The sequence below is a fragment of the Ahaetulla prasina genome, chromosome 1 (genome assembly GCF_028640845.1).
Source record: "Ahaetulla prasina isolate Xishuangbanna chromosome 1, ASM2864084v1, whole genome shotgun sequence".
Lineage (NCBI taxonomy): Eukaryota > Metazoa > Chordata > Lepidosauria > Squamata > Colubridae > Ahaetulla > Ahaetulla prasina.
Window position 1 is genome coordinate 205,779,368 of NC_080539.1, and position 215,000 is coordinate 205,994,367.

The 215,000-nt window shown below is 37.7% G+C and overlaps 6 protein-coding genes across 30 annotated transcripts in view; 3 read left to right on the forward strand and 3 right to left on the reverse strand.

The window, feature by feature from the left end:
- Positions 1–48,031: 48,031 nt before the first annotated feature.
- On the reverse strand, positions 48,032–89,097 carry PMS1 (PMS1 homolog 1, mismatch repair system component). Of its 10 annotated transcripts, none has more exons than XM_058188710.1 (14): positions 88,975–89,087; positions 87,934–88,020; positions 83,269–83,425; positions 77,049–77,231; positions 74,322–74,424; positions 72,889–73,052; positions 60,223–60,339; positions 58,268–58,390; positions 56,931–57,062; positions 55,856–56,718; positions 53,984–54,442; positions 49,847–49,977; positions 49,052–49,212; positions 48,032–48,575 (listed from the first exon to the last, which is right to left on the reverse strand). In XM_058188710.1, exons 3-14 carry the CDS (start codon positions 83,398–83,400, stop codon positions 48,411–48,413), a joined length of 2,733 nt encoding a protein of 910 aa, XP_058044693.1. In that variant the 5' UTR covers positions 83,401–83,425; positions 87,934–88,020; positions 88,975–89,087; the 3' UTR covers positions 48,032–48,410. The 10 variants fall into 10 exon arrangements, with proteins under 10 accessions (XP_058044693.1, XP_058044699.1, XP_058044684.1 ...); XM_058188716.1 differs by having other exon boundaries at positions 88,970–89,087; XM_058188701.1 differs by lacking the exon at positions 88,975–89,087 and adding an exon at positions 88,739–88,872.
- Positions 89,074–98,120, forward strand: ORMDL1 (ORMDL sphingolipid biosynthesis regulator 1). 2 transcript variants are annotated; one of them, XM_058188847.1, is made up of 4 exons: positions 89,074–89,212; positions 91,498–91,687; positions 94,120–94,271; positions 96,452–98,120. In XM_058188847.1, exons 2-4 carry the CDS (start codon positions 91,514–91,516, stop codon positions 96,585–96,587), a joined length of 462 nt encoding a protein of 153 aa, XP_058044830.1. In that variant the 5' UTR covers positions 89,074–89,212; positions 91,498–91,513; the 3' UTR covers positions 96,588–98,120. The 2 variants fall into 2 exon arrangements, with proteins under 2 accessions (XP_058044830.1, XP_058044839.1); XM_058188856.1 differs by lacking the exon at positions 89,074–89,212 and adding an exon at positions 89,655–89,760.
- Positions 98,121–98,265: 145 nt separating this feature from the next.
- Positions 98,266–121,009, forward strand: OSGEPL1 (O-sialoglycoprotein endopeptidase like 1). Of its 9 annotated transcripts, none has more exons than XM_058188771.1 (9): positions 98,266–101,567; positions 105,875–105,937; positions 106,870–107,117; positions 111,568–111,955; positions 114,575–114,779; positions 114,875–115,023; positions 116,828–116,958; positions 118,321–118,392; positions 119,347–121,002. In XM_058188771.1, the coding sequence occupies exons 2-9, from the start codon at positions 105,923–105,925 to the stop codon at positions 119,423–119,425; spliced, it is 1,287 nt and encodes a 428-aa protein (XP_058044754.1). In that variant the 5' UTR covers positions 98,266–101,567; positions 105,875–105,922; the 3' UTR covers positions 119,426–121,002. The 9 variants fall into 9 exon arrangements, with proteins under 9 accessions (XP_058044754.1, XP_058044792.1, XP_058044765.1 ...); XM_058188809.1 differs by having other exon boundaries at positions 98,266–101,562; XM_058188782.1 differs by having other exon boundaries at positions 101,548–101,567; positions 105,240–105,937.
- Positions 121,010–121,097: 88 nt separating this feature from the next.
- ANKAR (ankyrin and armadillo repeat containing) lies at positions 121,098–167,411 on the reverse strand. The gene is made up of 22 exons (XM_058188656.1): positions 166,814–167,411; positions 164,604–165,041; positions 160,989–161,152; positions 160,262–160,377; positions 153,394–153,571; positions 151,035–151,248; positions 147,351–147,558; positions 144,473–144,681; positions 143,566–143,670; positions 141,397–141,641; positions 140,290–140,458; positions 138,603–138,844; positions 137,903–138,056; positions 137,649–137,810; positions 136,239–136,345; positions 134,611–134,733; positions 131,922–132,080; positions 129,059–129,176; positions 124,742–124,851; positions 123,980–124,176; positions 122,790–122,836; positions 121,098–121,354 (listed from the first exon to the last, which is right to left on the reverse strand). Exons 1-22 carry the CDS (start codon positions 167,409–167,411, stop codon positions 121,110–121,112), a joined length of 4,308 nt encoding a protein of 1,435 aa, XP_058044639.1. The 3' UTR covers positions 121,098–121,109.
- Positions 167,412–168,664: 1,253 nt separating this feature from the next.
- ASNSD1 (asparagine synthetase domain containing 1) lies at positions 168,665–181,224 on the reverse strand. 4 transcript variants are annotated; one of them, XR_009155792.1, is made up of 6 exons: positions 181,158–181,224; positions 177,956–178,031; positions 175,158–176,708; positions 174,321–174,502; positions 171,846–172,297; positions 168,665–171,669 (listed from the first exon to the last, which is right to left on the reverse strand). XR_009155792.1 is itself a non-coding variant. In XM_058188867.1 (5 exons), exons 3-5 carry the CDS (start codon positions 176,613–176,615, stop codon positions 172,042–172,044), a joined length of 1,896 nt encoding a protein of 631 aa, XP_058044850.1. In that variant the 5' UTR covers positions 176,616–176,708; positions 177,956–178,031; positions 181,158–181,224; the 3' UTR covers positions 171,754–172,041. The 4 variants fall into 4 exon arrangements, 2 of the variants coding, with proteins under 2 accessions (XP_058044850.1, XP_058044858.1); XR_009155793.1 differs by having other exon boundaries at positions 171,839–172,297; XM_058188867.1 differs by lacking the exon at positions 168,665–171,669 and having other exon boundaries at positions 171,754–172,297.
- A 3,130-nt stretch (positions 181,225–184,354) lies between these two features.
- Positions 184,355–215,000, forward strand: part of WDR75 (WD repeat domain 75) — a 41,428-nt gene continuing 10,782 nt past the window's right edge. For 2 of the 4 annotated variants that reach the window (XM_058188897.1, XM_058188916.1), the window contains exons 1-15: positions 184,355–184,480; positions 185,589–185,718; positions 186,660–186,725; positions 188,565–188,664; positions 189,470–189,594; positions 190,819–190,889; positions 197,387–197,503; positions 202,583–202,671; positions 204,111–204,269; positions 205,435–205,494; positions 205,917–206,032; positions 207,416–207,591; positions 209,795–209,958; positions 212,109–212,292; positions 213,663–213,757. In XM_058188897.1, coding sequence (XP_058044880.1) covers positions 184,395–184,480; positions 185,589–185,718; positions 186,660–186,725; positions 188,565–188,664; positions 189,470–189,594; positions 190,819–190,889; positions 197,387–197,503; positions 202,583–202,671; positions 204,111–204,269; positions 205,435–205,494; positions 205,917–206,032; positions 207,416–207,591; positions 209,795–209,958; positions 212,109–212,292; positions 213,663–213,757 — 1,738 coding nt within the window. In that variant the 5' untranslated portion in view covers positions 184,355–184,394. Of the gene's footprint in view, positions 184,481–184,627; positions 184,635–185,587; positions 185,719–186,659; positions 186,726–188,564; positions 188,665–189,469; positions 189,595–190,818; positions 190,890–197,386; positions 197,504–202,582; positions 202,672–204,110; positions 204,270–205,434; positions 205,495–205,916; positions 206,033–207,415; positions 207,592–209,794; positions 209,959–212,108; positions 212,293–213,662; positions 213,758–215,000 lie in introns of those variants that run through there. The other 2 variants (XM_058188908.1, XM_058188924.1) reach the window with 2 other exon arrangements.

The following is a 215,000-nucleotide window of genomic DNA, read 5'->3' on the forward strand; positions in this document are numbered from 1 at the left end:
ATCCAGCACCAAAGATGGCACAGTCCTATGATCGGTAGGCTCCAAAACCCAAAGTCATTTAGTCTTCAGGCAGGATTCAGTTGAAGCCGATTTCCCCCCATTCAGACCCTCATAGTCATGGCATTGCTTACTTTGCCAGGAGAAGAGATATAGAATTGGATATCATCAATGGAGGATGGACCATGCAGCAGACTGGCAGGAACAACCTCCATCTCCCTCTGAAACGCTCTGGGTCCATCAGTTGCCAGTCAATACAGCAAATATGGGGAAACACAGTCCATCCTTGGCTCCATACAAGCTGAAAAGCTGATAAAAGCCCTTTCCCCCCACAAAAAGAGGAAAACCCAGAGGTCTAGTCGAAATGCAAATCTCAAGGTACAATCCAGTCAAGTCCAGGTAAGTGCCCACAAGACGTTCATATTAATATTGATCCAGACATGACACTAAAAGAAGAATTGAGTAGCTCCTCTTCTCCATCAACATACCAGATGATACATGACTCTCTCCCTTCTATAATCTATCCTGCCTAATAATCAAAACCATAAATAATAAGCTCATTTTTTTCAGTTTTACACAAAAAGCCCATAAGGGGTTTCCAATCAACAATAAGCAAATATACACCGTCTTTTCTCTGATCAAAGAAGTCAATTTAGCCATCTCAACAAGTTCCAACAACTTCACCAACCATTCCTCCATTACTGGTAATGCTGAATCTTTCAAACTTTGTGCATACAATAATCTTGATGCAGTTATCATATACAAAAACAAAGTTCCATGACTTTTTTTCCAACTGTTTGTCCGTTGATTTGAAAAGAAAAATACTGGTATCTGGTCTCAGTTGTGTATTAATCTTTAAAATCTTCTGAATCAGTATATGTATTTGAATCAATTTTTTTTAGCTTTTTTACACATCCACCAAGCATGCTCAAATGTCTCTTCTTGTTGTTCACATTTCCAACATAAATTTGAAGAGCCTTTTATACTTTCTAGACAATTTGTCTGGTGATAAATGCCAATGGTTCATCGTTTTATAATAATTCTCTTTAAGACAACAATATAGTATAAGTTTTGCTTCTTTCAACCACATTTTCCCATTGTTCCATCTAAAATATACTTTAGCCCACTTCATTCTTTCATTTGTTCTTCTGTTTCAGATTCAATAAAATTCAAATTTCTTGTCTTGTTTATTAAATGATTGGTGTGGGAAAACCACAAAGGTGTTTTCTGCAACAACCTGGGTTTACAGTATATTTATTCAATAGTTTCGGTATGGAACGTCTAGCATAATGATTTTTAAAATCCACATTAACCTTGACTTTTTCATACCAGTAATACTCATGCCGCCTAAATGTCAGCTCATGTTCTTCTAATTCTCAAGAGCAGCACCACTCTTCCATCCAAAACAAACAGCGAAAAATAATCCATATTACTGAACTGTAATTGACTTTGTGATTTGTACTCTTGAGTTATATAGATGAAAGCAATGCATCACACACACAGTCACACAAACGTTTGTTTTCATTACATTGCTATTTAGCAGGACTTAATAGAACTATTCCAAACAATCTCAGTTGGCAGTAAAAGGCTATTACATAGATGTCTGGGACTAAGATAGCTAAAATGTTTGTTCGGTCATAATGCTATTGCCATATGGTATTACTTCATAGCCTAATATGTAGCGTCTATGGCTTGTAATGCATAGCTTATATGTAATAAAGCTATACATTACAAGTTATTGTCAAAATGACATATTCCATTGCTTTAGACATATGCCACACTGTACTGGAACTTTATCTCATATTTTAATAACTGTTTCTATTCTGCTGTAAAGTGCACTTTTTATTTAATTTAAAGCACTTGTATTAATGGCAAAACAGCTTCCCATAATCTACATCCAACCCCTGGTATTTTTGGTGTCATCCTTTGCAAAGAAAGCTTGAAACAAAGCCAGTATCCTCTACATTCTCATAAAGTTTGCTACTCATGAAGTGTTAGTTTGCTACACATAAAGCATTAGGTTGTGCTGTGATTCCTTGATAATGTATGTATTCCTTGATAATGATGTACAGTAAGTACATAGTTAATAAGTTAATTAATTAATTAATAAGTTAATAAGTGACTAATTATTGCACATAGTAGTTACGTAATATTACAACTTTAAACTGGATCCAAACTGTTTGTGCATAAACAAAAATAATCTCTGCAATGTAGAGAATCCATACAATTCTGGTGATTTACCTTTGTGAAGTGATGCAAGCATTTTCAAAGGATGTGCAATATGTAAAGTCCATTGGAATGTAATAAAAAAATAATCTTGAAGTTGAAACTTAATTCAGTTAATTTTATTAAATCAAGAATTCGATCCTGACTGGCTCAAGGTTGATTCAGCCTTCCATCCTTCCGAGGTTGGTAAAATGAGGAACCAAATTGTTGGGGCAATATACTGATATTGTAAACCACTCAGAGAGAGCTGTAAAGCATTATGAAACAGTATATAAGTCTAAGTGCAATTGCTATTAAATGAAAAATTAACTTCCTATCTTAAAGAACATGGTTTAACAAATGTTTAGGTTATTTTTAGAAAGGATAAATCAAATCGACTGGTCTGGAAAATATTGTTTTCCTTTTTTATAAATTTTTATTTTTATTCAAAAAAGGTTATTCTGATTCTGTTAACAGAACCCATACTTTGGGTTAAACTAGAACATTTAGTTCCTGCCAGGAGTTTTAAATATTTAATGTTGGCATTATATCAAGATAGAATAATGCAAGTTAGATGCAACAGAAAAACCTACTTACAGGCAACATAGTAATGGCTAAGGGTATGAGACAACATTCTTCCCCAACATTATTTAAGATCTCTGTCAAAGATCTGGGGACTACATTACATTAAATTTATAGCCACTGTCCATTATTAGGCAAAAGAAAAATTGTGCTTGGCTATATGCAGATGATGCTGTTCTTCTTTTAACTACTAGATTAGATTTAAAATTCCAATTTAAGGTACTTGTCCAATTAGGTTGTCAGTGTAGATATTTATTTATTTATTTATTTTATTTATTTGTAAAACACAACAGTATATATAAGTATAAGCATGAAATAACCGTACGAATTGGATACAATCAAGGGAACATTAAGACAGGAACGGTAGGCACGCTGGTGCTCTTATGCAGATGATCGTTCAAGATAATATGGATATAGCAAGCTTTATAAAACCATGTTTTAAATATCACAGTTTAAGAAAATTTACTATTGCAAGTAGATACAGAGTAGTAAACTTTCTTTTTCCTTTTTCCTCTTCTCCTCCCCCTCCTCTGGAATCTACTTTCCAGCCCATCTTTAGGTTGCATTATCTCTTGCTGGCCCCAGAAATCCTTAAGCCTCCGTTAGAAAGCCTGACTGCTAATCCATCTTGGATCACATTACCCGCCTGTCCCTAGGCAAGCATTTGTTTATGTAAAAAAAAAAAAAGGTTGTATACGAACAAGCCAAAATAAATTTATGAAACTGACAGCTACTAGAAATATACTAATCAATCCATCTCTATTTAGCATTGAAAATGGAGTAGCAGCTCACAGACATGGTTCCACTCAAGACAGGAGAACTGACTGACTTTACCAAAACAGACCAAGCAGGTTTTTAATCTCCTTCATGTGCACACAATATAGGAGGCAATGGCAGGGCAAAAAAGGTACATTCTACTCTTAATCTGAGTAACAAATAATAGTTATATATGAAACAACCCAAAATTCCCAGACCAAAAAGTAAACATCTGTCCTCGATTTTAAAATATCCAATTTTATCCATTCCTTTCTTGTTCTGTCCCCCTCGCCTCAGTCCGAGCGATGACTTAATTAGACGGCAACTATCAGCTTCTGGCAGCAAACTAGAGCGTCTGCCAAGTGTCTATTATCTCTCTTAATGCCGATGAGTCAACCAGGAACAAACAGTACTTCAGCTCTAGTTAAGCAGTTGATTTGCTTGCCACGAAGTGGTATAGCAGTGCTCACTGCCTTTATATCCTGTGGGGTGTGGCTCCATGACTCAGCACTTCCTAGGCCTGCCCCACCCCTGCTTCTGTTGTTCCTGCCTCTCCTGCCTACGAAACCTAGGGTCCAGCCAGGCCTGATTGCCATCAGCTGGGTCTGGAGGCGTGGCCTGGGAGGGGAAAGAGTCAGGGGACGGAGGCCTCGTTATCTCCTCCACCTGGCCTGCCTCTGGCTCCTGGAGCTGAGCCAGGGAAGCCGGTGCTCCAGAGGTAAGTCCTGATGACCCTTCCCCCTCACTTTCCGAGTCACTTTCTGGCAGGGGGCCAGGCTCGGGGGGCACAGACACAACATTTCTCTTTCGGTGTTGCTTCTTTCTACTACAGCTAACCGCAATTTCTGCCTGCTTTCATTGGTTCCCTCTTATTCTTAATTAAAAGTTTATACTTCCATAGTTTCTTTTCTTGACAACTTTTATATTTTTTATTCTAAGCAATGTGTTTATTTTACCTCTATTGCCACTGATCCCTTTATTATTTTCAACTGTTTCCACCCTTTATTTATGTTCATTCTGTCCTTCAGATCTTCAATTCAAACTAAGTCTAACCTATAACCATTTTTCTATAGAAATGGGAATGAAACATCACTTGCATTCCTTTTCTCTTGTTAGTGTCATAATAAATGAAATAATTAGTAGATGGAATGCAGAAGAGATTGATGCATTATCTAAGCTATGATAATGGAAAAATTAGAGGGTTAGGGAATCTATTTTTTATGGAATACAGAAGAGTAAGAAAGAAAGCTAAAGTTTCTTTAGCCCTTTTTCACCACCACCCCTATTCTGGAAGATCATTGTAAAAATAATTTCAACTATTGAGGAATCTTTTATGCAGCTAGATGCATGAAAGATATCGAGAGGAGGAGAACTATGTACAATGATGACATAAGAATGCATGGCAAACACTTTTACAAACCTTTCTTTTATCAGTAGTTTAAGTAAAAGATATGCATACAGTGATAAAGAGCTGTAAATTCCTCATTTTTTCCATTTATAAAATAAGGAATATAAAATGAAATAAATGAGAGATTTGCAAGACTGCATACATTTTTCTTGAGAAAAAATGTTTGCATTAAAAGTAAGATGAAGTGCTAATAAGGTATATTCATTTTCAACTGGAAATAGTTACATATTTCAGAGACATGTTTTCATCCCAAAGCACGTAACTCCTATTAACACTAATTGGAGTTACACATGCATACTGAAAGAAGATATATCTCTTTCCTTTTTAAGTCACTTACAAAATGCATTAGAGTATTGCCAGCTGCCTAAAGGATCATACTGCAATTGTGGTTCTAATGTTAGCAAAGCTATATCAAGTACTGTATACAAAAATAAGGCCATCTATGTGAACATTTAAAATAGAAAAAGATTCCTTGATAGATATTACAGAAAGATGATGCACATGCTAAATATTGCTAATTTATCATTAGTGTCAAACTTATTTTGCTGTCACATGGACAAAATATTTCTCAATTTTTCTCCACAAACTTTTTAAAAACATAGCAGTGTGAATCTACACATACATATATTGCAAAACAGTTTATAAAACCATACAGTTAATCTTGCCTTACCTTTGCTAGCTTCAGAAATAAGCTCACTTTTTCTTTTATGGTTTGCAAAGATTGCACTAGGAAACAAGGCGTTCAAATATATCGTCCTTACTACGCTAGTTCAATTTTCAGGAGATCAGCGCTGATTCAGGTCTTCAGAAAATGTTGGTTCACCTCATTTCTAATTTCTCATGTAAGACTTTGGTTCTCCATGATTACCAATTTCCGGTATGAATGTATCTATGTTTCACAACAAGCAACCTGAAGCACTGGCACAGTACTTTTTGAGAGAAAACTTTAATACAATCATAACCCTCTACTTCAGAAAATCAGGAAAGAAAACAAAGGTTGTAAATGGCCATTGGAATAGTAAATTAGGAAATAACCATTATACACTATCTACAAGTTAGTTAGTCTAATACAATATAATATGCTGACAATTTGATGGGCCATGTTATCCACTTATAATTGCATAATATAAATGAAAGTTATGTTCCTGTTTTCAAATCCTACAAAATGCAAAAATGTGGTAACTAAATATGGACACTTTTAAAAATTACTTTTTTAATAAATAGGAAACCGGAAAGTTACATAATAAGCTTCTAAGATTACTTAAGGAGGAAAAAAACCAAGGTGATGGCTTCTGTGACCTATACAGACCCTGAAGGCAAAGAAAACCCCCACCACTTAAATACAATTTAGGGTTTTATTTCACTAGAAAGAATACAATTATTGGGAGCTGTATAAATAGGAAGAGGGTAGTATTAGAGACAGCAATGGTGGCAGCGATTTCTTAGATTTGTGATTAACCATACCATCTTGGCAAGTACATTATGAACATACAAGTCCCCCATCACAAAGATTTTATAATAGCATGCATGGTAGGCTTCCAAAATTGCAAATTACTTACTAGCCCAGAGAGAATGCAATAAAAGGAAATGTTACAACAAAAATGTAGTATCAGATTTTAGAAACATACCACATATATTTATATATTTTTCATTAATTTCTGGCTTATTGTTATATCAGAACTGAATACTGAAAATTTCAAATGTATCTCTCACTATGCTTAATTAATAAAAATACGCAATATAGCTCCTGAAGTAAAAAGGTAGTTAGGTTTTCAAGACAGTGTGACGGTTTGCTTGAGACAGTAAGTTTGTATGTGTATGTGATAGACAGAGAGACACATAAAGTATGAAATCTATAAATGCCTAAAGCCTAATTTACGTGCTAAGCTTGTGAATGTGATCTTTTGAGGCATCTATAACTCTCTGCAGGAAACAGAAGGAGGTTCTCATCTTCCTAAAGTTTCTGCTGATGCAGTCAGTATGCAGCCTTGGATTAACGCATCTCAGTATGTCTTCAATGAATTAGTAATTACCCCAAGTTTTATCAACTGTAGAAAAAGCTTTTTATCTATCTAAATACAGATACGTATGTTAAATAAGAAAAGGAGAAAGAAAGGCTGTACGCATAATGCACATATGTCTGGTCTTGAGATTAATATTACTCACAGAACTGTAAAAATGATACAAAACAAAATGAAAAACAACCATCTTCAGGGTACAAGATCTCAATTTTTCGATTTTAAAAGCCAATAAACTTCAGTTTCTGTCAAGCTTCCTTTATACATGTCAAGTTTCATAATTTTAGGTAAGGTGTCATGAGATATATGTATGGAGATATATTATTTTAAAACATCCACAAAGTCTTATACTGACCCTACATATCATGTCATAGAGATGTATCTTTAAAGAGGAAGATAAAATACAGAAAATAACATTGTTTTAATATTGTTTAGAAATTCCTCATATAATGATTATATGAGAAACATTCTACTTTTTAATTTAAGAGCACTTATTATAATATGGGATATCAGTGCTGATCATTTAATTGGGAAATAACATTTAGCAAAGAACTAATTCTTCTCCCTCCACCCCCAAATAACTCATCTCTTCTCCATCTTTCATCTACTTCCTGAAAACTGCCCTGGAAGGCTCCAAAACCACCACAGTAAATTCGGGAGAATTTCAGATAGATTAAGAAGGTGATGCTGGCCATACAGCAAGAATTCTGTGCAGGGTTAATTTTTTTCCTCATATATTTTCTGCCTTGATACATATCAAATGAATTACAAATACTCAGCTATGTCATAAACCAAGATATTTAAATAAATAGTGCAGGATCCAGTGCTAAGTTAAGAAAAAGATATTGAGATAGATAGTTTCTAACATTTTGCACATTAATGTATGTAAAAGAGGGTTGCTTGCCAGCTGAATAGAATGTTATTAATATCATTAAGGTTCAGAGTAGTTTGTACTCTCTACAAAAAGATATAGGGCTCAATCTCCTCAAATGTTTGGCATTCAAGAAATATATTCGTATGAAAACATTTAAACAATATGCAGATTGCTCTAAGATGATATTGTGAAGTCAAACGGTTATATTTCACAAGGTAACATTCCAGGATACTGCACAGTTGTGGGTTTCAAAATTTTTTACTACCGGTTCTGTGGGTGTGGCTTGGTGGGCATGGCAGGGGAAGGTTACTGCAAAATTCCCATTTCCTCTAGATCAGCTGGGACTTGGGAGAATAGGTAGGGGCGGAGCCAGTCAGAATTTTTACTACCGGTTCTCCGAACTACTCAAAATTTCTGCTACTGCTTCTCCAGAACTGGTCAGAACCTGCTGAAACCCACCTCTGATACTGCACGATCAGTCTTTTCCAAAATACAGTTTTTTAGACTGTAATTTTTTTTTTTTATTTATTTATTTGATTTTTATACCGCCCTTCTCCCGAAGGACTCAGGGCGGTGTACAGGCATAATAAAACCGAACATAGAATATACAAATTTAAAATATGATTTAAAAAACTTATTTAAATTAGCCCAGTAATTAAAATTTACCACGTTAAAAAACCCCGTTTAAAATTAATAAAATTCAACATTAAAATCCCAATTTAAGCCAGCCCCGCGCGGATAAAAAGATGAGTCTTGAGTTCGCGACGAAATGTCCGAAGGTCAGGTATTTGGCGTAAACCCGGGGAAGCCTGCTCCAGAGTGTGGAGCCCCACAGAGAAGGCCCTCCCCCTGGGGGCCGCCAGCCGACATTGTTTGGCGGACGGCACCCTGAGAAGTCCCTCTCTATGGGAGCGTACGGGTCGGTGGGAGGCGTGTGGTAACAGCAGGCGGTCCCGTAAGTACCCAGGTCCTAAGCCATGGAGCGATTTAAAGGTCATAACCAACACCTTAAAGTGCACCCGGAAGGCCACAGGCAGCCAGTGCAGTCTGCGCAGGAGCGGTGTTACATGGGAGCTACGTAGCTCCTCTATAACCCGCGCAGCTGCATTCTGACTAACTGAAGCCTCCGAGTGCACTTCAAGGGGAGCCCCATGTAGAGAGCATTACAGTAATCCAAGCGAGAGGTAACGAGCGCATGAGTGACTGTGCATAAGGCATCCCGATCAAGGAAGGCGAACTGCCGAACCAGGCGAACCTGGTGGAAGGCCCTCCTGAGACGGCCGTCAAATGATCTTCAAACGACAGCCGATCATCCAGGAGGACACCCAAGTTGCGCACCCTATCCTTTGGGGCCAGTAACTCGCCTCCAACAGCCAGCCGCGGCTGCAGCTGACTGAATCGGGTGCCGCATCCACAGCCACTCCGCCTTGGAGGGATTAAGCTTGAGCCTGTTTCTCCCCATCCAGACCCGCACGGCTTCCAAACACCGGGACAGCACTTCAACAACTTCATTGGGGTGGTCCGGGTGGAAAAGTACAGCTGGGTGTCATCAGCGTACTGCTGGTATCTCACCCGAAACCACTGATGATCTCACCCAACGGTTTCATGTAGATGTTGAACAGCAGGGCGAGAGAATCGACCCTGTGGGACCCCACAAGTGAGGCCCCTCGCGTCGACCTCTGCCCCTGTCAACACCGTCTGCGACCGGTCGGAGAGATAGGAGGAGAACCACCGATACGGTGCCTCCCACTCCCAATCCCCCAACCGCGCAGCAGGATACCATGATCGATGGTATCGAATGCCGCTGAGAGGTCTAATAGGACCAGGGCAGAGGAATATCCCTGTCCCTGGCCCTCCAGAGATCATCCACCAATGCGACCAAAGCTGTCTCCGTGCTGTATCCGGTCGGAAGCCGGACTGGAACGGGTCTAGATAGACATCTTCATCCAGGTGTTGGGGCAGCTGTCGCGCCACGGCACTCTCTACAACCTTCGCAACAAAGCGAAGGTTGGAGACTGGACGATAATTACCCAAAATAGCTGGGTCCAAAGAGGGCTTCTTAAGGAGGGTCTCACCACCGCCTCTTTCAAGGCGGCAGGAAAACCCTTCCAACAAAGAAGCGTTGATAATCCTCTGAGCCAGCCTCGTGTCACCGCCTGAGTGGCCAGTACCAGCCAGGAAGGGCACGGGTCCAGTAAACATGTCGTGCCGTGAAGCCTCCCCAACAACCTGTCCACGTCCTCGGGAGCCACAGGGTCAAACTCATCCCAAATGTGCTCAACAAGACGTGCCTCCTCTCCCTCGCTTGGATCATCCCAAATTCGGTCCAGACCGTCCCTCAGCTGAGCGATTTTATCGTATAGATAACCACTAAACTCCTCGGCTCGTCCCTGCAAAGGGTCATCCCGCACCTCCTGATGTAGGAGAGAGCGGGTCACCCGAAACAGGGCGGCCGGGCGGTTATCTGCCGACGCAATGAGGGTGGAGGCGTAGGAGTGCCTCGCTTCCCTCATTGCCACTAGGTAGGTCCTAGAGTAGGTCCTAACTAGTGTCCGATCAGCTTCGGAATGACTGGACCTCCAGGTGCTCTCTAGGCGTCTTCTCCGGCGTTTCATCTCCCTCAGCCCCTCGGAGAACCAAGGGGCCGGACGAGATCTACGCCGGGTCAGAGGCCGCAAAGGCGCGACACTGTCCAGGGCCCCGGCCGCGGCCCGCTCCCAGGCCACGACCAGTTCCTCAGCCGTGCCGTGGGCCAGATCCTCAGGGAATGGCCCAAGCTCCGTCTGGAACCTCTCAGGGTCCATCAGGCGCCTGGGACGGAACCACCGTATAGGTTCCGTCTCCCTGCGGTGGTGAATGGCGGTTCGGAAGTCTAGGCGAAGGAGAAAATGATCCGACCATGACATTGGTTCTGTTACTAAATCATCTAATACCAGATCATTTAACCACTGTCCAGAGATAAAAATCAGATCCAGCATGCCTCCCCTGTGCGAGGGGCCATCATTTACTCGAATCAGGTCCAAGGCCGTCATGGAAGCCTGGAACTCCCGAGCTGCCGTCGATGACAAGCCAACTGATGGCAGTTGAAATCCCCCATGACTATAAGTCTGGGGGTCTCAACCGCCACAGCAGCCAGTACCTCCAACAGCTCGGGCAGGGCTGTGGTCACGTAGCAAGGAGCCAGGTACGCGATCACCAAACCCAACTGATTCCTATAGCCCCAACGCACGCAGAGGGATTCGCAGCCGGCAATCTGAGGAACAGTGGTCTCCCTCGGCTCTAGATCTTCCTTAATAACAACCGCCACCCCCCCACCCCTACCTTGGACCCTCGGCTGATGAAATGCTCGGAAGCCTGGAGGGCACATCTCAACAAGGGGGACCCCCCCCTCAGGGCCCAACCAGGTCTCCGTAATGCCCATAAGGTCCGCGGACCCCTCCTGAATAAGATCGCAAATCAGGGGAGCCTTATTAACCACGGACCGGGCATTACATAACATCAGCCGAAGATCCAAGCTCTGAGGATCATGGCCACCCGAGGAACGTAATGTATGAAAATAATTCTAAATGATGTTATAAAGTAAATACTACCTACTAAAGTAATACTAAAGTATTTAATACTAAATGCTAAACACTAATACTAAACACTACCTAAAGTAAAATGTTTCTCCCACTCCATTTTATTCCATGATATTCTAATTTTAATCTCCCATTTCTACAAACAGCATTTTTCTTTGTTGTTGTTATTGTGAAGTCGTGTCTGACCCATCCTGACCCCATGGACAACATTCCTCCAGGCCTTCCTGTCCTCTACCATTGCTTGGAGACCATTTAAGCTCACACCAACAACTTCAGTGACTCCATCCAACCACCTCATTCTCTGCCATCCCATTCTTCTTTTGCCCTCAATCATTCCCAGCATTAGGCCCTTCTCCAGTGAGTCCTTCCTTCTCATTAGGTGGCCAAAGTATTTTAATTTCATCTTCTAAAGAGCAGTCAGGGTTGATCTCCTCTAGGACTGACGGGTTTGATCGCCTTGCAGTCCAAAAGATTCGCAGGAGTCTTCTCCAGCACCATAGTACAAAGGCCTCAATTCTTCGACTCTCAGCCTTCCTTATGGTCCAACTTTCACAACCATACATTGCAACTGGGAAAATCATAGCCTTGACTATAAGCATTTTTGTTGGCAGGGTGATGTCTCTGCTTTTTTCTTTACCTGAATAAATGCAGTATAAACAGAATACGATTATCTGTTGATTTAAGCTCCATATTAAAAATACAGAAGGATCCTGCATTCTACACACTAGAGGAGGGAAGAAGGGCCTTGAGTAGTACATATGAATTGGACAGCAGAATTATTATGTTGATTGCCAATTATAATCACCTCATGGGACCACAGACTTTCTGAAGTCCTGAACCAGAAAGTCCATTAATGGTTTCCCCCCCTTTTTGTTTAGTGCCATCAAGTCAAACTCCAGAGACTGTATTAATGTTTTCCCATCTCAGTCTATCCCTATTAATTTACAATTCAGAACTCTTGCAGGGACATTCCAGTACCATTCCTAATGTTGTCCATCTGAATCATTCATTGTCTTCTTATCCCAATTGTAGTCACTAAACAAGAACCACCTTTACCACTGCTTTTTCTAAGACAATTTTCTAAATTGTTACTTTATGATCTCATTTTTAAATGTTCTCAAAACAGTGTTACCGTTTTTAATTCCTTGTGCCTCTACTGGCATTTTTGTATAATTATTCTTGAGTTGTCTGTCTTTAGCTGTAGTTTATTGGTGATTTTTGATTTTTTCTAAAATGATCTATTTTCTTGATATGTCTTCATTTGTTGACAATCTTGATTGAGTAATCTTTCCTTTCCTTTCCTTTCTTTCTTTTTATTAACGCTGCCATTTTGTCACTATATGCCCTTCTTTCTGTCCAAGTCTTTCCCTGGTTATCATGACTTCTTCTGAAAGCTATCTTGGTTTTCACAAGATATCTTGTGAAATGTGAAATATCAATGTCTCTTGTTTCTTTCCATAAAATCTCAGGGGTTCTTCCATGTAAGAAAAATGTATTGAATCTGTTCCTCCCACTGATTGTTATATCCTGGCTGTACATCTTCCAAGTTAAATCTTGCTGGTATAACAGTCTTCCTAATTTTAAACCTATAATTCACAGTCTGTTTCACAACCTGCACCTGAAACTTTCCTGGCTGACTGAATTGCTGTTTTCCATCTTCTGCTTCATATCACAGTATAGACATTGTAGGAAGAGACCCACATTTGTTGTTGTTGTTATTTGCGAAGTCGTGTCTGATCCATTGCGACCCTATGGACAACGTTCCTCCAGGCCTTCCTGTCCTCTACCATCCTTTGGAGTCCATTTAAGCTCATGCCTGCTGCTTCAGTGACTCCATCCAGCCACCTCATTCTCTGTCCTATAAATATTTGTGTCTTCAAATTAGTCTTGATTCCTATTGGCTACCTGACATCAATGCCCCTGAAGTTTTCTTGGCAAAGTTTTCAGAGATATTTTGCTAAAATGGTTATAATTATTTTTACCATAATGGTCCCCTAATCATGAGGGTTTCCAACTCATTTTCTTGCTAACATTTGAAAACAGCATTAGAACAACATTTATATGGGTTTCTTAGGTTTGGGAATTTCCATCTTTAAAAAAAGGTGAACAAACAACATTGACAAAACACACTTTTTTCCACACATAGTCCTTTCTCTTATATTGTGAGCTGAAGAAAAGACATGGTTTGGAAAGTACTGAACAATCTTTAAATACTTGGGTGGTAACTGTTTAAGTCTTTCTAAACAAATATAAGCATGTTAAATTGAGCCTGGTAAGTCTTGAGTACTGTCAACTGCATGGACAGTATTCTTAGCAAGATGCACTGCACACCAGAACAAGTAGGTACAAGAACAGTTTTTTCCTGAATGCCATCACTCTGCTAAACAAATAATTCCCTCAACACTGTCAAACTATTCACTAAGTCTGCATTACTATTACTATTAATCTTCTCATTGTTCTATCACCCATCTCCTCCCACTTATGATTGTAACTTGCTGCTGTGTGCTTACGATTTATATTGATTGTTTCCTAGTATGATTTGATTGCTTATTTGTACCCTATGTCTATCATTAAGTGTTGTACCTTATGATTCTTAATGAATGTATCTTTTCTTTTTATGTACACTGAGAGCATATGCACCAAAGACAAATTCCTTGTTTGTTCAATCACACTTGGTCAATAAAGAATTCTCTCTATATCTATCTATCTATCTATCTATCTATCTATCTATCTATCTATCTATCTATCTATCTATCTATCTATCTATCTATCTATCTATCATCAAAAGTGGCCATATCTATGTTTAACAGAAACAAAATCCAAATAATTTAAAAAAAAACCTATTTTTGAAATCACAAAAAGGGAAATAGGGCTTATTGAATATACACTTAGATTATACATAATTCTAACACAACAATTACTGTTTGGAGGAGGGATCCAAAATACAGAAAGTGAGTGCCAATAGAGACTAAGTGGCTGATAAATCAAAAATTAGAATTGATACCCTTTCTGAAACCAAGAGATATAATATGAATAAATGAAAAGTCAATAGGTTTTTTGATTTCTTTGAGGTTTGGAACTACTAGGGGGAGTATTAATTCCACCTCCCTCCAATCATACCAATCATAGATACCAATCATAGATTACAGTTACCAATCATACATTGGTAGATTACAGATACCAATCATAGATTACAGTTCTTTCCCATAAATGTAGCAGGGCTGTCTAGCAATCTGTGGAGATAGCAAAACCCATTTAAGAGATTATTTTATAAATAATCAAGTAATGCCAAAAGGTATTGTAAAACAAAAATTGGCATGTATGAATCTTGTCTGACTACAAATTAATGAAATAAGTTTTTTTTGTTAAAAATATAAGCCATAAAAGACCATTGTGATTACTAGTAGCCTTTAAAAATCTTTTGTCAGAACCTCCAGAGTCCTCTAAAAAGCTAATGTCCAAAATATATGATATCTGATAATAACTGGGATTAATTTGTTTAAAAGAATTATAGACATAAAATTTAAGCTATCTCTGATATGGAATGGATTATACTTTGAAAGATTTCCACATTATCTCTTATTATCTCTTACCACAAAGATCGAAGGAAATTATTTATAAGGGATTCATGGAGGGTATTATACCCTTACATCAGTAGTGGTATTCACTTATCTTTGCTACCGGTTTGGAACTGTGAGTGCATGTGCGCACTCGCTTCACTCGCGCATGCCACTTCGGCATGTGCAGAGCATCTGTGATGACATCTGAGTAGGGGGTGGAGCTTCCCATCACCACCGCTACCGGTTCTCCCTAACTGGGTAGAACCAGTAGAATCCCACCACTGCCTTACATAAGATTCCAAAATTATTGAGAAACTGGGTTGTTTTGTATTCCAGAGCCTTTTCTAAAACCACCTTGAACACCTAGAATCTCTTTTCCATATAGGAGTCTAATTTGGGTTGGATGATCCTAAGCATTATTTTGGTATAACATGAAATTAAGATTATACTATGATAGTTTGCACACTCTTTTAAGTCTGTTCTTGATATTGGAATGTTGGTTGACATTTTTTAAATCTGTTAGCTACTGTGTCATTCTTGATTTGCTGGAATAGCTTGATTAGAACCTTAACTGATTCTTCCTTTGATGCTTGACATATTTCAGTGTTTATTGCATTGGTTCCTATAGCCTTCTGAGTTGGTAATGATTGGAGTGCTTATCTAACTTTATCTTTTAGTTGTAGAGATTCTTATAAATAGGGAATATCTTCTATCTTGGTTGTTGACATTGCTACTGTACAGTATTTTAACTTAATCTCCTTTGAATTGGTTAGTATTTGTCCACTGATCTCCTTTAACATACCAATTTGAGATTAGGACTTCCTTCTAAGTTTCTGAATTCAGAGGTGTTTTTTTTAAAAAACTTTCCTTCTTTTTCCATGTGTGTTCCATTTTCAACATCTTGACAGATATTGTTGTAACACTTCTTAGTTATAGAGAGGCTTAAATAATTCTGACTTTCCCAACACCATGTAATTTTCTAAATAAAGTTTATATTTATGCATATTCCATAGAAGCTTCAACTTTAAGAATACTTCCTTTGAAAAGTTATACTCTTAAATTTATACTATCTCATTCATCATGATTTCCATTGAATAAAAATATTTGCTATCCAACTAGTAAGGTGTTCAATATATGTCCATCTTAGAAGAGTAATTTATTCCTTCACTTAACATATGTACAAAATGATTCTTATAATGATGCAATAAGATGGTGAGGGATAGATATGTGAAAAAGGAAAAATAAACTATCATATCCATAATCCTTTCTTACATTTTTTTTTACAAGCAAGGAAAAATGGTGAAGAAGAAAAGTTTAAAAGATCGTAAAAGGTAAACAAACACAGTAACAAAATTCAGTCTGAAAATACATCTTGAATTCCTAGTTAAAAGGTACAGAAAAATTAACAGGACTGTCTTAAGATTATGGACAATGTAGTTGTAATGAACAAGATTACCTGTAAAAAGTTCTAAAATGCTTTGTGAAGGATGATTCATAGGTGTGACACACAGAAACATATGTGATGAACATATAGCATTATCTATATGCATAAAACCCAGTTCCTAATTGCTAAAAAGGAAGAGCATGCTATCTATAAAGGCGTCCAAGCGTCTAATACAAAAATACAGACAATCACTAGATGTCAACAAAGCCCATCTGCCAAACAATACTATACATTAATCTTAAATTATAAGGATACATATAATTTACTTGGGTTTGAGGAAATCTTCTGCATATGGCTATCACCTATAAATTATGGTATTTGTAAGGTTCTGAGAATGGTATAAGAAATACATTTGGAAAAAGAAAACCATTATTATTTTCCATGAAGCACTTTCAGGAAAACACCATAATTCTGTGCTATTGATTGTTGAATAGTGATAAATTCCTCTACTGAGACTTTAGTAAAACATATTCATTTATGTGCCTTGAGTAGAGTGATGTGCATTTGGTATCACTGCTATCCCAGCTGTACAAAAGCTGAGGCTATCACATAACAGTGGCAAGTCTCCAGGGAAGACGACATGCATAGCACCTGTTTATAAGTGTTTAGCTATTATTCATATTTACCTTCACCCTACTTTTGCTGCAGAAGATATTCATGTCGGAATCACTTCCTACCATGGCATCTCTATAGCCGTAAAAATTATTCTTGAATATCTTCTGTGGATATCTGAATTCATAATTCAAATGTATTCAGTTTTATCATTATCAGCCCTCACCTTCTGGAGGTATATGATTCAGACCTGATTTGATTTGAGATATGAAGCGAGAGTATGCTTCCAGTTGAGTTTATGCTTCAAGATTTGATGGCACAATCAATTCGATTTGAATAGCTTTAAGATTATATTTTTTTAAAAATATATCAGTAGGCTATTATTGGGAAAGTATCAGAATGCCTGCAGCTGCCTCAGCACCTTATCTTAAAAAATTTCCCTGCACATCTTTTAAGGGAAAATAGCAAGATGAGAAATACACAGCACATCAGACTCCAAGCAATGCATGCCAGTTTATGCAGAATGAACCAATGCAGAAAATATCCTAGTTCAACTTAAAAGTTAAAAACTCTCACAAACTTTTAAAAGCTCTCACATTTTCTTTCACTTTTTGGAGATGCCAGACATGCAAAATACCCATGACATGCATTTGTGCATATGGGTGTGTGTGTGGGGGGGTTGTACTTTGCTGTCTCTATCACTGGATCTTCTGCAGAATGTAGGCTGTTGGCATCGATTAGGCATCTTACTCCTCTTGAGAATGGCTCCTGTATCAATGATTTTGATGAATTGCTGGGCTGAGATGTTTGACCTCTTCTGAGTTGGATATGTCAGAATGATGGCTTGTTGGTAAGATACCCTTCAAATTAGATAGCAGAAATAGGTTAGCACAGTGAGATACCAGACCACAGAGAAAGAAGCTGGGACAGCTCAGTATTCCTGGAGAATGCTCACATTTATGGAAGTTACATCATCATATAATGTCTATAATATTCCCAGAAGGAACAGAAAAAACAGTAGAGTGCTTCACAACTACCTGATTTTCTTTCTTTCCTCCTCCTCCTCCTCCTCCTCCTCCTCCTCCTCCTCCTCCTCCTCCTCCTCCTCCTCCTCCTCCTCCTCCTTCTTCCTGGTGTATTCCTGCATGCAGGGTCCGCTTATACAACCACCTGATGTGATCCAATGCAATGCAGGTGAATTATTGATTTATAAATCTGCTGAGTGATGGGGTGATTTAATTGTAGCCTACATGAGTCAAAGTAGCTCTTCAAAGTTTTGCCAAAGTATATTGGCATTTGTGTTGATATCCTGTTTATTAGTAACATTTCTTAATTTTCATTTTGAGTCATATCAAGTACAGTTTGTTAATATAGATATGTAGCCTTTTAGTTTCTACTTTCCCAATGGATTAAACCAAATATCCCGTGACAAAGTCTCATTGCCATTCAGTTACAATGGAAGGGCTTTAAACTTACACTGTAAAAGAAATGGCTAATTACTGATTGGTGAACAAGTAAACAAACACTAATTCAGTAGCTGACTATGTCCAGATGCAACTGTTAGATTTGGAATCCGGCTGAGAGCTAAAGACAAGTTTAAATAAGATATGATGATGAATTCGGGAATGAATAAAATAATACAGTCCATAACTGTAAAATCAAATTGGATAATAGTTGTTATGGGAAGATTTCCGTAAGCAGGAAATATTTCCAAAGAATTAGGATAGCTGCATACAACAGGATTTATAAGTATGTGTGATCAAGTTTTACTGCATTAATACCAGAATACTTAATATGGAAGAATTGATGTAGTTCTGTTTATGAAGGGAATAAAAACCTGCATTATAGATATCGTAGCTGATCCACATCAACACAGTTTCCAGTTACAATTTAATCTTCCTTGTTCAGCATAGATGAAATTCCAGCTGAATACACAATTGAGCCAGAATTCCAACAAATGCTTGCATTGTATTATTCAGGGAATTTGAAGTATTTAATTAGATAATTTAGTTCTGAATAGAAAAACAGGAAGTCTCACTTGTTGAAAATTGTTCAGTATGAATGAATTAGAAATAATGCTACATAAATTCCAAATCTCAGTTCTAATTGTGTGAAAAACTAGTTTAACATTTTACAGTGCAGAAAAAAAATTAAGATAGAACTCAAGCAATTATTAACAAAGACAAAAAGAATATGTGATCTGACAGTTGATATTTATAATATTGTGGCATAAAAGGAAAAATATGCCTTATTCCTATGAATTATTCTCTTTCATCAATAACGTTTGTTGCTTTCCTTTACTTACAAAATTTAATAATAATAATAATATAATAATATAACAACAGAGTTGGAAGGGACCTTGGAGACCTTCTAGTCTTTAAATTGATAGTAGTGCAGAATTCTCAGCTTACCTATTTTTTCCTATTATATTTATGATTTTTTGGAATGTTTTATCCAGAATCCATATTATATGTAAAATGGCAAAGACTGGAAATGTATAACACTTTGAAACTTCTGCAAGTACTGTAATAATAATACTTTACCCAATGCCATAAATTGACTCCAAAGTTCCAGTGAAGATGAACATTCCCACAGTCCTGCATTGTTTTAGGATGTCACAAATAATGACAACACAGAGTAACCTATTCCTGCATTTGGGTTGGGCTTTTCTAACAGACAGTTCCTATAAATTTTACTTCTCATCATAGCTGACAACTATTATACCTCCTACTAGATTGCCTCATTTGAGGAGAAGAAACACAGAACTTTTGATGTTATTCAGTCACCAATAGTGTCAGGCAACAACCAACATTTTGTTCAGAAGCCAATTTAAACACTGCGTGCCTTTGAGCTGCCTTGCCCTTTGATTGCCAGTTCCCGATAAGTTCCTAAAATATTTATCATCTCAATATCAATATTCATTATGCTGATAAAGTTATACAAAGGAATTATTGAGTCTGTCATCTACACCTCTGTAACTGTCTGGTTTGGTTCTGCAACCCAACAAGACAGACACAGACTTCAGAGGATACGTAGAACTGCAGAAAAAACAATTGCTACTAACCTGCCTTCCATTGGGGACCTGTATACTGCATGGGTCAAAAAGAGGGCTGTGAAAATATTGACAGACCCTCACATCCTGTTTACAGACATAAACTGTTTCAACTCCTACCCTCAAAACGACACTACAGAGCACTGCACACCAGAACAACTAGACACAAGAACAGTTTTTTCCTGAACACCATTACTCTGCTAAACAAATAATTCCCTCAACACTGTCAAACTATTTACTAAGTCTGCACTACTATTAATCTCATCGTTCCCATCACCCATCTCCTTCCACTTATGACTGTATGACTGTAACTTTGTTGCTTGTTTCCTTACGATTTATATTGATATTGTTTCCTGATTGCTTATTTGTACCCTATGACTCTCATTAAGTGTTGTACCTTATGATTCTTGATGAAGGTATCTTTTCTTTTATGTACACTGAGAGCATATGCACCACCAAGACAAATTCCTTGTGTGTCCAATCACACTTGACCGATAAAAAAATCTATTCTATTCTATTCTATTCTATTCTATTCTATTCTATTCTATTCTATTCTATTCTATTCTAATGTAACTGCTTCTTGTAATGCTTGTTTGTCAAATCAAATCAAATCAAATCTTTATTGTCAATGCACAACATGTGTACAATGAAATTCAATGAGCTTCCCTTGGTGCAGCCCCCTACTCCCCGAAACGCAAAATACATCTCAATATCTCAATAAATAAAAGAAATAGAATCCCTAAACCCAAATAAGTAATAACTTACACACATTCCCATATACCTATATGTATGTAACATTATATTATATTACATTGGTATGAACATGTTGCACATTGTGCTGGCTCTGCAAGTCTATCACATTAAACCTAATTGTGATGTTATGTTGCATTCAGAAGTCTGACAGCCCATGGATAAAAGCTATTTTTCAGCCTGCTTGTTTGGCTGGCTATGTTTCTACCCTGTTTTCCCCAAAATAAGACATCCCCTGATAATAAGCCCAACTGGGCTTTTGAGTGCATGGCAATAAGGCCAAGCGCTTACTTCAGGGTTCAAAAAAATATAAGATAGAGTCTTATTTTTGGGGAAACACAGTATATCTCCTGCCCGATGGTAGGAGAGTAAAGAAGTGCTGACCAGGGTGTGAATCATCCCTGAGGATTTTCCTCACTCTGTTGAGGCAGTGGGTCCTGGCGATTTCATCCAGTGGTGTCAGGGGACAGCCCATAAGTTTTTGTGTTGTGCTCATCACCGTCTGTAATGCCTTTTTGTCCGCAGCTGTCAAGCTAGCACACCATACTGTAACACAATATGTAAGGATGTTTTCTATTGTAAAAGGACGTAATCAGTCATTGTTCCATCTGATTTTCCGCAAGACTCTAAGGAAATGGAGTCTCTGTTGAGTCTTCCTGACCACCTGGATCAGGTTATTTTTTCCAGGTGAGATCTTGGCTAAGGTGCACTTCCAGGAATTTGAAAGAGGAGACCCTCTCCACATAGCCCCCCTTGATGTAGACTGGGTCAGGTTCCTCTCTCTGCTTCCAGAAGTCTAACACCATCTCCTTTGTCTTGGTGGTGTTTAGATGCAAGTTGTTTTCTGAGCACCATGTGGATAACTTCTGGACTTCTTCTCTGTAATTATTGTGGCAATAAATCTGAAAATTTTCCACATCTCAAGCCCATATAATGATTGATAATACTTCATCTTATTCCTCTGGAAGTTGACAGATCCAAAAACATCAGAATTCTGAATAAAAAAATTGGGAAATTATCTTTATAGAGAAAAGAAAAAATATACATGTTTTTACAAAGTATCATTAGAACAGTAAGAACAAGAAATATTATTATTATTAATACTCTACATATATTTATTTGAACACAATTATCCTTGTCTCAATAGGGATTATTTCCTTAAAAATTTTAAAATGGTAGTTTAAAAAGAGCAATTATACTGTAGAAAAGAACATCAGATCTATTACTTTAACTATTTTGGACAAGGATACATGTTTTCAGTAATAAAACCTCTATATGAGTTTAATGTATTAATTTTGCAGACAAGTAAAATAAGAAGAATGGTCATGTTATACTTTATACAAAAGATATTTGACACCAGTAGGAAAAAAATAAATTTCACTGTACTGTTTGCTTTGAAAAAGCCATAATCTTGATATGAACTGAATTATTCCTATATAAGCCTACAAAAATCTTTTTAATAATTACCTAATAGAATACTAAATCAATAAAAAACAATGTCCACAAATTTAAAAAAGTAAGATTTTTTTAAAAAGCTAAATTACAAAATTTCCTGATCCACAGAATGGTTCCTGCTTGTATCTCTGGGATGTTAATTCCACAAATGCTATACACAGTTCCTATAACTACCAGTTTGGGATAATTCTGGCCCTGTTGATTAAAACACATGGAGGAGAATCATTTATATAAGAGGAATAAAAGTATTCTAGCCCATACCATATTATTTTTATCATTAAAATTTTAATTTAAAAAGAATATAAACTTACAGCACAGATAGGCAGAATACGGACAGTAATTAACCTGGGCTGAAAGGTTGCATTAAATCAAAAAAAGAAAACGGAAGAAAATATAGGCCTCCTAACTTTCCATTAAACATCAACATGCCCTTGAATAATTTATGAGGAATAGGCATTTTTGCCTCTGATGAAATTACAAAGTGTTCCAAAATACTTGTCAGAGAAGATTCCATACTTTTTATGTTCAGATGTTACAGGCAGTAGGTTATTTATTTGTTTATTAAATTTATTTGCCACCCATGTCATGCTTCAGGCAACTCTGAGTGGCTTACATCAAGATAAATAGCATATAATAACAGTTATAAATACAAAATGGATTATCCTAAATTGGTAATACTGTAAAGGGATAGAATGGAAGGAAAAAGAAAGGACTGCAGATGAAATTAAGGAATACTGAACAAACATTTAGATACTTTAGTATGTATGTATGTATAAAAGAAGAAACAGACATCGCGATCTCCGGAACTTAAAATATATTATCCACTTAGCTTTCGTTAGCCTCTGCTAACATCCTCGGAGTGTAAAAGCTACCATTGAAGAGATATTCGCCTTTATACATCATTGACCAATTTGGCCATTGCCCTTGTGATCCACCTGCCTCCCACCTATAATTAGCTCTCTTGTTTTTACTTCAGACATGTTAATCGATGGAGGCTTAGCTCCTGTTGCTTCCTCCCCTATCACACTTTCTTATTATCTTAGTTCATCATAGATGTGACTATTGCAGCATCCCCACAGTCACATGATTATGATTCAGGCACTTGACAACTAGCTCCCAATTTTGATGATTGCAACATTGCAGAATCACACAATCACCCTTTGCAACAGTCCCTGCTGCCTTCCAACAAGAAAAGTCAATGTGGAAGCAAAAAGAGGTTGCGAATGGTGATCATGTGACAATACGGGATCGCTTAACAGTAGCAATTTGGACTGCAACAACTGCAATTGTAACTCAACATGGTCACTTCATATCATGCTTTACAACTGCATTGCTTAGCAGTGGAATTGCCTTTTCTTATTACCATCATTAACAACAACTTTAGGATTCATATATACTACCTGAAGCAACATCTGGTTATGGAAATTTAAGATTTGCTACCTGAAGCAAAACCTGGTTATGGACATATGGTTAGAGGAAAGTGTAAAAACTTAGAAGCCAAATGCTGCGAAAATAAACATATCCCTGTTCTTGTCCAAATGCTCTTACAATTTTCCATTTATGGTGCATGACTTCTTATTCCAATTAGCACATGGGGTTTTAGAAGAATGGATGCATGAAATAGTTTCCATTCTGTTGGTATATATGCTTATGCTGAACCTTATTGTCACCAACTTGAGCTTTGACATGAAAATAAAAGGATTTTACAGTTGAATGGTTTCAAAATTCTTTTTAATTCAATAGTATCTACAGATTATGCACAACGATCATTTAATCAGTTACTGAAATGCAACTACTTCTGAAATAGTAATAAATACAACAACTGCTTCACAGTATATAGTGCAGCCCTATATAGAAAAGGAAGTAAGAAAATACCATAACTAATTGAAATTGCAAGGAGAATTTAGGTAGGAAGAATGCAATCAGCTCTTTTGGAATTTAGCCAGATTAACATTTTATACTTCTGTGATGGGTCCCATAGGAATTTTAACAGCCTTGGACCTTGGTTTTACACCCCAGCCTATAGAAGCTCTAACATATAATGTTTGGTTTTGACTTATGAAAGAATGACATGGAAGAGTTCATAAGTTCCTACACCATTTAGATTACTCCTTATAAGAGACTTCTATCCAACAATAGCAATAGCACTTAGATTTCTATAGCACTATAGCTATACAGCCCTCTCTAAGCAGTTTACAGAGTCAGAATATTGCCCCCAACAATCTGCATCCTCATTTTATTGCTGTCTGTCACTAGGATAGCCTTTTGTTCTTTTCTGCATTAGGTCAATGCAAATAGTATGAAGCACTGGTGGATTTCAAAATTTTTTACTACTGGTTCTGTGGGTGTGGCTTGGCTTGGTGGGCATGGCAGGGGAGGACTACTGCAAAATCCCCATTTCCTCCCGATCAGCTAGGACTTGGGAGGCAGAGAATAGATGGGAGTGGGGCCAGTCAAAATTTCCACTACTGGTTCTCCAGAACTGGTCAGAACCTGCTGAAACTCACCTCTGATATGAAGGTCTACAAGGATCTAAGCAACTAAAGATTACAATACAAAAGTTCCAGATTTATTTGTCTCATGCCTGTATGTTGAAAGACTGTTCAATAGCAAGTATAAAGTACAATTCTGGATATTTTGTGTTGTGGTAAAAGTAATAGATAAATAGAAGCTACTCCCTAAAAGAGGTTTCATGTCTTTTCATTACGAAAGAAAAGCACAATATTACATATACAAGCAGGATGTAGAAAAAGTCAGGTCCGGTGGACAATTTATCATATAAATCATATTAAATATTGGAATTGGTTGCTATTTTGTTTTAAATACTTCCTTACTCGCTTGACACATGACTCATTATACTAGTCTTAAATGCCACTGAGATTTCTATTAATATTTTAATCAGAAAATATTCTGACCTTCATTAATGACCATTTCACTCACTTAAGTATAAGTGAGTATTGTATAAGTATTATATAATATTATTCTAAAAAGCCAGGAAATAGATTTTAAAAAAACTTGCAAATATACAACTAATATGAGAGTTTAACATATAAAATATTGTGTAATTATTGATAACTTCTCCTATATGAGTTTAGAAATGTATGGTTTTCCCCTCCATCAATTTATTTATAATTGCCAAATATGGTTTAATAAGTTAGAGCATGATTTAAAGGGGCTAAATAGGAGCCAAATAGAACTGATAAAGGAAGAGATGATACAAGTAAAATAAAGAGGATATGAAAATATTTTATTAAATTCTTCATCTGTACAGGGCAAAATATAATTCTGTATACCGTTCTGAATGAAATTAAATGACTAAGTCCATAAAATCAAATACAACAAAAATTAGTTGTTCGTCATAATACATGAAAAAAAAATGAAGAAAACTGATTATTTAGCTCAACACCTATTTGATGGTGCTAAAAATCCCTGTAGTCACATGATCACAATTTGGGTGCTTGGCAAACGGTTCACATTTATGATGTTGCATCATCCTTCAGTTACATGATCAATCTGTGACTTTCCCAGCCAGCTTCCAACAAACAAAATCAGTGGGGGAAACTGGATTTGTTTAGTAACCATGTGTTTTACTTAAGAAGTAAAAATAATAATAAAATTGGTCCGGTCACGTGATGATTCACTTAATGATCACATTGCTTGGCAACTAAAATTCCAGTCCCTATTCTGGTCATAGGTCAAGGACTACCATGAACATACAATGTAATATAAGTATTTTTTTACAAAAATAAAATGCAAGTTGAGTATGATTTTAGATTAAAAAAACATTGAAAGCAATGCTTAACTTTTTAAATATGCACTTTTTATCATCTCCAAATTGTAGAATTTTCCAGATCTTTCCCCTTTGCAAAGGGCAAGATCCCAGAGGAAAGAATCAATGTGTAGGAAGCAATATGGATGAGAACAATTTAAATATGCATGAAGAGAGTGCCTACATAAAACCTGTTAAGGTTCCGTCCCTTAGGAGTAGAGAAATCTGCTCTTTTGGAAGATGCTACCTCATCAGTAAATTACTCAATTAAACATTTCAAAGTAGCTATTTGAAGAAGCATACTACTCAGAAAGGGCTCTGCTTTTTTTTTTTTTTTCACTTAAGCTTCATTTTTCCAGTAATACTATGACTTTTTGATAATTCTCCATCTTCTTAGAAAGTTAGAATCCAGGGTGGCTTATGCCAGTGTGGTTTCCCAAGTAATTTGCCTTCTAGCCTTGGGCTTTCTAAAGCAAGAATTGTTACCTGACAGTGGGTGTTTGGTATAGCTCTTCAGATAGAACAGGGCATTCCAGGCCACTGTAACTGGCAGTATATAACCAGGAGTCTTTCCGTGCCAGCAAACTATTTATTCATCATTATTTGCTGGTATACTGGAAAACTTTCTCTTTAACCTACTTTAATGACTTGCCTATGCATTATTGGAGGAAAAAGAGAATACTCTAATATCCATTTTGCAAATTGCACTTGATTCTTTGCTTTGGAGGAAATTGGGCCCCTAGCTCATGAGCTCCTTCAGTGCCTTATGTACAGTGACTTATAGTCCATCCTTAAACTTTAATCAGCCACCAGAAGTTCCCTTTTGCCTTGAGGACAATGCCATTTATTCCTTGCTGTCTGACCAGAACACTAATGTCTCTGGGAGAATTGCAGAATTTATCTCAGTTTCCATTGCTTTATGCAGGAAAGTGTCATAATTTTCATATTAATGTATATCTTCATTTTGTTCTTCTTGGTTTCTTACATGTCATCCCATTATTTGTCTCCCATTATATTTTTATTTCTAACTGACAAATATGTAATTGTACTTATACTGCAGTGGATAAAGAGTATGGCCTTGACATATAAGCCAACCACCTCCCTGATTTATTAGCATTACAAAAAGTATTATGTTTAGCATATTGTATATTGGTTGCCACCTGATCTGCCATTAACATATTAAATTGACTCTGTAATATCTTTATCGCCTCATTAGTTTTTAAATCATGTGGATTATATATCAATAATTGTTGTTTCCTCTGAATTTCCTCTTCTAAATCCCTACGCTGTTTTTGTAATTTTCTCCTCTGTCTACTATTAATATATATCAAATTTCCTCTCATAAAGGCCTTGCTAGCGTCCCACACCATTTCTATCGAAGTTCCCTTATCCAAATTATAATCAAAAAATTCTTTCATTTGTTTTTTACATTGATTTACATTATCCTCAAATCTAAACAAATTTTCATTTATTCTCCATGATCTTCTTCCACCTTCATATTGCAACTCCATCCATACCAGATTATGATCAGTTAAACACCTTGGAAATATCTTTGTTTTCTTAACCCTAGAAAGCAAGTCATTGGTAATTAATATAAAATCAATACGTGAAAAAGATTGATGCCTATCCTAAAAATAAGTATAGTCTCTATCATCAAAATTCTGCCTTCTCCATATATCTTTCAACTCAAAATCTTCCATCAAATCAAAAAAAGATTTAGGCAGTTTTGCATGCATAGGAATTTTCTTAGAAAGAGTTCTTTTATCTTTTCTAATATCCATTACACCATTCCAATCCCCTAATATAATAAATGTTTTATAGTCCCAAAGAGTCAATTTTTCATGTAACAGTTTATAAAAATTTTCTTGTTGTTGATTAGGTGCATATATGCCAATCACAAGTGTCTTTTTTCCTTCTAAAATCAATTCAATAGCAATATATCTTCCTTGAATGTCCGTTTCAATTAATTTAGCTGATATATTTTTCTTCAAATATATAACTATACCATTTTTCTTATTCGGAGCAGAAGAAACAAAATGTTTACCTAATTTCGAATTAATCAAATATTTCTGATCTGATAATTTTATATGTGTCTCTTGCAAACATATCACATCATTTTTAAATTGTTTCAAATAATGGAATATTTTTCTTCTTTTCTGTGCTGAATTTAAACCATTAACATTCCATGTCAAAAATTTATTTGCCATCACTGGCCTCTTGAAGCTTCTGAGCAATTAGCTGAAGACTCTCACTCTTCGGCTTGGCTCCTCCCACAGCTTCAGTAGTAGAATCCCATTCCTGTCTTTGAAGTCGTTCCTCTATCTCCTTACGTCTAATAGCTCCCCTTGTCACTCTTTGTTCTTGAGGTTGTTCTTGAGGTACTAACATCACAGGTGTAGTTTCAACTTCCCCACTCTGTTTCTCTTGAAGACTTTTATCCACTGTTTCTACATCCACTTTCAATACATTAAAAAGAAAATCTTTTGCTTTCAATTCATTATCAATTCGATATCTCCTGCCTTGAAAAAATACTGTTAAGCCAATTGGAACCTCCCATCTATATTGAATCTGATGCTTCTTAAGCTCTTGTGTAAAAAACCTAAAATCCCTTCTATCCTTTAACATTTTAGCAGGGATCTCTTTCAAAACCAACACCTCCTGTTCTCCTATTTGCAATTTCTTTTGGTATGTAGCTTGCAAAATCTGATTTCTTATTGTAGAAATCAAAAAATAAATTAAAATTTCTCTTGGGAGCTTTTTCTGCCTCGCTACCCAAGAATTAACCCTGTATGCCTTATCAATTTGAAAATCAACTTCTCAAGGGTCCATTCCTAACATTTCAGCTAAGGCTTCTGATATAACTTTTTTAAGATCTTCTTCCTTCTGGTCTTGAAGACCCCTAATTCTCAAAGCCTTCTCCAACGCTCTATATTGCAATACCACCACATGGTCCTCATTTTTATCCACTTTATTTTGGAGCTCTCCGACTTTATTATCCAAATACTGATTTGCTTGACTAATTACTTCCACTTTATCCTCCATTACTTCCAAATTTTTTGCCAAACCTTGAAAAACCATCAATAAATCTTCTCTAATTTTTTATTAGTCTCTTTAATTTCTTCCCTAAGTTGATCCTTCACACCATGAATATTATTCATAATTTCTTTAAATCGCTCTTCAGAAACTCTGTTCTGTTCCTTTAACATATCTTCTAAGTTAGTTTCAGACCCCCTTCTCGTCATGGGAGCTTTTGGTGGCTTAAAAGCCATTTTAATTTAAGTAAAGTCTCTAATTAGAATTGTAAAATCTCAAAGTCTCAAAAAGTCTCAAATTAAAGTTGTAAAATAAAAACTTTCACCTTGCCTCCTATGGAGAGCTTCTATTCAGCCAAAATCCACAAAGACGAACTTCGCTTTCTCTCACAAGCAGCCTCCAATCCACTTCCTCTCAGACACCATTTTTTCCTTCACTAAGTTAAAGTGAGAAAAAGTGTTCCCCTTTTCTTAAAAGAAGTAGAAGTCAGCTCTCTTCTTGCTTCCCCAGTAATCGATCACTTGTATTTGTCCCGTCTGCTTTTAGTTATTCAAAACGGAATCAATCGAGCAGAGGTGGGCGTCTTCCTCTTGTCCTGCCTAATTAGCAGGATCGAGCCGAGTCTGGAGTAGGGCTGGATTAAACAGGCACCCCTCCGAGACTCTGCATAACAAAGCAGAGCCCCTGGGGCAAACTTCTGCTCTCCAGCCACTCTTTGCTATTCTCTTTCACCCAGACAGAAAGCACGTACTATTGAAAGAATTGAATACAAGGGTAAAGTGAGATTTCAACAGGATAAAATTAAAAAAGCTTTCTTGGAATATTATACAAATTTATATGCCAGAGATACAATATTGAATATGGATATTGATAAATATTTGAAAGAATATAAGGTTAAAGGTTTAACTAATGAACAAAGGGAAGAGTTGAATCGGCCTATAACTTTTGAGGAAATTATTTTTGGTAATAAAGCAATTAAAAATAGGGAAATCCCCGGGCACAGATGAACTTACAGCAATATATTATAAAAAGTTACAGGATGAGATAATTGGTCCACTTATGGAGTTATTTAATCAGATACTGATGGGAGGAGGAGTGCCACCATCATGGAGGACTACTTTTATTTCATTGATACCAAAAGAGGATCAGGATTGTACTAAGCCTGGGAATTATAGACTGATTTCACTCTTGAATAATGATTATAAGATTTTTGCGAAAATAATGGCAAATAGGTTAATGGAAATTGTACAACAAAGGATTCATACTGACCAATCTGGTTTTATAAAAGGGAGACAAATGAGGAATAATGTTAGGCAGATAGTGAATTTATTGGAATATTTGGAAAAGAAAAATCAGATTCCGGCAGCGTTTATATTTTTGGATGCAGAGAAAGCTTTTGATCGTTTGCATTGGGAATTTTTATTTAAATTAACAGACAAAATGCAATTTGGAAATGGTTTTATACAAATACTTAGGGCAATTTATGGAGAGCAAACAGCTCAGATAATAATTAATGGTAGTTTGACAGATAGTTTTAAAATTGCGAAAGGAACAAGGCAGGGGTGTCCTTTATCACCTTTATTGTTTATTTTGTCTTTGGAACCTTTATTGGATAAGATAAGAGAGTTAAGGGAGATAGAGGGTATTAGAATTAGAAGACATGAATACAAAGTCAGAGTGTTTGCAGATGATTTGATTGTTATGTTGACTCAGCCTATAAATTTGAGTGTATATTTGTTGGAAGTAATTAATCAATATGGAAGGGTCTCAGGGTTTAAAGTGAATCAAAATAAAACAAAAGTGTTAACCAAAAATATGATTAAGAACCAGAAAGAAAAACTAGAGGAAATAACAGGATTTGAAATTGTAAAAAAGGTTAAATATTTAGGAGTCTTTCTTACTTCATCAAATGTAAAATTGTATAAGAATAATTATGATGTGTTATGGAAAAAAATTCAGATGGAAATGAATACTTGGAAAAAATTACAATTATCTTTGTTGGGGAGAATAGCAGCTATAAAAATGAATGTTTTGCCTAAATTCTTGTTCTTGTTTCAGATGATACCAATAATTAAGAAAGACAAAAATTTGGAAGAATGGCAGATTGGAATTAATAAATTTATATGGGAAGGGAAAAAAGCGAGAGTTAAAATGAAAATAATGCAAGATACACGAGAAAGAGGAGGATTAAAAATGCCTAATTTAAAACTGTATTATGAAGCAGTTGTTCTTTCGGTAATAAGTGATTGGTTTAATTTGACGGAGGAAAGGATTTTGAATATAGAAGGTTATGATTTATTATATTTATTTATTTATTTATTTATTTATTCGTACTTTTATACCGCCCTATCTCCCTAGGGACTCAGGGCGGTGTACAGCCATATAAAAAACACATAAATATACAAAATAAAACATTCATCTAAAAAACTTATTATATAGGCCAAATATTTAAAATAGATATATAAATAATAAAACCCAATTTAAAACCAAATCTAAAATTTAGACATTTAAAATTTAAAATTTAAAACTCTAGTCCAGTCCTGCGCAGATAAATAGATGTGTCTTAAGCTCGCGGTGGAAGGTCCGAAGGTCAGGAAGTTGACAAAGTCCTGGGGGAAGCTTGTTCCAGAGGGTGGGAGCCCCCACAGAAAAGGCCCTTCCCCTGGGCATCGCCAGTCGGCACTGCCTGGCCGACAGCACCCTGAGGAGTCCCTCCCTGTGAGAGCGCACGGGTCGGTGGGAGGCATTCGGTGGCATGCATATTTATTGTATGATAAGAAAGTAGATAAAGCTTTTAAGAATCATGTGTTGAGAATTTCTCTTCTGCGTGTCTGGAAAAAATATTATTATAAGTTAAATTATAAAATTCCTATATGGGCAAGTCCTCGGCACGCAGTAGAGAATATAAATATAGAACAGGAACAAGAAATGATTACTTATAAAGATCTTTTATATAATGAGAGGGGAAATCTACAACTAAAATCTTTGGATACATTAAAAGAAGAAGGGTGGAATTATACTTGGTTTCAATATGGACAGTTAAAGGCTAGATGGAAAGAAGATCAGAAAATTGGTATTATTCAAAATGAAGAAAATTTGGTTAAACAAATTAGAAATCTAACCCAGGGGCATATAAAGAGATTGTATACTGTGTTGATAGAAATAGATTCTGAAAGAGATTTAATAAAGGATTGTATGATAAAATGGGCACAGAATATTCAAGAACCAATAATGTTGGAAACATGGGAAAAAATTTGGGTTAGAAATGTTAAATTTACGCAAGCACAGAATTTAAGGGAAAATTTTTATAAGATGTTTTATAGATGGCATTTAGATCCTAAGAAATTATCATGTATGTATCCAGATATGCAAGCGAAATGTTGGAGATGTAATTGTGATGATGCTACATATTTTCATGTATGGTGGACTTGTAAGAAAATTAAGTCTTTCTGGATAAGAATTTGGTGGATTATGCAGAATGTTCTGAAGAAGAAGATAAAGTTCCTACATAATTTTTCCTTTTGGGAATAACAACGGACTGTACAGTGATTGAGACTTAGTTGATTTTGAACTTAATAACAGCAGCAAGACTGTTGATTGGACAATATTGGAAGAAAAAAGAATTACCCACAATAGAAGAATGGATATTGAAAGTTTCCAATTTGGCTGAGATGGCTAAAATCTCAGCCTTTTTGAAAGACAGTACTCAAGAAAATATTTAAATGAATGGAAGAACTGGATTGATTATATTCAAAATAGATATCAGATTAAGAAATTTCGGATTGCCTTTGAATGAAGGATGTTGTTTTGATTTTAATGGAAGAAGTCAGGTTATGTGAGAGAAGGATTATAATTGTGTTAGATTTTAAAAATTTAATGTATGACTGTTTGTTTATTGAACTATACCTTGTGTTTGCTCCGGGAAGTCGGGGGGGAGGGGGGTTTTGGAGGGAGGGGGGAAGGTGGGGGAGGGGGGAGGGGAGGGGAAAATTTTTATTGTTGTTGTAAAACTTTTTCAATAAAAAAAAAAGAGTATGGCCTTGAAGCAGTGGTGGGTTTCTACCAGTTCGCCCCAGTTCGGGCGAACTGGTAGTGGCAGTGGTGGGAGGCTCTGCCCACCTGCCCGGATGTGATCACGGATGCTCGCCACATGTGCAGAAGCACTGTGTGCAAGCAAAGCAAGCACACACACATTCACACTCACAGTTCTGAACCAGTAGTGAAGATAAGTAAAACCCACTACTGCCTTGAAGGAAGGAGAAAGATTGGCCACCAAGGCAATAATCAGTTAAATGAAACTTCAGCTCAGACCAAGACAGTAATTTGTGAAAATAAATAGCCTCAGTGGTTTTCTCATCACCACTCCCTAATTTTTGTGAAGATAAAAGAAGGAGGAAAAATAACACAATCAGAAAGTAACAACAGATGTTCTAATACAAGCTTGATGGACATTACCTTACAAAGCACCCCACACTCTGTTAAAGACCTTGGAGTTTTAATATCAAATGATCTAAGTTGCAAAGCCCACTGCAACTACATCGCAAAAAAGGCTTTAAGAGTTGTAAACCTAATCTTGCGTAGCTTCTTCTCCAAAAACACTACACTACTAACCAGAGCATATAAAACATTTGCTAGACCAATTCTTGAATACAGCTCGACTGTCTGGAACCCATATCACATTTCTGACATCAATACAATTGAACGCGTCCAGAAATATTTTACAAGAAGAGTTCTCCGCTCCTCTGAATACAACAAAGTACCTTATGCTATCAGATTTGAAATCCTGGGTTTAGAAAATTTAGAACTATGCCACCTTCGACATGACCTGAGTTTAACTCATAAAATCACCTAGTTCAATGTCCTTCCTGTCGAAGACTACTTCAGCTTCAATTGCAACAATACACGAGTACATAATAGATTTAAGCTTAATGTTAACCGCTCCAATCTTGATTGCAGAAAATATGACTTCAGTAACAGAGTTGTTAATACTTGGAATACACTACCTGACTCTGTGGTCTCTTCCCAAAATCCCTAAAGCTTCAACCAAAAACTGTTTACTATTGACCTCACCCCATTCCTAAGAGGTCTGTAAGGGGCGTGCATAAGAGCACAAGCGTGCCTACTGTTCCTGTCCTATTTTTTCCTTTCATTATATCCAATTAATATAGTTATTACATACTCATGCTTATATATTGTATAGTTATTTCATGCTTATGCTTATATATATTGTGTGACAAAATAAATAAAGAAAAATAAAGAAAATAAACAAGTAGGTTCAAATTGCACATTGTTTCTTACGCTGGTCTACCTGATAGGGCTGACATATATACTGTACATTTATATACAAAAAGCCATCTCTCTATATATTTACATAATAATTTAGTTTAGAATTTCAGTAATGTACTGTAATAGCACAGTATGGATAGAAAGATATTAAAAGTAGAACTTGTTAAAAACAAAATTGCTAAATTGTTTTTTAAAAAATTCTGCCTCTAAACTTACCAGTGAGCCAGTTTGATATAGTGGTTAAAACAAACAGGCTATAAACTGGGAAATTGTGAGTTCTAATCCCACTTTAAGCACAAAGCCAGCTGGGTGACTTTGGCCAGTCACTCTCTGTCAACCCTGGGAAGCAGGGAATGGCAAACTCCTTTTGAAAAACCTTGGCAAGAATACTGCAGGGACTTGTCCAGACAAGTCCCTGCAGGAACTTGTCACAGGAATCAAGACTTAATTAAAGGCACCTCCCATGCTCCCAAAAACCTTAGTAGGCCAACTTTAACATGCTAATATTTGTTTAGAAAGAACGAATAGAATAGAATAGAATAGAATAGAATAGAATAGAATAGAATAGAATAGAATAGAATAGAATAGAATAGAATAGAATTTTTTATTGGCCAAGTGTGATTGGACACACAAGGAAACAATCACCATCCAACTATTTAAAAATCTCTCAACACATTCCAAACAATGCTTTATGTACAGCTGGGGTTAACTGCCTGTGAATCACATGTTGTCAGTGCTGTATTTTGTCAATAGTTAAACAAGCTAAAAACTCCCCAAACTGGGAAGTACATATAAATTGTGCTCTAATACTGTTGTCAAACATTGACAGCAAAAGCAAGCATACTGCTAACAAAACATTATAAAATCCTGATATATAATTAAAGAGGAATGCACACCATTATTTTTCAATCCAGTATTCCTTAAAGTTGCTTTAGGGTATTTTGGGATAGTGTCTGCCTCTTTCAAAGCCTAACTGTCTTTAGGGATGGCTAAATCTATTAACAGAAAAATGCTTCTAATACACCATATTAAAACAATATTAACACAAAAGCTTTAATAGACCAAACTACAAAGGACACTAGATGAAGGAAAATTGGTGAAGGTATACAGTGCCTATGTAGGAAACATGCTTTTTGTGCTGTCAGTTCTCTGGAACACCATTCTCTTTCCACTGAGGTATATTTTGGCCCCTAACCTGGATATGTTCAAAAGAACTCTGAAAACTTGACTTGTTTTCCAGGATTAGAACAGGTGGCAGGTCCTGGGATACTTTTTTTCCTTCTTCCATGTATGGTTTTTAAAAATTGTAGCATATCATTTTTATTGTATTCTACTCAGAATCATTGTAGAATTGGATGGCTTATATATATATATATAAAAAAAAATTCTGAGAACTTAATTTGCCTCGCAACTCCTCCTTAAAATTGAAGGGAGACAGACAATATAGTCTCATTCCAGGCAAATTGATGCTAGAGCCACAAGCCTTTATTATCCCTTTTGTCTTATAAGACCGTGCTTGAATGAGTAAAATGTTTATCATTGTTTTGAGCACAAACAACAGAAATCCTTTCAAAATACTTCGGTACAAGGGAGAGATGTTGGCAAATTAAAGCCATTGCTGTGACCTCCCTGTTCAGGTAATTAAATCTAATATGACCATGTGTACTTCCAATCACTACATTATTTTCTAGACAATCAACTAAAAGCAACAGATTACAAAATATGTGACTTACATTGTTTTAGGTCCATTGAAGATCTATCAGAATAGGTTACTAGCATTTGGAGCTTTTAAATTTCTAATAAACATTGAAAACAAAGCAGCCCAATAGTTGCTACAAAAATTCATAAAATAATCCATCTCAGCTCTTCAAAATCTTTTTAGGTGGAGAGGCAAAGGTAATCTCCCCACCTATGCTATACTAGAAGTTGTTCTTGGTTATCTGTGGTAATTGGGACTGGGAACTCCATTGCTAAGTGATGAGGTTGTAAAGCATGATGTCACATGACTGCACCAACTTAAAGCAGCAGTTCTGGCAATTCTAGTTATGGTCATTAGGCTATTTGCAAGGTCGTAGCTTTGAGGATCGGTTGCATGTCCATTTTCAGCAACATTTTAGCTTTGAATAGTTGCTAAATGAATGTATGTAAGTGAGGACTACCTGCAAACCATTTTTAAATGGGAAAACTTTAAAAAGAAATAAAACAGAAATAAGAGTATTATTTACCCTGATTTTTTTTTGCACAGATATCATTTCAGAATGATTAGTAATTATTATTTGATTATAATAGTCATCCATATGACTGAGAAATCCAAAAGATTGCCATGATTTTACTTTATTCTATGGCAGAATATATATATATGTCAAATTGTAGTATTAGTATTTTCTTTAGGTACTACCAATGTTGTGAAATAATTATGTCAGAAATTGCATTAGAAATCATGCAATGTAATTTTTCTGTAATCTTCTGATGATATATTATGCACATTTAAAATTTTCAAGCAAATTATCACTGAAGTTAATAATTTAATTTTGATATACTATATCAAAATGATAAAATATTCAGAGACAAGACCTTTGCAAAATATTCGATTCCTTCTTTTAAATAAGTAACCCTGTCTTCAAATTATATCCATTTATTTATGTGACAATTTTAATTTTTTTTTTACATTTTTAGTAAGTTGCTCTAGTATTACTTTATTTAGTGGTAACACTATGCACAAATGCCGATCCTAAATATATCCATTGAACTCTAAGTGACTTCTGTTTATAAATAGGACATATGAAGCTATTAAATCTTCCTTACAACAATCTATCCTATGCCAAAATAGTTGCTCTCATTTTTTTTAATCTACTGCTGAAAGACTAGATACTCAGAAAGCAACTTAATAAAAATGGTACTCTTAACATTTGTTTTATAGTTTTCATCTATATAATGCCAAGAAAAAGTGAATACTCTTGATTGGTACCTGACTGAACAGCACAGCAAATGATTGGATGAGTTCAAATTAATGTATATTAAATTGAGTTTCTGGTAAATAGTTCCAAATTAGGAATATGTACTATTCTAAACAGTAAGGGACATATTATTTGAAAAACTTCCTTCCTCCTGAACGTAACAGCCAGTTAAAACTTTTTCATTTTGTACTTCCTATGTTCTTTCTCAGATAAAGTGGACATCGTTACTAACATCTACAATCTTGCCAATCCAAATTGGATTACTGGAATGCTACACTCGTCATCAGAGAACTGCTTCCTCATCATACATTATTGTGAATTACACACTCAGTTCATTTTATCATTTATGGACACATAATTAAACCCTTGCTTTTTATCCTTTAAGTAAAATGTGAAGATTTAGTTTTTATTCAGGCTTTAATCTGTAAAAATACTACATTATTATAATTATGCTAGGTATTTCCTGTTGTACTGCATGAGCCAAAAGTAATATATAAATGTGTGTTTATATGAAATACCTGGATAATTTCTGGAGTTTCTGACTTGCATTTTATATGTTTTCCCTGTAAAATGACTTTGGAATTAATTCCTAAGTCACAAGGTACAAATGGGAAAATCATGCCAATAATGCTTTTCCTGCATGCATGAAGGAGAGAAGGAATAGCCAGCAAGTCTTCCTTGAAACCCAAGAGAATCTCTGTAATATGCACCTGCAGATTGGAGAGATGTTTTGAGCCTCTCTGCTCTCCCATAGCAACTTTGGATCCAGCTCAATGTAAGTTCAAGTGTCTTAGAAATTGATGGAACGAAGTCATAGCTAGAAGCTGACCTTTGAGTTATTTGTTTAGTAGTTTTTTCTCCACTGAATGTCTCCATTCCTCATGGATAAATAAATCTTTATGAAGTTTTCTGTAGTCGCTGGTGCTTTTCCGGATACAAATATTTTATCATATATATAAAACAGGCATAAATTAAAACAAAGGGTTAACTGCTGACCCTGCCACTTGTCTGATAAAGGCAAAGTATTACATTATTTACACAATTATGAGTTTCCCTGATGAAAAACAATGTAAGTTGTATTTGTAATGGTTCACTCCCCAGGTTAATTTATTTAAGTATGTTGTATATAAACAGCTTGGTTTGGTTAACAGGGGTATTAGAAAAACTTATCTAGCTATAATATATCTCCATCCCCTGTTTAACTTAGAAGTTTACATGAATGCTAAGAGAAAAAATAAGGTTTGCACAATGGCTATATGTACTTTGTTTGAAAAATGTAATTACATTTGTTTCACTTAAATGGATGCTTCAGAAATGCAGTGAATATATTACTGAATTCTTGTCCGCATGAATTAACAAACTCATCTTGGCTTGAGAACAATATTTTAACGATGCAGCTGTTTGTTCGTTCCAGTATTTCCGGAAATAATCTCCTACGTAAGTTACAATATCCAACTACTGTGCTTCTATTCTGTTCTAAGTGATGACTTAATAATGGTTCATAGTTGCATGACATTTCATTAACAACACTAGTTAAAATATTATGTATCTGCCAATAACAAAATTAAAATGAATAGGCTCACTTTCATAGATAAAAATTGTTTACAGACTTATGCATACTTCATAATACAACATTAATATTGGCTTAGTTTGATTCATAGTATTTCCTTAAAGGCTTATGTCAAAAATATGTTGTATTCAGTTACAAAATAATAGGCATTATATTGTATATTATAAATTATAAATTAAAATATTATCACAATATGATAATCAGAGTGTCAGTTATATAATTCAGCATGTAAAGCAATTAGTTTGGAGCCAGAGATTGAATAATAGGAACAGAAAGACACATCCGCTGGCTCATAGCAGCCCTGCCAATTTTTTAAAATTTCGCCATTCTGTAGAGTCATTAACAACAAGGGTAGGAAATCTCACTTGTGAGTATAAAATCCTGTGGTTTCCATCCATTGGCTTGAAAATTACAAGATACAAGCCTTATAATTATGAATGTTCAATCTGCATTTAGATTATCTGTAGAAAGATTCAAGGTTATTAGCTTTGTCCTCATCACTATACTTTCAGTGTACTGTTTGCTCATACACATTTTTCTCAAAATATGTTTGTGCACATTAACTTTTACTTCTGCAGAATAAAATGGGGGGGGGGGGAATCACACCTGATATATAGATGCATTCACCCTGCAATGGTTTGATTCAGGATGCTGATAGTAGTAAGTACATACATAAGCCCCATGCAAATGGAACCATACAATATTAAAACAAAGGATTGTGTCTCCGCATTGAATATCTGTAAGGTAGGTAGGTAGTTGTCTAAATTTGATTTGGTCCGCTATTTTAATCTTGTTCTTTGTTTATACAACCTGTGAATGAACTTTCCGTTGACTGAATCAATAGCAATGTGACAAGGGGAACTGAATGATCTTTCACTAATGGTGTTCAATCCCGTTGCTTACAATAAGAAAATGTTGACAGAAATGCTATTCTAATTGTAGGCAATCATTTTAACAATAGGAAGCCCATCTGAGTAAGAAACAAAATGATCTTCTATTTTTCATCTCTAATTTGTTTAGAGACCGCAACAATCTTGCTAATAGTATATCTATGCTAAATCATGTCTTAAAACAAATCATTCCTCTTTTCTCTTTATAATCTGTCACTTCTTCATGCCATGAAGAGAATGTGAACATAATTGAAATTATCCAAAATTTGTTTTTTCAAGAGGCAGCTAGACTTCCCTGTTTTTCTTTGAAGACGTTTCGCTTCTCATCCCTCTTGGATGAGAAGTTAAATGTCTTCAAAGAAAAACAAGAAAGTCCGGTTGCCTCTTAAAAAATAACCTTTGGAACAACCATTTCCTGAATGACTGAGAATCTCCAGACATAATTGAATTTACTTTTCCTAGCCACATAGATACATATATGCCATGCCATATATGCAGAGTCTACAATGAGTTCCTTTTAACATCAAGATATTACTCTTTCCCAAAACTAGAACAACACCAGCATTGAAGTATCTGCTATGTGTAATACCTATTATTGTGTTCTAAAAATAAGTCATATCAAAAATCAGAATGGATCTTTGTTATTTTTAGAGACTATTGCATGATTGGTATCAATATTCCTTTCCTCAACTATAGCAACATAGGTTCACAGTTATCCACAGCTTAGAAAAAAAAATTCAATAGCCACTAATATCAAGCTTTTTTCATCTTGACATTTCATTCCATTTATAATTAATCCAGATAGATCTAGGAAAAAAAATACTGTTTGTAATTTGTAACTCCTGCTTTGAATCTCTCTCCCTCCCTCCCTCCTTCCCTCCCTCTCTCTCTTGACTTTTTATTTTAACTCTTGCCAAAGCCTCTCATCCCACAGTTGCAGGTTCTCAGTATCTGTATACCAGTTTTCCAGTTCAGCACTTTCCAAAGACTTTACAACAAAAAGTCAGTTTCCATATATTAACATAAATATTAACAGGATGAATGGGAATGGAAGCCTTCTACTACTACAAAGAATGAGTTTATTTCATAGAGGCAGACCTTTTTAAAATTATGAGGGTGGAAGAAAGTGGATACACAGGCTACCTCTTAGTTACAGATATGCCCCAGTCCTTCCGATGTCAGATATCATCTGGCACTTTTTCCATTGAATAAGATTAAAATCTTTTCCCCATTTGCTTGAGACATGTAACTGCTTCTCTGCCAGTACTTCAACTGTTTAAATTAGATTCAAGATCTTATTGTTCAGCTGGAGAAACAAACAAACAAATAAAATTTGAAGAGATAAAACATCAGTATAGGAGAGATTTTCTACTTTCTATTAGCCAGTTTAGTCAGGCTAGCTACAATTTCCTATACTACAAAAATTAGAGCCACACTCTTCCATTTTGCTTTGTGTATACATTAACAATTTTTATGTAAATATACTTATTTAAGAATTTGTGATTTGAAACATAAAGGTCTGGTCTATTAAAAAGACAAGTGCATCTTTAATGCATTACCCCATGAAGCAATTACATAACCCAAACCATATTACTGCTTTATTAAAATATACCTCAAAATGAAATATATATGGCTTATCTGAACACTTCCTTCACTATATAATGCAGTAACATTTTTAAACCTACATTTTAAATAAAAAGTATTGATATCAATTCTGTAATTATGCATTACAGGTCTGTCATATTTAAATCCCTTTTTGACAAAATTTATTGTGAACTTATATCTGAAGACATTCCATTATTTTTGCATCTGTTTATTAATAACAGAAATAACTGCTTTGAGCAGGTGTGAAGACTTTTGTCTGAGCCTTTACAAACCCCTAATTTCTTTCAGTTTCTTCTTTGTACACTTTGAAATATTTTAAATGTAATTGCCATTATTGTGAATGTATACTATTCATCCATAAAATATACAAAATAAAACAAGGAGCTTTAAAAACAAATTGATTTTTTAAATAGATCCTACTGTCCACAAGCTATAGTCAATAAGTTTAATTTGAGGTTTTATTTTTATAATATACACATGTTGAGCCAAAGTTATCATATTTGGACAGCAGACATCTGGACTAGATGGCAGCAAAGAGATGCATAAATTAATTAATTAAATGATAGTGATAGTTTGGAGTTTTCCAGATATGGTAGCCCTATGCTGAACTAATTGTGTCAGATGTAGTCTATAAAGTCTTCAGTCACACAACTGAGCAGCATTTCCCTGCCAACTGTTGTATATCAGATTCACTGCAGAAAACCATGATAATTATAAAGCAGTAGTATCAAATTCCTAACAGTAACATATCTCTACATTAGTTAAGCTATTAATACGACAATCATGGCTGAAATTGTATATTTATTTGAAAAAAGTGTTCTATGTCCCTTCCAACCATGTCTGCTCAATAACATTTTTAAACACTAAGTGCATTGCTTGCAGCTCTTGAAATAAAAGAAAAATTAGATAAAATAAATTTGAAGTTATAAATACTAATTAAATTTACCAATTGTAGGATCATTATAAAGAACTGGTACAGTATGATAGTGGGCACCGTCTGCTCTAATGTTTAATGTTAAAGAAAAGTCCTTTTCAGAATGATATTTATAAATATTTATTCTTAGACTTGATCATTTAATTTACCTCAGTGACTTCAATTTTATACACAGGGAATCAAGGCATTAACCAGCTTCTTTCAATATGGCTGCCCTGTAATTAAATAATAATAATAATTAAATAGTTACCTAGATTTCTGTTTCTGTTCCAGATGATACCAATAATCAAGAAAGATAAAAATTTGGAGGAATGGCAGATTGGGATTAATAAATTTATATTGCAAGGTAAAAAGGCGAGGGTTAAAATGAAAATAATTCAGGACTCACGGGAAAGAGGAGGCCTAAAAATGCCTAATTTTATTATGAAGCAATAGCCCTTTCAGTAATAAGTGATTGGTTTAATTTAATGGAGGAAAGAATTTTGAATATAGGAGGTTATGACATTATATGGATGGCATGCGTATTTATTTTACGAAAAAAAGTGGATAGGGCTTTTAAGAGTCATGTGTTGAGAAGTGCTCTTTTGCGGGTCTGGAAAAAATATTCCTATAAACTAGACTATAAGATTCCTATATGGGTGAGCCCCAGACATGCAATAGAGAATATAAATATAGAACAGAAACAGGAAATGATTACTTATAAAGAACTTTTGTATGCTGAAGGAGGTAGCTTGCAATTAAAATCATTACAGGTATTAAATGAAGAAGGGAGGAATTATACTTGGTTTCAATATGGGCAACTAAGTGCTAGATGGAAAGAAGATCAAAAAATTGGTATAATGCAAAGGGAGGAAAATTTAATAAAGCAAATTAGAAATCAGACCCAGGAGCATATAAAGAGATTGTATAATGTGTTGCTTGAAATAGATTCGGAAAAGGATTTGGTAAAGGATTGTATGATAAAATGGGCACAGAATATTCAGGAACCAATAATGTTGGAAACATGGGAGAAAATCTGGGTTAGAAATGTTAAGTTTACACAAGCACAGAATTTAAGGGAAAATTTTTATAAGATGTTTTATAGATGGCACTTAGATCCTAAAAAATTATCATGTATGTATCCTGATATCCAAGCGAAATGTTGGAGATGTGAGTGTGATGACGCTACATATTTTCATATTTGGTGGACTTATAAGAAAATTAAGGCCTTTTGGATAAGAATTTGGTGGATTATTCAAAATGTCCTGAAGAAGAAGATAAAGTTCCTGCCACAATTTTTCCTTTTGGGAATTATAACGGATTGTACAGTGATTGAGACTAAATTGATTTTGAACTTAATAACAGCAGCAAGGCTGTTGATTGGACAATATTGGAAGAAAAAAGAGTTACCTACAATAGAAGAATGGATATTGAAAGTTACTAACTTGGCTGAGATGGCTAAAATCTCAGCTTTTTTGAAAGACAATACGCAGGAAAGATATTTAATTGAATGGAAAAAATGGATTGATTATTTACAAAACAGATATCAGATTAAGAAATATCAGATTGCCTTTGAATAATTAGGAAGTATTATTTTATATAAGGAGGGGGGTTAGGAAATGAAAAGATTTGGATGAGGTTAATTGGATTAGAAGGGAAAATTTTACTCTATGTTTGATTTATGTATAACAATACCTTGTGATTGATCCGGGAAGCCGGGGAGGGAAGGGGTTTTGTGGGGGGGAGGGGGGGAAAAGGGGAAAAAATGTTTTTGCTTGTTAAAACTTTTTCAATTAAAATAATAATAATAATAATTAAATGGTAATTAAAGAATTAAAAATAAATACTCAGCAGTGCTTTACAATTGCAGTGGAATATGTTTGACCAAAAGTGATTGAAATGGTGGCTCTAGAAGTGATTTAAACAAACAAACGAAAACCAAACAACTCGCACCACAGCTTATTGTATAAGTGAATACAGTCTATAAGGCTCTACCAGAGTTAAACCATCATCATAAAACAATTAATCTGTGGAACAACTTGCCTTTAGTTGTGGGTGCTCTGACACCGGAGGTTTTTGAGATTGGACAACCATTTATTTTAAATGGTGTAAGGTTTCCTATTTGAGCAGGGGATTGGACCCCAAGGTCCCCTCCAACTGCTATTTTGGTAATTGTGATATGCGAATTGAGTCACAAACTCTTGAGTGTCTGTGACAAGAATGAAAAAACGACCAGTAGTTATGAGTTCCAGATGTAGGGAATGAAAAAACAGGACTTCCATTTGAATCTCTGGTTCAGGTTTGAGGTAAGTTTCTTTCATTCTGTCCTGACTTTAAGTCATTACTAGTACTACAAGGCTGGTAAACTCTCTGGACTACTAGTGAGTCTGGTCTATTGATCCCCAATTAGGGAAAGGATGAGGAACCAACGGTTCTCCTCTTGCAGGACTCTTTTATTTTCACAAGCCTGAGTCAACGCAGCCCAAACTCAGAAATATAGGGGTAGTGGTTCTTAAAACGGTTTGAACCAATTATAGGTAAGTCTTCAATTTACAACGACAACTGAGCCCAAAATTAATGTGGCTAAGTGAGACAGTTAAGTGCGCTTTGCCCCACTTTATGTCCTTTCTTGCCACCGTGAATCACTGCATTTGCTAAGTTAGTAACCCACTCTTGTTAAGTGAATCTGGCTTCCCTATTGACTTTGCTTGTCAGAAGGTCGCAAAAGGCGATCACATGACCCCCGGACACTAACAATTGTCATAATAAATGAGTCAGTTGCCAAGCATTTGAATTTTGATCACGTGACTATGAGGATGCTTAAATGTGAAAAATAGTCATAAACCACTTTTTTTCAGTGCCATTGTAAATTTGAATAGTTATTAAATGATTGTAAGTCGAGGACTACCTGTACTCCTTTTCTTATCTCCAACACTGTGATGTTCCTCCTAAGGAAACAAAACTCCTGGGTGTTTATCTCTTATCTCTTTATTCATTTGTTTACACAAGTGCCTCAGCAGCAGTAACAGGATCCTCAGTTCAGAAACAAGCAATTTCAAAGGGATGCTTCATCATCCCTTTGGAGTTATTACATCCAGTTTTAAAATGTGTTTTCTTCAGAGCTCATACAAGCCTAGACCTGGATTATTAAATGTCTTTAAAACTGAAACAATAGCTACTTCCTCTGGTCTGACCAACCCCCACCCCACTCCTTAAAACTTGGGAGACTTCAAAACTCCCCCCTCACCTTATTTTAGTGTTTTGCCCCTAGCTTTCTGTCAAGACTTCAACCTGCCCCCCCCCCCAAAAAAAGGGCAGAAATTAATCTGGGAGATCTCCCCTCCCAGATCTGAGGTAAGATTCTTTCATTCCATCCTGACATTGTTACTATTACAAGGCTGGTAAACTATCTCTTGGCTACTAATGTCTAGGTCAAATGCAATTAGTTCCACGGGTACCCACCAATGCAATTTTTTTTCTTTCACGGTTTATTTTTATAGCAATAGCACTTAAAACTTATATACCATTTCATAGTGCTTTACAGCCTTCTCTAAGTGATTTACAGAGTCAGCATATTGCCCCCAACAATCTGGGTCCTCATTTTACCGACCTCGGAAGGAGGGAAGGCTGAGTCAACCTTGAGCCTAGTGAGATTCGATCTGCTGAACTGCTGGCAGCCGGCAGTCAGCAGAAGTAGCCTGCAGTACTGCACTCTAGCCACTGCATCACCACACTCTTTTATACATAACTCAAGGCAGTGAACATACCTTAATGCTAATTTAACACTAATATGATCTCACATTATTATCCTGGGACACATATATTTGCCTTCATACCTAAAATTCCTTCCTCCTCCTATTTTCCCCATAACAAACACTTATGAGGTGAGTTGGGCTGAGAGAGGGGGACTGGCCCAAAGCCACCCATCTGGGCTTTCATGCCTAAGGTGGGACTCAAACTCAGGGTCTCCTGCTTTCTAGATCAACATCTTAACCACTCACCTCAAACTGATTCTTAAACCTTCTGGGAAAGAATAAAGGCAAAAAGGTAGATTCATCTTTGGTTCTTTTTCATTGGAGTTTTCTCCAACTCTCCTTCCTTGAATGCCTGCAGGGCAAGAAACCTCTGATTGCGGATGGGAGGGAAAATGGGATGCCTTGTCTAGCTGCAGAAATTTGACAGGACAGATGCACACAGCCCTCTTTAAAGACTTTTTCTTGGAGGAATTGTTCCATTAAACAGCTATTACTCATCGGTGGAGGCTAGTTAGTCCACTTTTCTACATGAACCTGCGAAGGTTTCCCTTGGATAAATTTCCAACTTCTGGTGACTCAGCAGTAAATAAGTCTATTTTACACATAGAATAGCTCCTAAATGTGCTTAATTGGTCCCTAAGTAGACCTAAAGTTTCACTAGACTTATTGTTGCCTTGTATCTGACAGATTAACATGCATATTACGGAAACAGATTGCTCTTGTTCAGCATTTCTTAAACTTTTTTGCTGGCAGAATTCCTTTCACTTTTAAAATGAAAAAGAAGGATGAGGGGAGACATGAAAGCAGTATTCCAATATCTCAGGAGCTGCCACAAAGAAAGATGGAGTCAAGCTATTCTCCAAAGTACCTGAGGGTAGGACAAGAAGCAAGGGTGGAAACTAATCAAGGAGAGAAGCAACTTAGAACTAAGGAGAAATTTCCTGACAGTGAGAACAATTAATCAGTGGAACAACCTGCCTCCAGAAGTTGTGAATGCTCCAACGCTGCAAGTTTTTAAGAAGAGATTGGATAACTATTTGTCTGAAATGGTATAGGCTCTCCTATTTGAGCAGGGGGCTGGACTAGAACAGGGGTCTCCAACATTGGCAACTTTGCTGGCTGAGGTATTCTGGGAGTTGAAGTCCACAAGTCTTAAAGTTGTCAAGGTTGGAGATCCCTGGACTGGAAGACCTCCAAGGTCCTTTCCAACTCTGTTATTCTATTCTATTCTATTCTATTCTATTCTATTCTGTTCTGTTCTGTTCTGTTCTGTTCTGTTCTGTTCTGTTCTGTTCTGTTCTGTTCTATTCTAAAAATTAGAGGACCTACAAAAGAACTTATTTGTATGTATTATAATTATCAATATACAAAGTTGATTCACTTGCAGAATATTGAATTGTGCAAAAATATTAAACCCATTAGATATTAGCATAGATATTTTTTAATGAAAAAACTATTTCTTAAGAAATAAAAAATAATGAGAAGAATAAATCTCTTTAAATTTTTGCGAACATCTTTTGTCAGATATTAATTGGGCAATAATTTTGATTTCACAGACTTTTGAGAGAGTCTTGGGGAATCCCCAGGACCGCAATAAAAATGCTGCTGCACAGTAGCTGAAAGTCTGGTTCACACATCCTGCCAAGCTGTGGTCTACAAAGTAGTCTCTTAACAGATGAGTTGACAGGTGATTAGGAAGCCATAAACAATGGGTTATGAACAAAGGCCAGTTTTATACGATATGCTAAATCAAACCATATTCCCCTTTAGATATACTAATGACCCTGGACAAGTTTGGAATGTTTAGTTTTCAAATTAAGTAGTTGTCTCAAACTCATGCAGATAATACTTCTAATTTGTACTGATCATACACTTTGGTTTCCATGAAATGTTCTGCTAATCCTTTTGAAATAATTGGTCTGTGAAACTACTATGCCATTATGATGTTCTCAAAGTTAAGATAATTTTGTCCAAAATCTATTTTTCCACATACATATTTTATTCAGGAGTATCTTATAAAAAATAAGAAATATTACATTGATTGTATTTTATATCAAAAAGTATGTCTAACAAAAGAAATAAAAAAAATATCTTTACCCATTTTGTGAACAATGTTTATGATGTAGAAATGCATATTTAACAGTATCCTGTTATTTTTTACAAGGTTATCTATAAATAAAAGTATGGAACATTAAATATATTCGTCCAGCTGATATGAACTTGGAATATTCATACACAGAAAGAAGTACGGGTTATTTTCAATATAATCTTCACATGAATTTCAAACCAAATTCTAATATAGTAGTTATAGCCAAACAGTAATTTTAAAAATAGAAATGTCCATAGTATAACATATATAAAAGGGTGAAATATGATTTTAAACAATATTTTCCATTCCTTTCTAGTTACTCGGTGGTATTTTTGTTAAGAAATGAGTAAACGGACGACCATGGACGCAACTGTTATGTTGGGTCCCAAGTTGCTTCCCCATTCTGTTTATGGTATTCTGTACATCTTCTTCTGATAAATATAAAGGCAATTTTCGGGATAATCGGACTGCTTCTCCCTGTGGAATGAAGAATATGTATACTAAGAGATGGACATAATGTATTTCCAACATTCTAATATTAGAGAGAAATTTGGCAAGTGAGCGATCTTCTATTAAACTATTTTCTTTTTTTGCCTAACTATACACACACACAAGACTTTTCACAAATCAATACAATCAAATTGATTCTGTCCTAAATCCAAACACAAATCCAAGAAATGAGACCATGCTTTGTGTATCTTACACTGCTTCCATTGTAGAAGCTATAAGTATAAATGGTAGTTATATTATTTATATAGTTATATTATTTAGTTATATTATTTAAAAATATGCATCTCATATAACAGCAAATTAATACTAGATAATAAAAGAAATATTCCAGTTATTTAATTTAATTACTGCTTTTAGTATAATTGTCTTACCCCTCAGGGAGCAATATCTTATAGTTAAGCATTAAGCTGTGGAACAATCTTTGGAGAGTACAACATTCTTACCTCCAAATAGTTTACCACTTTAAGAGGTCTGCATTCATAGACTTCTTGTGCATTATTATTTATCACAGCACTTAGAATTTCCTTCAAATCTGATATACCATAATATGGCAGACAGCTGGTCATTCCTTCTATTTCCAGCTCACTTTCCACAGCTGAAGTACCTTATTGTAAAACAAATACATGATACATGGAATAACTGGATATAGTTTACATATTATTCTGATTTGTATATTGAAATAGGTATACTGCCAAGCAATGCCCTTAACAGCAGTCCTAAACATGTGATTATACTACAAACACGCTTAATTTTGCACGATACCTTAGAACAGGATAAAGCACTTTTTCTTTAACTAGTTTTAAAGTAAAATTTTGCAAAACTTAAGTGTCTTGCTGTCCCCACATGCATGCATTGCTATGATGATATTAAATTTCTTGTTATTGTAAATTTTAGCAGAAACTGAAAAGGCTTAAATTCATTAATAAAAAAAGATTTAAAATTCAAATATTAAATCACTTGTTAAATGACTCTCAGGCAGTGCTATTGTGATCTTAAAGAAAGAAGATAAGATGTAGCACCCTTTCATCACAAGTATAACAAATTTTTAGTAATTTATCACTTCTTAAAATACGACAAATTATCGTTATTTCAGTTTCCTTTGTATGTCCAGCGTAACATCCTTTTCCATGAAATTCTTATAGATTATCATTTTTAAATCTACTTTCAAATAAAATCTCCTGCTGTATTATATAAAAAAATATACTAAGAACTAAAGTAAGAAACCAAGATATAAATACCTGGTATTATCTTTATCTTAAATCCATTTGCTACAAGCCTGGGATCCAACAAATAGGATGATCCATCAAATCTTGCACTTTCTCTAGACATACTGCAAAGCACTTCCATATAATGAGAGTCACTAAAAAGACTACAATAAAAAATTACATAAGATGGCATTCTTAAAAAATATAAAAGAATTTTAAAAAGTATTCCAAAGGGGTAGTATGTGTTAAGGATTGTGCGACATTATTTTTTATTTTTACAAATATTTGCAGTTAGCTTATACTCTTTGAACGAAATGGTACAAAAAGTCTATTACAGGTAGTCCTCGACTTTAACAAAATTATGACAGTGCTAAAACAACTGATTTATGATTAATTGTTGCATTTAACAATTCTCAGTGTCATCATGATCATATATTAAAGTTCAGGTACTTGGCAACTGGCATTTATTTATGGCAGTTGAAGTGTCCCTGGGTCATATGATCACTATTTGAAATCTACTCAAGGGTTCAAACAATCAAAGTCAGTGTAAGAAGCTTCATTTTTTTTAACGAATGTGTGATTCATTTAATGACTGTGACAAAAAGGGTTGTAAAATCAGGTGCGATTCAACAACCAACAGCTAAGCAACCAAAGTTCCTATCCCAATTGTGGTCGTAAGCTGAGGACCGCCATATAATAAAATCCCTATTTAGCAGATATCATTTAGCGGAGTACAGAAGCAGTGAACAAAATTTTCCAATAATTACAATAATATCATCTAATACCAGAGAAAGCAAAACAAGGAAAGACATTAACCAATAGTTTGGTTAGAAGTCAAAAAGAGAAGGCAGCAGTAGGTAAGTCTCTTGAGTAAGGAAAAAAAAATATTGTCAGCACTAGAGAGTGGTGGGGCTGACCAGTTCTTTATAGTTTTATCAAACTCACAAAAAACTTAGCAACTAAGACCTGGTAGGTTATATTACCAGATATGTAAAGGCTGTGGGTTTTCCAATGGTTTCAAGATGCTTGGTTGGAAAATCAGCTTAAGCCTTTCTGCCTGACTGACAATGTAGGGACCCAAGATTTTGAGACTGAAAATGACTTGGGTATAGTTTATCTTTGAACCTTCAGCTTCTAGACTCTGTTCCTAGAAAGACATACCGTATTTTTCAGAGTATAAGACGCACCTTTTCCCCCCCAAAAAGAGGGTGAAAATCTGGGTGCGTTTTATACTCCGAATGCAGCCCTGCCCAGCTTCTCAAACAGAGGTTTCAGAGGCTGAAAAAAAGCATCAGAAACTAAGCTTCAGAAAAGAAGCTCCCAAACAGAGCTTCAGAAAAAAAGGCCCAAACAGAGCTTCAGAGGCTTTTTTTCTGAAGCTGTTTCGGAGGCTTTCAGAGGCAGAAAAAAAAGCCAAAAAAAAAAGAGCAAGGCACACAGCTCACAACCAAGCAACTTGTTGCTAAAATTCACCTCTGGGAACAGCTGATTGGGGGTATTCTGGGAGGTCACCTGCCAATCAGCTTTTTTCTTATTTTCCTCCCCAAAAACTATGTCGCGTCTTATACTCTGGTGCATCTCATACTCTGAAAAATACGGTATGTGAGCTTGAGAATCTGAACTTCCTAACTTGTTTGATAAAGGCCCGACAGTGGGAGGCTACATTAATAAGAAAGCTTCCATCCAAACATAGCAAACACAGAATAATATTAGAAGATGAAAGTTTGCTACCGCAATTTAGGCATATATGGAAAGTTAAATTCAAGAAAATTCAGGCAATTTCTGTTGACTCCAACAAAGTCATACTAACGGAAGAGAACAACAACAACAACAACAACAACAACAAAAGCATATAAAAAGTAAAACTACAAATGAAAGACCAACTCTAAACAAACTCTGAGAATGTCACATTTTTGCTAGAGCAGGCGATGAAAGGATTGAAGAGAAGTTGTGCCCTTTCAGCCTGGCACCGAGGAAAGAAAGGCTTCACTCAAAAGATTGTTCTATCACTTGCTGAATATGATTTATAGAGACCCCAATAAAAGAACATAAACTCTCATCTCATACTACAACTATTTCACAGAACATGATCTGTTAGTGAACAAAGATAGGTCTTCTCCCTGACTTGGAACTACTAGTCAGCATTAGAGCTTGGGTTAAGTCAGGGGAATGCATCCAGGGCTTTTTAATCCTGTTGTTGCTGCCAAAGGTTGGCATAATAGTATGTGCTAGTGGTATCAGCCTCTCTGAAGACTTGAAGTATTTTCCTTCAGGTGAATGAAGCCTTCTAAGAATCAACGGAACAGTCTACAGTTTAAAATGTGACTTTTGCAAAGGTTTACTTAGCTACTGAGGAGGGGAATCGGAACTGCTACAACAGTAGATCGAAATAAATATAAAGAAATTGTGGGTTTATTACACCTTGCAGTTAACCTCACAATCCTTGATGTTTATTGAGTTGTCTTCTCGTCCTCTGGCAATTTTGAATCTGCCTCAAATAGAGCTACGGTACTCCCCAAAAATCCAAGGACGAGATAAAATATTTGCTTGTGAAAATGTGCTGGATCCAAAGTTCAGTGGGATGTTGTGCTGCAACAGCTAAAGGAAACTGCCAGAGAATCCTAACAGAGATTCTTTTTAGGAGAGCAACTCCATGTTCCATGGTGCTGAATGAACCATTTGTGACCTTCTGACATTTAAACCTGACAAGCAAAGTCAATCGGGAAGCCAGATTCACTTAACAACCATGATACTACCTTAACAAAGTTGTAAAATGGGGCAAAACTCACTTAACAAACATCTCACCTAGCAACATAAATTTTGGGCTCAATTCTGGTCATAAGTTGAGGGCGACTGGTAATGGAACTCTGTTCCCGTCCTAACTACAGATAGTAACACCATACACAGTGCTGCTTAAAAATTTGTGAATTCTTTTGAATTTTCTAAAAGGTTCTAAAACTAGAGACCCTAATTAATCCAAAGCTACATAATTGTGTGTGGCAAAAGCATTTCAACCTTTAGGCTTATCAGTGCATTTGAAGGGGAGATTAGAATCAGACTTTCCAATCAATGAGATGATAATTAAGTTTATGTTTAGAAGGTCCTGACTAAATTGCCTGTCGAAATCTGATCTTTACAATGCAAGGATGTGAATATGTCATGGCTTGAAAAAAACATTTCTGAGGATGACTAAAAAATATTGTAGTTTCTAAACTTTTCAAGCCATTCATCTTTTTTTTTTTTTTTGGAAATTGCTTTAAGCATTTTAGAGGAGCAACAAAATCATTTGAAAACTAACAACGAATAGTAACATGTAATGGCATGAGAACAGCTTCTGTATGTAGCCCTGTTCCATTTCTATAGTTAAGGGTACCGTATATACTCGAATATAAGCCGATCCGAGTATAAGCCGAGGTCCCCAATTTTACCCCAAAAAACTGGGGTAAACTGGGGACTCGAGTATAAGCCGAGGGTGGGAAATGAGGCACCTACCGGTCGGCGAAACCCTCCTCCTCGGCCGAGAAGGCTGGCGGCTCCCCGCCCGCCTCTCACTGCACCGGCAGGGCTTCCCGCTAAAGCAAAAGCCCGCCAAGTTCGCGCCGGCGGTATAATGTGAAAAAGAAAAAAAAATATTGTAGTTTCTAAACTTTTCAAGCCATTCATCTTTTTTTTTTTTTTTTTTTTGGAAATTGCTTTAAGCATTTTAGAGGAGCAACAAAATCATTTGAAAACTAACAACGAATAGTAACATGTAATGGCATGAAAACAGCTTCTGTATGTAGCCGTTCCATTTCTATAGTTAAGGGTAATTAATCTAAAACCTTAGGAAAACCAAACCAGTGAATCTATCGAGAATCCTAACCAGTATTTAAATAAAATATGCATTCCCTGTACTGCTATATAAGTATTTTTTAAAAATACAGACTTCTAATATTAAATACCTTATAAAGACTCTTATTATACTGACTATTTATGCCTGTTATATACACCTAAATCTTTTGAATTTTATCATCCAAAATACATTTTGTTGCTAAATGGTTCTATTTTGGCTTTTTTACTTGTTTGATTTTATCATGAATACAAATTTAGAAAATAAAAATACAAATCAAAACCTATGCTTTTCTGTTTACTTAAGATAGATATACTTCTAGAATGTTATTTTTACTTTACCTCTCAGTTAATATAATAGGAGTGTCCAGTTTCTCTATAGGAAGCTTATGATTTTCAATTAGCTTTTTGAAGAGAAGGGCTTCTTCTATTCTGTATGGATTTAGCATCTCTATTTTCTCCTCAGAGGCAAGTATCCATGTATCAGGAAAATTCGGAAGACGGATTAAGCAAGACTCCTCTTGATCTGCCTTTTTATGTTCAAGCCTTTGAAGTTTTTGTTTGAATGTATCCATAGAGAAAGGCAGTTGTACAGTTTTTCTTGCTTGGTAATCATCATGCTTCTTTCCCATTTGTGAGTTAAAAAGTGTGTCCAATTTTTGCTGATTATTTAAGCAATCTTTTGGTTTAATCTTGTGTCTTTTCTCTTTCCCCCTCATTGATGTTTGTATATTCTGACACACAGCTTTTCTGCTTTGCCTGTTGTATCGTTCCAGATCTTTGCCAGCTTTTTCCTCATATCTTACATAAAGAAAGAGAATGGGAAAGAACAGAATATATGATTGTGTTAGCACAAAATATAACAAATACATAATGTGTTGCTTTTCATTACGAAAAACAATTTTCCTGCTTTGATTTAATAGCTTTAGGTCTCATTAAGTCACTGTATTTTCAATAACAAATAGGGCCGTGGTGGCTCAGGCTGTAAGATAGCCTGTTATTAAAACACAGCAGCCTGCAATTACTGCAGGCTCGAATCCCACCAGGCCCAAGGTTGACTCAGCCTTCCATCCTTTATAAGGTAGGTAAAATGAGGACCCAGATTGTTGGGGGGGGCAATAAGTTGACTTTGTAAATATACAAATAGAATTAGACTATTGCCCTGCACACTGTAAGCCGCCCTGAGTCTTCGGAGAAAGGCGAGATATAAATGTAAATAAAAAAAAATAATAACTCCTTTTTAATACAAATATGGAGACTATATTATAGCTACAGTTCAATTATTTGGATTCATTTATTTCTGTCAAAAAATAAAAATATATGTATCAGCACTGTGTTCAGTAATAATGGATTTAGCCAACATTTCCCACAAGCAGTGAAGAGAACCAAAGACACAATGGATCCCTCCTCCTCCACATACAGACAACTGTTGTAGTCCTCCACTTACAATAGTTTATTTAGTGACTTTCAAAATTACAACAGCACTGAAAAATGAGACTTGTGACCATTTTTCAAAGTTACGGCCTTTGCAACATCCCCGTGAGCATGTTATCAAAATTCAAATGCTTGGCAACTGGTTCATATTTATGACGGTTGCTGTGTCCCAAGGTCATGTGATCATCTTTTGCAACCTTCTGACAAGCAAAGTCAATGGGGAAGCCAGATTCATTTAACAACCAGGTTATTGACTTATCAACTGCAGTGATTCACTAAACAACTGTGGAAGAGTCATAAAATGGGGGCAAAATGTCTCTAAGTTCATCATAAGTTGAGGACTACTTGCATTTTACATAAAAGCAGAAATGAAGCAGGGCAAAAGGGAAAAATCCTTTTGCATGCATTAGTCCATTTGCAAATTGCTGGATGCATATTTTACCACATGTACAAAATAACTTTTCCTTAAAACTTTATCCCTTACTAGCTCCTTGGGAGAGTTAGATCCAGAAAACCATGAAGTTTACTTCCTTCTTAAATGTTGGCTATTCATAAAACAAAGGTATTAAATTGAATTGTAATTGCAGCCACACTTATCAAAAAACACATCTTGCCAAACTCAAAGAAAGTATTTTTTTAGTTGTTGGATTTATATCTAGTTCATTTTAAACTGACAACTTAATTGGTCCCTAAGTAGACCTAAAGTTTCACTATGCTTATTGTTGCCATGTATCTGACAGATTAACATGCATATTACAGAATTAAGTTTAACAATCTTACTTCTTTTTTTCTTCTTCATTCAATGAGTTCCACACTGCTTCCATTTTCAGCAGTAGTTTTTCTGAGTTTAATTTGGTAATTTCACTCAATGAATCAGGAGAATAGTCTTGAACAAAAAGTTCGAATGCTGACATGGATTTCCTGATAACCTTATTACTAATTAAATCATAGGCTGTAATCTGACCCATTTTATCTTTTATCACATTTGTTTTTTTAACAATTTGATTGTTACTTTCTTCTCGGAGTTTTGCTAGGCCACTCTTTTGAGTTCTTACTTCATCCACATTTGGAATTAAAATCTGAACAGGTTCCAGATTTTCTGCTCTGGAATTTTTAAATGCATTTCCCAGACTCCATTTATCAGCAGTGATTTCGGATGAATCTGCAGAGGTTTTGGCTCCTTCTTTTTCCTCTTGAAAACGGTAATTTCTTGAATCACTATCCATGCTATTTTCACACTGAATTGCAGTATTATCATCTAGATTAAATACTGTCTTATTCTGTTGATCTTGACAAAGTACATTATTTGGTTGGTCATCCTGAAATTGATCATATCCAACGATTTCATTATCAGGTATTTCAATTTCAGTAGACGTATCACGAGAATAATGATTATATATTCTCTGATTGCCAACTAATCTGTTTTCCTGTACATTTGCATTTTGTATGTCATTACTAAGTGAATATTGTGAAGTACAAGCAAGTGTATTTATTCTTGTACAAGATTTGTTTATAACTTCTTGTTCAGCTTCATTAATATCTTTTGAGGTATTGTTGGTTGTATTCATTTCATTAGACACAGAGCTATTTAATGGTCCATATAATGATATCAAACTCTCTTCAATAGCAAGACAAATAGATTCCTAAAATATAAAAAAATACAATAAAAATATATTATTTATTGTTGCAGAACAATTTATTTATCCTCAGGCCACAAGAATTTTGCTCTTTTTAAAAATCCAAGCAATATTAAAAGAACACATGCTCAGAAATAATTATTTTACTGCAGCATCATAGTAAAATCTCTAGTATCCAATTACATATTATGAAGGAGAAAAAGACTTAAAGACTCTACCTTATTATGTACTAATACTTGAGATTTATCTGGTAGTAAATTGACATCCACAGCAGATGGAGGAATAGTAATGTTGAGAAAGAATATCGGGAACAAACGATTAAAATCCTTGCTATAGTACTGTTGAACAAGCTAAAATATTCATTAAAAAAGAACAAAATTACTCAATATTTCTAACTTTAAATTAAATACAATACCAAATTATTGCTAGAATCTAATGGATTACTTTTCATCAAAGAAACTGTGTAGGGAATATTTCTTTTCTCTATAGTAACTTTTCCTTTATAAAACTGCTCCAGACGACCTTACAAAGTGTTATAGCAGATCTTTGCTTCTAGGATACTGGATTCCATATTATATTGTTTATTTATATCTTTAAGTATATATAGAAATAATTATAGTCACATAACTGGGTTGAGGAAAGAAATAGCAGCTTTTATTAGGCTGCAACTACATAAAATTGATGCAATGGAACTTTGTTGCTGGTAAAGTGTGATTTACCAGAATGTAATACTATTTCACCTGGTATGTTCTAAATGCAGGCTAATCAGAGCTGGGTTTCAGCAAGTTCTGACCAATTCTGGGGAACTGGTAGCGGAAATTTTGAGTAGTTCGGAGATCCGGTAAATACAACCTCTGACTGACCCTGGCCCCATCTATTCTCTGCCTCCCGAGTCCCAGCTGATTCGGAGGAAATGGGGATTTTGTAGTAACCTTCCCCTGGATTCGGGAGGGAATGGAGATTTTACAGCATGTTTCCCCTGGAGTGGGATGGGAATGGAGATTTTACAGTATCCTTCCCCTGCCACGCCCAAGCCATGCCATGCCCACCAAGCCACACCCACAGAACCAGTAGTAAAATTTTTTGAAACCCATCACTGATGCTGATGCAGTACTTCCCTGTGTTAAAAATGGCAAATTACTGCTCATTAGTAATTACTGAGGAACAAGCTTTATTTGAAAAAAATATTTTCAATATGGGAACTTTTAATTTTATCTTAGGTTAAAAAAGAGGAGGACCTAGATAACTATTTCCAACAATTAAGAACTGTCATCTCTATCCAGTGGTGGAATTCAAGTAATTTAACAACCGATTCTCTGCCCTAATGATTTCTTTCAACAACCAGTTTGTCAAACTGCTCAGAAAGTTAACAACATCACTGTCTCTATCCCATGCTACAGTGGAATAAAATTCTAAAATTGAAGGGAAGTTCAAAACAACTTCTGATATAAGCTTGCATTCTAAAGTACAAAGTTAAAACTTGAGTTCAAGTCTGCATTAATTTAATTTAAACAATGTTTTATAAATCACAGAAATAGGATTGAAAAGGCAGTACCTTGAGAATTTCTTTTTGATACACTGGTCGGCTGTTTATAAAAATGTAACTTTTTTCTGAGTTCGAATGACCTGTCAAACCTCTATCTGAATCAGGCCTTGGAACAAAGCCACTGAAATAGATCTATAATGATAATGAATATCATTAAATGATTATTAAATAACACTGAATCACACAGAACCTTTAACAAAAATCAAGTCATTTTGGTACATGTGATAAATTGGTAAATATTGGTATATAAATAGATAGGTAAATAGTTTTTTCAATAATTTCCCATGTAATATTTTACTTTTCAGTTATTACTTATAGAACACAGAATCAAACCGTTGGAAGGGACTTTGAAGAGACCTAATCCATCCATGCCAACTTTAGTTTATTTGATCTGTTATTTATCCAGCAATGAATTTATTTTGGCTCACTTCCTTTGCAGTTTTCTTTTTAAACAGCAGCGACAACAAAATAAGCCTTTTCTGTGCATCATTTCAAATAAGCATATTTGCTATATTTGGAAAACTAGTTTTCCAAATATAGCAAAATACACCCATAGTTATGTGAATATATAATAAGTTTCTCAAGTTGTATATTCTTAATATACTGTACTTTACTCAGTATTAAGAATAAATACATACTGTACTTACATACCCATTATCCTATTCTCTTAAAGAACTTACAAGAAAGTAAGTTCTGGAATGGTCATCATAGCTGACAATATTTGAATGAACAAAAGATTAAGTATGAGAAGTTAAGAGAAAGGAATATAAAGTTGGGTTATATATTGTTACTTTTTATGGACTTTCTGCTGACACCAGTACTAAAGAGGATGCTTTGTGGATTTGTTTATTGATAAGAGATGGAATATAGGATGAAAAGAGTATTTGTAACATTAGAGGGGGTGAAGAATCACTAAATGTGTTATACTTGTGATGAAGTTTGGAAATCACTTTTGTACATATTTCTTTTCTAAATTATATCTTACTTTTTTCTCCTCGCTCTGTCTCTTTCATTTCTTCTTTTTGCACCTTTCATTCTATTTTCTTCTCTTTTTAAAAGTTTAGCTTGTACTAGATTTTACTATTATAAGCAAAATACTTAATAAAAGTACATTTTTTTAAAAAAAAAGAACAGGCTGAATTGCTGAGAACTAAGTCCACTGCAACTAATCAATCAGCCTGACATCAATACCTGGGAAGATCCTGGAAGAGATAATCAACAGATTATCAACAGATGTGAGGACACGTGCATCCATTCCATCGCGCCCAAAGAAAGTCTGAAATAGTATAGAATGGGTGTGGACTGTGGGCAAGGGGTTGGATTAGGATCTCCAAAATCCCCTCCAACTCTGTTATTTTATGTTCTATAATGCAAATATAGAAGTAAAATAATTTAAAAAGTAAAAGGCCAAGATACTGAGAATTAAACCCATTGCAACTTCAATTATATCTAGGGGATGAGGAACGATCATAGATTAGGAAGCATTCCTTCAGATCAGTGGTCACCAAATGATGATGAGAAAATTTTGGTGGTCCACAGAAAAATTATTTGCATTTTTTATATTGCACTAAATGCTATTTATCTTTTTAAAAAGTTCATATTAGTGGTCTGCGGGATTTAAAATTATGAATTTAGTGGTCCCTGAGGTCTGAAAGGTTGGTGACCCATGCTTCAGATGACTCGGATTCAAGCAATTTAAGAACTTAAAAATAATATAGCACAGCAGTGGCACAGATAAAAAAAATAAAGACAGGATTTTTGGGATTATTCTGCTACATTCTCTGAGGGATTTTTTGATTAATATGTTTTCAGAAAATTTATTAAAATATGGATGTTTAAATGTTTATGTTATTGTCAAACCATTACTCAGAGAAAAATTCAAATGACAACAAATGAGATGTAAATAATATTAAGTTGAAATAATACAGGGAATAAGTAATTTATGTAAAGGCTTAGAAACTTAACTCCAGATCTTCACGGTGCTGCTGAAAAGGTTCCATGTTCTTCATAACAGCAGGTCCCACTACTTCCATGAAAGCCATCTTATGATCTAGTACCCTGTTCTTCTGCCATATGATTGTCTGAAAGCCAAATTTATAACATTAAATACACATACACGAAGAAGATCTACTCACAAACATAGGTATGGAATGGCACACTCGTCCTGGGTTTTTAACATTCTGTTCCTAAACACATGTACTGTCTTTTGAGTACAGCATATGCTGTTGTTCCTTTGGTATATATTGTGTAGCAACTGGTCTGTCTTGTCTAGAGTTCCTTACCTATTTTGTTGTCTAGTGACAGATTTTTAACAACTGGGAAGTCTACAAATACCCAATTGTATAACCCTTAAAAACATCTACAACGATGTTGGCTTTTTGATTCACAATACCATCAGTACGACTTGAGAAAGAAGTTAGTCAATACATTCATTACTTCAATACATTCATTACAAAACAGTAATTAATAAAATTGGAAACCGAACAGTTGAATGCTAGTATTGCACACATGGTAAAATGTATGCAGATAGAAATCTCACCTAATTCTAGTACTTGAATTACTACAGAATCCTAGTCATTTTCAAACTGAGATAAATTTTACTATAATAGTCCAGCAAAAATGAATGGTATTTTTCAGAGTATAAAGCACACTTTCCCCCCCTAAAAGAGAGTGAAAATTTGGGTGTGTGTTAAAACATATGTTCTATGTTCTACACAGAACATAGAAAAACAGACTGGATTCAGGTCAGAAACGACTAAGAATAAACTCTCCTCTTACTCATTCTATATGCAGAATACATATTGAGGGAATTTGCATTAAAAGAAGATGAATATAGTTTTAAATTGGAGGAAAAATAACTGTATCGTTGTCTTAGAATGAGGAAAATTCTCAGGGACGACTCTCACCCTGGTCATCACTTCTTTACCCTACTACCATTGGGAAGGAGATAAAGAAGTATAGCCAGCCGCACAAACAGGCTGAAGAACAGTTTTTATTTGTGGGCTGAAAGACTCCTGAAGGAGAAATAACATAATAACTATGTAGTATGATGGACTGCAGGGCCGGCGCAATGAGTAACATGTTCACACTGGTGCAATACGACTGGGTGTTTCGTTAATATGATTTATTGGGTGAGGGATTTTCTGTCTTCACTGTGAGTTATATTGTGTTGGGGGTGGGTGCACTGAGGGACCTCAACCAATCTCATTGTACATATGTTGTGCACTGATAATAAAGATTGGGATTGAATCAAATATCAATAACCAATGCTATGCTCATGACACTATTCTAATAGTTGAAAATGCAAATTATTTGCAAGCTTTAGTAATGAAAGTCAAGGAATACAGTGAAAAAAATGGATTAACATTAAATATAAAGAAGACAACAGGCCCAGAAACCAGGCTTAGAATTGACAGAAGTTGTAGCATCTGGGTTCTCCCTTTTATGATTAAATATTAACAGAAAGGAACTAGCACTTAAGAAATACTCTGCCGATTAACACTTAATAGAGTAGCCATGAGGGCCTTGGAAAAGACATTCAAATGCTGAGATCAGGATCATGAAAGCAATGGTTTTCCCACAACATTATGGAAGTGTAAGTTGAAAAAGAGGATAGAAACAGTTTTGATGCTGGGAACGTTTCTTGAGAATATTATGGATAATCAAAACTCTCAAGTGGATCATCAAATAAATCAATTCAGAATTCTCATTCAAGCCTCAAATTAGCACACTTTGGACACATTATGTGAAGACCATTTTTTTGAAGAAACCGACAGAGCGATGGAAGTGGTAGGAAACAGAATCAGAAGAAGATAATCACTAGCAAGGTAGATGGACTTCGTTACAGCATCAATGGGTGCAACTATGGAAGATCTGAAGAATCAGACTGGAGAAAATCTATGTAGTTGTTAAGAGCTGACATCAACTTTAGAGCAATGAATGAATGGATGGGTTTCAGAATCACTGGATTTTCCTTCTATACCAGAGAACGCCTACTAAATCCATCTGAGTTGCAGTAAGGTTCCTGCATATGCAAAATCTTCTATATATAATTTGATTAATGAATCTTTAATTGATTAATTATTAGGGATATACAATCTACACACTTTAAAATTGAGATGTAATATAATTATGCCAGAAAGAAAATCATAAAGTCTTGCAATCTTGTAACAACGGAAGTACTTGTTTGGGATAAAAATAATCATGGATTAAGCTATGGAATTAAAAATCTTAGTAATTAAACATTTTGTTAAATTAGTTTAATCATCTAGATTGCATGTAAATTAAGATGCATGTGATACAATTCACAGTGAGAAACAGCAAGCAGACCAACTCTGGAGCACGACAACCTGCTAAATACAAAGCTCAGAGAACAAATGCAGTTAATGTCCTAGGCATTTATGTTTACTTTTTAATCCTAGATTGGTATCATTTCTAATTAAGATTCATAGTCTTACTGAATTTTTAAAGTGTTGATAAAGTACTGCAGTACATTTATGATTTTTCATTCTATCTCACAACAGGTTTCCTGAACTGTTTGATTTATAGCCTTGATTATACTCTGAAGATTATGCTATAAATACATTGTCATACACCCCCGTATTTTCTAGGTCATATAAATCTGGGGAACATGATGAGCCAAGAATGAATCTGACTCTAGGCAGTATGATGACACTGCAAAAGTACGCTATCAAAATATACTATTACATACAGACCATCTTAGGTTTAGTGAAAGCTAGCCAAATATATCTTGCCTTCTCTGTTTCATTGAAGATTATAAGAACTGACTGTTTACAAAGTGGGCCAGAACAGCCACTGGTATTAAGCATTGGGGGCATCTTCCCCAGGTAAAACCCATCCTCTGGCTCTTATTTAAATGTCCCCTATTCATCACCACTTAGATGTAACAACCCACCCCAATCCTCCAGTTATTTACCCTGGCCTCCTGCTTCCTTTATCTGGGAGGGTGGGTGGTGTCCTCCATCCCAAACACACAACCCAGATACCCAGAGTCAACCTGGGGTACGGGGTAGTAGCAGGACATGTAGTGCTTCAGCGCTTGCTTTCAGCACAAATGGGCCCCCAACCATATTATGTTAAATAAAATTAAAATGAAATCTAATTATGTTTATGACTTAGGCCACCCATTTTTATTATTGGAATATAGAGCCTGGCTCATCAAATGTCCAGTGTATTCCTTGACCTTCTAAAACTTAAGCATTCCAGAAAAGAAGCTATTTTCTGCATTCATTTTGTTTCATAGGAAGCCCAGTGAATATTTCAAGAGGTAATCCAATAGATATTAACAACATCTGTGTATCATGCTAAAATATAAATCCTAATTTAGTTAATCAGAATTGACAGCTGGTTTATGAAACTGATGTGTTGGGGGAGTCTAGTAATCATAGTTCCTAGCTTGGATGAAACAGAACAGATGCCTAAGCATAGCTTCCTGGTTTTCCTCACTGTTGACACAAAAATGGGTCACATTTGAATGGATATATTCATACTGTACAATTCTGATTTCTTGAAAAGGTTCTTAATTTTTTTTTTGCTTGGCACTAAGTAGAACATAGCCATTAAGGTTTTAATCCTAACTCAACTCATTTTGCAATGTACTCCAGAGTAAAAATATCTCACTTTTTTTTAATGTAAGAAAGCCACTTCTAGTCCAGAAAGATTGCTTAAGAGGCCAGATCTAATCCACAGATTGCCAGATGGACATAACTGTTTTAAAAGTACTAATTTTAGAAACTTGTGTTAAAAATTTGCAAGCAGATGAGACCATGTGTACCACTGAAAGCTAATGCCTGGTGAAAAATAATACTATCATCAGGAGTTGTTTGGATCCATAGAAGTACTGCAAAGTACTTGTAAATTCCATAGATGAATTCAGTGTCCTCAATTAACAAGCCACTTTTTTTTAAAAAAATGTGTTGTTTCTTAGCATACCTTGTGTTACAAATCTCAAATCACAGCACAGGGTGCTATCAACTGGGACAATAATAAATCTGCAGGATTTGAAAATTAATTTTCCTACTGGATTTTCCCACTGTCAGTGCTAAGAACAGATTCTGCCAGGACTGGCAGACTCAGATTTCTCCTTGCTCATCTGAACCCTTCTTTTGAAAGGGGAGGTATTCTGGAGAAGCAGATGACAGAAAAGATTTGGACAGATGAGATGGCTAGTGAAAGAGACCACTACAGATCCAAAGCCCAAAGGAGTGCAGACTGCTGAGCCACTTCATGAATATTCCTAGCAAAGATAAGCAAAAGACAATCACATCCTACTAAAAATTAAGATTCCCCTTTTCCATAGCAGAGGAAGCAGAATAAAACAACATTGACATGAAAAAAAAGTGAAACCCAGAAAATACAAATTGCAGGTTTGTTCTGTAAAAAGTTATTCGTTTGTTCTCATCTCATCCAGTCTCTTATAGCTTCTGTATATTGAGTAAGGACCTCCACTATGTTATTGCTGGTGTGAAGTGACAGGGTATAACTAGATATTAACATAAAATATAATGCTTCATCCAAAATCAATGGATGGACATCTCTAGCAGTTACATACAGATGTTAAAATAATATGGATAGTCAACCCTTGAGATAATTTACACAGGAACAACTATGAGTATTCCTCTCCTGTAACTATGGACTGAAACTCTCTACTCAGAAACACCATAAAGAGCACACTCACTTCCTGTACAGTCCAGAACAGCAGTCACCAATAGGTAGTCCGTGGGCCACTGGTGGTCCGTGAGAAAATTTTGGTGGTCCGCAGAAAAATTATTTGCATTTTTATATTGCACTAAATCAGGAGTCCTCAAACTATGGCCCTTGGGCCAGATACATGCAATGAACTTTGTGTTGCTACAGAGTCTCCCCCTTTGGGGTCTTCTTCTGTGGGTCAGAGGGGGACAGAAATTCTGACTTGGGGTCTGATTCAGCCTCCTGGTGTGGGGCTTTGGTCAAAGGCCGGAGGGAACTGCCGCTGGTGGCGAAGAGCTGGAGGGCCTTGTTCCAGTGGGACTGCATCATGGCCTGGAACTGACTGACCATCTCAGCCTGCTGAGCATGCAGGTGCCGGTACCTGGCCTTGCACTCCTGGAGGTCTTCCCTCTGCTTGGAAAGCCTATGCTTGCAGTCCTCAGTGAGGTGCTTCTGCTGAACCTCCTTCTCGGTCAGATCCAATTTGAACTGAGCTCTTTTGCTCACTCTTTCTCATGGTGGCTGCTTTGCTCCAACAACTGCTTCTTGTTGGGGCACTAAAGAGCCCTGGCAAGCAGGCGAGCAGTGGCTGGGGGGGGCAGGGTGAGTAGAGGCCAGCGAGGCGCCCCTCAACATAAGTGACATCAAGTTGGCCATGCCCACCCAGTCACATGACCACTTAGCCACACCCAGCCAGCCAGTCATTAAGCAGATCATATTAGTGGTCCACGGGATTTAAAATTATGAATTTAGTGGTCCCTGAGATCTGAAAGGTTGGTGACCCCTGGTCCAGAAGGATATGACGGCTGATGATATTTAACACTATTTGGAAATCTATTAGGTTTGAACCTAATAGGAGGAATTAAGTTATTCTGCTTCATCTAGGGCTCTGTAAGCCCCACTGCATTCTACAAAGCTTCTTCCAAAAAGGGCAGCCTGAGGACAGGACAAAGTTATCTAACATGGTTGGATTCAGAACTACCTTCAGGAGTAGATACACAATTGCTTCCATCAAGGTAGAAAGCACTTTTCATATACTGTATCCAACTGGAAATCTCCTCCTAGTTACCAGAAGGAGCCAAGCAGAACATGGATCCGCCCACCCCACCCCAAAAAGTAGAGCTAATATTACAAAAAACCCTACTCGTTTTCTTGGGATTCCACAAATTGAAAACATTTTCAGATAACCTTGCAATATTTTCCCCCAAACCACTCACTATATTCTATCCAAGTGACATCCACTTTTGAGCTAAAAACACGTTATTTATTCATATGGAATCCCACAAATAGGTTACAGCAGAGTGCAGGAGAATCATTCCACTGAATTTGTAAATGCAATATACACAGAGTAGAATAACCACTTTGTAGCTCTTATTACCACTGTATGTATGTATGCATGTATGTATACTGTATGCAAATTTCCCGTATAAGGAGACTTTCGGCAGCGTTATATAACATAGAGATGTAAGCATGTCATGTCCCTCTGACCATATACAGTCTTTGTCTTCTAATACTCTACGCTCTTAAGAAATTCTGTCACTTCACTTCTTGGAGTTTCCTGGCAAAGTATTAGAAAATACGCTGGCCTGCATGTTCTCCCTTTCCAGATCTCCAATCTAGCATTTTGTCTGAGGGCAGGAAGGTGACAGAGTATACCACTCATCACTCTCAAAGCTTCTGCCTCTAAGCATCATCTCTGTCTCTCTTTGCACCCATCTACCAGTTAAGACTAAAAAAAAAAAAGGCAGGTATTAAAATCCCTTGTGTCCTATGGAAGATGTCTCCAAGACAATTTGTACATGATACAAATGGAATTCAAATTCAAATGGCAGTTCTTGATCAGTGCCAATTCTTAATCAGAGCCAAGAAGGAAATATAAAAAAAAGGAATATTTTCTCTTGCCTTTTTCTATGCGAAAAAGAAAAATTGACTGACATCCCAGTATAATGCTCAGCAACTAATATTTGTGTCACCAAACACAGGAGTAGGCAAATACAAAAATGAAAAAAGCCCACAAATTTCTTTCCCATGATATTTGACAAAGACGTTTGCTCTTTCCCACAAGATTTTAAAATAATTTATATAAACCGCAAGATCTGAAGAAACACATCTTCACATTTTACATTGAACCTACTACTATATGTGCAGGCAGCAAATATAATTTTCTGCTGTAAATGCTATGCTGCCGTTTGAAAAATGTGATGGATGAGAAACAAGATGAGTGAAGGAATAGTAACAGGATACAAAAATGTCACCTTTAGGTCAACACTTCACATTCAACCTGTTGGTGGGGGGTGTTGTTGTTACATTAAATATTTAACAGCTGAGAGACAGTAAGATGAGTTGGTCTCAGTCATTTCCTAGTAGACAGGTGTCCATCTTCTCCACATACACTTACTAATCAATAAGATTTTCCTATGCTAGTAAACAAGCTTCCTCTTTCCTTTTCCACATAGATATGTGCTCTCATTTTTTTCATGCAAAACATTCCCATTAACACTATTTTAATAGGACCCTGTGGAAAGCGATAAAAATCCTGGTATTTCCGTCTTGTTAAAATATCTACATGACATCAGAAATCCAGTTGTTATAGTTAGCCACAAACTGCCATCTCAATTTGTTATATCATTTCAAAAGGAAAAAAGTCTGACAAGTCAGTTGTACAAATAACCTTCCATAAGCTCCCATTTTGGAATGGACTGAATTAAGCCATTAATCCTAATTTGCTTCACACTTACACAATATAAGCAGCAATTCTCATGCGTCCCCAATCAATCTTGCTATCGTTACTAGTAATTTTACTAATTTGAAATATTTTAAGTGGCAGAGAATTTGAAACTGTTTTCCCCAAACACAAATGGGAATTCAGATTCCGAGAAGTCACCTCTTTCATAGAGCAAAAACCAACTAAAATTTCCAGGGTGTGAAAATATAGTAGGATTTTTTTTTTTACATTCATTAACAGGCAAGAATCCTTTCTGCTTCCAATTACAGAAACCTAAAAAAAATACATAATAAAAATGATAAGAAATGACCTCTCTGTGATCATTATATTATTCGTTTGCTTTCAAGGAACATGATGATGAAAGAGGAAAAATACCTCTTTCTAACACAACCACACTGGCAGGAGTATCAACATTATCAGTATTCAAAGAATGTCTTGGCAGAATAAACCTTCACAAAAAGATGACACACAACCTAATCTAGGGTGTCAAAATAGCAGTAGTTCAAGGGTAGTCTGTTCAGCAAACCATTATTTAACACAAAACAAAACGTTCTTTAAAAAAAAATATCCCAAGTTTTCAGGTTCAATAATATGAAAATATCAAGAAGACTAAGAAAGCAAGCCAAGGGGCATTCTGTTACAGTTTGTCAATCTATGGCAGGGGTGTCAAACTCGCGGCATCACAGCGGCATCATGTGACATATCGGGACTTTTTTCTTCACTAAACTGGGCATGGGTGTGGCGAACATGTGACTCATCTGGCCTGCGGGCCGCAAATTTGACAGCCCTGATCTATGGGGAAAAGGGGGCAGGGTATAAAAGCACACACAGTGCTATAAAAAGTTTTCAGAAATGAAATGAATAGGAACAGGGGTGAAGATATGGAATAATATCAATCTAGTGACCGTTTTGAGTATCCTTGAGTTCTTAACTATTCTTAGTGCAATAGAGCTAAGGAAACATTTCTACCAACTGTGATTGGTAGAATCCACAGTTATGCATTATTTCAATACCTCTTAGAGAAGGCGGCTAGCCACAGGAGATCATATATGATTTCTGGAATCAACCAATGACAATAATATATTTCTCCAACTTCCAATTACAGGGAATAGTAACATTTATAAACATTCTGGTTTTATTCTCATGTTCCTAATATGTTTGCAGAAAATACATATTTATTGTAAAGTCCACATATATCTCCAGAAACGACAGAGCCATAAACACATCAGCCAAATTTCTATAAAACATTACATACCTGAAGATTCCAAAAGAGGCCAAATATATGTTAATATGTCATAAATTAATTTGTCACATCATGTACCATGTGATGAAAGCATTATATGTAAGAGGAAAGTTCAGAACCATTTTTAGAACAATAGAACAAGATACAAGGCAACAATGAAGTGTGGCACGCTCTATTCGCTATTTAGGAGATTTAGGAGATTTAGATGACTACCTAACTCACTAAGTGTGACTGATTATATTAAATAGTCAGCTATGTCTTTTTTATTGGTAATTTTATTAAAAATTAAAATTTAGTTTACAAACTAAAAATAAAAGTTTTCTTTTCTTTTTTATTTTCCTTCCAAAATTTTATTTCAAAGCCATCCGGCTCTCTATTTGTAACCTTCCAAAATCAAAGTTCTAATGATTCTTTGGCTGTTTTTCCTAATGCCTTTTTTAAAAAAACCTTTATACTTATATTTAAAATTTATTTCACTAAAGGATGAAGGGAACTCACTGTGTCTGTCAATCCAAATGTTCCTAATAGTTGAAAAGCAGCTTGTCAGAGAGGAATTATGAAGAGTCATCTACTCGATGGCTCTTTATTCCACTACTGTTGGCTCTGCTTTTAGCTAGTCAGCTATGTCCAATTCAACATTACGCTCCTATCCATTCCATTCCCTAGTTCACTATTTTTCCATTTTGTTGTTGTCAGTTGGCAATCCATGAGTACTGCATATGTACAATCATATAATATATAATGTCCAATGAGTTGCCCCAGCACAATTCCATAATTTTCCCTAAATACTTTCGTACTTCTGCGATAGTGACTTGTTACCCGTCCCTATATTACACCAGTACCTCAGTTTTGTTCATGATAATTCTGTGGCTGCATACATGCCTGTATATCAGAAACTGAGAGACATGTTCATAATATGTAAAACTTCAAATGGCTTTTCTGCCACATGATGAAACAGTTTACAATAACATTCAAAGGGTAAATTTAATTCAAAGTTTCAAACATTCAAAGGCTTGTTGTAGGAGATGAGCCTGAGAGAGAAGTCGAATGCATCATCAGTCATGAATTCCTTTGTGCCCACAAGAGATCTAAGTTCAGCCCACCTTGAATTCCTTATCTACTGCCAAATTGCTTTGACTGTTAGTTCAGAAGAGTTTAAGCTTGCAACAAATCTTTATATCCATTAGAACTGCTGGGTCTCCTAATTTCCCTGGCACTTGACACTTATAATACAATTTCAGATTCAGAAACATAACCGTAATATCTTGTCTAACATTTTTCTTTCATTTCCAACCAGCTACTCTGTTTCCCCCAAAATAAGAGATCCCCTGATAATAAGCCCAATCGGGCTTTTGAGCGCATGGCAATAAGGCCAAGTGCTTATTTCAGGGTTCAAAAAAATATAAGACAGGGTCTTATTTTCAGGGAAACATGGTATTTCACTTCTTTCTACATAAAAAAAATGGATTCAGGATTAGAATGTACACAGACTAACAGACTGCCAAGAGTCCTATATTGCAACTAGACTTTTTTCATTATATCAAAATAAACTCCTAAGCTACCAATTTCAAAAACATTTCAAGATTGTCCACCTTCATACTGCTCTGATTATTTATTTAGATGCCTAATTTCAGTCTTTTATAATATCCTATATCTTATCTTATCTTCTATGCTATAAATGTATAGATGCACTCAAAAAGTGTTACATTAAAGAAGAAAAAATGAAAAGCTAAGACAATGTCCTTCAAACTTTGGGAGAAAAAAAGCATATACAAAGAATATATAAACCTGAGCACTAGAACAAAAGAAACATAAAATGTAAAGAGCAGTCTAAATGTGCTCTTACTTAACCAAAACTTGTATCTTTTATTCAGATCAGTTTATTGTATCTGTACAAAATGATGGTACTAAAAATCACGGAATGCAAAGGCTCTCCCTCCATAATAATTAAATGAATTTGTTAATTAAAGGTCTATTCTGGCTATTTATTTTGTTTAGTTCCAATTAGTGCCATAGCTAATGAGCGACCTCTTGTGTTAAAGTTTTAAAACTATGCTTTCAATAACCATATTAACAATAAAAAAAGGGCAATGGGCTATCAATAACTTTGCAATTTGTTAGTACTGAATCTAAATTATTAGATAAAATAATTTGACCTTTTGCTCAGATCTGATTATTCACCACCTGTGAAAATATCTCCAATTTCATGACAATACAGTTCTCAATAGTAAATGTTTGCTGCTATTCCAAATCTTCTCACTATTCTTCAGTTGCTTCTACAGGATTGGCAAGAAACATTTTATTTCCTCCTTAACTGAAGCCATTTTTTTTAAAAAAAAAGGATGTATTGGTGAAAATAGAGGAAATGGCTACAAATGTAAGATTATGTTGTCTGGACCCATTCCAAGAAATTCAGGGGGGAAAAAAGAAGAAAAACAAGATGATCAAGCATTGCCTGGTAGCATGTTACACACTTCCTAAATTTGTGGCCAAAAACACATATTTGTGTTTTACATTTGATTTTCAAGAACTGTAAGTTTTTATACCCAGTTTACCCTAAAGGCTATGAATGCACCTTATATTTTGACCCTAACTTGAGTAAAAAGTGAAAGTTATATCCCCAACAATGTACAGAAATATTTGTCATTTTTTCCTTTAACTGTGTTCAGAGCAGTGGTGAAATTCAACTTTTTTTACTACCGGTTCTGTGGGCATGGCTTGGTGGGCGTGGCAGGGGAAGGAAACTACAAAATCCCCATTCCCTCCCCACTCCAAGGGGAAGGATATTGCAAAATCTCCATTCCCACCCTGCTCGTGGACCAGCCAGATATGGTATTTGCCGGTTCTCCAACTACTCAAAAATTTCTGCTACTGGTTCTCCAGGACCTGCTGGATTTCACCTCGGTTCAGAGGTGTAATTTTTTTTTTTTTTGCAGTATCATCTCAATGCCATGGAGCTACGCAAAACCAACCTGGACCATGAACAAATTAGTTGAAAGTAAAATAAGCAATTTGATGGGGGACGGGGAGGTAACTTCCCATTGCAGCAAATATTTCTAAACAATTGTGAATTGGATTTATTAACCCTAACATTGCTTTAGCTCTCAGTAAATGTACATGTACATTTATTTTCCTGGGTTCCAAGATCACCGCAGATGGGGACTGCAGCCAAGAAATTAAAAGACGCTTGCTCCCGGGGAGGAAAGCTATGGCAAATCTAGACAGCGTACTAAAAAGCAGAGACATCACCCTGCCAACAAAAGTACGTATAGTCAAGGCTCTGGTTTTCCCAGTTGCAATGTATAGCTGTGAAGGTTGGACCATAAGAAAGGCTGAGCACCAAAGAATTGAGGCCTTTGAACTCTGGTGCTGGAGAAGACTCCTGCGAGTCCCTTGGATTGCAAGGCAAACAAACAAGTCAGTCCTAGAGGAGATCAACTCTGACTGCTCTTTAGAAGGCCAGATCCTGAAGATGAAACTGAAATACTTTGGCCACCTAATGAGAAGGAAGGACTCACTGGAGAAGAGCCTAATGCTGGGATAGATTGAGGGCAAAAGAAGAATGGGACGACAGAGAATGAGGTGGCTGGATGGAGTCACTGAAGCAGTAGGCATGAGTTTAAATGGACTCCAGAGGATGGTAGAGGACAGGAAGGCTTGGAGGAACGTTGTCCATGGGGTCATGTTGGGTCGGACACAACTTTGCAACTAACAACAACAAAATGTACATGATCAATGTTCTTTCCAGGAACATATTTCTTCTTCATTAAAGAATATTACCTCAAATTTTCAAAACTAAACATACACAAATTTATATAAAAATAAGCATTTTTGCAAGAGTAGGAGCATGACATATTTTAATTTAATCTGCCCAATAGATGTCACTCTTGCCTTTGAGATAACCATGCAGAGATTATGGCAGGGCTCTTTACTGAAAAGCAAAACTAGATTTACCTTGTTATGTGTAAACATTATCCTCAGTTCTGGTTTTATAATGCCATAGGCCATCAACATCTTCTGGGTTTTTTTAATTTCTTCCTTACATTTCTTATCTGTAGAATAAAACTGTTTTCTTACAGGCAGATTCTTGAACAGCTTTTGAACTGTTACAGTTGTCCCTACCAAGAAGAGCAAGAGAAGAAAAGCAAAAAAATAATAATTAACTTACAGAGACACTCTTTTGCTTCTATTAATATATTCTTTTATTCTTTTAAACTGTTGATAAGTGCCTTTAATGACAGTATCCCACAGACTTTGACCTTGGCTGCTTCAATCGGTTCTGATGTTGTCATTTGTCCTTTAGCTCTTTAAATTGAGAAATGTCGAAGTAGCTGTAGTTAAGGTATACCAAAAAGAGTCGTGGTAATGAAGTGATTAGAATGTAGTATTGCATAGGCTAACTCTGCTCACTGTCAGGAGTTTGATCCTGACTGGCTCAAGCCTTCCATCCATCCGAGGTCAGTAAATTGAGGATCCAGATTGTTGGGGGCAATACGCTGACTCTGTAAACCACTTAGAAAGTGCTGTAAAGCACTATGAAGTCTAAGTGCTATTGCTAAAAGCAAGTAATGTGTAAATAAGCAGAGATTCTCAAATTTTGCAAATTTTGTCACTAAAATTACCTAGAAGACTGATCCTTTTCATCCCTGATACCATAAATTCTGAGATTTTTCCTAAAGTTAAATTTAAGCCCCTCAAGAAATGCAGTGGTTCTGAAATGTAAAACAATCTAACATCTTCCATTTTGAGCTCTGTGACATTTCTTGGTAATAAAAAGTTAGAAAATTTGGTCCTACTTGTTTATCCAGAGAACTGAAAACATAAGAAGAAATAGTCGGATATTGTTCTTAAGTGTGGATCGTGAAAGCATGAATACTGAACAATTAGACTGAATCAATCTTGAAATCTCTTCCAACTCTACAATTTTGATTCTTACTTAAAATAATCATTTTTGTTGCATAGTTAATCAGGTTTATCCAAGAGTATATGTGACTGAAACAATCAGAACTTGCTTTCTTGTTTAGCACAATCTCAAGGGCACACCTGATCCTTTGCTATTGTTTTCCTTGTGCTGATTTTTACATTGCAAAATCCCTCAAAATCCCTCATGTCTAGAACCAATTTTATATTTTATGAAGAGTTATACATATTGAATGTATCTGAGTACACTTCATAAATAAAATCTCAATTCGGTGTATGATTTATTTTTCATGTCTGACTCATCTAGTCTTGTTATTTTGAAAATCACAATTTTAATTATCAGTTCAAATTTTAAAATGTTATCCAACTGTTACTCTGTTATCTGAAGCAGAAAAATCACAGGTATTCATGGCCCTAAATGAATGATCTAAAGATAGAGAGTTGTATAAAGGGACTAAAAGCCATACCTGTTCCAAGATGAGATGGCTTCTGAGAAATTATATGACCACTTGTATCAAAATTGTACTGGGTGCTAAAATCATCATCAGCTGTTCTTGTTGTAATAGAAACCTAACAATAAAGAATCTAATGTCAAGTAAACAATTAGGAAAAGATGTATGTACATTCTATTACCTATGTAATTCACACAAACCATGATGAAGATAATTATTATTTATTAAACTGGTACGCTCCCCAAACCTCAACAACTCTTTAAGGCTTACAATATCATGATAATCAATAATGATAGTTCCTAGAAATGTAAAAATCATTCAGAGAAGGCATTCTTGAAAGATACATCTTCTGCAGATGTAAACAACTTGGAAAGGGCTTTGACACAGCATCCCTTGATATTTAGGAGAAAATAATACTTTGACATTTCAAGGTATTACCACAAGTCAAGTAATCCTCAAATCCCACACAAGATCTAATTGTTTTATGAGTCTTCTAGGAGCAGAAGCAATATGTTTCTAAATACCAACTTATAGAGAGTCAGTAATGATCATTTATCTTATAAGAAATATAGTTTTCTGCCTCTGAATAAAGATCTTTTAATATTCCTCTTGGATCTGTACTGTGCTTCAGGTTATATATAAATGTGTTGCTAGATGATTATGCAGATTGTAAATGTAAAAAGCATTTTTATGTTTGCCTTGTCATACTTAGATGTACAATTCCATTTTTGTGCACTGTATTGTTTTGTTCATCCCAAATTTCAGGATGCATTTAAAAATGAAGGGAATTGCAACACTGAAAACTACTCTGAAAATCTGACATAAAAAAGAGCATTCACAGCCTGTCCAAATACATCTAAGTTCAACAAACAAACAAAAAAGTGTGTATTTTCCAAAAAAGTATCTATCTAGGCTTGGTTGGATGCTTGAGTACATGGCTCAGCCAGAGCCTCCATATTTATTTAAAGAAGCCAACTTTCTATGTTGTGTTTTGCTTGCTAAGCATTTGGTGTTTACTAGACTGCTGGTGCCAATGCATTCTATTGTTTGTGGAATTTTAAGAATAGTTTGAGTAATACATTTTTTTATGTTGATCTCATTTGGTTTGTTAAAACATTGGCACAAATGCACTTTGCCCTTTGATCATGTGCCCTGTTGATGCAGTTCATGATGCAGTTGCCGTGTACCCGTATTATTATTCTGGCCTCTTTGTGTGTTAATTAATTCGGCTTGTTTGCTGTTGACTTTTTTCTCTCTTGTCCCACTGGCCCTTCAAATGTACTATTTTTTTTTGACTAAGCAAAGATTGTTCCTTTCTGTTCTTTGCTGAATTTTTTAAAGATAGAAATACAGATAGGGCATAATTGGCCTGAACAGAGCTGTTTTTTTCCTATTTCACTAAGGTTCAGCAAGACTCATGCAGCAGCTTTTTGCGAACTGCTTTTGTTTTGGCAAGCAATCATCAAAGTACCCTCCCTGCCCCCCGAAAAAATGTTGAGTTGTAGAAAAATGGATAAGAAAAAAGGGAAGGAAGGAAGGAAGGAAGGAAGGCCTAGTATATATATATATTTGCTAGACCAATTCTCGAATACAGCTCATCTGTCTGGAACCCGCACTGCATATCGGACATTAATACAATTGAACGTGTCCAGAAATATTTCACAAGAAGAGTCCTCCACTCCTCTGCTTGCAACAAAGTACCTTATGCCATGAGACTTGAAATTTTGGGCTTAGAAAATTTAGAACTATGCCACCTTCGGTATGACCTAAGCATAGCTCATAAAACCATCTGCTACAATGTCCTACCTGTCAATGACTACTTTAGCTTCAACCACAACAATAAATGAGCACACAATAGATACAAACTTAAAGTGAACTGCTCCAAACTCGATTGCAGAAAATATGACTTCAGCAACAGAGTGGTCAATGCCTGGAATGCACTACCTGACTCTGTGGTTTCATCCCAAAACCCCCAAAATTTTAATCTTAGACTGGCTACTGTTGACCTCACCCCATTCCTAAGAGGTCTGTAAGGGGCGTGCATAAGAGCACCAGCATGCCTACCGTCCCTGTCCTAATGTTCCCTTTAATTGTATTCATTTTATGCATTCAATTCATGCTTATACTTATATATATTATCTAATATGTACTCAACAAAATAAATAAATAAAAATAAATAAAATAAATATTGTGTGTATTGGGATTTTGTTCTTCCTTGAATTTCAGACAGCCTACCCTGAAAATAACAGAAAAAATATGGGAGATAAGCTGTATGTTCTTTATTAAAAAATGACAAGATTTATTTCATATTTTCTCATTAGCATCTGATCATTGCAGTCAGAATTCAGCAATGTTTTCTTCTCAGAAACTTAACTGATGGGCAAAACCCCCAAAGGTTAGGAACATGGCATCAATAGCTGAAAACAGCTAAGATGGAAATGTAAGCGTCTGCTCAAAATTCCTCCTTTTCATACGTGTCAACTTTGAGGGCAGGGCTGTGAACATTATCTTGTCATTTTTGAAACCCTCTAAAGATATAATCTTTAGATACACTCTTAAGTATGGTGCAGAGACCATACTTAGAAGGAAGTAGGACTGTACATGCAAACCCCAGCAGATACACTCTCCCAATAGGCTATCTGTATTTTGGATACCTTAAACTCAAATGGGTTAATGTTTCACTTTTGCAGAATTTAGATTACAAAACAGACACAAAAGCTGGTAACTATATTGGCCTTTTACCTGCGATATGTTACAAATGGAACCCAGAGCTTCACCACGAAAACCATATGTACTCAAGCTTTCAAGGTCCTCAGAAGAGCTTATTTTTGATGTGTAGTGCTTCATTGCCATCACAGGAACATCAACCGCCTTAATCCCATCCCCATTATCTCGTACTTCAATCTTTTCAAAACCATAGTTCTCCTACATAAAGAAGACATTTATTAATTTCAAGTGACAACAGAACATTTTATGGAGTTGTTTGATTTCAAGAACACTTTTACAGAAAGTGCAATAACCAGTTAATAAGGCACAATTCAGTTTTCTGCAACTCTTATCATCAATATTTATTGTCAAGTATTAAATCCTTGAAGCCAACAATTGATGTCTATTTTTTACACGTTTATCACTTTGGTTGGATGGACAGATTTTTAGGATCCAAATATAATAGAACTCTAGTATCTCTGGGAACAACTATATTGGTTAGAAAAATATGGTAATAGCTCAATAACGGTGAGATAGGTGCAAATAAATTTAACAAATAAAAATAAATGAATAAGATCTAACAAAAACAGATTTGATTCTTTTTTTCCATGCTCAATTGACTTCATGGAGAAAATGTGCTGGACAGATTCATGGAAACAACTTCAGGAGGAAGGAGTGCCATTCCAGCTTTAATTCAAGAGAATCAATGGCTTGAACCCACACCATCTTAGATAGAAAAGCCCTGCATGTACAATATGTGAGATCATGCTCGCATTTTTTTAAAATTGTGCACAAAATTCTTGAGGATGGAGTATTCAATAATTTGTTTGAAGTTACTGAAGGAAATGAATTACTGAATTGTCATAGTACATCTGATTAATTCTAGAATGCTGCTGCATTTTGATCCAAAGTGGGCGAAGTTCAGCATGGACAACCACATTGTGTTTCTCAAGAGTCATTATGAAGATGGTAATGGCAGATCCTATCTTGCTGCACTATTGCCAAGGAGTTGTTAAAAAGTACAGTGAAGATGGTCATGGGTGATCAAAAACACCTGTCTACTTCAGACACAAATATAGTTTATTCAAATACTTCACCATGGAACTCTTTAATTTGCATATATTATACTCACACCTACACCATGCTGTTTATTGAAGTTAATTTGAATCCCAGATGCAATTTCTGGTTGACAAACAGACTACAATTAAAGATTGTTAAGGTTATAAAACTTTCAGAAATCCTCTTTAGTCTGAATTACCGGCTCCTAAATATTCTATACAAATTAAACCTGATTGTACATATTGTTCAAAATAAAAAACCAACAAGTAACACGATAAATCTTCTGTTTGTTAGTTACCTAGAAGTCCAAAATCCATCTTTTCTTACTTTCATTTGTATTCTACATCAGTGTTTATAGCACAAATCAATCTCATGTGTAAATACCTAATGTTATTTACAACATACACACAAGTAAGATCAGAAGATGAATATTTATAAACTAATTAATAAATACATAAGCATTTCCTTTGTTGCTGTTTTTGGAAGGATCTACTCCCTTGAACTATATTTAGACTCTCAATCCTACTGAAGTTCATGGAAATAACTACCTTATAAATAACTAGACAGACAGACAGCACTCATAATATATCTTTTAGAAACATGGAGTCTCAGATTTCATTCCACTATAGCTTGAGATCCTGAATTAGAAATGAGCAAATTTAGGTTGAACTCCAGCCTCTGTTCTGAAAAATCACTGGACCTGTCATGACTTGTTTCAAACCAACCTACTTCAAGAAGTTGTTATTGTGAGAAGAAACCTGGAGGGGCGAATGCTACTCAATGCTGTACTATCCTTCTAGAGGGAAAGTGAACTGCATATCAAAATAATCATAAACTACTCTGTAAATGATTCCTTTTCAAATTACAATTATCATAATTCTATTATTTGCACCTCTATAACTGTCTGGTTCGGTTCTGCAACCCAACAAGAAAAACACAGACTTCAGAGGATAATTAGAACTGCAGAAAAAATAATTGCTACCAACCTGCCTTCCATTGAGGACCTGTATACTGCACGAATCAAGAAGAGGGCCGTGAAAATATTTGCAGATCCCTCGCATCCTGGACATAAACTGTTTCAACTCCTACCCTCAAAATGACGCTATAGAGCACTGCACACCAGAACAACTAGACACAAGAACAGTTTTTTCCCGAAGGCCATCACTCTGCTAAACAAATAATTCCCTCAACACTGTCAGACTATTTACTGAATCTGCACTACTATTAATCGTTTCATAGTTCCCATCACCAATCTCTTTCCACTTATGACTGTATGACTATAACTTGTTGCTGGCAATCCTTATGATTTATATTGATATATTGACCATCAATTGTGTTGTAAATGTTGTACCTTGATGAATGTATCTTTTCTTTTATGTACACTGAGAGCATATGCACCAAGACAAATTCCTTGTGTGTCCAATCACACTTGGCCAATAAAAAAAAAATAAAAAAATTCTATTCTATTCATTAATTCTATTCTATTCTATTCTATTCTATTCTATTCTATTCATTACCATATAGATTTTTTTAAAAAAAGGATTACCGCCACTTAGTTCTGTTAAGTCAAAGGAAATGAATATTGCAAAAATCTTTCTAAAATGCATTATTTATTTATTTATATTTCATATTTCTACTATTCCCATCTCCCTCTGACATCAATCTCTCTTTTTTTTCTTTTGCAGTTACAAAAGTCTTCAATTAAGAGTATTTAAGTGAAGCAAGTCCTAAAAAATTAATGTGGTTCTGTATAGGTCATTTAGAAACATATTGAACAAATATTTTCAATTAAAGCTATTTTCTGTCATTCTGATTAAATAGCTATTCCCAAGATATTAAAGCTTTAAAAACAATCTTTTAAGTCAAAAAGAATAAACAATGAATTAAGTTAATTTTTCTACATGAAAAGTAATATTTAACTATATGATTATTACAGCAGTGAAATCCACTTACCTTCGCTACAGATTTGGGAACAAGAGCGCGCAGGAGCGCGCCTCTTCTGTGCATGCGCAGAGGGTAAAAAACGGGACGTAATGATGTCCCGGTGAGTGGGCAGAGCCTTCTACCGCCAGCGCTACTGGTTCACGTGAGCTGGATAGATCCAGCTGGATTTCACCGCTGGATTATTACCAATAGAAGATAATATTTACAGCTAAGGGTTGAATTGTGGAGTCCTTGGTACTCTTTGAGCTTGGTTGTTTTCTTGCAGACATTTCATTGCCAAACTAGATCATGTTTTCTTGCAGATGTTTTATTACAAAACTAGATAACATCAGATGTTACCATCAGATGTATTTATTGTTTATCTCTGAGGCTGATGTTTACTTTTTTGTTTACTTAGGATGTTATGGAGTGCTTTAGTTTGTGTACTAGGGCTACAGTTTTACTGATAGCTTCTGAGATGTTTTTGATACATGGCAGCTTATGTTGGTTGAGACACGTCTAGCTGCCCTGCATCTACCACAGAACACAATATTCTACAGAAAAGCCTCAACTACAACACAGATGATGCTAATAAATTAGAATTCTATAGAGACTTAGAAGGAGCATTTAAAATCACAGGATGTTCCACAGAGATCCAAGACAGCATAAGACAAACCATCATAGATCATGAGAAGTTGAGAACAGAATCAATTCAAAGCAGAGGAAACAGCAATCCTCAAAAACCTAAAGAAGGGCCAAACTATCATTATTCTACCAGTAGACAAAGGCTGAAACATGATTATCAACAACATATACAAAAAAACCAAACAATTACTAAAAGATAAAGACACTTACATCCAGTGAACAACAATCCAACCCAGAAATTAGACAACCAGATCATAACATATAACATAACATAACATCAGAGTTGGAAGGGACCTTGGAGGCCTTCTAGTCCAACCCCCTGCTCAGGCAGGAAACCCTACACCATCTCAGTCAGATGGTTATCCAACATTTTCTTAAAAATTTCCAGTGTTGGAGCATTCACAACTTCTGAAGGCAAGTCGTTCCACTTATTAATTGTTCTAACTGTCAGAAATTTCTCCTTAGTTCTGAGTTGCTTCTTTCTTTGATCAGTTTCCACCCATTGATCAAGAGAACCAGTGACTTACCCAAAAAGAAGAAATCACAAAAGGAGAACTGTGGTTGATGAAAAGCAGTGGACCTTTCCTTCTGTGCTCCTATGGATGCCTCAAAACACAGAAGCCATACGTACTTCTCAGTAGTGGGCTTCAAATCCAGTTGCTACTGGTTCGCTCATAGATGCACACAGGCGCGCATATGCTGTGCATGTGCAGAGATGTCCGGGCAAGTGAGCGGAGCCTCCTGCCGCTACCGGTTTGCCCGATTTGGGGCGAACCGGTAGCAACCCACCACTGATACTTCTCTACCCAATTGTATCGTTACCAGGATCCCCAACCTACAATACTACTAAACTGGCAAAAAAGCTTGGACTTCTTACAGAGGGAGGCAAATACACCATCAACTCCCTACTCCAGTGCTTCCAAGAATCAAAAACTGACAACAGATGAAGATGAAATCATGGTCTCATTCAATGTCACAGTACCCTTTCTATTCAGAGATTTGGAATTAGCAAAAGAATCCATTGGAGTGCTACTTACACAGCACACCCGACCTAAATAAATACATCAAGATTGAAATTCTCAAACCATGGACTTCATCAACTCTGCTTGACTACATACTTTCAGTTTGACTGACAAATATGCCAATAAATCACCCATGGGGGTCACTGCTTTCATGATTCACAACAGAGATTGTAAGCGACTGCTACAATCCATATAGCATAATCATCATATTTTTCTTTTGTGCGAAGCCCATAGTGCAACAAGCTTTTTCCAATGAAGAAGAAAAATCTAGTGGCTGTGGTGGGCACTAAGTGGACTGAGTAGCTCAGCAGCTGCCATTGCCAATCCCAATCCCAGATAAAGGAGGAGAAGGGTTAGGTATAGGGCTAGCAACCCTACCTTGTAAAAACCTGACCACTACTGAAATAACAAGTAGAAACTAAATCTGTATAGCACTTTTCCACATACAATCCAAAGTATGGCTCTGATATGTAAATGACACCTTTGTCATAATAAAAAAAGAATCAACCAGACTGGAAACATGAAACTATCAATATCTCAGAAACTACCAACAGATTATTACAACCACGTGATATCATTGTAGCACACAAACCAATTAAAGCCCTCCACAACATCCCTGATAAACTGACTGAACTCAGAACAAAAACCAGGAATCATCTACAATAAACATTGCAAGAACTATAATAGCCACTATGTAGGACAAACAAGCAGATAACCACCAGAGTACATCCATGAACACCAACTAGCAGTCAGAAGACATGATGAAAACTCCTTAATTTCACAATATGTGGATTGACTTAACCATAGTTTCAACTGGGAAACTGAGAGCATTCTAGACCAAGCCAAGTCCAAAAACGCTAGAGAATTCCTGAAAGCATGGCACTCCGACAAATCAGACATCAAAAGGCACATAAAGGTAAACATCTACATACCATTCAAAAGAGATAATCAAAAAGCCAAAAAGGACAGAAAAATATATATCAAAACATTCCTCACCAGCAATCAATCCTCAAATAGACAGAGATTATCACCAAAATTAACACTAGACCAACAATCAAGAAGTAAACAATCCTCAGTAAAGGAACTACAACTCAGACAAACAAGCTAACACTAAACAACAGCCTAATCAAGAACACTCTCACCAACGCTGAAAGGGTAAATTCACTAATATAGATAAAGAAAGCAAACTCCGTTCTAGGACGGTTGCTGTTACCTAGTTTGGCGATGAAATGTCTGCAAGAAAACAACCAAGCTCAAAGAGCACCAATAATCCCAAACTATGATTATGTACTCTTTAAAATGAAACATGAAATCAATAAGAAGCTCCACATAATTATATGTTTTAAAATCAAGAATATATTTGTTAAAACTAGTATTTCCCAAACTGCTAGATCAGGGGTGTCAAACTCAAGACCCGTGGCCACGTCCAGCCTGCGGGATGCTTAGATCTGGCCCGCAGGGCTACCTTGGAAACAGTAAAGAATCGGCCCACGGTGCCTCTGCCAGTGAAAACAGAGCTCAGTAGGGTTGTGCGTGTTTTAAGTCAGTTTTACTTTTCAAGGAAATATGGTCTTCTTAGCCAACTTTTTAGTCTTAAAAAAACTTACCAACTTAACATCAATACTGCTTGCATTAGCATCCAAAGAATTCTCTACCAGTTCTTTAACCACACTGACAACTGATACAATGACCTGCGAACTAGAAAGAAGTCGAATGGTTTCTGCTGGTAGCTGTTTCATGATTTGACTTTCAGGAACGGGATTTCTAAAAAAGATAAAATCACAATTTAAAAGAGTATGATACTGTCTTTTTAATTGTTCTCTTCTGTACAGAGATGAAGAGTTGAAGGTAAAAGCATAGTGCTATGTTAAATTACTGAGCAACGATTTGGTGCATTTTGCTGCCATTTTGCTGATGAAACCTTTCACATTTACTTTCATCTGGAATTTACAGTATATGAGCAGTTTGAGGGACCTGGGATAGCATCTTGCCATGTTATCTCAGACTCATTTCAGTTTCTTCACTCTGAGAAAGTGGATAGGATGACCAATGGAATGACTTCTATTACATGTAGTTTACATCTGTATCCTCCCTGATTGTTTCTGCAAGCCTGTGTCGATGTGAGAGGGGCATCTCTTTGAGAAAAAGGTTATTGCTCCTGCCTTATAAGAGGCAGCGGTGAGCGTCCTCCTGAACAGCCCTCCTTAGATTTAGCCAATTTAGAAACTTTCACCTGGTTTCCAACATTCTCACTGTAGGAAGGGTGTTAAGTGGCAAGACTGCAACTGCAGCATTCCTTAGTGTGGTTTATGTAGGTCCTTTTAGTCAGGGTTCAGGCCTGAGATATAGATGGAAATACACTGGTAACTGTGATGTATGACCTTCATCAAGACTTGGATGGGGGAGTCCATTCCTCCTGGATCTTTTAAATAACATGCTGGTTTTCAGTATCTTTGACCATGTTGTCCTGCTGGACCAACTTTGTGAATTGGGAGAAAAAGACACTGTTTTGTCCACAGAGTGCTGCAAATGTTTCAATCCTCCTCCCTGTTATTCAGCATCATTCTACAGAAAGCATTTGGAGGAATGACCTAATGATTTAGGGTGAGGCATGATCTAATATCCAATTACACAACTCTGTCCTAGCCAAAACTGGGGATGCAGAAGCCCTGGCCAGGTTTCTGTAAGATTAAAGATGTAAATGAAAAGAAACAAGTTGAGACTGAATCTCTGCAAAATATACATATTGCTTATCTGGAAACCAGCTAATGTTTTGCCTCTTCCACAGAGGGAATTACTTGCCCTGAAGGAGATGGGAATCTTTCTAACCCACAATTAGAGGTAGAGTGGAGACTATAGTTACTTGGGGTATCTATCCAGTTTCAGTTGGTTTGCTTAATGCATTTCTCTTCCAGGAGTTATCCATGTTCTCACAAACTCTCAAATTAACGTCAATATGTTCTACTTGAAACTGCCTTTGAAGAATGACTGAAAGCTTCAGTTGGTGCAGAAAGCAGACGCCTGATAGGTGGCGTCATTGGTGCTATCTAACATTGTTGCTATGAGTTGCCTAGGCTTCCACATAGAAATAAAAGTGCTGGTTTTAACTTGGGAGGACCTTTTATGGCTTGGCACCTAGATAATGCAAAACTGCTTCACTTTAGGAAGCTCCTCCATCTCTTCAGTTTGCAAGAACATGACGATTTTCTCTCTATCCCTGGAGCTGCAGATATACCCTATTTAGCAGTATTTTAATCAGAATGCAAATTCACTACCAAACTTTAATTATTATTTAAAGGGTTGATTGCTTATATGGATGGTAATTATATTTGTTTTACATTTTAGATTTTAGATTTTAGCATAAAGATGAATGCAAGTCTAGACCACATCAATAAAAGCATAATTTCGAAATTACAGCAAGTAAACTGTTCATTTACTTTTATTACACTCAACTTCAGCTATGTTTAGTTTACTTTAAGAAGGAGTTCCAGAAACTGGAAAGGATCCACAGCCAAACCAACAGGAACGCTCAGGGATTAGAAATTAAGTTGTATGAAGACGGACTAAAGAAATTAATTTAGCCTTGAAAAAAAATGGAAAATATTGCAGCACTCTTTAAATATTTGAAATATATCCTTTTAGAAGAAGATCAAGACTTATTCTCTCACAGATTTTTTTCATTGGCTTCCCGTAATTGAAATCCAGTATTATTAATTTAAATTAATCCACAAATTAATAAGATAACATCTAATGAAAATGTATCTGTAAGTTAAAGCAGTACAATTGTGCAACTATTGTCTTTCAAATTTTTCTTTCAGAAGTCTGAAAACTGCATACTCCCCTCATTACAGAAAGAAAGCTATGCTCTTACATTATCTTCAAAGGCATTACTTCAGTTTTTAAAGAGAAGGTATGGTAGAGGCTTAGAAGAATGTTTCTAAAGTCGGTCAACAGATTCAAGGCTAAATTACAAAAAGTCACAAGGTTACTACACAAAAGAGTGTAGTAAAATGCACAGTTTTAGTATCTGTTATTCAAAAGCTTAGCTTTAATGCTAAACCATAGTTCAGCATTTTAAGAACAACCTACTTAGGCTCATGTTCACATGGAGCAGCTGGCTTTCTTTGGATTAATCTGCCTAGCTGGTCATGGTAGAAGTTGCCCCATTTGCAAACCATTCACTGGAATTGAAATTCCCCTCCTGGTGATCTCCAGACACTGTAGAGCAGCGTTAATATATAGCTTGCAACAAGGAGCATGCAGGGGCTTGTGGGGTCCTGACCTACAAACAAGAACCCCTCCAAGCTCTGGAAAGAATGGAGAAAGGTAAAGAAAATTGCTTGCGCCATATGGCATTAGAAGAGTGACTTCCTCCCTTGCCAGGCAAACTGTGTGAAGAAGCTGAGGGGAACATCAAGATTGGGTTAACCAGCAAGACTTGCCACAATCAAAGAGGAACAAATGTAGATATTGTATACTGGCAAAGATATAGAAAGAAAGAGCATAAAGAAGGGCTCCGTGAGGAAAAGGATGATTATAGGAACCTAGTCTCTCCATACCCTGCAATTCCCTTAAACTCAGTATCTCATTATTTCCAATTTTGTTTTTATGCTGAATTATGATGTTCTTTGACTCCAAGTACTGATTTGAAGGCTTTAATCCAGATCTAGTAAAATACTGATGTAAGATAAGAAAGTGGTTGGAAGGAATAACTGAACAGAGGATAGAGATGAAGCCGGAACTTTTCCTTTTGGGCATTTTTGAAGGGAAAATGAAGAAAAAATTACAACATATAGCACTACATTTATTAACCGCAAGTAGAATTGTCCTAGCACAGAATTGGAAACAATCAGATACTCCTCCAGACCAAATTATAATTAAAAAAAATTATGACTGTGCAGAAATGGATAGACTGTCTATGGAAATGAAGGAGAGGGACGAAACCGAGTACTATCAAATTTGGAACAGATGTTATTCCTGGCTTGAGAGTAAACACAAAACCTAAGGGATAATTTGTTAACTATAATATATAGAAGGTAAAATTGTTGAAGAAATATAGGATATGAAATTATGAATAGATGTTACTATAATTCAAATAAGGATGTAATATGAGATATATAGAATTAGAATTTCTGTAAACATGTCTGTTATGATAGAGATACCAATATGGAAAAGCTATCATTAGTGTTAAATTTTTGCTATGTTTTTTTCCTTTGTTTTTCTTTTTGTTGTGTTTTTTGTATTGTGTGTTTTATATGTTGGAAATTCAATAAATATTATTTTTTTTAATCCAGATCTAGTATTTTCTGTGTGCAACACACTGCTGCTTTACTGGCTAGCATGGCATAATGTCTTAGGGGAATGTTTTCAAGTGGCTCTTCTGAGAAGCAGATCCAAAGAAGATTCTCATCTATGAGCAAAGCATTTCCCAAATAGGCCTATTATATAATTTAGCTTGTGCAAACACACCCTAACGTAACCTACAGTATTGGTATTCAGCCTGTATCATATGCTATCTAGATAAAGCTACCTTTAAAAAAATAGCTTGGAAACTGGTAAGATGTTAAACCTAAAGCAGACACAGGTAGTCCTCGATTTTCAACAGTTCATTTAGTGACAGTTCAAAGTTACAATGGCACTGAAAAAAGTAACTTATGATCGCTTTTCACATTTACGACGGTTGCAGTGTCCCTATGCTCACGTGATCAAAATTTGGATGCTTGGCAACTGTTTCATATTTATGACAGTTGCTGTGTTCTGGGGTCATGTGGTCACCTTTTGTAACGTTACGACAAGGAAAGTCAATGGGGAAGCCAGGTTCACTTAACAATCAGATTACTAACAACTGCAATGATTCACTTAACAACTGTGGCAAAAAAGGTTGTAAAATGGGGCAAAGCTCACTTAACAAATGTCTCACTTAGCAACATGAATTTTGGGCTCAATCGCAGTAGTAAGTCGAGAACTACTTGTATATTGTACTTGCTACATTGCTATGATTTCTCTGGTTTCAATTTAAAGTGCTGTCATAAAGCTTCAAGCTACTCAAGGGACCAAGTAGAACCAAGTTTCTTGCCCTCTTAAACCAGCATTATAAACCTTATGTGGGTAATCTGTGCAAGTATCTGTGCAAGAAACTATATTGAGAGTCATATGAAACACTGTTTTTTTTTCTGCTAGTGGTTTTTACTTTTGAAACTTTGCTTCAGCTGATATTTTAAGAGTCCAATTATCACAGACTTTCAAGCAAGCTCCAAAATTTAAACAATTACCTTAATTTATAGTTGATTTAGGACTCTACTAAGGTCTATGATACGGTTGATAGTAGCTGGTTTCAGTTTTCTGTTTACACCATAGTTCTGTTATGATAAATACAAGATTATCATATTCTTTAAAGTATTCTTTGCTTTTTTTATCATCTTAATTGGCTACACTGGAAAAGCAATTTAAAAAATAAATAGCTAGAAACACTAAAAGTCTTGCTCTGATAGAACTCAGTTCCTAATGAATGAACAGGCACGGGCATGCAGAAGAATGTTATTTTTTTGGCTAATAATAAGGGAATGGTTTGCTATTGTAGGTTTCAGGGATGCCTTTTCAGCTTCTCAGTCCAATCTAAAGAACTGGCATTTCCTGGTGGTCTCCTATCTAAATAGTAACATCCAACTCTACTTATGCCTTTCAGGTTTAAAGTCGCTTACCACGATAACGCTACAAAAAGCAAAATATCTTTAAACAAGCACAATGAAGGATATATTATTGCCCAATAGAGCATATAGGGAAGAATACAGGGAAATGAATCCCAGATCTCAGCAAAGCCCTCTGGTTTTACTAGGCTGTTTGTTCAGCAACTGTGTGGTTAACACTCCTTTTATAACCACACAACCTCTTCCAAACTGAGATTACAGTGATTTTGGATTAGTCCCAAATCAAAACGTAACCTGTAAACAGCTCTGCTCATCACCTATTCCACCTCATCGCAGCAATGCATTCTTGGTCTCTTAACTCGCCCAAGGACAAAAAAGCAGGCAGCCATGCAAGAAAAAGCAAATTCAAACAACGGGTATAAATACACACAGCCTGCACCGAGGAACCTGGAAAGACTGAGAGAGAGAGAAAAAGAACTCAGCCTCTGGGGGTTTTGTTTTTTGTTCCTTGCTCCAGCTCAGGGCGGGGGGGGGGAGGGAGGGTCGCCTGAGCCACGTGACCTCTCCAGGCCTATCGCACCGGAGCAGCCACGAATAGAGAGTGAGGCCTAAAAATAAAGTAAGCTCTGTAAAAAAAAAAAGGACCGGCCGAAAGCCATACTGTACTTCCTCCTCCGGAGCGGTTAAAGGACTGACTCCCTTCGCCTTTCTTTTCCACCTCCTTCGGAACGTCGGGGCCCGGGCTTTCCCCGCCGCGTGCGCGCTTGATAGGGAAGGGGCGGGGCTAACGGTGGCCCAATCGCCTCCCTCCCTTGCTTTTACAGTGCAACACTTCAGAAGAGCCAGAGAAAGGTTTGGGAAGCGGGCGGCTCGGCTCGGGATTGTTTCCCCGGTTAGCGAAAAGGTGCAGTAGAAAAAACGGAAGGCGGGAGGGGGTTGGTTGGTTGGTTCTGCGCAAATGTGGGCTACGGCCGGGTTCCTGGGCTAGTGCAACTGGTGTGCGTGGCAGCGGAGGGTGTGTTGCAGCGCAGGGACCGGCTGAAGACAAAGCGGCTGCGCTTGGATGGGGAAACAATGCCGTAGCTCGGCACCCTTGACGCGCGTGCAGTCGGGCCTCTGCTGTCTGCTCGCCCCGAAGCCCTAATAATAATATTTTTTTAAAAAAAAACAATAAGTAAGCAACATTGCAATCGGGTTTTTAAAAGCACGATTTGCGCTTGGTTTTGCCATATATATATATATGGCATGCCTTGTGGTGCTGGATTGTGCCGGAGGTGCAAAGAAATGAACATGGACCATCTAAGGACATCTGCTAATTTGTAATTTCTGACTCGGTTGGGTGTTGAAAGCTACAGGGATCTTTTGTTTAGTCGTTAGGAGACCTTTCCCGATTTCTTACCAGCGGCACAAACAAAGAGCTGCTTTCTGATTTATCTATTCAGTGGCCTAAAGGTTAAATTCCATCTTAATTTTAACGCGGATTTAAAAAAAAACTGTTGGGAGAGCTGTGTAGATTACATTCAAATATATATATATATATATATATATATATATATATATATATATATATATATATATATATATATATATATATATATATATGTGTATATGTGTATATGTATATATGTATATATATGTATGTATGTATGTATGTATGTATATATGTATATGTATATGTATATGTATATGTATATGTATATAAAGCTTAGAAAATTAAGGACAAGTGATACAGCTAAATAATTAAAGATGAAGGATATTTGCCGTTCACTTATTTTAGACTGTCCTTGATTGTATGCCATAACATCTCTAGTTGGATTTTGAACGTACCTAAGCAATTACATTTTAGGTCTCTAATTGCACAGATTGTGCTGATCCTATGGTGACTAAATGCCTGGATTACTGAAAATGACTAATTTTTGAATCTTGTGAATTATAGTGTGAATCTTGTGTGGGTGGTTTTGTGATTTATGTGTTATTCTTGTTTGCCTTGTGCATCATGTTCTTTTTAAATATGATTTTCTTTTGTATTGGATGTTCATGTTAAAAAATTCTCAATTGGTCCAGTAGGATGGATATGTGGGTGTGTGCCTACCACAGAGATAGGGCTTATGTTGCCTTCAGAAGTCAAAGAGTGTGCCTTCACAAGGTATCTGCTTGTAACCAAAATGATAAAAAAAAACTATTTTCAAATAAAACAGGCAATGGAATCTTAAGTGCCAAATGTAGTCAACCTAGGTGTATGTATGAGAGATGATAGACAGGAGACGGGTAACTAAGAAAGTACAATACATGTCAATTTATAAAAGTATCTGGGTTGACTTGCAATCAGTTGATCAAAGCTGATGTAACTTTTCATATACAATTTTGGGGAACAGCTCTTTCCCCCCATTCTGCAACAGGTAACAAATCTAGCAGTGATACTTAATTGTTATTGACATATAAGATAATATTTTCACCCCATTAAAAATTCTGTAAATAACTTTCCATTAAGCTGATTGAAAATAAACAGTCCCTCTATCTTTAGATTGATGATTAGGATTTATTAATTGATTTTTAATGGTCTATGCCCCCAATTATAAGTATTCCTAAATAAGAATTGGGTTGTGTGTGTGTTTTTTTTTAAAACCTTGAGTAAATTCCACTAGTATAGAAAAAATCAATAAATGGAAAGTTCTTTATTCTTTGGAAGTATATAAAAATGAGATTGTATTGATTGCAATTATATAAATGTGTGAAACTGTAACTTGTATTAATTTTTCAACTGATACTTTTATTGCTTTAGATTATGGGTGTCCAACCTTTTGGCTTGTGTAGCCCTCATAGAGTGAAGAGGAATTGTCATGGGCTGCATATAAAATATATAATATAAATCACATAATGTTAAAAGTGTATAATCTTATGGGGCTTTGTTACTAGCTGTATATGATCTTATGGGGCTTTGTTACTAGCCTCCGGGCCATGGGTTGAACACTGCTTTAGATTTCAAAAAAAGTTAATTGTGTCAAATTGCCTTACAGTGACTAATGTTGCTGGAAAACAACATTTCAGATACTTTGTACTATTAATATGTAAGATGCTGAGTTAGTTTTATGCAGTAGTTGACGACTTCTCCCAGTCTGACCGTGGTATGACTAACCCTGAAAAGCATACCTTACGATGCGCATTTTCTTTTCCAATATTGCTTTTCAGAATTAAAGCAAAAAAGATGAATGTTGGGGTTGCTCACAGTGAAGTCAATCCCAACACGAGGGTCATGAACAGTCGAGGAATGTGGCTCACGTACGCCCTTGGAGTTGGTTTGCTTCATATTGTCTTGCTCAGCATTCCTTTCGTCAGTGTTCCAGTGGCTTGGACCTTAACTAATATTATTCATAATTTGGTGAGCATCCTAAACTGCAGAATGCATATATCTGTCCATCTTAAGCATCTCTGGGTGGTTCCCAATTACAATAATCATTATGTTAAAATAATTGTATAATTGATTGGTTGGTTGCACTGTCAACCAGATGTTTACATTGGATTTGGCATTTTTATCTACATACTGATTCCTTCCCAGGGACCTAGAGTAGGCAGATGTTATTCGATGGTATTAAAGATAATTATTGTAGGAAGTAAGCTGTTCCAATTAAAGCTGCCAATTGCAATTGATTGGTGTTGATTTTGTCAATATTGATGGTATTCAAATGGTGCGTCAGATGTTTTGGGATTGCGCCCCAGGCACCTATTAATATTGGTACTATCTTTGCTTTCTTTTGTTATAATTATCATTGTAAAGGTATACAATCATAATGATTAGAATGCATAGCATTCTAAAGAAACAAAAGAAAACTAAGAAAACAAACTAGAACACATTCCATTCCAACAGTCAGTACACAGCTGGAGAACAACACCAGAAAAGTCAGACAGAAAATAATAATCAAGGAACCGTCAGGGAGGAAACCACACCTCCACCAAAAACTGGCAGGACAAGCCAGTTATATAAACAGGCAGCAAACCCCACATTCACTTGATGATATTTATTTATTTTATTCATTAATTTCTATAGGAGCCCAGCTCAACCAAGTGATTCTTAGGTACTTGGGTAGTAAAACATCTGCAAGCAAACAAATAAGCTCAAAGAGCACCGAGAACCCCACAGCTCAGTCCTGATACAGTACAGATAGTCCTCAACTTATGTCCACAATTGAGCCCAAAATTTCCATTGTTAAGCAAGACAGTTGTTAAGTGAGGTTTGCCTCATTTTATGACCTTTCTTGCCACAGTTGTTAAGTGAATCACCAGTCATTAAGTTAGTAAGACAGTTGTAAAGTGAATCTGGCTTCCCCATTGACTTTGCTTGTCAGAAGGCCACAAAAGAAGATCACATGACCCCAGGACACTGCAACCATCATAAATACGAAACATGTGCCAAGCATCTGAATTTTGATCACATAACTGAGAGGATCTGCAACGGTTGTAAGTGTGAAAAATTGTCATAAGTCACTTTTTTCAGTTCCGTTGTAGCTTCGACTGGTTACTAAATGAAAGGTTGTAAGTTGAGGATTACCTGTACTCGATAATATTACACTGTTATCTTCTAACTACAAGAGAGCCACTTAAGTATAGTGGTTAAAGGTGCTAGGCTAGAAACAGGTATGAATTTCAGTCCATCTGAAGTAAGGTGACTTGGGCCAGTGACTTTTTCTCAGCTCAAAGCCACCTCAGAAGCTGTTATATGGAAAACAGGAGGAGGAAATATTATATATACTCTGCTTTGTGGTAGACAAAATTAAAGGTGGGATATAAATGTAACAAATAAAATTAGTTTGCTATAGCAATAATAGCTATTGTCTTAAACTAACAGTAATGGGCAAATATGTACTTACAAAGTTAACATCATTTCACTCTAAAATACGTTAAGGATGACCAGTTGTATCTATATTGCTGATAACCAAAGGAGTAGAAAGTTAATCAGATTTCCATTCTCAATTATCACGAAGAGTTGAAAATTTCCTGGTGATTAAAGAATGAGTTTTGACCAAATCACCCATTTTGGATTAAAATAGGATGGAGAGCCTATTAGGACATTGTTTATCTACAGTTCCCAGTAGTCATAATACTGGTAATGTCCATGGGAAAGGTTATTCATCTGTTGCAATCCTGTTGCATCTAGAAAGCCTTAAGCTTTGCACTCCTGAATTAGTGTATGAAACTTGGCACAAACATGCACTATATACTTAAACATATATTTAATCATATTTCTCTGGCATTGGACCAATTGTACACAAATAATGCCTCCTTGAATGATTGGCAGTTTGTTGAGGGGGGAAAGCATATCTCATAAAGTTACAGGTAGCTACCCTGTAATGCCCCATTGTCTCTACATTTGATTGTGAGATCCATCACTCTACTTCAACTTTCTTTTGTCACAGATTGAGTCTGCAAACTGTTCTTTCTGTATTTTAATAAAACAAACGAACAAATTCACATAAACTTTGTTAGTCTTATGAAATCGAAAGCAAGAATCATTGGCTTCATGGCACTTTGTAGAGTTATTGCCTTAGCTTCTGGCTTTACTGAAACAAAGTGGAGTTGAAATAACTGAAATCTGGGCCAGAATAAAATGTCTAATTGGGTTCATCTTTCTATGGGCAACTTCATCTTAGTATTCTTAGTATTCAAATATTTATTAATCTACTGGCAAATCACAGAACATATTTTAAAAGTCTAGTGCTTAATGTTTCAGATCCTTCACTCAGATTGTGTGTATTATGTTAATGAAGCATAGCTAATATGGCTTTTGTTTTAGACGGGTTTGTTTTGCTTTTGCAGGGAATGTATGTATTTTTGCATGCAGTAAAAGGAACACCTTTTGAAACACCTGACCAAGGTAAAGCAAGATTGCTGACACACTGGGAACAGCTGGATTATGGCGTACAGTTTACATCATCACGAAAATTCTTCACAATCTCACCGATAATTTTGTAAGTTTTGAAAATTCAACACTGACTGTTCTAACACTCTGCAGATTGAAAACAAATCTTTTATTTGGTGTGGCATTAATATTGCAGTGAGCCAATCAGTATCTAAACTCTGCAAATTATTTAGAATCAATATGTTCTATTATTCATGTACCTCTGAATTGGTATGCTTTTAAAGGGAAGAAAAATATATTTCTGTAAACAGTACTCTGGAATTTTTATAATGGAAGTGACAACTTCATGCACAGTAATTTGCAGAGATTTACAGAGAAGTATATTGCAGAATTGAAATAGGTAGGGTGTTTTTTTACCTGGCATTAATTCAAAACAAATGTGACATTTCAAAAATAGTTTGCAGTTGTCTGTTGAATTCAAAATGCCACTGCCTAACTTTCCATTATTTTTCAAATAACATTTCTCCAATTAACTAAAACTTAATATATATAATCAACTTTATATGTCTCAAATCAGTGCTTTAAAAACATAATTTTGCAACATTCCAGATATTGTATGGCTTAGATATCTTTCAGCTAAGGTTCCTTAGTTATTATGCTGTTTGCAAATAAATTGTCCCAGTATGATTTTCTGGACAATCATATTAAAGAACAGCTTAATAGTGTTTGGTTATTGGATACTGTTTTCAGTCATTCCATCTCTTAGGCTGCACATAGATTCTTGCATGTAAGTATGCCTTTGTTATATTGCTTTTAAATACCAAAGTAAGATAGTATATGCCTGCATTATCAAAGATTTAATGCTAAGATATTAACCTGACATCCTTGGTGGCTGTGATTGAGTCAGTCTTCTAGAAATAAATCATGTACAGATCGTTTTGTTTTACATTTTTCTCTGTATCCTAAAGTCTGTTACTATTGCAACTATAGTGCTGTAAACATGAGAATGCTTGCATAGTGAAATAGCCTGGTTGTTGGCTATAGTTATTCTCATAAAATAATCTTTTTGGGGTATAAACATAAGATTGTTAGTAAAATACTGTTATGCAGTATGAAGTTGAAATCTATGCTCCAAAATTGCACTGAGTTATTTATTTTGTTTTATTTTCATACTATTCAGTTCCCAATGGATCTCTTGCAATTAACTGCATAAAACGTCCAGGAGTTAATTACCAACCTATTTTCTCCCAAGTACATTTCAATTCTGCAATGAAAACAGAAACTCTGAACTCTTTTGAGTCTTTCATAGAACATATATAGACTATACAGCCTTAGTATCTCATGAAAATCACCTTCTGCTGGGGTGAGGGAAGGGTGCCAAGGATATCCAAAGCCTAGATAAGGGATAGACGTGAAAATCAAGGGACATTGGCAGCTACTAGGGAGAGAATAAAGGAAAGGTACTACAAAAATGGAACAGGTTGGGTGAAGGGATTTGTCGTATCAAGAGCTGCAGAAGAAAGGCGTGTGACACCTCAGTGCCTCAACATTTTTTCTGCCTGATACAGTCCAAAACATTCCAGATTTTGATTGATTTTACCAAACTTTGGCAGAACCATTGGAGTTTAGTGGTTTGATTGGGGTTGAAAACAACATCTTTCTCATTTTTTGTACACTTCTCAAAATACTTTGCCACCAAAATGACTCATCCTTTTTCTAATACAAGCAACTAAGTGCAGGTAGTCCTCAACTTATGACCATAGTTGAGCCCAAAATTTATGTTGTTAAGTGAGACCATTGTTAAATGAGTTTTGCCCCATTTTACAACCTTTCTTGCCACAGTTGTTAAGTGAATCACTACCATTGTTAAGTTAGTAAGACGGTTGTTAAGTGAATCTGGCTTCCCCATTGACTTTGCTTGTTGGAAGGTCACAAAAGGGGATCGCATGACTCTCGAGGCATTGCAACGTTCATCATAAATATGAATCAATTGCCCACCATCCAAATTGTGATCATATAACCTTGAGGATGTTGCAATGGTTGTAAGTGTGAAAAACGGTCATAAGTGACTTTTTTAGCAGTGCCATTTGTAACATCGAACAGTCACTGAATGGTTGTAAGTCGAAGACTACCAGTATCCTAAGCAAGGTTATTCTAATCAGAGATGAAATAATTACATAAAAAGAAAGAAGTCATTTTTCTTTATTTTGAAATACCGCATTTTGCTCTTCTTTAAATTTTAACTTATTCATTCTGATATTCTGTTTCTTTTTTTGCTTTTCAATGCAGGTATTTCTTGGCAAGCTTCTACACCAAATATGACCCAACACATTTCATTCTGAACACCTCTTCTCTCTTGAGTGTGCTTATTCCCAAATTGCCACAGCTGCATGGAGTTAGGATCTTTGGAATCAACAAATATTAAGCAGGAGATGGGCAGTATGAGAATTTTGATCAAAATATGGCCTGGTTTGATCCTTGTCCTTGACAGAAAGAACAGCCTATACTATGTATTATTAGATAAGTTTCACATCTCTTTGAAGACTCTAGTGCAAAGATGCTGATGCTGTTCTTTACAGGAGAATCAGAGACCATCAGAAGATATACTGATCTTGAAGAGTCATCTTTGGAGCACAGGTTTTTTGTAAATAGCTGGGCAGGCCTAGCTCTCCTAAGGTAAACAGTGTTGACTGGAAATAGGCTGAAGTAACAAGAGAAATGAAAAGGGATACGAAACATTGTAGTGACTCACTGTTGTAATCTTTTACAAGTAAGTCAGCAACAGTAAGGAAGGAGTAGAGGGGAGGAAATAGCGCAATTCTTTGCTTTACAGACTTCAATCAGTTATCATTTGGGGTCATTTGTTTGTTTGGCTAATTTTAGGGCACAATTTTTCTACCCAGCTTCAGGTGTTATAAAGTTAATGAGTTGCTGTGATTTTCATGCCTTATCTATTCATGAGTCTTTAAATCAGAGTGACTTTTCCAGTGTGAGATCTTCGAACTCTAGGGAATGACATGTCAACTTTTCAGGGGTTTTATATACAATTAAGCTGATTGGTATCATGCGACTTGTTTTCCAGAAGTAGGTGGTTATTCTCATTCCAGTGTATCTGAAAAAAACTTTCCTCATAAACAAAAGAAAATTCCTAGTCTCAGAAATAACAAAAGCTATTAAATAGACTGGAATCTCTGGCCTATTAATTCACAATGAGAGCTGTAATCTGTTAGGAAAATTCTAGGAAAGGTAGTAATTTTTAATAGAAACTTTATGTGACAAGAATTTCAAACATCAAGCAGAGTATAACTTGTTCTCATTGTGGAGCAGATTTGAAGAAGATTTGGAAGAAGTGCTTTGGGCCTCATAGAAATGCAGCACTTCATTTTTTATTATATAGTAACCTGAATATTCCAAAGCAAGACTAAAAAAAACCCTCTGCTTTATGGAATCCGCTCATTAAATTTAATGTGACTTATAAAGTGATCCATGGGGGAGCAATATAGAAGGATGGACAGCTTTTACCGATAATGGAGAAATAGTGTGCTTGACTGAGGTCTGCTAATGCTTCTTCCAGATCGTTTTCAAAGCATGCACAATTGAATCACTGTTTCTACATTGAAAGGAACTTATTAGGAATTCAACACAGAGTTGTGTTTTATATCTAGCATTGTTGAGTTTTGGAGCCTTTTAAGGTCCTAGTTTCAGAAATGTTCGATCTTGCCTAATGTTGACAGCAGAAAAATAATGGGTTATTGAACATGATTAAACTAGCCAGTAGTAACTCTGCTTAGCTGCTTCTCTATCCACAAAGACCCTTGAAGTTAGTGCAGTGGTGATTGTGTCCTCTGAGTAAGAACTGGCTTCTTTCAGATAATTACAGTTTCTCCCTGACCTTGCTTCTTGAAAAATATCTTTTTAAAATATTCATATTTTATAATAATAAACTGAATGACTTTGATCATATGTATGAGTCACTGTAAGTATAGTTCACTGTGATAAACAGCACACTGTACAAATTGCTGTTAAACTCTGTAAATAGAATTAGTGATAACGTAGCAATTGTATGTTAATAATTGTCGCCAGAACTGAGTAAGAAGCCTTTTCAATAGTTACAAAAGACATTGATGTGGTAGGTTACACCCCCCCCCCCCGTCTACGGTAGTACCTGATTTTTATGTTTTACTCCAATTAAAATAATTTGTCCTGAAAAAAATTGACTTTATTTTAAAATCAAACGATGAAATAATCATTTTATTCAATGAGATATTAAAGCAAGTTATACAGCACTTAAGAAATACCTAATGTATCAAATCATGCTTGCCTCTTATGGGAGTTATGTATCTGAAATGCAGTTCCTTGCCGCCCATTTACTTCTGTTCCAAGCTCTGAATAATGAAATATTTCCTCAGTAAAAACTGAATTCTGCTAACTCAAATTTAGCATTTATTGGGGTAATTGGATTATTACATAGCTGTATATAATATAACTCTACTGAAGGTCTACTCATTTTTGGATGGCTTGCACTACCAAAGTACTAAAATTATCATGGAATCCATAGCAGAGTGGAAAATACAGTAGTAATTCAGATATTGTTGAAGATGTTCATTAGGACTGCAGTATCTAGTGCAGAGGTGTCAAGCTGGCGGCCCACGGGCCGGATCCATCACATGCAGGCCACACCCATCCCAGTTCCGCGAAAGGTAAAACATTGCAAAACGTGTGACGGCAACGTGAAGGCACAAGTTTGACACCCGTGACTTAGTGCATCCCCTAGTATGTCACACAGGACCTTGTGTTCTCTTTTACCCCATTGATACATCCTACTAATAGAACAATTTTTATCAAGTTTGCTATGAAAATTCTGTACTTTAGGCCAGGAGTCCCCAACTTCTGTATGGGCCGTGGCTTGTTCAGAACCAGACAAGGCAGTGGCAGGCACATGCAGACACATGCAGAAAGCTCCCCTTGCACAAGCGATAGCCACTTGCTCTTGCACACGAACCTCCTCGTGTGCATGGCGGCCCTCTTGCACTTGAGTGCAAAGTTCCCTTCATTCATGTGTCCACCACTCACACAAATGGAGCTGCGCATGCTTGTGTGCATCTACGTGCCATTCACAAAGCGCTCCCCCCCCCCACCGAGCAGCCAAGCTAGAAAGGTTAGGGAACACTGCTTTAGGCCATTCTTTTCCTTATAACTGAAACATGTCCAGGCTCATAGCTCTTAACTTAGTAATAACATGATAAATTATATAATATTTAGATGTTTTAATAAAGAATAATCCAAGTCCTTTCTTGGATTAAAGGAATCATTGTTTTGAATAATTTTTCAAAGGACTCTTTTTCTAGTTAACTTCTTAGTAATTCCACAGATAAATTTGCTTCAAGGTCCAGTGGACGGCTAAATGAAAATAAATATTGTAAAAAGAGCCAATCCTGATAGGTATGAAATTTCAGGTATGAAATTTCTAGATAGATATTATTATTCAGAAGTGGTTTCACAACAAGAATACAAGTGGTTCTTGACTTACAACTATTCATTTAGTGACCATATGGACCTACAGTGGCATTGAAAAGGTGTCTTGTGACTGGTTCTTGCACTTAGAACTGTCAGTGTCCCCACGGTCATGTAATCAAAATTCAAGTACTTGGCTACCAACATATTTATCACGGTTGCAATATCTTGGTGTAATGTGATCATAATTTCTGATGAGTGCTTCTGACGAGCCATGTCTAGTATAAGGGATGCCAGATTTGCTTAACTGCAGCAAAAAAGTCATAAAATTGAGTGTGGAATTACTTAATATCTGCATCACTTAGTGACAGAAGTTCCAGTTAATTATGACCGTAAGTTGAGGGCCATCTGTATAATCGCAATCAATTATATCTGCAGCAGAAAAACCAATTTGGACATCAGATTTTAGCGAAAGTGTGGACAAAAAAGGACAAGAGTTCTAACATTCTGTTTCATGTATAGTTGGCAGACATCAGTGGAATTAAATTGTAATATTTTGAATAAAACATGAATGGATTTCTAATGATTGCATTTGGTTAATAAAAAGCAATTAACAATACAGGTCATCAACTTAAAACTGGTCATTTAGCTTCATTTAGTGATTGAAGTTATGGATTTAGCTTGGAATATTGCAGGCACCATCAAAAATATTTTGATTATCTATGGCAATTTGATATTCTTTTCCTCCAGGAAACTTTTGCTTTTCCACATTTAAAAAACTATGCTCAGATCGCACCACTTGGGGTGCATTGTAGTTTTGATCTTTACTTGTCCAGATAAATACCTTGTAGCAGCAATAACAATTGGTGTGAATTAATTGCTAGGATGGGATCAAATGAACAAGTATTATTTTGTCAATTCAAGACTTTCTACAAGGAGAATGTCATAGAGGAACCTTTGTATATAAGGTTTCAAAATCTAACTGGGTTAGATGCTAGATGTTATCATAGGAGTGCTCATTTGGAGCACATAATGGTTCTGTGGAAAGAAACCACAGGGCAGCTTTACATTTTATAACCCTTACCTCTATCAACCCAGCTAGTTTTTACTTATTAAGCACCAGTTTATTATAATATGAAAGTGCTGGAGATTCTAATCAGTTTGGATAATACAATGCACCATAAACCAATCAACCTCATTTTGCCCTACCCTAGCATGTTACAGAAACTCAGCACGCGTAATGACTTAGGGTAAATTAAATTAAATCAAATCACATAAATTAAAAAAAGGTCAATTGAATAAAACGTGAATCTGTAAGGCACTGGCCCACATATGAAAGGAGCTATAGAACACACTCGGATGCTGCATATACACCAACACAGCTGGCCCTTATTGAAAACATTACAAACAGCAGATCAACCGAGTGGAAGCGGAAATCGAAGTTATCGCATCCACAACAAATCTGCTTTGTGTGTCTTGGCTCCCCGGCTCCCCTTGCATGTGTTTTTTTACACATGCAAGCGTCGGCTACAATTATGCATCGAAAATGACTACGCGTGGCTTTTTTGTTGTGGCTTCGTTCATGGTTAATTTTACTACGCCCTCTCCCTTCTTCAAAGCAAGCGTCCTATGAAACGCAAGCATAAAGTGCGCTCCGTTCACTTCCGCGTCCACCAAACCGGAAATGTAGGGTGTTTGCCACGCTTAATCACCCTCTTTATCCTTGCCATCTCTTCTGAAGCTAAGAGGTTCGGTTTTGTTTGTTTTTTTCGTTTCCTCCGGCGGGTCGTTCCATAGCGTGCTTGTAATTCAATTGGCCATCGTCCCTCACGTGACCATCGCTTTTCCGAGGCTCGGCCCATCTCCCAGTCTGCACATCGCCGGGGCCGAAGTGGGGGGGGAAAAATTCTTCCGTGGAGGCTGTACAATGGGCGGGTGCCCCAAGGGTGAGGTAATATGCGGAGTGGGGTGGGGGCGGAGGAGGGCGTTCGGCCGACAAACAGAGCAAATGCTTTTTAATATTAGGGATGCCGCTCTTGCTAATGTAAGCTTATTCCGTAGAAGTCCTGCGGAAAGAAATAAGTTAAACTGAATGTAGGTTGAAATCCAGAAACCACGCGCTGGAGAATCTGCATTGCACTCTAGCACAGGGGTCTCCAACCTTGGCAACTTTAAGCCTGGAGGACTTCAACTCCCAGAATTCCCCAGCCAGCTTTGCTGGCTGGGGATTCTGGGAGTTGAAGTCCACCAGGCTTAAAGTTGCCAAGGTTGGGGACCCCTGCTCTAGCATGTGCTTCCTATCCTGGTGTGATAAAACCTGCCTTATTTATTTTAATAGGATGCAAGATAATTCCATCTCAGATGTGCCTTGGGGAGGGAAAGGCGTTTCCGAGGCAGCGTGCTTTCCGCGCTTCTTAAATAACAGCTGCTTGAGGGCATTCTCTCTTATCCAGTCTCCTGCTAGTTTCATGTACTGCTTCCCACATAAATGTATCTTGAAATGTACAACGCAAACGGTAAAAAACAATAAATAAATTAGAAATTGTATATACAAGAGAAAAGGGAAACAAAAGCAGAAACAAAAAAAATTAAGATATTTGTACAAAAAGAACTGAGTGAAGGAAAAAATATTCAATATTCGATATCTGAAAGATTGTTAACAGGAATAGAATAGAATAGAATTTTTTTATTGGCCAAGTGTGATTGGACACACAAGGAATTTGTCTTGGTGCATACGCTATCAGTGTACATAAAAGAAAATATACCTTCATCAAGGTACAACACTTACAACACTTAATGATGCTCATAGGGTACAAATAAGCAATCAGGAAACAATATCAATATAAATCATAAGGATTACCAGCAACAAAGTTCCTTATCCGTTTCTGAGATTTGCTGTATAGAGGTTGCCCATGAGAAGATCTTATGAGTCATTAGATCAGGCCTTTGAAATGACAATTTTTATTTCATTATGGACTAGTGCACCCCCTGTTGAAGAAGAAAGTATAATTTACGGCTCTACGTTTTTGCCTGAATTAATATCATTTCGTGACTGAAAGTAATGTCATTTCTTCATCAGTAATCCTTAACTGTGCTGTAGCCATCACCCAAAAGTCACCATGCCCTGTAGAATAACAAGACCAGGCTTTATCATGTTACAATGAATGGGCAACACAGCAGCTCTATTCTGTCTTCTAAGGTTAGGGTTCTTCTAGCTTCACTGCAATCTATTGAACAGAGGTGGATATTTTGCAGAGCACATCAAGTGTCCCTTTTCAAAGCACAGAGGCAGCCATATCCTCTAGACAGCTCACTGCTTTCCCAGGTGTGCATGTGCAGAACAAACAAGATTTCCACTGGGACTATTAGTAAAGTGAAATGGTCATACATGTGTATGTACCAGGTGATTGCCAGGGAAAGTCTTAGAAAGAATAGAGCTAGAAGGAACCTTGGAGGTTTTCTTTATAACAACGTTTCCAGAGAATGCAGCAACCTCAGCACTTGAAGAAAGATTTTTCATTCTTATCAAAGGAGCATGATGGCTCATTTGCTGGTTTGACAAGCAGCAAACCTGTGTTCGAGGTCCAAGTGCTGCCATAGGGTGGGGTGAGCTTCCATTTTTTGCTCCAGTTGCTGCTGGGGACATGAAAGGCACTACCAATTAGGCGTCCTCCAGACAATGGTGGCATCACTGGTTAATTCAACCTGGAAGTGCCTCGGTGCTTCTGAAACAAGATGAGATTCTTATCAACACACTTCTCAGTGAGTTGCTATCAATAGTCATCAGGGGGAATAGTTTTATTAATCTTTAGTAATAAGAGTATATACAAGGCTAACAATTTTATTATCCCATAGGTTTTTTAGCAGAATGTGAACTGAGATCCACAAATACATACGGATTAATTTGTCTTTAAGACAGACTTAAACTTAGAATAACTTTGTCACTTTGAATGTATACTAATCGGCATACATTAAAATGAAATTTCATTGCATACAGCTCTTAAAGGGTCTCCACCTCCAATATACACTACATAAACATGACAGAATAAACAAACAAACAAATAAATACAAAATTATGCATATACCCACATATATGACATGGAGAAACAACACAGTTAAGATGCCATAAGAATGAGATTTCTTATAGCAATAGGACTTACATTATACACTTCTCCACAGTGCTTTTACAGCATTCTCTTGAGCGGTTTACAATGTCAACATATTGCCACCACACGCACGCACAATCTGGGTCCTTATTTTACTGACTTTGGAAGGATGGAAGGCTGAGTTGACTTCGAGCCCCATGAGGATCAAACTCCAGACTGGACAAAATTTTCCTGCAATAGTGCATTCTAACCACTCGTAACCAGGGTTCCTTTTTAAGTTACATTCTGCTACAATTCTTGTATGATTTACTATTCTCTTCTGTAAATGAGAAAATGAATTATTTGTTTAAATGTACCTGTATGGAAAAAAATGAGTTCTTTTATAATGTTTCTTTGGGCATAAGAAACTGTGAAGCATTGTTTAGTAGGCTTATATATTATGTATTATCAGTCTATTTTTTCCCCTTTTTTTCTGCAAACTTGTGATTATTTTTCAGGCTTGCAAGGACAAATTGATAAATGCTTTTAAGAAACTGCTTGCTCAGTATTGCAGAGGGAAAGTAGCATTATGTTTTCTTAGAATGTAGATAAAATTAAAAAACACACGGAACTGGTTTGTTTTTCTCCCTTCTTCCACATCCTACTTTTTGCTCCACATACCATATTTAGAGTAAACAGTATGATTCACAGAAAATAACTCTTTGAAGTTCATTTGTCACTTGAAAAAATACAATTGAAAAAGGACGATTAACAATATATATTTTAAAAATTGCATTTGTTGAATACATTATCATAATCTTTTTTTCCTCTTGGTCTTGTAGCCTTTTGTTTACATATATCTCAGTTCTTAAGCTATAAATTAAACCTTGATTTGCTAGCACACTTACCTCTGGTTATCATCCTGTTCCTGTGCAGAATAATCTTGAAAAATATCAAAACTGATTTTCATACAGATTGTCATTGATTGTCCAATTCATTTGGAGGATATTAGGTTAAAGAAGGTTCTGTTGGAAAATGATGTTATTATATAGATAATAGTGTACACCAGGGGTGGCAAACTCGCAGCCCACTGCCTGGATATGTCACGCGCTGAAAGTCGCAATACATCATGTGACGACAATGTGACGACATGCGTTTGACACCCCTGGTGTACACAAATGGTAATTCAATGATTTTTAAAAGAAAAAATATATGGACATTAAAACAATTTAATGATGAGATTATGATCTAATTACCTTGTTTAAAACTAGTGATGATAGGAATCCTATGCAAAGATTGCTCAGAGTCTGCTCATACTCATTAAAACAATTGTATTCATGCCACGAAGAAACAGATGCAATTATTTCTAGCATGGATAATTTCTGTAGGAAAATTCTAATACTGTGTTTACAAATACTAATCTTGTAGTTTTTATGTTCACCGTAATTAAAACCTGACTTTAATGGGAAATAGTTGTACAAAAACAATATCGATTTAACAAATTATAAATATGTTATTTCTAATAAATTAAAATTGAGGCGCCCTTTCTGAAGAATCTTCTTGGATGAGAAGCGAAATGTCTTCAAGCAAAACAAAGAAAATCCAGTTGCCTTTTGAAAAGGCATCAAAAAGGACAACCGTGACTTGGCTGGATGACTGAGAACCTCCATAGACATATGAATTGGATAGTGCTTGATGTATACATATGCACCAATTATGTATACATATGCAACCTATTGTGGATATCAAGGTGGGGGAGGCTGTATGACTTTTTTTAAAAGCAATCTTTTGGGACCATTGAATGTCAAAAGCATATATTGAGACTGTTAAATGGGTGTCAATTTCAAATACAGAATCGGCACAGTTCAGTTTCTGGTGCTGAAATCCCCCCTTGTTGAATTTGCAATGTGTCAAAATCCAATTCTGTAGGCATAATTTTTACATGACCATCTTTAAGCATAAAGATAAGCTATACAATAATTCAGTAATAGTGTCTTGGAAGTCACTATTGATTATAACTGAACCCAAATTACCTGCAGTTGTCTTTGGATTTGCAGTCACAGTTGCAAACATGAGAAATCTGGAATTAAAATATTTAATTCATTTTTCTAGGAAAGCACATGAGAAATACTATTTTATGTAGGTTTCTTATTTCAAATTTTGTCTCTCTTAGAAGACCCTGAAATGCAAAATGTGAATTCAGAAAGCCTGTTCTAAAACCATGGCTTTGGCACAGGTAAAATCACTGTATATTTAGTATTTTCAGTTAATTTTAAATGTTTACCTTATTCACCTAATCCCAATGCTTAGTTTTTACATCTAAATAGAAATATTTTCCATACGGATGACAGGTTTTATAGACTGCACTTCATGCAGGGCAGCCAACCCATTTCTAAAAATTTTTTACAGAATTCATTCCAAATGTAAGGTTGACAAAATGGGCAAAGTTTGTATGGATCTTTTGTTGTATTATTTGTTGCTGCAACAGTAAGGGCCAAAAATATTCAACTCAATTCTTTGCAACACTAGCAATAGCAACAAATGTATTTACTAGGAGGAAGAATTATATTCCATTAACAGATTAGTACACTCCTGAGTGCAAGGAAATGACAGGAAAACGTTCCACAATTTTGAAGGAAGATATCTTGACTTCTCTTTAATGACTGGACTACAGGTAGTTTTCGACTTACAACCATAATTGAGCCCAACATTTATGTTGCTAAGCAAGCTAATTAAGTGAGTTTTGACCTATTTTACAACATTTTTGTCACGGCTGTTAAGCAAATCACTGCAGTTGTTAAATGAATCCGGCTTCCCTCATTGACTTTGCTTGTCAGAGCTGTCTTGGAAGGTTCCACATGTATCTTAGTTCTAAGTTCACTTTAGCATGCTATGTGAGTGCACCTGTTGTGGTATATCAGTCATAGCTTCCCTCTAAACCAGGGGTCTCCAACCTTGGCAACTTTAAGGCTTGTGGACTTTGCTGGCTGAGGAATTCTGGGAGTTGAAGTCCACAAGCCTTAAAGTTGCCAAGGTTGGAGACCCCTGCTCTAAACCAAAAACAAAAGAACGACTTCATTATTTCATCAGCATGAAACACACCTCAGTTTAAAATGTGTAAGAAGCAGATTTTTAGTAGATATTGTTCTAAATTTCATTTCTATATAGTTTCTTTCTAGGGGTCCTTATTTTCTGAAATCTTTAACAGTGACCAGTTTGGGAAGAATGTTGAAGACTCCTGTATGTTCTTGGAATAATTATTTAAGAAAGGTCTCTGTTCACGGTGGCAAATCCATTTCTACTAAAATAGTTCTGGGAATAGAAACCAGCTGTGATGATACAGGAGCTGCTGTGGTGGATGAAACTGGTAGCATTTTAGGAGAAGCATTACATTCTCAAACTGATGTTCATTTAAAGTAAGTAATTCTTTTCTATGTATTTTTTATTGTTTTTATATCACAAATTCTATTTCTAAGTTGAACAGTGTGTTTTCTAGGTAACAAACATGTTAAAATTTAAACATCCTCATAATCATAAGGGTCATATCAACATACAAACATAGTAATTACTATCAATCATTTCATTTCATTTCATTTCTTAAATTTCTATACCATTCTATATCATTGTTATACAATATACTATCTTCCATATTAACGTCAACTATATAAGCATCAAAATGTTTACTATTTTTTTTCTTTTTTATATAATCCATATTTCATATAAAACCATCCATCTGATCTCTGTATCTATCGACTAACCATTTATAAAAAAGTTCCCTTGTCATAAAATATTCAGAATCCTCTTTTTCTTTAATTTTTAACGTTAACCTGTCTATTTCTGCACATTCCATTATCTTTTTGATTACATTCTCATCGGTGGGGGTTTGTTCATTTTTCCAATATTGTGTTTATACAATCCTGGCTGCTGTTAAAATATGTAAAATTAAATACGTATTCCCTTATTATACTTTTCTCGTCACATGCTCAGCAGGAATATCTAAGGTTTCAAGTCTGTCTATTGTTTTGTCATAGCTTCTAGCCATACTTTTTTGCTTTGGAACATGTCTACCACATACGAACCTGGTATTTTAGTTACATTTCCAACATTTGACAGATTTATCTTTGTACATATTCACTATTCTTGCAGGTGACAAGTGCCATCTGTAAAACATTTTAGAGATTTTCTTTATACACTGTTGACATTATAAACTTCTAATTTCTGTTCCATAATTTCTGCCATTTGTCTAATTTGATTGTATAGCCAAAATTCTTAGCCTAAATTATCATCGTTTCTTTTATTTGTTCATCCTCCAATTTAATGATTACTAAATAATTGTATATCCTTTTAATTAATTTTTCATCTGCTCCCATTAGCATCTGATCTAGCTCTATTGGTTCTTTATAAAACCCATACGTCTTCCTGTCTTTTTCGTATCTGGATTGTATCTGTAATTGTGGCCACCTTGATAAGTCAATCCCTGATCTGTTTAGTTTTTGTTTAGTTTTTAGGTCTCCCCTTTCATTTAGTATGTCCTTATATCTTATAATTTTTTACATATTTATGACATTTGGGTGTATCACCGTCTCCATTGTAGATAGCCAAATTGACATTATCCAATAATGTTGCTCTTTGATTTTGTTCCATATTAGCAGTAATGCCTTCCTAATGTATTGTCTCTGGAAGGCATGCCATCCCACTTGCAAATAATGACCATCCAGTGGTTAGTAATCTTGTATTCCTCAAATTAATCCACTCCTTCACCCATGTAAGTGCCGATGCTTGGTAGTATAGCTCCCAATCCGGAAGGCTAAAACCTCCTGTACTCTTAACATCTTGTAGCATTTTTAATTTTATTCTCACTTTTTTACCTTGCCATACAAATTTTAATATCATCTTATTTAATTCTGCGGAATATTGTTTCCCCAGCTTTATTGGGATTGTCTGAAACAGGTATAATAATCTCAACAGGATATTCATCTTAATTGTAGCTATTCTATCCAGTAGGGACAATTGTAAGTTTTTCCAGTTTTCCAAGTCCATTCTAATTTGTACTTTCAATTTATCGTAGTTATCTTTTTTAAGAGATACACATTTTTGCAATTAATTTAGGTCCTGTTTCCTGTGGTTCTTCTAGAATAAATACCAAGACATCAGCGAATGCCTGTAACTTATACTCCTCCTTCTTTATTCTCATGCCTTTTATTTCACTATCTTGTCTAAAGTTTCTAGCTAACACCTCTAAGGTTAATATAAATAATGGGGATAGAGGGCAGCCTTGCCTTGTACCGTTCGTTATACTAAAGTTCTCAGTCATGTCACAGTTTATAATCACTCTTGCTGTTTGTTTATGGTATAGTGTCTTAATCATACTAATGAATGTTTCTCCGAATACCATCTGTTTTAATTGTAAGAACATAAACTGCCAACTCAAATGATCAAAAGCTTTCTGTGCATCAAGAAAAATAAATGCCATCTGCTTTCCGGGGTGTGTCTTGTAATCCAATGTGTTTGGGATCATCTGCATATTATTTTTACTTTGCCTCTTGGGTAAGTAATTCTTATTATGGGTGAAAATATGTTTCAGTTGCTACAATTTGCCTAGCTGTGTTGCTATTTGTGTGTGTGTGTGTGTGTGTGTAGAGTGTATAAATATTGCCATTTTTATGTATTCTTTGCATTTCTTCTATGTTTTAGAAATCTGATCTTTCTTTGCTTTAAACTTAGGGCTTTGAGCTAGGAATGATGCCAGTTTGAATCACTGAAACACTAAAGGCATCCAGACAAAACATTTTATTACAATTTAATAAAAAAACTATAAAATTTTATTTTATGTTGCTAAAAATTGATTTTTAGAAAAGGAACATAACATGCTTGTAGAGTCCTCTTTTGCGAGCAAAGAATGAGTATGTTTATAAGGAAGTTAAAATTTACCAATAAATTGAATATGAACTATTTTATATCATGTTTATATCTTCATTCATAGATATCTGGAAAATGGCCTGTAGTTCATATTAGCAAATTATGTTAGGTTGCTGTCACCCTGTTTCTAGTTTTCTATTCAAAATTGGTAGAACAGGCCACATAGGTCTTTCTTGTATGAAGTTTTGCTGATACGTTTTATCTTGCTGATAAAAGTTTTTACTCAGTGGAATTTCTGAACACTCTTGTTGAATTCTTGTCCCCCAAAAGCAGGTAGCAAAACCTCCATGTTATGAGCCTTGATGATGGTTTTGAGGTTTTCAAGCTCAGTGAAAGAACAAGTTTTTGACAAAAGCGTTGCCAAGGAAACTTCTGCTTGAATTGCAAGTTGTGAGTTGCTGAGTTACCAGCTTTCCTGTAAAATAGGAGCCCATGGATCTAGAACAGGGGTGTCAAACTCACATCATCACAGTGGCATCACATGACATCCTGGGACTTTTTCCCCCTTTGCTAAACTGGGCATGGCCAGCATATGATGCATATGACCCATGGGCCGGGAGTTTGACACCCCTGATCTAGAACCACCGTAGGAAGTTGGAAAAATTAGATTTAAATCACAATTTGTTTCTTGCACTTAACTTGCTATTCTTCCTCCAGAATCTTAAGGAGCTTATATGGTATTTTATGAGCAGCTATGTACATTTCTGAATAAATCAGTGATTTTCCTCCCACCCCCAACTTTATTGTCAGAGGAATCCTGCAAGACAGACTTAATTGTAGTCACTGTAATGTGATTAGTGATGTCAAGAGACTGAAAGGGGTCAGTAAAACACGACCATTCTCTAATGGCCGATAATTAATCTCAAGCTTCATTGCTGTTAGGGAAACTATACAAGTAGTCCTCAACTTATGACCACAATTGGGCCCAAAATTTATATTGCTGAGTGAAAAATTTGTTAAGTGGGTTTTGCACCTTTTTATGCTCTTTTTTGCCACATTTGTTAAGTGAATCACTGCAGTTGTTAAATTAATAATACAGTTGTTAAGTGAATCTGGTTTCCCCATTGAGTTTGCTTGTCAGAAGGTTGCAAAAAGGGATAGCATGACCCTGGGACACTGCAACCATCATAAATCTAAGTCAGTTGTCAAGCATCTGAATGTAACTCATGTGACCATGGAGATGCTGCGGCGGTTGTAAGTGTGAAAAATGGTCATTAGTCTCTCTTTTCAGTGCCGTTGTAACTTTGAACAGTCACTAAATGAGCTGCTGTAAGTCGAGGATTACCTTTACTGGCAGGATCTGTGTAAAGATGATATTGCAGAACAATCAGGCAAGACAGGTGGGAAAAAAACGGTGACTGGCAGGACATCAATCCTCCTGTATTATTATTACTAAATTATTAGATATATATATCAAACATGCTGATGTAATTACAATATTATTACATATAAATTCTTATCAGTAATACGTTGAGATGATATATGTTGACGTTATAAAATTATTACAATCAGGCTTATATGTTATAAAATTATTACATAATTTATTATGTATTAATTATAATAATTATTATATTTATTTATTTATTATTTATTTATTTATTCGTATTTTTATACCGCCCTATCTCCCTAAGGACTCAGGGCGGTGTACAGCCATATAAAAACACACAAATGTACAGAATAAAAACATTCAACTAAAAAACTTATTATAAAGGCCAAATATTTAAAATAAGATATAAATAGTAAAATCCAATTTAAAACCCAAGCTAAAATTTAGTCATTTAAAAATTTAAAACCCTAGTCCAGTCCTGCGCAAATAAATAGATGTGTCTTAAGCTCGCGGCGGAAGGTCCGAAGGTCATAATTATGTAATATTTATAATAATCATTATTAAGATGTTATAAAATTATTACAATCAGATTTCACGTGCAGATGTGTATTTCTAATTAGAACAGGTGGCATTATTCCTCCAGTAGCGCAGCAGCTTCACCAAGAAAATATTGCAAGGATAGTACAACATGCAGTCTCAGCCAGTGGCGTCAGCATGGAGGATATCTCGGCTGTTGCAACAACTGTGATGCCAGGACTTGCGTTAAGCCTTGGAATTGGATTGAAATATAGTTTAGAACTGGTGAAGAAGCATCGGAAACCTTTTATCCCTATCCATCATATGGAAGCACATGCGCTCACCGTCCGACTGACAGACCTTGTCCCATTTCCTTTTCTTGTCCTGTTAGTCTCCGGAGGTCATTGTATACTGGCGGTAGCACAAGGAGTTTCTGATTTTCTTCTCCTTGGACAAACAAAGGACATCGCACCAGGGGACATGCTTGACAAGGTGATTCATTTTAATATAGATTATTGACATATAAATATTTTTAAGCCAGGATCCTTTGAGTAATACACTGAGGCACCGTCCAAAAGTTGAGTAGGGCTGGTATACAAACTTAATGTTTGAAGAGACAAAATTACTCTTTGTGTTCTCAATAATTTCTCACTTTTATAAGATTAAACGTTATATTTTGGTGGCAGCTTCTAGGGGTTTTCACATTTGGGGCTCCTCTGTGTATGCATTGTTTAAAGCAAGTGTAGATTGCCCTTGGTTGCCTGTATTTCCCCAGCATCTCATTTCCACTCACTGATTTCTATTTCACCCTTTAAAAAAGCCCCAGTTGAGTTCTGAAAGGAATTGATTTTGTTCCATTTTCTCATTAAACCTCTCCACCTCTTAAAATATCCAGAAAACAGGCCAAAAAGCTTCATTTACTCTGGAAATGGCAGGGTAACATAAACCAAACTGCCTGCAACACCCATGTAACACAAAGGCAAAATGCAGCCCCCAGGCTTCATTCCATCAGCGGCCTGAGTGATAAAATTTTAATTGCGGCCAAATTGAATAAGTTTTTTAGTGGTATTTTAATAGTATTTATTTTGTAATAGGAATGTTTATTTTATCTGGCTGTAAACCGCCCTGAGTCCTTCGGGAGAAGGGCGGTATAAAAATTTAAATAATAAATAAATAAATAAATAAAATAAATAAAATTGACATAAAACTCACTCCCCATAATATCAGTAATGAAAGCTAGGAATAGGAGTCATTTCAGTCACATATTCTCATTTACCTGAAAAAGTATGTTCATTGCATACTGTTGTGGTCTGCCAGCAGCCTGCGGAGCTGGCAGTGGAGTCAGACAGCGATGAGGCTGAGAAAGAACATGGGCCAGTCCTGCAGGCTGAGGAAGGTACGGATGAGGGCTCTGCATCGGAGGCGGCAGGGGTGGTGGTGGCAGGGCCATCAGGGAGTGAGGTGCAGACTTCAGAGCCTCCAGAGGCTGGCAGTAGTGAGGCAGAGGAACAGGAGGAACCTGTTCCTGATGCACGCATGAGAAGAGCTGTCAAAAGGTAAAAGCAGCTCAAGCAAAGAGGACAACTCGGGAATAGGGCCAAGAGATGATTGGCCCCTCCCATAAGGCTTAAAAGACCAGCAACGGTATTTGGGCTCTTTGCCGGAAAACAACATTGATAGCTTTGTCTTGTTGCATTTGTTTTGTATCGGTGTCTTTTGAACTTTTGCCAAGAAAGGCCTTTGGCAGTTTGCTTAATTGAACCAAGGTTGGTGATAGGACTGAGGAATTGTGTTGGGAGGAATTTGCTTTAATTTATTTATTTATTATTTATTTATTTATTTGATTTGATTTTTATACCGCCCTTCTCCCGAAGGACTCAGGGCGGTGTACAGGCATAATAAAACCGACAATACAATATACAAGTTTAAAATACGATTTAAAAAACTTATTTAAATTAGCCCAGTGATTAAAATTTACCATACTAAAAAACCCCGTTTAAAATTAATAAATTTAAGATTAAAATCCCAATTTAAGCCAGCCCCGCGCGGATAAAAAGGTGAGTCTTGAGTTCGCGACGAAATGTCCGAAGGTCAGGTATTTGGCGTAAACCCGGGGGAAGCTCGTTCCAGAGTGTGGGAGCCCCCACAGAGAAGGCCCTTCCCCTGGGGGCCGCCAGCCGACATTGTTTGGCGGACGGCACCCTGAGAAGTCCCTCTCTATGGGAGCGTACGGGTCGGTGGGAGGCGTGTGGTAACAGCAGGCGGTCCCGTTAGTTGTACTATGCTGAGAATGAATTCATTCTCAGCTGTTCTAATAAAGTTTGTTTGTTTTTACACTGACTGAGTTTCCTACTATCTACTTGGGCCTGGGTCACAACACATACATTACAGGTGGTCCTTGACTTACAACAGTTCACTTAGTGACTATTCAAAGTAATGACACTGAAAAAAGTGACTTTTATGACAGTTTTTCACATGACTGTTGCAGCATCCCCATGGTCATTTGATTAAAATTCAGATGCTTGGCAACTGACTCATATTTATGACGGTTGCAGTGTTCCAGGCTCATGTGATCCCCTTTTGTGACAACCTTATAAGCAAAGTCAGTAGGGAAACCAGATTCACTTAACAACTATGTTATTAACTTAACAACTGCAGTGATTCACTTAATAATCGTGGTAAGAAAAGTTGTAAACAGGCAGATTCACTTAACAAATGTTTCACTTGGCAACAGAAATGTTGGGTTCAATTACGGTCCTAATTCAAGGACTACCTGTACTCAAATTTAAGATATTCCATGGGGTGACATATATATTGTTAGGGGGGAAATTACTTTCTTTAAATAGGAATACAATCTATCCATTTCTTTTTAAAGCATTAATGATTAATTTTATTGACATAAGTCAGCACACTTTATGTATGAAGCTTATTCACTTGTGCTGCATCATGAAAACCCCCATCACTTATTTTGACAAAAAACATGTTGGATAAGCTAATAAGAACAATTACTTTAAAAAATGTTGTAAACTTGAAATGAGATATTTCTTGAATCTGTTGTGAACGGATATTTTTTTTCTTTTCTTTTCGTTTCCTTTTTTTTCTTTTTTTAAGGTAGCTAGAAGTCTTTCTTTACATAACCATCCAGAGTGCTCTGGCATGACTGGCGGGAGAGCAATAGAGACCTTGGCTCAGCAGGGTAACATTCTGCGATACAAATTCACAATCCCCATGCAGCGATACCGTGATTGCGCCTTCTCTTTTGCTGGTCTGCAAAGCGAAATCACTAGAAAGATTTCGAAAGAAGAAAAAGCAGAAGGTAATTTGTCCAAAGAGTCACAAACTGTAATGGGTGTGTTTTGCTGCATGTCTGCTTTGGGAAAAAAAAATTCTATCTGATGGTCATTCCTGCAGGCCTTCAGGAAGGACAACATCTCTCCTGTATTCCAGACCTTGCTGCGGCAGCCCTGTATACAATGACTGTTCACATTGCTGAACGAACCCATCGGGCTATTCTCTTCTGCAAAGAGAAAGGAATCATACCACCAGGAAAGGAAACTTTGGTAAGTTCTGTGTGAAGGTTACACCTTTCATTATCTCAGATTCCAAGACTGACTGCTGCTTGATTGTGGAAATAGTGAACTGGCTAAGGGACAGACTCCAAGTCAGATAAGGCCATGAAGGAAGTAAAATATTCCAGAACTGAACTCTGCTTACAATTAGGAGAAATTAGCTCGAAGAGAGGCTGCCTCCCTGTTTGGCTGCCAGATATTCCTTAATTGCACCCTGAGCATTATAGGCTTGTTTTCACTGCTCTGCATCCCTTGTCCACAAGCATTTATTGCCTGCACAGGAATATTGATTGACAATTTTCATTCGTATTTTAGGTTCATTTTGGAATCAAGTATCTTTAAAAAAAACCTCCTAATATAGAAGTTACCAGATTGGTTATGATATTTAAAAAAAAATCTTCCAGAGATTTCGTTTAAGAAATAACTTCTTTTCCACATGTTAAAACAAAATGAGATTAATTCAGATTATCTGTTAGGAAGTTCTTATTTCAGAGGCTTCATTTCTCTTTTGGGGAAAAATTGTTTAATTTAAGCAATAAATCCTAATAAGACATCAGAATTTCATTTTTTAATGTGTGCCATTGTGATCACAGAAAAAAAAGCAACAATAAAGATTATCCTATCCTATCCTATCCTATCCTATCCTATCCTATCCTATCGCAATAGCAATTAGACTTATATACCACTTTACAATGCTTTATAGCCCTCTCCAAGTGGTTTACAGAGTCAGCCTATTGCTCCCAACTATTTGGGTCCTCATTTTTCCCACCTCAGAAGGATGGAAGGCTGAGTCAATCTTGAGCCTGGTGAGATTTGAACTGGCAATTTGCAGGCAGCCGGCAGGCAGTAAAAGTAGCTTACAGTACTGCTCTCTAACCACTGTGCCACTGAATATTTTAATATTCAAAGCCTTTTAAACAGGTCCAGCTATGGCTAGAGCGTCAACCAAAGCATGGAGAATCACTCTTGTTGTTGTATTGATACTTTCAGAGGAGATGTTAATTTAAAGCAAAAGCTCCTCCATTTTTTATCTGCTCCAAGAGGCTAATGTCATTGTGATTTACAGCTATTTGAAGAGACCATCACTGAACCAGGCATTATTGATTTGTGAAGCTTTGGCTGTTTCCATCATCTGGGGTTTGATGAATTAGTACATTTGTCATTATTTAGCTCCAGACTAGTTATTAAAATACAAAAAGTGAAGAGTATTTGGATAAGTATTCCTCCTCAATAAAACATAACCACCTTCTATGGAATCATGTATGTTGACAATAGAATTGTTCTTCATTTAGGAAAAGAATGTCAGACACATCTGTATATTTGAAAGGAAATAAAGAGTTTTTAATTAGAAAAAGAATATTCATGTCTTGATCTCCAAGGAAATTTTATAGGACTTTAATAGGACTGGATTAGAAATAGTAATGTAATCCAAGTGCGAGTAAAGGAGAATAGATCTCTAGACAATCCATGCTTCTAAATAAATGGCTGAAATTTTTACATAATTGCCAAATCTCATAGCAGTTCAGCAAACTTGTCTCTCCAAGAACTTGATCAATCTCATGCGACAGCACTGAATTCTTCAAAAGATGATTTCAGCAATTTAAATGTATATCTGTTGAGTTTCATAAGTATTGTGGCAACTGGGTTACCAAAACTGTAGTAAGGAGGATTTACATTACAGCATAAAAGTTTTATCTTTTTTCTCTATCATATTTAATTCTGAAAGACACGCACTAATAGAATTGTAATATGCATCTGTTAACTATTATGGGGTTTCTTTCAACTTTGTTTTCAGGTAGTTTCAGGAGGTGTTGCAAGTAACCAATATGTCCGTAGATCTCTGCAACTTCTAGCAGATGCTACTAATTTCACATTGGTTTGTCCACCTCCACGGCTTTGCACTGACAATGGTGTTATGATTGCATGGTAAGGAAATATTTTTTTCACTTTTGAAGGAGAAGCATTATTGCAGAATCTTATGATTTATTTTCAAAATATATGTGTAAGTCATAACAAGTTTTATATGGGCAACATCATATACCTTTTGTGTGTATATGTCTTTGGGGTACAGATAGTCTTCGAGATACAGCTGTAATGGAACCTGCTCATTATAGTCACATGTCCTAACAGTCTTCAGATGAAATGTCTCCCCTAACAAACCCTTTCCCCCCCCAATCATTCTTCAATGAATCATTAAACTAACATGTAGGTTGTTAAGTGGAGTGTGGGGTACTTCCTGGTTGGGGATGCAATTGTAGGCCTAGCACAGGCCCAGGCCCACCTGCTCTAGTCCTCCGAAGGCCTCCTACACCCTTGAGATGCCCATGCTTCAGTCTCCCTCTTTGGGTCCTGACAGGTCTTTTCCCACTCCCACCCTTCCACCATCTTAGGCCTGATTCCCACCCTACCGGCCAAACATTTTTCTCCTCACTTACCCTTCACTTACCTTTTGAAGAGTTCCAAGGCCTTCCAGAGTGCTGGAATAACTTCTTTGTGCAGCCACATGGAGTGATTTTGAAAGTGGCCGCCATTTTTTCCCACCCACAAAATGGCAGCCACATTTGGATGGCTGCCACTTGGCTCAGAGACAAACTGCTTCATTTTGCTGCCTTAGCAAGCTCTGGACAGTGCTGCAGAAGCTTTCTGCAGTGGTCAAAATCTTCTGCAGCACTGCAGACCTGTAAAGCACTTTGGAAGCTGCCATTTTGCCACCAGTGGGCAGGGCAAAATGGCAGCCACATTTGGATTGTCCCTGTGCAGGCGGAAGACACATGGCCTGCCCTCCTTCCATAAAACGAGGTCCAGAGAGCATTAGAAGATAGGTGTGGTGCATGATGGGATTGTGGAATTCTTGGATGAGGGAGAGGCAGGTACTGAAGCATCCCTGTGGTGGGTTTTAAGGGCAAATGACTGCAGGGCTGCCGAAACTAAATATTGAGATGCATTTCCTATATGGAATTGTCAAATACCTATAATTCATTATGTACCAAGGCCTCTCTAGCATCATAGTTTTCCAGAAAATGAGTGCTGCCTTTGCCTTTTTTGATAAAAAATGTGAAGAAATCAGAAGTTTATATTGCAAGAAAGATGCCTCAGGTTCCTTCTTATAGTGAAAATAATTAGATTAACAAGAATAATATTTAATGGAAAATAAGACAGTATGGTTGAAGACTCTGCCAATGATTTTTTTTTTGTGGTCAGTGTGATAAATGCTGTGTATTCATTGTAAGATTACAAAGAAATGAAATTATTTTACTTACAGTACTTGCATAAATATTTCCTTCATAGGAATGGAATTGAAAAGCTTTCTGTGGGATTAGATATTTTTTATAATGTAGAACATTTCAGGTATGAACCAAAGTAAGTAGTTAATTATTTCATTGAACTTTTCTTGGTCTGCCTTATTGTCTATATGCTGCTCAAAATTAGAAAAATTGGAGTTTAAAAAAGGTGTTATATATTGCATTCTTTAAAAATGTACCCCCAAATCATTCCCCCTTGGAATCTCGAAGCTATGTTGGAACTCAGCTTCCAGAATTTCTTTAGCCATTGCACATCTACAAAGGATGAGACTGGAGAAAGCTAAGATAATTTTTTTTTCTAACAGAGAAGGCCTGTTCAGGGTTACACATAAATTGCTATCCCTTTCCTTAGTCTAGGTTCTGCTTTAACAGTTTGGTTTGTTTTTCCTTTAGATAGAATGTTCCATATTTGATGCGGAGCATGTAAATGCAGCCTGAAAACTTGTAACATATTAGGAAAACGAATCAAGTTTATTTTTGTGCAGTTATTTTATACGATTAATAATTATTTGGCACAGAATATGTTCTTCCCTTATCAGATTATTAAAGACTTACCCTGTGGTAAAATGGGTGGCTGATAGATTTAATAAATTAATAAATAAATCACATTATTTTCCCCTACATAATGTTCAAAATTATAAAAAATTATTTCTTTTATGAAACTGGTAAAAATAATACAATTATTATTTGAGAAAGAAATGCCTTTATCAAAAGTTGTAATGGTGTTCAGTGGTAAAATAATAGTGCTAGCCCTAGTTGTTATGTTGAATGACAAAAAGCTATTTGCATATATTGTAAACTGAGTTTGTAAATTGTAAAAAGGGATAGGTGTATTTATTGTTTTGAATGTAGTTTATTCAATTATATAAATTACTGATTTTATAGTAATTTTCACTATATGTGGGAGGGTCTTAGAGAAGCCACATATGCATATATTTGTAATATATAATTAATTCTACATTCTTGAATTTGTGTTATATGTTTAATTATAGTGTTTTATCTTATCATTTAGAGCTCCACTTGGAACTGATATCTCAGAACAAGTAAAAGAAGCTTTCATCAAAGTGCCAGCGCTAAATCTAGCAGTGTGATGTGTGGTATTTTTCAATTGTTTGGAAAAAAGTGAATGTGTCATTTTCCAAAATTTTTTAATGGGGACTCCATTTTATTGCTCCCTGGTCATCTGGACCAGTTGTGTGACATTGCCGAGTAATTTAATTATAAGCTGAGGAAAAATTTAAGGTATGAAAATGGAAAAACAGGAGATACATTTTTAGTCACTATAAATGAGGAAGGTGTTTCTCAACATTTTATTGTTTGTAAATCAGGATATATGTTCCATTATCAATCAAGGCTGGCATTTTCTGTGGTTTAATGATAACTATTTGCAGAAATAAAAGGAATGGATGTTACTTACGCATGTTTGGTCCGAATTGAAAATAATACCCTCAAAAAAGAAGAGGGTCGGAGGAGCAAGTGCAGTACCCAGCTTCCCCACTTAAGTACTCTTGGTTTGCAAATTGTAGCTGAAATAAATCTTCAATATTCCACTCTCACCCAATATAAGTGCGCACCTGTCAGTTCTTTACATCTGTTTTTATATATATACGCAAGTGGATATAACTGCCAGAAGCTACTTTCCAGAAAGTGTAGAGGCAGGACAAAAAGAGTCACTGGTTCAATTAGTAACTACTGATTACAGTTGCTTGTAAGGTAAGGTTCTCCCTTTACCAAATGGATTGAGCTCCATCAATATAAATCAACTATTCTTTCTCATGGATGCAAACCATTCCAACATATGGAAATATATAAATGTATGCACAAATATTTCCTTCCTTTCTTCCAGGAAAAACAGCTAAAAGGTAAGAGGAAAAAAGGAAGCAAATAGAATAAAAAGAAGGAATAGCTACAATGGTGAGAAGAGGGAAAATAGATGGAGATGTGAGTACAGGTAATCCTCGATTTACAGCTCTTTATTTAGTGACCAAAGTTACAACTGCACTGAAAAAAGTGGCTTATAACCATTTTTCACATTTATGACTGTTGCGCCACCCTGTGGTCACATGATCAAAACTCGGTAACTGGCATGTATTTATGACAATTTCAGTGCCTTGGACTCATGTGACCATCTTTTACGACCTTTTGACAAACAAAGTCAATGGGGAAGCCAGATTCACTTAGCAACTGTTACTAACTTAACAATGCAGTGATTCACTTAATAACTGTGGCAAGGAAGGTTGTAAAATGGGACAAAACTCAATAATTGCCTTGCCTAGCAACATAAATTCCGGGCTCAATTGTGATCGTAAGTTGAGGACTACCTGTAGCAGAAATAACAGGAGAGTAAAGGAAACAATTACAGTATGTGAGTTAAAAAAAAATCATAGGTAAACAGCACCTAATCTTTGAAGTTAAAAGATTTGCAGCAGTACCTTTACAGCCATTTGCCTCATGCAGAGTGCTTGTTTTCAAGAGCTTATCAGTGAATGTACAGTATTAACATTTCATGTCCCCTTTTTTGCTGCTGTGCTGTATTATTTGAAATAAAGATATCTTTTAATTTACCCTGATTCTTCATATTTGCTTTTCACACATGAAGTCATATCTGATTGCCAGTGTTTTTATTTCTTACTTCTGTATCAATTTCTTGCGGTTGTTTTCTTCCCAATTTGGAATAAATCCATCAAATCCATTACAGATGCAAATCATATTTTTATTTGCATGAAACTGCATGGTAACAACTTCTTTTCTGCTACCACAATATAGACAATACGTTTAAATTTTCTCTTCGGACAAAATATGTTTGAGTGTCTCGACATTAACAATTCTTGGTCTTGAAACCTGAATGAGATCAGAGGTTGTTGTGTGTGGAAATTGATAGTGTCCAGATGCTGGAATGCGGGGTTTCTCCAGAACTTTTACTCTTCCCATTATATGTGAGGTTGGGGGAATTAAAGAGAGAGAATCCTTCGGACGAAATTTTCCTTTGTATACTTTAACACCAGTACCTCGAAATTTTTCTAGAAAATAAAAGCACCGTTTTTACTACTATCAGTATTATCTGCCAAATATTTCAGACTGTTCAGACAAATAATGTTGCAACATGAGTAGGACTACTTGTGGGCTGGATCCTTATTCCACCTGGTTCATTTCAACAGCTAGAAGTGGAGTGAGTAGCTGCATTGGAGAATGGTTCCTGCCACCTTGAAAATGATAGCAGTGCGTGCCCTCCTGGTCAGGCCACCTCTTAATCTGGCCATGCAATGAGTTGTGGTGACGCAGTGGTTAGAATGTACTACTGCAGGCTACTTCTGCTGAGTGCCAGCTGCCTGCAATTTGTCAGTTCGAATCTCACCAGGCTCAGAGTTGACTCAGCCTTCCATCCTTCCGAGGTCGGTAAAATGGGGACCCAGATGGTTGGGGGCCAATATACTGACTCTATAAACTGCTTAGAAAGGGCTGTAAAGTACCGGGAAGCTGTATATAAGTCTGCTATTGCTACTGCTACTGTCTGGCATCCAACCTTCCCTTTTTTGGGAGGGGAAGTTTGGCGTTAGGTGGTTGGGGAAGCATATTGTCAAACCCAGATATGGAATAGAAACAGCATTGGTCACTCTTATGGAAGGAACCTGGCTATAGGAGTGGACAGCTCCTGATCCTTTTAGATCAGTGTTTTTCAAACTTGGCAACTTAAAAGATGTGTGGGCTTCAACACACAGAATTCCCCAGCCAGCATGCACTGGCTTCCAAGGATGCCTTTTAAAACAGCTTTAGATCAGCCATCTCACCAAGCTCATGAGTCTTCAAGAACAACAGTTTGAATTATAAGAAATTTCTGGTGGAAAGCAACATTAGAAGGGTCTACCCACACCACAAGTTTTATTAGATAATGTATTTTTATATATGCCTAGCCCACTCTGCATAAATTCATGTGGATTAGGCCAGTGATGAAATCTGAGCCGGTTTACTACCGATTTGCTGGCTGTGCATGCGCGCTGTGCACGCATGCGCAGTGTGCATCATGCACCAAATGCGAGCTGCGCGTGCACACAGTGCACGCCAAAAGAAGCATGGGGTAAGTAGAACAGCGAGCATGGGGGGGGATGTGATCAGCTATGGCGTGCAGTCTTTTTTTTTTACTTTTAAAAGCATTTTTTTTTACGACCTATTCGGCCGAAGAGGTTGTAAAAAAATGCTTTTAACAGTAAAAAAAAAAGGCTCTGACGATCGCGCGACTCAGCTGGGCAGGGGCTTGGGGGGCGGGGAGGGATTTTTGCTACCGGTTGTCTGAACCACCCGCCGCCATCGCTACTGGATCAGCCAATCCAGTCTGAACTGGGAGCATTTCACCCCTGGATTAGGCTGCATATTTAAGCTTTTATATATTTTGTGTGGTTATCAAATGCTTTCTTGATTTGTGTACTGCATTATATCTATTAGCTAGGCATACATTACCTCGTATGTGTACAGGGACGGCTGGTGGTCCGCCATTTATCTCCAGGCTGAAAATAAAAACCAAGTTTTAAGTTAGGATGCTGATAATTGCTAAGGCCCTTTGTAAAGTACTTTCACTAAAGTCCTGAAACCATTATTAAATAATGTAGTTTGAGAATTCTGTTAACTATTCTTTTTTTCCTGTTTAACAATTAAACCTAACATAAACATTCTGTGTTTCTGAACTGGTATGTTTACTTTCATTGAACTTCTCTATTATCTATAATCTGATTCAATTGACTGTGATGCCGCAATAAACATACAGGCTTCAGGAGTCTTGTTTTGTCTGCTTGATTAGTTGGCTAGTCTTCTTAAATTTGACAAAGATTACATGATAGCAAGTTTATGAATCCATGACATTATAAACATTCACAGTATTTATGGAAATGTTTAACATCAGTCCTGATGTAAGATCTCAGGCTTTCTAGTACTCTGTGCTTAGTAAGATATGTATATTAAACTCTGAATTAAACTAGACTGCTGTACAATAACATTTAATTAAAAGTAATTAAAACTACCACAATTTCCTAATAAGTTCAAGGCAATTATGAAAACACGAATAGCATTTTAAAAATGCTATAAAACCTATTGCTCTAAATGCTATAAAACCCAAAAGAACTACACAGCAAATAGAAAAAGAAAATATGTTGCTGAAGCCAGTAAATTCAGCATGGTCTTCTAAGCATGAAAGGCTTTATTCTTGAAACATGCTTTCTAAAACAGGGATCTCCAACCTTGGCAACTTTAAGCCTGGAGGACTTCAACTCCCAGAATTCCCCAGGCAGCTTTGCTGGCTGGTGTATTCTGGGAGTTGAAGTCCACCAGGCTTAAAGTTGCCAAGGTTGGAGACCCCTGTTATAAAACATTTAAAGGTAATCTTGCAAAAAATCAAATTGTTCTTGTTTTGGAATAAAGTACCACTTCCAGCCAGAAACAGACTTTCACCAAGTTCATATCAGGGCATTCATAGTATATAAATAAAAACCTTCCATTTTCTCAGGCTTGGGGTAAAGTCTCAAGCCTCCATATTTTGAATGTTTATTTCCCAAACATCCATGTGATTCATCCTTTCAAATAGAAATATATTTCATTCTAAAACTGATGTGCACAGTATTCAGAAACTTCACTAAAATTTTAAATACTGTTCATACCTGAGAGATGGGAGCCCAACTTTTTTCTGCCTCTTAAATTCATTTACAAAATCCGAATTTATTTTTGCATCTTTGCTGAGATTGATTATTAGCCTCTTGAACAACTTGGGCTTATTCCTACATTGCACCAATAGATGGCGATACGCAGTTCGGTTAAAAGTTAGATAGCCAAGAGCACATGCCACAGCTGAACGAACCTAAAAAAGACATCCACATTATAGAAGTGCAGTTTATTAATTTTGTTTAGGATCAGTGAATCAGATTATTTTACAGTAAGCAACAAAGCAAGGAAACTATGAAAACTAAAATAAAAGTTCTGGATTGTCCTGAAAAAAAAATTCCTTGCAGAAAACAGGACCTTTGTATATGTCACTTCTGTCCATTATTTGGATATATCTATCCCTGTTGCCCAATTTTGTATGTGTGAGTTTGTGAGCCCCGTATTACATTTTTGATGGACCGGGATGAGTTTGATATCTGAAAATCACAGTCTAAAGGTACTAGAGCTGCTACTAACAGGTCCAAGAAAGCAAAGATTTTATTTATTTATTTATTTTATTTATTTATTTATTTTGTCACAACAATATATATAAATATATATATATATATATATATATAAGAGCTCAGAGTGAAATGAACATATAATAGTACAAGACAAAACAGTATTACATGATGTGGTGCTCCATTCATATCAAGCGGGGAGGGACAGATTCTGGTCTCTATTGAACAGTAAGAAAACTTACCAGAATTTTAAATTCCTACCTCCTCTTCCTTTGCATATAAATGATAACAAAGACGTTGGACAGTTCCCAGGCCTGTGATTGCTTCTGGAATACCTGCCCTTGTGTGGGCCAAGCTGGCTAATAATTTTCCTAAGGATGGGGAAATGGAATTAAAGCATAAGTATTTGTAAATTGTGCAAATAAATTATATCCAACACAACTCAGTACAGCCAGAACTTGCAAAGTATCAGACCCGAGTTTTTCAAACTTTGGGGTAACATGGCCACTTAAAATGGATTTGGTTTTCATTTTTTAAAAACCTTGCCTAGTGCAGACAGAAGATTGAAAATATGATTTGGGCTTTGCTTCTGGCTTTGCCTACATTACCCTAGTGGGCAGTTGAGGAACCTGTAAGATATAGATTAACATTAAATTATTAAAGGCAGCATTTTTATTTCCTGCTTCACTCAATAATCATGGAAATTATACACATTTGTTTATCGTTTTATGGAGTTCCAGCATTGCAAAATCTGAAAAAATCTGTATTAGTCAATTGTGATTTCTTAAATATTTTAATGAAAGAAGACTTTAAATATACTATAGCTCAATTTTCATTATTTTTGTTTCTCTTCTTTTGGTATGCTCGGCCAACTAAAAAGTTAAATGTGTTTGAATTCAATTAACCACTTCAGATGGAGAAGTGCATACATATGTCTATGAAGGAATCAAACTGAAATTGACTAAAATCTTGATTAAAATCTTTGCTTATTTCAAAGATATTTTCCAGAAAATTATGATGCAAACTCTAGTGGATTATCAGCCACTTCTGTGATATAGGCATCAGGAAAGCAAATGGTCTTATATTTCTGGCTTTGTTTCAAAATAATATCATATTTTCCCAAAATAAGACCCATCTTATATTTTTTGAACCCCAAAATAAGGGCTTGGCCTTATTATTGGGGGTGTGGGGAGTGGGGGTGTCTTATTATTCTGGGGATGCAGGAGGCGGCGAGGGTGGTGACCTCATGGCTGCTGCTGTGTTGTGCTGCTGTGGGAGCGCAACACAGCCATTCGTCAGCTGTTCGCTGGGGCAACCATAGGTGGGAATCTCCCCGGTGTTCTTGACACTCGCCCACCTCCCATCCATCCATCTATCCCCCTTACCTGCAAACTCCTGCCCTGCTCCCGCCTCTCTGCCGGGCAACCCCCAGCAGCCTCAGACACTCAAAGCCTGTGCCTACCCGACTCCCTTTTCCACAGCACCCGGCTCTTTATCGAGGGGGGTGGCATGTGGGGTGGAGGAGAAGCAAGACTTCTCCCCCCCTTGCCAGGGGCCAGGGAGACGCGCGTTTTCCCTGCCTTGCAGCTCTGTTGCGTTTCTCACCGTTGTCTGCAGGCAAACACGTTGTAGGGTAAAACCAAACTTCTCACAAGTTTGAGAAATTTGATTGAACTCGCAAGGTTTTTTTTACCCTACATGCTTGCCTGCAGCGAGCACGCGACGGAGCTATAAAGCAGGTAAGACACATCTCACATCTCCCCAGCCCCACCCCTCCCCACCTGCCACCCCAAATTGCATCCAATTTGAGCAGAGGCAGGAAGCCCTGCCATTCCTGGCAAGAGGGGGAGAAGAGACAGCAAGAGGAGCGAACCCTGTCTCGCTCCATGCATCTCGCTTGTCCCCCACACCACCTGCCATCCCCCTCAATAAAGAGCTGGGCACTGTGGAAAAGGGAGCCAGGCGGGCTCTGGGTGTCTGGGGCTTTGGGGGTCTGGGGCTGCTGGGAGTTGTCTAGTGGAGAGGCGGGAGTTTGCAAGCAATTGCTTCCCCTTTGCCCTCTCTCCCAAAAGCACTCCTCGGACGCAGCCACTTCTGCAGCAGGAAACTTGTGCCTCGCACTGGCCTTCCAAGGTGTACTGTATCAGCAGCTATCCACAATTTTTTAACACTTATTTCGTTCCAACCCACTTGGTCCAGTACGGTCATGACAAAATAAGGGTAAAAAAATTATGGATAGCTGCTGCTACAATACCCTTCGGAAGGCCGGGGTCAGGCACATAGGGTGCATCGCTTGGCCTCCTGCGGCAGAAGTGGCCGCAATCCATGGCAAAAACGGCTGGACGTGCCGGCTGGAGCGGCACCCATGAGGCAGCTGTTCCGTGGACGGAATTCCCTGCTGTGACTGTCACAATTAGGTAAGGAGGGTGCAAGGCGTGTGGGCTGCGTTGCTTGGCCTCCGGCTTCTTTTGCAGCCACAACTGGCTGCAAAAGTGGCCTTGCTTGCTGGAGGTGGCGGCCTGAGTGGCACCTGCAAATCAGCTGTGAATGACGGCCTGAGTGGCTCAGCTGATCCGATTAAGGGGCCGTGAAGCCCTGAGGTGACTGGGGAAGGGGACTGTGCTGGCCACACCCACCCCATCACTAGGGCTTATTTTCAGGGGAGGTCATATATTTATGCCTACCCCAAAAATCAGGCTTGGCCTTATTTTCAGGATATGTCCTATTTTCGGGGAAACATCATAGAAGCAAATATTAATCGGGACCATTGTTGTTACATCACAATATTTATTTATTTATTAGATTTTTTAAAATCTTACCTTTATTATTTTTATAAATAAGGTAATGAACATATCTAATGATCTTATTTGCCCCATAACAACTACTTTCTGAAGTGGGCTGGACTAAGAAAAAGTGACTGGCCCAAAATCATTCACCCAATTGGCATTCATGCCTAAGGCGGGATGAAAACAGTGTCCTGGTTTCTAGGCCAGCATTTTAACACTGGCTGTCTATTTTAAATATATTTTATTTGTTTTTATAATTTTGTTAGTAAATTAACTATTTTCTATTAACTGCCTGAAGAATCATAAATTAATCTCCTTCACCAACATCCCTTTTCTCCTAGGAATTCTCCCCTTCCCTGAAGTTACTGACCGTCAAGATAGCATGTTTTGTTGTTGTTAGTCACGTAGTCGTGTCTGACCCATCGCGACCCCATGGATAACGTTCTTCCAGGCCTTCCTGTCCTCTACCAGCCCGGAGTCCATTTAAGCTCACGCCGACTGCTTCAGTGACTCCATCCAGCAACCTCATTCTCTGTCATCCCCTTCTTCCTTTGCCCTCAATCTTTCCCAGCATTAGGCTCTTCTCCAGTGAGTCCTTCCTTCTTATTAGGTGGCCAAAGTATTTTAGCATGTTTTACATCCTATCTAGTATGGTCTAGATGAGTGTTTCTTAAACTTTTTCTTCTTAGGATTCTTTCTCAGATTTAAAAATTATGGCAGTACCAAAAGAGTTTTGTTTGTAGGGTTATATTTACTGATAACCACATTAAAAATTAAAATGGATGTCTTCACTGCTGCTACTGCTTTTCATGATTGTTTGAAGGATTTTAATGTGGTATTATTTTTCAACATAAGCTAGCAAATAATTTTGATCTGAGGATCCTGACAGGATGTTGAAAACCTCCAAGGCTCCCAGAACCATACTTTAAGAAACACTGGCCTAGATGGAATTTCTCCTTCCTTTCATACGTTTTTCAAAGTTAATGTGGACTGATGCCTTTTTCTGTATATATGAACATAATCATGTGAAGCTTTCTGAGACTGTTTAAAAAGGATACAGTAGCATTTAGACTTATATACCACTTCATGGTGCTTTACCACCCTCTCTGAGCCATTTACAGAATCAACATATTATCCCCAGCAATCTGGCTCCTCATTTTATCGATCTTGGAGTGATGGCAGGCTGAGTCAGCCTTGAGCTGGTCAGGATTGAACTGCTGGCAGTTGGCAGGGTTAGCCTGCAATACTGCATTCTAATGACTGTGCCACCAAAGTTTAGCCGTTTCCTTCATTAGGCACAATGTATTAGTTAATAACAGAATAGAATAGAATAGAATAGAATAGAATAGAATAGAATAGAATAGAATAGAATAGAATTTTATTGGCCAAGTATGATTGGACACAAGGAATTTGTCTTGGTGCATATGCTCTCAGTGTACATAAAAGAAAAGATACGTTCATCAAGGTACAACATTTACAACACAATTGATGGTCAATATATCAATATAAATCATAAGGATTATCAGCAACAAAGTTACAGTCATACAGTCATAAGTGGAAAGAGATTGGTGATGGGAACTATGAGAAGATTAATAGTAGTGCAGATTTAGTAAATAGTTTAACAGTGTTGAAGGAATTATTTGTTTAGCAGAGTGATGGCTTTCGGGGAAAAACTGTTCTTGTGTCTAGTTGTTCTGGTGTGCAGTGCTCTATAGCGTCGTTTGTCACTACAATGATTCTGCACAGTATTTTAGAGTTTTATATACATTTCCCCTTTTATAGCATTAGTTACCTGTTAACACTAAAGTGGCTGATTTTTCTGAACATAGTAGGTCAACCAAGGTAGAAATTCCTCTTGCAGACAAACTAACTTGATCCATATCAATTATAATTTTTGCTAGTATTACAATCTGAAATAGAAGATACTTTTTCACACAACAGATAAAACAGGTTGCATTTTTTTCATTTCTTATTTTTCACAATATAATAGTCTAAACATTTTAGTGACAGTATTAAATACACACAGTACTGGGAATTTTATAATTACAAAATCATAGTAGTAGAAAATATATTTGCATTCAGGTAAAAGCATTTTATATTATCATCATCATCCCTTTCCTCATTTTGGTTTATTGGAACATTGCCATATTCATTACGCTTCAAATTTAAACATACTTACCTTTCACTAAATTTCATATAATTTAGTCAATTTTAATTCTATATAGACTTGCAGAAGATTGCAGCATAACAAGACAAAAGCCCACAATTCTAACAAAAGGACTCAAAGTATCCAATAATACCTGAGAACAAACCAGGAATGGGGAACAAAATAGGCAAAATGTTCTCAAAACATTAATTGATCTCCTACGGTAGAAATATCTAAAGAGGTTTGAATCAGCCATCAAACTCCTCAAAGATTTCCTGAAAAATTAAGATTTTAACAGACCAACAAAAAGTAGAAACGAGCCTCGTCAGAAAAGGTGTAGAGTGTTTTTCAAAACATTTGTACAATGACAGAAAAGCCCTTGCTTTTCATCATATTTAGCTATTCCACTTTTTACAGCAGACCATTCAAAAAGAAGGGCCCATCCCAGATCAATGTATCACGCACCCCATCAATTTAGCCTGCCTCAATCTGTGGAAAGCCTTCCATTACAAAAAGTTATTTTAAGAAAGGCTTTATTTATTTATTTGTCATAACAATATAACAATATATATATACAAGCGTTGCATAAAGGGTTATATAATATATGAACGTATATATGAGAAACGAGGTACTAAAAACATATATGTACATAGGGGAAGAAACAGTAGGACAGGAACGGTAGGCACGTTTGTGCTCTTATGCACGCCCCTTAGAGTCCTCTTAGGAAAGTGGTGAGGTCAACCGTGGACAGTTTTTGAGTAAAGCCTTTGGGGTTATGAGAAGAAACCACAGAGTCAGGTAATGCATTCCAAGTATATACAATTCTGTTACAGAAATCGTGTTTTCTGCAATCTAAACTGGAGCGGTTGACATTGAGTTTAAATCTGTTGGTAGCTCTTGTGATATTGTTATTGAAACTAAAAAAGTCATTGACAGGAAGGACATTACAACGGATGATTTTATATGTTAAACCCAGATCTTGTCGAGGGCGACGAAGTTCCAAGTTTTCTAGACCCAAGATATCAAGTCTGGTGGAATAAGGTATTTTATTAGTTTCGGAGGAGTGGAGAATTCTTCTCGTAAAATACCTTTGGACACGCTCAACTGTGTTGATGTCAGATATATGGTATGGGTTCCAGACAGGAGAGCAGTAATCAAGAATTGGCCTAACAAATGTTTTATATGCTCTGGTCAGTAGCGTGGTGTTTTTTGAAAAGAAGCTACGTAAAATTAAGTTAACAACTCTTAGAGCCTTCTTAGCTATATAGTTGCAGTGGGCTTTGGAACTTAAATCGTTAGATATAAAAACTCCAAGGTCTTTGACAGGGTGGCAATGCGAGGCAATGTCCATCAAGCATGTACTTTGTGATTGGGTTCTTTCTTCCAATATGCAAGACTGAGCATTTACTGGTTGAGATTTGTAGTTGCCAAATTTTAGACCAAGCAGTTAGATGATCAAGGTCCTTTTGAATTGTGGATGTATTGTCAGTGGTGTTGAAAAGTTTGACATCATCAGCAAAGAGAACACAGTTACTTGAGATATGATTACAAAGATCATTTATGTATATTATAAAGAGAGTAGGTCCAAGAACGCTGCCTTGAGGAACACCACTCTTGACAGGAACAGGATTTGATAGAGCATTACCAATTTTAACTATTTGTTGTCTGTTTGACAGAAAAGCAGATATCCAGTTGTGTAAGGGTCCTGAAATGCCATAGGATTTTAATTTTAGGAGAAGTTTATCATGTACTACTGAGTCAAAAGCTTTACAGAAGTCTATGTATATTGCATCTATTGATTTACCTAGGTCAAGATTTGTAGTCCATAGGTTTTTACAGTGGAGAAGTTGTAAATTGCAAGATAATTTTTTCCTGAAGCCAAATTGTTTATTTGAGAGAAGGTTGTGTATTTCTAAGTGTAAGGTAATGGATTGGTTGATGATGGATTCCATAACCTTGCAGGCGACGCAACATAGGGAGATTGGTCTATAATTATCAACTAAGCTGGGGTCGCCTTTTTTGAAAACTGGAATGACTGTGGCTAGTGACCAGAGACTGGGAAGGGAACTGGTAGTTAAAGCTATATTAAAGATTATACTTAGGGGTTCTGCTAGATTACTAGAGAGTTTTTTAAAAAGTAAGCACAAAGACCATCAGGTCCAATGGATAGAGATGGCTTCAATTTACTTAGAGCTTTACCAACATTTTCTTCTGGTAATGTTCTTTACCAACATTAGCTTTCTACATCATCGCCAGTCATTAGCCAGATTTGTGGGAACTGATGGGAATTAAGAGTCTGAAATTTTCAGAGAACAGCATTTGGGAAATCTGGTCACACTCTTTCCATATTCGGGTATTATGAAAATCTACTTTTTTGGGATTCCAGTAGAATCTTCCCAACAGGGAATTTCAAGTTCTATGTTGCAAACTACATTCTTCCAAAATGCTTATTGATAATTGTGCAGAAATAATTCTGAACCAACTATTCATGTAATATCTAGGGTTGTACCTGAAAGGCAGCCATTGCTCTATCTGTCTCGACATTTGAGCCTAGAAGAGGTTCAAATACATGGATTGATATGGGTCCAGCCTCTAAAATCAGTACCTGCTGAGTAGGATTATTATAAGCAAAAACTGCAATAGCATATCCTGCTCGTAAACGGATATCCTTAAAAAAACAAGAAAATAATAACATTTAGAAATTGAAAATGTTGTTCACATTTAGAAATTGAGATTTTTCAAACAAACCAAGCCACTGTGTCTACTTTGAATTCCAGGAGAGTTAAAAGGATTTAATTTCTTTTTTTACACTATTCATTTAAATTTTTGATATTCTGTTCTTTATCTGGAAAGACACTCAGGACAGCATAAGTAATTTAGCATTCCTGTCTTCAGAATTACAAGATATAACAGAAAAAGATGGAAGAGAAAAAGAAAAGATAATAAAAAGACCTCTAATAAAAAGAAAAGGTGATGCTGTCAGATTGAATGCTATCTGTTATCAAATGTTATTAAATTGGCAAGAGGATATCCATGTATATAAAATGTGTATAGTTATTTCCAATACATGTGGATATTTAATTGTCACCAGTTACAGATTGCATACAAATTTCATTATTTATTTAAGTGACAAAGGTGTTTTTTTTTTCTACATGGAAGTGGGCCACATGGACATTATAACATTGATCCAGTAAGTTAATTCGGGGTCTAGTAAACACTATTTCCAGGTTTATTCTTCCACATTAGCTATATCACCTAAATATTACATCTCAATTAATAATTCTATTTTGCATAATAAATTATTACTTCAAAACAGCAGGGCTACAAGTCTTGTCCTATAAAACTGGGGTTCAGTTTAGATACAGAAGAGAGAGAAAATTTTACACTTTATTTCCATCTAATGGTTGTGTGAAGATTTGCATCCCAGATTTTATATTCAAGGAGCATTTATTCATCAAATGCATTTTTTAATTGCTGATTGACTGCAAGGCCCAGGCAAACTATTTCTAAACACTTACCACTAGTAATTACTCCAGTGAGATAAAGCCTTCACTGGAGCTTCTCACATTCAAGTTCTGAATAGATTTACCCGCAGACTCCTCCACATTTTCATATGTATACAAACAACAACATTTCAGTTAGAGATTTAGCTATGACATAAAACAAACCAGGTATCCCTCTAGGAAAGATGCCAGAAGGTCCAATGCTTCCCTAGAACAGGTTATCCACTGATGTCAGCTCTAGCCATCGCCTGTTTTAATACCTAGTAGAGGGTACCTGTACTGACAATGAGGATATGCAGCCATGTTATCATCTATTACCAGAGGTGGGGGGAGGGAATGAAATCATCCTTATTCATACATGGTGGCAGGCACACAGCAGGAGCTTTGCATCTCTCCTACCAGATGTAAGTCTCACAGGCACACCACAGCATCATCAATACTAGACAACCCAAATCTCCAGAAATACTCATTCTTGATACCAGTATGTCCCAGTCCACATTCAAATGTAAGAAAGCACTAGATCGTGGAGGGAGGGGTTGTGAGAATTCAGCCACATTGTTTTGGATCACATCTAACTCATCATTGCTTTCAGACATTTTTAGATGTTTTGAAGAAGTAGAGCTTGGTGTCATCAACATACTGATAGTATCGCATGTCCAAGCTTCCGATGGCCGTTTCAGCAGCATTGTATAGATATTAAAGTGGGATAATATCTATACAATGCCATTATCGGATGGCCATCAATCACCTGTAGATCTCTCTAGCAAGCATTCTTCTTCCAGTCCTCTTGATGCAATTAACCAGTGGAACTGCTTGCCTTCAAAAATTGTAGGGGCTCCATCACTGTAGGTTTTTAAGATGAGATTGGACAACCATTTTTCTGGAATGGTATCCTGCTTGAGCAGGGGGTTGAGCTAGAAGACCTCCAAGGTCCTTTCCAACTCTGCTATTCTGCAAGAACTGCCGGGGTGCCAAGGCTCCGTCATCCGATATTACTTTCTGAAAATTTCCCTGCAAGTCTGAGTAGCCTCACAGTAAGACAGTGTCTTCAAAGAGCATTTCATGCAGCCAGTTCGCACCTATTTGGGAGAACCGGTTGTTATCTTTCTAAGCAGTTTGGAGAACCTGTTGTTGGAAGAAATCTTATTTTGTTTTTTCCACTTTACAGGGCTAATCCTGTAAAGAAGGCAGGAAGGAAACATCCTGGTGTTGTTTCTAGCCTAATCTTTACTGCCCTGCTTATAGAAACTGCCTCTCTGTTTAACCCTTATTACATTGTAACAGCTAAGGAAAAGTGCCCATCAACGTGAGAAACATTGAGTTGGCCATGCCCACACGGTCACATGACCACGAGCCACACCTACCCAGCTGGTCATTAAGGCAGAGAACCGGTTGTTAAATTATTTGAATCCCACCACTGATTTCATGGAAGTTATTTAAAAGGATAATTGATGAGAGATCCACAAATTTCAGAAGAATCCTACTTCCTTTATCCCTTTTCTGCAAAATGTCATCTACTAGTGTCAACAGGGCCAAGTCTGTCCCTTATCAAAAGTAGAAGTGGGTGTTTTGTGGTCTGAGTTAACTCTAGCCATTTTTGTGCATCCTCAAAATTCCAAATGTACCCGCAGCCCTAGATGCTGAAGATTCTTAATTTATTATTTGATTTTATAATTTGAATACCAAATATTTTACCTTATCTGGTGCATAAAAAAGTTTAAGGACATCCAAATAACGAAAACCTTCTTTCTCTTGTAATACAGTCTGCAGAGCGCTATTCTTTAGAACAATACAAGCCAAGGAAAACGCAACTTCAACCTAAAGATTAATTAGAATTGAAAATATTAAAACTTGAATTATAATATCTTGTGAGGCATGAAAAGAATTGTTATGACTTCAGGAAATCTACCTTTGATGCCTAAGAATATTTTCTTCAGGAAGGGAAAGATCCTCTTTTTCTTTCACAGCAAAAAAAAAAAAAAGTAAAAATTTTATATATCTTTATTGCTATTGAATGGTTGTCCAGAATTTTGCAGCTGAGATCTGGTGTTGTAACCCTATCAGAATGTGATGTCTACATTTTTTTTCTCAACCTTTTAAATCATTACATTTTAGAAGAAAATAACAAAAGGAATTACACTATATAGGCGTGAAGCGTATCATAAAACTTAAAATTAAAAGCAAAAATCTTTCTATGAGTTTAAAATGTTTTCTTCTTTTCAAATCCTCAAATCTGTGGGTTTTTCTCCTTTTCTGTTTATCCTAAATGTCATGCAAACCGTTCTAAGTATTGTAACAAAGTGTACATGTATAGAAGGAAAATGCACAGGCATAAATATTGTAGCAACCTTTCTTATCTGTGTAAATAACAAATACATCTCACTGAATATTCTAATATCCTTAGGAAAACTGCAGGATCTAACAATCTTTAATATTCCTTCTCTTTATGCATCTATATAAGAGCCAGGGTGATTTATGATTCTAGTGCTGGGATGAAATAGAGGGCCCACTAGGCCAGGATTGATCACAGTCTTGATCTATCCTAGGCTTTCAAAGCTAGCTAATTCTATGAAACGCTCTCTCAAGGTCATTGCGTCATTAGGATATGACAATCCACTTCTGCTCCCAGGAAGTCAGCTACTGGTTGTAAAGGCACTGCCCATTTGATTTTAGTCGTTTTTATGGTAGCTATGTATATTTCATCCCCTAACTTCATTCTTACACATTTAAATAATATTAATATATTATCCATTATATTATCCATATTTTAATTAATGCTGATATTATGGCAAAATCAAATACAAGGTCAAGATTGAAGTTCTATTACCTAATGTGATATCAGCACCTAGAGCAGTTAGGGCTGCCAAACTTGTGGCTTGCGGGCCAGATGCGTCATACCTAGTTACGCCCATGCCCAGTTTAGCGAAGTGGAAAAAAGTCACGATATATCACACGATGACGTAACAACGTGAATTTGACACCCCTGAGCTAGAGTCTTCGACATTCTGCACATGTTTATATTATTCAATGAAGCAAAACTATCAAAGCCATTCAAGAACTATAGCCAATCCTAGTTTAGTGACCACAATTGGAATCGGCAATTTGGTTGTTATGAGAAGTAGTCACTAAGTGAAACTGCAACTATGTTTATATTTTTAGTTCAGTTTTCCTTTGCTTTATAGATCAATGGAGGCTGTAAATGTGGGGAGTGATTGTAAAGTTATTTTTTTCATCACCATTGTAACCGAACAGTCGCTATCCAAGGCAGTTGCTAAATGAAGACTCTCTAGTTTACAGCTGTATGATAAACATTTAAAACCCACCTTTATCTGAAGGGATGGATGCGTTTTAAGTAAATGAACAAGTATTGGCAAGGCCCCTTCATCCACTACATTCTCTTGACTAATTGGATTGCTTATATGAGCTTCACCTAGACGTTTGATGTCAAGCAAAGAGATCCATACAAATAAAAGAAAGGTGGGGAAGGAAAATTAGCACAAGCAAAATATGACCCCTTAACTGTTCTTTACTTTTAAGCAAACATATGCTAAATGCTGTAGCTCAAATCCATGGAAAGTTCTCATGAAGCAAAACTTAGCAAAGCCCTTTGGGTCCAGAAATGAGGCATGTTTTTTTTCCCCCAAGTATAAACAATATATAAGAGAGCCAATTTGGTGTAGTGGCTAAAGCACCAGGCTAGAAAGTGGAAAACTGGGAGTTCTAGCCCCACTTTAGGTACCAAGCCAGCAGGGTTACTTTGGGACAGTCACTCCCTCTCAACTCTAGGAAGAGGGCAAGGGCAAACCATTTCTAAAAAACCTTGCCAAGAAAAGTGGCAGAATTTGCCCAGGCAGTTGTTATGAATCAAAATTGGCACAAAGATAAATAAATGAAACCTAACAACTCCCCAAAGTAGGAAACATAATCTTGTGAGAAGTAGAATTAGGATTACTTTTAAAGTTTTAAAATGCTAGATGAAGAGGTTTTTAAATTCCCAGACATTAAAAAATATTTTAGGATATTTAGAACTTACCATTATTTTACTACTGATTTTAGTATGTCATTACTATCAGTTGCATTAATTTTACCTCACAAAGCTAGTTTTACTTTGGCTTTCCTATTTGACCCTGGTAGTATCCTGGATTTAAAAAGGGTCAGATAGCAGATTAAGGATGAGTCTGTAGCTGACATCTGTACAGTACAGTACTGTCAGAGTACTGTATTCTGTACTTAGGTAGAAGGATATATGGACTGACTAATTTAAAGCAATACTGTATATTCTGAAGAGATCAATGGAAGTGATTGTATTGTCTATTCTTGGATAAGGTCTTATAGAAAAACTGGGACTAAATATAAGTTGCTAGCAATAATTTCATCCCATCTGTTCTGATGATTTCTTTAGACTTATTTTTAAAAAAAACATCTCACAAAGCCAACTATAGCCTCAAAAGCTCATACCAGGAAATTCAGAAAAAGAATGAACTAAATCCTGACTGGGCTATAGTTGGTTTTGTGAGTCACAAAGTATGTAGCTGTAGGATTGCAGCTTATTGATAACGCATCTGTTTTGTGAAGAGGGTTGCCGTATAGGGGAAAATGCACTGCTGCAGCTCTCAAACCTGTCCAATATTGTATAATATTAAGACTATCCTTTGCTAGGCCCTTCCATGGTTTTTACTCAAAAGCTTTTAACACTGTTATACTTTGACAGCAAGAGAAAAGGAACTACAGACCGATACACATTGTGCCTAAGGCTTTGATCACACTGAGGAGGGTGCCTTCTGCTATCCTTCCACTTCTTAACAGCCGGACCAAAGGAGCAATTCCATTCCCTTCGCATATTTGGTTCTGGTGAATTTCACTGTCCTTGCTAAGAGCTATGACAGCTTCTCCTCCTTCCAAAACAACGAAAGTAACAAATACATTTAAGAATTTTTGAACTCCTATATGAGTTTGTGCCTGTGATTGCATAACAGCAGTGACTTACCAACACACTGCATTTTATCAGATGGTGATAGAAGCATGTCTATAATTAAATTGTATCCAATCTGTTCTGCCATGAATTTCTGCTGCTTCAGGGTTTGTCCGGCTAGGGCCCAGAGGGTTACAGCCCCTTGTTCTTTCACCTTCAAGTGAAAGGCCTGGAAGTTGAAGCAAAATGAGAAAGCTATACATGAAAGCTTACGAGCATAAGCATATCTACTCTGTAGGAAGAGTGTTGATGCTTTTGAACTTTGCTGTTGAAGAAGACTCCTGATAATACCATGGAGAGCCAAGAAAATTAGCCAATGGACCATCAAACAAACCAATCCAGATCTCACTTGAGGCATAAATCATCAGGCTGAAATTATTCTACTTTAAAGCCTTTATGTGAAGGCCCAGCTTTCTGGAGAAGTCTTTAATTTGTGGAAAGATGAAAGGAAAGGAAAGGAAAGGAAAGGAAAGGAAAGGAAAGGAAAGGAAAGGAAAGGAAAGGAAAGGACCACAACAGCCAGGTGGGTAAACTCAGTTATTGTTGGGAGACCTGAAGGACCAGGTTAGGGGCAGATAATCATGGGAAAGTCTAGCTATGTAATCTCTAAGAATTGACAGTACTTGATGGCATGTTGTCATCATCATCATTGTCATCGTCATCCCTTATACAATGAGTTGGGTAAGACAACTCACCAAAAAAATGAACCACTTGCCTTCAGGAGCTTCAGAAGGAACTTGGTCACAGATCTGGATAGAAATCTCATCTGGATAATAGTGTTCCCTTCACAGAGTGCCTCAATTGCCGTTGCTCCTTTAACCTGAACACCGATTTTCCTTCCTCTGAGAAGTTGAATTAGAGGATCAATAACATTTGCCGCCACGATAGCATTCTGCATTTCCATATTCCCACGAGAAATTTCTGCAATTACTGCTGAGGCCACTGCCACCAGGACATCTTTGAGCAGAAAAAAATACAGGAATAAAAGCCAGATGTATATGTGTAGAATCTGCTTTAATCTTTTAATGACTCTCATTACTTATAGTATTAATGACAATTTGCAGGTTAAATATTTCCTTTTGAATGATTTTTTTAAACTTCTCTGACCAATAACCTCAAATTCATCAATGAATTCCCAAATAGTAATCACTACTATACCTATAGTTTTGAAATAATCATTTACTGTATACTCTTCATGTTATCTACCCAGTTTAAAACAAGAAGCCATAGCAGGTTATCCTCTTTATATTGGTATTGATGTGCCAGGAGTACATGTTTTCAATGTTCATGGAAAAATTATGGAATACCATAATATACCTAAATAAGAGGCATAAACTATAGATGTTAGATTTTTAAAATATTAGAGTGTATCCTTATTTTATTCTTTATTATATCTATTATCCATCACCCATTTCCTTCCACTTATGACTGTAACTTTGTTGCTTGTATCCTTACGATTTATACTGATATTGTTTCCTGATTGCTTATTTATAATATATAATATAACAACAGAGTTGGAAGGGACCTTGGAGGCCTTCTAGTCCAACCCCCTGCCCAGGCAGGAAACCGTACACCTATCTCAGTCAGATGGCTATCCAACATTTTCTTAAACATTTCCAGTGTTGGAGCATTCACAACTTCTGCAGGCAAGTCGTTCCACTTATTAATTGTTCTGTCAGGAAATTTCTCCTTAGTTCTAAGTTGCTTCTTTCCTTGATCAGTTTCCACCCATTGCTTCTTGTTCTACTTTGTACACTATGACTATCATATTTGTACCCTATGACTATCATTAAGTGTTGTACCTTATGATTCTTGATGAATGTATCTTGTCTTTTTATGTACACTGGGAGCATATGCACCAAGACAAATTATGTGTGTCCAATCACACTTGGCCAATAAAAAAATTCTATTCTATTCTATTCTATTCTATTCTATTCTATTCTATTCTATTCTATTCTATTCTATTCTATCCTATCCTATCCTATCCTATCCTAATTATTTCCTGACTAAAAATTAAACTAAAATGCGTGACAAAGACTTGTTGCTGTACTTAGATAATGATGTTACATTTTTTCCCCTTCAAAGTATTAAAGTCAGTTTTCTAGCACTTGTAAAGCAAGATATTCCTTAATGGGTCATACAAATGAAGGACAGAACCAGGAATGAGAAGGTAAAAGTTTCCTAGTAAATGTATTTACTCCCCTTGGCACTGAGACTTCTAAGACTGCATTTTATTGTTGAGTTTAACTATGTCTGTTTATTAGAGACTGCTGGTAAAAGGGATGTCTTCTCCTGCAAGTCCCATCACCCCAGAAGTAAAATGATCTGGAAAGTTAAGTGCTCAGTAAGCTATGTCATTCCCTTAAAACCGATTAGCCAATTTTACTATTTTTTGTTTTTACCTGAATCTGAACGTAAGAACTGGACAAGTGGTTCAATACCGAGCATTTCTTTCACTTTCAGCTGATTCTCTTTATTATTCTTGCATAACACTCGGATACAGCTCATTACATTCACAAGCAGATCTTGTAAGTCATAATCCAACAGATTGATGAGAGCAGGAATTCCACCCTACATTTAAAAAGTTATAAGGGACATAGGCAAAAGTAGAATAAATAAGAACCGAACAATACAATGGGCTGAATCTAATAAAAATCTCAATTTTTCACAGGGTGGAAAGGCAATCTTCCCTAATTTACTCCTTCTCTCCACAGTTCTTGAGTTCTCCTGGAATATAGGGTGGGAGGAGTGGGGTTTGTGGTGTCTTCCTTAGTCTTGATGTGTCAGTGGGATGAAAGGAAGGGAAAAATTCAGTGAGGATCACTCTCCTTTTCTCTACCAACAGAAATATTCTATCAGAACTCTAGCATAATAAAAATAAAAACCTCTGGATTCAAGACAATCTGTCACGTTAAATACATAAAGTGTAGTGCACAAAACAGAATCCACCTTCAAGATTGCATACTTTCAACTCTTGAGGATCCTTCTCCTTTCCTCCTTCAGCTTATCACATGGCCACTTTTCAGCACATGGCCATTTTTAAAAAAAACAAATCAGTGTTTTTGTTGTCCAAAGATGTGATTTAAAAATTCCATATCCTAAGGCAAGCAGAATCCCAATGATCAAGAGTAACCTTAACTACAATTAAAATTAGTTCAAGATGTAGCTCAGCAATCATTAACATTGGGGCAGAAATTCATTTCAGAGGCTAGTGTAGAAAGAAAGAGCTACAGTCAACAGGCATGTTCCTGATTTCTCAAACCCAGACAACAACAACAACAACAACAACAAAAGTCACAGTTGTGGCTGCAATGTGAAAGCAGAACTCAGAAGTGGCCAAATCCACTCGGACAGGCCTCTACTTTATAATACTCATAAACATTAAACAAGTGTCACAAATAATAAAAGGTGTGTCCCTTACCATGGAAAAGCACAACTTTCTTATTTAATTAATTTATTAAAGAAGGGCAACCACAAAAGTGAACATTTTCCCCCCTGATTAGATTTACCAGTTCAGCGATGATGACTTGATTATTATCCAGCTGGGCAATATCATATAAAAACACTGCACAACGAGACAGCAGTTCGGGTTCTTCCATAGACAAGAGCTTAATTAACACGGGAATGCCTCCTGCTTCTACGAAGGCTCTGACAATTGAGTCATTGGTGGAGATGTTACTTAGCACTCCCAGAGTGAGGCACTCCAATCTGATGTCTTCGCTCTTCAACAAGCTGATTAATGAGGGTATGGTACCTGCCACCAAGAACAAAAACAACCCACCAGTTACAGCAATGCAATATATCGTGATTCTCTCCAAGGTTCTGACTTCTTTAGGTGAATATAGCAGAGATGGAAGGTAAATTCCTTTAGTTAAGAACTTCTGAGAAAAGCAAGGGAAAAATGCAGTGAAATCTGAAGGAGGAATGACTGGCACTGCAGAATGAATATATACTGTATATGTACTGCAAAACTGGGTGCTTGAATGTTACAGCACATTTTTGTTAGGAATCCTGACTCTAGTGGGATGCTATTTGGTTTTGCCTGAGGCCGTAAAATGGCTTAAATGGCCATTATATAAACTTATGCAGACAAATAAGCCTCACAGAATATGCAAATCCTTAAACTTTGCTTGCTATTTTCTTCCTTGCCACTGAACCAAATAAGATAAAAAGCCTTCTATGCTTTTGCCATGGGAAAGCATATAATAAAGTAATCAGCAATATTTTCTATTGTACTTCCCTTTTTTTTAAATTTATCCATGCCCCTACATTTCAAGGAATTAATATTTGTATACTGATATCAATGTCTTGAAATGCATATTTTTGTTTTGAAAATTTGCAAATATACGATTTTTTTAATTGTTTTAATTAGGTCCTCTGGTAAGTTATTTCCAGAAATATTTTTAATATTTGTATAAACTTTTCCCTAATATAAATTTGTTTATTGGGAAAGTTATTAAATATAACATCAGGGTTATCAAAAGCCACTGAAGGCTCCAGGGGAACTAGATGAGCTGTATTTCCAGTGGTGGAATTCAGCCAGTTCGCACCACTTCGGGAGAACCGGTTGTTAACTTTCTGAGTAGTTTGGCAAACTGGTTGTTGGAAGAAATCATTAGGGCAGAGAACTGGTTGTTAAATTACCTGAATCCCACCACTGTGTATTTCCTATATTTTTCTTCAGTCAGAGCTCATCTAAGCGCCTCAATCTCTCAGATAAAAAGCCCAATTGAAATGGATCCAGATAATATTACAGAGGTGTGTCTGCAGCTGTGAAATTACTTATTTATTTATTTTATTTATTTTGTCACATAGTATATATAAGCATAAGCATGTAATAACTATACAATATATAAGCATATATATAAGTATGAGTATGTAATAACTATATTAATTGGATATAATGAAAGAAAACAATAGGACAGGAACGGTAGGCACACTTGTGCTCTTATGCACAAAACCTTTTCCTTTATCTTTTCCAGAAATGAAATGCTTGAGGCTAGACTATTACCTGCAATGACTTCCCAGGTAAAGGAAGAGTATCTTTTCAGAAAGCTTTGAGAAATGTTTCTTTTAAGCAATTTAGTTGGATCACTTTAAGTGACATTCCACACACCCCCCACTCCATTCCTGCCAAGGCTAGGAATTACATTGTCTAAGAAGATGATAAAAGGGTCACATGAAGCTCCTCTACATCACCACTTTTAGTCAAAGAAAACACCAAATGTGATAGGCCCTGTTTTATATTTTATGGTTATGGATTCTTGGCCTAGTAGGGAATTTCAGCATGGACATTAAAGTGCCTTAGGACACAAATTTTAAGTAACCAAAAGTCATGCCATCCATTTCAGGAAGCCAAACTGTTAGGCTACAGATAAATAGTGTACTAGAACAGCCCCCCCAACCTTTGGGGCACCAGGAACCGGTTCCATAGAGGGCAGTTTTTCTGCAGACCAGACCAGAGGGACGTGGTTTCACTTGCTGCACAGATCGGCCTTTGCTCTCTTGCACAGCCTGGTGCCTGGTGGGCTGAGGAATCAGTGCTGGGCCATGGCCCAGGGGTTGGGGACCTCTTTCTAGAAGACAGAGAAGTCGGCTTGATCTCTTTCACTATGTTAAATTATTATTAAAATAACTTCTAGCAGAAAAAGTGACAAATGGTGCACATGATATCTTACCTGCCTGCAATATACATGACCAGTAATCATCTTTGGCAAGACAAAGTACTTCTAAACACTGTATTGCCATTCGTTTCCTAATACAGGATTCGCAATTCAGCATACCTGTTAAGATTTTTAACAATAATTTGTTAACACTTTGATGTTTCTGCTCTAGAAGACCATGACATCCACTGATTGTGTTAAGGAGATGTTCTTGCCTGTGCAAAATAGCCACTATTGAAAGCACAGTGGAAAACGAAGACTACATCCGTGATGGGGAAATCATGAGTATAGAATGCTATTATCTGTTCCGGCTATCCAAAAAAGGTGGCTTGTATTAACAATGAGGCAAACCAGAGGTAGAGATAGGTCTTTTGCAATATTATCTTTGTTGAATAGGAACCTCTCATCAGCTGCTGTAGAGCCTGTCCAGAATGTTGTTTTTTTAAAATCACATCACCCTCATGTTGTCACCAAAAGAGAGCTTTAGCCATCCAGGAGAAGGGAAGCACTAATCTGGCATATGGATTATGGCTCAGTGATTAAAGATGCTGAGCTTGTCAGATGGAAAGCTGACAGCACAGGTTTGAGATCCAAGCACCCACATGACTTGGTGAGCTCCCGTTACTTGCCTCAGCTCCTTCTAATCTGGTATTTCAAAACAATGTGAAATGTGAGTAGATAAATAGGTACCAGTTTGGTGGAAAAGTAATAGCGTTTCGTGCATCTTGGCTTATAATCATGCTGGCCATATAATCATGGAAGTGTCTTCAGACAATGCTGGCTCCCTTGGTTAAGAAACAGAGATGAGCACCATCTCCTAGAGTTGAACACAACTGAGCATGGGAAACCTTTACCTTTTTAATCCCACTCTGAAACTTTTCAGTGATTTAATCAGAATTACTACAGTATATAGGACACTTACCAACAAGGGTTTTCCAAACTGGGAGAGCAGGGTTATTTAACTCAATTAGATGCTTCAAAACCTCTGTGTGGAAGTTCAGTGCAGCCAAATGTATTATGTTATTTCCTTCACCGTCTTTTTTTAGCCAGTCGGCATTAAGACAAAACAAATACTTGATACTATCTAATGCTCCAGATACAGCTGCAAGCAAAAGTGGTGTGGAATGATATCTATTGACAGAAAAAGAACAAAACACTGTGGTATGAAACAAACTGAACCAAATGGAAAGGAATACACTGGATTTTATTTCATGTACAGGTATTCCTTGATTTAGGATGAGTTGCTTAGCAATCATTCAAAGTTACGATGGCCTCCCCCAAAGGTACTTATCAGAGGTGGGATTCAGCCAGTTCTGTCCGGTACGGATGAACCAGTAGTGGCGACTGCGGGAGGCTACGCCCACCCACCTGGATGTAATGCATGAGCTCTCACATTTGCGAACTGTAAGTGAATCCCACCACTGGTACTTATGACCCGGTTCCAAAGTTCTAATGGTTGCACAAGGAAGCTGGCCTGCATTTACGGGCATTTGCAGTGTCCTCCAGTCATATGACTGCATTTTACCACATTTTTGTTGAAAACTATTGTTTACAAATATGTCCCATAATGAACAAGGGCTTCCCTTCATGACCACCATAGTCACTTTACAACCACAGGGGGGAAAAAAGGTTGTAAGAAAACAGGTCTGGTCACATGGTCACTCACTTTTATGACCATCATGATTTAGGATTGTCACAAGCAAACTCCATTACAGCCATTAAGCTGTGGACTACCTGTACTTCATCTATCTAAAAAAACTCAATAAAAGTCTAAGTAAAGAAATTAAATGGCACATTAGTATATTGATAAAAAAGCTCTAATGAGGCCTCTGAGACTATCAGATGAAACTCATTTTTCTGGTGAACTATACCAAGACTCAAAGGCAAATATCATTTATTCAGGGATTTCAAATTCAAGGCCCCCCAGGCCGGATCCTGCCCGTGGGGTGCTTAGAGCTGTCCCGCTGTCCCACCCTGGAAACAGCGAAGGACCGGCCCGTGGTGCCTCTGCTTGCGAGCTCTGTTTTTGCTGGCAGAGGGTTGCAGGAGGCTGTCACAGCCGAAAACGGAGCTCAGGAGCCCGTTTTCACTGGCAGAGCATTCGGGCCGCCACAGGCGCCCCGACACAATTGATGTCGAACTGGCCACACCCACCCTGGCCATACCCACCCTGCCCCCCCGAAGTCAAACACAACCCTGATGCAGTCCTCAATGAAATCGAGTTTGACACCCGTGACCTGTGTCAAGGGTTAGGGTTTTTAGCCTCCTTAGAAAAATTTCTGTAAGGAGGCTAGCAGAATTTGATATCCTTTTTTTCAAAAAAAAGTCTATTTCTATTTCTGTTCTAAAAATATTCCTCTCAGCTACTCTTCCTAGGATTTATTATTAAAACAAGGTGTCGAGCTAGATACAATTTGCACACAATAAGACATTGGTATTTTGACTTAGGAGCAACCTTATTTGACTTGGTGCTAGCACAGAAGATCTGTGCATATATAGGTAATCCTTGATTAATGACCGCAATTGATCCCAAAATTCTGCTAAGTGAGACAGTAGTTAAGTGAATTTCGCCCCATTTTACGACCTTTCTTGCCACTGTTGTTAACTGAATCACTGCAATTGGCACAGCTATTAAGTGAATCTTGCTTCCCCATTGACTTTGCTTGTCAGAAGGTCGCAAAAGAGGGTCACATATCCATGGGACACTGCAACTTTCGTAAATATGAACCAGTTGCCAAGCACCTGAATTTTGATCACATGGCCTTGGGGATGCTGCAACAGTCATAAGTGTGAAAGTCACTTTTTTCAGTGCCTTTGTAACTTCGAATGGTCACTAAACAACCTGTTGTAAGTCAAGGACTACCTGTATAAGCATATGTATTCATTGACTGGGCCTCACTCTATCTGCCCAGATTCCTTACTATCATGCTTTTGATTGTTGTTCCATGTTTGAGGGCCAGTTGCCAAAATTTTTGCTTCCACCCTCTCCCTATGCCTCTGTTCAGGCTTCCTTTCTACTGAAGATCCTCTCTGGATCCAATTCAATGTAGGTAACAGGGGCCATGGTGTGGCTCAGGCTGTAAGACAGCCTGTTATTAAAACACAGCTGCTTGCAATTACTGCAGGCTCGAGTCCCAACAGGCCCAAGGTTGACTCAGCCTTCCATCCTTTATAAGGTAGGTAAAATGAGGACCCAGATTGTTGGGGGGGCAATAAGTTGACTTTGTATATAAATATACAAATAGGATGAGACTATTGCCTTACACAATGTAAGCCGCCCTGAGTCTTCGGAGAAGGGCAGGATATAAATGTAAACAAAAAAAAACAAAAAACAAAAAAACAAACAGCTCACAACCACATCCAATTACTGTATATAGCTGCCCAGAGTCACTTAATTGAGTTGGACACTATAGAAATTGAATAAATACCACAGGTCTCCTCACTGACCTCCCTTCTGGCTTCACAGCAGCCTAGAACCAACCCAATCATTCCAACCACCCAATCAGTGGTGGGTTTCACAAATTCTTGCCACAGGTTTGCCGTGTGCACACACGCTCGCTTCGTGTGTACACCTTCTGTGCATGCACCTGACCTTGAAAACGTGGCTAAATAGGACGGCATTACGCCAGGGCAGAGGGGTGAAGGTTTGCTTGAACTGGTATGAACTGGCTGACTGCCACCTCTGTACCCACTCCTTCTTCATTCTCAACTCTACCAGCTTCCTAAACCCAACAAGAGACCTGTCTCTGGTCTCCCCCACTCCCAACATTCTTCCTGGATACCCGCTTCTGCTTACTCACAGAGATTGAGTTTCCGCCTCTATCAGCTCTGCGTCTTTTCGGTAGAGGACTGTAATACAGGCCACGTTGTCATAATAGGCAGCAAAATGGATCGGCAACCATCCTCGGTCATCGGGTATTTGGTAATCTGCTCTTAAAGCCAGAAGGAAATGAAGCGCTTCAAGGGAACCGCACTGGGCTGCTAGATGCAAAGCTGTGGGTCCCCAAGCTGATAGACAACAAGAGGCAAGAGTGACCACTGGCCTTGAGGAAGTAAAGCAAAATCTCTATAGAGTAGAATGATTACGTGCTAGCTATGTATTGGTGCTGTGTTCATCATTTTGTTTTTGTGTAATTAATATTAAAGTTATGTTTCCCAAAGCTGTATTTGTTATTATTGCTGCCGCTCTTGATGTCAGAAAAGCAACACAGGCAGATAAGCCTAAAATGAACTGCATTCCAGCATTTAATAATTCAAAACAAAACAAAAATAAATTTTCTGCAAATGGCGGTCCAAATATAAATGATATATATTTGTAAATTTAGAGCGGATGTGTTTTTACAGTCTGATAAAAGTATAAGAATACTTTATGACAGACTTTTCTAGCTGAGGGTTCCACTGGCAAAATAGGGATGATACTCCAAAAAACAGGCAGATGGTGGGACCAGAACAAAATGGAGTCGACATTGAATGGAGACAGGTTGAAAACAAATTTTGATTTCAGAGTGAGAAGACCTGTGGTATTTATTTGTTTTTAACCTTTCCCCATTCCATGTTGACTATGTTCTCGTCTCACCATCTGCCTATTTTAATTAAAAAGAGTGAATTTGAATTTATGAAGTACTGGTATATTTAATGATTTTCACTTTGCATTGTATAAAACAGAAGATGTCAAGTGGCACTAGGAGCTGTTTCAGCTCTGGTACTCCAACTTCCTTCTCCTGTTTTATCTTATACAATTTGGAAACCTGATAACTTGTAGTTAAAATGCATGGATGATTAGCACCTTAATGTGCATAAGCAAAATATCAATGTCAAGGTTAAGTATGCTTAATTCTTATATGTAATTTCAAAGGGACAGATGAGAATACATAATGTTATTAAATTCTTTCCTTTGAAATAAATGGATTTGGATCCACATGCTTCTTTTGAATGGATTGTACTCAGGATTTCTTGAAATAGAGTAGAAAGGGCAGTCAAATGTGAAAGCAAGAGAGATAGCTGTTTGGATTTAATACCAAGCCAGATCTAGTGCAACTAATTTACCTTTCACAGGGTACCAGTTGAGATAATTGTTTAAGGCAATTAGAAAAACCTAAATTACTTCATTATCATGTTCTAATTGTATGATATATGTATTTTTAAAAAACTTAAAAGTCATCTCTCATTTTCATTTTTGGGATCTCAAAAAAGGAGATTATGGACTTGGAGAACACTGCAGTGTGTATATAGGACAGAAGCGTGGAAATCATTACAAAATGATTCCATTACCAATTGTCATATCCAAGGATACATTCTGTACTGCTATTTAAGAAAAAACATTATCCTGCTATTCCATAATTCTGCTCTTAACATACACTTCCACACAATGGAAGAAACTGTAAGAGTACAAAAGAAAATTGCAAATGGGACATGATTACTAGTATCCTCTGTAAAAAAAAACAACTCAGTGTTTGAAATAAGGCAATGTGTCTTACAAAAACACATTGTACCTATTATTACCTATTAACACCCTTAATAGGTACAATGTTAATCCTGAATTTATTTACAACTCACAACTTCTTTCTCCAATTATGACATCCTTTTCTATGAAGGCAGGTGTACCTGAAATTAAAAAGATTCACTCTCAGGTCAGAGTTATAATTTCTACAGGTAGTCCTTGACTTACAACCATTCTTTCAGTGACCATTCAAATTTATAACGGCACTGAAAAAAAGTGACTTATGACCAATTTTCACATATTGCACCATCCCCATGTTCATGTAATCAAAATTCAGCTGCTTGGTAGCTCATAAGACAGCTGCAGTGTCTCAGAGTCATGTAATCACCTCTTCCGACCTTCTGACAAGCAAAGTCAATGGGGAAGCCTGATTCATTTAACAACCATGTTACTAACTTAACAACAGCAGTGATTCACTTAACAACGGTAACAAGAAAGGTCGTAAAATGGAGCAATTTAGCAACTGTCTTGCTTAACAACAGACATTTGGGGCTCAATTGCGGTCATAAGTCAAGGTCTATATCTATCTATCTATCTATCTATCTATCTATCTATCTATCTATCTATCTATCTACCTACCTACCTACCTACCTAAACACTACCGTAGCTGTAATATGATAAAAGCTACATTGACATATCACACTTAGCTACAATGTTATTTTGACTTAATATTACATACAAACAAAATAATCTCAATTATTCAGTTTTCAGGGCTTCCACAGAATGGTGTAAGCTTCACTTTAAATTAGTTTGCCCCCAAGCTGGTTATCGAGCAAAATTTGATTTTTGAAATAATGTTTCACATAACATTGGATTTGAATGTATGAATGCTCCTGCAATGCTTCCACCTATTCGAAGACCTTTGTTTGACTAGTACTAAATAAAGCTAAAGCTTTATTTTATATAACAAGAGGATAATAGATTTATAACATACCACTTTTTGTTTCTGGTTTTTGGAAACGTTTTCCTGGAAAAAAAACCCAAGCCAAATTACATTGATATTGTTACTGTTACTACATTTTTATATGATCGTTTGTGTTAAAGCTGTTATTATATGACAATTAATAAATAATACATTAATAACAGATTTGGCAGAGATAAAAAGATAAATTCTAAACATTGCCTATTTATTTCTAGGTAAAGATTGTGGAATGACAATCTTAGGGTGATTAAATAGGTGATTAATAGGTGAGGATTAAATGACTTGTGTATGTCTTGCTGTTTTAATTTAATTTGTTTTCTTAAAGAAAAGTTTACAATGGCTTAGTTCATATATTCAACTAAGCCATAATGTGCTTTGACTTTGGTTTAGATCTTAACTTGAAGCTTAGCCTTTAATGACTTTTCTCAACAATGTTTATCAAATCTGACAAAGCATAATTTTGTGTGAACCCAAATATTGAAGCAAGCATTTAAACCTTGGGTGCTTAATTAGGATAAAAATGGAAAAACAACATGCCAAGTTGAATAAATTTCTCTAATCAGATGACAGAATGTTAACTACAATGTTGAGAACAGATATTGAACGTGAATACCGCATCGATAAGTTATTAAAAAATTTCCTGACAGTTAAAATAATTGATCAGTGGAATGACTTGCCTCCAGAAGTTTTGAATGCTCCAACACTGGAGGTTTTTAAGAAGAGATTGGATAACCATTTGTCTGAATTGGTATAGGGATTCCTGCCTAAGCAGGGGGTTGGACTAGAAGGCCTCCAAGGTCCCTTCCAACTCTACTCTTCTCTTCTCTTCTCTTCTCTTCTCTTCTCTTCTCTTCTCTTCTCTTCTCTTCTCTTCTCTTCTCTCTCCTCTCTTCTCCTCTCCTCTCCTCTCCTCCCCTCCCCTCCCATTCCATACTCCATATTTATTTCTTGTTTTTTTATATAGCTTCCAAATTCAGACTTTTAGTGTTTCATATAAATGGGAAGGGGTAGAAATTTGGGACTCACAACTTGTTGGCAGCATCTTATCTTTCTTACCGTGGCTCACTGGAATAGAACGCCTTTGATTAATAGTTAGATGTAATTTAACCACCTGAGCTATAATTGCCACACGGTTGTAAATAGCAGCATGATGGATGTATGCATAACCATAATCATCTGTAATAGCAAGACTGTTGATGGAGGTCCTACGGCAGAAGGTAAGGAAGATGGCAGCCAGTCCTCTATCAGCAGCAGATTTCATGCCAAAATTCAGGCTCTAAAACCACAGAAAGGAAAACAGTGAAGATGCTATTTACACTTCAGTTATGATTCCTTCTTGGTTTCAAGTAGTTACATATGATGCTATAGCCTTGGGGGGAAATATAGTAATTTAAGATGTAATTGTGATAATAAGTATGTCGAGACAGCAGAATAGAAGAGAGAAAAACTGGAGAAAATAACAAAATACAAAGATCTGCAAATAGAAGTCGAATGACTGTGGCAAAAGAAAGCAAAAGTAACATTAATATTAATAGGTGCCTTGGATGCAATCCTAAAACAACAGGAACACCATTTCAACAATATTGGAATTGACAAAATCAACATCTGTCAATTGCAAAAGGCAGTTTTACTTGAACCAGTTACCTCCTGCCATGATACCTTTACTACCAGTTGCTTATTTTAGGTCCTTGAAAGAACTAGGTGAATTTTTTTAAATTTAAATTAAATTTAAATTAATTTAAAAATTAAAAATGCACCCTAAACATCTGGCTGACTGTTAAGACTAAACATCTGACTGACTGTTCAGACAACCATTATATAATAATATACTTTGCATCTTTTTTTCTGTTGTCGTTTTTAACTTTTAAAGCACATTTTATGGGTACTTTTGAGAATGTATTCATAGTATAATCATGTCTGTATTTTGTTTCTTTCCTTTTTCTTTCCTGTTATTATTTTTAAAAGCAATGTAAAGTAAAAAGATCTAATTATGATGCTGAATTGTATTAAAAATATGAATTTTGACATTGATTAAAAATGCTGGCTCTGTTGAACCAGGGTTTCAGCAAAATAAATAAATAAATAATTCTATATAGCTGGAAACAAATGTACAGATCTGATATTAAAAATTGGATTCATGGAATATGTTATCAACTGATGAAATTATTTACATTCTAAAAATGATATGGCAATTGAAGGGAGTGATAAGGAAAGAAATTGTGGTAAATGTAGGAAGAAATTCTACAGATCTCAGACACTGCCCCCTCCAGTCCTCAAGAAAAAAATATTTTCTGAATATGAAACTGGCCACTGGTACCTTTCTTTTCAAATATAAGCAGGGTCTTATATTTGGGAAGATGTTTGCTATTACATGACAGAAAGAAAGATTTGAATTCTCCTCTAGCATATGTGCACATCTATTAATTATTATATGCCTCAATTCCCAAATGAAGCTAATTAGTTTTTTTTTTTAAAAATGGGAGTTTAATTTCAAAGACCACTTTAACATTGTTTAGTTTGGCCATCCAGTGCAAACGTTGCTCGAAAATGAAACAGTAAGAAACCAGGATGCCCATTCATCACTTGAAAATTGCAATGTGTGAACGAGTTACCACAAATAACCCAACAATCAGAAGGTCATTTACAAAATTGCATTGGGCTCTTGAACATTTAATAATTTTGCACCAAAATTATGAACCCTTTATTATTATTTTTATTTTTTTTTATTATTATTATTATTATTATTATTATTATTATTATTATTATTATTATTATTATTATTATTATTATTATTATTATTATTATTTTTATTTTTATTTATTTATTTATTTATTTATTTATTTATTAATTTATTTATTTACACAAAATGACAGTATACACAGCAAACGAGATAACTATGCTGGATTTCGTATCACAGATCACTAGTCGAACACTTCCCAAGCGTTTAGGGCTGCGTGATGTATTGGCGAATTATACGAGCAGATCCCAGTAAGGTGGCCTTCTGCAGCTGACCAATGGTGATCTTGTCAGCGCCAATTGCTTTTAAGTGCTTGCCTAGGTCTTTAGGCACAGCTCCCAGTGTGCCAAGTTGTTATTGTTGTTGTTGTTGTTGTTGTTGTTGTTGTTGTTGTTGTTGTTATTATTATTATTATTATTATTATTATTATTATTATTATTATTAAACAGCTGATGAATTGTAGAAGCCCTGTTCTATTATGGAGGTTAAATACAAAGTCAAGGAACAGAAAGGAAAAGTATTAGTAGAAATGAGACAGAAACTGGTTTTGAAGAACAGTAATAAAAATTAGTTTTTTTGGTGATTAATACATATGCTTTAAGATAATTGTCACAGTAATAAGAATATAAATAAAAGTTTTTACAGACTTGTTCTCTAGGATATATTCAAACCCTTAAAACATACCTTACATTTAATAGCTTTCCTATAACCAAATCTTTTCTTGAATTGATCCATTGCTTGCGTGTCAGTTAATGGAAGCCTTTTTGGTTTAAGGGTGCTTATCACTTCATTGATAGCTCCCCACCACTGACTTTTAAAAAGCATATAAAAAGCTTCAAGCTCAATGCCGATTACGTAGTATCTGTTTTGAAAAAGAAGCCACATTACTTTAATAAGCAAATCTTTTAACACATCAAATTGTGTCTATATATTTAACAATGCTAGCTTTGGAAGGAACCTGCATGATCTTTCTATCAAGCATAATCTATATTTATCAGTCCTAAATAAAATTATTTCTACTTCATCTCTGACAGGCAAATTGGCTGGCGGTGGGGTGTATGTGGATCTAGCAGTCTCCAATACTTGGATGGCAGTGTGGCTGGCTACAAGCTGTATATGAATTTAATTAATTCCACTCAATCAACCTGGCCAAACTCAATGGCCTGCAGATTTCTTAAGATTACAGCTTTGTAGTATTAACTTTGTAGATGTGAGTTTTAATTAAACCAAGTTATTTGGAAGGCAGCTAATTAGAGAAAACTGATTCATATACCTCCAGTGAGGGAGAGGTGACATGAATATATTAGAATACAATTATATTTTAATTTATCTCATCTTCCCTTTCTTGACAGAATATATGGTTCCCATATATTTTAACTTGATAAATTATAACTCTTGTACTAATTTCAGCGAGAAGAATTCAAAGTCACTCAGTAAATCTTATGACTTGTGAGAAATTTTAACTTGCACCTCCTAGTCAAACTCATATCATGATGGCTTTCAGAGAGACTCTATGGCAGGGGTCCCCAACCCCTGGCCTAAAGCCCACTACCAGGCCATGAGCTGTTCAAAATCAGGCCGCCCAAAGTGTTGGGTGAGCACATGCGAGTGCATCCCCTTGCGTGAACAGTGGGCGAGCGAAATGGAACTGCGTGGACATACATGTTTGCCTGTCACTTGCGTGAAACCATCCCCTCTCCCCACTGCCCTTGTCCACAAAGCCAGAAAGGTTGGGGAACTCTGCTCTATGAGGCTGGGTGTGTGTGTGTATGTTTGAATTAATTAATTAATGAACAGGGAAAATCTCTTTTCCATTTAACATTTCTGATTGATTGTCAGCATTTGTAATAATTTCTGCTTACAGTTTTTACTTACAGGTATCTTCAAATTACAGCCATAATGGAGCCTGATCATCATGGTTATAAGTTGTAAATTGAATCACTCACACGACCGACATGATTTCATAACCTTGTTTGTGGTGGTTGTTAAGCAAACACCATGGTCGTTAAATGAGCACTGCAGTAGTTAAGCAAATCAATGGTTTGCTATGGGTTGTTTTTACTGAAAACAAGAAGTAAATACTGGGTTTTGCTAGATCCATTGTAAAATGTAGTCTCATGATGGCAGAATGCTGCCAATGTCTGTAAATGTGGACTGTGAGCTCCCAAAATGCAACGAACATGACCTCCAGAGGAAGGGCAGCCATTGGAACCTCAAAACCAGGACCCAGATTGTTGGGGGCAATCTGCTGACTGTCAGGGTTCCAAGTAACACCCCCAACTAAAGAAGACTCCGAGGCTAGCGATTCCTCAAAGATCCATTTTATTAGAGATGTCATATTGGCACATCTGGGAAAACCCGAATCTGAAAGTTCTGGTGTTTTCCCCACCCAAAAGAAAGTCAAAGACCCATCCCCTGTACCCACATGTTTGTCACATGATCCAATCAATCCACCATATGAACTGGAGACAGCCCCCAGTCACTCCTACCCAGGTGCAGGCTGAACGTCCTTGACTCCCAGAGAAATGGATGTTGTTATGGCTACATATCTTCACCAACTTCTTGCAAATCCCCCCCTCCCATTTTCCCAGGCACTAAATGTGGCAGTCCTGAAGTTCCAAAGAAAAGATGGCCCCCAGGGCTGACACTGACTCTGTAAACTACTTAGAAAGGGCTGTAAAGCACTGTGAAGTGGTATATAAGTCTAAGTGCTATTGCTATTATTACTAAAGGACTCAAAAGGTTTCAGCTACTTTGGGCTTAATCTAGTGAATTTTCTAAAAATGGAAATATTTCTGCATTCTCTTTACCTTTTGCCATCAAAATCCATTACTGGAATAGGATAATGTTCTCTGTAGGGTGCATCTGGGTCCAGCAGTTGAGTAAGATGGTTTATTGCACATGTATGCATTTCATCATAGGCAGCCTATAACAAGAACATGATAAATATATCTGGTGACATTTACAAATTTTTAACGTAAATTTGTAGATTTACAATGTAAATTTGTAAATTTAGCATAGATTTTCTGTTGTAAATATTCTACCTCTATTTCTTTGCAACCCATTTTCATATTTTCCTCTATTTTGGAAAGGAACATCCCACATAGTATTATAATTTGCATGCTGATATATAGGGAAATTATAATGAACAAAAGGAGACAGTTAAAAAAAATTCTTGTATGTATGATAATTTTGGTTGATTAAGTTTTCATTACAGAGCTGAAAGCCATTACAGAAATCTGTATCTGAGGGTGTCAGTTATCAGAAAGTATTCTGTGCTGCCGATTTTAATACCCAATGAAGCTGATTTCCAGAACCCTCAATTTATAAGCAGAGTCTTCAGTTTAAATACTATTTAACCTCACAATTGAACTCAAATGAGCTCTGTCCAAAATTGAGATAGTAATTCTCTCCTTCTCCCTCTCCCTCCCTCCCTCCCTCTCCTTCTCCCTCTTCTCATCCATCCACCCATCCATCCCTGTGATAGAATAACTAGCACAGTTATTTTTGTTCTTTAAAAAAACCCAGCTTGGTACCTGAAGCCTCGAGTGCACTTCAAGGGGAGCCCCATGTAGAGAGCATTACAATAATCCAAGCGAGAGGTAACGAGCGCATGAGTGACCGTGCATAAGGCATCCCGATCAAGGAAGGCGCAACTGCGAACCAGGCGAACCTGGTGGAAGGCCCCCTGGAGACGGCCGTCAAATGATCTTCAAGCGACAGCCGATCATCCAGGAGGACACCTAAGTTGCGCACCCTATCCTTTGGGGCCAATAACTGCCTCCGACAGCCAGCTGCGGCTGCAGCTGACTGAATCGGGATGCCGGCATCCACAGCCACTCCGTCTTGGAGGATTAAGCTTGAGCCTGTTTCTCCCCATCCAGACCCGTCGGCTTCCAAACACCGGGACAGCACTTCAACAACTTCATTGGGGTGGCCCGGGGTGGAAAAGTACAGCTGGGTATCGTCAGCGTACTGCTGGTATCTCACCCCGAAACCACTGATGATCTCGCCCAACGGCTTCATGTAGATGTTGAACAACAGGGGCGAGAGAATCGACCCCTGTGGGACCCCACAAGTGAGGCCCCTCGCGGTCGACCTCTGCCCCCCCGTCAACACCGTCTGCGTCCGGTCGGAGAGATAGGAGGAGAACCACCGATATACGGTGCCTCCCACTCCCAATCCCCCCAGCCGGCGCAGCAGGATACCATGGTCGATGGTATCAAACGCCGCCGAGAGATCTAATAGGACCAGGGCAGAGGAATAACCCCTGTCCCTGGCCCTCCAGAGATCATCAACCAATGCGACCAAAGCTGTCTCCGTGCTGTATCCGCGTCGGAAGCCGGACTGGAACGGGTCTAGATAGACATCTTCATCCAGGTATTGGGGTAGCTGTCGCGCCACGGCACTCTCTACAACCTTCGCAACAAAGCGAAGGTTGGAGACTGGACGATAGTTACCCAAAATAGCTGGGTCCAGGGAGGGCTTCTTAAGGAGGGGTCTCACCACCGCCTCTTTCAAGGCGGCAGGGAAAACCCCTTCCAATAAAGAAGCGTTGATAATCCTCTGGAGCCAGCCTCGTGTCACCGCCTGAGTGGCCAGTACCAGCCAGGAAGGACACGGGTCCAGTAAACATGTCGTGCCGTGCAGCCTCCCCAACAACCTGTCGACGTCCTCGGGAGCCACAGGGTCAAACTCATCCCAAATGAGCTCAACAAGACGTGCCTCCTCTCCCTCGCTTGGATCATCCCAAATTCGGTCCAGACCGTCCCTCAGCTGAGCGATTTTATCGTATAGATAACCGCTAAACTCCTCGGCTCGTCCCTGCAAGGGGTCATCCCGTACCTCCTGATGTAGGAGAGAACGGGTCACCCGAAACAGGGCGGCCGGGCGGTTATCTGCCGACGCAATGAGGGTGGAGGCGTAGGAACGCCTCGCTTCCCTCATTGCCACTAGGTAGGTCCTAGAATAGGACCTAACTAGTGTCCGATCAGCTTCGGAGCGACTGGACCTCCAGGTGCTCTCCAGGCGTCTTCTTCGGCGTTTCATCTCCCTCAGCCCCTCGGAGTACCAAGGGGCCGGACGAGATCTACGCCGGGTCAGAGGCCGCAAAGGCACGACACGGTCCAAGGCCCCCGCCGCGGCCTGTTCCCAGGCCACGACCAGTTCTTCAGCCGTGCCGTGGGCCAGATCCTCAGGGAATGGCCCAAGCTCCGTCAGGAACCTCTCAGGGTCCATCAGGCGCCTGGGACGGAACCACCGTATAGGTTCCGTCTCCCTGCGGTGGTGAATGGCGGTCCGGAAATCTAGGCGAAGGAGAAAATGATCCGACCATGACATTGGTTCTGTTACTAAATCATCTAACACCAGATCATTAAGCCACTGTCCAGAGATATAAATCAGATCCAGCGTGCCTCCCCCCGTGTGCGTAGGGCCATCATTTACTCGAATCAGGTCCAAGGCCGTCATGGAAGCCTGGAACTCCCGAGCTGCCGTTGATAACAAGCCAACTGATGGCAGGTTAAAATCCCCCATGACTATAAGTCTGGGGGTCTCAACCGCCACAGCAGCGAGTACCTCCAACAGCTCAGGCAGGGCTGTGGTCACGCAGCAAGGAGCCAGGTACGCGATCACCAAGCCCAACTGATTCCTATAGCCCCACCGCACATAGAGGGATTCACAGCCGGCAATCTGAGGAACAGTGGTCTCCCTCGGCTCTAGATCCTCCTTAATGACAACCGCCACCCCCCCACCCCTACCTTGGACCCTCGGCTGATGAAATGCTCGGAAACCTGGAGGGCACATCTCGACAAGGGGGACCCCCCCCTCTGGGCCCAACCAGGTCTCCGTGATGCCCATAAGGTCCGCGGACTCCCCCTGAATAAGATCACAAATCAGGGGGGCCTTATTAACCACGGACCGAGCATTACATAACACCAGCCGAAGATCCAAGCTCTGAGGATCATGGCCACCCGGGGAACGGGTCGGGACTGAGGGGCCGGAGCACGCGATCGCTCGCAGACATCGAACGCGTGCTCCCTCAACTTGGTACGGCCCCTCCCCCCCGCCATATCTGCCTCTCCCACTTACCGTACAGATCGAACAACCCACTAAACCTGGAACGTCCTCCCCTGCCTTCAGACTAGATGGGATAGTGTCGCGAACTAGCACAGGGCTGGATCCTCCCGACGGGTTCTCACCCCACCCGCCACATCCCTCCCCTTAAAAACCCTTATTTAAAAACTATTTAAAACCCCACAACTTCTTCTTGGCATGCCACCTCTCTGGGTCCCAAGACCCTTCGTTAAGGTAAGCCCTCGATAATTTGGAGGGCCATTCCTGCGAGGCGGGGGAACCTCGCAGTCGTAGTAGTTCGGCAAACGAGTATCTCATGGGAAATAGTCAATAAATAGCGAAAAGATGTCCATCCCTGACTGGCGGAGATGTTCCGGTCATACCAATAGATCGTTGGACCTAATATTAGTCATATTACTAGCCACTCAGGCTACAATATTGGTCATAGTCCGTAGAAAATCCAAAGGGTCCAGAAGCAACCAAGGCCGAAAATCCGGTTCCGATCGAATGACCTCCCTCTCGGAGGTTGGCATAATAGCCTCCCCTTGGTTGTTTCCTCGGCTACGAAGATGGAAAAGTCAATAGCCAGAATAAAAGTCTCCTCGATTCGCCGCGTACCACCGGGACAAACCCGTGTGGTACGATAATCGGGACGAAATTATGCCGCCAGTGCCGTCAGTGCCGTCAATGCCGTCCATACCGCTGTCCATATCACCACCCACCAGCCGCGAGTTTTTTTTTCCCGCTGGGCCCAATATGGCTCCAGCGCGCCGCTGTGCCGCTGTTGTAAATGCCTAGGCCAAGCCACCTCTCAGTTGCCGATGGGGAAAAAACAACCCAAGAAAGATGTAAGCCGTAGATGACTTGCGGCATTTAGGCAAGCCATTAGTAGGCAGGCCATGGCAAAAAGTCAGCAGTGGGGGGAAGAGATGTTCCGGGCCTTGAAGGGAGGAAGGAAGGAAGGTAGGGGGAGGGGCAATAATCATGCCCGTACAGGCCCCACTCCAGCCGCCGATGTTACTTGCGGTCCAACTCGATCCAACACCCAAGCCCCAGCATACCACCATCGATGTCCTCCATCCTTTGTCCTCCATCGAGGTTTGGCACGCTCCCCAGCTGTCGATGACATCCGCGGCCGAAACGGCCGACAAACAGCTGAGTCAGGCTGGGCGTCTCCTCGCACCCCCCCCAACATGGCTGCCGCCCTCCGCTGCTGTTAAGGACTTCGGCTCCGTACTCAGCAGCCGAGAGCTCAATGAGGTCCAAAGACCTCACTCTCGGCTGCCGGAAGAATCGCATACCCGGAGCCGGGAACCAAGCAGCGAGGCGGCCGACGGAGCGGCATTGCGGCCAAAGGACACTCAGCCGCCGTCTCCACGAAGCCTCAGAACGCCGCCATAACGCGCATGCGCAGAAGCATGCACTAGAAGAATCTAGTGAATTTCTAAAAATGGAAATATTTCTGCATTCTCTTTACCTTTTGCCATCAAAATCCATTACTGGAATAGGATAATGTTCTCTGTAGGGTGCATCTGGGTCCAGCAGTTGAGTAAGATGGTTTATTGCACATGTATGCATTTCATCATAGGCAGCCTATAACAAGAACATGATAAATATATCTGCTGACATTTACAAATTTTTAACGTAAATTTGTAGATTTACAATGTAAATTTGTAAATTTAGCATAGATTTTCTGTTGTAAATATTCTACCTCTATTTCTTTGCAACCCATTTTCATATTTTCCTCTATTTTGGAAAGGAACATCCCACATAGTATTATAATTTGCATGCTGATATATAGGGAAATTATAATGAACAAAAGGAGACAGTTAAAAAAAATTCTTGTATGTATGATAATTTTGGTTGATTAAGTTTTCATTACAGAGCTGAAAGCCATTACAGAAATCTGTATCTGAGGGTGTCAGTTATCAGAAAGTATTCTGTGCTGCCGATTTTAATACCCAATGAAGCTGATTTCCAGAACCCTCAATTTATAAGCAGAGTCTTCAGATTAAATACTACTTAACCTTACAATTGAACTCAAATGAGCCTCTGTCCAAAATTGAGATAGTAATTCTCTCCTTCTCCCTCTCCCTCCCTCCCTCCCTCTCCTTCTCCCTCTTGTCATCCATCCACCCATCCATCCCTGTGATAGAATAACTAGCACAGTTATTTTTGTTCTTTAAAAAAACCCAGCTTGGTACCTTAACCTCTTTGGAAACATCTTCAATTGAAGGCGTCCCAACATCAAATTCAATGCCACCATGGAGATGGAAATACTGATCCTGGGCATACAAAAAATGTTGGCATTTGAAATCTGTTCCAAGGAAAAATGGAGGTAATTCACGTTCTGTTTTAACTTTGTCATCTATAAAAAAAAGGAAAAGCAAGAGTTTGATTTAGAATGATGATTGTCACTATTGATCAATCTATGTTACCCATTTTTTTAAAAAAAGGAATTACACTTTCCAGGTAACTTCTAGAAACTAGTTTTCAATATTTTCATCAAATGAAGAGAACTGCTTCTTTGGCAAATTAATTATTGCTATAACAACAAAGAAAGAAAATGATACTGAATATATCTAAATATATGCTTGCATTTTTAAAGTACATTGGATTCAAATAAATCCAATAACCTAATTTTCAAGTGAAAGGAGTTCTGAAACATGACCTCACAAAGTCAGTTTGCTTGGAAAATGAATAAAAATCACAGTTATGGTCCCAAGTGTATTTTATTAAATTACCCATCTCTATATAAAACTTTTTTAAAAAGCCTTTTAAATGGCTACTCAGAGAATTAATGAGTTTATAATGAAGGACATACATTTTGTATACATTGTATACATTGTATACATGTATACATACATACATACATACATTTTAGGAAGAGTAAATGCAAAAGCATTTAAAAGGAACTTGTAATATATAAAGTTCTTTTGTGATTCACTAAGATTTGTAGGCTGGTACACAACTGAAAAAAGGTATAACAGCAAAGAAGAATCAACTGATCAATATAAAGCAATCCATTAATATTAAGAATAGACAATGAAAAAATGTTTCTCCAAAACTATAAAAATGTGTGTTAGCTTCCAATATAGGTTTTCATTTTACTTTTTTTCACTCAGTTTTTTTATTTTTTCCCACTAGCTGGTCTGCTTTTGTGGGTAATGAGTTTCCTTGTTGCTCTTTGGGTTGCTTTGGGAGGTTCCTAATATCTTGGGGTTGTTTTTTTTAAAAAACCTGCCAAATCTGAACCCTTTTAAGTACTGCCTCTATTTTTGTTATACACCCATGCTATCAGAAAGAGAGACCAAATGGGTTTTCATCACAAAACAGCACTTTTCTCCTCTCTTTGCAGGTTTTAATTTGAAGCAGATAAAAAAAAAGAGCTTATTGGTCCCTGCTCACTGAGAGAATTCCTTCATGTTCAAAACTTCAGAACTCACTCCATAGTCTCTACTCAAAATCCCAAAAACTTCAACCAAAAACTGTCTACTATTGACCTCACCCCATTCCTAAGAGGACTATAAGGGGCGTGCATAAGAGCACAAAAGTGCCTACCATTCCTGTCCTATTGTTCCCTTTCATTATATCAAATTAACATAGTTGTTGCTTATATATATGTTTTTCTTTTATGATGTGTTGTTGTTTTATGTCGATGTTTGTGTATACTGTTGTGACAAAATGAAATTTAAAAAAAAACTATTTTTTTTACCAAATATTAAACTTTTTATAATACCAATTTGCAGGCAACGCAGTGGGACATGAGACTTTGCATGTACAGTAATTAACAACGATGACACCTTATAGCAATCCTGCAAACTTTACCATTGATAGTGCATGTCAAAAGTGGTATGCCCTTCATGTCACACTCTCTTGGGTTTTCCAGACCAAATGAAGAGCATACCACTTTTGACAAGCAATGTAAATGGTGACATTTGCAGGACTGCTATAAGCCATTATGTTTCAATCCAGCCCTTCAGTCTGTAAAAAGAGGTATAAGAATTAATTATAGTCAGGAGTTCTTATATGCTACTTGTTCGGCCTACCACTGATTAAAAATAAGGCAAGGCCTCCAGATTACAGTCTAGAGTCCCCCAAACCAAGAAGAAACCCAGAGGACTTTGTAGAGACTTGCTTGTAATAGCAACACCATCCAATAGATACAGGATCAATGACTATACCAATGATGGCTAATCTTTTTGCTGTCGTGTGCCAAAAGCGGGGTAGCATGGGGAAGGTCCACACCCATAATTCAATGTGCCTCCCTTCTTTTGGCATGCAATGGCACGGTGGGCCCGGTAGGCCCATTTTTCTCTCTCCCCAGGCTCCAGAGGCTTTCTAGGAGCCTGGGGAGGACGAAAACTGCCTTCTCCACCTGCTCTGGAGGCCTCCGGAGGCCGGAAACAATCCATTCCAGAAGTCGGGAAACGGGCTGTTTCCAGCCAGCGGAGGGCCTCCAGGGTGGGGGGAAGCCTTTTTCACCTTCCCCGGCTCCTAGAAAGCCTCTGAAGCCTGGGGCTGGGTCCCACCGGAAATCGGGAAACAGGCCATTTTTGGCCTCCGAAGGGCCTCCCAGAGGGATGGGGAAAGCCGTTTTCATCCTCCCCAGGCTCCTAGAAAGTCTCTGGAGCTGGGGAGAGCGAAAAACAGGTCTTCCCCACCCCCCTGGAGGCCTTCTGGAGGCCAGAAACAGCCTGTTTACTGATTACCGGTGGGCCCGGAAAGCCCGAAAATCAGCTAGCCAGGCGGGGATGCACGCTTGAGCACAGCTAGGATAACACTCACGTGCCCACCAATATGGCTCAATGTGCCACCTGTGGCATGCATGCCATAGGTTCACTATCATGGGACTATACTGTATGCTGAATTTTGACAGGGCAGGTGATTTTTTTTCCCCTACAGCCTCATTTGTTGCCTTGAGGCAGGTGAAGAATCTAACCAGTTTCTGGGACGTGTGATGAAGGCCTAACTATTTAAAATGTAGTATTGTCATGCTCCAGACTACAAGTGATAAAGGAAATTCTGGTGTTATACTTTTTATACCTTTCTCCATTTTTGCACTTTATTGCTATATATTGTTTCTGAGGCCTTCTCAGTAGCTTGGTTTTTTAAAAAAACCAACCCTGTTCCAGCATACGGCAACTGAGCTGTCTAGGCAGAGAATAGATTAGACTCTAGTCCCAAAGATGCTGCTTTTCAAAAGGCAACTGGTGGATCTTCTTAGTTTTTTTTTTCTTTGAAAATGTTTCACTTCTCATTCAGGAAGCTTCTGTTAGAACTGATGAAGCTTCTTGGAATGAGAAGCAAAATGTTTTTAAAGAAAAAACACCAAGAAAGTTTAGTTGCCTTCTGGGGGAAGGAAAAAAAAAACACCTTTGGGACAACCATGATCTGGATGATTGAGAATATCCATGGACTAGACTCTAGTCTATTCAAACCCATTTTGATAGGGTGGGTTGTGACATGAACTGTGTGACTGTCATCTAATCAGTTGTGGGTTGCTACTGGCTTGCCCTGGGTTGGGAGAACTGGTAGTGGCGGGGGCAGGAGGCTCCACCCACTCGCCCAGATGTCTCTGCACATGTGCAGAAGCATCACGCGAGAGCGCGTGCACACCCACAAGCGAACCAGTAGTGGCCGAAATTGAAACCCACGATTGCATCTAATGTAATGGTACATTGTAATGACACTACCCAGGTTTTTTTTTTTTCATCTCAGTGATACCATTTTTAATGGCTTACTTTGTCTGACTAAGAAATATTTCATTTTATTGTCAGACGAGGAAACCTGTTTCAACAAACACATCACACTCTTACCTGAATATGGCTGAAGAAGTCGGCTTAAATTTGGGACTTTGTTTTTTCTCTTTAAATTAATGATAAACGGGATGAGAAAGCATATTAGCTTCATGTATGCTATGTTCTTTTGAATGTCTTCTTTCTTTTCTAGATGCTTTTTCAGAAGTTTGAGCTGAAGGGCGAGTCTCTGCTGTAGTCTCTGGTATGAGAAAGCATCGAGATGATCCTCGGTCATTCTAATTGCATTGGAGAGGTTGTAGGCCGCATCGAACAGGAAGACATCTTCATACTGTTGAATCTTTGTCGCGGCAAACGTCAGCTTAAGTATTATATGGTCCGCAAACTGCATAAAGAAAGTTTTTTCTTCTATGCTGTTAGGATTGTAAGTTGGATCTTCATTCATGTTTTCATCATAGATTCCTTGAAACTCTGGCTCTTTTGTAATGTCTATTAGACCTATACCATATACATGCACATATAAGTTCTATAAATACTATACTAAAGATAAACATATTAAAATACAGAGATATCCTATAGCAGGGGTCTCCAACCTTGGCAACTTTAAGACTTGTGGACTTCAACTCCCAGAGTTGAATTCTGGGAGTTGAAGTCCACAAGTCTTAAAGTTGCCAAGGTTGGAGACCCCTGTCCTATAGGTTATGAACATGTGAAAGAGGCCTTCATCCTGCAATGGATAGAGAGTGGCTAAAGATAATGTAACTGTATATCTTAGGTCTCTTTAAAGGAAAAATAAAGTCAGTTATATTCATGAATGTCCAGCCTTAATCAGATATGAGATTTATTGAAATCAGTGGCAGTTGTATTAGATATGGCTCACTAGTCTCAAAGATTTCAGAATGTTTTCTCTGGATGATATAGCTTGAATACAATCCATGAGTAATTTTTTTTAACTCAAGGGGACCATATTTCATGTTAAAGACAATTCTTTTTTGCCAAGCATTCTAATGCTTGATTTTAAAAGAAATAATCAGAAAATTAAATTAACAGAACTATCCAATTGCTATATACAAAATATTTTGGCCATCAATCTCAATTCAAAGCCTTGCCAGCAATTATCTGGCTGGCTGGAAATGAGGCTAGAAACGTGTTTATGCTTGCTAGAAATATTTTTTTTTGCTTGCTTGACTATTTCCTTTGGAAGCTAGTATACATTTTCCTCACATTTGAGAATACCAGAAAAACCAGAATAAAACCATGTTGAAGGAAGGACCCAAAGAGAGTGGCATGTATGCACAGGGACAACCAGGCAGAACCAGTTAAAACCAGTCATGTCTGGATGATATAAAAATCAAATAAATAGCAACATAAAATAAGGGAGTTAAAGTAAGCACAAGGCACTTTATCATACTTAAGCCAGGAATTGTGGCCAAGGTTGGCCCAAGATAAAATGAAGGGCTGTTCAAGGACTTGTCAGGAGACCCCATCAGTGTGTGCAACCCTATCAAACATCTTGTGTTCTCCAACCTTCCTTTCATTACCTGCATTGTATTGTAGTGAGGCTTGACGAGTGTGAATGTGTAAGTGTTTCAGCAACTGTATTCAATATAGCTAAGAGGTTAACAGGAATTCTTTTTGCCTTATGTTTCCCTGACTCCTCCATTACCGAGTCTGGGAGATGGTGCTCATCAGATGAGGTAACAAGAACAAACAGTGGATTAGTAAGCGATACAAGGAGTGTAGTTTTGGGAAGTATTGCTATTGGAGCCACACAACAGTGTGCTACTTTTCCAGAAGCAGAGCCCAACTGTTAGGCTGGGGTCCCAGTAATGGATGACTGTAGGCATTGGAAGTCCGGTCTGACCTCTACCACAAGTTCTGCTGGAAGGGCCTTGGTGACTACAAAGGATGTTGAACAATTGCCTGGGATTAGGTACTCAACCTTTTGGTTGGTTTTGGACACTCAGGGATTTGGTTAAGTTTGCTATCTGGGGGAAAGCTGAAGAGTGGCTTTGGATGGCACCTCTGGAGTGGGAAAACCTGGGTAACAATCTCTACAATGACTACTCTAGGTCCTATATGTTTCATTTAGGTGTATATTTGCAAGCAGCCATGAGTGATTGAAGCTTCATAGTATGTATTCACAGCATGCATGTATCAGATATGTACAAGTTATTTTATGTGGTAGAGTTTCATCCTGATTATTACTTCCTATGTACATTGAACCAGGTTTTCATGCAGTGGTCAAAAACATGTCGATGCAAACTTACCAGCTTGACAGAACTCTGCAGCAGGCGTTTTTAATGTTTGGGGAACACCGTCTTGATCAATATCCATGCTAGAGCGCCAGAGTTCAGAGAACCTTACCCTTTTTTCCTTAGGCATGTATACCCCATGCCACAGGGCTTTCAACATATAATCAACAGCAATTAACATTTGTCCTATTCTTGTATCAAAATATGCTGGAGGGAGCGAACAAGAAGTACTCTGATCATAATTGGCATCTAGACTGATAGAAGGGATTTGGTTCAGACAATAAATGCCCACGGCTAACTCTCTGATCATTTGATGAATTTCCCGACAGTCCAAATCTAAGCCTGGTTCCACTGGCATAAGTACAATAGCTATTGAAGTATTGATGCTTTTCATCTGACTCAGAAGTCCACTGGGAAGTTCTAATGGGTGGCGCATGTCATCTTTGGATGCCAGCCAGCTGCAGAATGAAGTGGTCAGTAATTCCTGAAGCTCACTTCGGTCGTACTTCTCAAAGAAGGCGCTAGCATTTCTCTGTGCTGCCAGGTGTGCTAAGTAGGCTGTCTCATCTGCTTGCTCATTTCTCAAGGCTTGCTTCTTAACTGGTCTCAACATTCTTCAAAATGTTCCGTTCTGCTGTTTCTAAATGTGAATTATTTTGAGGGGTGGGGGTTAAAGGAAATTAAAAATTGAAATGAAGCAATGTAAGATTTGCTGGAAGAAAAATATATGAAGGGTCCTTGGTGTTCTCTGAACTTGGTTGTTTTCTTGCACACATTTCATTACCAAACTAGATAACATCATCAGTGCGAGTAGGGAGTAGGGTTTGCTCTCATTTGATATTCCTGTGGCTTGACTTGTCAGTGGTGTGGGAGTTGCACAGGTAACCTTTGACTTACAACCATTTGTTCAGTGACTGTTCGAAGTTACAACGGCACTGAAAACAGTAACTTTCACACTTACAACCGTTGCAACATCCCCATGGTCATGTGACCAAATTTGGGGGTTTGGCAATTGGCATATTTTATGACATTTGCACTGCCCCGGGGTCCTGTGATCATCATTTGTAACCTCCTCACATGGCTTCGGACAAGCAAAGTCAATGGAAGAAGCCAGATTTGTTTAATGACTACATGATTCACTTAACAACTTCAGTAATTTGCTTAACAACAATGGTAAAAATATTGTAAAATGGGGCAAACCTCACTTAACTCTCTTGCTTAGTAATAGCAATTATGGGCACAATTGTGGTCGTAAATCGAGGACTACCTTATATAAAAATATATATTTTATAAAGAAGAGAAAGCAGTGAGGTAAAAACTTCACAATGAAAACCATACACCATGGTGATGACATACACCTAATTTCAGATCCTTCACAATTTGGCAACTTGGTTTTGGTTTATAATTCTTACCCTGTCTGGGACAGATCGATATTGCAGTCCAAGATACTTAGATTGGGGAAGATTGGGTTAGGTCATAATTCTCTGGTTACTTAAAGTTAATTATGGAAGTCCCACTTTAAGTTATTATTAAATATTATAATTATGCTTTATTAATTTTAACTTGGTACTTTTACATTTAAATGACTGCATCAATGCATTACACATCTATAACTATTGTTCATTTGCTTCACTGCTTACAATAAAATATATTTAAATTATGTATTATTTCAGTGAATGCTGATATGTCAATGTCTGTACATTAGATTATTACCAATAATGTTGTATTATTGTTACAATACTGTTGGTTAATAAGATTAATGTGAGATGTATAGTTGAGACTCAATTCTTTATTTTTAGAAGTCACAGCAATCTTATGAACTTGTTAAATTATTATACAGGAATATACACAGGGTAATCAAAAAAATCAGGATGACAACAACCACCTTGTGCAATACACATAAAAAAAGAGATGGGGCTTCAGAGGTGGTGTTGCAGTAGCAATCTTAACATTTTAGCCCTCTCTGTGGATGTCTCTTGTGTTGTGCCTTAATTATATATGAATGAAAGGAATGAAGCTATGGCTATGAACCCTGGCTCCAATGGGTATTTCAATATGCATCTAAATCAACACAAAGAGAATCTGTACAAACTGCCTTATTTTACATAGGGAAATTGGGACATTAGGAATTGTTCTGTATGCCCTATCTCTCTCATTTTTCTTAGATGATGCCTATTATTCAGCTATAATGCCTGGAAACATCATTATGTTTAAAACATTATTTATACATTGCTGCACTGAGATTTGAGTCAGGTTCTATACTTTTTAATTTAGAGTTTATTAGTTTAACTTTATATTATTTGAATTAGTGAGTAGCGTGGTCATATTTTAATATGAACAGGAGCAAAACAGTAACACTTTCCATGTAATCTAAAGTTGAATATTTGAACTGGAAGTGAAATGATTTGAATAAAACCTGCCTATAATAGACTATGAACAGAACAAAAAAAAATTGTTTTAATAGGAGATAAACAGCACTTTAATATAGCTATTAAAATCAATGAACTTTTAGTATACTTCCATTTTTTAAATCATTTTGTGACCAAAAGATATTCTAGGGAACTGAAACTATATTGATAATGGCTATTTATTTGTTTATTTATTTGATAATGGCTTGAGAGGGAGCCTACAGCTTTGTTTTTTATGACTCTTGGAATCTTTCAATTGTTCCACAATAATTAACATTGATTTAGAAATTTTGCATTTAAAAAAGAGAAAGCAACACCATACAGTAGGTATGCAGTGAATGTTCAGGAAAGCCCCATACCACATTCACTTATAATCAACACTGTATGAGATTCAAAAATACTTCAAGCTAACTGAAGCACAAATGGGGCACTGTGTCTGGAGATAGGGAAGAAAATGGTAAGTGAACACCTGTCTACCCTAGACGAGTTCAAATCACTAGGACCGGATGGATTACACCCCAAGGTTCTGAAGGAACTGGCAGACGTGATCTCAGAACCACTGAACTATATCTTTCAAAGATCCTGGAGCACAGGGGAGCTGCCAGAGGACTGGAAAAGAGCTGATGTAGTTCCCATCTTCAAAAAAGGAAAAAAAAACAGACCCAGGAAACTACAGACCTATCAGCCTGACCTCAATACCGGGGAAGATTCTGGAAAAGATAATCAAGCAACGAATCACCGAACACCTAGAAGCAAACAAAGTAATAACCAAAAGCCAACATGGGTTTGTCAAAAACAGATCATGCCAGATTAATCTTATCGCATTCTTTGACAAAATGACAAAATTAGTAGACCAGAGGAATGCTGTCGATATAATTTACTTGGACTTCAGTAAAGCATTTGATAAAGTAGACCATAACCTACTACTAGATAAAGTAGAAAAATGTGGGTTAGACAGCACCACCATCAGATGGATTCGTAACTGGCTGACCAACCGCACTCAACGTGTAGTCCTCAACGGAACTACATCCACATGGAGGGAAGTATGCAGTGGAGTACCCCAAGGCTCTGTTTTAGGCCCAGTACTCTTCAACATCTTCATCAATGACTTGGAGGATTGTCTAGTGATATACATGCTGTAGATTAGAGTCATGTATATCGCTACCATAGTCAAGCCGATTCCTTCGGTCCTTGATCTGATCAGAAATCGTCAAACACTTTTAAGTATCATTTTTACTTCAGCCTGAGGGAAGGGAGGAGAGTGAAAAGAGAAACCTACTTTCTTCGTGTTCTTTATGCATCCTGACTGAAAAGAGAAGGAAGAAAAAGCAGTAAGGCCCCTTTGATACTCCCTAACCGTTTAAAGGCTACCTCTGCCAAATCAGGGAATAGAACTAACAGAAACCAGAAAAAAAGAAAAATTCTAATAGGTCTCCGGAAACTCAGTCCTAGATAAGCAAGGTGACTGAAATACAAATCTACACATGTAAATCCATGAATAAGTGAGAGGCTTGCCTTTTGTCCCAAGACTAGAGAGCCTCCAGCTCACATCCTCAGCTGTCGTGTGGTGAAAAAGAGAGTAGAAAGCAAAGACTGTCACTATGGATACCATAGAACAGTAAAAGAATCCTACTACTGGTGAATTTACATCTTTTGGGAGTAAAGAGAGAGTCTTTATTTCATGCTAAGTTTTCCCAGTAATAGCACATGGCATAAGTTTTTTTTAAAAAACGTGGGGACCTTCAAGATGACTGAATAGATTGCTACAGAGCTGGCATCACATATTGTTGCTCATTGCTTTGTCCGGCAGAGATAAAAGATAACTAGTGATCACACTTTGTTAAAGACACTGGATGATAGAAGATGCATGAGATTTTTAGACATTAAAATTTCATTTACAATCCAAAAAGGAAGAGCCAATAGTGAAAAAGCTAACAGATTTAGAACTATACATTAATAAACATTCTCTCAAAACAATAGCTGGGATTCTGAGGATTCTCCTGATGAATACTGGATAGATAATGAAAATATCCAGAATAAAGATGACAAATGCTTTGCTCTTTGTAGTTTGAATTTCTCTATTGCTATTGAATTAAATAAAAGGTAAAATCATTTTAAAAACTAGAGCATAAGAGAAAAGTATTCTAAATGGAAAAGTAGACTGTAGCTTACAAACATGCCATTATTACTTTATGTTTCTTGTCCAGATACAGAATAGCAGCAGTCTGTATAGGCATACAGTTTGTGTACAATGAATATTTTATTTAGAGAAACAAACAATAGCTTGTTAAGTTTTGTTCATATGACTGTCTGGGTTTTGGATATCACAGAGTAGGAATATAGTATTACAAATAAATCATAAAAGAAAATACTACAACATATTCCTGGTCCTTTATTCTTACTGAGAGTCGAGGGCCATTAACTCTTAATCACTTGAGTAGTTTCAGGTTTCTATTGTGGAACCTAAACAAGCAAAGAATCTGATTTGATTAACATTTCTTTGAAGTAGCATCCAATATATTAATAAATAAATCTGTGACAAAAACATATAAGATAAAATTTATTGCAGGTAATCCAAATAGTTATGATAAAACTATAACATTTTTAAAGTTGTTATTTCTGTAATTCTTACCTCTTACCTGTAAGCCCTTGCTCCTATGTATAAAATTTTGAGAAATAATAGAAAGCTTCTGGTGCTTATTTCCAATTAAATGTGCAGATTCCTGATCCTAATGTAACTGTATCCAAGGTCTTTGAAGTTTGTTTAGTAAAAAATTATGTCTCTTAAAAAAAGTAGCTGTGGACTGCTGTGTATATCTATATCTATATCTAAAATTATTCTCTTGAAGCTGTCTGAAGTCTTGTACATTTGTCTGATGCCTTTTCACTTGTATTTTCCAGTTTTGCAATTCGAGAACCAAATTGCATGGCCCGTTTGGGCAAAACAGCAGAGGCTGTCAAACCAAGCTCAACAGCTACTAGACGCAAGAGCAATTTTTCTCCGATCCCACGAGGTAGAGCCAAGTTTGCTTTTTCCCATACAGGAAGCGAGTTAAGAAATGACACAACCTCTTCATCAAGAAAGGGAAATCTGAAAGGGAAAAAAATTATAGCAAGAAAAAAAAATCAAGTTTTATAAACAAATTTAAACAAAGCTTTCTTTAATTTGGTTAATTGTTTATTTTGTTAATTGTATATTAATTGTATATTTTTAATATACAGTCCATTTTAATACATTCATTTACAAAGCATCATTAGTGTAAAACTGTAGGCAGTAAAACAATATTCAGGCAGTATCCTGAATGCTATGACAACTGTAGTAACAGCTCTGATTAATTTCAATGCTTTAGTCCAGATCAATGTGGAGAAAAGTAAAGTCTCAAGAAAAACCAAAAGTACATATATAGACTGGGTGAAACCAGGCTTAATAGCAGTAACTGTGAGATGGATCTTAGAGTCTTAGTGGACAACCAGTTAAATATGAGTCAACAGCAGCAGTGTGGCAGCAGTCAAAAAAGCCAATGCAATCCTAAATTGCATTAACAGAGGGATACAATCAAGATCATGTGAGGTACTAATACCACTCTATAAAGCCTTAGTAAGACCACACCTACAGTACTGCATCCAGTTTTGGCCACCACACTATAAAAAAGATGTTGAGACTCTTAAAGTGAAGAGAAGAGCAACCAGGATGATTAGGGGATTGGAGACTAAAACATACAATGAATGGTTGCAGGAACTGGGCATGGCTAGTCTAGTAAATAGAAGGACCAGAGGAGACATGATGGCTATGTTCCATTTGAGGGGCTGCCACAGAGAGAAGGGGGTCATCTTATTTTCCAAAGTATCTGAAGGCCAGACAAGGAATAATGGATGGAAACTGAACAAGGAGAGATTCAATCTAGAACTAAAGAGAAATTTTTTGAGCATGAGAGCAATCAACCAATGAAACAGTTTGCATTCAGAATTTATGGCAGCTTCATCACTGGAAGCTTTCAAGAAGAGACTGGCCTGCTATCTGTCAGAAATGGTGTAGGGTCTCCTGCTTGGGTGGGGTGTTGGACTAGATCAAGGGTCTCCAACCTTGGTCCCTTAAGACTTATGGAGTTCAACTCCCAGAGTCCCTCAGCCATCAAAGCTGGCTGAGGAACTCTGGGAGTTGAAGTCCACAAGTCTTAAAAGGACCAAGGTTGGAGACCTCTGGACTAGATGACTTATAAGGTCCCTTCCAACTCTATTAATCGGTAATCTGTTTACAGTACACTGAAATATTGTAAATGTATTTATTTCTATAATCACACATCTCAACAAGTGTATTTTTTGTGTATTCAATGTATTCAATGAAAAACCTCCTTAAGGACCCAGATGTCACTTTAGTCTCAACACTCTTTTCCTAATGCTATTTCACATAATTTCTTGGATATTTTTTTTTTTAATTTACATTTATATCCCGCCCTTCTCCGAAGACTCAGGGCGGCTTACAATGTATAAGGCAATAGTCTCATTCTATTTGTATATTTACAAAGTCAACTTATTGCCCCCCAACAATCTGGGTCCTCATTTTACCTACCTTATAAAGGATGGAAGGCTGAGTCAACCTCGGGCCGGGCTTGAACCTGCAGTAATTGCAGGCTACTGTGTTTTAATAACAGGCTTCTAACAGCCTGAGCTATTCCGGCCCTTTATGAGCCATTGAGATTGTTTGCACAATCTTTGTTTGCACAAAGAAAAGAAAATCAATGATAAAAATTATTAAATATTGTTTTATGTTCTCCTCCCCTCCAAAGGAGAAATGCATCATAGTTCACATCTGTGAGAACTTCACAAACAAATCTCATGGATTTGTTTGTGAAGTTGGATTTCCATTCCAAACATTTTTTTCTGATATGGCAATTATTAGTACTGAATTAATAGCTAATAATGCTATTGAACTCTGGGATATTAATTACCAGAAGCAAATAGTGTATTATGCATGACTCTGCTTTCTTTTACCGTAACATGTAAATTGCTTCTTCCATTTATCTATTAGATATTTGCTGCCTTTATTCCTTATCATTATCTGAATTTTAATATGTCCAGTCAAGTTCAGACTTATCTGTTGCACACCTGCTTACCTAGCTTCTTTGCCATGATCTCCAATAACTCTATCATCTCGACCCAGATTCCTAGAAGAAATACGACTTAATTCCATTCTTAATTCTTCAGTCAAACCCTCAAAACCACTTTTTTTGAAGCAAACACGGTGTCTGGAATAGCCTGCAAGTTGTTCATCTGCTCCAATTCCTGTAAGGACAATCTGTAATGAATATAGAAATACCACCTGTAATGAGCAGAGATTACAGAATACTAACACAGACATTAACATTCTATTCCAAATAAATCTAAAAGTAATTTACAATGGAGAATCCAATTTATACAAGTTGTTTAACAGATGAAAATCTAGCCATAGCCACAAGATATAGCATCGTTATATAAAAACCACAATGAAAAATATTTAGTAAGACTTCCATAATACGAAAAAGAAAAAAAAACTATTAAATCATTTGTTTTGAAGCCTGATCATCAAGAAATATAACAAAATAAAATAAAATTGTAAACCCAAAAAGCAAATTATGCATAATAGTATAGGGCCCAAAACTTTTTTTGTTTCTCTCTCACAATTTCCAATGCTACAGTCAACCTAGCTGCATATATCTACTTCCTTGTATATTACAAACATTCTCTAAACCTCTTTCATCATTGGTAGCATTATTTTACCACAAATCTCTCTTAATTTTACAGTTATGCATGTAGTGTAAGTTATGTGTGTAGCGTGTTTTAGTATGTTGGAGATTGGTCCCATTAGACCCCAGTGAGATTAGACCCTATTAAGTAGCATTAGGCTGTAATGCCAGTTATGGAGTTTTATCCAACTTTAATTGAAAAAATGGAGATCATCAATATTTTCATACCTTTGCAGGACTTTTATATGGTTGAATGGCTCTCTGATTGATAAGCACACCCTCTCCTCTGGAAGCAAACCACACGGCACAACCTATACTGTCATCCAAAACAGTATTCAGTGGATAAATTAAGTGTCTTATATGTTTCACTCTCATTGCTTTTAAATCCTCGAGTGTAACATTGATTTCCACAAAATTCCAAGTTCTTGAAGGATTAATTATCTTTAATTCTTCTAATCCTGCCTTGCCAGTAATTCTATCAGGAGCATTAAAAGAAGGAGAAGAGTCACTGGTCGCAGCGTTCTTGACATTTAAACATTCCTGACAATGGGGAAATTGTTTCTTCTCTTTGCTGAGTTTTTTAATGGAACTGTTTTGGTTACCTTGGCCTGTAACCTCGAAGGCCACATTGAGAAGATCAATTGGTTCCTCCAACGGGACATACCTGTCAGCAAGGGCAGCTATAATCATGGAATCAAGGCCACCAGAAAAAAGTATGGCAATATAGGAGTTCTTCAGATCTTTATCTGATATTTCGCCTCTGATTGGATCACTGTTTCTCATTAGGCATAAAACCCGTTTCTTTACAGCTCTACTCAATACATCAATAAACTGATGGACTCTTTCCTTCCTGTGATGTTCTGCAAGAAATTTTTGAAGAACTTCCACATCAGCTACAGTCGAGGGAAAACTAAATATTTGGGATTCTACTGTCATGTCAGAAATTTCCTTATTTAAAGGAATGATTGGAGCTATCAAAGAAGTGGATGTATTCATCACAAGAGACACGTAAGCAGGTAAAGATTTAGACACTACGTTTAAATCTCCAGGGATTACTTCTCCAACTACATTTTGTCTGGGAGGAAATCTCCAAGGATGTAACATTAAAGTAATCGATTTATGAGCAACACAATCCTGCAGATTCATCTGAAAAATCCCTGATGCGGGAACCTCCAGCCACAGATTATGAGAGGCAGAACTAACAGAACTCAGTACAAGAACAGCATCACTCTCTTTATTAAACTGCCACAGCAGACTTCGACGGCCAAAGTAGTCCCTGCCAAACCATAAGCAATGCCTGGATGCCTGATAAAAAATAAAAGACCATGGACCTTGAATGGAGGACAGCACTGTCAAAAAATCAGAGTCACTATTGCAAGAGCAGAGTCGGCGAAAAATAACTTGAGTGTCATTCTCTTCCCTTTCCACAGAAATTCCACTGAAGATTTCTCCATTCCAAAGGAATACATTACCAGAGTCTTCCAATGGCTGTGGAGTCATTGTCCCCCTTAAATGAAGTACATGGCCAGAAAATAAGCACCAATATGGAAGATGAAGAACAGTCTTTTCCAATTGTTGGCTTCTATCAGGCCCCCTTCTTTTAAGATTATTTAGGATATCTTCTTTCAAGATACAACTTCCAGGGGTATAAGCAGATAAACTGATCACACAGCAAATTCCACACATTGTCAACTTGTACTGGACTTATTTATTTCTTGGTCTTGGTCTTTTCTGAGTTCTCTATTTCTTGATGAGCCTTCTTTAGTTCATCTAAAGTAACTGGGGGGGGGGGGAAAGAAAATCTCACTTTTAACGTATTAATTAAAAGGTGTAGAGAATTGTGCAAATATTTAAAGTAGCTTATAAATACATATAAAATTATGTTCAATGCAACTCCAGTGTACACGTTTACCAGAACCAATGCACAAGAATCTGCTTTACAATCCTTCCAAATACACTAATACACAATGTGTATTAGTATTAGAGAGTGCAACAGGAGACCATTGATCTGGTCAATTATTCAGGGACAACTTAACCAAAGTACAGAATGGAAGAAGTTTTCTTCACTGCCGCTACCTTTGGTAGACATGGAAAATATAGCAGTAAGAAAAAGCATTATTATTGGAACATACTGTCAAAATGGTTTATGAAAGGAACTCTCCCCTAGAGATAATGTACTATCATTTAATTCAATGTTTGAAAGCAGTACCCAAAAATACATGCTAAATCCTTTTCTAATTACAGTAACGTTTTACTGCCCCATATATACTGGCAATTGAAATAAAATATCAGGTCCTTATCTGTATAAAAACTATATTTAATAATGAAACCTCCTCGTTATATATTATTTAGCTGATTTATTAAGTCTATTTAAACATTAATCTTTTGGTTCCATGTAAATGCCAAAAAATATAATTAAAATTTTGATATATAATCTTGTTTGCGATATCCTCAAGTTGACAGAATTAACAACTGTGTAGCTAGATGGAAAATTACTATACTGAGTTCTGGAGTTGCCTAATTAACATTATTAACTTAAACAACGGTATCTAACTTTCATGTTCTAAAAAGCTCTTGAGACCGGTTCCTGAAAATCGTCAGGGAAGCTCTTGAGTATATATTCCCATAGTTGCAGGTTGATAAAGTAAAGAGTCTTCTCTGCTATAGCATTATAGAACTGAGGATCATTCCCAAAGGGAAGGGATGAGCAATATATGACCTCCCAGTTATTACAGAAGTAAAAATTTTTTAATATACTTAGAATTGCCTTTCATGATTGCATTATTTAGCAATCAAAATTCCAGTCCTAATTACCATTGTTAAATGTAGACTACCTGCATATGCACATATTACATTTCTGTACATTTAGCATGATTTTATCACTTCAGATAAAAATAATACATTGAGCACACAAAAATGCCAATATTTTATACAACTCCTCCACGGTGTGAAAACAAAAATGTCAATTCATCTCACTGAATACTATTCTAAAATGTCTAAAATATAAATATATCTGTGGAACATACTTTTGCATTCGGAGAGAGTTTGAGTTTTGTCTGCTAGAAAGAATATGTTGCTGTTTGGTTGTTGTCTGTATACTTTCTGCAAATTAAAAAGAAACAGTCTGAAAGGTTCAACATTAAGAGATAAGACATTTTTTAGTTTTCTCTTTCCATTTCTGAGTTATCTCCCACTAGGACTGAAAATAGAAAATCGATAGAAACACATGTGAAATTCTCTTCTTCAACCAAAACAAAGCTTGCTTCAAACTCCCCATCTTTTTAAAAAAAAAAAAAAGTCTGAAAGCTAGCTTTATTTTCGGAATCATATAATATGATCTATCTTTCATTTTCAAATTCTCATTAAGATGGTATGAGTTTAGGGTACTAAATAAATAATAAATGCCAAGAAAACACACGATCTCTCGTAGTAAAGCAAAACCTGAAAATCATTAAACATCACTATAGGATAGTAGAAAATGGCAGGAAACCAAAGATCATTCCAAAATATTTTACTACTTTCCATAATGCCAGAAAGAATGGGACCAAATGTATTACTGAGTGCTGTAAGAATGCATACATGTGAAAGTGCTGCATGTTGCATATTGTGATTTATACATTTATGTATTACTTTGACTGTTGCTCCAAGTAGATTACTTCTGGTTTATCAATAACAGCCATTATCACTGTATATATATAGTATTAGCTTTATGGAATACTGTAACAATACCAGCAAATGGGTAATGAGCAGATGGAATTGGATCAGAACTTGTTACCAAATCATACAAGACCATCATAATTCAACCAGCTTAATAAAATAATACAATATTTTAGAGGGTCAACATAATTACATGTCTTATTCTACATTGGCATAATGCTCAAATAAAGTACACACCTCAGTATCAGTTATAAATTCCTTTATAACTACGAAATAATATATTATAAGTCTGTTACAGTCACTTACACGGTTCTTCTTCAAGTTGGAAATTTCATCAACTACAATTTTTTGCTCTTTAATCTGCAATTAAATGATGAAAAAAGTTCTCACTTCCATGAGAAACAAGCCCAAGATTTCCAAGCATAATTTGTAAATTAGCTTTTTAAATCTCCCTAACATATATATACATTTTAAAAAGTAAAATAAACACATCTTATTTACATGTGTCAAGTGTATTCTATCATAAAAACTGACAAGGTGATGTCTATTTAGAAACTCTTGTGTAGCATCTTCTTCACACAGAAGTGTCAAGCAACATACAAGTAAGAGATGACCCTAGTATTAGACTGAGCTATCTGATGCGCAATGCTCCTGTATCACTCGCAACCTACAAATTTACTTCTCCAGGAACTATTGCTTAGTCTCCACTCCAGTCATAAAATATTTAAAAGCCCATCTTTTTACCAGATATTTAACTTTCAATTGCCTTATAATTCAAGCATTTGTTTTAATTTCTGTTTTAAATTTTTGAATTATTTTATTTTTTTAAAAAACTCCCCATAGTACTCAGATGAGTAGAAACACAGAATTTAGTTCAGATAAATATACATTTAAGCCATGTCAGTAAATAGTATCGCATAAATCTCTATCCCAAACATGGTTAAATGGTTAAATTCAATAAGAAAACTTAGATTGTTATGGTTAGAGACTGAATCCACTATAATTACAAATAAGTTCTAAAACTCAGATTTTAAGATATTTACTATCATCGCATGGATTCATATGACAAATCTATTTCCTCCCATCCAGCAATTCTTTTTACATTCACCTATAATTTTTGCAATATGCTAAACTGAAGATATTTAACTGTCCAGCTTCAGCAAGGAGCAAAAATATGTACATTTTTGGCAAATTCAAAATAATCCAAACTGAATTTCTATGTTAAAAAGAAGCATCCCCATCTTCAGTGGGAATTGTTCTTTTAAAAGGACAATTATATTTTTCAAAGAGATATTATAATTTTAACAATGTGCACTACATTAGGCTGCATGTAAGCCCCAAATCCAATGAAGCCTGATCCTTAATTTGTGTTTAACACAGTCTGGGCTATCAAATTGTTGGTATCACTAGACAGGTTTCCTTTCTGCAAGTTATTCTGTTGCATCTTCTGAAAGCAGAGTTTAGTACTATTTTGTCAAGATTACCATCAGCAGTTACAGATGTAAGTTGTCTATCTTAGTGTCTCTCATTCTATTATGTTTGGAGGCCGTACGGGTCTGGATGGGGAGGAACAGGCTCAGGCTCAGGCTCAATTCCTCCAAGATGGAGTGGCTGTGGATGCTGGCACCCCGATACAGTCAGCTGCAGCTGCAGCTGACTGTTGGGGGTGAGTCATTGGACCCAAGGGAAAGGGTGCGCAACTTGGGTGTTCTCCTGGATGCACGGCTGTCGTTTGAAGATCATTTGACGGCCGTCTCCAGGACAGCCTTTCACCAGGTTCGCCTGGTTCGCCAGTTGCGCCCCTTCCTCGATCGGGATGCCTTATGCACAGTCACTCATGCTCTCGTTACCTCTCGCCTGGATTATTGCAATGCTCTCTACATGGGGCTCCCCTTGAGATGCACTCGGAGGCTTCAGTTGGTCCAGAATGCAGCTGCGCGGGTGATAGAGGGAGTTCCACGTAGCTCCCATGTAACACCTCTCCTGCGCAGACTGCACTGGCTACCTGTTGCCTTTCGGGTGCATTTCAAGGTTCTGGTTACCACCTTCAAAGCGCTCCATGGCTTGGGGCCTGGGTACTTACGGGACCGCCTGCTGCTACCTCATGCCTCCCACCGACCTGTACGCTCACACAGAGAGGGACTTCTCAGGGTGCCGTCTGCCAAACAATGTCGGCTGGCGGCCCCCAGGGGAAGATCCTTCTCTGTGGGGGCTCCTACTCTTTGGAATGAACTTCCCCCTGGTTTACGCCAAATATCTGACCTTCGGACCTTCCGCCGCGAATTGAAAACACATTTGTTTATTCGCGCGGGGCTGGTTTAAGTTTTTTTTCTTAAACTGTCTAGATTTTAAATTTTAAATTTTATTTATGTTTTAAATTGGGGTTTTTAGATTTTAAATATTTTAACGTGTCGGCCAATTGTATAATAAGTTTCTTAAATTTAGTTTTTAATTGTACATTGTTTATGTTTTATCCTGGCTGTACACCGCCCTGAGTCCTTTGGGAGAAGGGCGGTTTAGAAATCCAATAAATAATAATAATAATATTAAAGTCATTGTTTCTCCACTGACCTTTCTGTTCAGCTCTTCTTTATCAGGCAACTTTGACCCTTCCCCCCCTTCCCTTAGTAGTGCTTGGCTTGACATCTGCTCCTGTTGAGTGGTCAGAAGCACCCCAGGTTCTTTTCCAATGGCAGATATAATCATTTACTGCTCCCTTGTGAGGTTAAAGGCGACAGGATCTCAAGACCTGAAGAAAAAGCAAGAAACCAGAGTAACACTCCAATTACATTCACAACCAGCAGCCAATGCAAAATCTCTCTATAAAGGAAGAGAGCTGCATATCTTTTGTGAACAGGTGTGGTGATAAAAACACCACTCCCATATGCATTTGAGCTGCTTTCACAACCAAACCTCCCAATTCTTATGAACTGCTTGAAGGGACCTGGTAAGAAAACATTCACAGCAAGCTTTGTTCACCCTTAGAGGTGCCAGGAGGATGGATGTGTCAGGAACCTGTGGTTGAAGAAACCACATTGTTACTATTCACTGACCATATCCCAAAAAGTTAGCAGTATGGCTAGCAGCTGCCCTACTGGGAAGAGATAAATAATACGGTCAGCCAGATATGTTTATCCTACTTATTCCAACATCATGCTGTAATTTACACTATGTCCGCCTTTTCCTTTGTCCTGCCTTTGCATTGTAGTAGGCCATTACCAATAATAGCCATTACCACTAGTTATGTACCGTATAAGCCTGTATACAATATTTTTTGCTTTTGCTCAGGCCTGCCAACACACTGCCAAGTCTTAGCTGGGAATCCAGGAAATACTGTTTTATTGACCACACGCTAATAAAATTAAGTTGCACCTTCAGAGTGACGTAGATGCTTTATGGAAGCCAAATTTTGGGCACAACATAGGTGAGAATTCCCACTTCATTTTCTATATATTCTTTATATGCTCCAATTCACCTAACAGGAAAATAGGCTGAGGAAAGTGTATTAGGTATATTTCTACCCTTGTTAAAAAAAAAAATAAAGGTGGGATATAAATAAATAATAATCAGACTCGAGAACAGATAGGACCAGGTTCAAATCTGTTCTCAAGGACAAAAAATTTTGAGGTGACTTTGAGAGGTCCACTCCTTCTCAGGAAAACATACCCCATAGGGTCGCTGTTTTAGAAAACACCTGATAAGAAAAGGGATCCTTGTCCCAGGATGTCCTCATCAAAGCCGCATTAAAGAGGGGTAAAAATGAGAATTAGAGTTCAGCATCTGAAGAGGTACATATTGTCCATTCTTGGTCTGCAGGCCAAGAAAGTAAGCGACTCACAGCAGCTAAATCCACCCCCACCCCCAACTAGACAGTCTAGAGCAGGGGTTTCCAACCTTGGCCACTTTAAGCCTGGTGGACTTCAACTCCCAGAATTCCTTAGAATTCTGGGAGTTGAAATCACCCAGCCGAGCTGGCTGGGGAATTCTGGGAGTTGAAGTCCGCCAGGCTTAAGGTTGGAGACCAAGGTTGGAGACCCCAGCTCTAGAGCAGAGCTGGGGAACGATGGATCCTTTATGGTTTGTAGATCTCAAGCATGGCTGACTCAGGAATTCTGGGAGTTGAAGTCCACAAGTCGTAACTCCTGCTCTAGACTATCCTCAGACCTAACCTCCCCAAAACACGCTTCCACTCCGCTACCCGTCCCTAAATATCTGTAAAATATTAATCTGGTTATTTAATTCCCGTAGCCATACGTACAATTTGAAGTCCACCCTCCTCCTGCCGCTCTCGTCTGTTTCTCCTCGGGACTTTGAAGCAGAAGCCATCGAATCACCACTCTGATTTTGATTGGATGCGCGATATGACGAGCACGCGTTGCAACCAATGAAGCGAAGCTGGCGGAAAACGCAGCAAGAGATTGCGAAAAGGACTTAATGAGAAAAGGGCGGAGGAGGGGCTTGGTATCTTTTATCATAGATTTATTACGAACAAGATTGATGCATATATCCTAATTGATACCATATACTACTTGATCTTTTTTTGCTTATCCAGTAAATCCAATATGCTCCATAGAATATAAAGCTTCTATACGCCATTGAGTGATTGACTGGAATCAGAGGAGCAATTCATCTGGATTCTTTTGTTTAAGACTTGCATTGGAGTTGGGACCAGAGGGCTTGGAGGAAGTCAGCAAATCAAAAAAGCTGTTTTGACATCCAAACTATAAAATTTGGAGAATAATTGTGTTTTTTGTATTGAGCGAATTGCTTATCTTTCTTGCGGGGACCCCATTTTTGCAATCAAAATCCTTTTGTATTTTCCGTCCTTGCTCTAACTTAACTGTTTTGGGCTGGGTGCGTACGGAGACTTGGCGACACATCCCTGCAACTCTCGGCCAAATTTTCCGAAGTGGTTTGCCTTTTGTCTGCTTCTCAGGGCTGAGACAGACTAACCCAGGGTCGCCAAGCTGGGTTTTTTGTGCCTTTTAATCATTACACCAAACTAACTCTTAAATCCATTTAATGTATGCAATGCATTTAATGTATGTAAGACAGCTTGCAGAGTGCATTTTGAAAAAATTGATACAATTGGCAAAATTAATAACAAAGCATTATTTCAATTTAGGTTTCAGTTCCTTAAGTTTCATTAGCCGATGTATTCAAACTGAGGCCGGAACTATTGTACCCTATCGCGAAAACAGAGCAGCCTCGGCTGAAATAGGAAATTTGACACAGGCAGTGTGTACACTACACTCTGCAAACTTTTCTCCAGAAGTCATCTCGGGACTACCTGGTCTGCAACTCAACGGTGTCACTCTATACTCCCGCATAACCATATTTAAAGGCCCCTCCACACAAGTTTAATTGCAAATCGGGAGAATCACATCCCTGCTAAAGTTACAAAGATACAGCAAAGACTGAGCAGCTGGGCCGTCCTATGCAAATTTCTTGCTGCCAAACTCAAATTACTTCTTAGTCCAACCTTAAGCAAATCCATTCCACTTTCAATAGGAAGCCGGGGGGGGAGGAGGGGGGTAATACTGAAAGCGAAATGGATTTGCTCAAGAAATCCTAACCGGGGCAAGACAGACACTCTATCAAACCCCTCTCTATGTATCAGTACTTTCAATTGAGATATTGAACCGTGAAAACAGGAAAACGGAAGGCGCCCCCCCCACTTTATAGGAAAAGATGACCCAATATGATAGAGCTCCAGGAAATACTTCGGCTAGAGAGGTTGCGACAGTTTCTTCCTGGATTTCCCGGAGGGGAGGGGCATGAAGGTTGGAGGTCGGCTCGTGTGGAAAAATGGTGGCGCGCGAGGAGCTCCGCGTGGTTCGCTGCGGCGGGAGCTGGTTGAGCGGGTGTCGCGCGGTGTTTTCTGCAGATTCGAAGTTAGTAGAATTGGAGAGTTGAAGCGCTTTTCTTTTCTCTTCGGCGGCGAGCGTCCATTACGCGAGAAAGCTGCAATTGCAAGAAGGACGGCGTTGATTTTGTTGACATGTACCTGCGCGTGTGCAATGCACTCTTAGATCAAATGCTTCCACTGATAACATTCGGTAGACATATAAGCGGGAATGTTCACCTGATGTCTTTTCTGGGTTAGGCTGTTAATATCTTTAGGCAACTGCTTTTGAGCTCCAAAAGTTTATTCCCCAAAATTACTTTAGAATGAATTTGAAGTCTGTAATGTCACTTCAAAAGGAAAAATAGGGCCGGAATAGCTCAGGCTGGTAAAGCCTGTTATTAAGAACACAATAGCCTGCAATTACTGCAGGTTCAAGCCCGGCCCAAGGTTGACTCAGCCTTCCATCCTTTATAAGGTAGGTAAAATGAGGACCCAGATTGTTGGGGGGGCAATAAGTTGACTTTGTAAAAATATACAAATAGAATGAGACTATTGCCTTATACATTGTAAGCCGCCCTGAGTCTTCGGAGAAGGGTGGGGTATAAATGTAAACAAAAAAAAAAAAGTGCCATCGGAACTCTGCAATTGGAATGTGACTTCCCTCTTAGACACTTGCTGTAATCTTTAGTCTTTGTGAATAGAGAGTCTAGATTTAGTTCTCAGGTCAGTATGTTTAAGCCGTGTAAAAATAGAGGTGCATCTCTTGTTTTCTTGTGGACTAAGGACATCACTTCTTTGGGATTTTGGTTTATAAATTTCTGGTGGTGGGTCTATGTTTTGTTTTATATTGATGTGAAATGTAACATGATACAAGTATATGAATCTTAATAAGTTTGTTATTGTTTCATATTTATTGAAAATACATTCATCCCATATTTTGCTTTTGAACGATGCACCCATAGGTTTAACGCAGAGTTTTAGTGCTGATAGATCACGTAGTTTCGTGGATTTTGAGCACTTTTCTTTTTATTTTAGTCTTTTAGCTTTAATGTTAAAGATCTGATGAATCACATTTTCTAATTCTAGTTAACATATAATACGTTGTTAGAATTGCATAGATGCCTTTTACATTAACTTTTTAAAATCATTTACAGGTATCTCCTATGTGCTTCAGGTGACTACATTAAAGTCTACAGTACGCTTACAGAAGAATGTCTGCATATCCTACAAGGTCACAGCAATCTAGTGACAGGAATCCAGTTGAATCCTCAAAATCATTTACAGGTTGTTATGGTTTGATTATGGCATGTCATTTCATTCAAACATAGGGGTAGAAGGACATGTAAAAGGAAGGACATGCTAATAATTGAAAATTTGAGTTTGCTGAAAATAGGATTAGCTGTCTATCACTTTAAACTTGTAAAGGCTGTGTATGGCTTTTATTTTTCACTGTCTAGAACGCTATGCTTACTTCTGGATCAAATTGCTGGGCATATATCAGTCCAATTGTAGCATGATTTGATTTTGACACTGAGCCAGCAGCATTGACTTACTAGTTTCTTGTACAGTTTAAAAGTTCCATACCATTTGAGGCTTGCATAGTTGAAAGCAAACTAGGGAAACACTTGTTTTCTAGATTTATTGGATCACAATTTCCATTATCTCTGATTATTGGGCATTCAGTTAGGACTGAGAGAGCCCCAGGAGTAAATGCTGCTTCTCATCTCTATCCTTATATGGAAAAGAGAATTGATTAGGCTCAGAAGTACCTTTTGCATCTGTTGTATCCACTCAGTGGAATTTCTCCATGGAGTAATGCAGCAATTATTTCTTTGTGAATACCTAAGATCCACTACATAAGGTTGTTCCCTCAGTGCTTTTTGCTGGATAAGGACTCTTAAGTTAGTATGTATCTGTGGGACCTAAAATGGTCCTTCAAATTCTATCATGTTGGTTGGGTTTAATTATTATTGGGTTTCAGGAAAGTTTTTTATTATAATTTTAAAAAAAATCTGTGTTCATGCTATTTATGAGCATATGTTTTGGCAGAGTTCAGGAATAAATATGCGCCCATGATTTTTAATGAAATGAATGCTTTTACCAAATACCTTAAAATATTATATACTATAAATAAAGCAGGAGCCACTAGGAGTACAGAAACTCAATTTTTTCTACATGTATCAAAACTGAAACTTAAAGATCACTTCTTTTCCCCCTCTTACTAGCTTTATTCATGGTCTCTAGATGGCACTATTAAACTCTGGGATTTTATGGATGGAATTCTTATCAAGGTTTGTTCAGTTTTCCTTTTCTTTAATCTTTTATATATCATTCATAATTTATGCTCACAAAGATATCAAACCCACAAATTAGTATGGTAATCAGATTTGTACCTAATGAATCCAGAAATATTCTTTTGATTTCAGCAGTTAAGTAATATGTATTATAGTGGGATGATATTGGGTGTGATTTTTGTATGGTGGCATAGCTATAATCTGCTAGTATCATGCAAGCCACATGTAGCTACTGTAAATGATTTATTGCAGATGAAATGTAATCCAAGACATAATTTAAAATATCAAACAAAATTTATCCAGAAATTCAAATGGCTCTTGAAAGACATGAAAACTTGGCTGTTCAGGAGATTTGGGGTATTCGAGAGGTTGTGAGCTTGTTTTTTCCCCCAATATTAAAGTATTGCTTAACGTCATTAATGTTGTCAAATTTATATATTTAGAATATGTTAATATTAGTAGGTATTATTTTTATTTTATTACTATTTTAACTTGATGTATAGATGCCAAGTTTTGTTTTTCAATGATCAGTGATTGGAGTGGCTTATAAGACTAGGAAAAAATAGTATATAGTATTATATTTGGTTATGATTGCTCAGTATGATTATTATTATTATTATTATTATTTTCTTGCAGTAATTTTTGTTAGTATTTAAGTTGACTAGTGTGGATATTTTAGGGCTTTTAAAAATATTTTACTGTAACTGTTTTAATTGCTGTAGCAGTTCCTGTACATTTGACAGTAGAATAAATGGAATAAATAGGTTTTCTCTAGCTTACTGTATGTAGCATGTACAATGTAACTGTTATATACAGGGCCAGGATGTGAACAGAGGTTTCTCAATATATAGTCTATTATAACTGCAGTTTCTTCTGATACCGTGGTCGTCCCTGAATGACCACTTGTTCAGCAACTGTTCAAACTTGTGACAGCTATGAACGAGTAGTACTTGCAACTGGTCCTCAAAGTTCGGCTGATTGCAGTATCCCCAAGCTCATGTGATTGGATATCTGGGTATTTGGTCCCCAGCACACAGTTACAGTGATTTTGTGATGTTCCAAGCATGACCTTTCATTCCATGAGAAAAACAGGCTATTCTAGGAGTACTGTACAATTCTATCCCTACAAATGTTGCATTTTGCACATCCATATTTTATCAGACGCTGTGATGTGTTATCTTCTTCAGAACTAAATTCGTTACTCAAAAGGCAGCTGGAAGGTAAATGTTTTGCAGTGGTTATGTGATCACAGTCTGCGGGGGTCTTTGCTGATTTTCTACTAGCAATGTCAATAGGGAAGCTGGCAGGGGCAAATGATCACGTGATGTCCTCATTTAATGATGCATGGAGATCCGCTTAATGACAGCAACGAGGCAGTGCCGGCACTGCAATCGCTAAGCAACGTGGTCAGATGGCATCACATTTACGACTACATTGCTTAGTGTCAGAAATTCCAGTCTCAATTGCTGTTGTTAACTGAGGAGTACCTTTAATTTTGCAGATTGTGTTTATGCATTTTTTTAAATAATTGGGGGGCTATCCCTTTTTATCAAGTGAACTCAAGACTGCTTAATAATGAAATGAAATAATCATAATGAATAATGTGTGTTTGGGAACACATTCCATTGTGCTGGCATAAGAGCAACTATGCCAGTAACCAAGCCAAACCAAAAGAACAAACACATTGGAAATACGGGGCAGAGAGTATTTTTCTTATTCTCCTACTTTCAGAAGCTGTTTGGAACTTAGGACAAATTGTATTTCTTGCCAGAATTTCACCTTGAGATTGGCTGAAATTTAATAGAGATATTGTGTGGCTTTTTTCTTTTCTTCTAGACATTTGTTGTTGGGTCTAAACTCTTTGCATTTTACACCCTTGCGAGTTCAGAGAATTCTGCATTTATCATCATTTCAAAGCATAACGATGAAAAATCAGGTAGGTTATAACCTATGTCCTTTTTTTCTGTAGATTTTATGTTCTCATGAATCTCTTTTAAACCTTTGTCAAAAAATGGAAGGCTGAGGTAAAATAAATTCACTGCTTGTGGTACTCTGCCTTCTATTATGAAAAATAAAAGTAAGCATGTGTAAGCTCTCTTACATTCTCAGAATTAATTAATTTTAAAGTTATTCTCCTCTCTAGCTCAAGATTGTTAACTATTTGACAGGATTTTCAGATGTATACTTGTTCTAAACCAGTTGTGAAAACAATGTGAAGTGTTGTGGTTCATTGAATGCTAACAGTTTTATGTGATGTAAGTTTTTGTAAAACAATGACCTAAAAGGCAACCAATGAAAGTGTCGTTCTTCTGGGAGAAACTTGAGACCTGTCTGTGAACTGGTTGATAAATGTTTATGGTTAGGCTGATGATGACTAATTTTCCATGACGGGTGAAATGAAGGAGCATCATGAGTTTATCCCAACACTGAAACCAAAGTAGATTTTTCTAGATTTAGCTCCAATTCTTTATCTCTTCAGAGAGAATTTGGGGATGGAGAGAGGAGGGCAGGTTAGGAAAAATGTCTCTTGTATGTTCAGTGAATGTATTCTATAATTCAAGCCATAGGAAAAAGTGGCCTGATTTATCCATTGTACTAAGTCATAAAATGCGGTTTAATTTTGATTCAATAGGATACGTGAACCTGATAGTTATCCCTTAATCTGCAAGTCATGATTAAATTCATACCTTACTGCCAACTCGTATCCATTTGTACCAATGTATTAATATTTATTTCACCAGATAAGTTTCAGCTCATGACAGTGAAACTTCCCAAAACACCTGATCAAGAAGTGGAAGCCAATGACCTAGAAATGGTTTTAGACGGTGTAAGCCAGTCGCCCAAATACACTGCGTTTGGAAGAGATGTATGTATATTTTCTTTACTCTTAAGCTGTAGCAAAAATAGCTGATCCTGTGGGGATGGGATAGTGACTTGGCAATCCCCTCTATTGTCACTGATGGGAGGACACCATCAGTCATTCCACTCTTTCCCAAAATCTGTGCTGCCTTTTTTTGATGATTAAATGGTCAAAAATTAAAAATACTTTTTTAAAAACACAACTTTTTGATCAGATAGTGTATAGGCAAGTGATTAGAGTTTCAGTCTTTTGTTCCCTCCTTGGGAGGTAAACCAGTTTCATCAAAAACAACAACAACAAGATGACCTATGTAACAATCTATTTTAGTTTTAAATAAACACAATCCTCCAAGTAGACCAGAAAATGAATGGATTTCTGAGCCTACTGTCTGGCAAGAGGGATGCATGCATAACATACACATTATACATAGAGGGTTTTGGGCTAATCAGGCTCCAGATCCTTCTTTTCATCTCTCTGATTAGTCTGCTGCAGGAGAAAAGCAAAAATTTGGGCAATTGTCCATGATATGGGTTATCGAAAACTAGATGGCCTGTTCAGAGTTTTATATTTCTCAATCAGCATAGATGCTGTTTCCTCTCCTCCTTCCCAAAGTTCCTTCATGGTAAACTTTTTACAGTATTTCTTCTTGACTAAGGCCTGGCTGTCCATCCAGTTTGGGTTTGTGGAAACTGTTCATTTCAGTGACAGCTGGGTCGCATTATCAAATATGTAACTTCTTGGTATTTTTAACAATGGAATGGGCAGCCTAATGATTGCCAGATGTCTTGTTCTACAACTTCTACAATCCATTGTTATGTGTCATAATGACTGAGGCTGATGGAAGCAGGCCCAAAATATTTGCAAGGCACCAGATCGCCTACCAGTGCATGAGGTCACTTTTCCGGGGTTGCTTTAAATTAATGGGTTTTAGTCCCCTATTTGTTGTCACATTCCCAACTGTTCTAATTATTTTTGTAATCAAATGACTGTTTTGATCTTGACAGAAATCCTGACTTAAAGAGTTAAGATCTTGACAGAAAGTAAATCCAGGTCCATACATTGCATCAAATTATAGTTTTTCGTTGATTTTGGCTTATTGTAATTTATGCGCTCATCCACATATTTTAACAGGTTCACAATTTAAGGTGGTATATTCAACAAATTACTTGAGCAAAGTAAGACTTAAGTTGAAGCTGGTTGAAATTTCCAACTATATTTTCATTATGACAGGGTGAATATGTAGCATCAGTCTGGAAGCTTTGTCTTGTTGTTTATTTCTTAAAGAAGAATAAGATTTACAGGTGAGGATTAAAAGTGTAAGTTGACAACTGTGTCATATCCAAGGCAATATGTCAATCAGTTCTTCTTCTTTACTTCCTCTGTTACCAATTTGGATGTAGAGGGATGAATCAGTTAATTTGATTTTTTAAAAAGAGACTATCCAATTTGGGTTTAACCAGTTAATTGATTAGCTTTTCTGAAAGGATGTTTGGCTACTACAAATAAAACCTATTTATAAACCAATTCCCCCAAACAAGTTTGATTGGCTCAGTATTTCAAACGCTTTAGCTTCAAGCTAAAATACATACGGGGGGGAGGGGGGGAAGAAACCTATTGGCTGATGCTTTGTCCAGGAAACCCCAATTTGACAGCTGACGAGAAAAGATAGTACGTGCCGTGGTCTCCGAAGCCCAACCAGCAGCCCAAGCACTCACTAGAACACAAACCAGACTCCATTCTGACCTCCTTGAAAACAAATTGACAGCGGAGTTTTTAATTGAAGTTGGAGTTTTCTGGAATGCTGACACCAATAACGAAAGTGCTTTTTTGAAGTTTCTGACTTCATCTTTAAAGCCATGAATGACAAGGGGGCAGGATACTTGTGGGACTGCCTCTCTGAGGATGTCTGCCTGTTCCAGCAAGTTGGATAGGGTGAGCATGGTCCAGATTCTTTCCCTTGAATGGTTCTGCCAAGTAGGACCTAGAACGTGTTCTCGACACTGTCCTTTTGGAACACCCTTTCCAGAGATGGGCTTCAGCGGGTTCTGACCTGTTCTGGAGAACCGGTAGTAAAAATTCTGACAGGGCCTGCCCCCATCTATTCTCTGCCTCCAGAATCCCAGCTGATCAGGAGGAAATGGGGATTTTGCAGTAACCTTCCCTGCCATTCCCACCATCCCATGCCTACTGTTAAGTTTGGGTATTGACGAGGCAGGAGACCAGGTTAGTGACAACAGCTCTTTAATATAGTGTGACCCAGCAAAACTCTGGAGAAAAACCTCTCCTTATATACACTTCAGCCTGAGGCTGCATCCAATCAGAGACGAGATATTTCCCGCCTAAAACTCCCGCCAAAACTTACAGTAATACATTACACTCCTTCCCTCCCAGAAGGCACTTTGCCCACATTTGCATACTACTTCTCCACGTAGTCCTGCAGGTACGTGGGCGCCTCCTGACTCTCCCGGACCTGCGCAGTTCACTTTCTGGAGTTGAGTCGAGCTTGCCGGAGGGACTTTTCGCCCTCTGAGCTCCTCCTCCCGCCATCCGCCCTGGATTATTCGCCGGCTCGGACCTGCTGTCCTCTAGAGGGACCGGAGGGTGTCGCTGGACCTCGCCTGACTCAGATAAGTCTCTGTTTGGTTCTTTGCTTACGCTTTCTGTTTGTTCTCGGCTCCAGTCAGCTGTGGGGTTAATTAAATCATAGTCAGGGCTGGTCTCGCCTAATTCTGCCTTATCGCTCAATCTGTTTCTTAATTGATCTATGTGGCGCCCAGATTCTGCCATCGCCTAGTTCCACTAGATAAGATTTGGGGCCCGCTTTGTCTATGACTATCCCCTCCTCCAGCTAGGGCCGCGCTGTAATTATGTGCCCACACTGAGTCTCCTATGTTTAATTCTCGGATTCTATCTGGTTTTGTTTTGAACCCGTCCTGTACGTAGTTCGGTGTAGCCGGTCTAGTGGGCACCGTAGCTTCCGCCCATTAATAGCTCGGCTGGGCTGCGGCGGTGGCCACACAGGGGTCCTGTGTTGACAGTTAGGAATGCGCCGATTTGTGCCTGCCAATCGCCGGGCCGCTTCGTGATAGCGCTTCTTTCGCACTCCGAACAAAACGCTCAGCAAGGCCGTTCGACGCAGGGTGGAACGGCGCTGAGAGGGCATGTCGGATGCCCTCTTCAGCCAGGTACCCTTCAAATAATGCTGCGTGAACTGTGGGCGTTATCGGACACGAGGGTGTCCGTAGCCCATGTGTGGCGAAAAGGTGTTTTAGTGCTGCAGTGACAGCTCCCGCGGTTGTGGATTTCATTAGGATGATCTCCAGCCATTTGGAGAATGCATCCACCACAATTAGAAATGTTTGGCCGTGGAAGGGCCGGCAAAATCAATGTGTATGCGGGACCAAGGGCCTTGGGGTTTCTCCCACTCCAACACTGGGGCCGTGGGTGGTAGTGGTCTGGATTCCTGACAGACTTGGCATCGGCCAACCCTGTCACTGATTTCCTGTCCATTAGGGGCCACCAGACATAGCTCCTAGCCAAACCCTTCATCCTCACAATTCCTGGGTGACCTCATGCAGGAGTTCCAGGACTTTTTCTCAGCTTCTCTGGAACTACCACCCTATCCCCCAGAGCAGGCACCCCTTGTACAGACAATTCTTTTTCTTTACAAACTCTTTAAAACGTCGCCCGGCGCAGCGGGCCATCCCTTTGAACCCATCCAATTACAGTTCTTAAAACAACGTCCCGGTAGGAGGCCCGAGCCACTTCCTGAGATGTGACTGGGCCAGAGTCCAAAGAGTCAATTAGTAGAACGGGTGCCCGGGTGGGGTCCTCGATTTCCTGGCAATGGGCATCTGCTCAGTGCGTCCTGCATGCCCCAGCTCCTTTCCAGGCCGATGCTGCAGTTTGTAGGAGTAGGCGGCCAGAAAATAGTCCATCTGGTCAGTCTAGGTGAGAGTGCTACTGGCGTTGGGCGGTCGCCAGCCAGTAACCCCAATAGCGGTCTGTGATCAGTGACAATTTCAAAGTCTCGCCAAAACGTATTCGTGAAATTTCTTCACGCCTGACACTATTAAGTAGAGCCTCCTATCTAGCTGGCTGTAATTCCTTTCAGCCGGGACATCGCTCGTGAATAGAACGCTATAGGGGCTTCAGTGCCGCTTTGGGAGTCTGTGGCTAAGTACAGCTCCTACTCCATAGGGGATGCATCACAAACCAATACTAACGGCAGCCTGCTACTGTATTGTATTAACAGGCTATCGCTTGATAGCAAACTTTTACTGCCTCAAATGCCCTATTCTCTGACTTCCCCAAGACCAAACAGTGTTTTTCCAAGCAATTTATGCAGCGGTTCAGCAACGGTTGCTTTGTTTCTTAAAAATACAGCATAAAAGTTTACCAGACCCAGGAAAGCCTGGAGTTCTGTCTTGTTTTTGGGTGCTGGGGCTCTTTATCGCTTTGACTTTGCTCTCAGTGGGTGAATCCTTTTGTCTATTCTATAGCCCAAAAATTCAACAGATTCGACCCTATCTGACACTTGCTTGCTTTGACTTTTAATCCTGCCGACCTAAAATGGCCAAAACTTTCCTTAATCGCTTCCCCAGTTCTTTAAATCTTCCCTGATACCAACACATCATCGAAATAGGGCACGACTCCTGGTAACCCTTGTAGGAGCCGCTCCATCAAATTTTGAATAGCCCAGGGCCACACTCACCCAAACTGTAACCGGTGCATTTAAAGGCACCTCGGTGCGTTATAATGGTCTGGGCTTCAGCTGTGCTAGCATCTACGGGTAGCTGTTGGTACGCTTGTGCCAAGTCTAATTTGGCGAAAACTTGTCCGTGCCCTAGTGAGTGCAATAAGTGTTGCACTACTGGAACTGGGTAGGCGCTTTTGCAATGCTTTGTTCAAGGTAGCCTTGTAATCAGCGCAAATTCTTATGGACCCGTCTGGTTTTATAGGGTGACGATTGGCGTCTCCCATTTGGCATGGTCAACTGGCACTAGTATCCCTGGCTGACTAATTTATCTAACTCTTTGTCGATTTTAGGTTTGAGTGCAAAAGGAACCCTCCTTGCCTTTAACCTAATGGGAGCTATTTGGGGTCTAAATTGAAGGAGATAGGGGTCCCTTGTACTTGCCTAAACGGTCCTCGAATACGCCTGCGAATTCCTCCATTAGGGCGTTTTGCAGGTTGCATCCGTCCGTGGACGCCAGTCACCCCATTCCCAACGCCTGAACCAGTCTAGCCCCAGCAAGCTTGGCAAGGTTCCTCGACTAACGTGATGGGCAGGGTCTTTCGTATGTCCCAGACTTGACCTCGACGGTCGTTGTCCTCGAACAGGGATGCGGTTGCCCTGGTAATCCTGCACCCGGAGCCGTTGTTTCTGTAGCTTGCGCTGCGATGTGCGGCAAGGCTTTCACAAAAGTGTCCCAGGACATGATTGTGATAGCTGATCCTGTGTCTACTTCCAGTCGGCACGGTACGCCTTCAATTGTCGGGTTTGTGAAGATCTTTTCTTCGATGCGGTAGCTGCGTGGTCTATGGTAACAGTCATTCGGTTTGACTTCGCGCTCTTTCTTTCCTGGCCAATCGGGTCGCCTCGCCGATCTCGCGCTCTGATTGGCTGGTTTGAAATTTCGGCGGAATGTGGGGTTTGCATCTCTGACTCAGAGCCGCTCTGATTGGCGATTTGAATTTTCGGCGGAAGGTTGGGGTGCTCGGCAGACTTGAGCCAGGTGCCCTTCCTTTCACACCGCCGGCAAATGGCGCCCTGAACTTACATCTTTGGCGCTGATGTCGCCCGCAACTTCCGCATTCCTCCGGTCTTCCCTTGTCGATTTTCCGGTGTAGTGGACTTCTTCCTCCTCTTCGCTGGTTGACTCACGATAGGTTTCTTCGTGGTGGACTGTGCTCGGCTTTGCGCCCGCCATCGGCGTGAGTCGCTTTGTAAGGTGTCTGCTGCATGGTTGGACATCTCATGGGCTCTGGCTTCGTCCAGGCGTTTGCCAATGTCAGGTTGCTCTTGGCTAGCAACCGCCTCCTCAAACGGATGTCTCTGACCCCGTATAAGTTGTTCCAGCAGCTCTTCGTCCAGATCGCGGTACTGCAATGCTTGGAGGCTTGTCTCAGGGCTGCCATGTAGTCGCTGATAGACTCGCCTTCTTGTTGCCTGCGCGCCCCAAACTCGCATCACGAACGATTTGGACGGGCTGGTGCGTAGTGATTCTTCAGGAGGGTCTGAAGGGTCTGCCACGATACGGAGTGTAGCGGTGTTGGCTCCGCTAGGCTTCTGCGACGGCGATGACTGCGGACCCACAGTGGCTTATGAAGTAAGCCCGCTTACGGTTGTCGGAGACTCCTGTAGCTCGTTGCCTCCAGGAAACTTTCAAACGGGTCATGTATATTCCCCATGTCTCCTGGGCAGGGTCAAACGGAGTGGGTGGCGTGTAGCCGGTCATCGCTGCATTCGCCGTCACCTTGCTGGGTTTGAGTCTCGTAGTGAGTTCAGCTCTGTTCTGGTGCTCTGCCTCAAGATCCCACCTCGCCGCCAATGTTAAGTTTGGGTATTGACGAGGCAGGAGACCAGGTTAGTGACAACAGCTCTTTAATATAGTGTGACCCAGCAAAACTCTGGAGAAAAACCTCTCCTTATATACACTTCAGCCTGAGGCTGCATCCAATCAGAGACGAGATATTTCCCGCCTAAAACTCCCGCCAAAACTTACAGTAATACATTACACCTACCAAGCCATGCCACGCCCACCAAGCCACACACACAGAACCGGTAGTAAAACATTTTAAAACCCACCACTGACCCTTTCCCCTTAAGATTTGGCAGACCACTATCCTGCTGGCCTTGTGAAAACCTAGGAAAAGGTGCCTTTTACCACAACCTTACTATGCAGTCAGAGATGGAGTCCAGGGAAATCTAATGTTTTTTTCTAGATGTGTCAGGAAGTGTTCTATTTGGGGGCATTGGGAGATCCTTTGCTGGATTTTAATGGCTTCTTTTTACTCTTTTACTAGTTCTTACGAGCTGCCCAGGATTGTGATTCATTAAGATGGATGTTTATATAAAACTTTTAAATAAAAATAAAATTGGGGGGTCCAAAATGCATCCTATTTTAATAATGTGAGTTCATTTATTTATGCCCCGCATCTTGCCTAGATCGCAACTTCTTGTGAGTTGTTGTTATGACTTGCTTTAAATAACAACTTGCAATTTGTTGTTTGAAAAACGCATCAAATGTTTACCGCTATTGAGGTTGACCCCAGATTTTAAAGGTTTCTGTGGATGTCAATTAAACATTTTCTACTTCGGATTCCAAGAATTCTTTATTAGAAGAGAAAGATGGGGAAAGGTCAAGTATCTTTCAAACTCAGCTCTAAAAAGTTTCATAATCCCTAACTCATTCAGTTACTGGGGTTGATTCCTATCCAATGACTGCAGTGAAAGAGAAAGGAAAACAGATTATGGGAGAAATTAATCAAAAAGATCTATGCTCGTCTCCATAGAATCCATTCCAACTTTTCAAACTTTGGGGATAGAATTATTGAACAATTAAGTTGAGAGATGGCTGGACTACTGAATGAAGCAAATGAAATGGATGCCAAAATAGATACAGATACTACAGCTTTGAATCAGTTTCAGTTTCTGAATAGTCTTTAAAGGGTTATGTGTGCTGCATTCTTGTGAGGAGGTGGCTCTCGCAGTTAACATTTTAATTTTGTTAATCTCTTGGATAATTCTGCTTAACAGCCGCACTAACTAAGCTGTAACTCCTTCTTTTTGAAGCTTCTCTATAGGTAAAAATCTTAGGAATGCTTCAACCAGCCATTTCACCTGTATAACCTGTCACCCAAAGGAAGACTGCATAGCAAGCGGACACAGAGATGGCAAAATTCGACTTTGGTGAGGCAAGCATTTGATATTCTTGGAATTGGCAGCTGTTTCTAAGCACTTATTTCATGAAAAACATAAGGGCAGAGTATTAACCTCTTGCCATCAGCATACCCAAGTGTATGGCAAAACTGTACTGGCTAGATCTGTGATGGCATGCGGAGCCATATCTGTGGGCATGGGAGCGTTACCCTAGCTCAGTTCCAGTGTGCTTGTGCGTGCTGGCCTGCTGATTTTCGGGCCTTCCAGGCCCACTGAAAGTTGGGAAACGGGCCTCTGGGGCGGGGTGGGGAAAGCCATTTTCGCCCTCCCCAGGCTCCAAGAAAGCTTCTGGAGCTTGTGGACAGCGAAAAACGGGCCTACCGGGACCTCCATACCATCGCGTGCCAAAAGCAGGGGGAGCACGGGGACGGGAATCACGCACACATGTGCGGGGGTGGGGGGCATTGAATTATGGGTGTGGGCACGTGTGTGCACACCCCTGCGCTCCCCCCGCTTTTGGCATGTGACGGCATATCACTGGTCTAGATTAAGGGCGTCCAACATTTTGGCTTGCCTAGGAGTGAAGAGGAATTGTCTTGAGCTGCATACAAACCATATATAGTAAATGTATATGTATATGTGTGTATACACACACACCAAACCTCCTTTATGATCTTGTAGGGCTGTATTACTAGTTGTCCAGGGCTGTATGAAGTCTGCGGGTTGGGCATGCCTGGTCTAGAACTTGATAAAAAGCTGTTTTCAAATGAATTGAAGAATTATAGATGAGGATTTGTTCAATGCAGACTGCAAGATGACACTGATTTATTGCAAATTAAGAAAAATCTCACTCTAAATAGAGATTGGAAGAGGATTCAATCCCTTAGAGTTCACAAGATGAAAAATAAAATTAAAACTGTCATGCCCTGATTGAAATATTACATCACTCACTGGGTTGTACAGAGAAATAAAATCTTAAGAGAATGAACCTTGACAATAACCAGCATAGTGCTCATTATTGGAAGACTTTTGTTGTAGATGTTTCCTCTGCTGGTATCTTAAATGTATTAAAATTGCAAAATTTTAATCAGAGGTTATGATTATTCTTCATAGGAATATGGATTAATAATATGGCATGCTGGGCTGCATTCAGAACATAAGGAGAAAGATTTTTTTCAATGGTGAAGGCTATCATAATTAGAGGACTTCTTCTGGCAAATAATTCAGATTTGCAGGGATATTATAGCTAAAACTACTTTATCTTAAGTGATGGGATTTGCCTTCAGATCATTCTTGGGTATAATGACAAAAAAATGTATGCAAAACTATGTAAACTTGATAAATCAATGAATGACAGTAGGAGATTATCAATTCTTAATCCAGATGTTTTCTATATGTAAAGGGGGAAAAAATCAAATAGTTATTGACAACATTGAAAAAGTGACACATTTCATTGTACATTGGGCTCCACACTTCATTTGAAACACTAATTGAGAATGAAATAGAAGGCTTATATGCTTGCTGGAAGGTACCATGTCCTAGCATATTTATTTGCAACAGTGCCTTTGAACCCACAAAGTTCCTTGGGATGGGATAGTTAAAAAACATATAGATGGAGGCTTGTTGTCTTTGGCAAATGGCTCTTCATAACTGGCCATATTCACTCTCACTTATTTTGAGACTAAACATGTCTCCCATGATAACTATTTTATATGTGACAAGTGTGCTCTCAAAATTCCAAATCTGACCCATCCTGGAGCAACTGACTTCTCTACTCTTCTCTCAGTCAAATGTGTAAAGGCTTTGGGCTTGAAGAATGCTTACTAATTATCCTTTTGCAGTAGTTTACAGCCAGGCAAGTGATGCATATGTGAAAGTAGACATGTGTTTTCACTTGTATTTTCTTTGGTAGGGTCTAGGTATAATGTGAAAGAAGCAAATATTCTTATTTTGCAAGCTTAAGAATCAAAAATATTTAGCACTGATACCTTCAGCTAAAGTATCTTTGGATGTGCAGACTTCAGTGTCTTCAGATTTTTTTATTTTATTTTATTTTATTTTTATTTATTTTGTTACAACAGTGTATATAAGATAAGCATGAAAGTAACTATACAATATATAAGCATATATATATATTTGTTTTCTGAGGTTTTCATGGGTGTTTGTATATAGGTCTTTGGTTGTTCGGGTTTTCTCCCATGTAAAATTGGAAGTGTCTTGGCGACGCTTTGACGGTGTTCATTCGTCATCTTTTCAGTAGCTTGAGCAGTGATCGCAGCTGTTTCTTCCTTTAACTGCTAGCGGGGTTTGAACTGATTGGGAGCTGGCTGTGTTCTGATTGGATGGGGTTTTTGTGCCTGATTGGCTGGGGGTGTGTCCTGTGTTGGTGGGGGCTTGGTTGTGCTCACTTTAATGTGTTGCAGGATTTGAGCTGGTGAGCTGCATAGCTGTTGTTTGGCTTTGTGAAGATGTAGCACGACCACAAAGCCAAACAACAGCTATGCAGCTCACCAGCTCAAATCCCCCTGCAGCTCAGACTAATCTGAGCACAACCAAGCCCCCACCCAAAGAGGACACATCCCCATCCAATCAGAGCACCAAAAAAAACCCCCATCCAATCAGAGCACAGCCAAGCTTCCACCCAATCAGTTCAAACCCCCACTAGCAGTTAAAAGGAAGAAACAGCTGCGATCACACATTGCTCCCAGAAGCACGGTTGAAGCCTGAAGATGACTTAATGAGACTTCACAAACGCCGCCAAGGCACTTCCAATTTTACACGGAGAAAACCCAACAATAAAGATATATATATATATATATATATATATATATATATATATATATATATATATATATATATATATATATATAAGATATATATATATATATAAGATATATATATATATATATATATATATATATATATATATATATATATATATATATATATATATATATATATATATATATATATATATATATATATAGGTCTGGTTGTTCGGTTTTCTCCCGTTAAATTGAGTTCTTACACGTGTGACGAAACCATTCGTCATTCAGCAGTTGCAGCTTGAGCAGTGATCGCAGCTGTTTCTTCCTTTTTTAAAAAGGAAGAAACAGCTGCATCACACATTGCTCCCAGAAGCACGGTTGAAGCCTGAAGATGACGAATGAGACTTCACAAACGCCGCCAAGGCACTTCCAATTTTACACGGAGAAAACCCAATAACCAAAGACATATATATATATATATATATATATATATATATATATATATATATATATATATATATATATATATATATATATATATATATATATATATATATATATATATATATATATATATATATATATATATATATATATATATATATAAGATATATATATATATATATTTGTTTTCTGAGGTTTTCACGGGTGTTTGTATGTAGGTCTGGTTGTTCGGGTTTTCTCCCGTGTAAAATGTGGATGTGGATGATGTGTGGTGGTGACATCCTGTGTGGGCCTCGTGAGTGTGGGTCTGGTGTCATTCCTCGTGTTAGGGACACGTTTGTCCTCGTGTTAGGGACACGTTTGTCAATAAGGGTAGGTTTCCAAATGGCTGGTAGGCGGGAGGTGTCATCAACATGAACAAAAGAGATGACACCTCCCGCCTACCAGCCATTTGGAAACCTGCCCTTATTGACAAACGTGTCCCTAACACGAGGAATGACACCAGACCCACACTCACGAGGCCCACACAGGATGTCACCACCACACATCCACCCAGAAAGCAGACCCAAACCCACACTGATCATGAAGCACGACTAAGGACCAGAAGCCAGACCGCAGCTGCAACATTGGCCATTTCAAACCCCTCCAATCCATACATGCAGCAGACTGACACCCACTGTGAAGCTGTGGCACGACCGCGAACACGAAGCCGGACAACAGCTGTGCAGCTCACCAGCTCAAATCCCCCTGCAGCTCAGACTAATCTGAGCACAACCAAGCCCCCACCCAAAGAGGACACACCCCCATCCAATCAGCACCAAAAAACCCCCATCCAATCAGAGCACAGCCAAGCTCCCACCCAATCAGTTCAAACCCCCACTAGCAGTTAAAAAGGAAGAAACAGCTGTAGTCACACATTGCTCCCAGAAGCACGAAGCTGAAGCCTGAAGATGACGAATGAGACTTCGTCGAAACGTCGCCAAGACACTTCCAATTTTACGCGGGAGAAAACCCGAATAACCAAAGATCTACATACATACATACATACATACATACATACATACATACATACATACATATATATATATATATATATATATATATATATATATATATAAGCTTAAGTATGTAATAACTATATTAATTGGATATAAGGAAAGGAAACAATAGGACAGGAACGGTAGGCACTTTTGTGCTCTTATGCACGCCCCTTACAGACCTCTTAGGAATGAGGTGAGGTCAATAGTGGTCAGTTTTTGGTTAAAGCTTTGGGGATTTTGGGAAGAGACCACAGAGTCAGGTTATTCCAAGCGTTGACAACTCTGTTACAGAAGTCATATTTTCTGCAATCAAGATTGAAGTGGTTAACATTAAGTTTAAATTTATTGTTTGCTCTTGTATTGTTGCGATTGAAGCTGAAGTAGTCTTCAACAGGAAGGACATTGCAATAGATGTTTCTATGAGTTAAACACAGGTCCTGTCAAAGGCGGCGGAATTCTAAGTTTTCTAAACCCGAGATTTCAAGTCTGGTGGCATAAGGTATTCTGTTATATTCAGAGGAGTGGAGAACTCTTCTTGTAAAATATTTCTGGACATGTTCAATTGTATTGATGTCAGAAATGTGGTATGGGTTCCAGACAGGCGAGCTGTATTCAAGAATCGGTCTAGCAAATGTTTTATAAGCTCTGGTTAGTAGTATAGTGTTTCTGCAGAAGAAGCTACGTAAGATTAGTTCTCTGTATTGGCCATACTGGCTGGCTAGAGAAAAGAAATTCAGACCACTGGATTAGGGAAGGTTGGTTTAACACTTGACCAAAGTGATTTGTATATAGTAGCTCCTTTTAAACTCTTGAGAAGTTGATTGCAATTCATGTTGTGTTTTTTTTTATTCCTATAGGAGAAATTTTAATCATAAGAGAGAATACACGTTTTCCACAATGCACTGGCATCACAATGAAGTTATCGATCTTGCTTTCTCCGTAGAAGGTAAAATTGTCTGAGTTATAAAAGGCCAGTTTTAAGGGGGATATTTGGAGTATTCTATATGCTACCAATTTTTTAAGCATGCACATTTTAATGATCTATGAATATGCAGACTGCTGAAAATGTGCTCCAAATGCATCAAATATTCCTACAAGAAGTACAGTTTGATATACTAAATACAGGTAGTCCCCGATTTATAACCATTCATTTAGTGACCGTTCAAAGTACAACGATGCTGAAAAAAGTGACTTATGACCTTTTTTCACACTTGCAACAATAGCAGCATTCCCAATGGTCACGTGATCAAAATTCAGACACTTAGCAACTGGCTATGACTGTCGCAATGCCCTGAGGTGACGCGATTCCCTTTTGCGACAGTCTGACCAGCAAAGTCAATGGGGAAACCAGATTCACTTAACAACCATGTTACTGAGCTAACAACCACAGAGATTCACTTGCCATCACTGGCAAGAAAGATCGTAAAATGCAGCACAACTAACTTAACAAATGCCTCACTTAGCAAGAGAAACGTTGGGCTCACATGGAGTCATATGTTGAGGACTATCTGTAAATCTATCAAAGACGAGGGTTTAAAAATGGGTTCAACAGCAAAAACAGAGTTTTTAAATCATGGTTACAGGTTGATTAATGGCAAGGTAATAAAATGGTTATGCCTGTTTTATATCAGTGTATGTAAACAAGGAAGTTGAGCCATTCCCTAAGTAGCTGGGGGGAAATCAGCTCTCTCTGTTGGAAAATTCTGGACCTTGCCAAGCACTTGAGGTAGCCCCTGCGGTGTTTATTTTATTCTTGGCTTCTTATTTGAACAGGAAACAGGAGGAATTTTGCTGTGTGGCAGCAGAACATATTTTTCTGCTAACGTAAGCAAAGTGTAAGGTTTTGCTTGGAAAATCCTGTTTCTTATGTTAAAAGAAAAACCTTAATCCCTCGTTAAAAGTAAATGTCAACTATAGCATTATAGAAGTTGAATTTCAGTTTGTGAGACCTATTATATAAAGAGAGATAAAAATATATAATGATTATACACCTTTCCAGCAGAACATTTATCATATACAGTGCTGCGCAATTTGGAGGGAGCCAGTTCACTGACTTCATTCCTCGGTCAGTTTGTGCAAGATTGTGGTCTTAGCCCTTTTTAATTCCACTTAGTATGACCAGTTATTAAATCCTCATAGGATCCAAATACTTGTACAGGCTACTCAGCCAAAGCAAGAATTGGCTTTATTATTAGCTATGGCATAAATGTAAAATAATTTAAATCACTTGAATAAATTGAAAAAAAATTGAGAACTGTTGCTCAGTTGTTCTTGGCTTCTTATTTGTTATCTTTACCGTAAGTTATTATAAGTTATTCTCTTATTGGTTGTTAATCGATTCATCTGCCCTTTGATTCATTTATTTCTTTTTTTTTGAAACAACAGGCACTAGCCTCTTGAGTGGTGGGATTGAATCAGTGCTGGTTCAGTGGCGAGATGGGTCAGATGCTAAAAAGGAATTCTTGCCTCGTTTAGGAGCCACGATACAGCACATCTCTGTCTCACCTGATGGAACTCTTCTTTGTACTTCACATTCCGATAACAGTAAGACCAAATCAGGAAGATTTTTAATTGGTTTTGGTTTAACATAATGACGTTTATTACAATAGCAATAGCACTTAAGACTTATATACCGCTTTATAGTGCTTTACAGCCCTCTCTTAGCCGTTTACAGAGTCAGCATATTGCCCTCAACAATCTGGGTCCTCATTTTTTTTTTATTTGCATTTATATCCCGCCCTTCTCCGAAGACTCAGGGCGGCTTACACTATGTCAAGCAATAGTCTTCATCCATTTGTATATTATATACAAAGTCAACTTATTGCCCCCAACAATCTGGGTCCTCATTTTACCTACCTTATAAAGGATGGAAGGCTGAGTCAACCTTGGGCCTGGTGGGACTTGAACCTGCAGTAATTGCAAACAGTTGAATTAATAACAGACTGTCTTAGCAGTGTGAGCCACCAGAGGCCCTTTTTTTTTTTACCCATCTTGGAAGGATGGAAGGCTGAGTCAACCTTGAGCCAGTTAGGATCGAATTCATGGAGTGAGCAGTGAGTTAGCCTGCAGTACTGCATTACTCTAACCATTGTATCCCCACAGCTCAGTCCTCAACTGGTTGCTTGGAGAGTCTCTGAACTTACAACAAGAATTATGGCTGCTGCAACTCTGGAATGGGGAGCTGTTGGGGGGCCTTGGGATATTTTGGAGTCCAACTTCCATATCTTACTGTGCTGATTAGACAACCGAGAAGTTAAAATCTATCAAGACCTGATAGCTACATATACCCCATCAGTGTTGCACAGGAAGGACTTAGCTACTTACAGTGACTTAACGTAGAAAATGATCCTGCTGCCTTATTCTTAAATAATTTTAATTTTGAAGCCTTCAAGAATAACTTTGCATTACAGTGGACTACTTTTGAGGTCACCAGGCATCTGATTATCTTCAAAGTCCTTCTAGTAATATCTTGGTGGCCTCTATCAAAGCCGCTGAACAAAACTGCTGATTGCTGCTTCAACTAAATTATTTCAAGCCTAATTATAGAAATGCTCCCAAGATTTAAACAGCCCTCAAAAGCAAGCTCTTTTTCCTAATAGGAATCTTATGATGTAGTAGATATTCTGAATTGTCCAATTGTAGATAGTAACTTTTCTTTATGTTTTGTGAGCCTTATTTCTTACGTTTATTATTATTTTTTAACACACAGAGATAGTAATCATACATAGCAACTTGAAAGTTTCTGCAGTAATCCAAGGATTAATCAAAGGTACGTAGGGTAACATTTGGGGATGGGGGTGGTAATGGTGCAGTGGTGGGTTTCAATTTTTTTTTACTACCGGTTTGGTGGCTGTGGCTTGGAGGGGATGGCATGGCTTGGTGGGTGTGGCTTGGTGGCCATGGCAGGGGAAGGATACTGTAAAATCTCCATTCCCACCCCAATCCAGGGGAAGGATACTGCAAAATCCCCATTTCCTCCCAATCAGCTGGAACTCGGGAGGCAGAGAATAGATGGGGGCGGAGCCAATCAGAGGTCGTATTTACCGGTTCTCCGAACTACTAAAAATTTCCGCTACCAGTTCTCCAGAACTGGTCAGAACCTGTTGAAACCCACCTCTGTAATGGTGTTGAAATAGTGTTTGTGTTTTAAGAAGAAATGCCATTCTTTTCAAACCCTTTTCTTTTTTTCAGGCAGTGATGTCAAGACTGGCTTGATAGTTGATCCAAGAACGAAAGCTTTAGTTCTAAATGGCAAGCCTGGACATCTGCAGTTCTATTCATTGCAAAATGATAAACTATTGTACAATGTAAGTTAAACTAGCGAATACTATATATGACAAAGCCTTGTAAATCCAGGCAAGTTACTAGCTTACAAAAGAGCTTGTTTCCATTCCGCCAGCAGAGAAGGAAAACACCCGTATTGATCTCATTAACAGGCTGAAAAAAATGTATTTTATAAGGTAAACCAGAGGTCTTCAAACCTGGCAGCTTTAAGACTTGTGGACTTCAACTCCCAGAGCTATGCTGGCTGGAGAATTCTGGGAGTTGAAGTCCACAAGTCTTAAAGCTGCCAAGTTTGAAGACCTCTGAGGTAAACTAATAGCAGGGAACTAGAACCGAGCGGTAGGTTTGTCTTCATCGAGTCAAGGAGATAATGAAAAGGAAGAAGGAGCTTCAAGGTTGCTAATGGATTGTTCTAGTTCAAGGGCGTCAAACTCAATTTCACTGAGGGCTGAAATTTCATTGAGGTGTGGCCCACTTGACACCACTCACTGGGCATGGCTGATGGTGGGCTTGGCCAGCTGGGTTGGCATGGCCATCTTGACGCCACTCCTCAAACTGCTGGCATGTTTCCTCTTTGCATTGGGTAGATCGGGCTGAAGTGACGTAGGTAGACCAGGCCAAAGTGATGCGGGCAGCCCCTTACATTTTCCAGGACGGCCCCACAGGCCAGATCCACATCATGGGGCACATACGGCCCACGGGCCTTGAGTTTGGCACCCTTGTTTCAGTTATTTACTAGACAAGTTGTTAAATATATGACTTAAATGCCATCCTCAAGGTACTCAGCAAGGCAGAGGAACAATACCTTGGTACAGATGGAAGGATTTTTTGTGTGTGAAAATTAAGGGAGTTGTTTCTGTGTAAGGGATAACCGTGAGTTGTGTGATGACATGGATTGGGAGTACAGATGTCCTCAATTTACAACTACAATTGAGCCAAGATTTCTGTTGCTAAGTGAATTTTGTCCCATTTTACGACCTTTCTTGCAACAGTTGTTAAGTGAATCACTGCAGTTAAGCTAGTAACATGGTTGTTAAGTGAATCTGACTTCCCTTATCAGAAGGTTGCAGAAGGTGATCACATGATCCCTGGACACTGCAAGCATCGTAAATATGTGTCAGTTATTAAGCATCTGAATTTTAATCAGATGACCGTGGGGATGCTGCAGCGGTCGTAAGCGTGAAAATCGGTCATAAGTCACTTTTTTCAATGTTGTTGTGACTTTGAACTGTTACAAAACAAACTTGTAAATCAAGGACTACCTATATTGCTTAGTTTAGAGAAGATTGCTCGTATACCACCTGTGAAGTCTTTTGTTCTGATTTGTTTTTGACTTGCCTCCAAAGATACCTGGACTTAATCAACTCTTTTCCTTCTCTCTCTCTTTCTCTCATTGAAATATGCAGCTGGATGTTGTGCAGCAGGAGTACATTCATCAGGCGGGTCTAGACCAGATTGAGTTAGTGAAAGCTGTGTTTGATTCCAAAGGCGACTGGCTGGCTACTGTGGAACAACGGCAAGGAAGTGGCAGTGAACTTGAGATGCAGCTGAAGCTCTGGGCCTACAATGAGCAGACACAAAGGTTAAACATGTTTGAATTTATGTTGGACAAAGGGAGTCATATTCCTATAGTTGCTACGTTGCAGAGCAGTAACATACCGAACCCTGAGATCATTTTAAAGCCTAGATTTTGCTTCTAGCCATGGAGAATGAATGCAAAGACTTCAAGACTTCAAATGTGATTAATAAATAAGTATCTCATGAGCCAAGGGACAGGCCACTTTTGCATGATTGGCATTTTTTTATAGTGTTCTTTTGAGCCACAGGGAACAGAGGAGTCAGGGAAGCAGAGCAGTGACTTCATGACATATTGCAAGTGGGCACTAACATAGTTTTTTCAGGGAGAGTTAGGAAGAAATCGGTGATTTGTGTCGGTGGCCTTGAATCTCTATAATTAATCTTGCATTTCCACCCTCTGCATTCCCAGCCATGACAGCCAAAGATCTGAAGTCCAACTTAACCTATGAGCATCAGTTTAGAAAAGGCTAGTGTACTCCATTACTGATTTGTTAGGCAGGTTAACCTTGTTATCAGTGTTTCGGCTATTTTTATATCCTGGCTTTTATTTTTGTCCCAAGTATAAATGTATATAATTTGCACTAAGTTGATCATACTAATTATCAGTAGTTAGGAACCCAAATTGTTGATCTTTGTGGAACTAGTGGCAGCCTACCTTATTTCTCATTCCTATTCCATTTATATAGTTAACACAATACAACAGATGGTTTCTGATAGTTGGATAATTCCAGTGATATCTGTAAGTCATCTCCTAGTTTCAATAAGTAGAGAGATGTCTTACAAGTCTTACTTTACTGTATCCTCTTTCTAAGGGTGTGGGGTTTCCTGCCTAAGCAGAGGGTTAGACTAGAAGACCTCCAAGGACCCTTCCAACTCTGTTATTCTATTCTAGTCTAGTCCAGTCCAGTCCAGTCTAGTCTAGTCTAATGTTTGAGCATATGGTTTGATAGAAGAGTGTTACTGTATAGGAAAGATACACTCTTCTATCAGATCTATTTAATGTTGATGAGAACATTGAAACAACACTTCAAAATAAGTGTTTGGCAAATAAGTGTATGGCAAAGCAATTCTGTGCCATATTATCCCCCAAATTTATGTGTAATCCATCAGGAGTCAAGCCGAACTCAGAGGCAACTACCATATTTTTCTGAGTATAAGACGCTCTGGACTATAAGACACACCTACCTTTTTAGGTGAGGAAAACAAGAAAAAGAAATCTGCCTCTGCCTTCTAGCAATTTTGCCTCGTTACAACAAACGGTCTGCTTTACTTTCATTTTCATTTTCAGCATAGCTTGATTAGCACAAGAAAAAAAACCTGCTCCCAGCAATTTACTTCCTTGCAGCAAATAGTAGAGGCCCATGCAGCAATAGGCAATGAGCTGAGAGTCATGAGGCCGACCCAGTGGACAATCAACTTGTGCTCATCAGGCTGTGCTGAAGCTGAAATGGGCTGTTTCTTCTTGCTGCTTGCTGTAAAGAGGTAAATTGCTGGGAGGCAGAGGCCAAAGGGTGGGGGCCAGTGGGTGGGCGGAGCTACATTCAGTATATAAGACGCACCCAAATTTTCACCCCCTTTTGGGGGGGGGGAAAGGTGCGCCTTATACTCCAAAAAATACAGTACTTCATTTTATATCTTGATGGCTTATAACCAGATCTATTTCTTATACTGACTGTTTCTGTCAGTGGTACAGTACAGAGGTGGGTTTCAGCAGGTTCTGACCAGTTCTGGAGAACCTGTAGTGGAAATTTTGAGTAGCTCGGAGAACCGGTAGTAAAAATTCTGACTGGCCCCACCCCCATCTATTCTCTGCCTCCTTCTCTGCCTCCTGAGTCCCAGCTGATCGGGAGGAAATGGGGATTTTGCAGTAACTTTTCCCTGGATTGGGGTGGGAATGGAGATTTTACAGTAACCTTCCCATGCCACTCCCACCAAGCCATGCCCACCAAGCCACACCCACAGAACCAGTAGTAAAAGTTTTTGAAACCCACCACTGGTACAGTAGTACAGAATGTACCATTTTTATTTGAGGATAAAAATGCAACACCATCATCCAATATCCAATAATTACACCATCCTTGCACTTGATGTGATCGTTGCTTAGGATTAAATGTTTAATATATCACCTAATAAACGCCTTGAAGCCCATTTACTTCACGGGAATGCTTTAATATAATTTTCTTTTATTTATTTGTTTTTGATGTTAGCTTTTCTCTAAACACACGAATAAATACACCACATGAGGACAGCATAACAGCGATGTGTTTCCGTGGCACAGATCATTCTGAAGACGTAACCCCAACTCTGGTAACAACCAGCAATGATGGGCACTTCAAGGTCTGGATGCTGCTGGTGGATAAAGACAATGAAAGTAAGTAAAACGGGGAGAGTAGCTTTCATTCATTTGCAACATGAATAAAAATGTTTGGTTTCGGCTTTTTAATGAAAGTGGGGAATTTGACGAACTGCAGAGGATTGATTACAGTACAGGTGACAATTTCCTGGTTGGTTCTCTTCATCTATAAAAGGCAATTGTGTGTGTTGAAGGCTAAAGGACAAAGGATCTTTATGAAATTTCTAAAACTCAGATAAGCAGCATGACTTAAATTTTTCTGTTTCCTTCTAATTTAGAGTATTTTTTTTTCAATATGTAGAAATTATCTCTACATAAAGAGACATGGCTGTCACTTAGCACTTCTATGTACAGTGGAATTTGACCATTTGTGAACTTTGCAACTGGAATAAAATAATACATAGTGCCGGAGAAAAAGACTTTAGTGTAGCTGTAATTGAGTTTCTCTGCCTAGTTGATGCCAACTAGGATAGGAGTTCCTACGGAACCTGAGGTTCTCTGTAACTGTGTTTTCTTACCCCTTTACATTTAGTCAAGAAAGCTTGGTGATCTTTGTGAGGCCATTTTTGTCACCCCACCCCTTAATTTTAAGCTGCTGCAGTTTTCCATGTTTAAGATATCCTAGTGTTATGGGAGGGGAGGAAGTATTGTTTATATTTGAAAGTTATTTCTGATTTTTATAACCTGGGTACTTAAAGTGGCAGGTAGGAGCACCTATTTGGAGAAGTTTCTATCTTGCTATTTTGCGTGTTGTGTTTGGGGTGTTTTGTCTTGCCCGCTCTCACCGCAGCCGGGGTCTTCTTATCTGCTTCCGAACGCTGAAGAATGTCCTAGTATGCCTCCCGGCCCCAGCCCTGGCTCCATGCCCAGACAGGCTGAGGAGGAGGGGGCACCTCCTGGCCCCAGCCCTGGCTCCATGCCCAGACAGACTGAGGAGGAGGGGGCACCTCCCGGCCCCAGCCCTGGCTCCATGCCCAGACAGGCTGCGGAGGAGGGAGCACCTCCCGGCCCCAGCCCTGGCTCCATGCCCAGGCAAACGGAGCAACTAGACCCCTCCCCCACAGCATGTGAGCCTGAGGGAGGTTTATTACCAACAGCTGCTGACTGGAGTGACCCTCGCTTCAGAAGAATTGATAGGCGGCGGCATCAGAAGGAAGGGAGGGGCAGGCCTGGATAAGTGCTGAGTCATGGAGCCACACCCCATGGCCTATATAAAGGATCTGCTTTCTGGCAGTCTCTGAGTCAGGCAAAGTCGAACATATCTTGCTGAAGTCACTTTCTGGTCTCCTGCCTGCCTTGAGGACTTTGCTAGGACTTTGGCAGAGCTGCAGAGGCACGCCTGATTCGGATTTCCCTGACCCGGCCGTCAGCGGAGGAGTGGGACAAGACATGGGGTTGGGTGTGTGTGTGTTCGTTTCTTGATGTGGCACATCCAGATTTTGTATTAAATGTAGTGTACATTTCATGACACTAAATTCTCTCTTCCATGTGGCCTGTAAGAAGATGGATTCCAAGAAAAACTGCAACTGTGGGCCCAAATTAATGATTGAAAATAGGTTATTAAGAAGCCCTTTAAAAGTGAAGTCTGTGGATTTATTTTTGCGTCAGGCAAATCTACACAGTTGTGGACGATAGCCTGGAATTTCTCTTGAACAAAGTGCCAGCAAAAATAAGTAACTTAAATATGGACGTGCTTTTAGCAGGATTCCATTTTGTGTAGAAAAAAAACTTAACTCGTATAAGTTTGCTTTTTTCACTTTTTTGCTTGACATGGCAAGTATTACTCCCACACAGTGGTCTCTTGGTTCTATTCAAGCGGACAGAAATCTTTCCAGCAATGTGTGGCTTTTCCTGCTTCAGGAAAAAAAGAGAGATTAGTATGCGGTTTGTGTGGAATTGCTCCACTGGATTACCAAGATGACTAAGCTCTCTTTCTCTTCCAGTGGAAAAAGAAAATGGAGCCCTTGGTCCCACATTAGTTTGATACTACCCCATTGCAAAGAATTGGGAGTTTTCTTGCAAGGAAAGGAGCAAATGAATACAACTGTTAAACCTCACAAGCAAACTGGACCAAATTAGTAAAAATTAAAATTCTCATATGATTTTTCTTTCATGCCATACAGCTAACATTTATATTATCTTCCTAAATCTGTGTGCCTCTTCCTCAGCAGATGAAAGCATAACTTGGACCTGTGATTTTGTGGGAAGTTATCATAATTATCAAGCTACAAATTGCTGCTTCTCTGAAGATGGCTCTTTACTTGCTGTTAGCTTTGACAAAACTATCACCGTGTGGGATTCTGAAACATGGGATTTAAAATGCACTTTCTGCCATCCTCCAGGAACTATAATGTGCGTACTTGTATGTTTGTTCTTCTGGGTCTTATTGTTTTGCTTGTATTTAAATCATTTTTTAAAAACTCCATTTGAAAAGTGTAATGTTGCAGTTTTCAGAAGTGAGTGAAATGCTCTTCTCAGTTTACAATTTCCTCTAAATAGTTTTAAGAACAGAATCTGACAACAGAGACAAAAGTCTTCATAAATTTAATTCATTTTCTGTGCTTGGAATAGCATATCTAGTATGTATAATTTTAGCTTAGTCCGGAACCTTTCTTTAAAAATATCAAATCCTTTGATTAAGAATAAAATGAATTCATTGTATTCATTTCTGAACTTCTCGCAGCCAATAAAGGGAGCCCGATTAACATGAATGATTACATCGACCATTATAACTAAGGATCGTGGCTGCATTTGTGTTTCTTAGTAAATAGACCACCCTTTTTAAGTGTGAGTGTTTATGATATAATACTCTTAAGTAGGTAAATTAACAACTATAGTTCTCAATACATCTGAGCCCTCATTCTGCTTGAATTCCTCACATTTTTGCTGCTAGTAAAAGCCAGTTCCTCCTAATTTACTGTCCAGTCAGCAAGACGGTTTCAACAAACTTCTAAAATTGATCATGACCTCCTGCCTGTCAGCACTTGCAAAGCGCAGTGTTATCTGAAATGGTTTCAACAGGACCGTTTGCTCGGAAGGTGCTCTTTTTCAAATGACTTCCTTGACCCTCTTTGGGTAAACATTTGCCTGATTGCTGTAGGTGGTTTGAACTGTACGGTTGTAAAATGGAATTTGTTCCCAGCTCTGCACATATAGTTGCTGCTAGGAGATGGAGGTAAAAAGACTAAAATTGCTCAGTGGTGAAATTGCAAGGCTTTGGCTAATCTTAACCTTTGAACGTCCAGCTAGCTTGAACATCGGTGACGTCTTTCCTTTCGCAGGAACTTTTTAGATCAAGGGTCTTCAACCTTGGCAACTTTAAGACTTGTGGACTTCAACTCCCAGAATACCTCAGCCAGCTTTGCTGGCTGAGGAATTCTGGGAGTTGAAGTCCACAAGTCTTAAAGTTGTCAAGGTTGGAGACCCCTGTTTTAGATGACCTTCTTGTTGCTTCTTGTTGCTGTTGAGTATACAGTATATCACTTTGAAGTATATCGTTGGTCAGCACAGGAGTCTTACAACCAAATTTGAGAAATCAGTTTCTGAGATAGACCCTTGTTAATGTAGAGGGGGGCATATTATGAAATACCTCACTGAACAGGGAATGATCAGCTCTTTTTCCACCAGTTTTCAAACCTGGATGCTGACGAACATAGCAGTAAACGTTGTTGGCACGATTTGGAGTTGGGCAACTATTCTGACCTTTCCTTTCCTTCCTTTAGGAGCCTGTGCTTTGGGAGACTCATTTGTTCCAAATATCTCCTTGGCACCACCAGCAGTGGCTTTTTATGCTGCTGGAACTTGCTGAATTGTTCATGTAAGTCTTTGCTTTTACGTCTCCTGTCTTCTTTTCTCCTTGGCATTTTATGCTACAGGAACACCATAGTTGAAAGAATCGGTCAGTGCAAACAAAATCCTTCAGTTTTTATTTCATCTGGGTAAAGAAAACCCTTTTAGTAAATGTTTAACAATAAATGGCAGGTTAATCCACTAGCACATGCACTGGATTACTCTTGCTTACTACCAGCTGCCTGCTATTATTAATTGAGGTATGATTGCCAAAAGATACTGAGTTAATTTGTGTGTTTTTGACAAATGGCCAGAATTTTTGTTCAGCTTAAAACCTAGCTGTTAAAAAAATGCATGAAGTCTACTTACTAGAAGATCACTATACAAAATTAGATGATTATTTTTTACATTAAATAGAAATTGAAATGAGTAATTTAGCACCAGCAAACTTATTCCATGATTAAGGATGCTGTTAGTAATCCCATTAGAGTTATTTTGCTAGTCCTACATGAGGGGAAACTCAGTGACGCTTATATTTGGATAGCCTGCAGTGGAGTTGGGAGATGGAAAACTGCCTGTCCCCTTTCATTGCTCTCCTATAACTTCAGAGAATTGGAAGTTCTTCCAGGAGAGTTTTGAGAAGCTGCAGGAGAGGTGAGAAGGAAGACCTATTTTAGGAATAAATAAAAGATTTACAGAAATCCAGGCAACTAAAGAAAATCAAAAAGCCGCAAGACAAAATATTCTAATAATGAAACAAGAAGACAACCAGCAGACTTGTGTAACTTGGGTGCCTCAACAGAAAACATCCCATCTCCTGGCCCTGAAACATTGATCAGTCTACCTGAGGAGAAGGCTGTGGTGTTAGAGAGGGATCTAAATAGTGACCATTATATGAAAATTATGTTTTTTGGTTTGTTTTTACTGTTGGCCAAAGTGTAATCTATCTTTGTCCTATACATTTAGAGAAAACTAATTACCTACTGGGGCACATTTTTATATATTTTTTATTAACTCAAAGAAGACTAATAGTAAATTATATGATTAGTTGATTTCTAAGAGGAGGTGACATGGAGCTGGCTCTAGGGGATTATTAATGCTTCTTTGTTGGAGGGGACTGTCCCCTCCGCCTTGAAAGAGGCGGTGGTGAGGCCTCTCCTCAAGAAGCCTTCCCTGGATCTGGCCATGTTAGGTAATTATCGTCCTGTCTCCAACCTTCGCTTTGTGGCGAAGGTTGTAGAGAGTGTGGTGGCATGTCAGCTACCCCAGTT

Excerpts from the sequence above, each read along its gene's own strand:
- ASNSD1 (XM_058188867.1), bottom strand. The coding sequence starts at position 176,615 with ATGTGTGGAATTTGCTGTGTGATCAGTTTATCTGCTTATACCCCTGGA. Across the intron at positions 174,503-175,157 it reads CATATAAAAGTCCTGCAAAG|ATTGTCCTTACAGGAATTGG; the intron begins GTATGAAAATAT and ends TATTCATTACAG. Across the intron at positions 172,298-174,320 it reads GATCATGGCAAAGAAGCTAG|ATTTCCCTTTCTTGATGAAG; the intron begins GTAAGCAGGTGT and ends TTTCCCTTTCAG.
- ORMDL1 (XM_058188847.1), top strand. The coding sequence starts at position 91,514 with ATGAATGTTGGGGTTGCTCACAGTGAAGTCAATCCCAACACGAGGGTC. Across the intron at positions 91,688-94,119 it reads CTAATATTATTCATAATTTG|GGAATGTATGTATTTTTGCA; the intron begins GTGAGCATCCTA and ends TTGCTTTTGCAG. Across the intron at positions 94,272-96,451 it reads ACAATCTCACCGATAATTTT|GTATTTCTTGGCAAGCTTCT; the intron begins GTAAGTTTTGAA and ends TTTTCAATGCAG.
- PMS1 (XM_058188723.1), bottom strand. The coding sequence starts at position 83,400 with ATGAAACAGCTACCAGCAGAAACCATTCGACTTCTTTCTAGTTCGCAG. Across the intron at positions 77,232-83,268 it reads GCAGTATTGATGTTAAGTTG|GAGAACTATGGTTTTGAAAA; the intron begins GTAAGTTTTTTT and ends TTCTTTATGTAG. Across the intron at positions 58,391-60,222 it reads AGCACCGTGAAGATCTGGAG|ATCTATTTCAGTGGCTTTGT; the intron begins TTAAGTTTCTAA and ends TTATCATTATAG.
- OSGEPL1 (XM_058188771.1), top strand. Across the intron at positions 111,956-114,574 it reads CAGGGGACATGCTTGACAAG|GTAGCTAGAAGTCTTTCTTT; the intron begins GTGATTCATTTT and ends TCTTTTTTTAAG. Across the intron at positions 114,780-114,874 it reads GAAAGAAGAAAAAGCAGAAG|GCCTTCAGGAAGGACAACAT; the intron begins GTAATTTGTCCA and ends TCATTCCTGCAG.
- ANKAR (XM_058188656.1), bottom strand. The coding sequence starts at position 167,411 with ATGTTGAGACCAGTTAAGAAGCAAGCCTTGAGAAATGAGCAAGCAGAT. Across the intron at positions 151,249-153,393 it reads GGAAAGCTATTAAATGTAAG|AGCCTGAATTTTGGCATGAA; the intron begins GTATGTTTTAAG and ends CTGTGGTTTTAG. Across the intron at positions 124,852-129,058 it reads AGCCACTTTAGTGTTAACAG|GAAAATTATTAGCCAGCTTG; the intron begins GTAACTAATGCT and ends CCCCATCCTTAG.